The 234,631-nt window shown below is 51.1% G+C and overlaps 6 protein-coding genes across 10 annotated transcripts; 2 read left to right on the top strand and 4 right to left on the bottom strand.

Moving 5' to 3' along the window:
• Positions 1-204: 204 nt before the first annotated feature.
• On the bottom strand, positions 205-11,735 carry KNOP1 (lysine rich nucleolar protein 1). The gene is made up of 5 exons (XM_053276837.1): positions 11,610-11,735; positions 8,942-10,124; positions 5,808-5,876; positions 4,267-4,344; positions 205-982 (listed from the first exon to the last, which is right to left on the bottom strand). The coding sequence occupies exons 2-5, from the start codon at positions 10,121-10,123 to the stop codon at positions 671-673; spliced, it is 1,641 nt and encodes a 546-aa protein (XP_053132812.1). The 5' UTR covers position 10,124; positions 11,610-11,735; the 3' UTR covers positions 205-670.
• On the top strand, positions 11,699-48,551 carry IQCK (IQ motif containing K). Its single transcript, XM_053276840.1, has 10 exons — positions 11,699-11,869; positions 14,577-14,653; positions 16,960-17,095; positions 18,077-18,174; positions 23,190-23,242; positions 23,368-23,445; positions 28,937-29,021; positions 33,287-33,398; positions 46,279-46,434; positions 48,269-48,551. The coding sequence occupies exons 1-10, from the start codon at positions 11,758-11,760 to the stop codon at positions 48,286-48,288; spliced, it is 927 nt and encodes a 308-aa protein (XP_053132815.1). The 5' UTR covers positions 11,699-11,757; the 3' UTR covers positions 48,289-48,551.
• Positions 48,552-52,628: 4,077 nt separating this feature from the next.
• GPRC5B (G protein-coupled receptor class C group 5 member B) lies at positions 52,629-73,348 on the bottom strand. 2 transcript variants are annotated; one of them, XM_053276838.1, is made up of 4 exons: positions 73,072-73,348; positions 63,072-64,097; positions 56,452-56,564; positions 52,629-54,520 (listed from the first exon to the last, which is right to left on the bottom strand). In XM_053276838.1, exons 2-4 carry the CDS (start codon positions 64,087-64,089, stop codon positions 54,476-54,478), a joined length of 1,176 nt encoding a protein of 391 aa, XP_053132813.1. In that variant the 5' UTR covers positions 64,090-64,097; positions 73,072-73,348; the 3' UTR covers positions 52,629-54,475. The 2 variants fall into 2 exon arrangements, with proteins under 2 accessions (XP_053132813.1, XP_053132814.1); XM_053276839.1 differs by lacking the exon at positions 73,072-73,348 and adding an exon at positions 64,716-64,954.
• A 9,172-nt stretch (positions 73,349-82,520) lies between these two features.
• Positions 82,521-232,450, top strand: LOC128336756 (acyl-coenzyme A synthetase ACSM5, mitochondrial-like). 4 transcript variants are annotated; one of them, XM_053276859.1, is made up of 15 exons: positions 82,521-82,800; positions 88,301-88,405; positions 207,058-207,175; positions 215,277-215,510; positions 216,586-216,796; positions 217,877-218,084; positions 219,186-219,329; positions 220,159-220,315; positions 221,395-221,474; positions 225,077-225,200; positions 226,127-226,207; positions 227,770-227,871; positions 228,876-229,003; positions 229,082-229,181; positions 230,091-230,208. In XM_053276859.1, the coding sequence occupies exons 4-15, from the start codon at positions 215,325-215,327 to the stop codon at positions 230,154-230,156; spliced, it is 1,587 nt and encodes a 528-aa protein (XP_053132834.1). In that variant the 5' UTR covers positions 82,521-82,800; positions 88,301-88,405; positions 207,058-207,175; positions 215,277-215,324; the 3' UTR covers positions 230,157-230,208. The 4 variants fall into 4 exon arrangements, 3 of the variants coding, with proteins under 3 accessions (XP_053132834.1, XP_053132833.1, XP_053132836.1); XR_008312071.1 differs by lacking the exon at positions 230,091-230,208 and adding an exon at positions 230,270-230,317 and having other exon boundaries at positions 82,523-82,800; positions 228,876-229,181; XM_053276858.1 differs by lacking the exons at positions 82,521-82,800; positions 88,301-88,405; positions 230,091-230,208 and adding exons at positions 230,270-230,389; positions 232,144-232,450 and having other exon boundaries at positions 207,039-207,175.
• Positions 124,819-140,486, bottom strand: GPR139 (G protein-coupled receptor 139). Its single transcript, XM_053276863.1, has 2 exons — positions 140,381-140,486; positions 124,819-127,461 (listed from the first exon to the last, which is right to left on the bottom strand). Exons 1-2 carry the CDS (start codon positions 140,484-140,486, stop codon positions 126,527-126,529), a joined length of 1,041 nt encoding a protein of 346 aa, XP_053132838.1. The 3' UTR covers positions 124,819-126,526.
• On the bottom strand, positions 184,430-210,296 carry PDILT (protein disulfide isomerase like, testis expressed). The gene is made up of 11 exons (XM_053276862.1): positions 209,947-210,296; positions 201,769-201,975; positions 200,944-201,077; positions 199,700-199,837; positions 197,532-197,642; positions 195,225-195,350; positions 194,146-194,343; positions 191,730-191,850; positions 190,215-190,396; positions 185,195-185,272; positions 184,430-184,616 (listed from the first exon to the last, which is right to left on the bottom strand). Exons 1-11 carry the CDS (start codon positions 210,146-210,148, stop codon positions 184,539-184,541), a joined length of 1,575 nt encoding a protein of 524 aa, XP_053132837.1. The 5' UTR covers positions 210,149-210,296; the 3' UTR covers positions 184,430-184,538.
• Positions 232,451-234,631: the final 2,181 nt, after the last annotated feature.

The raw sequence follows: 234,631 nt of genomic DNA, 5'->3' as shown, positions 1-234,631 counted from the left end.
GCTCCCACCATCCGGGGCTGTGGGGCTGATGGGAGTTGGGGCCCAGCCCTGCTCTCGGCAGCTCACTTGACTTCTGCCGCTTCAGTCACTTGGGAGCAGGGCCAGCCCCAGAAAAGCCATTTGCAGCAGCACCCACTGCGACGGGTCTCTGAACATGGGCAGAGTACAGACAACTGCTATCATGCTCTCACAGATCAATATACATACATTAAAAATCATTTTATTCTGAAAGATTCACAGACAACTTTTTTTCGGGGGTGGGGAGGACCCTGCATATTTTAGTCATCCAATTAGACAATGCATAGGCCTACTTTCAAATGCCATCGCTTGTGTTAAAAAAAAGATGTAAGAGGAGAAGCATCAAAGGGTCGTGCATCCATCCGAGAAGACGCTGCATGACCAGGAATTCAACCCTGCCTCCGAGACTATGAACTGTTCAAAATTCTGGGGGGGGGGAGTCCTCCATCCCCAGCTGCCCAAAGGTAACGAGCTCATATTCTTGGAGGATATTTCTCCCCTTGGCCATGACCACCACAGGAGCAGAGATCTTAGTTACTTAGCAGCAAATGCATTTTAGGGCGAGGCCTCCTGAAGTTTGAACTCGTTCTACAAGCATTATTCCCCCTGCAAAAGAGAGGAAAGCCTGTGCCAGGAATCCCTCCCTGAGAGTTCAGTCTTCAAATTTGATAGATTTAGATGTGTATTTCTCGATGTGCAGCCGCTTCTGGGTAGCAGCTGGAAATCCCAGGCCGATGCCTCTGTGCTGCTTTAAATGTATCGCCTTCTCAAAGTCGGCTTGCAGGTTCTGCTGCAGTTTTTCCTCTCCGGCCCTGGACAGCGCCATGTTCAGTTGGGCTGCCTGCGCTGGTGCATCTTGGGCTGGTGCAGACCCCTTCTTGAAACCTCCCAGCAGTCGGAGGAACTTTGTTTTCTGCTCTGCACTTCTAAACGCTGCTGTGCTCCACTGGCCAAAATGGGTGCCCTGAAGAGTGAAGAGGAGGAGATGTTCACAGCATCCTAGGAGCCTGACAAGCTAAACAGCACAAGCATCACCTCTGGGCGTCCCATGGTCACAGCACCCTATTGGGCTCCTCCTCTGGGCAGGAGTGCTGAGCTCCAAAAGCAAGGCGAGAGGAGGGCCCCTCTGCCCACCCTCAGGCCAATGCTGCAGGGAGACTCTGGCCAGGAGGCGCCTAGCCCCCGGTGCCCACCCAACTGCTCTCCCCTCCTCCTCCTCCCCTGACCTCCGAGTTCACATGACTGCCAATCCGGAGCGTGCCCAGCTCTCCTACCCAGATGAGGATCACAGCTCAGTGGCAGAGCACCTGCATGCATGCAGAAGGCATAGCTCACGCTTGGCATCCCAGTAGAAGAGACCGTTCATGCAAGCGCACCCAAGGGGTGGTTTCCTCACCCACCAAGTTCAAGTTCCGCCCTCTAAGAGGCACCACAACATCACGAGACAGGGAGCTGGGGCAGGGGAAAGACTCTGCGTATCCCTTGCAAGCAGCGTTCCCTCTAGGCCAGGCACGTGTGCTCACATGTTTTCTTATGTCCAGGCAGTCCGTTTTGGATCCCACTCAGGCCCCACTCCGAATGCACATGTGCACACACCGCCTTGATACTACCACCCAGAACAAAACTCATTCGACACAGAGATGGAAAAAATCAAGAGAGAACACTGCTTGCAAGCCTTAGGAGTACCTCGGGGTTCAGAGACCCCCTAGTTGGCAACCTCTGCGATACATGATGAACAAGCATGTGTGTGAAGGCGTCATGCGTGTGGAGTTAAAGCAACGGGTTAAGAAGCTGATGCCATTAAAAAAAGCCACAACCAACAGACAATAAACTGATGGGGGACAGGATTTTTTTCTTTTTGAAAAATCCACTCTCTCTGCCAGAGAGGGGAGGGAGGAGAAGGAAGGTGCTCCTGACCCCAACGTGAACTGAAATGCTTGCGCCCAATGCATTCTTCACGTCTGTCTCTCTGTATTCCACCCTACCCCAAAGCCTCGGGGCAGGAAATGAGTATTCAAAGCAAACATCCCCTCCACGATCTCATGATACATTCCAGGCACGGACAGGCCTCGCTTGGGGGCCGGCAGCAATGTGACAAACCCCGAGAGTGCCCGGCCCTGGCCCTGGCTGGCTCCACGCTGCAGCCACACTCTCCTCGCTGGTTGTCAAGGCAAGAAGCCTCCCGTGCAAGAGCCCTTCCCCACTGTGCTGACCTCAATGCTGGGGCAGGGGTGGGCGAGGGGGTCTCTCCCTCGCACGGTGCACTTGCAGAGGTCAGCCCACACCGACAGGGTTTGGGGTTTTTTTGCCCAAGTGGCCCCTGCTTGAAAAATGGGGAGCCTGTTCCCATAACCAAGTGGGGGTGGGCAGGCTGGAGACAACCTTCCTGCTCCCGGAGCCTCCTCTGGGCTCTCAGCCTGGGCACCCAAACCACCGCCACAGTGGCGCTCTCCAGAGCGGAAGTCGAGAGCTGGGGCCCCCAGGTCCCCTACAATGCACAATCCGACTTGGAGAAGTCAGGCCTGACCTCCGTCACTCATGCACTGGTAACATCCAGACTGGAATACTGCAGTGCACTCTACGTGGGGGTGCCCTTGAAGACGGTTCAGAAGCTTCCGCTGGTCCAGAGTGCGGCTGCAAGGATGCTCGTGGGTGCAAGGCGCTTCACGAGGATCACAGCCATCCTGCGACAGCTTCATTGCTGACAGGACTGCCTCTGGGCTAAATTCAAGGTGCTGGTCTTGACCTTTAAAGCTCTACATGGCTTGGGGCCGAGGTAGCTGTTGGGCCGCATTCGTCCATAGGAACCTGCCAGGGCCCTCCATTCAGGCCCTGCTCGTGATCCTGCCACTAATGGAGATCCAGTTGGTGGGGACTAGAGACAGGGCCCTTTTGGTGGTGGCCCCTCAGCTTCGAAACCCTTCCTGAAGAGCTTTGCCACGCTCCCTCCCTCAGTGTTTTTTAAAAAACAACTAAACACATCTTTTTAAAAGAGGCTTTTTAATGCTCCATCTTTGGTTATATCTGGTGGGTTCTTTAGTTTTTAAAATTCTCAGTTTTGGGCTTTCAAAATAACTTTTCATTTGAAATTTAATACTAATTGTGGTTTTTAACCTGACTTTTAATTTGTTTACATAATTTGGTCAATTTTATTGTATATTGTATCCCTTGTATTGTTGTGAGCTGCCCCAAGCAGTAGTGTACTGGAGGGTCGGGGTATAAATACTTTAGATGAACCAACCAACCAACCATGCTCTGTGAGAGCAGCAGAGCAGCCCAGCCTCTGAAGCAGCCCCGATCCACCTGGCCCCGCTTGCCTCCAAACCCTTTGGGAAGCATCGCTGCCGGCTCCCGGGAGCACAAACACGCAGCACGATCGCTCAGACCACCGGATCCTGAGGCAGGACAGCCGGCGTTTCTGCCCTCCTGCACTTCAGACCGGGGCTAAAAGGCTGGGCTGCCCACTTGGGCAGAGCTGGGCAGGCGGCTTCCCACGGCTCCAGACGAGCCTCTGCCCCCTGGCTTGCTCGCTCTCTCTCTCCTGCCCAGGAATGGCTGGTGGCGAGAACAAGCTCGGGGGAGATCTCTGGTCTGGCGATCAGGCCAGTCAAGGCCCAAGAGGCCGGCCAGACCCTTCCAAAGACAACTCCGGGGCTTCCAAGCAAGCTAGGATTCCTTCCCACCCCGCTGCCCATCCATTGGCAGACAAAGGAGACCCCAAGCGGGTCAGGCCGATTTGGCAGGTCCTGCAGTCACGTACATTCCTCAAAGGTCTAACTGCCCCCTGCAGTCAGTGGGCCCAAAGGCTGTGCCCCATGAATCCAGGGAAAGAGGAAGCACCCTCCTGCTCTCCATCTTGACGGCCTTGGCCATCTTTGCCAAGAACGGAAAGGAAACGTGGTGCTAATTAGCGCCCCAGTGACAGCGCTGTCCACAGGCGAGTGCTATTTATACTCCCCAGTAAACAGGAGCACCACTTCTGCAGCAAACACATCACAGCTCCTTCCCTAAGGGAACGGGCGACTCTTCCAGACTAATGGCGAGAATTACAGCTCACGGTGGTGGGAGTTCCCTGGTCTGCTTTGAGCATCCCCAGAGACTGGACTCATTTGTTCGACAGCATGACCTCCAGTCCCAATCGGGAGAGAGAGAGAGAGAGGTTGGTGCACGTGACCAGCATGCCAAGCCGGCTGCAGCGCAGAGCTGTGCTCCCCTCCCCAGCGAGGCTCTTGCGGGATGTGTGCTTACCGATTCTGCCTCTTGCTTGGCGGCCTGCGTCTTGCCAGACTCCTGGTCAATCTCGTCTTGGAGAGCCCGCCGTCTCAGCTGGAGCAGAGAAAGAAAAGGGGGATTTCCTCACAAAAGGCACAATTAGTCAGGAAGCAGCAACTGGGTAAATAAAACACACCTCTGAGCGTGCTGCACGGTTTCTAAGCGCAGGCACCTGCAAACCCACTTGCCAGTGGCACGGAGCCCTGGCCCCTAGTGAACAAGCCACCCAGCACCATGCAGATCTCCTCCCTCCCTGGAGAAGGCAAGGAAGAGCAGGGGTCCGTTCTGGACAGTCGGAGGGCGCTCCCTCTGCTGCTTAGCCTCTCCATCTCCCAGGGCCCGCTTCTCTCCTGAGCCCTCTGCCTCTGTGCCAGAAAGGATTGGGGGGGAGGGAAGAGAGGGGGCTGGCGGCAAGCACAAATCATGGCTGGCTAGTCAGGAGGACTAGGACTGGGGAGACCCGAGTTCAAATCCCTGTTCAGTCCTGAAAGACACTGGGTGAACCTGGACCAGCCACTCCTCTCTCTCAGCCAAACCTACCTCACCGGGCTGTTGTGAGAATAAACATAACCTTGGACACCATGCTGGGTTCCTTGCAGGAAGAGCCGGGTAGAAATATAAACCAACCACCCTTCTCAGTAGCTCCTGGGCACATTTTTCAGGGTGCTTAAAACATCAAGATTCTTTTTTTAAAATAGGTGCCTGTAATTCCTAAAAACATACAGCCACGCCTGACAAAATGAGAGTAGCTTATCAGCAAGGTCTGCCAAGCAGGAGGCAAAACGTGGAGCGGGACCTCGAAGCAAATGCCAACCACCAAAGGCCGATTCAGCCATTTCCCGCACAACCTCCTCCTCCTCCTCACTTGGCAGGGGCCTCTGCACCATCTGGACATGGGCCGCCCAGGACGGATTCTGGCCACCCAGAACCATCCCCAAGGACGTGTGGCTCAGGGACCGGGCGTGCGCTTGGAATGGGAGCCCAGGGCACCCGGGGGATGGAGCAAGCAGGCCACCAGCTCCCGCCTCCCTGCTGTGCGTGGGCTCCACATAGGGCCTGGGGGGCAGCGGCAGCTCCCATCCCATTTAAGGGGGGGGCATTCCCTGGCTAATGGCTTAGGAGGCCTCTGCAAAGCGGACGATGCTGCACGGTCCTCCAGCGCCTGCCACCATGCAGTGCGGTGCCCAGCGCCAGGGTGGGGTGTTGAAGGGAAACGGAGCCCCTGCAGCACCCTGGAAGGCAGGCACAGAGTCGGGCTGGGGAGTGGAGCCCTTCCCAGTGTTCTCCAAAACGAGGGCTCCGTCTCTCTCAAAGGCGCCTTCCGACACGAAGGGAAGCACAGGACTGTGCAGAAGTCCGCAGGGGGGGGAAGGGCTCTCACGTGGAAGGCCTTTCTGCCAAAGTGGCCCCCGCCTGAAAATCAGGGAAGAGCACCAACGCAGATCTTCATCCAGACCCTCCCAATGGATGTTGCAATAGCCAGATTCCCACAGAGCCATAGAAATAGGAGATTGTACCTTGTCTATATTTATTTCATCGCAGTTTCCTTTCTTAACTGCCACCACCTTGATTTCATCTTCCCCTTCCTGTAAAACAGAAGTACAACTATAGATGATCACTGGGAGAACCTATCTGTGCTTAAGCAAGTATGAGCACATCCGACAGCAAGCAAAATGGGCTTTATAAAGACCACTGCTATATCTACCCAAAAGGAAGACGACTCTGAATTTAGGATGACGACCCCTGCCCTCCTGATTTCTAGCATCAAAGAACATGTTGAAGCCAATGCAGACGTGATGCCTGAATACAGACCTCTTTGGGAGGAGAAGTTACAAGTAGCCAATGCCTGGATGGAACATGGGTTTTAAAAACAGATTATCTGGCATTTTTGAATTATGAACAGTTAAAAAATGAGGGCACCTAATAGCCTGAGTCACACAAATGGAGAAGGGGTAATACTGAAAGGCAAATTCCAAGAAATAAAACTTCAAATGCATTCAGAGGCAAGATCACCAGTGAGGGAGATTTAAACAATATTCAGAATGAGCTTTTCATCTTAAACTCTGTGTGTGTGGGTGTGTGTGTGTGTGTGTTATGGGAGCCCTTCTGAAGCCATTAGGATTCCGGAAAATGGATGGCGAACTGGAAGGCTTCGTCTTCGCCTGAAGGAGCTCACGGGGGAAAGAGATCTATGGAGGCAGCTGGGAGACCAACCCAAGCGTGAAATCACCCAGGGATGCTGCGGCAAGAGGGTGATTTGCAGCCCCTGCCGTGGCGGCTTCTGCTCTGCAACGGGCCTCTGGGCTGAGGCTCAGCAGCGGCACTCGGGGCTCCTTTCCCAAATGACCCCTGCAGCACCGATGGCGTCCAGAGACCGCTGATGGCAGCTTCCAACCACCAAGCCCAGCCCAGCCCAACTCCACAGTCTGCATCTCTCCACACATCTCGAGGGCACAGAGGGGGCGGCAGCCGGCCAAGTGCTGTCAACACAGCCAGGCTGTTCTCACGACCCTGCCCAGCCAGGGGAGGGGAGCCGCTGCCAGTCCGTGCAGACAATCCTGAGCTAGGTGGCTCAAGGGCCTGGCTTGGTAGACGGCAGCTCCCCATGTTTGTAGGTTGTTAACCCATCCTCAGGTGTAAGTAATTCAAACAATCAAACAGCTCAGGGACAAAGTGCGTGCTTAGCATGGGAAAGGTCCCCAGTTCAAACTCTGGCATCCCCAACCATGGGAAGACCCTCTGAGGGAGATCCAGAGAGCTGTTGCCAGCCAGAGCAGGCAAGAAGGGGCTAGACGGCACGAGGAAGCTGCATGTGCTCAGATCTGTGTCCATAGAGGAGCTGCCTCCTCTCCGTCTCTCTCTGTTTTTCACCTCTGCACATATCACACCACGCTGGAGATCTGCAACTGATGGCTGCACACGGCAGGTGAAGGATGCCCCCCCCACCCCCCGCTTGGAATTGGTGCACAGCTAGCAGCAGAACCTTTTCCTGGCTCATGGCTCACATTCTGCGCAAGGCGGTGTGGGCAGAAGGAGGCACTGCCCACATAGCTGCGGGAGTGGGGAGCCCGCTGCAAAAGAGGGTGCCATCCAGTGGCACTGCCCACGACTGCGTTGCTAGTTGCAGGCAGAAGAAACCCAGACCAGAACTTCCACAGAGGGTCCAAATGCAGGTGGGCCAGTGTCTACAGGACCCCAGCTGCGCATACTTCCACACCCCTCACCCGCCAATCAATATTTCGCAGAGGGTACATGTATTATTGAGCACAGAAAGTGTCTCTTCCCAGCCAAAAGGCCGAATGTTACAAAGACCGACTTTGCCACCCTCTCCTCTTAGCAGCGGCTTCAAGGGTTCATCGCTCCATTCCCACCTGCAACATTCAGACCCAGAATGCAACTGATGGCTTCACTCAGGCTTTTATCTTTCCTGCACACACTTGTGAGCAGCTGAAGAAATCGAAATCATGGCCAACAGACAAAGCCAAACTAATTAGAAAATTTATCCCTGCAATAAACCTCCCCCGTCCTTCCAAAGGTCAAAAGGAAAGCACCTAATAAAAAAATTGATGGCAATCCCCAGGGCCTGACTTGTGAAATACCAACATGAAGGATGGATACACACAGCTCCTCGCTCAAGCCTGCATAAGACTCTGTTTCTCTGCCGACCAGGCAACGGAGAGACCCTGGCTACTGAAACTTACGAACATCCAAAAGAGGGTCACAGGAAGTGGCTTCATCCCGAGTCCCACCACTGGTCCATCTAGCTCACTACTGTCCACAGCCAGGGCCGCTCCACCTTGGCCCCCCAGCTGTTTTGGGACTACAACTCCCATCATCCCCAACCACAGCGGCCAATAGTTGAGATTATGGGAGTTGTAGGCCAGCATCTGCAGGAGGGCCAAATGTGAGCAGCCCTGGATCCACTGACTGGCAGCAGCTTCTCCCAGGCCTCCCGGCAGATGGTGTCAGGCAGTGGACCTGGGACCTTCTGCATGCAAGCATGTTATCTTCCACTGAGCTATGGCCTCATCCTCTCCCCCCCCACTGATGCATCTAGCTCAGGATTGTCTCCACTGACTAGCAGCAGCTCTCCAAGGCGTCAGGCTGGAGTCTTCCCCAGCCATGCCTGGAGATACAGCCAGGGCGGATCCTGGCCTGGGACCTTCTGCATGCCAAGCAAGAGCTCTCCTGTTGAGCAGCGGCCTCTCCCCGCACCTGTATACCTGCTGGCCTCCACTGACAGAAAGGCTTATTTCAGCAATAAGCCTCAGGGTAAGGGGATCACTCAGAAGCACACCGCCTTTGGATGCCCAACACCCCCAGCTGAGGTCCCACCAGGAGAAGTTCAGGGGACCAGGCTGGGAGAGACCACGGAAAGGGACAGCCGCAAGTGGCTACAGATGCTGACCCTGTAAAAGGCTCCCTGCAGGTTACGCCCCACGTCTCAGTGGCCTTTTGACTGCTTCTATCTCGGCAATAATTTGTGCCACGGAAGTCAATGAGAGCCATTTGTTTTGATGGGAGAAAGAAAACCAAGCATGTCATATTGGGGGCCAATGTGTGCATATTTTGTATACTCTAGACAAGGTTTCAGAATCTCTCAGGGAGAAGTGGCCAAGGAACCAGAAACAATGCTTTCGACTTTGCTTACCTTTGCTTCTGTTTTAATCTTTCTTTTCTTTAAAAGGGGCTCTTCCCCGGAGTCTTGGGAGTTTCCATTCTTCTTCTTCTTTCTGACATGCTCTTCACTGATCTTCTCGGAGAATCTGCTGCCGTCACTATGGCCTTGCGTCTCTTTGGATTTCTTCCCTTTCTTTTGCATTTTTTCCACTGCTAAGTCTCTAAGGTCTCCATTGTCCTCCATAAAAGCTGGAGGAGCACCATTTGTTTGGATTTTTCTCTTCTGAACTACTTTGCTGCCTCCTTCAGAGTCTTGCATTAAGCCCACATTGTTCTCAAGACATTTTTTCCCAGATTTGGTTTTACGACCACTTTCATGAGGAACACCAGGATCGCCTTCCTCCTGGTTATCTGGCAAGAGGGAAGAAGGCTTCTTTTCCTTCAACTGCTTCTTCAACTTTTTCCACAGCTGCTTCTTCATTGCTCTACTCACCTTGTCTAACATCTGGGCAACATTCTCAGGATGCTGCTTACAGCCAAAGGCTCTCTCCTTGCAATTCAGTTCTTCGGTTTTCTTGACAATATCACAGACACTTCCAGTACTCTGGACTATCATAGCTTTCTTTCTTCTGCTAGAGGGTATCATTTCCTGGGAGATGGTATCTGTTTTTTGGGGAAAGTGTTTTTCAGAGTCACCCTCATGGGTCAAGGAACAAGTAGGCTTATGCTTTCTCTTTTTCTTCCTCTTTGGAACAAATTCAGCAGTGTCTCCATGGCTCTCTGGAGTATCCCTTTTGCATTTCTTACTAATGGGGAAACTGGCTTCTTGGCATTCTTTGGGCACCCCTTGGCTAGGAACTGCACAGTGGCCCTCTCGTTCACACGGAGATCCTCGGCTTCTCTTTTTCTTGAATCTCTTAGATATTTTCTCTGTTTCTTTTATAGAGTCTGAATCTGAACTGCTTTGTATAACAATGGGATGGTCTCTGTTCTTTGATTTAGTCTTCTTTTTCTTTTTTTTCTTCTTCTTCGTATCCATCTGATCCAAGCCATTTTCTTTTCCCAGAAGTTCTTTGTTCTTCACCTTCATTTCTTTTTCTCCATCATCATCTATTAGAACTATGATTTGATCACCAGTGGCAGCAGCTTTACTTTTTTTCTTTTTCTGTATGGCTGCCTTGGAATGGTATGCCTTTGCATCCTTTATGGCCATTCTGAAAAGCAAGAAGCCTAACAGTTGGAGAAAGCATTCTGTTAAAATGCATTCCACACAGATCATTACTTGAAAAGAAGTACAGACATCCATTCACTGAGAGGCACCACTGACTTCAGTGTACATGAAACACCATGTAAGCTAGACATCTGAAACAGTGTGCCAAGTAGAGAAAGGACTGTTTTCACAATACACACTCATTTAAAAAAAGAGAGCGAGCGTGAGAGAGCAGGGAAGTGAACTATCTTGCTATATGCAGGATGTTATAAATGACTGTCTCACCAAGGGTTACATACATTCAGTCAACTCTATACCTAGTTAGTGCATTCCGATTCCCTAAATTAATTAGCACCAGTGTTCCCTCTCACAGGGATTCCCAAAAGGCTTTGCAGCTGGGGATTCTGGGAGTTGTAGTCAGCAACATCTAGGAATCCCTGTTAGAGGGAACCGGACCGATTGACATCTGATTCAGTATGTTTTTAAATAATATATCGTTTACCTTTTTTTTGCAGCGGGGACACCGTGTCAATTTCATGAGTGGTATAAACATCTCATGCAATTTTCCCAACAACCCAAACCATGAGTTGTGGGGTGGAATCAGTCAAGGAGCCTGATTGTGGGGCAAGTGGTATTTTCAAACACATTCAAATATCTCCTTTGAAATTATTGTACCTCGGGGGGGGGGGGGAGCAAAGATGGAAAGATACAAACATTATTCCCATCACTGCTGACATTAGGAAAAAAGGGAAGGCCCTGGAAACAGTCACGGCCTTGATACTCTGCTGCAGAGATGATCCCTCTCGGGATTGGGAAGCAAGCCCAGGGCGCCCCCCCACCCCCCCGCTGCCCACGACCTACCTGCCCGCCACTGGACAGCCTTGTTTTCCACCCCCCCCCCGAGGAGGAGGAGGAGGAGGAAGTGGGCTGCTGTCCCCCAGGGAAGCTCAGGCGGGGAAGCATTTCTCTGTCTGAACACACAACTGGGGCCCTCCAGCTGTTGCTGGCCTACAACTTGGCCCATCACCCCTGACTACTGGCCAGGGCGGCTGAGGATCATGGGCTCTGTAGTCCCACCACAGCTAGAGGGCCGCAGTTGGGCAGCCCTGGCAGTCTCGACGGGCACCGCTTCAGGGCATGTCCTGAAATGAGTTGGGGGAGCAGGGGGGCCCTGGAGAGCCCCGCCGCCATGCAGGGCGCACCCCGTGGTGGCCCCTGGGAAGGAGGGGCGCAGCAGCCTTGGCCCTGACTCCGCGGGGCCCGCAGCTCTGCAGCAGCAGCAGCAGCAGGAGGGCGAGGAGGAGGAGGCGGAGGAGGAGGAGGCCCCAGCTGGCAGCCGCGCAGCCCCTCGGCCCCCGAGCACGTGCAGAGCGCCCTTCCGCCCGGGCCCGCCCAGCCCCGGGGCCCCCGCCCGCTGGGGAGCCCCCGCGGCGCCTCCGGGGAGGGCTGCCTCCCGTCCCGCTCCGGCTCCCGGGCCTGGCGGCCTCACCTGCTGCGGCTGCGGGGCCCTTCGCTGCCGGCCACCCGAGGCGGGAGGAGCAGGAGGAGCGGGGGGGCCTCCCCCGGAAGGGCCAGGCCGGGGAGGAGGCGGGGCCGCCGTCGCCTAGCAACCGCGCCGCCGCCGCCTCTGCCGCCACATGGCTGCTGCTGCCGCCGCCGCCGAGGAAGCGCCGCCGCCAGGCCCGGCACCCCCGCTGCCCCCGCCGCTGCCGCCGCCGCCCCCCAGCCTCTGGGAGCAGATCTGCGCAGGTGGGGCCGCTCGTGGGGGCGGGGGGGCTGCCCCCAAGCCAGCCAGCCAGCCCCGGGGCGAGCGGGGGGAGGAGGAGGAGGCCGCCGCCGCCCAGTCGGTGGAGAGGGGCCTGATTCCCCCCCCCCCGCGCCCCGGAGGGGGGAGGAGGGAGGGAGAGGAGCTTGGCCCCCCCCAGAGGCCGCCGGCGGTTCTCTTGCATGTAGCAGGCGGAGAGCACCCGGCCCTCTCCAGCCCTCCTGGGGCTGTGGCCGGGGGCGCCTCTCTGAGGCCGCGAGCGAGCCCTTGGCGGCACAGGCAGGCAGCCCTTTCACCCCTCCATTTCTGCCGGCCAGCCGCTTTGGGGACTGGGGCTGAAAAGCCCTTTATCCCTCTTGTTGGTGTTCCTGTCATCGCTCCCATCACATGTGAAGTCACACACAGACACAGACACACACACACAGAGAGATCTGCCGACCTTCGGATCTGCCGCCTCGCAATGCAAACGGTGTCTTGACGTCGGGGGTCGGGATTGCTGGCGCTGCACAAAGCAAGGCCTCCCCTGCCGCCGCCGCCTCTTCCCATCATCATCACCCCCACCATCATCTTTCTCACCCTCCAGCGGCAGGATCCCGCCACCATCCTGGCAATGAAGTGTTATTCCCAACCAGGCAGGGCCACACCATAAAAGACTCTAATAAAACAACTACTAATATTTATATGCCACTTTTCAACAAAAGGTTCCAAAGCAGTTTACATAGAGAAATAAATAAAGAAATAAGATGGCTCCCTGTCCCCAAAGGGCTCACAGTCTAAAAAGAAACATGAGAGAGACACCACCAACAGTCACTGGAGGGATGCTGTGCTGGGGGTGGAGAGGGCCAGTTGCTCTCCCCCTGTTAAAGAGAATCACCATGTTAAAAAGGTGCCTCTTTGCCCAGTGAGCAGGGGTTAATAAAAGATGACAAAAGCAAAGGGGGAAAGTGGGGTGGGGGGGATGAATAACTCATAATATGTAGAGAATAAATATATGGATGGATAAAGTTGAGAAGCAAGGTGTAAGCTGCCATGGTTGCCTTAAATTTAGTTCCCTCTGACTCTTGCTTGTCACCTTTTTAAACTGTGTGTGTAAACTTCTTCCAAGGATATACTTCTTCACAATAACAGTTCATTAAAGCTGGGCCAAATTCTTTGGAAATATTATTCTTTCCCCAACAGAATAAGATTATAGAATAAGAACACATATCTGATACCCACATTTGCAAATCAAGAGTAAATTTGTCTCTCCGATGCTGTATAGTAATCATTTTGGCAACTTCCCGTGTTTGAAGAATAAATAATTCTTGGTGTATATATAAATTCCATCCACTGGGGATATGGTCCAAAATAACATAAACGTCTTTAACAACAATCACAACTTTATTTGTTTTTTCTAGACTTTTTTAGTTTTAATCTTCTCCAGAAACAAACAAAAGAAACAAATTACAAAGGTCAGCTGATAGAATTCAACTCAGGCACACACACCACTTCAAATTTTTGGGTTATTCCTTTACTTAATCCATTTACAAGGTTTTAAAATACAATTATAAAATAGAAATCATTTTATCTGCAAGTTGATCTGAGATTTAATGAATAGCGTATAAATCAGTTAAACAATAGTAAGAAAAAACCAGATGTGCAACATAATGGTTACATAAAAGCAAAGGTAGCATTCTGTCCCCCCCCCCAAGAACTCTCTCTCTCTCTCCTAATCTACACAATTCATCTATGAAAATGTCTTTAACTAGGTGAGAACCCTACTACATTGGTATGCAATGTTGCAATGCTGAGATACATACAAGGGTCAGAATTGAAACTGTAGATTACTTTTTGGGTTGGCTGGCACCCAACAGACATGCAATTCTTGTACTGTCTTTTCGCAACATGGGCATTCCTTTTCTTATCCCCAGAATAAGTGATGATCATGTTTCCTCTGTTTTTAGGAAGTACAAATCCCATGTGAATTTAGCCTAGTGGTTCTTGCAATCAGGGAATCAGATTATTGCCTCATAAAGCAAGAAAAACAATGATAATACCATTCTAATGCGAGTTTAATTAATACAAAATTAATATGCCTTGTTTTTAAATTCCTAAGAAGTGAAACCCAGATCCTGGCTTACCTCCAGTGTCAGCAATGGCTTTGGGACATATGCAACAAATTAATAATCTCTCACCAAGTGTTTGACAATTTATCATTGGGTTGGATCCAGATTTATGCTTGCGCAATGGCGTGGGATCTCTCCTTTCCCAGTGCAGACACCTGCAGTGTTCCCTCTAATGAGTGCGCTCACAAGTTTTTTGACATCCACTCAGTTCATTTTAGATCCTGCTCAGGTTGAATCAGGAAGGCCCCACTCTGAATGCAGGTGCGCGCACACTGCCTTGAACAAAACAAAACTCATTTTGCCTTGCCCAGAACAAAACTCATTCCTCACACTGATCCAAAGAACACTGGTCACCTGAGACTCCTGAAAAGCCATTCCTGAACTGGGGATCCCTGGGAACAGCACGAGGTGTGATGTGGGAGGCTGCAGTGGGGTGGCGGTGAATCCCGCCCCCCAGCCAAGTGCAAGCACCTTCTGCAAGCAGGTCTCCTCTCCTGGAAGGTGCTTGCGCCCAGTTTCTGAGTTTTCCTCCACCCCACCCCAAGCCTGAGATCTCCATCACACACCTTTTTTTCTCCTTTAAAAGAATTTGAAGTGGAGCAGCCTCCATATCCTGATCCTTATGAACAGAAACCAGAACCAGCGCTTGTGCCTACAATTCAGGTAAATAAAATCTGTCAGGAATACCTTTAACACCTCCTCCAAATAACCCTAACCCAACTCCAACTGTATAGCACTTCTTTACAACAAATGTTCTCCACGCAGCTTACATAGAAAAATAAATAAGATGGTTTCCATTTGCAAAAGAGCTCACAGTCTAAAAAGACACATTTTTATCTATCTGTCTGTCTATTTATTTATATCCCACTCTCCCTCCCAGGAGCTTAAAGCATTGTATGTTGAGCCTCACAACAGCCCTGTGAGGCAGGTTAGGCTGAGAGAGATGTGACTGGTCCAGAGTCACCCAGTGAGTTTCATGGCTGAGCAGAGATTTGAATTTGGGTCTCCCCAGTCCTAGCCTAACCATTGCACCATACTGCTCTCCCCAGTAGTCATGAGAATCACCACTTTAAAAGGTGCCTCTTTGCTCAGTTAGCAGAAGTTTAAACTCAAGGCAGGAAGCTTCTGAGTACCCGTTGCAGGGGAGCAACAGCAGGAGGGAGGGCCTGCCCCTTTCAACTCCTGCCTGTAGGCTTCCAGCGGCATCTGGTGGGCCACTGTGTGAAACAGGATGCTGGGCTAATGGGCCTCCTTGGGCCTGATCCAGCCGGGCTTTTCTTATGTTCTTAAGTGCCTGTTTTTATAGTGGCAGTATAGCATTTCCTCAAGTTTTCCCAGATAGATTTTATGAAAATATAGCCTTATTCCACAAACATTTCCAGTGATTGGCAAATATTTCATGCATTGCAGACATCCTTTAAGGATCTCCCAAGGTATCTGAGCCTAACATTGCATGGCAGGCTGGGTTTTTGTGCTGTCCCACTCTCCACTCAGTCTGCCAGCTTCATGAATTGGCAGGATATTGAAATATGCACGACTCCTGTCCCTGCATTCTTGCATATTTCAGTAGCCCCGCTTGATCAAAAGGATGAAGGAAGCAGTCAGACAGAACAGGGCAAATGACACCCGGTTTTTACATTTTGTGTTTTTCCCCCACCTTGTTTGAATTTGTGCTGTTGCAAACACAGGCAGAAACGAGAAATTCTTGTACACGGGAACCACATAGCTTACAAGTGCCTTCAGAACCTCATTTTTTTCCATGCCTCTGTTGCCAGTGAAAGCATAATGCCACCAAGAATGAGTTTCTGCAGTGATCTAATGGTCTGTGATAGTCCTGGAGGCTTTCTGTAATGTACAAAGTGCCTCCTATTCAGGGAAAGGAAACGCTCACAGAGATGCGTCTTCAGGAGATCTGCACGTGCATTTCAACGTGCATAGGATCAGAACTGGGACACAGGTTTTGGGGCTAAGATGCTGCCACTTGATGCACTGCCCCATCTGGAGCACTGACTTGCACCCGGAAGGGTTAGTAAGTAAGGCAGTTTTCACCTGGTCGCCCACACATGTCGGCCAATGCGACCATCTCAGGGGACGAATGCGCAGAGTGACTTTTGGCAACGTCTACCCCGCTAGAGATGGAAAATCTGTGATAGCATTGCCGTCCTTCCAGCTGTCTCAGTGTGTTCACCCCTTCTTTATCCCTAGCCTCAAATGGCTGGGGGGAAATAGTAGTCATCTTTGCACTGAGGAAAAGGACAGAGTCAGGGCAACAATGAACAAAAACTGCCCTACTCTCTCCATGGAGGAATCTTTGGAGAACATTCCTGCCCATTTTCATTTCCATTCCTCTGACAACATTGATACAGTTTTATAGTAGTTTTGAGTGTTTAAAACCTGCGATGGCTTCTAAAACACTATTGCAAATCTGGCCACTGCAGGCCCGAAGGTCAGGACAAGAGAATCCGGGTAACACATTGAAAACGAGAAGTCTGGCAATGCTGTCGTCTCCTTTTCGTCTCAAAGGGTGTGGAGCTTGTCCAGAGGCAGAATGAGCACTTCTCTCCCCGCCTCCGCACCATGATATCGGCCATCCCAGCTGGCTCCTGTGCTAATAATCAGATCGTTTCCACCTGGTATCTCAACATGAAAGTTTAGGGTGGCTGTTATAGCCACTGCACAACACACCCCTCCATTCCTCCTCCTCAGGGCAGCACAGCTGGTCCTCTCCCCTTTTATCCTCGCAGCAACCCTGTGTGGTAGGTTAGTGACTGGCCTAAAGTTACCCAGGGGTTAAGTAGGGCTTTGAACTTGGATCTTCCCAGTCCAGAGCCCACATTCTCTCCACTATACCACACTGGTTTAAGGTTATGTATTGAATCTGTGTTTGTGTGTGGATTTGCATCTTGATTTTGCCACCCCACCCCCCAGCAGGCTGGGGTATTCAGGGCATTCACTTTGATTGTAAACAGGTTCCTTTGGATGATGGCACTTCCCCACCTCCGAGTGGGGATCAGAGTGAATCAGTACCCACTGAAGAATCTCCTCCTCAGACCCCTTCTCTCCTGGCCCTGTCGCCACTTCTTGCCGTTCCTGATCTAAAAACGTGTAAGTTGCAGTATAAGTTGCCATCTTTAATATGAACATTGCTGTTCAGGAAAAGGAAATGATTAAAATATCTGGCTCATCTAAGCCACTGAGGTCCACCAAGTCTGCTCTGTTAATAGTCCCACCTGTGCCTTGTGTTCAAATCCAGGTGCACAAGAACCCTTTTCTCAGAGCAGCGGCTGTGCACATTTTTAGAACATTTTCTCCAGGGTGGTTGTCCAAAGCCCTAGCCTGAGCATATTTTGGAGGTAGCGGGTGGGGAGAGATCTGCAGTATATGTTCAAGTGAATTCAAACAGTGTTTTGTTTTAATGTTTCACTTGCCAGATCTATTCAAACTGAGAACCATATATGTTGAGAACTATTTTAAATACCTGATTTTCACGACTGGAATTGTTGATTTAAGTTCAACTTCTCTGTGGACACAAGAAAGACACAACCTTCATGGCTTTTCACTTAGAGCTCTATGTAGTCAATGGAAGACATTATACCTGCTTCCCCCCTTACCTATTTAATCTATCAGTTCTCTGTTGTGGATATAGCAATTTTCCAGTAAGAATATGCCCGCCCTCATGCATTGTGCACAGCGCTTACTTACAGCAGAAAAGGGAGAAACCTCACTGCTTCCATCCTGTGTGAAACGTACCACCCAATGTAGGCTTGTTCCAATTCACCCTTGCTTGGCCATGGAGAGCTACTGCTTGTTAGTACACATGCTGGAACTCCCCTTGGCAGGAAGCAGGGAACCGCTTTCTGGCTGGCAGGGCTAGGGACTGCTTGCACTTGGTCTCCAGCAGCCGGCCAGAAGGTGAGGGAAGGGATCAACATGCAGGAGGGAAGGGGTGGGTGAGGGCCGTGCTAGCCCCTGGGAGGGGGATGGCGGCCAAGCCTTCGCCCGAGCATCCCCTCTGACTCTGAGCAGAGGGAACATCAGTGTACCGAAGGAACCTACTGATTGAAAACAAACACGTTTCTTGTCCAGGTCCTCCGAGAGAGTTCTTAGAATACTACATATTCCCAGTGCTTCTGCCAGGGATGGCTGCACTCTTGCACCAGGCTAAGAAGGAAAAATGTTTTGAGGTCAGTTCTTAATAGACTTCCATCTTCCAATCTGCATAGGAACCTCAGAGCAGCCTCCTGTTTCCCACAGGGGCCCACTGAGCAGGCCACAGGCAAGAGGTGAGGGGCATGCCCTCTCTCCTGTGGTTGCTCCCTGTCACAGTTAATTGTTTGCTCTCTTTTAAGAAAATGGACAAGTCGAACCCGATGCCGGGTCCAGTGTTCTCTCTAATTTCCCCCCCAACTGTGTGCAGAATGAGTTTTGTTCTGGGCGGCAGTATCAAGGCACTGTGTGTTCACCTGCATTCAGAATGGGGCCTCCCTGATTCAACCTGAGCGGGATCTAAAAGTTACTGAGCGGACATTAAAAAAAATGTGTGAGCGCGCTCACACACGCACACCTTAGAAGGAACCCTGGCCAGGTCCTTTGAACTGCAGGGCATCTTGCAGATGCTCTTGGGTAGCCGCCTAGCGGCAGTGGTCCTAACCCTTCTAGGGACTTCCCACCGAGTGGAGCAGAAACACGACTTCAGTCCCCCGTGATCAGTCTTAGGACTGCTGATTTAGCCATTGGAGGGCTGATTCCATTATGATCTCATTCTCTTTTGTTTCTTTTTCTTGATTCATAAAAGACTAACCTTTATTATGCGACACATAGAAGTTTTCTGCGGTTTTTGACTCTTCCTGGATCAAGGGAGCATTTAATGAGGGGATTTACAGGAGCTAACCTCATTAAGTCCTCATTTCTATTGTATTTCTTGTTTTGTTTTCTGACTGGGTTATCATAGTGGAGACTAGTAGCTATTAATGATAGGTTAATGCCTCGCTTTAAAAAAGCATTATTTTTCAGCCATCATCATCAGAGTGTTTGCTGTTTCAGCAAATGCATTTCAGAATGGCATATGTTGCTTAAAAACTAATAGAGACCACTGTTGTGTGTGTATGTATGTATGTATTTCATTCATTTATTCATTTATTTATACATACATACATACATACATACATGTACTGTATATCCTGCTCTTCCTCCAAGGAGCCCAGAGCACATGGTTGCATTTATCCTCACAACAACCCTGTGAGGTAGGCTAGGCTGAGAGATGAGTGACTGGCTCAGAGTCTCCCAGTGAGTTTCATGGCGGAACAGGGATTTGAACTTGGGTCTCCTCAATCCCAGTCCCACGCTCTAATGCATTATGGAGGCCTTTCACTGGGTAGGACGGGCATAAGAGCAGCCCTGCTGGATCCGGCCCCCGAAGGATCCTGTTCCCCACAGTGGCCCAGCAGATGCCGCTGGGAAGCAGCCCACAGGCAGGAGCCAGTCGAGGGCATGCTGCCTCCCCTGCCACTGGGATCCGGAGGCTTCCTGCCTGGGAGGCTGGAGGAGGCCCACAGCCCTCCGACTAGCAGTCGCGGACAGGCCTCTCCTCCAGGGAGTGACCCAGACCAGGCTGTGGGGAAGGCAGGAACCCGCCCGCCTTCCCTGGCAGTCGAGCAGCCGCCATCCTCCCCTCTGCTGCCCCAAGTGCCCACGCGCGGGGTGGTGCGGCCGAGGGAGATGCTGGGAGCGGGAGGAGGACTCCCCCCCCCCCCGCCGCATTCCAGGGTGCCCTGGGGCATGAGCGCAGTGGCATGGCTGCTGCTCTCCCCCCCGCCACGCCCGGCTCGCTGCCGAACATGGCAGCAGGTCAGGAGGAAGCCATTTTACCCGGCGGCAGTTGCCCAAACGATTGCTGGCCGAGCTTAAGCAAACCACAGGTCCACTTCACCGGGGCTAAAGGCTGGGTTACAAAGTGGGGCTTGGCACAGGGGCAGCACTGGGACCAGTGACCTCGCTCCCGGCGCTTCACACACGCAGCCTCATCCTGGCCTGGGTTCGGCTGCGCCGGGGAATGCCCTCCTTGTTTTATGGGGGAGTACAGCCTTCATGTTTGTGACGTGCAAGTGGCTTCTGCTTGCGGCTTGTCTCATTTGATGTTGTCTTTGTTTAAGGAGGCTTGTCCTCCCTCCCTGGTTTTCTTTTAACAACAGCCAAGGCTAACCCGTAGGGTTGTCATTGGGGGCGTGAAGTGACTAAATGGTCCACTAATAAATGTTTTGAGAATTATTAAAGGACAGTCTGCAGAGGGGAGAAAGTGGAAGTGTGGCTTCGGCTGCCCTTTTTGAAACGGTTGCCTGAGGACCCATCCCTCATCACCTGGGCACTGTCTGGTCTTCCCAGGCAAAACGTGGACGTGATAAAGGATGGGAAGTGATTCTCGTGGTGAAAATAGCTTCAAACACATCTGCTGGCTAACAAAGCACATTGTTCAGGGGTTTCCTGTGTGTATCCGGATTTGCTCTGTATCAGACAACTGTGCCAAAGACAGGGCAGCTTTTTTCTCTGCCCCAGAAACTCCGATGGAGTCTGGAAAATGTGTGTCGTCCCATTTCACAGCATTCAGTTCCATGGGCTTTATTCAAGTCACACCCAGAGCAAAAGCCAGCGCGGCAGAGAGACTTCGACTGCGGAGACCTGGCTGGAAGTTCCCCTGGAGCCGTCAAACTGGCTGGGGACAGACTCTTCTCCTAGTAAGAGTCTAGTTGCTGTCTCGTCCGTCAGGGACTTCCTGTTTCTCACGGAGGGTTATCATCAGTTGAGGAAGCACCTTTGGGAAGCTCCCTAACGCAACACCTCGCCCGGGACCCAACCACTTATTTCTGGTTTTGTTTGTTGTCATTCTGGTCGTGTTTGCCAGGATTCTTCATTGTAAGGCCGGGGCGGGGGGGGGGGGGCAGCGATCATCCCAACCACTCTCTGGTGTTGTTTGTGGGGCCTGCGTGAAGCTTCGGCTGAAGCGGAATCCTCTGCACAGCTCCCCAGCACCATGCGGAGGTGGCCATCCGGACCGTGCAGTGCTGGGGGGCTCCTTGAAGGGAAGCAGAGCCCAGTGGAGCTCTTGGAAGGGTCCTTCCCAGCGCTTTCCTCCGAGAGGGCTTCAGTGAGGGGCGGCTTCGCCTCTCACAAAGGGCCCTCCCAGCACTGAGGAAAGTGCAGGGCTGTGTCGAGCTCAGCACAGAGGGGAAAGGCTCTCACAGGGAAGGTTTTCTGCCAAAATGGCTCCCACCGAAATATGAGTAGAGATCACTGATGGGCGCCTTGTGAAGAAGGCATGACCGATGTGAAGACTTGCATCCAGTGGCCAGTCCCCATTGCACTTAGTTGGACTTATTTCTTTATTTAGGAAGGGCTGATGGGATGAGGGAAATGACTCAGAGTAGTCCCACTGGAATTAACAGGACCGTGTCTTGTGGCTCCTGAGCAAACGTGCACAGGAGCAGGCCGCGGCTCTCCCTGGTCGGATGTGCAGCACAGTCCTGAGGCTGCGGACACAAGCCCAGCGCCTTGGCCGTGGGGCGCTGCTCCAGAGTGGTGCTCGCAGATGCTTGCAAACATCCCGTGGGACCTGCAGGCCTCCTTATCGTAAACCCATTAATCCCTTCAGGCCTGTCCTTGGAAACTATAATCCCTGGCAAGGATTTGGTTCAGCTCCCATGCAATAAATATCAAGAGAGTAATTTGCATGAATCCATTTCTTTTACTTCTCTATGGAGATGGAATAAGAAGTGGCTTCCTATGGGAATTTCCCACCCCCACTAAGCTGAGGTTTCCAGCAGTTAAATTAAGGTTTAGCTGGGCCTTCATTTAGGAAAGCAGTGGATCAAGAATGTGTGCCGATGACAACATAAAAGTGTCCAGAGTTTCCAGACAATGAGCTCCTGACTTTAATAATAATAAACAATAATAATAACTGTATGTATTGGTTGTCCATAACAGTTATTCTCTTAACTGTTTTACCTTTTGAACAGTAAAACAATGGAATGAAACATAAAAGCAATTAAAATACAAACAATAAAATACAAACACATTTTAAAAACATTTGTTAAAATATGTTTTTTTCCCAAGTGGGAGAAGAAACTCCCACTTTCTGCTTGAGGTGCATTTCAGTCTGGGTTTTTTCCTGCTTTGTCTGTACATGCAGCAGAGTGAAGCGTCCTGGGGGGGGGGGTGTGGATTTCTTTTTTTCATGCTTCCCCCATGGCGGGTGGGGGGACGGGACACAATTCCTTGAAAGTAGAAAACATTGAATCTGGGTTCTCAGTTCAAAAGACTGCAAGGGAAAATGAGTGCCCCTCCCGCTTCCGTCCCTCCATCTAGCCGACTGCAACTTTTCAGCCAAGTGTCAGACAATGCAGCCATGGCCCTGTAGCCTGCATCAGTTATTTTAAAGGCGCCTCCTTCACTCACTCACTCCTCTTCGACCCCAGACCAAACCAGTGAAGCCAGAGGGAGGAGAAGAGACTCTTCCAGCCTCCCAGCAGCAGCCTGGCCAACCCCTTCGCTTCCTTCCTGGACAGTGTTCCCTCTCACAGGGATTCTCAGATGTTGTTCACTGCAACTCCCAGCATCCTCCGCTGTCATGGCCTTTGGCTGGGGACTGCGGGAGTTGTAGTCAATAACATCTGGGAATCCCTGTTAGAGGGCGCACTAATCCTGACCAGGAACTGGGCTGGGGGAGACCACATCTGGGTGGGGTGGGGGTGCATCAAGGCAGTCTTTCCTAAGAAGAATCTGGTTTGCTTGCTTGCTTTATTTGATCTCTATACCGCCCTTCCAAAAATGGCTCAGGGTGGTTTACACAGAGAAGTAATACATAAATATTATGTATTATGTTAACTTTCTGATTAAGTATGAGAATGTCAGGCAGCGGGCTTCATTACGGAGGTAAATAAACTAACAGCATTCATTACTTCATCTCTGTAAGTAGTTAAGGTATAGCAAAATCCTTGCTCACCTAATAATGTTCTTTGCCATCCTTTTGTACCCCGCCCCCACCCCAAGCGGGCTGTTCTAGAGTCATCCCTGGGATTGGTTGCTGCCCATACTTCCTTGTCGGAAGAGTGGGAGAGAAAGAAATGCTCATAATTGATGGTGATGAGAATGATGATGTTAGCATGGCTAATGTGTTTCCTATTTCTGACTTTTTTTTTTTAAATAGAGAAAAAGGACCAAATTCATTGCCCTTGATTTCCTAACGGAATGGTTATACAAGTAAGCTACTTATGGTTTCAGATATTACATGTTCCCAATCATTCATTTCCCCCCATTCACACATCACTGAAATTGACATGTTTGATTTTTGTTTCAAATTATATCTTTTTAAAAATTACGCTCAGCCACAACTCAAAGCGGGAAGAGGAACCGTTTGTCGAATTCTTTGAGATCCCGTTTGTGAAGGAGTGGCTGAAGGACCAGTAAGTATTGCTCAGGATTCAACCCAGGTTTTCTCTTGTCCTCCTTCCTTCTTTCCAGCAAATGTGGACAGAAATGCAGTCAAATTGTCCCCTTCAGTTTCCTTCATTATTCATGTGTAACAAAGACTCTCTGACATGCATGCTAATTTGGGAGCCAGCGTGTTGGAAGGCATTTTGTCCTAGGTTAATTTGCACAGAAATTGGAATGGAGAGCACTAAACGTTTCATTATTCTGAGGAACAAGGGGTTTAAAATTCCCTGCTGTTGTTATGAAAATCTTTATGCTAATGAACAAATCTTGTTTACTAGTGCAACTTTTGAAAACTCAGCCTTTTTTGGTTATGTTGATAAGAAATTATTCCTCTAAAGTGTAATCAAACTGTTTTAAAATGGTAAACAGGATGCTTCCCCCTCCCCCGCCCCGTAATTATGATATAGCAGTCAAGACCTGCTCTTTGATAAGACAGTAACTTCAGGGGCATAGCTATAATGGAACAAGGGGGGACAAATCCCCCTGGGTGCTCCAAGTGCTGGCAGGGTGACGGCTTGCTCTTCACTCTGCCCCTCCTGCCTCCTCCACTAAGCAGCATCAGTGCTGGCTCGTGACTGGAGAAATCGTCTCAGCTTCAAGTGAGACAAGTCCTCTGCAGGAGGGGGAGGAGTGTCAGGCAGCATCTATCCTGACTGACTGGCTAGTGCTCAGGTTTAGCCTACCTGTCCCTCAGCCTGATTGACGGGCTCAACAGTGAAGGAAGTATCACAGAGCATAGGCTAAGCAGTGATGAGGAGAGGGAGGGAGAGATGCTGCCTGATACTCCTCTTCTCCCCCTCCCGAAAAGTTGATACTGAGCTGGAAAGAGAGAGAGAGAAACATGAAGCTTTGGCAAGGCAGGAAGAGAGAGGGAGATGCAACTCTGGCCGTTTGTGTTGTGCACGTTGGCACTGGCTGCCGCTGCCCTACTCCTCCTCCTCCTCCTCCAGCCACTAAAGTTCGGGGCTCGGGGATTGACGCACAGCTCTGGTTCTTGCCCTGATTGGCCACCCCTAAAGACAGCAGCAAATGCAGATCCTCAATTAGCATGATGCCTGACCACCACATTGCAGACCTTTTTCTGTGACTGTTAATGATCTGATGAAAATTGCTGCAACTACTTGGTGGAGTGGGGGGGGAGGGGCCTGGGGCTAGTCACCCAGACGGTTTGCCATGTGGTTGTGGCCAAGCAGCCTCCCATGTGGGCGCAGTGATCTGTGTGAATCAAACTGAGATCCGGATTTTTAAAAAATGGTGTGAGGGCTGGTTCACATATGGCAGTTTTATACTTCCCTGCAATCTGGTTATCCAGAGACCTGTGGTGTCCACACCTGCACTATAGTCTGTGGTGTGCCAGACGCCTGCACAGTGTTTCCATGGCTGTCAAACAAACAGAACCACATTTGCGGGAGGAATCGGTAGAAGTTATTCTGTGAATCAGTTCTCAGTGGGACAGAGTGTGTGGGATGCAGCTGAAGTGGTGGTGGTGGTGGGGTGCCCCCTTGCGTGTTTTTCCGTCCGGTTTTTGGGAAACCAACATATCTTTGAGTTACCCTGAGTCTGCCAGTGATGCATCCATAAGAATCATAACACTTCCAGCTCTTCCAGAAATTTATTTCATTTATTTATTTCGTTTCTGTGCCACCCATCCCAGAAAAGCTCAGGATTGATATAAGGTGCTGAAGCTTTTTCCAGACTCCCCTGCAGCATTGCCAGAGAATGAAAGGAAATAGCACACACATTTCTGCACTTGTGTGGTTTCCTGTGCCAGTTGGTCCCTGGGCATTGGCCCACTAGGGTCACGAAAGCCCTCTACTTTATGAACCCTAAATTAGGACCCAAAGACTACCTCAGTGTTGTGAAGTCCCCGGAGTGTTCCTCTTCGGCTCTCCACCCCCCCTCCCTCTGAATGTTCAAGCAAGGGTCTCTGCATAGATCTGCCCATATCGTGTCCCGGGGCTGAGGTTGCCTCCTTTGTCCTTCTGGCAAATTGCTAGTTGCGGTGTCCCCCACCCCCCTTCTTATTCAAATGGGCCCAGATCTGCACATATCAGCTGCCTTTACAGTTGACATCACAGATCTCAGCTGGCCAATAGGCCTAATTTGGCACGGCTGGCTGGCTTCTTTCTTTTCCACAATGCGCCGCGGTTCTACAGGGTGTGCAGTATTCCAGCGCGCTCTGCCTCTGCTCCGGGGGTGCCACAAACGCGGCCACGTTCAGCACTCCTCTTTGTCCCTGCTGTGTTGCTTTTTTGCCTAGCTAGAGCTTGAAGAAAGGAGGGTGAGGAACATGTTACAAAATCCCTCTCTCAGCGCCTTGTAAGAGAAGGGAAGGGAAAGCACATCTGCATATTCATGGCATCTCACAGTTTGGGGCTTCTGGCTGAGCCCTCTAAGGAGCTGGGATTGAGCCAGGCTCAGCACAGGGCTGCAGCTAAGGGGGTCCTTTAGGGGCCCGGCTCCGGGCAATCATCCTACCCAGCTGTTCATGAAAAAGAAATAGAATCAGATCACTTTAGACCAGGGCTGGGCAACTTTTGACACTCTGGCTGTTGTTGGACTACAGCTCCCATCATCCCCTGCCTGGAGTGCCCAAGGTTGTGCCCAAGGTTGCCTAGCCCTGCTTTAGATATTTGAGGTGAGCTGTACTGATGTCCTGGCTGCCTTGCAGTGGTCCCTTGCCCTGTCAATGAGCCTGCAAGGATGCCAAGGGAAGGGGAGACCTCTGAGGACAGCCAGGAGGCCTTTCTCCCCTCCTTTCCCCTCTCCTCCTCCTACCTAGCTCTTCGTCTTCTCCCCCTCGGCAAGTCCTGTTTCTTCTCCAACGGCACTAACAAGCTCTGCATCTCTTGCCCTCTGTGGCCACGTTGGTCACATGCTGCGTTCCTCCGCCCTGTGTCTCTTTTCAGTTTCATTCCTTCTTTCTCTCAAATGCTTAAAGCCCTTCTGGGTGAGATTCGCATGCCAGTAACATGCTGAGCAGGTCCTCTCTGCTCCACGCTGGAAATAAGAACAGGAAGAGATTATTGCCTGCGTTGGAATCTGTGCAAAGATCCAGAGGAGAAGCACCCACTCCCCACCCGGCTTTCTGTCCTGGATCAGGCAGGATGCTGAATGCAGTGAGCTGTGCTTCGGAGAACCCTGGGGCAAGAATCACGGCTGGGCTGAAGCGCTGGATTGTCAGACAAATGTCTGTCCAAATCTGCCCAGCACGGCTGGCCCAGATTAGCGCCTGCATGGACTCCATGCACAGATCAGCACTTCAGGGCCCATCAAGGCAGACCCACACACACTGCTCTCCCTAATTAGACTAGCACAGAGTTTCTCTGGCGGTGGTGGCTTGTGTCGTTTGTGTTGTTGCTGGTGCCGCCTCCTCACTTGTGTGTGCATTCTTGTTTTAGGTATGTTTGTCTGTTTTAGATTATGAGCTCTTTTGGGACAGGAAACCATTTTCTCATACCTTTTGCTGAGTAAACCATTTTGATAACTTTTTTTGTTGAAGCGTGGTATATAAATAACTTGCATTATATAAGTACAGAGAGAGAGAGAGAGAGAGATCTGGGAGATCTTTTAATCCAGCCCACTGCTCAGGGCAGGAAACGGCTACGGCATCAGCCATCCAGCTCCTGCTGGCAGACTCTAGAGAAAGAGAGCCCCCCTCTGAAAGCGACTTAGGTTTGAGAGAGTCCTGGGATGTGCTCCCAATGGCATCTTTTCTGCACAGGAGAGCGTTTACACTCTGTGTGTTTGGTCTCGTTCAGCATCCGGGGGAGAGCGACTAAGCCTTCATTGGACAGCTGACATCTTTATGAATTCCATATGCACCCGCAGCATCTCTGTATGTCCGGTTGTCAGGCGGCTTCATCTCGGGTGTGACAGCTGCCTCCTGCCACAAATAGCTTATTCCCTCTTCCCCGGCCAGTCCCTCGCTGATGGACTCCTGCCTCCACTCATATTCTATTTTTATTTGACCCAAAGCCAATTACTAATATTCCTGCAGACCAAAATGGACCTGGCACGACTTCTGCTTCTTCAAGCCGGCCAGCTGAAATGATTAATATCTCCGGGTGGCTGCTACCCTGCTCAACATTAAGCCCTTCCCTGTTTGACTTGATTTATTTGGGCCTTTTCTGTTTTCGTCTTGGCTCCTTTCCTGACAGATCCTCATGATTTAAAAATGAAGCCAGCCGAGATGCCCAGAGCTAATTTTGCAAGGTTATGAAGGGTGATCTTCTTGTGTTTCCTTGGAAAAGAAAAACGGAACATAAGCCTTGGGAAGAAAGGAATGGCGGATGGTCCTGGTCCTCCAAGGGTTCCCATGTGGATGCTGGCGGAACTTGCAGGACTGAAAAGGAGCACTTGGAGGACCTGAGTCTTCCTTTGGGAGAAAACAGGGAGATGTTTCCCCCCACTTGGGGTGACATGTTAGCTTCTCCTCATAAGGAGACCTACGTATATTTATGTACTGCTTTTTAACAAAGTTCGCAAAGCAGAAAGTTGAATAATAAGTAAGATGGTTCCCTGCCTCAAAAGGGCTCACAATAAACACAAAGTGGGCAGCAGCAACAGCCGCTAGAGGGATGCTGTGCTGGGGCTGGATAGGGCCAGTTGCTCTCCTCCTGCTAAACAGAAGAGAATCACTACATTGTCTGAGATTGGCTGACATGCCCCACAGCATAAAGCGGAAGGTTCAGACCCTTCCTCCATCCCCCAAGGGAGCCCCTTAAAGCGAGATGTGGTTGTCCCAACCCAAGACCGCCCCGAGCCCTTCTGCATCTGGGGGTGGGTGGGTGGCGGAGGTGCCTGCCTGGCACCTTACCAGGCAGAGGCCACACAAGCACCCCGGGGAGATGGGGGGGGGCATCCTTGTTCTGAGTATTAGCAAGCAGGATAGCAGCACTGTGAGTTGACCTAACTAGTAAATATCCCCACTTTACCCTACTGAATTCAGAGTCCATACAGACAGCATTTGCATGAAAACAGTTACTTACTTAGTTGTGAGGATGGAAATCAGACAACCTGCCGGGCTCTTGGGGGAAAAGGGCTGGCTGGGACATATGATGATGCCCACAGTGTCTTTTGGAAACAGTTTATGGCCATTCTTTTTGGGCTGGCTTGCAAGTGCAGGAGCTAGCAAAGTGTTTACTGGGGAAAGGAGTGAGTGTAATGTTTTAATTTTTATATAGGTATTAATGCCCTGCTGTTGCCCACCTTCAGTCTGCAGGACGGGGCTGCAGATGTTGGACTACAATTCCCATTGCCCCTGACTATGAGCTGCTCTGGATGATGGGGATTGTAGTCCAGCAGCGGCAGCTGGAGGGCCAGAGTTGTGTAGCCCTGAAGCTATGGACATGATTAGAGCCGGGCTCCAACTGACAGCATCTTTAAAATGGGCATCAGGCAGCCGAATGCTTTATGTCCCCCGTGACGTGTGGTTTTAAAATCCAATCTTTGCTTCAGTCCCAGGCCGCCGATCCCGCTCTCGCTGTTGTTATCTGAAGAAGAAGCAGGCAACATCATCCAGTCGTTCTGGAGAGGTTATCGGGTAAGAGTCCCCTGTCATTAAGTGGTGTGATGTTGAATCTGTGTGACTGGAGAGGCCCGGGGGGGGCGGGGGGGGGGACCCTTACATAAATTTTAAGTAGCAGGTGCTATAAATAGCGATTAAGACCCTGATGGCTGGCTGATGCTGGCATGGAGGCGGCCTCCTGCCTGAGATCGGGGCATGGGTGCCGATGAGCTCTGCTGAGCTCCCACAATAAAGACGTCCAGAGATTAAATGGGCCTAATGAGGGATGAGGCGTGGGAGTCTCTTCCCTGGCGTCCATTTTCCATGTTGCGCTCCGGGGGGGGGGGCGGGGAGTCGCTCTCTGGCCAACCCCCCCCCCCCCGTCCTGTGCCTGAGCTTGTGGATCCGTGTGGCAGCCAGGAAAGGCGAGCCCGAGCAGGCTGGCTGGGCGGAGGAGAAGCTCCGTCTAGACTTCACAGCCCAGAGGTGCGTTTGGCTCCGAGGTTGTGTCTCAATGCCAGCACACGGCATCCTCGGGCCCCTTTGGGGACGGGGCTGTCGCTCCGTGGTGGGGCTCCTGCCTGTTGGGTCCCTGGCAGCACCAGCAGGCAGGCCTGGGAGAGAAGCCCTGCCTGGAGCCTTGGAGAGCGGCTGCCAGTCAGAGTGGAGCGAGGCCAGGCCCCTTCCTGGCTCAGAGGCTACGGGCCACTGCTGACGCCTGGGCCACCCTTCCCTACCTCCATTCCCAGCCTCCCCTGCTGGGAGGCTAGAACTCTCCTGAAGCGGCCATGTCCATGTCCCTAGGGGCCCGGTGCTCTGGAAGGATGTTGCGTCGGGGGCAAATTCAGGCGCACACAAGGGAGTTCCGACCTCCTTCCGCTGCTCTTCCACCCCCCTGCTGATTTCGTCAGTGGCGGGAGGTGGGGCAGAGGAGGCCCTGGGAGGCTACCTCCCCCCCACCCCACGTGGTGGGTCGTTCTGGAGCATCGGGGCAGGGAGCAGCAGAGGAGTTAAAATGGCGCCTGGGCCCGCTCTCGGCCTCCCGGGGCTTCCGTGGAGTGCAGGTGCTTTGGCCGCCTTCCCTCTTCCTCTTGAGGCTGCTGCTTCTGCTGTCCACCTGGGGACGACTCCAGGGGGTAGCAAGGGCCATGTCTGCCCCCCTCCCCACAATGTTGCCTGCTCCCCACCCACCAGGCTTGGGCTCTACAGCAAAGTATTGCGAGAGCTGGAATGGCTTCTTTTCAAGGCCTCCCTGGCCGAAAGGAGCCTCCTTCCCTCCCTCCTCTATCCCAGGAGGAGGGGCAGAAGCCGAGGCCGCCTCCCCGCAGCCCGGCCAACCCCTCAGCCGCCTTCCTGGCAGGAACTGGGCTGGGGGAGCCCCAGGGTGCCGTGGGGGGGGCAGGGTCACCCACCCTGCAGACTGCAGCTGGCGGCCTGGGACTGGCCTCTTCCCCGACCCCAACCTCTCCCGCCACGTGGTCCTGGGCAGGGAAACCCGCCTGGAACGCAGACCAGGAGGTTTGCCCTCGTCCCCACCCAAGACCGGATGTTCTAAAAGGAAACGGGCCCATTTTCTGAAGAAGTGTGAAAAGGCCAAGCAAGCCTCATTAATAAGGTAAAGACACTGAATAACTTTGATCACCGTACTTCTGTCAGTACCAGGAGGAATCGAAAGACCCTCGCCAGCCCTTTGCTCCCCCCCGCGCATTGTTCTGCATCCTCCCACACGGGATCCAGCCCTCCCGGGTCTTCCTCTTCTGCTGGCTCCCCAGGATCCGCTGGGACCCCTCATTGGCCTTGCCCAGAGAGACCCCTCCAACCAGCCCTGACATAACCATGGTTTAGGGATGACTGCATCCATTTTGAGAAGCTTCTCTGCGGGCGGGAAAGAAAGCAAACCAGGACAGCCATCACGAGGTACCATTTCGGCGGTCTCTGCTCTGCTGCTCTGTGATGTCCTCCACAGGAACCGCTCATTAAAAAGCCCTTTCATTCCAAGATGCAAGCTCCATTTTTGTCAGACGAGTGAATCGCTCCGATTTCATTTGAAAGCAGCTCTGCGCAGGGCAGCCCGAAGGAGCTTCTCTCTCAAGAATTTTTTCTCTTACGTGCAATAGTGCCATTGTCAGTGGTGCTCTTCACTTGGCCATTACACTATAAGATTTCTGCAGCAGCCCTTGCACGTGGGTCTTTGCTGACAAATCACCTCAGATCCTGCCTGACCCAGATGTGCCAGGGATGGCAGCGTCGTACAAGTGGTCTCGGAAGTGGTCTCCTGGCTCCGTTGCTTGCACTGGTTCTGCCTGGTTTCCCTCGGAGGTATGGAGAGAGTCATAGGGACATAGGAAGCGGCCATATACTGAGTCAGACCATTGGTCTCTCTAGCTCAGTATTGTCTTCACAGACTGGCAGCAGCTTCTCCAAGGTGGCAGGCAGGAATCTCTCTCAGCCCTCTCTTGGGGATGCTGCCAGGGAGGGGACTTGGAACCTTCTGTATGCAAGCAGCAGGTGCTCTTCCCAGAGTGGCCCCATTATCCCCTAAGAGGAATATCTCCAAATGCTCACACATGTAGTCTCCCATTCAAATGCAAACCAGGTTGGACCCTGCTTAGCACAGGTGACCATTCATACTTCCTACCACAAGACCATCATGGTTGTGTGAATCCACACCAAGGAAGGAATCTCAGATTAATCTTAATGTTGTACCATTAAGATAGTACAACAATAATCTGAATTGCATTTTTTGACTAACATACTCCTGTGATTTTTTTCAAAATTCCTCTCAACTGTTTCCCCGTGCTTTATTTTTGTTCCCTTGTCATTGCCTCTTGCACTTCTTTGGAGTCCCACGAAAACATTAATTAGTGCTGACATTACGACTGCAGATGTTTACACCAAAGGCCTTTGTTACCTTTTAACTTAGCATGTTGGTTTAACACCACGAGGACGTTGCTAAGATACCCGAGACAAAGGTCTGAAGAACAAACCTGCCTTGTGAACATTTTAGAACAATATTTTGGGTAATGTTCGATGGGCATGGGCCCAAAAGAATCACCATAATGTCCTTGGCTCAAAGGATTCTTTCTGGTCGTTAAAATGCCCATTAAGTGCCACTCTTTGCAACATTAGTTATTCAGAACTTTAGAACTTAAGTAGGAATGATCCAAGAAATCCTTTCTTATCGGGTTCATGCAGCCAGGAGCTGCTAGATCTTGGAGATGAGGAGGTTGAATCCATCCGCACCCCATTCCAGCCAGGGCTGGCCCCATAGCCTGTTTGGCGCCCGAGGCGAAGTTGGACTTGGGTGCTGCCGCCCCCAGCCGAGACGGGCAGAGAGCCCCGGCTTCAGCTCGAGCCGCGCAGGCTGCTCATTTGCCGCGAGGGATGCAGTGGCGGGAGAGGGGAAAGGGCGGAGGTGCCCAGAGGAGCCCACCCTGCTTCTGTTGCTGCCATCCTCAGGGCCATCCAAACCCCCTGAGCAGCAGCTGCTACATGGTGCTGTGGGGAGCTTCCCTCCGGCTGCAGCCAAGCCAACCATGGCAGGCCCCACTTCCTCCCTCTATGCGGGGTCCGGGCACTTGGGAGACTGGGATGGAGGCTCCTGCTTGAGCAGCAGCAGAGCAGAGGGAGGCAGGAAGGAGGCTGGGGCAGAGCGTGCTGGGGGGCGGGGGGCAGGCGAGGAGGAGGCCAGCAGCTAGGAGGCAGCTTGACTCCCCACTCGGCTTTTGCCCAGGGAGCTGTGGTGCCCCCCAAGAACTGGTGCCCCAGGGGACTGCCTCGGCGGTCTGCCTCGTGGACGGGTCCACCTTGATTCTAGCAAGGCCTTCAGCAACAAATCCATTGCGTGAGGAAAGTCGCCTCTGTTCCAGCCCAGGCACAGCCGAAGAGACGGCGGTGCTGCTTCTGGCCCAGGTGGGGCGCTAGCCAAGGAGGGGCTCATTCCACCCGGCTCTGTGGGAATCTGCTGCCACTACCACTGTATGGATATTCATATCCCACTTTTCAACAAAAGTGCTCCAAGCAGTGTATCTAGTATAGGGAAATAAATAGTAAACCAACAAGAAGGTTCCCTCTCCCAGGACTGTCCCCACGGCTCTCCCTGCTCCAGTCCCTTTCCTGTGATCTCTCCTCTCTGGTAGCCACCTGCCAGACCTCCCAAATCGAAGGCCTCCAGAAAAGGGCCTCCAAAGAAGATCGATTTGTGATGTTAGCAGCAACAAAGAAATCTCTCTCTCTCTCTCTCTCTCTCTCTCTCTCTCTCTCTCTCGCACACATTTCTTAGTGGCTGTTCAATCTTCCAGGTTCGCTGCGACCCAGAAGTTCAGGAACTCCGCCAGTGGCAGAAACATTTGAGGGAGACGAAGAACATTGTTAAACGGGTCTGGGAATTCTGGACCAAGCAAGAAAAAAAAGGCAAGTTACCTGGGATGTCTTGTCTCCATCTCCCCTCCAAGGTTCAAATGTGGGGTCTCATCCGTTGTGCTGGGAAGGAAAATGATAGGCTTTGACAGGGGTGACCCGGCATTCCCTTCAGTGCCATAGGCAGACCATCCCAGCTGCTGCACCAGGCCCGTGCCATTCCGATGGCGCCGAGCAGGCTTCCCTCAGCGTGGAACCCACCCAGCCATGGCTCCATCCAGCCATTCCGATGGAAGCGAGAGTCACACATGGGTGCCGCCTGCTGCCAGACAGTGCTGCTGCTCCGTGGTCGAGCATCTGCTTGCGTGCCGAAGGTAACCCAGCCTCAGTCCCCGGCGGCATCCCCGGCAGTAGGGGGCCAAGACTCCTGCCTGAAACCCTAGAGAGCCGCTGCCAGGCAGTGTAGACCAGGCCTGCACCACGTGAGGCCCATGACCCGGCCCATGAGGCCTTTTTCCGCTGGCCCCCAGGTAGGAATATCTTGCAGCAGCAGCAGCAGCAGGAGCCGTGAAGAGCTCTGGGCTTATCTCACTGACGGGCGGCAGCTCAGTGCCGGTGGGCCTTTGTGGCCAGAGGAGCGGCCCGTGGCCGTGGCGGCTCAAGGAGGGCGTGAACCAGTCGCAGCGGCAGCGATGGGCGGAGTGGGCTGGAGCAGGAGCCTCGGCAGGGTCAGGGAAGGGCCAGTTCCCTCCTTTCTGAAGGGCCCCTCTTTCGCCCGCTCTGGAAGCTGCCTCACAAGGCCACCCGACACACGGTGGGTGAAAACCCCGGCTCCCTTGAGTGGAGGGGAATTCCCCTCCAGTGGCTAAGCGTTGCTTTCATCAGTATCATTCATTAATGTTGGTGTCGTGAAGCACTGAACTCAGCCCCCACTCACCAAGCCGGGGTTGCTTCTGCACCCCACCCCACCCCACCCCCAGGCTCCGGAGTGGATGCCGTTCTGAGCCAGCTGGGCAGAGGGCAGCACCACTTTGGGACCCATATCAAGCTGTTTATTCCCCCCCACTTTGCAAATGCAATTGCTGTTTAAAAGGTCAATAATCGTGTCGTGCGAGGAGGCCTGCCAGTTGCCGGGGGGGGGGGTGTTCCTTGCCAGCCCCGACAGACAAGAGGAGAAGGGCTGATGGCCGAAACCCCGCCTTGTCAATCACAGCGCTTGACTGCCAAGCAGGACGGCCATAATTCACTGCCCCCCCCCCCCGATAATTAGCAGTCCTTTCTTGGCTTCCAAATTGCAACCTGGAATCACTTCACGGCAGAACTGACTGCAAACGGGTTGGAACATTGGCGGCGTCAAACACGACCACAATCCTAAAAGGAGACGTTTTCAACATGTTTCTTGAGTGAAATCCTTCCGGGCCTCGTCACGGTGCGTCAGGAAGAGCTTGGACTCTCCCGCGGAAGGTGTGCGGCATGGCTCCCTCTCTCCCAGGGTTCCTCTGGATCTGATGTATTACATGCTTCTATCAGAAGCCAAACGAATGGAATTGGAACCACTAAGAGCGGAACTGTTACAGTCATGCCAGCGTGGAGAGTTCACCAGTAGAGAGCAGGCAACCCTGAGCTGGGTCTGACTGGGCAGAAGGCAGCTTCCTACATCCAGCAGAGCAGAAGGCCTGGAGGAGAGTCAGCCCTGGGTGGTGGACACCCTGTGCGAAGCCATGTGGGCGGTGGGTGGGCACCCTGCGCCTGGGCACGTGCGTGGCCCCGGAAGAGGGGTGCATTGGTCCAACTCGCTCAGTATTGTCTACACCAGGGCTTTGACCCTCCAGCTTTGACCCTCCAGCTGCTGTTGTTGGACTAAAGCTCCCATCATCCTCAGCCACAGTGGCCAGTAGTCAGGGATGATCAGACTGATAGTCCAAAAGAGCTGTTCTCATGAATGGCATCGGGACAGGAAAAGCCTCCGGCCCTGATTTGGGAGCCAGGCAGGCGGCCGACTGGCCATTGTGAGCATTCGATGAGCAAGGGAGGAGGAGGGGAAATGATTGTCTGTGCGCTGGGGGGACGGAGGCGGATGGCAGCGGCGATCTCGGAACTTGTCCTGAGACCCAGAGCAAGAGTGGGGGGAAAGCCCCCCTCCCCCCGCCCTCATGCCTGTGTGCCGAGCACTTCCCCCTCCCCCCCTTACTGCTGCAGTTCTCATGGTGGCCAGTTGGGGGCGTGCACGGCGTCGGGGCCGGAGGCTTCTCCTGCCCTGTTGTTGATTGTGTGAACAGCCTTACATTTTTTCAAGGCTTGCAGGTGTTCTTGAGAGCTCTTGGTCTAGCGGCTGACATCCTGCGCAAGGGAACATGGGCGGCTGGAGCACTGCCCCCCCCCACTCCTGTGCACATGTCAGCACCGGCGTCAGGGATGTTGCCCAGCAGGGAAGCTGTGCTTCGTCCCAGGGGCTCCCTGCATGTGGTGGTGCAGTGTGATGCCCACTGGAAAGAACAGGCACTCTGGACGCTGCCTTCCACTGAGCCAGGCCATTGGCCTCTCTAGCTCAGGATTGTCTACCCTGACTGGCAGTGGCTCTCCAGAGTTGCAGCCTCCTCTCCCAGGGACTGAACCTGGGCCCTTCTGCAGAGGCTCTGTCTCCTAAGGAGAATATCTCCCAGTGCTCACACGTGTAGTCTCCCATTCAATTGCAAACCAAGGCAGGCCCTGCTTAGCAGAGGGAGACCATTCATGCTTGCGTCCCCAAGACCAGCTCTCCCCAGTCCAGCCCAATACGCCAAGGTTTGTGGCTTTGGATGTGACAGCCACTCTCACGTTTTGGGAGCCTGGGCAGGAGGTCGGGGCTCACCGCGCAGGGGTTGGGGGAGCGGGCCCTCCCGAGCGGTGGGTGCTCTCTGGAAACCCGGGCGCCGCCATTGCCTCTGTGAGCCTCTCCCTGGTCTGTCCGAGTCACTGTGGGTGGTCTTGGTGGTGCGTGAATGACGCTGACCCTTTCGAGCACACTGTGGGAGAGGGGAGGTTTTCTGAGATGTCTTCTCCTTGGTCGCCATAGGTGGCTTGAGCCCCACTTGTTTAACGCTGCCTTCATTACTGTTAATGGGAGAGAACTGATTTGGAGATGGCAAGGGATCGGAGGGCTCCAAAGATGCAAACGGAAGTGCCAGAGAACACCATGGCGTGAGCTAAAAGTAGGCTCTTGCTGGGCGTGCCTGTCCTCTCCGTGCCTGCGATGGTGCTCGCGACATCACCTGCCTTCATGGCAGCCTCCTCTTGCATTGTTGCCGTGTGGGCACCTCCTCGGCATCTACCAGGCTGAGCTGCTGGTAGCTTTCCTGTTTGGGGAGGGATTGCGAGGTTTTGCCAGGCATGTTGAAAAGGAACTGCTCAGGATTTGGGTCCTTCTCCAGTTGCTAAACGAGGTTCAAACAGTTGCCTCCAAGTGGCTGCAGTTCCGCAGGTTCACCCCAATGGCAGCTGATTGCGCCAGTGGAACATCCTCAGCCATCCCAGACATCGTACGGAACCGTAGTTCAATCCTGCCGCCTCAGGGAGGAGCGCTGGTCTTGGGCTAGCAAGCCTGGCTACCCTTTGCTGAGCAGGGTCCGCCTTGGTTTGCATTTGGATGGGGGACTGCGTGTAAGCACTGCAGAATGTCCCCCTTGGGGGACGGGGCCAAGAGCGTCTGCCTGCCTGGCAGCATCACTCCCTGGCGGCCTCTCCAGGTAGGGCTGGGAACTTGGGAGAGCTGCTGCCAGCCAGTGCCGAGGATGCTGAGCTCCAGGGACCAAGAGCCGGACTCAGGAGAAGGCAGCTCCCTACGTCACCAAGCCTGTTGCTCCTCCGGGCTGTGCACAGATGAACTGGGGAGCCAGGTGTGTGCGCACAGCACATTCCCTCGGCCCAGTTGCAGCACCGTGACGAGCAGGCGTCCTTTCCCACCGGAGCCCTGTTCCAGATGCAGGGAGGGCCTCTGCAGTGCTCTGCCAAGGTGCAAGCGGGACTGATGTGACGAAGCCGAGCCGAGCCGAGCCGTGTGGCCCAAGGAAAGCGGGGGGGGAGGCACGTTGCCCCGTATTGGGGCGGCGGGAGGGGGGGTGTTGTCCAAAAGCTCTGAGTCCCCCATTGTCTGAGCGGAGCATCGTGATGCCATTCCGGCCCTGACAATGGACCCCTCTGTGCGGGCGGCTCTGCTGGGGGACAAGTGGCCCTCTGTCGTGCTGCTGCTCCACAGCCGATGGAGGCGCTCGTGTGCTGACCTGCCGATCCCCCGGACGTGTCCCGGGCCCAGAGACGGGGAAAGGCCTGGAGCAGCCCCAAAGGTGTGCCGGCGGCTTCCGCCCCCAAGTGCTTCGCTCCTGTCCTCCTGGAGGCGCTTGGAAGAGGGCCGTGTTTGCATTCCTCCATTCATTCGGCACATGGATACGCTGCCTCTGAGCTGCGCCGGTGGGCAGTTCGCGGAATAAAATGGAACCGTTAGGAGAAGGCTACATTTGTAAAACAGCCTGCAAGTCTAATTAGAGCTGTGGTTGAGAGAAGGTGTCTTCCAGCCCTCTCTAGAAGCCCTCCGGGATGGGGAAGCTCTTCTTTCCACCGTCCAGGCGGGCTCAAATGGCCAGTGGTGCTGGCAATGGAGCTCTGCCTCTAGCCGGGGCCAACGGGTTACCTTTCGGTTGGTGCAGCCCGAGGACATGGGCAGGCTTGGTGGGGAAGGGAGGCCTTCTGCTTGGCCATCGCGACCACTGAGGTGCAGATGCCTGCGGGACTGACGGGGCGCCGGTGGGGTCTCCCGGCTCTTGGAGGAGGCTGTGGCGAGAGCTCTTCCCGTAATGGGGTGGGTCTGTGGCCCAGCAGGAGAGCTGCTGCTGCTGCTTTTCGTCCCAGGCTCAATGCCCACCCGGGACGCGGCTCCTGGCAGGGCTGGGAGGGATTCCTGCCTGCAGCCTGGAGGAGCCGCTGCTGGTCAGAGTAGACAGTACTGAGCTGGATGGACGAAGGGTCTGACTCAGTAGAAGGGAACTTCCTATGCTGATAACGTCTTTGTTAGACCGGAATGGAGCAGAACAACTTTTCTGAAAGAGTGGGCAAACCAGAAGGTGCCCAGAGGACGAGAACTCGATGTCTGGAGAGCCTCGGGGAGGAGGAGGGATTTCCCCCGGCAGGTTGCCTTCTTGGTCCTGACAGTCACCAGCCTAACTTCAGAAGGCAGAGAACCTGGAGGCGGAGCGTCTCTGAAGATGATCTTCGTAGTCAGGCGGGCTTGCGTGGGAGCTAGCCTTTGGCACGCCGGCGGATGGATAAATAAACGAATAGCCCTCGATGTCAGCTGGAGAGAATGGGGTGTGTGGCGCTGCATTCCATGGTCTGCGTTTAAGCCCTTAATGACCATGAGATGATGTCTCTTCCGGTCATATTGGGCATAACGGAAGATGTCGATTGGGGCTACCATTCTTGTGTTTTATTCCACAAATGAGTGTGGAAATGTTGTAGTAGTATATCACTGTGTCACCTGAGGTTTAGGCACCTTTCCTTCTCAGAAGCAGGAGCGGGGGTTGTGACTGTCTTCAGGGAGTATTCTCCAGGCCACGAAATTTCCCACTCTTTTTGTTCAAGCCCTCCTTCTTCCTGGTCCTCACCGGCCAGTTCCATTAGCTCTGCCCACCTGGTTGTCTGTTCACTGCCTCTGAGTCTGTGAACATTCCATTCCATTGAGTTCCATTGGGACAGAGGGTTGTTGGGTTTTTTGGCGGTGTGTGTGTGTTGCCCCCTTAAGTTTTTTGACTTCAGATTTTTATGAAACCAACTTATTTGCAGGTTACCCTGAGTCTGCTGGTACCTCCCTTTCGCCCACAGTGCTCTAGTTATGTGTCCACAAGGATCATTTCATTTCCCACTCTTTTGGAAATAGATATCAAATAGCAACTGGGTTGACACCAATGAGAATGTCTTTGTTCATAAGGCAGACAGTCAGGGGGAAGAGAGCAGACTGAACCTTTGTTTTTAGCCCTTTCCCAGGGGATCCCCGATCTGGATGCTTCTTACTCCCCCAAATACATGAGCCAGCCCCTCCCATCTCTGCTGTTCCCGCCTGAGCCAAAAAGAACGGGCTACAGGCACTTCCACACATCAGCTTAACTCGAAGCAAACCCTTCCTTGAGATGTGGGGAGGAGCAGGGAGAGATTCCCTGATTCTAGGGCGGGGGGGGGCAACCTTGGGAATGTCTTTCAGCTGGGATGATGGGAGTTGTAGTTCAGCGGCAGGCAAGGGGGCCTCCCCCGTTCTAGGGCGGCTCAGCAGATGTTGGACGGCAGCTCCCATCATCTTTGACCTTTGGCCACTGTGGCTGGGGATGATGGGAGCTGTAGTTCAAACACAGCTGCAAGGCCAAGGTTTGGCAGCCCTGCCTTGTTCTCGGGGGTCTTGGGTCATCCCACTCGTGCAAGATCGTGCTTGACTGCAGTGACCCGAAAGAACTGCCCGCCTCGGCTTTTCTGCTTGCAGTCAGTGGGCAAACCCCAGGGCAGAGGGCAGGGCCGGGAGCTTCTTTGGGGCGTCAGTACCGCGCCTTCCTTTCAGGGCGGTCACATGGCGACAAAACTGTTTGCTCAAAAATCTCCCAAACAAAGGCCGCCTGTGTGCTGGAAACAGCAGCCTCTGTTCCAAGCCAGCACAGAGGGGGCCACACCCTTTCCTGCAACTTCGCATTGCAGTCTGGAGAACTTCTCAGTGGGTGCCTGTCAGGAGTGGTCTTCCCCCCTCTCCCCAGAGGCTTGCCGTTGGAACTCTCTGCCTCGCTGGCTTCAGGCCCAGGGCTGCCTGCCTGCCGGGACTGTGGCTGCCGCCCTCTGTGCAGCTGCATTGCCATCAGTGGGACCCTCCCCGGCACCCTCTGGAAAGCCCGCCTTGAGGTGGAGGGGAAGCGGCTTGGGGGGATTTGGAGCAAGGAGCGCATGCGTGGGGCAGGGGGGGCTCGGGGCAGGCCACGATCCACAAGTGGGGGCTCAGCTCACTCGCCAGCCCTTGCTTGCCCATCGCCTCTCGTCCCTCCGATCCTTCGCGTGGGAGGCAGGAGCTGGGCCAGATGGGCACGCCCTTCCCCTGTGCGCTCCCTCCCATTCGAGAAGCCTCCTGACCAGCTCCCGCCTTTCGCACCATCACTCTCGCCTCCTCCTCCTTGATGTTCAGATTGTGCGGCTGTCCTACCTGGCTGGGCATTCTTCCTAACCAGTTGAGGACTGTGTGGACAAGCCTAATATTTACGGAGAAACTCTGTTTATCTACAGACATTTTGGATGTTGACCAAGCCAAATGCAAACTAGACGTTCAGCGACATCTAAAAGGGGATTTGTGCAGACCATCCGATGTCCTCGAGTTTTTGCTATTTTTAACTTTTCTGTCTTACACAAAAATCTGCACGGCCATTGAACGGAAACCATTTCAGGCGTGACACAGTGCCAGACAGTAAGAGTGTGCATTGTTTGCATAAAGTGCTTTCAAGATGCCAGGGATGGTTTTGACCATTTAATCTTAGCAGTAACAGCTGAGAATGTCGTGATAGAAGTCATGTGGCCCTGAAGGTAGACTCCGTTGATCTGGTCCGTGCCCACGACCGGAGGCGCCTTCAGATGCTAAACCTGCTGCGGGAGCGTTTCACTTCCGAGGAAAACCACATGGGGAATGGCTGATGAAATGGAAGGTGATGTGTTAGGTCAAGTGTGTCAAGCCTCAGATGCATGGAGACTAAAGATATCCTCTGCTGATCATCTCAGTGGCTGCCATGATGAGGGAGATTGCTCAAAGTAGTCTCGTTGCAATTAAGAGGACAAGTTAAGCATTGCTTGCTTAAGACAGTATTACTTTTTCTAGGAATGGGACAATTCATGGCCATCCGTTGATATCCGTTTAAAGAGCTACATCCCAGAGGAATCAGTCACATTTAAATGGGCCCTGTTGCTCCTTATTAACTGATATGAACCATAGTCACAATTCCAAGGTGAAAAATTGGAGCAAGCCCTGTAAAGGTACCCTGTTGGAAAGAAGCGGAGGTTTCCCACAAGTAAATCCTGAGCTGGGCACACTCTGGTTCCGGACTGGTGCGTCTCTCCCGGTTCTCTTCTTGCAGGAATGACGAAGTCACGTTTCAGCAGTGGGGAATGTGCTTGGCTTTCCATCTGTGTTGCCCTCCAGCCTGTGGGGAAGCGTTCCGGCCTAGGATTGCCTGACCACCCCGCCTCCTCCTCGTCCCCCTGCCTTGTGCATCATCAGCTGATGTCCAGAAATAGATTGGCAGTGGTGTGCTGAATGTCTGGAGCATCTGCTCTGGGCTTGAACGCCAACACGGCTCAAGCCAGCCCACATCAGAAGCCCTGTATTGCCATCCCATCAATTCCACCTGGCGCTGGTGGGAGAAAACTGTGTCCCGTTGCTCATGGCAGGAGTCCCGTGCTCCTCAGGACTCCTGCTCCTCTTCTGTTTATTGTGGACGTAATTGCTCCAGTCCGGGATTGTGGACAGCTGGTGCCCCATAGCGCCGACAGTTTCATCCTTGTGTGGAGGTCACACGTCTGGTAGTCTGAGGATTTACACAGTAGCTGAGGACGGGGGGGGGGGCATGGAACGGGGTGTCTTCCACGGGATGGACACTTGAGAAGCCTCACAGGGTTTTTAAAAAACATAGTTTTTAATGAAGCTGCTACTGAGCTGGCAAAAGAGTCCTTGCATCCTCAGATGCTTCACAAGCCGGTTGAGTATCCTTCACTCTGTCCTTCACGCTGGTGTTTTCCTGCCATTTACCACCAGCCTTCTCTAGTATCAGATCTCTAGTACTTTGAGGCCAAATCAGACGTGATGTGAGAAATTCATGATCACATTCCAGCCTTATTTTTTTTAAACTTCAGTGTAGCCATGGGAGCCCCGATTTCGATCAAAAGCAGCCCTCGCAGCTGCTTTAACGCTTAAAGAAGAGAGAAGTTGGGAAGACACATTTATTGCATCATGTTTCTTTTCACCCGCATTCAGGTACTGGGGTGACAAAGACCCCCGTCTGAAACCTAAAGCCTTAGCAGAGCTGTTGCCAGTCAGTGTAGGCAATGCTGAGCTAGATGGGCCCATGGTTGGACTCGGGATCAGGCCGCTTCTGGTGTTCCTTTGGATTCTGATGTTGGTGTGCCAGCCAGTCACAGCACGTCCTGCCAAAGCGGCCATCATGCCGAAACATAGGCCGGCTTCTTTTGCCACGGGCTGGCTTGCTGTCTGGATTGAGCCAGTAGCCACAGTTGTCATCCCAGAGGTTTTCATGCCCGCCAGGCAAGACGTGCCGTGTTGCCCAAGAGAAATGCATTGGGATTTCCAGACGGCCTGGCTGGTGTTCTTTTGCTCTTGGGCGTTTTCTGTGCCTAGAGGCACTTTGGACACGCACTGCTGTGGGAAGAGCATGGTTGTGGTCCCTTTCCTTCTTCATTGGGTTGGGTCCTGCATTCATTCCTGCTCCGACATCCCGACTGCTGTCTGTCCCTCCCTGGCATGTCTTGGCCTTGTGGCCAGGTCTTTCTCCGCAGTTCTCGGGGGAGAATAGAACAGCAGAGAGTTCTGGTGGCACCAGAGGAGCTTAGACATGTCTGTGTCAAAAGATGAGCTCAGTGGCCGAGTGTCTGCTTTGCCTGCAGAAGGACCCCGAGCGAGATCCCCAGCCGCATGTCCAGGGAGGGCAGGGAGGGGATTTGGCCTGCAACCTTGGAGGAGCTGCTGCCAGTCTGTGCAGACAGTCCTGAGCTGGCTGGGCCAAGGGTCAGGCCGCTTGCTGTGCTGCAGAGCTTCCATGGAGCAGAGGCCACCTCCTCGCCCCCTTAGGCAGACACCAGGCGCCTGGGGGCTCTGGCCCCCGAAACCTCCTGCCGCCAGAGATGGGCTCATCTTTAAAGGGCCGCCAGACACTCGGCTTGTTCCCGCGCCTGCCGGCAGGGTAGGAGAAGCACCCAGCCTGGATGGGGGAGCCAGGCACACTCCCGTCCTGGGCCTGCTGGCAGCTGGAGGAGCTTGCCCTCCCCGGCATCTGACCAAGGCAGGAAGAGAAGCTGCCTCAGCCCCCATCAGGCTCCCATCGCGATCTTTGAGTCCACACAGCTGCCGATCGGGAGGGCGTCTGGCCAGGCCTGTCCTCCTTTGGGTGGGGTGAGCAGGGCCATCGCTCCCAGCCCCACGCTCCCCCAGGCCCCACAGCCAGGCCCAAGCGCTCCCCACAGCCCCTCGCCCCCTGTGTCCAGTCGCCAGCTCATTGCCTCCCTCCTCCTTGGAGTGACGAAAGAGGCGAGTGAACTTCCCAGCATGGCAGGAGCTAGATCCGGAAGGAGAGCTGTGCATGTGCTCTGATTAGGCGTCAAGGCACACGGGCGCCTGTCATGCAATATCCAGCCCCTTCGTGCGGGGTGAGTTGGTATTGCTGACCCTCCACCCCACCCCTCCCAGGGACAGCCCTGCGTCCGGAACGCCGACCCAGGTGGGGACACATGTCTCTTGTCCCGCCAGCGGTGGTGCCAACAAGCCTCCTTGCTGACTTTTGCTTCCCTGCTTGAGGAGTGTTTTTTTTAAACTGCGAACATGGAAGCAACACGCATCCAGAAAAGTGGTTTGCATGCAGTGGAGCAGGGGGGTGTTCAGCGTCCCATTCCCTCCAGAGGGAGAGATTCCCCAAGACCAGGGGTGGGGGGGGGTGTTCTCCGCAGGGATCCTGCCTCTTCAAGATCGGAACCTCCCGTTCCAGCCGGCAGGCAGGCTGCAGCTCCAATTTCACGTTGATGCCATTTCGAGCATTTCGTCCGTCAGCTAGAATGAGGCTCCCGTTCTATATATATTTTGCACTAAGCCCTTGCTAATAAGTTGCACCCAGTTGCTTTTCCAGAATTGGAGTTTGGTTCTTGGCAAAGTTGCACAGCTCTTGGGCTAGCAAAGCTGCCTCGTTGCTTCCCCACTTCCTTCGCATCCTTGGGAGAGAGCAGGAGCCTTTTTGTGCCTTGGCTTGTTAGGCTGCGGCCATGCATGGAGGGGTCTCAGCTGCTGCTTCAGAGAGGCCTGGAAGGCCCTCGGGCACTGGGGCCATCAGGACTCCAGCTCTGGCAGAGTCTGTCCACCCGACTGGGTCCAGCCTTCAGTTGGGTTTGGCGCTGTCTGTTGGTTTTCGGCTCTGCTTTGTAATGGGATGAGTGTGGATGCTTCCGTGAGCCCCCCCCCCCGGCCCCTTCACTGCCTTGGGGTCCTAGGAGGAAGGGGGGTCTCCAAGCCAGGGCGAGGGGCTAATGAGCAAGGGAGCCGCTTCCGGCGCAGCAAAGGGCCCTCCCTCGTAGCGATGAAGCGTCACACGTCAGGGCCTTCTGGTCTTCTTGATACCAGACAGTGCCTCCCTCTGTGGCATCTCTCTCCAGCCCAAAGGTCCTTTCAGTGGCTGTTGGGTGATTTGCGGTGGGGCGGAGGGAAGGGTTGCCTGAAACATTTCAGGAGGCGGGCAGGCAGGCATAGCTACCGTGCAGAACAAGAGCCCCACCCTCCTTCCAGCCGTGAGTCCCGAACCTCATGTGTGTCCAGCCCAACTGCTTCTCAAGAAAGCGACAAGTCTGGTGTTTATGGCAGGAGGGGATAGCTGGGCCCTGTTTTGTATAGGGCAGGCCCCAAAGGCAGATGGGAACTGGAGGATCCCAAGGAGGAATGCGGGCCAGTCGTCTGCACCTGCCTGCCTCCTGTTCCCGCCCCAGTTCTCAACTTCCACGCAGGACGCTCTGCCTGATTTCAAATGGCTCTGGAGCCAGCGTGGAGAGGTGGATGGGTGTACTCCTTCCGACTTGCCTTGCGGGCGTCATTTCCAGGCTTGGCCTAGAGTGCGCCGCACCTTGCCCTGGATCCGGGCCGTATGCCACTGCAAGTCAATAAGTAAATGTGTGAAGAAGGAAGGAAGAGCCCGGGGCCGAGGAAGCGGGGCCGAGTGGGCAGCGAGCTGCAGGGCGGGGCGTCCCCCCCACGGGCTTGAATGAATCCCTCCGTTCTTGTATTCCGCACCGCAGACCGCCCCGGGAGTATTCGCGTGGAGTCGGAGGCTGAGCTTTTGTTCATTGAGGATTGTTTCCTCCAGCAAGCAGATCCCCTCTATGCTCCTTTTGTCTGCCTGCCCTTCCCAGCTGGCTCACCGCTCCAGCATCACGGGGACCACATTCCTCTGTAGGCCAGGCCAGGCAGGCCTCTCTCCTTTGAGGGACGTGCCTCTTGTGCCAGTCGCCCTGGAGAAGGTGGAGCCCAGGCCCTGGAAGGCTGCAGGCAGCCACGTTCCTTGCAGGGAGAAAGACACCCACACACACACCCCCCCGGAGTCCCTGTTGAGCAAACTAGGGGGCCTCTCGGCAGAAGCATCCCTCACCCAGCAGTCGGGTTCATCTGTTCATCATCTGCATGCATAGCATAGGGCTGCCCTATAGAAAGGAGGCCAGGCCTCCTCCCGTGCCTTGCAGAGACGCACCGAAGGGGGCATCTCAGCCGGGGCAGCATGTCCTGCAGGGGGAAGCAAGGCAACACTGCCCCGGCTGAAATGCCTCCTTCGCGGCCTCTCTGCAAGGCACGGGAGGAGGCCTGGCCTCGGTTCGGGCATCGGACAAACGTCTATGCCCAGTGTTACAAGAACACTTGGTTGTGTGGATTTGCCCAGGCTTCATGTCAATGCTTTCATCCTGTTCCTTCAGGGAGCCCAGGCTCCATGGTCACCCCTCCATTTTACAACCCTGAGAGGTAGGCTGCCCCGACACCCCGCCACTGCCCGGTGTCACCCGGTGAATTTTGTGAGTGGAGTGGGGCTTTGAGCCTAGCTCTTCCGGCTCATACTTGACCCTCACGTCTCTCTTACAATGCCGCGTTTGAGGTCCTTTTCTGCAAAATTCCAATTTTCTCTGATTCCAGTGGGCACCAAGATGGAGGACTCTGGGCAAGCCACCCCTGTCCGCGTGCGAATGCCGATAATACCTCACTCGCCCACCTCTCAGAACATAGAAGCAGAGGTCAAGGAAGACCCGTTGCAGTTCTCTGACCCAGGCACCCCCATAACGCCTCCTGCAGGTGAGACACGGAACATCCTTGTGCTTTTGGTTCTGCAGTCATACCTGTGCCATCCTGGTCAAAAGGCCCGTCGCGCCAGCTGCCATGTAGAGACATTCCTCTCCGTGGGAGCTGCTAGGTCTGTCTAGAGATCAAGTGATGGTTGACATCAGACTACAGCGCCCATCATCCACTGCCACCGCAGGGAGGAGGGAGTTCTAGTCCAACCTCTGCAGGATGACCAAAGTTGTGCAGCCCTAGATGAGACCCTAACCTGCCTTTCAAGGCAGAGCCAAACAATCTCGTTGGCTGTCCACTTAAACTTTGACCACTCTTGGGTCAGACCTGATTTTTGTTCACACCAACTTTAAACACAGCTGAAATATCTTAAATTCTGTTTTAAGTGGAGGATGTGAATCAGGGCAAAAGTGACCAGTGAAGCCAGTGAAGTTAGGCATCATTTTCAGAAGATGTTCACGGACCCTCTCCGTACATATCAGCATTTCTGAAAAGAAAAACACCCGGTGGGATGCGTGGTGGTGGTGGTGGTTTCCCCGCACTTTCCTCCGGGTGCCCTAGACTGAAGGGAGGCCTGCTGGTCTTGTGGTAGCGAGCAAGCATGACTTGTCCCCTCTGCTAAGCAGGGTCTGGCTTGGTTTGCATTTGCATGGGAGCGTTGTAAGATTGTAAGCCTTAGGGGGATGGGGCCGTAGCTCAATGGGACAACACACAGAAGGTCCCCAGTTCCCTCCCTGGCGGCGGCAGCATCTCCAGGTAGGGCTGGGAACTGAGACTCCTGACTCACGCCTTGAAGAGCCGCTGCCAGTCAGTGTAGACACCACTGAGCTGGGTCTGACTCGGCAGAAGGCAGCTTCCTACATCCAGCAGAGCAGAAGGCCTGGAGGAGAGTCAGTCCTGGGTGGTGGACACCCTGTGCTAAGCCATGTGGGCGGTGGGCACCCTGCGCCTGGGCACGTGCGTGGCCCCGGAAGAGGGGTGCCGCTGGCTTGCTCTGCAGTGGTGCCAAGGTGGTGCCAGAGGACACCTCTGGGGAACCACCGACGCGTCCTCTTGCCTGACTGCGCTTGCCCAACTCCGCACCACCCCAGAGCTGCCCTGTGGCACCACCCCTCCAGCGCTGCCGACACACCCCTGGCTCTTGCCGCCCACAGTGCTGGGTGCCGTGTGGCTGCCACTATTTGGAGCACGGGTGCAATTCGTCCACCAGCTGTCTCAGGATGGAGGCTCTGGGGGACTGGGGGCAACATCTGCCTCCCTAGAGATGGGAGAGCGCCGGCGAGAGCTTTGTGGCCCTGACCGCTTGCTGTGTGGTGTCTCCCCTCCTCTAAGCCATTAGGGTGAAATGGCAGCCAGTGTTGCAGAGAGGAAAGGGGGTCAGGGTAGCAATGGATCCTTTCTCTCCATGGAGCAATTTTGGGAGGCCCTTCCTGCCCATTTGAATTTCCATTCCTCTGACCACATCCAATGGTGTAGTCCTTTTTTTGTGTGTTTTTAAGATTTTGAACAGCTTCTCAGACACCTTTGCCAGTTTGGCCCCTGGCGGACAATCAAAGCCCAAGGACACCCTGGAAGCTGGAAGTCTTGCCATGCTCTCGCCTCTCGTCCGTCTCTCGGGGTGCAGGCCTGGTCCAGAATCACCAGCAGCATTCCCTCCCCCCCCCCCGGTTTCAGTCAGTGGCATCTGGGCGTGCTGCACAAGTCGATGCCCTCCCCAAAGCGCTTGCCAGGCATCCAAGTGGGGCCTTGGGTCTTGGGCGAACTTTCCCAGGCCAAGAGCCGCATTAAAATGTTGTGGTTGCCGCATTTCATACCAGTAACATTTTTTGATTGGAAGGAGAAGACAGTCAGTTGTGAGCAGGCATGGAAGAGACCGAGAGCAGCCGCTCGCCTTCTGACACGGACCTCAGCAGCAGCTGGAGGTACCCGAAGCATCCTGGCCAGCCACGGCTGCCTCTCCAGGGGAGCCCACCTGGCGGTGGGGTGTCTGCACCGTCATTAAAACTAATCCAGCATCAAAGCGACAACACCATTGTAAGTAAATAGTAAAGCTTTTATTTTTTACTCTCTCTCTCTTTGTTAAGAACAGCATTTTGAAAATAAAATGTATTTGCCCATGCTTTACAACTTGTTTTTATTTTTTATTTTGTATATTTATTTATTTACAGTCATTATGTTACACATTGATTGTCTTGAAAACCCCTCAGAGCTATACAAGCTTAACGGTATGCAACAGTCAGCAGAGGAGGGGAGTGCGGGGGGGTACATTATAAAACACACATTAATACATTTAATAAATATATATTATCAAAAAATGAGACTCAAGCTCTCATCCGTTAATAAAAAGAACCTGCTGTGTAATCTGGTAAAAGGGTAGAGTAGTCCAATCTGTTCTCGTTTATAAAAGCTCCCTATGTCTCCGTTTGCACTGCCTTTGGTTAGAATGGCGGCCACAAGCAGAGTTAGCAGAGTAGGACTGTCTGGTTGCTGCAGACAAGTGAGGTTCATTCTGCAAGGTGACTGACCGCTGTTCCTCTGCAAACCGAGGGGCCCTTCTAATAACAAACTGGGACATCCGCCACTATCCTACTCCTAAATCGCTCCTTACCCGAGATCTATTGGAGAAGGTTCTTCCAGGGGGCGTCCCTGTTCCGGGGCAGGCACCACTGAATGGGTGAGGACAGTACTACCTACACACAGCTACGGATCTCGGTCAACGGCTTCAACCAGAAGCTCCACAGAGCTCCGATGGGACAACTTGGCTTTCGCCACCGTGTGTGCACCCATCAGAGCACATGAGGCGAATGGCTACAGTTCAGAGGAACCACCACTAGACATCCTGGGTTGGTTCACATCCAAGACCCCACCACATTTTGGCCCAGGGGTGCCCAACTTTGTTCCTCCAGCTACTGAGGGACGAGAGCTCCCATCACGCCTATTGGTGGCCACTGTGGATAGGGATGGGGCGCGTTGCAGTCCATCACTGGCCGTGGGGGGGGGGCAAACGAAGGGTTGCTGTGACTCCGCAGCGAAGGGGGGCAGGCAGCAGCTTGTGAGCCCCAAGCGGGCTCATGGTGAGACGTCCAGTAAGCACTGGGCAAGACGGGGGAAGAAAACTCAGCAGGACTCAAGCACGCTTGACACTCTGCTGGAGCGAGCCGCCTGGGTCCACGGAAGCCCCTGGGGATTTCCCTGTTGGCTTCGGGGGCGGGGAGGGGAGCATGGGCTGCAGCCGGGGGGGGGGGGCCTCCTTTGCACCCTGCTCCTACACAGGCAGCCTTAGGAGCGAAGCCAGCTTTACACGGGGGTGGGGGTGGGGGGGCATCCCTGGTGGCTGCAGCTCCGGCTCGCTTGTTCCTGCCATCAAGGGGAGAGCCCCGAACCCCTTTTGAAAAGGTCCAACGGAGCAACGTTCTCAGGTGCACCAGAATCCCACGTGTGTGTTGCAAAGGCCCTGTTAGCCAGCCCAGGCGGGAGAACATCGTCGCTTTCATGCTGACACAAGCAAATGACTGTGAAACGGAATCCTGACATCACTGTGCTTCTTGTGGTGGAGTTATTTTGCTTACCAGATGCTCTACATTCTAAATAAATGGTCATCCAAAGGCAAGAAAGTAGAAACAACTCTGTGACATCAACGAAAGTATAACTTAACACAAAAGTGCCTTTTCCATTCCAATCACACGTTGCTTGGGGTAGCGGCAGCTGACGTCACAAACCACAGAACGACCAAAAAATAAAATGTCTGGAAAGTGGATAAATCCCTTTTTAGTGTCCAACCGGCACACCTCCCACCACTATGAAGCACAGGCCAGGTTCACAGGAGTGGTTAAGGGAAGTCCTGTGTTTGCAGGATCCAGCCCTGTCTTTAAGATCCCAGACTGCCATTGACTTAACTGGGAGCAGGATTGCTAAATCCCTTCTTGTCTAAAAAGAAACATAAAAAAGGAACATCTTGATACACTTCTGAAGGAGCTGGGTTTTTAAAAAAAAGTTACTCCCCCTCCCCCAATTAAAAATAGATCGATTTATTTTCCCCAGTGAGTGCTGATAGCTTAAAAGTTGTTCGACTACCCTTGATGCCATATTCAGCTTTTGCTTTTTCATAATAAAACAATTTCCGAAATCCTTTTTCAAACTTTTCAAAAAATGGTTTTGCGCACACACAGACACACACACTCTTCAGCTAAAGGTTCGGATGTATCATTTAGCAGTTGTGGGACTTTTACCGGTTATGCAACCAGTTTAGTTACAGTACAGTAATCAAGAGAACTAGAGAGATCCATGGGGCCAGAGTACAGTGATAGGGCATCTTCTTTGCCTGCAGGAGGTTTGATCCCTGGCATCATCTCCAGGTCGGGCTGGGGAAACCCCTGCCCAAGACCCAGAACTGCCACGGCCAGTCCGTGTACAGTATTGGACCGACTCAGTGCCAATTCAGAGTGCTGGTTTTAATCTTTAGAGTCCTAGATGGCTTGGTTACCTGAGAGTGCGCCTTGCCCCATATGTCCCAACCCGAACCTTAAGATCTTCTTCGGAGGCCCTCCTCCGGGTGCCCCTGCCAGACGAGGTGAGGTGGGTGGCTACCAGGGAGAGGGCCTTTTCGGTGGTGGCACCCTGTTTATGCAATAGCCTCCCCAGTGAGGGTCCTCTGGCTTCATCACCAGACACCAGGTAAAGACCTTTACCTTTATGTTCACCCAGGCCTTTTAAATTCGGGTCTTCAGATTTGAACTGATTTTTAAACTAATTTTAAAATGAATTTTTAAGCTGCTTTTGTATTGTATTTTCTTTTCACCTTTTTTTTGTCTGTTATGATTTAATGTGTTGTGTGTTTTTATTGTCTGTTTTAATCCTCTGTTGTGAGCCACCCAGAGAACAATTTGTTTTGGGGGAGCTAGCAAAGTTTATTTATTAATTTTTTATTATTATTATTAGGTAGCTTCCTCAGCCCTTCGGAAATTCCATTCCTTCCTCTGGCCACTGGGGAGGAACAAGTACGTTTCAGGGGGCATTTCCTGTCATTCATTTTAGGGTGAGGCTATAACTCAGTGGGAGACCCCACTGATCTGCCTGCCAAAGATCCGAGGTTCAGTCTCTGGTGGTATCTCCAGGTAGGGCTGAGGAAGACCCCGGTCAGAAAGCCTAGAGAGCCACAGCCAGGCAGTGTAGACACTACTAAACTTGACAGATCAATGGTCGGATCAATGGTCTGGTTTCGTATAAAGCAGGCCTGGACCCATTTTCTTTGGATTTCAATGGACACTTGGCAAAATTACCAGACTTCGTCAGGGCGGGGTGCGGGGAGAGATGGCCTTCTCCAGGGGTGAAGTAATGCTGGCTCAGTTTATCAACCAGACAAAATATTTTACTCGTCAGATGGTTCCTCAAGCCATGTTGGTACATTACTTATCAGGACGTTTTTCACTCGCCAAGCATCATTTTGCACTGATCACCAGCTAGCAGACCAGTGGATTTCCTCAGCCCTGGCCTCTCTTTAAAGAACACACTTACAGGGCTGCCTGTGACAATAAAGGTTTTTGACTTTCCTAGTCTAGGCACCAGGCTTAACTTGCTAGGCAGCTGGGATTTGCCACGCCCAGTCGAAAGGGAGCTTGCCCCTTGCATGCAGGTAGAGTTACCCAGGACAGAATGCTCTTCCATAAAAATAAAAAATAAAAATCCCTGCATGCAGACATCACCATCTTACAAGTACGGCAACAGGGTAGTTTTCTCCACTGAGGAGAGGTTTCCCTACGGAGAAGCATCCTCTCTCTTTGAGCTTCCACCCCTCTCCTGTAGGCTAAAAAGGTTTATCACCTCCCAGGGAAAACTAAGCCAAGTCAGGGCAATCCACGAGATCAATCGATGCCAGGGCTGCAAAACCTTGGCCCTCCAGCTGCCATCATCCCCAGCCCGTGGCCAGTCATCAGGGATCATGGGACTTGTAGTCCAATGTCTGCAGGAGGGCCAGAGCAGTGCAGTCCTGGTCTGGGTTGTAGTAAAAGTGAGGTTCGTGAAGAGCCAGAGAGACGCCCCCAAACAAACCGGTTGCACTTTCTCTGCAGGCACAGCAGGTAGCTTTGCAAGGAGTGCGGCAGTTTTATTCGTACATTATAATGTTTATTCGCCATTTGAAAACAGAAGTCGATTCGTTAGAACAGATGCCAAAGAAGAAAGCAAACGTAACCATCCTCCTGCATACTTCGTATCCTCCTTTAATACTTCACAAACACCACCGCTGTTTTTAGGCTCTAGGCAAGCAGAGTGGGATGCTGGCCAGCACAGAGAGGATGCCATGACAGGTCACATGCCTGATATGCACTGAATGCTAAAGAATGAAGGAATGATTTGCGGAACGTCATTCAAACCATGGGAATATGAAAAGGCAGCGAGAACATGGGACCCTTTGAAAAGCTGCTTTCCCCGTCCCCAAGAAAAAAAATAATCCCATAACCATGAAATGTTCCATAAAAGAACACACAATAAGATGCAAACACCACTGCAGCAGCCAATGAGACTTCAGCGTTAAGCCGGGGGCGGGACCCAGTGTTGCCAATTCAGCCCCCCACTCTCCTGGTGTCCACCTTGGCACCCCAGGGAGCGGCAGGGGAGAGGTCTGGTGACGCTGGCTTCCTTTAACAGGGTGGTGGGACCAGAGAGAGCCTGCTTGGGAGCCACACAGCCTCTGTCGGCACTGTTTCTCTCCCTGCACCCACGGTGCAACTTCGCATACATCACCCCCCCGGGGTGGGGGGAAGGGGGGGAGTCAGAACTGCCCTTCCTTTCCAAACGCCCAGAAAAAGGCAGCTGAGCGTCGGTGTTTCCTGTAACGGATTGCCAGATGTTGACAACGACTGCTCCTATCATCCCCAGCAGCTAGGGATGATGGGAGTTGTAGTCAGCATATGGGTACCCCATTACAGAGAACACTGCTTGGGAAAGCAGTTATAGGCTTTCCAATTTAAAAATAGAAATAGAAGAGGGAGCTATAGAAGTCACCCAACTTGGTTTATTGCATAGGACAGGATTTCTGTGGACACACCAGTACTCACCACCTTATTAAACAATCCTGTGTTTACTCAGAAGTAAGTCTCACTATAGCCAATGGCGCTTATGCCCAGGAAAGTGTGTATAGGACTTCAGCCCCAGCAACCTAATGAGTACATAGTGCATGAAAACAATCCACCCACTCTTTTCCTTTATTCTGGGGGTGACTTTGCATTAAAAGGCCCATCATGGGTCCCTATAAGACACTGGCTGACCCACAGAGCAAGGGTGCACCAATACAGCCTAGAGGAATTTCCCAACTAACTGCACCAGTGTGCACCATTTTCGACATCTTCCCCTTCCCCAGGAAGCCCTCTGTGCCACCTAAAGATATGTCCCTGAGGGTTATGCAGCCCTTGGGGACATATAAGTGGCACAGAGGGCTTCCGGGGGAAGGGGAAGATGTCAAAAATGGCTGCTTCTCTGTTGCACCAGTGCAGTTAGCTGGGAAATTCTGTTTGGCTGCTCCCTCACTCATTGCATGACATGATTCTTGTGACCTCTGAAATCAGCAAAGGAGAATCAGCAAAGTAGAAAGACAGCCTTCAGGGCAATCTCTTGAGGCAGTGTCGCTTTAAGTTTCAATCAGGACATCTTTTATTTCATTCCTCTCCACAGCAACAGGCGACCAAATGTCCAGGTTTGCCTCGAGGACTAGCTCCAGCCAGGAACCCATCCACCACTTCAACACACCATGGCCCCTTCTCCCATTTTTAAAAAAGCAGGTGCCTACATCTAGTTTTAATTTTGCTTTCAGCTTATAATTCACTGCAGAGGTTTTGCTTTTGTGGTTAGCTTATCGGTTCAATTATTTCTTTATATTATATTTTATCGATATAATATAAAAAGCAATCCAATCTCAGCCTTCCTGGATGGGTTCTTGCTCTGGCTGGTTCTTTGCTAGCGTTATTGACTCCTCCCTCAGAAAAGACACACTGCCAGGGAATAAAATCTGTTAATGGTTCTCTCTCATCCTCTACAGCCTACAAGCTTTTCACCAAAGGTGTCTTCCAGTGTAACTTGGCGGAGCGCTTGGAATCTGGAAATAAGGACAATACATCCATAACTAAGCATTCTGGACGGTTCAGAAACCAGTCTTTTCAGTAGCGAGATCGGTTTACCCCTTCAGTGAGAATCACACCAACCTAGACCCAGAGCCAGGGGGAGAGTCTTATTTCCCCACCCTCCAAATTTCTAACAAATAACTTTTACATAGTTGAGTGTTGCTATATAATGTCCTAGGCAACCCTTTGCTGACTGGTCAATGGCCATAATGACGAGTCTGATCGGAATATTGCTGGCTGGCTGGCTGGCGGGGGCCAGAGAAGCCGCCCTCGGACTTGTTGGGTGCCTTCTCCCAACTTCTAGGCTGGCAACAAGGTGCATGGACCCCTTCGCAGGGGTGGGGGAGGGAGCCTTCCAGTTGCCCAGACCGATGGAGCCGCTATCCTGAAAGGGGAGGCATGAGCTGGAGGGCTCCCTGTTGACCGAGGAGGGCTGCCAAGGGTCATCCCATCACTCCAGGCCCAGTGAGCTGCCTGCCACGGGATTCCGCATCTGCCTCCAAGGTAGCCAACCTGACAGTCTCCAGCTGCTGTCAGACTTCCCCAGCCGCAACGGCCAACAGCCGGGGTGATGGGAGAGGCATTCAGGCTGGCCACCCCCGATTTGGGTCCAGGTGCTGGGGCTCTCGCCACTTGGCACAGTATCTGCTCAGAGTTGCGCTCCAACTGGCTCTCTCTTGCCCACGGGCATCAGGCTTCCAGTGGCCGACACATCCAGACGTGGTGCTGGTGCTATGGGGAGGGGCAATTTTTGCCAGTTTCCTCTTCCCTCTGAAGCCCACGATGCCTCCTGAAAACACTTCCCTGAGGATCATGTGGCCCTCGGGGACATATTTTCAGGAGGCACCTTGAGGCTTCAGAGGGTGGGCATAGGGCTCGTGGACTTCAGAGGGAAGGGGAGATTGCCCCTCCGCCCCATAGCCCCAGTGCCCGTCTGAATGCCAGCCACGGGCAATGTCTGCCACAGTGATCTCCTCTCCTCCCTCCTGCTGAGTGAGCAGTAGTGCAGGTTGGATCAGGTTGGAAGAGACCTATAATCAGATCACACAGCATTTGTGGCTTTAAAAAACAAATACATAAGGTGCCGATTGCCTTGCGAAATCAGCTGGTGACTTAAAAGAACACAAGCCCAACTTGCATGAGTGGAAGCTGGCTCACGAATCGCCCTTGAAAGCAGCATGCGTGGAAATTAAAAGGCAAAGGATGAGCACATTCTCCTCTGGTCGGTCAGCAGCTGGAGAGCGCACAAGCAGCCCCGTCCCTGCTCCCTGGGTGCATTTAAATGTATGCAATGCAAATGAGATTTAAGGAGGCTGTTTGGTTCCAGAGCCATCTCTAAGCCTCTCTCGTGGTGACCTGGCTGCAGATTAACAGGACATTTAATGCCTCGACATCTTTAACGCCTGTTGCGTGAACTCTTTAGTGCATCTGTCTACCCCCTGCACACAGAGTTCAGCAAAAATGTGTGCTTTATTCAGAATTGTGCACTGTCAGCAGTGGAGAGAGGTCCTTTCCTAGGGAAAATGCTGGTTTGTAAAACCAGAAGTACATTGCAGACATAAAAACAAAGCTCCTGACATCTTTTCACTGACTTGTTACTAACAATAGACAGTGTGGTCAGCTTCATTTTCAAAAGAATGGAGAGGAGGAAAGACCGCCTGGTTGGACATTTTTGCTCCCCTCAGAGCACCCTGAACAGCAAAAGCTGAATGGTCCGATAAAGTCCACAGATTTTGGAATCAGGGCTTCCCAGGCACGGCATGCTGCCAGAGACCCCCGCCTCCCCTCCCTACCCGCCCCCCAATATGAACCAGCATCCAAGTGAATGAAGTTCAGAGTCAAAAGCAGAGCTTGGACCCTTTGCCCTGACAGGCAGCGTCTTCTGCCCTCACATTTTGATACTTACAGTCCCTCCGTTGAGGACAACCGCCATCTCAGTGGGCTGGTAGACGTTGCTTCTGAAGGGTGCGCTCGGCCGGCTCCCCAAGCTGCCGTTGCGAAACCCTGCCGTCCGGAGAGCTGTGTTGGGGAGGGCGGGGGGGGGAGAGCGACAGAGAAAAAGCGACAGACACAGAGAACGTAAGAGCAGCCCTGCTGGGCCAAGCCAAAAGACTGCCCTGCCCCCCTGTCCCCGAGGGGGGCCAGCCCTCCTTCAAATCAGACCTCGGGAAGTGCAGGGGGAAACAGGGCGCCTCCTCGCCTCACATTTCTTGCAAACTTTGCAAGGAGGGCCTGCCAGGGTCAGAGCAGTCCTGAAGAGCTGGGGCACCTCACCAACACCCTGCGGGCGCCCCCAGGATCTGCCACCTGAGGGCACCGCCACACCTGGCCTCATGGACAGGCCGCCCTGAGTCCACCAGAAGCCGCTGAGTGTTTTCATAGAGGCCGTATACGGGACGTGTTGATTGGTCCAATTACTTTGGCAGCACTTCATCCTGCTCTTGTTGATTGAGTCCACAGACCCAAAGCCACACATCACATGGGATTCTGGTGGCTACTCTCTTGACCATGGGCATGTGGGTTTTGCTATTATTCAAGCATTGCAAACCCAACCCATCAGTATCAGAATAGACCTCAATCATTCATATAGTTATAGCAGAATAATATTGCTTAAATACTGAAACACTGGATTACTATTTTAAAAAAAAGTCTTAACAACATATTCAAAATCCAGATTACAGAGACTAATAAAGTCTCATCCTCTCTAAAGTTATCACTGCAGAAGGATACAAACCACAACCGTTTCCTTATAAAACGAGATTCAGGTATGTGATTGTTTCTAGCTCTCATGCATGCTAGTATTTGTTTATTATATAAATAAAACAAACGCTTCTTTTTAGAGAGGCGTTCTAACATTTTAGCTGTAACTGTATCGGTGATGTTTTTAACCTGTTATCCTCTTAACTTGTAACATTTTAACTTGTAATTTTAAAATTTTGGTTTTACTTGAGATTTGTTTTTAGCTTCTATTTGATTGGCTTTATGTTGTTTTATAAGTGTGTTGCTTTTATTGACTTTGTTAGCTGCCCCGGCAGTTGTGTTCTGGAGGAGTGAGGTATACATATTTTTAAACAAAATAAAGCAATACATACATTTGTAGCCTGTTTTCCTTCCATGATGGAACTCAAGTCCCTGCACAGAGGGTGGACTCATGCACACCCGGGAAATACCACACAATTCTGTTACTGGTCCACACCAGAGTGTTCTCTCATTTTTTTCATCTGTATGCGGAATGAGTTTTGTTCTGGGCGGGAGCATCAAGGCAGTGTGTGCGCACCATGTGCATTCAGAGGGGGGCCTTCCCGACTCAACCCGAGTGGGATCTAAAATGAACTGAGCAGACATCCAAAAACTGGTGAGCGCAGGCACGTGTGCACGCCTTGGAGGGAACACTGGTCCAGACCTGTCTCTTCTATTGCCTTGGCAAGACCAGACCTAGGAATCCCGCAACCACGTGCAACTATTCCGCATTAACAGAGAGATCTGCTAGCCACAAACAGAAATATGGGCAAGAAGAAAGAACCACTCGGCATTTCTCAGTCCAACGTGTGTGGCCCGAGGCCCTTTCCACAAGTGCTCTGGGACCTCTTCTTCCCACATTATCATCCCAAGCAGAAGAGCGGAGGGTGGGAGGGAGGGAGGGAGAACACAGCAATACCTCTTGGACCACCCAAGGATAACTGTTTAAACGTAACCACGGACAACGAGTTTAATGCAGGCAAAGAGCAAATCGTCTCGGCGGAGTCCTGCTTCTGCTCCCGCTCACTGGATGCTCCTCGCAATCCAACTGGCTAGCTCGGCGACAGAGACCAACAACGTGGCCATCGCTTCCAGCAAGAGGCCCAATTCCAGCCACTCTCCGCCAGCCTCGCCTGTCAGTCAAGGCACAACTGGCCAGCCAAGGCAGATGGGCCACGAACGGCCTGGGGAGCCTTTTGAGCCGGGCAACGCAAAAGGAGTTGCCGTGCACAGCCAGCCTCCTGGGCAGGGTCGCACCGTCCCCTCTAAGGCGGGCGCACACGCTCACAAGCTTCTTGATGTCTGCTCAGCGAATTTCAGATCCCGCACAGGTTGAACCAGGAAGGCCCCATTCTGCATGCGCACGGTGCGCACACACTGTCTGGATCCTGCTGCCCAGAGCAAAACTCATGCTGCACAGAGATGGAAACAATTAGAGGGGCCACTGCAGGGCTGCCAACTCCAGCAGAAGCTATTAAGGGGCCCTGCAGAAGTGGGCGGGAACGGTCCCCTTTGCTAAGTCAGGTCGGCCCCAGTTTGCATTTGGATGGGGGGCTACCTGCAAGTGCTGTCTGCTGTAAGGGATTCCCCTTAGGGATGGGGCTGCAGCTCAGTAGCAGAGCATCTGATGGCCTGCAGAAGGGCCCCGGTTCAGCCCCTGGCAGCATCTCCAGCAGGCAGGGCTGGGAGAGACGCCTGCCTGAAACTGCTGCCGGCCAGTGTCAACAGTTCTGAATTAGACGGATCATGGTCTAACTAGGTATAAGGCAGCTGCTCATGTTCCAGCTCGTCATAGCTCCAGGGCAGACAGGCAACCTCTTCATAACCAAGAGCAGGACCCGAGATACTCAAACCCTTAGGAACATAGGAAGCTGCCCTATACTGCGTCAGACCCTTGGTCTATCTAGTTCAGTACTGTCTGCACAGACTGGCAGCAGCTTCTCCAGAGCTGCAGGCAGGAGTCTCTCTCAGCCCTATCTTGGAGATGCTGCCAGGGAGGGAACTTGAAACCACTGATGCTCTCCCCAGAGCGGCTCCATCCCCAGAGGGGAATAGCTGACAGTGCTCATACTTCCAGTCTCCCATTCATATGCAACCAGGGCGGACCCTGCTTAGCTAAGGGGACCAGTCAGGCTGGCTCCCACCAGACCAGCTCTCCTCTCTTCATCCCCCAAAGGGACGGGCCTATTTAGAAGCCACCAACATGCCTAGGAGTGCGTGGTCCAGCAACTCCTCCTGCATCCTCCAATGTCTTAAAGATGAAAAGGTCCATCCTGTGCCCATCTCCCCGCCGCCACCCAACCTCTTCTCGACCCCACGGCACGCAGGGTGCGTTCACCCGGCTGTAGCCCATCCTCCACTGGCTTCTGCAGCGAGATGCATCAGTAAGCAGACCGTAACCATTTCCTTGGTGAGTGAAGGTAACCAGTACTCTCTCAACAGACTGCAACCACACGCTTCACAGATGTCGAGTGCCCCCAACATCATTCAGGCTCAGGGCAGGCAGTCGGGAGAGGCAGGGAGTGGGTCCTTGCCTTTCGTGGCTGTGCACAGGCATGCCGCACCCAGATATTCAAGGTCTCAGACCCTGGGGGAAGCGGCTGGAAGCTCACACGTGCAGACACACGAGCACCACAGGAAGGGTCCCAAGAGCTCTGCAGAAGCCCAGACCCGGAGCTTTGGCGCTTTGAGGCGCACTGGCTGTTGCTGGAGAGGAGGCCGCAGCTCAGCCACAGAGCTTTGACACAGCAAGGCCCAGGTATCTCCAAGTCGGGCTGGGGAAGAAACCTGGAAAGCTGCCGCCGGCCAGAGTCGACGGTACTAAGGCAGGTGGACCAATGGTCTGATTCGGGATACAGCAGCTGCCTCCCTTGTTCCCCCATGTTCTGGTCCCAATCCCGGGCAAGTTGCTCCCCCTCCTCTTGCTTTGCAGCGATGCCTCCTCGGGGGTAGCGCAAGCCGCCCGCCCGTCGTTCTTCCCGATTTCCCTCCCCAGGGTCTCTCAGCGTGACGTGTGCTCAGACAGGTCATGGCTATATCTGGGAGGGCTGAGCCCCCACAGCGCCATGCCCTCCCCCGCCATGGGGAGGCAGCCAATCACAGGGCAGTTGCCCCAGCTAATAGGGTCGGGGGGGGGGGCGTTCTTTAACTCTCCGCCTAGCCCTGGTGCGGGGGGGGGAGGCCGGGTGGCAGTGCGCACGCTCGCATGTTTTTTAATGTCCGCTCAGTTGATGGAAGGCCCTGCTCCAAATGCACATGGCGCGCGCACACCGCCTTGATACTGCTGCCCAGAACAGAGCTCGTTCCGCACACAAATGAAACAAACACGAGAGAGGACACTGCTGGGCGGGCCAAGGGGGGGATGCCAGGAGGGCCCACGGGGATACGGGGGGGGGGCGTGTGCCGTTCCTCACAGAGCTTCTCCTGGCGTCCCTCCCACCCACCCAGCCTCCCCCGCGCCAGGCCAGGGCTTAGAGACCTCCCCTGCACCGCACGGCCCAGTGAAACTGCCCTGCAACCACCGGGGCTTCCACTAGCCCAGCCCTGAGCGTCGGCCTCTGGCACCCATCCCCAGGGCAAGGCCTTCCCTTTCCCTCACTGCAACTGCTGGAGTCCGTTTCCAATCACAGGAAGCCGATTTATTTTTGCATGCTGTCCTGCTCTTTCTCCAAAGAGCTCAGAGCAGTGTACAAGGCGCCTCTACGGAAGCAGCATTTAACCAGGATAGATAATCAGGCCGGATCAGCACCTGACCAGATTAAGTAACCAGGACTGAGTGCTGGTTCTCTATCCTGGTTAAATGCAGGTGAACCGAGCTGCCCTGAGACTCCGGCTTCTCACAAAAGTGAGCAGCAGAGGGCTCACAAATCCGACTCCTGATTAACATTTTAACCACTGAGGTTATGTGAACCCAGCCAGGAGGCACGAGACACAAAAGGGCACCTTTGCCAGTGGGGCTCTCTTCTATGTAGCCGGGGAGAGCAACGGCCCCGATTCAGCCCTGCTGCTGCTGCTGGCGTTTCTCCAGCGGCTCTTCTTTTGAGACACTGAGCTCCCTTTGGGGCAGAGAACCACCTTCTCCTTCCTTTCTCGGTGCAAACTGCTTTGAGAACTTTGTTGGAAAAGCAATATATAGTTGTTCTTCATCCTCCTCCTCCAAAGTAGCCCAAGCTGCTTGAAGTCTTTCCCCCTTCTTCCTTGCCAAAAAGGCACCTCCAAGCTCTCAGATGGAGCATGGCAGAGGGCAGATGTCCCCGCTGAGCTCCTCTGGGCAGCCTCTCCTCCGTGGAAAGGGGTGGGCAACCTTTTTCTCCAGCTGGGGCCAAACTACAATTCCCATCATCCCCAGCCACAGTGTGGCTCACGGTGACCACAGAACCCTGTGATGGTCTTGGGTAGAATGCAGGAGGGGTTCACCATTGCCCTTCACATTTTAAGAGGCAATGGTAAACCCATTACATTTAAATGCCCATTACATTTTAAGTGTTCCATTATGTGTTTTTGATTTTAATGTGAAGCGCCCCAAACCAATTTAGGAAGGGCGGTATATAAATCGAACAAAACAGAAACAAACTCACTCCCCTTGGACTAGCAGATGGGGTGTGTGTGTGGGGGGGGGTACCCTCGGATGGCAGTGCATCCATCTGCGTCTCTCCGCTGCACTGTGTTACCTTTTGAACTGGTTGCAGCTGGAGCCGGTCTCGGCTCAATTAGCCTCGTCCTGCTAATTTGCATTGCATTGTTGTTGCTCTGGAAGACCGAAGGAGCGAGACCCTCCCAGAGGCTGACCCACTGTGGAATTCCACCCATGGCACTGCAGCCGCAACACTGTTTTGCTTATTTCACGACATTCCTGCCCCACTCTTCTTCCTCCGAGGAGCCCAGAGCAGGCGCACCGGCCACGTTTATCCTCACAGCCAGCGTGCAAGAGAGACCATCAGCAACTGGCCCAGGGCCAGCCAGCGAGACTCGGGCCAAGCAGGGAGCCGAACTGGAGTCTCCCCGGATCTAGCACAACAACACTCGAAGCACAACACACCGGCTCTGTGTTCCCACCACACTCTGTTAACAGACCCGTCTCAAGAAGTTCGTATTGAAAATATTTAGATTCTGCTTTTCGACAGAAGGGTGCTCAAAGCACTTTACACAGCAAAAGGAAAGAGAAGATTCGTCTGCTCCCCAGTTAACGACTAGAAACCAGAAAGCAGGCGTGGAAGCTTCAGGCACAGCAACTCCAGTGCCTCTTAAAGAAGTTTTTAAAAGCATTTCCAATTCCAATACCTTCAGACAGCAAAACAAGAGACCAAAATAGGACTCGAGATTGCCAGGGACAGGTGTCAGAAAGAGGAAATGTCCCTAGCAAAATTAGCCGTTGGAGCACGCGCATTTGTGTGTGTACACACACACACCCCTGCAGTGTCTGTCTAGCAGCAAGCATATATAGCCATAAAATAATTTAACAGCATCTCAAGTTCTTGGGAAAGGAGAAAAAGCCCCAGAATAATTCAGTCCTATGTGGACCAGTCAGACCCTATATAAGGCAACTCCCTAGGACCAGACCCCCACATATAACGGCATCTAGGGTTCCATCACAGAAGAAAGGCAGGATATCAATGCAGCAGAGGAAACACACAATCAGTCCGTGTTTTCTTCTGGCTGGCAGTCCATTTTCTTCCCTCCTCAAGCATAAGGCACTCTAGCCCACTTCACCCCCAGAGATACCCCCCCCCTTCCTCCTGTGCTTTGCCCCTCAAAAAGCAAACGTAAGAGATCTGTGGTCCGTCTTACCTGCATTGTGTTCATCCATTGAGAAGGCTTTATTCTCCATGTAGCTCCGAGGAAGCTGAAGGTCATCCTCGAAAGCCGTTTCCCGCATGCGTGGTTGTGAAGTATCAAAATAATTTGGCGTGTTTTCTTGCTGGGGTGGGAGGATGGAGCAGTGAACCTCTGGGATGGCGTGGAAGATCACAAAGACCCAACCACTGGACACCAGTGCTATGGCCAGGGTGGGGTCGCTCCACTGGTCTCTTCTCCGCAGTTCCTTATTCCCAAAGAGATACATTGTCAGCCAAGCAACCCAAATGAGAATGGAGAAAAAACCGGCCAGGATGAGACACACCCCGTTCTTTTTCCACTTCTTGAACTTCCCGCACAGCGTGAAGAAGGCCAAGCCCAGCGCCGCCACCATCAGAAACATGACGTAGATCAAGGCCATGGCGAAATCCAGGGGCTCATAGCTGCAAGCTAACTTGCCATCCCTCACCACCGTCAGGACCAGCCACTCGGTGGCAATAATCACCTGGACCAGGGCAAGGCAGGTGGCCACGCCAGCCAGCTGCCAGCCGGACGGGCTTTTGCCATGGCGGACCAGCTTGCGGACCCTCCAGGCTTGGGCCAGCAAACACGAGAAGCACAGCGCAAAGAGGACGCCCCACAGGAACCGGCGCACTAAGCAGACGGCCTCGTCCTCCTGGATGATGAAGGCGAAGGCCAGGCCGAAGAGGCCCAGGGTCCCCAGCAGGAAGAGGAAATGCACCCCCAGCGGACTCCTCTTCTCCTTCTCCGTGATGAAGGGCAGCCGTGCCAGCAGAATCAGCAGCAGTAGCAGTGAGGTCAGCACGCCGGCCCCAGCCACGGCCTCCACCACGATCCCCCAGACCGCATCCAAGTCACAGAGATAGACGTACTGCGGAAGGAGGTCCAGCCCACACCCTCGGGAGGTGCTGGAGTTCTCAGAGGACCCATAGCCAACCACGAGGAGGAGGAGGAGGACGACGACGACACCAGCGAGGGGGAGCGGGGTCATGGTTCTGCCTGAAATCAGAGGAGGAGAGAGAGTGAGAGGGGGACGGGGCCGTCTCTTCACATGACCTGACTTGCACAAGAGCCGGCCTTGTGGCCGCAAGCAGGACTGGTCCCCTGAGCTAAGCAGGGTCCGCCCTGGCTGCCTATGAAAGGGAGACTAGACGTGTGAGCACTGGAAGAGATTCCCCTTCTTAGGGGATGGGGCCGCTGCTCTGGGAAGAGCAAAAAGGTTCCCAGTTCCCTCCCTGGCAGCATCTCCAAGGGAGGGCTGAGAGAGGCTCCTGCCCGCAACCTTGGAGAAGCCGCTGCCAGTCTGGGTAGACAATACTGAGCGAGATGGACCCAGGGTCTGACTCTGTATATGGCAGCTTCCTATGTTCCTAAGGTCTGGGGTTCACTTCCTGGGAAAGCCTCCTGACTGAAACCCTGTGCAGACCAAACCCCGCTAGACGGACCCAGCATCTCAGTCAGTCTATGGCAGCTTCCTCTGTCCCTGTGCTGAACCAGGGAAATTGGTAACCCAAACATGCAGAGGGTTGGGGGAAACTGTCCCCCCCCCCCCGTCTTGGTTGGCACTTGGATGGGAGACTACATGTGAGATATTCTCCTGAGAAGATGGGGCCGTACCTCAGTGGAAGAGCCTCTCTAGGCTCGCATTCAAAAGGTTGCAGGTTGACTCCCTTGGAGAGGGACGGGAGGACCTGGGAGAGCTGCTGCCAAGCAGTGTAGACAGCACTAAGATGGACTGACCAAAGGCCCGACTCAGTCCAAGGCAGCTTCCTGTGCTCCGGCACAATCATGAGATTCCCAACGGGGCTTCTGCTTTGCTGGCACCAGGGTCCCAGTTCCATCCCTGGTCTCTCCAGCTCAGCAACACCCCTGGAATCCAGGAGAGAAGCTGTGTGTCCAGACTAAGCTCCACGGCCCAGTGGATTCTGCCAGACACTGTGCTCTCCAAACCTAAAACGCCACCAACCCCCCCACCCCCGCTCCAGCCCCAGGGCACCAAATAGGCAGAAAAATTTCCCAAACAGGAAGCTCTCCACTGCTAAGTCTCCTAAATAGTTTTCTGGAACAATGGGACGTGATGAACGGATACCAATACAATATCAGGCAAATTGGGGCCGTCTCAAGGTTGCCGCCATTTGCTTTTTTCAGAAGGAGAGCGCATCTCGCACAGACAGCCCTGCGGATTAGTAAGCAGGATAAACAGGGTGAAAACAAAAGCACACATACAAATACAAACCCGCAATCAAGCGATGAATTAACCTGATTGGTTTGGCTTTGGCTTGCAGAGCCGAGACTAAAGTTTGTATGCAGCGTCAGACTGCAAGTGAAGGAAACCTAGGACGGATTCATTTAGTTGTTTTAAAAGCAGCACACACACGCTCCATTTACTAAAGAGTAGCAAAAGGCGACAAACTATAAAACAGCAATAAAGAGACTGATACTGTGTGTAAGAGAAGTTGTAATCTCACCATCTGACCCTTTCCCCCCCCCGAATCAGTTCATTAATCTGCATAGCCCAGTTTTGGCCGAGGTCAATGGCAGGCCCCTCTGTGACCTGGACAGATTGGGGTTTGAATCCTGGACCTTCTTTTTAAAAAAATCATTTTTTATATCCTGCACACATTCTGGAACATCGGAGGCTGCCTTCTACTGAGTCAGACCCTTGGTCCATCTAGCTCAGTCTTGTCTGCTCTGACTGGCAGCAGCAACCCCAGGTTTCCGGCGGGAGTCTCCTCCAGCCCTACTTGGAGATCAGGTGCTCTTCCTTCTGCATGACAACTCCTCAGATTGTTTTGTGTATAGAGTCTACTGTACAAACACTACGTTCTTCGTTAGTGGTTGACTGAACAGTAGATGGAACAATATATTTTTAGTGGTACAGTACAGCTTTCAGACACTTTGAAGCCACGCAGGGGGCACTTTTAGCATGTTCCACCCCGCACCCCAAACAAAAGAAAGAGGACTGAAACGGGACTGAATGTTAATTGCAGATTGTTGGTAACTTGGGATGTTTTGGCAACAGTGAGTGTTGTTCCTGAGAAGTCACTCTGAAGAACAGAGACGGTTTCGCTTTAGGAAAACTGAGGAGGGATGCATGACCATGATTTATAAACCACCATGTGAGCAGGAAGAATTTATTCACTCACGCCAAGTTCAAAAAATCCCCAACTTAAGAAATCTTCTTCTTCTTTTTCTAAAAAGGAACCAAATTCAGATGATTAAGAGGGGACTGTCTGTAAGCAAAAGTGCAATTTTTGCAACAGAGTTCCTCAGCTATCTGACACTGGAGATCTAGAAGAATGGATGGATCAGTCCCCTGTGAACCTTTCTGAAGCATCTAGCTAGAGAGAAAAGCTGGTCTTGTGGCAGTGAGCATGACTTGTCCCCTTTGCTAAGCAGGGTCTGCCCTGGTTTATATTTGGATGAGAGACTACATGTGACCACTGTAAGATATTCCCCTGAGAGGATGTGGCAACAGCTCAGGGGAAGAGCATCAGAAAGTCTGAGGTTCATTTCCTGGGAAAACCTCCTGCCTGAAACCAAGCTAGATGGACCCAGCGTCTCAGTCGGTATAAGTGGGCAAAGAGGCACCTTTCACTGTGGTGATTCTCTTTATTTAGCAGGGGGAGAGTAAGTGGCCCTCTCCACCCCCAGCACAGCATCCCTCCAGTGACTGTTGCTGGGGTCTATCTTACATTTCTTTTTAGATTGTGAGCCCTTTGCGGACACGGATCCATCTTATTTATTTGTTTCTCTATGTAAACCACTTTGGAAACTTTTGTTGAAAAGTGATATATAAATATTTGTTGTTGTTATGGCAGCTTCCTCTGTTCCTGTGCTGAACTCAGGAAAACTTTAACCCAAACATGCAGTTCTTAAAATAAAGTAAAATAAAAATCTGCCCAGAGCAGAGGGTGAAACATGACCCACACGATGAATGCACTTGGCATCCCCTGCACCAGGCTTCAACCCACTTCTCAGTGTGCCGAGTCCGTAGCTCTGCTATGAAGACAGCCTCGAGGAAGGGCAGTGGGGAGCCATGACCAATGCAGCCCTGTCAAGGCCAGGCTGGACAAATCCCAGGCAGCAGGGAGCCATGGTGTCTAGACATTTAGCCATGGCACCTGGACTTGGATATTCAGAGGCATAAGAACAGCCCTGCTGGATCGGGCCCAAGAAGGCCCATCTCGTCCAGCATCCTGTTTCACACAGTGGCCCACCAGATGCCCCTGAGAAGCCCCCAGGCAAGAGGTCTGTGCCTGCCCTCCCTCCTGCTGCTACAGAGTTATGCAAGAGCATCTTGATTTGTCCCAGGCAGATCTGCTCCTGCTCCAAGAAGGGTGTTGCTTGTAAAGGGGATACCACCATTCCCCTCATACACACAAGATCCATCATTCAGTCTGGCAATTTTCACTCGTGTCCACTGTTTGGCTCCTGAATGTTTGGAGTCCCAAGAAAATCTGTCATACGCCAGCCAGCAGTGGAAAAAACCACCTCTCCGATAAACACACAGCAGCAGGAAACTCCAAATGACTCCCCAGCCACCAAAAGGCTAGCCTGAGGAGATGAGGCTTTATGAGCTAACAAAAAATGATCCCGGTGCGGGGGGGGGGGGTGAGGGGGCTGAACAAGTCTCCAGGGGGAGGGACCCACCACTGACAAGGCCCTGTCCCGGGTCACTGTCAATCACACACCTGAGCCTGGCTCCTAGATCCAAAGAAGATTTGTAGCAAGACAGAACCAGCAGGGCTGTCAAACCCCCTCTGAGCAGAATCAGCACAAGAACTATCCCGAAACGACCATCACCTTGCAGATATTAACACTTCGTCCTGGACACCACACACACACACACACACACACACACACGTGCGCGTGCGCGACAACCAAGCTGGCTGAGGCCACTTGAAAGCTGCCTCCACTTGGCAGCTGCTTCACAGCAGAGCAGAAACACACAGAGGGGCATAAGAAGGTGCCTCCTACTGAGTCAGGCTGAGCTCGGTTCTGCCTGCACTGACTGGCAGCAGCTCTCCAAGATTTCAGGCAGGAGTCTCGGTTCCCGGCCCTCCCTGGAGATGCTGCTGCTGCCAGGGAGGGAACCGGGGAGGACCTTCTGCAGGCCAAGCAGAGACTCCGCCAGGCAGCGAGGGTCCTTCCGCTGAGAGGCAGGCAGCCCCACTTGCCCTGGGCAGGTGAGCAGCCTGTCAGCCTTCCACAGAACTGGACTCTTTTTGCAGCCGGGGGTGGAGGGGGGGGCGCGGATTCCTGGTACCACCATAAATATCCCCATGATTGGCAGGAGGGTGCAGGATGCAGCGATCTTGCTGAAGCTAAGCTGGTTTGGGTCTGGTCAGTTCCTAGATGGGAGACTGTTAAAGACCTCACGTGTGGATTTTGTTTTTTTGGAAGGGGGGGTGGAGAGCTGGTCTTGCAGTAACACGCATGAACTGTCTCCGTGGCTACTCAGGCCTGGCATGTGGATCGGTGATTCCATGTGAGCCCTCTAAGATACTTGCCTTGGGGGGTGGGGGCTGTATCTCGGGGGCAGAGCCTCTGCTTGGCATGCAGAAGGTCCCCAGTTCCTTCCCTGGCAGCATCTCCAACAAGATAGCGCTAGGAGAGAGACTCCTGCCTGCAACCTGGGAGAAGCCGCTGCCAGTCTGGGTAGACAAGACTGAGCTAGAGGGACCACCAAGGGTCTGACTCAGTCGAGGGCCGCTCTGCCTTCGGCAGCGGCTTCCTCCCCCTCCCTGCTGCAGTTCCAAACGGAGCGCACCTCCTCCAGCGTGCCGCAACGTGCCCAGAATTGCTTGCAAGTTGGATTTCTGTCCAATCTTTTCAGCCGCCAAGAAATAAAGCTTCAGAACCAATAAGAGAGCAAATGACAGCTAAGCAGAGATCAGCGCACTGGAGAGGTGCCGTTTCAGAATCACCATTCATAATGGAAATGTGCTTTGTGGGCAGAAATCCTGCCAGGGGTCTCTCTAAGCCCGCAGAATAATACAGAACCACAGAAGAGCTGGGACCCCCGGTCCACGAGGCAGGTTTGGGTCACCGGCGCCATCTCAGGGCAGGGATGCTCAGAGGGATGTCTGGCAACGTCTGACCCTCTCTAGAGATAGAAAGGAGGCCAGCGTTTTCTTCTCCCACTTGCAGCTTTCTGTGAGGTCCCCCCCCCGCACTCCTCTAGCCCTCCTACCCCCCAAGGATTACAGTAAAACTGCAGTCATTTTTGCAGAGAGGAGAGGGTCACTGAAGGCTTGGAGCAGAGTAACCGTGAAGAAACGGCTGTCCTCTCTCCATGGAGTAATCTTGGGAAAGACATTCCTGCCCATTTTCATTTTAATCCATCTGACAACACTGATCCCATTTTATTGCAGCTTTTTGTGTTGAGACTTTTAAAAGCTTTTAGAACGCCTCTTGCAAAATTTGGCCGTTGCAGGAGGCCGACAATCAAAGCATGAGAAAACACGGGAAGCTGGACGCCGTGCAATGCTCTCGCCCCCTTCCCACCCCGAGGGGTGTGGGCCTGGCCACAGAGCACAATGAGCACCCGTCCCCCCAGACATTGCCACCTGCCCCAGCTGGCTGGATTCCAATGTATTCCAATTGCTCTAAGAACACAACACGACTCATCGACTCATCGGGTCCCTCCATTGCAAAAGGACCACCCTCCGAGCTTGGTCAGAGGCAGGCATCACCGCAGAAAGGTCAGCGCTCCCGGCAGCAGGGACCTGCAGCTGTTGTTGACTACCACTCCCATGACCCCCGGCCAAAGGCCACTGCAGCTGGTGATGCTGGGAGCTGTAGTCAACAACATCTGGGGCTCCTGGCCCAGAGTGCCCCACCTCGGATCATCACGGCTCTCGGCTCTCAGGGATACGTGCTTCGCGCTTCGGTTCAACACAGAGGAAATCCAGTTAGCCTTGAGATAAACAAGTGTCAATGGGAAGGCCTGGGCTGGGCAGTGCTAAGCCCCATCAGGCGGGGGGGTGTGTGTGTGGCTCTGTTTAAGGGCAGGAGCTCAGCACGCATCACCCATTAACTGGGCAATCAACAGACCCAGCTGTGATGGGGCTGCTGCTGCCGCTGCCGGCTCCATCTCCTGCCCCCCCCCTCCCCTGCAGGCTGCACAACCAGAAGGCACCAGAGCCATCCTTCCTCCCTTCTGATCCAGTGCCAGGCCGGGGGGGGGCTCCCCAGAAACAACACCCCCCCACACACAAATACTGCCAAGAAGATGGAACTGAGATTTGGGGGGGAGGCCTTGCCCCAGGGTGGCTCCACTGCCCACCGTGGGGCGTCCTTGACTTCGCCCGCGGGAGGTGATGCAGCAGCACAGATTTGCTCTTGGGTTTGCAGCGGCCTCCTCGGATCGGATCCAGGCTGGCTGGCACATGAAGCAAGCAAGCTGCACGCTGCATCTCCCCTCTCCCCCCCCCCCCCGCTTAATCCCCTCGGGCGAGACCCTCTCCTCCCCCAGCAGCCTCCCTGACCTCTCCTGACCCGGCTCAGGCTCAGCCTCTCCATTTGCCGCTTCTCCTCCTCAGGGGCTTGCTGTCACGCCTGCATCCAAAGACCTCCAGATTCCTCCCCCCCTCCCCGCTGCAATTACCCCTCCCTATTGCCCCCAGTGCTGGATGCAGCCCTCCCCTCCCCTCCCCTCCCCGCATCCCGCCTAATCCCCCACCCAGAGCCTGAGATCCAGACTGCTGTCGGCTACCAAGCTAATTCTGCAGAGGGAAGCTGTGGCCGGCCGGCCTGAGGAGGCTTTGTGCTCCAGCCTCCCCCTTCGAGCCACAAAGATCAATTGGTCCCATCTGGCTCCCAAACAACTGCCAGTCAAGCCCATCTGTGGCGGGGGGGGGAGCCATTCCTCCCCCCTCTTGGAATATTATTAATTCGGTTTCTAGACCGCCCTTCCAAAAACGGCTCAGGGCGGTTTACACAGCGAAATAATAAATAAATGAGATGGCTCCCTGTCCCCGAAGGGCTCCCCATCCAAGAAGACAGACAAGAGAGACGACATCAGCCACGGGAGGGATGCTGTGCTGGGGACGGAGAGGGCCAGACACATGTCTGCATGTGACAAAGCTACAGGGCTGTGCAAGGCGGAGGGCGACCCCCAGACTAGCCATCCCACATCTAATGGGATCCCACATCTAATCACCGGTCTGGGCTCCAGCCCTCCTGCCGACATTGGACTACAAAGCCCATCATTCCCGACTAGGGACCACTGTGGCTGGGGGGGGGGGGGATGGGAGCGGTAGTCCCACAGCAGGTGGAGGGCTGACACTGTGCAACGACTCCCTTGGGACTGGCATGCAATCTCTAAGGCTCTGCAGCACAAACATGTTCTGGGGGGGACTTTTTCTCAAGCCTCCAGCTCCAGGAAGAGTTCTGCATAACGCATAAAGCTTGCACGCTCCATTTCGAACCCAAAGCGTACACTGTGGGGGCAGCCCCATGACTATGGCAAAGTATGGAGCGAGGGCTTGTCAACCAATATTCTCACACAGAAAAATAAATAGTTCCCCGTCTCCAAAGGGCTTACAAACTCCAAAAGAAACACAAGGCAGCCACTGAAAGGATGCTGGGCTGGGGGTGGAGAGGGTCAGTTGCTCTCCCCTTGGAAAATAGAAGAGACTCACCCCTTGAAAAGGTGCCTCTTGGCCCAGTGGGGGGGGGGGGGCGGGGGGGGTCTTTAAGTACTCGGAGTCCTCAGAGGCTCCACCTCAAAGCCGCCTGGACACCCCTTCTAATAGCCTGGACCCCAAGACTATTCAAGACCCAGACTTGCAGGGGGCACAGTCTGCGCCCCTGCATTTGGGGGCGATCCATCCCTCGCAGAAGCGCCAGCAACTAGGTTTGCCCCCCGTCGGGCGTCTGCGGGAGCCCAGAGGCGCCCCCCCCCGCTCCTGCTCGGTCTGGCTGCCGCGTCTGCTTCGCCACAAGCGGCGCGCAGGCACAAGGCTGCGGCCGGGCAGGAAAGCAACGCCCGCTGGTCCCCGTCCCCGGGGCTGAGGGTGAGGGGCTCTCCGTCGGGAAGAGGGGCCCGGCGGCGGCGGCGGCGCAGGCGAAGCCACCGAGGAGGAGGCGCCTCCCTGGCAGCCCCTGGCCGGAGACGGACCCCTAACTCAGCGCAGCCACTGACGCCCCCCCCCCCCCCCGCGCGCGCGCCAGATCCGGACTGGAAACTAGGCAGCCCCGCAGAGCCCCGCGCAGCGAAGAAGAAGAAGAGGAGGAGGAGCAGCAGCTCGCCAAGCCCCGAAGGAGTCCCCGGCCGGCGCTCCTCCACCTGCTGCGGGGCTCCCGGCGCGGGAAGGCAGGCTCCGCGCTGCCTTGCGAGTCAAGCGCACGGACAGCCGCGGCCAAGCTGCCCGGGCGGGGCTGGGAAGGCACCGGCGCCTCCGTCCCGCCGGCGCCGCCCCGCTGGGGTCTCCGCGGAGCAATGCGGGAGATCCGCCGCCGCCCCTGTTGCGACTCTCGAGTCGGCCCAGGACAGATCTCGCTCCGCCGCCCCGCATAGAAGAAGAAGAAGAAGAGCCACCGGGGGGGGGAGGAGAAGGCAAAGCAGCAGCGGGGAGCCAGAGGGGGCGGGGGGAGGGCCCCGGAGAGGGGGAGCCCACCGGCGGCGCGGCAGCCCCCTTGCAGAGGAGAGCGCCGCCCGCATTCCCAGCGCTCGCCTGCCAGTGGGCACAGGCGGGCAGTCTTCGGGCTGCCGACCAAGCCGAGCCCGCGAGAGCCCTTTGCACAGAGGCCGCCGACCGCCTACGGTGCCCCCCCCCCCCCACGCGGGACCTCTGCGCCTGGAGGGGAGGCGGCGCTTGCCCGCTCGCCTCTCCCTGCGCCGGCTGCGGGCCTGGCCGGCTCCGCCGGGTCTCTGCGCGGGGCAGCTCACTCGCACGCTGCTGCTGCGGCCCCTGCCCTGCCCTCCCGCCGCCGCCGCCGCCACCACGCCGCGCGCCCCTCTCACCCTGGCTGGCTCCTGGCTGCGGACCCGCCGGCGGCTGGCTGGCTGGGGGCTGGCCTCAGGCGGGTGGCGCGGGCAGCAGCTCCGGCGTGGCGGCGAGCGGCGCGCCTGGCAGAGTCCCCCGCGGCGGCGCTGCGGCCCCGGCCCGGCGCATGGAGGGGGCGAGCGGCGCTCCGCGCGCCGCGCCACCGAGAGGCCGCTGCGGAATGAGCCCCCCGGCGCTTCGGAGGCGCACCGCCCGCTGCCGCTGCTTCTGCCGCCGCTTGCTCGCTCGGCCGCCCGCCGTGCTCTGCTGGCCCGCTCGGCTCCGGACCCCGCCCGCCGCTCCGCCCCCGCCAGCCCCCGCCCACTCGGCGGCCAGGGGCAGGCGAGCGCACCAGTCCCGCGCTCCGGAGGGAGGGGAGGGAGAGCTCCGGGGGGCGCGGGGGAGGGGGGAGTCCACCCCCTCGGCCTTGGCCGCTGACAATGGGGCGCGGGCTGGCGGGGGGAGTTGCCCCCCTCCAGCCCGCTCCCCTTCTCTGTTCCAGAAATCGGATAGGAGGAACAAGCAGCTCGCGCGCCGCCCCCCCCCCCCAATAAATGCAGGCGGCCCCTCCTGGGCTCCCCTCGAATTCTCTTCGGGTGCCGCCCTGGCTGCGTGTGGTGGGTCCGTTTCTTTGAGAGGACCCTTCGCCTGCCGGGCGGCTTCCCTCCCACTAGGAGACCCCCCCCACTTGGCCCCTTGAGAACGGGGGGGGGGCTCCTCAAGGGAATCCCCCGCCTCCAGGACAAGCGGCGTAGCCGGCACTCCCCTCCGCAATGCCCCGCACTCCCCATCTCAGGAGCCTGCAGCTCGGCGCGTCCCAAGCTCAGTGTCGGACATCTCCTGGCGGTAGCGCCGGGAAAGACTCCTGCCTTGGAGAAGCTGCTGCCAGGCTGAGAAGGCAACACTCCGCGAGGTGGACCAAGGGCCTGACTCAGTAGAAGGCAGCAGCTCCCTGCCTGTGTTCCCGACAGCAAAGTGTCAGACAATAGCCCTACTAGGCTGTGGTCGTAGAGAACTTGCATTAATTATTTTCATATACAATTATTTCGGAAAGAGCTGGGAATGTTATGATCCTGATGGATGCAAAACGGGAGCAGCTGCAGGCCGGAGGGACCTACCGGCAGACTCGCAATAACTACAGACACAACATCAGTTTCACAGAAATCTGGCTGATCCGTCCATTTCTTGAGACAAATGTCCTTAAAACTGGTACACCTGGTGGTAACCTCCAGGCTTGACTACTGCAATGCACTCTACATGGGGCTGCCCTTGCACATAGTCAGGAAACTACAATTGGTACAGAATGTGGCAGCCAGGCTGGTCTCTGGGTCTACCCGAAGGGACCAGATAACACCGATTCTAAAAGAACTGCACTGGCTGCCGAGATGTTTCCAAACGTAATACAAACTGCTGGTGTTTATAAAGTTTACAAAGTGTTGGCCTTATATATCTATAAGGCCCTTAACGTCTCAGGTCCAGGGTAAAGAGAGCACTTTTTCTATCATGAACTCTGTCGCCTATTAAGATCCTCTGGAGAGGTCCGGTTACGGTTGCCACCGGCTCGTTTGGTGGCCACTCAGGACCGGGCCTTCTCTGTGGCTGCCCCAGGGCTTCGGAGCGTATTCCCTGCTGAAATAAGAACATCTCCTTCCCTGTTTGCTTTTAGGAGGACCTTGAAGATGTATCTGTTTCCCCAGGCTTTTAACTGAAATTTAAATTTTAAATTATAATGTGCGTTTTTATCTATTGTGATTTTTATCTGTTTTTGTGAATTTTAAATGTTTTGTTTTATATTATGTTTTACTCTGTACACCACCTAGAGATTTCTATACTATACTACTATACTAGGCATTATAGAAATGCAATAAATAAATAAATAAGGGGGGAACCCTAAGGGGGCAAACAAACAAACAAACACCACACACCCAAAGCCAAACTGTCTCAATGTAAGGAGTGGAATGTTTGCAGACTCAGAGGGCACTAAACAGACAACCAGGTGGGTGGAGTGTGGGAGAGTAGGGGGGGAACAAGTGTTGAACAAAAATAATGGGAAATTTATCCACTTGAAAAATTCTCCCTCAAGACAATCACAATTGCTTTTGTTTCTAAGGAGGAAAGGAGCCGGAAAATTTCACCATGCTCAGTCACAGGTCCCGGTAACACATGTGCACCAGGGATATACTGCAACATTTTGTTGTGGGCCCATATTGTGTACTGAATTACTAACATTTTTTAACAGCAGCACGGTTTCCTGACTGCATGGTTAAAATGCCATTCAACATGCATTCTGCTTTACTTTTAAAGGACGAGATATACTTTGAGACAGCAAAGAGCTCCGAGGCCCAGAAAAGGGCTCTTTATCCCCAAGGGGACCGAACTGCATCGATTCCAGCACAAACACATCAGCCAGCTGGAAGGGGAAGGCAAAAGTGTTTTCAGGCCTCAAATACCCTTGTGTAACATGGAGCGAGCTAAGGACACTTTCCATGGAAATATCTGTTGCTGGCACCTGCAGGCCGCCGCCTTCAGAAAGTGCGAAGGATCAAATGGAGGAGTGAGAAAACCTGGGCTTCTTTGACAAATGAAAGAGTCCAACCAAGATTAATTTGAAAAGATGGTAAAATGGGGCTGTGGGGGACTTCAATCGGTGAACTGAGAACTGCCCCACATTTTCTAGTTGTATTTTCCTCATTGAGTGATCTGACCTCACACAAGACGGTATTCCATCTGGCAGCCAGTTCTGTTGTCATGGTGGGAGTTCACGGGCATCCGTGTCTCTGGTTACTATTGGGGGTCAAATTGGGTGCCTGGATCCTCCAGCTCACTCATTTCAAAGAGACAATGGCCGGCCCACATTCCAAGCAAGGGCACGTCTGCCCAGTCACGCCACGTGGATGCAAATTGCACAACTGTGCAAATGATGTTACACAAGCCCATTATTTCTAATATTCTTGTGTGACAACATTTGCACAATTTTTGCATTTGCACATTTTGCACAACTGATGTGCATGTGACATTATTGGGCTGATATTGCCCTGGCGTGGTATGTGGGCTGTTTTCTACAGCCCACACCAGCGGGGCTTTTAGCAGATGCTGACCCTTTCCCCAAAGCTGAGCATGTGTCCTTTTCAGGGACAGAGTCTGGGTACCGTTTGTGCTAAGGCATGAAAGGCAGAAACCAACTGGTGCAGCTTTCCCCATCAAAAAAAGATGGTAAAGCCCACCAGCGTTTATTGCAGCCAGGGTGGGTCTTTACCTGTAATTCGGAGACTGCAAACCTAAGCAGCAGGTTATGTTGTCTTGGTTGGTGGGACAACCCGGTAGGGTCAGATTACAAGGCTGGCATCCAGACTAAGTTACTCAAGAGTAGTCCTATCCGGAATGTAGCCAGTTTGGAGGCAGCCTTGGGGCCCCCAGCCTTGAAAACAGGCTCCTGCCAACCACGCTCGGGCTCTGATGCTGGCCACATTGGGGCACGGAGAAGCCGCCACCCCACACCTACACCCCCCGCCTGGGTGCTTCCACTCTTGGGGTCTTGCTTGCTTGCTTCCTCTCTCCTTCAAAGACAACCTGCCCTGTAAAGGCAGGCCTGCATTCCCCATGCAACAGCAGGGCATTCCTTTGTGCCAAACTCCCATTTGTAATCAGAGTTTTGCCTCACAAAGGCCTGCCTGAGGGAGGCAGAATTCAGCCCTGGGGGGGGTTTAGGCTTTGTTTGGTGCATTCCGTACTTTCAAGGGCAGCTCTAGAGGGGGGCAGGGGGGGACCAGCCCCCCCCACAAGTGGCTGGTCTCCCATCAGCCCCCCCCCATTTCTGTTTCAGAAATCTAATATGTGGGACCCAGCAGCAGCAGCCGCCCCCATAAATGCAGTTCCACAGCTGGATGCCTCCTCACTGCAAGAGAGGTTTCGAATTAATAACCGCTCCAGTGTTCCTGGCTGCTGCTAAGCACCACTCTTGGTGTGAAAAGTTAACATGGGGGTGGGGGGGGCAAAGGCTCTTGTGAAGACAATGGAATCCTACATGTCCTTTTATCTCCCTATATTGCTCTTTAAGTCCTTCAAGCGGCCTTTAAAACCCCACCACCTGAATCCCAGATGCAGGCCAGCCCCAGCAGGAGCGAGGGCAGGGCCTCCCCTGTTGCTTGTGGGAAGCAGGGGGCTGGACAACAAGGTGGGCCTTCTTGGGCCTGATCCAGCAGCAAGGCGGTTCTTAGGCAGAAGGTACATTTCGGCCTGCCTTTTATGCTCTCTTGTTGACATACAAACCACTGCAAGCACAACTGTTGTGCAGAGTAGTATAACAGTGTGGCTGGAGACTGATGAATTAATTTACATTCACACCCTGCTTTTAAATTTAAAAAATATTTTATTTATATTACGATTTATATACCACCTTTCATCAAAACAATATCCCAAGGTGGTGTAAAAAATGCTAGACAATAAAAATCCATAGAACAATAACTGAGACATCTAAATGACTTACAATGCATGTTGGAGGAGAAAAACAGTTGGCATGATGAGGACAATTACTCAAAGTAGTCCCATTGAAATTAAATTGGAAGCTGCTGGTTGATTTGGAGCAGCATTGAACCTGCAATGGAGTATGAAGCAAAAAAGGTAAACTCTAGGATCCCTTCCAATTCCAAAATGTGATGGTTCTAGTTCCATCTCCCTCTTTGCCCTTCAGATATGAGCTGAAAGTTTTCATGAGACAACAATTTAGTGCACCCCACCCCACCAGATCTATCCAGGAAAATACACACACACACACACACACACACACACACACAGAGTGATGTTTCTTTGTCAATGTAGAGAGTACAGTTAAGGATCCAGAGGGTCAAAACTCCATCTCTATGCCTTTAAAGATGCTGGCTAACGAGACACCAAGATGGAGAGAGTTTAATTTTAAACCAGCGGAATTCCTGAAGGGGACAAAAATAAGTGCCGAAGATGTTCTCAGAATGAACGCCCCTCGCCTCACAAAACAGCCTCCTCACAAGGTGATAAAATGGTGTCGTTGAATGGTATTGACAGGAAGAAAATAAAAATAAAAAAGGAAACAAAGATTAATTTGAAACTACACAAACAAAATCTCACACAGCAGAACAGGATGGTGGGAGAGGCCTTAAAACGATGTTCTGGAGGGAAGGCCCTGTTAGTCTGCTTCAGCATAAAGAAAGTCGTGTGCCCCTTGGATGAGAATTGAGATATTTCCCCCCAATACATTCCACAATATTATCAAGCTCTTCAGAACTGTTCTCAGTAGTAGCCACATGGAGACTGAAGTCAATTTCTGTAGACTCCAGGCCAGTCCGGGAAAGATCCATTCCTTTAGCTCAGAAACATTTCTTCAAAAACATATTTACCTACTGCAATCACTTTATACAACACCAAAAATGAAGAGAAAGGAGCAAGTTGTCACACAGACAGCAGGTCCCAGGGCCATTTGTCCACACACACAACGATGTGCACAGACCAGTTCAGTCACAAACCAAACCACTGCGAACAGTTTGATTGCAAACTACTTCAAACTGCTTCAAGCTGATTCGTCAAACCAACTGGCCCAGCTGATCAGTTAGACAGAACCGGTTCAAATGCTGGTGGTTCCGTCTGAATTTGGTCCAAATTTGGACCGAATCGCACCAACTGGTCCAGGCATACCCCTACCCCCTTCTTCAATTGTAGCTGTGCCACTGCCTCCAGTTAGCCTGGAGCCTCCCGAAATCAGCATCCATCTCCAGGTAGCTATTGAAAGCAATTGTCGAGATGACATAAGAACAGCCCTGCTGGATCAGGCCCAAGAAGGCCCATCTCGTCCAGCATCCTGTTTCCCACAGTGGCCCACCAGATGCCTCTGGGGAGCCCACAGGCAAGAGGTCTGTGCATGCCCTCTCTCTCCTGCTGTGGCTCCCCTGCCACTGGGATGGAGAGGCATCCTGCCTCTGAGGCTGGAGGTAGCCCACAGCCATCAGACTAGTAGCCATTGATAGGCTTAATCAATGGCTTAATATGGTGAAAAATATGGGGTGGGGGGAACTCCAGGAATCAGAGCTTCAGTCAGAGTCTGCAACCCTAGCAGGAGAATACGAGAGCAGCCCTGCTGGATCAGGCCCAAGGAGGCCCATCTAGCCCAGCCTCCTGTTTCATACAGTGGTCCCCCACCAGATGCCCCTGAGAAGCCCACAGGCAAGAGGGGAGGGGACATGCCCTCTTACTCCTGCTGCTGCTGCTGCTCCCCTGCCATTGGTATCGAGAAGCATCTTGCCTCTACTCTGAAGCTGGAGGTGGCCTCTAGCCAGCCATCAGGACTAGCAGCTATTAGAGCAGCCCTTGACAGACCTGTCCTCCATGGATCTGTCTCAGCCCCTTTTAAAGCCACCCAAGCTGGTGGCCACCCCCGAGAGATAATTCCACAGATAATTGTGTGGTGTGTGAAAAAGTACTTCCCCTTCTTGGTCCTAAATCTTCCTGCAGTTGCTTTCTACGGATTTCAGTTTTTGTGGACAGGAAGGCTGGTGGGAGAAGGCAGCGGCGGCAGCAAGAGATCTGCAGCACCACTGGAGGTCAGGCAGAGCAGGGAAGAAGATGCACTCATTTCAGCTACACACAGGCTAAGTTGCAATGGCCACCTCATGGTGCGGTGGGGAAGCAACCTGCCTAGAGAGGAGGGGGCTGTTGGTTCGGATCCCCGCTGGTGTGTCTCCCAGAATATGGGAAACCCCTATACTGGGCAGCAGCGATACAGGGAGGTGCTGAGAGGCATCATCATCTCATACTGCTTGGAAGGAGGCCATGGCCAACCCCTCCTGTCTTCTACCCAAGACAACCACAGGGCTTTTCTGTGGGCGCCAGGAGTCGACACCCACTCGAGGGCACAACCTTCCCTTCCCTCCCCTCCGTTGCAGAAGGGTATGGGCCAAGGGCTTCATGAACAAGGTCGCTCCTGAGGAGGGATTTGAAGGAAGGGTAATAGCGGGAACCGAGAGCAATCCATTAGGAGCTTCTCCCCCTCTTTAAGAGGCAACTGCGGCTCCTTTCCGTGATGTTGGGATGTAACAGAAGCCCCTGGAATATTTCCGAACAGCAGCAAAGACAGAAGGAGGGACGTGACCTTGTCTAACCTCCCAGCGCTGCTTGGTCAACTCGTGCTTTGCTGGGAAACCTCAGAAAGGGTTGGGTGATCCGCTTCTCGGGGGAAGGAGCCTCCATGCGCAACACACGCTGCCCATGAGGAGGAGGCATTTCCGTCTTGCTCCGCCGGTCCGTGGCCAGGGGTCTCAGATCTGCCTGCCTGCCTGCCTGCCTGCCTGCTGTCATGTTTCTGGAGCGGGGCTGGGAGGAGGAGCAGCCATGTGCAAACAATCGCAACTGACAGGCAGCGGAGATGGCCGCCATGTGTTCGGAGACCTGTGCCCGAGGTGGCCGCAGTTATGTAAGGCGTCAGCTGGCACAGCCCATGGCATGAGGCAGTGAGGCTGAAGCGAGGCAGGCGGGGTGCGGACGGAGGAGAGGGAGGAAAGCACAGCAGGGCAGCGGGGGGGGGGGAGCCGCCAGCCACACCTCCTGCTGCTCCTGCTGATGAGGATGAGGATGAAGGGCTCCTCTTGATATTGCACAGTGGTGGGGCTGGCGGGGGAGGCTGCGCTCTGGGCCCGGGTGTCGTGCACTGCCCGCTTTCTTGGGAGGGGACAGAGGAAGCAGCCGTAGACCGAGGCAGACCAGGGCTCTGAGCAGCCTCCACGGAGGACAGCCTGCCAGTGGCTACCTGTCCTGATGGCTACAGGCCAGCTCCAGCCTCAGGGACAAGATGCCGCTCAAGAGCAGAGGCAGGGGTACAGCAACCAGAGAGAGGGCTTTGGCCAATTCATTTCTATCAGCGGCTACTACTAGTCCCGATGATGCCTATGGGCTACTTCCAGCCTCAGAGGCAACAGCGAGGGAGGGCACGCCTTCATCTCTTGCCCGTGGGCTTCCGAGAGGGACCACTGTGGGAACCAGGGTGCTGGCCTAGGTGGGCCTCCTTGGGGGGCCTGATCCAGCAGGGCTTCCCTCACGTGCTCCTCCTGCTAGGGTTGCCGACTCTGACTGAAGCTCCGATGCCTGGAGGCCCCACCCCCACCCCAATATTTTTCACAAGATGAAGCCTCTGACATCTCCACACTGCTTTCCATAGATACCTGGAGAGGGAGGCGGTTTCGGGAGACCCCCGGCTAACTGGAGGCAGTGGCACGGCTGCAAGGGAAGAAGGGTGGGGTCGGGGTCTGCCTGGGCCGGTTGGTGCAGTTCGGTCCACATTGGGACCCAATCTGGGAAACTGGAGGCTGGACGAGACGGGCCTTCCTGGGCCTGATCCAGCAGGGCTGTTTTTCGGTTCTTATGACCGGTGGACAGAACATACATTTCACTTCAGCTTCCCTTTTCTTCTCTCTGGCTGACACACCACTGCAAGCACAGCAATTGTGCAGAGTTGTATGACAGTGTGGCCGGCAGAGACTGGTGAATTAACTTACATTTACATTAATTTACACGCTAATTTTCAGGTTGACTAATTAACATATACATAATGTAAACATGCAAATTCACATAGCACTGCATATATCCTGCTCTTCCTCCAAGGAGCCCAGAGAGGTGTACATGGTTATGTTTGTCCTCTCAACAACCCTGTGAGGTAGGTTGGGCAGAGAGAGAGGTGACTGGCCCAGAGTCACCCAGGGAGTGTCATGGCTGAATGAGGATTTGAACTCAGGTCTCCCCAGTCCTAGCCCAGCACTCTAACCACTACACCATGCGGGACAAAGTTCTGCTCTGAGCTGGAAAGTTCCCTCTCTGGCAGAGTTGCTGCCAGTCAGTGCTGGCAATACTGACTTAGATGGACCAGTGACTGGGCCATTGGCAGCTCCCTGAAGACTAGACGTGTTCTTTAAAATAAAAATCAATATGAGTAAAAATCCTGGTGATTAGAAAATGAGTGCAACAAACAAACGAACACACACACACACACACACACTCTGAAGCAGGAGCTGGAAACAGACCTGCACGACGGAGCTGCCGGCCAGTCAACTGAGCTCGCTATTGTGCTCTCTGCCTTTAACTCCCCGGCAGAGCCGCACAGGCGAGCAGGTGATCTTCATCTCTGCTGTAAAAAGCACCACCTGCGGCTGCCTGCCCGCCGAGCCTGCTGCGTCCGCTGCTCCTTTGCAGCCCCGCGGGGGAAACCAGCCAGGAGCGCGGAGCTCCACGTGCAGCAGCCACCACCTCCCCCCCCGACCCCCCCCCCCCCGCATGGGGGAATAAAAGCCCCCCTGCGCTGCGTGCCTGGAGAAAGGCATCCCGCCGGGGGGGGGAGGAGGACTCCTCTCCCAGTCCCCTCCCAGATAGCCTCGTTCTCTGCAAGTGGAGAGCTTTCGGGTTTTAACGGGGGGGGGGGTGTTCAGATATGCACAACCCTCCCGCAAAGCGACACAATCCCAGGCAGACCCCCCATCCCACCCCGTGGCTCTGTTGAACTCGGGGACCCGGCTGTTGCTCGCCGACACAAAGGGGGCACAGACTGCCCATGTCGACAAGAAGCCCTCCCGAGGCGTCCCAGAAAGGTACGGCTTCTCATCTGCCTGCCTGATCCATCGACCTCTGCTGCCTGAGATGTACGTCACTCGGGATTGATGGCGTCCTCCCCACACTCGGACACAGACCCTCGGCAGGTATGTCATTAGCCCCGGCCTCTGGCTTCCTCCCCACATCGGCTGGCTCGGTTTTTTAAAAGTGCACAAGCAGCATCACCTCTTCCCTTCCATGGCCTGGTAGTGAAACCATCAGGTCCTGAGCATTGCATAAGGACTGTAGATAGTCTTGGTCCATTGCGCGGGGGGGGCACCCCCTGTCTCAAGAGCAACAGAGAATACGCCCCCCCTCCTCCATGGCATTACCCCACCAACCCTGCCCCAAAGGGGCGGAGAGCTGGTCTTGCAGTAAAGGCAAAGTAAGTGTGTCATGGAGTGGGTGTCCCGTTGCTAAGCAGGGCTCCCCCGTTTGCATTTGAATGGGTGACTGGATGCCAAGGCGGCAATCTCTTCCCCGGGCTTCGGGGATGGGGCTGAGTGGCCGAGCATCTGCAGGCCGCTGCACTCTCTGGCAGGGGCAGTTTACTGCAGTTTAGTAACACTGCTCTGACTACATATAGTAATAGGACATGATCTAACTGGAGAAGGTGCAGAAGAGGGCAACCAAGATGATTAGGGGTCTGCAGCACCTTCCTTGCCAGGCAAGGCTAAACACCGGGGGAGACCCGAGTTCAAATCCCCATTCAACCATGAGACTAGCTGGGTGACTCTGGGCCAGTCACTTCTCTCTCGGCCTAGCCTACTCCACAGGGTTGTTGTGAAATAGAAACCTAAGTATGTAGTACACCGCTCTGGGCTCCTTGGAGGAAGAGTGGGATAGAAATGTAATAAATAATAATAATAATAATAATAATAATAATAACCTTTAAGTTTGGAAAAAAGACGTAGGGGAAACACGATAGAGGCATATAAAATCATGCATGGTGTGGACAGAGAGAAACCTTTCACCCTCTCTTGTAACACTTGCCAAGAAATGTTAGGGCCAAGAAAAAAGTACCTTTTCCACAAAATGCATAATTGACCTGTGGAATGCTCTGCCCCAAGATGTGATGCCTGGATGGCTTTCAGAGGGGTTTAGATAAAGTCATGGAGGGCAGGCCTATCCGTGGCTACTAGTCTGGTGGCTGTGGGCCACCTCCAGCCTCAGAGGCAGGATGCCTCTCAGTCCCAGTTGCAGGGGAGCCACAGCAGGAGAGAGGGCATGCCCAGACCTCTTGCCTGTGGGCTCCCCAGAGGCATCTGGTGGGCCACTGTGGGGAACAGGATGCTGGACTAGATGGGATTCCTTGGGCCTGATCCAGCAGGGCTGCTGTTCTTACGTGTATGTGTAAAGATGGTTTCCTGAACCCAAAGGGCTCACAGTCTAAAGAGAGACATAAGGTAGCCACCAGCAACAGCCACTGGAGGGGTGCAGTGCAGGGGTTGGAGAGGGCCAGTTGCTCTCCTCCTACTAAATGTAAGAGAAGCGCCACTCTAAAAGTTGCCTCGTTGCTCAGTTAGCAGGGACTTTAGGACTCCTCCAAAAGACACCACAGCTGAAGTAAGCTGGTGAGTTTTGAAGAACTCTTCACTGGGCTGGATGTTGAGCAGAACAAGCCATAAATGGTGGGGGGGCAGCAAGGTATGATGCATGTGATCGTCTGAAAAGTCTGCAGATTATGAAGCTCTTAATACTGAGTGCAGGAGAGGTGGAATAGACTCTCGTTGATCAGCCGTTCTAGTTGCAAAGATTCTGATCTCTGGGTGCGTCCAGGGCCACTAGAAGAGACCCCATTAACTCTTCTCCCATTTTTCAGAAATATAAAATGCAGCTCTGTGTGTGTGTTTAGTTCTAGGAATATTCCATTTCTTGTGTAGCCGGAAGTTCCGAACCTTCACAGGACCAGCTTTCCTTGCTTAGTTTAGAGCCGCCATGTAGAGGCTCCCCTTCTTCTGGGGAGGAGGGCGGATCTTGCGGTAGCAAGCATGCAGTTGCTAAGCAAGGTCCACCTTGGTTTGCATGTGGATGGGTGACTAATGTGAGATATTCCCCTGAGGGGATAATGGGGCAGAGCCTCGGCTTGGCATGCAGAAGAAGGTCCCCGCTGCAGGCCCTGGCAGCAGCATCTCCACGGGGGGGGGGGGGGCGGGGAGAGAGAAGCCTGCCTGGAACCTGGGAGGAGCTGCTGCCGGCCGCTCAGTGTGGACGACAACGCGGAGCGAAGGTGTCTCACGTGGCAAGTGGCTGCTGCTCTTTCCCCAAGCCAGGAAACGACTCCCTGGGTTCTAGAGAGGGCTGCCAACTTGCCCTGGCAGGGCTGGGCTGGGCTCCTGTGCTTCCTACCCTTGCATAGGTTGTGGCAGAGCTTCACAGAGAGGCGCTCTGTGCACCAGCCAGCCAGCAAGAGAGCCCGCCAGCTGCGCAGTGGCGAGGAATACAGGAGCCCAGAGAGAGAGAGAGAGAGAGAGAGAGAAGCGCCCCCCACCCCCGGCAGGCCTTGTTGGCTCCGGCGCCATTTGCTGGGCTCGAGGTCAGCAGCTAGACGATGCTGAGCAGGCGCTGGGAAGGGTGTCCGGGGGGGGGCGGGGGTCCCCGTTGCTCCAAATGGCGCGGGGGGGCTTCTTGGCAGGAGCCAGGCGGCTTGGGCTGGAGGAGCACGTGGCAGCCCCCTCCGCTCTCGGCTCTGCTGCTGCCCCAGATTCCCCGCTGAGCATCCGCAGCGCAGACTTGGCAGCCAGATCGCCCTTTGCCTGGCGGAGACCGGGCGGCTCGTGGGCGCGGAGCTCCCCCTGGTGGTGGGCGAGAGGAGATCTGGCGGCGCGGCCTCGCCAGGATAGTGCTGCGTCGTCCCCTGGTCTGCCGCTGGCCAGTGGGGCGGCTTTGGAGACTCGAGCTTTGGCGCCCCCGCCGCACGCTAAGCAGCACCCCCCCACACACACACCCCTTGACACACGTTGTATTTTTAATAAGGATATACAGGTGAAACTCGGAAAATTAGAATATCGTGCAAAAGTCCATTAATTTCAGTAATGCAAATTAAAAGGTGAAACTGATATATGAGACAGACGCATTACATGCAAAGCGAGATAAGTCAAGCCTTAATTGGTTATAATTGTGATGATCATGGCATACAGCTCATGAAAACCCCAAATCCACAATCTCAGAAAATTAGAATATTACATGGAACCAAGAAGACAAGGATTGAAGAATAGAACAATATCGGACCTCTGAAAAGTATAGTGTACTGTGCTTGATTGGCCAGCAAACTCGCCTGACCTGACCCCATAGAGAATCTATGGGGCATTGCCAAGAGAAGGATGAGAGACATGAGACCAAACAATGCAGAAGAGCTGAAGGCCGCTATTGAAGCATCCTGGTCTTCCATAACACCTCCGCAGTGCCACAGGCTGATAGCATCCATGCCACGCCGCATTGAGGCAGTAATTGCTGCAAAAGGGGCCCAAACCAAGTACTGAATACATATGCATGCTTATACTTTTCAGAGGTCCGATATTGTTCTATTCTTCAATCCTTGTCTTCTTGGTTTCATGTAATATTCTAATTTTCTGGGGTAGTGGATTTGGGGTTTTCATGAGCTGTACGCCATGATCATCACAATTATAACAAATTAAGGCTTGACTTATCTCGCTTTGCATGTAATGCATCTGTCTCATATATCAGTTTCACCTTTTAATTTGCATTACTGAAATTAATGGACTTTTGCACGATATTCTAACTTTCCGAGTTTCACCTGTAAGAAAATAGAACAGGTGCATTCATGCAAATATGCATTCGCAAAAACCCTTCAACACGCCACTCAACCTCTCCCCCCCCCGTCTCTTTCCACCCGCCGAGCTCAGCCGAGTCTTCGAGTCACACACGTTTGATGCTGGGGCGTCTTCCGGGGAGGCCCATGAGCCACAGCCCCCCAGGGAATGGCTCTGAGCCCCCAGTCCCATCAGCCCCTCCCTCCCTCCTCCGGGGCCTCTTCCAGAAAGGAGGTGCAGCCGCGGAGGCCGCCACCTGCACAGAGCAGGCAGAGAGAATCGCTGCAGCAACAGCCCAGGAAGCTGCCTCCTGCAGAGTCAGGACCTGGGTCCCTCCAGCTCAGGCTTATCTGCACTGACTGGCAGCAGCAGCTCTCCAAGGTGGCAGGCAGGAACCTGGGACCTTCTGCACTCAAGCAGGGGCAGAAGTCCTGAGCTCCTTGGAGGAAAGGCCAGTTAAGCACCTCCTTAACCCTTACTAACTGGGCAAAGAGGCACCTTTTAACGTGGTGATTCTCTGTATTTAGCAGGGGGAGAGCAACTGGCCCCATCCACCCCCAGCACAGCATCTCTCCAGTGACTCTTGCTGGTGTCTATCTTGTGTTTCTTTTTAGATTGTGAGCCCTTTGGAGAGGGGGAGCCATCTTATTTATTTATTTATTTATTTATTTATTTATTTATTTATTTATTTATTTATTTCTCTGTTTTCCTGAGCCATTTTTGGAAGGGTGGTATAGAAATAATAATAATAATAATAATAAATAATTAAAAAACACCATTGTCGCATTGAGCTGAAGCGTGCTGTCGGGTCGGTGTCGACTCCTGGCGACCACAGAGCCCTCTCTCTGAAAGTGCTTCCGGAGTCCGTTCCGGCCCCTTGGCCAATGGGATAATCATGCCTCGTCTCTTATACTGTGCAAGCAGCTGCAACTGGGAGAAGAGGCCTGGCAAACTTTCTTTGGATCTAGGACTGAGCCTGACCTGGAGCTCCTGCCAGAGAGTGAAACTGGGACCTTCTTTCTGCACACCAGCAGGCAGGCAGATGCTCGACCACTCAGTCCCATCCCTGGAGAAGAGACTGCTGCATTCGCATCCAGTCACCCATCCAGATGCAAATGGGGGAGCCCTGCTTAGCAACGGGGGCCATTCATGCTTGCCTGGTCACCTACTCCATTGGAGCAGGGGCGGTGGGGTAATGCCATGCAGGAGGGGGGGCGTATTCTCTGTTGCTCTTGAGACAGGCCTTGACCAATTTCCTCTGCATCTAGGAGCGAGCCAGCCCAGAAACTTAGCAGGAGGCAGATGATGATGACCGCTTGCTTGACATCATTACCAGAGCTGGTGGTGGGCTTGGTGGAGGGTGAATGTGCTTCCCTTGATCCCTTTTCCAAGCAACCTTCCTAAAACAGAAACGGGGCTGCTTGGGACAAAGAAAGATTTTATTAATCAACTCTCCCTCGGAATATCCTAGTCTAGGTGCCACAGTTAAATTTCTAGGTGCCAGGGCTCCCTGGCGCCTGGGATTGGTCAATCCTTCTGGTAGAGGATCCTACTGTGATGGAAACGGCCCTCCTGTAATGCTTCCTGCTTACATATGGAGAAGATGATGCCACGTGTAATCCTTCCTTACGGAAAAGGAATTAATTTGAAAGGCTGTACTAGGATCTCAAAACATCAAACGCCTTCTCTTGGCTTAAGTTATCTGCCCAAGTAAATCTCCTTTGGAGACACCATGTCTAATTAAAATCAAAAGAGCTCTTGGGAATAATATATTCTCTGTATTACATCAGTGTGGCTTTATGTATACTATGCTTTCTCCTCTCCCCATTGCAAGGATTTTGCCATTGGTGTCGCTGCTAGACCTGCCTTTTGTATGAAGATCCTGCTACTCACAAGATACAGATTGGCTGGTCCCGATTTGGAAGGTCTCTGCTCCATGGTAAGTGGGCAATATATGGATTTATGTATGCACAGACCTGGTATACGGACTTTCAGCATGGTGCTTCCAAAGTGGTGTGCCATTAATTATAGGAAACCCATCAAAGTAAATATTTTAAAAACTTATCTCTGTTTTAAAAATAGCGATAACACCAAAGGGGAGTGAACTCTCAAAGGCAGAGTGGAATAGAGTGGCCTTTATTTTCTTTTTTATAACGTAACATTATGAAAGAGAGCTAACTGGACAGCTCATAGAAGGGCATATCAGTATTTGGGGGCTACTGTTGAAAAGGCCCTGCTTCTTGTGGAGGTGTCTGTGCCAGGCCTGACAAGGCAGTGGCTGGAGCTGAGAGATCGCTGAAGCCGGAGCTGTGGGGCCACCAAAGGCTGGCTGCAAATGGAGAAGTCATGTAGGACCCCCAGCCCTTCCTGGACTCCAGGCTGGCCGGATCCCAAGCAGGTGCCACAGCGGGCATCCCTCTCCTCCTGAGGAGGCTCACCAGAAGGGAAGCCCCAAGCAGTCAGTCGAGTGCTTCTACTATTGGACCTTTTCAGATGCCACCAGCTGGTTGGTTAAAGCCATTAGGATCTGCTCGCCTTCTGAAGTGTGAAGGGAAGTGGCCAGAGACAGGGTCCTGCCAGTGGGGGTGCCCCAGTTGTCAAATGCTCTCCCCAGAGACACCTGGCTGGAGCTGACGGGGGGGGGGTCGTCTTCTGTTTCCCTTGGATAACTGTCTCTGCGGCTTCGTGCTGTGCTTTTGCTCTGCCCTCTGCGTTTAGCTCTTGTTTATATTGCTGGTGTGAATTTGAACTGTAGTGGATGTCACCGGAGGCATTTTCAGATGTGCTGCATCGTTTTGTTTTGATACCTTTGGATATTTGCAATGAATAAATGTGTGCATGTGGGCTGGCACGGACTGGATACGAGCCAACTGAACAACCTGAGTGTTAAAATCGGATCATGTGCCAGATGGAACTTGCTTCTGTCCTGTGAGCATCACATGTGGTGAAATAATGCTTTGCATTTGTGAAGAACTTTGGGGGTGTTCAAAACACTGTAGATTATTTTGTAGTAATTGTAATTACAAGAATTTTTATCTTGTAATTCTCACAATGGGCATTGCCTTTGGATGGGCACAACTTTCCCCAATAGATTGGCCCCAACGTCAGAGGGCTAGCCTTTTTGGCAACAAGCTGTCAGACAGTGGATGGAGGAGAGCGGGTCTTGTGGAAGCAAGCATGACTTATCCCCTCAGCTAAGCAGGGTCTGCCCTGGTTTGCATTTGAATGGGAGACTACATGTGTGAGCACTGCACGATATTCCCCTCTTAGGGGATGGAGCCACTCTGGGAAGAGCAGAAGGTTCCAGGTTCCCTCCCTGGCAGCATCTTCATGTAGGGCTGAGAGAGACCCCTCCCTGCAACCTTGGAGAAGCCGCTGCCAGTCTGTGTGTAGACAATACTGAGCTAGATGGACCAGTGGTCTGACTCAGTATATGGCAGCTTCCTAGGTTCCTATACAGGAGCCAGACAATGGACACTTGGCAAAATTGCTGTCCTTAGTGATGAACATTGTGGTGTGGGGAGGAAGAGGGTAAATGGGCTCCCCCTTTCCAGGTAACACAGAATAGGAACTGGGCCGCCTGGGACAGACGGAGATTGTGTTAACTACCTCTCCTTCTGACTATCCTAGTCTAGACGTCCCAATTAAATACTGAGGTGCCAAGGCTCCATGGCACCTGGGATTTGTCAAGCCCTGTGCTAGAAGAGCCAACCAGGTAGGAAACTGCATTCCTGTAATAAAGGTAGAGTGTGCCGTCGGGTTGGTGTTGACTCCTGGTGTCTACAGAGCCCTGTGGTTGTCTTTCATAGAATACAGGAGGGGTTGACCATTGCCATCTCCTGGCTCAGTGTGAGATGATACCTTTCAGCATCTTCCTATATTGCTGCTGCCTGATAGAGGTGTTTCCTATAGTCTGGGAAACATACCAGCGGGGATTCGAACCGGCAACCTGTGGCTTGCTAATCAAGTTATTTTCCTGCTGTGCCATTAGGTGGCTCTTCCTGTAATGCTTACTGCTCATATGTTGCAAAATATCGTACTGGTTCATGCGATCTTTAATTTGGGTTTAAAGTTGGTAACTGACATTAAACCTAAACTCCATCGGTTGTGGGAACCAGGTCCCTGAGTTCTAGAGGTCTCCCGTTGGGATGTGTGTTGTGTAGCCAGCGTGGTGTAGTGGTTAGAGGGCTGGACTAGGACCAGGGAGACCCGAGTTCAAATCCCCACTCGGCCATGAGACTTGCTGGGTGACTCCTCTCTCAGCCTAACCTACTTCACAGGGTTGCTGTGAAAGAGAAACTCAAGTATGTCGTACACCGCTCTGGGCTCCTTGGAGGAAGAGCGGGATATAAATGTCAAAATAATAATAATAATGTGTGTGTGGCCATGTGCATTATAGGTTTGGAGCTTTGCTGCTGTTTGCTGGAGTACAGCTGGCGCTAGAGGGTGCTGTTGACCTAGCTGTGTCCCTGAGCTATCCAGGCTTGTCCTGAGAGCTGCAAGGGACCAGCATCCCAGCCAGCCTCTTGAACAGGCTCCTGTGTCCTTGCCAGCTGCCACCTGTCCCTTGGTCCAGAGGTGCGACCTGCAATCCAGCAGGTTCCAGTTGCTGGTTTGTTTAAAACCTGCTGTCCTGCTACCGGCATCTGCAGGGCTCAAAGCAGCATGCAGAACTACCTGGAATACAGTGGCCCAGAGGCAGACGAACGAAGCTCTTGTGCTGTGATGGTGATCGTGCAACTACGTGGGAAGGGGTCTTTCCCATCAGTGTTCCCTCTAACAGGGATCCCCAGATGTTGTGGACTACAACTCCCAGAATCCCCAAGCAAAAGCCACTGCAGCTGGGGAGTCTGGGAGTTGTAGTCCACAACATCTGGGGATCCCTGTTAGAGGGAACACTGTTCCCCGTCACGCTCCCCTTCCTTCTGAAGCCACTCAGCTCCCTGGCACCGGAGATTTGTCAAGCTCTGTTGTAGGTGAGCAGGCGGGTACTCCACATGGGGTCTGGCTGGTGCCAAAGAAAGCAGAACGATTTCTTCCTCTGACTGTTAGGGCCTCCATTTATGTGGGAACAGGCTGTAGCTCCGTGGCAGAGCCTCTGCTTGGCATGTAGAAGGTCCCAGGTTCACTCCCTGGCAGCATCTCCAAGTAGGGCTAGGCGAGACGCCTGTCTGGAACTTTGGAAAGCTGCTGCCAGCCAGAGTAGACACTCCGGAGCTAGTCGGACCAATGGCTTGACTTGGTAGACAGCAGCTCCCTATGTTGCTAACTTTATTTGAGAATAGCTTGGTTTTGGGGATGGGGTCATAGCTTAGTGGTGGTGGAGCATCTGTTTTGCATGCAGAAGGTCCCAGGTTCCTTCCCTGGCAGCCTCTCCAGGTAGGGCCGGGAAAGAGGACTCCTGCCTGGAACCCTGGAGAGCTGCTGCCAGTCAGTGGAGACAATCCTGAGCTAGATGGACCACGGGTCTGTGTTTGTTTGCAAATAAAGCCCATTTGCTAACACACCAGCAGTTTCCCGTGCTCTCTCCTCCAAAGGAAAGTCAGTCCTTTGCAAGGGTGTTCTGCCTTTGTGACAAAGTTGATTCCTGGTCCGGATGTTGACTACAACTTCCATCATCCCCAGCTTCAATGGCCATTGGGGATGATGGGTGTTGTAGTCAACAACTGGAGATCCCTGTGACAGGCAGCACTCCTGGACAGCGCAGCTCCTGGAACACTTCACTGTTTGGGAAAGGGAGGCGCCGGCAACAGTGCAGTGGATTGATGGCCTAGGAAATGTGCCGCTGGGACGACGGTGTGCAGCCTTGTGCTGAAGAGTCTGGTGGTGTTGAGGAGATGACGCTCCTGCTGCTCTTCCTCCTCCTCCGGCTGGCTCAGTCCCAGCGAGGACCAAGTCAGAGAAGCCGCAGCGGTCTTTCGATGGCTGCGCACCACAATGCCGGCCGCTGAGGGCATCAGCTGAGCGCGAGAGCCTGCTGGACCCGCTCCTCGCGCCACTGAGGCGTGAATCGCAGCCGGGGCTGGGTGGTCTGGTCAGCAGAGGCGTAACTAGGGAAAATGGTGCCCGGGGCAAGCACTGAAATGGCACCCCCCCACTGCGCCCCCCATCGCCCCCCCCAACATACTACATTATACTTAGGTTTTTCCTCACAAGCGCCCGCTGCCGCCGCCAAGCCAGGCCACTGACTGGCCGCCAGGCGCCAGCAAAGCAATGGGGGGGGGCACAGGCAGCGTGGAAGGGACCGCTCGTGGGGAAGGGGGCACTGATGCACTCCCTTGACTGCTGCAGCGCTGCTGCACTGAGCAGGAAACATTTGTATTAACAAAATTTTTTTTAAAAAAATTGGTCATGGCGGCGCCCCCCATGTGACCAGAAAAGATGGCGCCCGGGGCACGTGCCCCCCCTGCCCCCCCTATAGTTACGCCTCTGCTGGTCAGGGACCCACCGATGGATCGAGGGGTCGCGCACTGGCCGCCAGCCATGCTTTGTGGCTGCCGCTGAGTGATTCTCTCTCTGCCCCCCGCCCGGCTCCCTTGCCGGCCCCCAGAGAGCAGCGGGCGGTCTTCCTGGCGAGGAGGGCAGGAAGCAGGGCCAGCCCTCTTCTTGCTCCACGATGGCTCTGGAAACACGAGACCCCGGCGGGGCGGGGGGGAGGTCCGTGTGGTGCTGGGTCACCGCGGCCGAGCTGGCCTGTGGGTCGGGAGAGGCCCGGCTGGGCGCCGCCAGGGAGGGAGCCAGCCGAAGGCGTCAGCAGGAGAAGGACGTCTGGGCTCCCCCTCCCTCCCTCCCTTGCTGAGGGTTCCCGGGGAGGCCATTCTCCCCCCCCCCCGAGCAATCACACCCGCGCATCCCCTAAAAAGAGGGGGGGCCCCCCGAAAAGATCGTTTCCCTGCTGAGGGTGAAAAGACAAATACGTTGTTCCGCGGCTGCCGCGAAGCAAAGTCTGGCACCGAGACGGGCTGCCCGTCGGCAACCTCTGTGTGCCCTTCTGGCTAGCGGGGAAAGGGCCGTGGCTTCTCCCAGAGAGGAGAGGCTCTTCTGCTCCTCGCCGGGCCTTTCGGAGCCAGGCAAAGCCCTTCGTGTTCTCCCGCACGGCCCGCGTCTTGAGGGCTGCTTTGCTTTGCTTTGCTTTGCTTTGCTGCTGTTGCTGCATTTGTGCTTGTGGGGCTGGCGCGTGGGATGCCCGGGAAATTCCCTCTGCACTTGCTTTGATGTGCTGTTACGGGGGTTGATTTAGCCTTTTCTCTGCGGCTTGATTACCATTTCGGGATTTTGTCTTCAATTAGTGATGTGGCCCGGCTCAGAAATCCAAGTCCCAGGAGCTCATTAAAGCGCGCTCTCACAGAAGGCAAGCATTACGAGCAACCCGCCCCCCCCCACACACACACACCCAATCTGTCTCTGGCTCAGAGTATTTCCCTCCTCCCTGAATTCAGATTGGCTTGGAAATAAATGGAACGATTTCCTGTTTGTTTGGGGGAAAGTAGCTTCGCTGATTTCTGAGCCAACCCAATGTGAACTGGAGGAAGCTTGCGCATCACTAACTCTAACAGGGGACAAGTACGGACCCACAGCAACATATTATGGGATGTCCCTGGTGTCCATGTCTGGCCTGATCCTGTGGCTGGGCCTGGCAAAAGAGCAGAGTTAGCCACCAAGACTGGGGCCGACCGTGTGGGAAGGGGCCGTGGAAAAGGTGGCCTCTCTCTGGGGGTGAATAGTTGATGGTAGTCTCTACACTGATCAGCAGATTAGCAAGATTCAGCAGGCAACACCCCCCTCTGTTCTCCAAGAGAGTGTGTACGTATGTACACACACAAAGAGAGTGGTGTTTATTTTATGGCGGGGGGTAACCTCCACACTAAGAGCTTAAATGCGTCAAACATCTTCCCCCTCAAAAACCCCAAAGTGTGAAATGGCTGGTGAGAAAATGAGACTGTAGACACCTTTCCCCCTCGGAAACAGAAGGGGTTGTAACTGTCTCGAGGGAGTATTCTTCGCACCTAGAAATTTCCATTCATTTTGCTCAAGCCCTCACTTTCCCCTTCCTTGCCACGTGTTCCATTAGCTCCACCCACATAATTGTCTGTCAACAGGCCTCTGAGTCCATGAACATTCTTTTCCATTGAGTTATATTGGGTCAGTTTTGAGGGAGTTTTGCCCCCTTAGATTTTTCTTCTTCAGGTTTTTGTGAAATGGATGTATCTGTGAGTCTGCTGGTACTTCCCTTCACCTGCAGGTGTTCCGGTTATGCATCCATAGAGATTGTCACACTTCCAGCTCTTTCAGAAGCAGATAGGATATTCTTTTTGTCACCTTCCAGAAGCTAACTGGAATAGGTCCCATTCACATAGGTTTTGGTTTGTTCTGAAAATGAATGCGGAGACTCGCCCTTTCACTAGCAAAAATATCAAGAGGGTGTTTTTTGTTTTTTTTTTCAGACTTGCATTAAACAGTTGCAAGTGCACAACAGATTGATTGGACTCTAAGGAGGGCATTTGATTCACTAATTGCAGGTTAAGAGAACCTCATCTGGAGCGTGCAGACTCTGGTATTGTCAGGAGAGAAGAAGGCCAAGGGTAATGGCCCTTCAAGGCCAGGGGTGCAGAAATGTCAATTCCTCTGTCACTTGGCCTGTTTGATGCAGCCAGGGAGAGAGAGTTCAAAGCCCCCCCTTTGAAGCCACTGCCAGCCCTGCTGCAGCTCTTAGGAAGCAAGGGCTTCGCCATCCCTCCACTCGGAGCGGTGTGGGTGGTGCTCTTTTGAATAGACCCTGTTCCCAGTGCACGAGGATGAAAGGTGAGTCAGATCTGGGGCTGCTGTGGTAACTGTCTGATGGGGACGGGGGTCCCATGAGCAGGCAGAGCTGACACATCTCTAACCGGCTGCAGACTGAATTTCCAAAGACCAACCCGGACCATGAAAACAGTCAGTGGAATTAACACTGTAGGTTTTGTGCCTGCAACCATCAGGTTTTCAGCACCGAACTGTGCTTTCTCTTATCATATGGATGAATGAAAGGGTTTTATTACAGTCAATGACCAGCAATCGAAAGATGAAAAATAAAATCAAAATCAAAACAGGACTGGGTAGTAGAGCATCAGAACATATACTGTACATATGGAGGTCTCACTTACAATTAATCAACTGCTCCTGGCGAAGAATCTTACTAGCCCAGCTGGATTTGCTGTATGTGGGTCTCCCGGGGGAAAGAACTGTAATACCGTGGTGTAGTGGTTAGAATGCTGGACTAGGACCGGGGAGACCCGAGTTCAAATCCCCATTCAGCCATGAGACTTGCTGGGTGACTCTGGGCCAGTCACTTCTCTCTCAGCCTAGCCTACTTCACAGGGTTGTTGTGAGGAGAAACTCAAGTATGTAGCACACCGCTCTGAGCTCCTTGGAGGAAGAGCGGGATATAAATGTAATAATAATAAACTTCCGATCGACCTGGCATATTTTTTTAGAAGTGGTTCAGTCCAGGCAATGTGAATGTCCATCCCCTGCTAAATGAGCCAAGAGGCACCTTTTTAAAAAGGTGATTCTCTTATATTTTGCAGGGGGAGAGCAACTGGCCCTATCCGTCCCCAGCACAGCATCCCACCAGTGGCTCTTGCTGAGCCCTTTGAGGACAGGGAGCAATAGATTTTATATATCTATGTGAACCGCTTTGAGAACTTTTTGTTGAAAAGCAGTATATAAATATTTGATATTTTTTAAAAAATATGAACAGTATAAAAGAACATGGAAGATAGACTCGGTATTGCCTGAACCACATGAACATAACTGGTTCCTTCTCGGCCTTTTGGCTAAGATCAAGTGCATACGTAGAGTTTATTAATTTTGCAACAAACCAGTTAGGCAATAAAATTTAGTCTCAAACAAAGCATCATATTATGTGTGTCTAACTCCATATATATTCCCGAATGCCCCCCCCCCCTTCCACTCAGTCCTTGCAAGGAGGAGGACTGGGAGATATTTCAAGTTTCTCCCAAATAAATCAAGCACTGGAGCAAAGTAGCCCACACAACAAATATTGATCGACTGCTTTTCAACAAAAGGTTCCAAAGCAGTTTACACAGAGAAATAAGAAATAAATAAGATGGCTCCCTGTCCCCAAAGGGCTCACAATCTAAAAAGAAACATAAGACAGACACCAGCAACAGCCACTGGAGGGATGCTGTGCTGGGGACGGAGAGGGCCAGTTGCTCTCCCCCTGCTCACTATAAGAGGATCACCACATTTAAAAGGTTCCACTGAAATGCCTGGCTTGTTTCACTGATTGCATTGTCTGGCCTTCCATGCAGTGGAACATAAGAACAGCAGAACAGCCCTGCTGGATCAGGCCCAAGGAGGCCCATCTAGTCCAGCATCCTCCTTCATACAGTGGCCCACCAGATGCCTCTGAGAAGCCCACGGGCAAGAAGTGAGGGCACGCCCTCTCTGCTGCTGCTGTTGCTCCCCTGCAACTGGGATTGAGAGGCATCGCGCCTCTGAGGCTGGAGATGGCCCACAGCCACCAGACTAGTAGCCATTGACAGACCTGTCTAAGCACCTTTTAAAGCCATCCAAGCTGGTGGCCATCAGCACATCCCATGGCAGAGAATTCCATTGATTAATTATGCGCTGTGTGAAAAAGGACTTCCTCTTGTCGGACCCAAATTTCCCGACCTTCACTTTCACGGGGTGACTCCTGGTTCTAGTATTGTGAGAGAGGGAGAAGAATTTCTCTCTGCCCACCCTGTCCACCCCATGCATAATTTTATACACCTCGATCATGTCTCCCCTGAGTCGCCTCTTTTCCAAGGTGAAGAGCCCCAGAGGCTGTAGCCCAGCCCCATCAGGAAGGTGCTCCAGGCCCCTGATCATCTGGGCTGCCCTCTTCTCCTGCAGTGGAATGCTGGTGTGTGCTTGAAAGGCAGCAGCCCCATGGGGTGTGTGAATGACCTGCCGGGGCTGTGGTGTGTGTGTGTGTGTGTGTGTGTGTGTTGGGGGGGGGATATTACATTGTTGAGCAGGAGGTTGGCTGTGCAACAGCTTAAAACAGTGTCCAGTTATGCAGCACGACTCCCACTGAAAATGGTGGAAGGGTGAGGGGGTCGCACGGCTTTCCTTCCCACCTCATTCAACAGCTGGGCACATCTGCTGGGCAGGACAAAGGCACCCTCCCCAGTGAGGACGAGCCTCACACACCATCCCTTGCGTTTTACTTGCACATGTTTGCAAAGCAAGGGTGCCCAGCTCCCAAACCTGGGTAGGACACCTGTCCTACCCTATGACTGGTCGTGAGAACCAGCCTCCTACCATATTTACCTGAACAGAAGACAACTCTGAATTTAAGATGACCCTTAAATGTGACCCTTAATGATGACCCTTAAATTTAAGATGACCCTTAAACAATTTTACCCTTCCCCTACAATGTCCAGTCTGATATTTTTATCCTTGTTTTTAGTTTAAAATTTATTTATTGCTTCAAACGCATGGCTCTAGGAGGTTTATAGTAAAAAACACCAATCGAAACACACATTAAAACGATGAAATCTCTTAGTCTAATTAAAAGCCTGGCTGGATAAATGCATCTTAACAGCCCTTGTAAAAGCTGCCAGAGTCTGAGATGGGGAGGCTCTTGTTTCAGCAGGGAGCACGTCCCAAAGTCTCCGGACAGCCGTGGAGAAGACCCGTCCCTGAGTAGCCACCAGATGAGCCAGTGGCAACTGCAGACGGAGCTCCCCGGATGGTCTCAATAGGTTGCCGGGCTCCGGACGGAGAAGGCATTCCCTTAGCATGGCCAGTGTCCCATTGCCTGTTTGGGCTGGCTTCTGGATCCCAAGAGAAATGCTCAGGGCCTGTTGCAGCTGACGAGCAGTTTGTGATGTCTCCAGAGGGGCCCCCCTCCTCCTCCTCCTCCTCCTCCTCCTCGAGGCCCAGCGGCTCCGAGAACAAAGAGCAGCCTCCCTTCCAGGCCTGGTTTGTTTTGCCCCCACTTTGCGGGAGAGGTGTGCCTTCTTCAGGCCGGGCCACCTGAAGCGCCTGAGTGTGGGCTCGCAGGGGGCCAACGTTTCAGGGCTGGTGGGTTGGAGCTTCATTGAAACAGCTGGAGCTGTTTGGACAGCCGACTCCCGCTGGCACTGCAGGCAGATGAAGCCGAAAGATGCAGCTAATTGCAGCTGCTCATCTCTCAGCAAGAGCCAGGCTCTTTAAAGGGATCAAGTTCTCCGGCAGCTGTTTGGAAGTCACGGCAGGCAGCCAGAGGCCGGCTGGGCAATTAAACCTCCAGGAAGGATTGCTGCTCTGCTGCCTTTGACTTCACATCTCGAACCACCAGGCTGGGAGGCGGAAGGGTTGGGGCCTTTATTTAGAGCTGAGGGGAAAGACAGTGTAAGCAAGCAAGAGGGGCACTTAAATGCAGACAAAACCCAATTGCAATGCGGACGCTGCCTTATACTGGAAGCTTAGTACAAGGAGTAGGCTTAGGAAGCTGCCTTAGGCGGAGTCAGACCACTGGTCCCTCCAGTTCAGGATTGTCAACCCTGACTGGCAGCGGCTCTCCAGGGTTTCGGGCAGGAATCCCTCCCAGCCCAAACTGGAGATGCTGCCAGGGGGTGAATCTGGAACCTTCTGCATGCCAAGCAGATGCTCTTCCACTGAACTGATGGTCTCATCCCCATCCAAATGCAAACCAAGACAGACACTGCTTAGCAAAGGAGCCAATGCATGCTAACTACCACAGGGTCAGCTCTCCTCTCCTCCAAGTGCTATACAATGATGCAAGATTTTTTTTTTAAAAAAAGATATTAGAAAAGTAGTTTTAATACTATGAACATAGTTGATATATAAAGTTCAATACTACAAGCTGTCAGTTGGTGTAATGTACAAATAATAATAATAATGGACAATGAAAAATAACAAAACCCAACGTGTAGCGCTAACAACATCACATTTCTTTATCCTTCCACACGTATCTTCATCACGGATATAAGCATCCCAAAAGAAATGTTCTGTATACAAAAAGAACCAACAGTATTCTTGATGCTGCTGATAAATCTCTTTAAACAAAAATAAAATAACTGAGATGTCAATAAATTAGACAAAATCCCTTTGTTTGTATAAAAGCCCCCCAAATCTGGGGGAAACTTGCAAAAGGACAGCGAGGGGCATGATAAGGGGTGCTAAAATGATGCATGGTCTAGAGATAGATTTTGCTCACTCTCCCCAAGTTCTAGAACTGGGCGGAGGGTCACCCAATGACATAAGCAGAGAGGACATCTTGTCTGTTCTGTTTGTCAGAACAGACAAAATAAGGCACACACAGGCCAGCACCATGGACAGCAGCGCCAGCACCATGGACAGCGCCCTCATCCTGGCTCCTCTTCAGTCAAGCCCATTTCTGCCTGAAGGCTCCTCTGCATGACAGACTCTTATGCTGCCTCTACCACTTTAGCAGAGGTGACACAAATCCCACACGGAAAGCATGACTGTGTGGAAATCCTGTGAACCAATACAGAGCAGAGGGTATGAAACTCTCTCACACACATATAACCTTGATTTCCACACACACCCCACTCCAGAATGCAGGAACTTGCATTTTCCTCTGCTGAATGGCATGTTGTTAGTTGCAGCCCAGTTTTCCATTCCATCAAGGCCATCTTGAATTTTATTCTTGTCTTCTAAGGATTTGCTGTCCCTCCTAGTTCCATGTGGTTTGTAAAATGCACCAGCATGTCTGGCGAGGATGCACACTTTGCCATTGGGACGCTGGAAGCTGCATTATTACCAGATCAGACCATTGCTCCATCTGTTGCTAACTAGGCAAAGAGGCAACGTGGTGATTCTCTTGATGGAGCAGGGGGAGAGCAACTGGCCATCTCCACCCCCAGCACAGCATCCCTCCAGTGACTGTGGCTGGTGTCTGTCTTGTGTTACTTTTTTTAGATTATGAGCCCTTTGGGGACAGGGAGCCATCTTATGTATTTATTATTTCTCTATGTAAACCGCTTTGGACACTTTTGTTTAAAAGTGGTATATAAATACTTGTTGTTGTAGTTTATATATTTTTAGGATGGGAACATTCATGGGAGCTCAATGGTAGAGCATCTGCTTGGCATGCAGAAGGTCCTAGGTGCCTTCCTTGGCAGTATCTCCAGCTAGGGCTGGGAAAGATTCCGGCCTGGAACCTGGGAGAAGCTGCTGCCAGCAATACTGAGCTAGATGGACCAATGGCTTCCTACGTCTCCATGACCCATAACCAGAGCACAGAAAAAGGCTACGTGGACACCTTGGAAAGAAAGAAGTATCAAGATTGCCCCACTTCTTTTAAAATGCTGTCATTAAAGCCCTGTGTTAATTCCTTTGATGGCCTTAAAAAAACAATAACTTGGGAAGAAGAGGGCAAAGTAAGGTGAACCGTGGCTGTTTCCTGAGCCTTCCGGTGGTTCGTGGCTGGCTGTTGCTGTCTGCTCTAGTTTTATGAGGCTGGCTGTGAAGTTTTCCCTCCTTGCCTAACCGAGACAGAGCTGATCAATAAGTCTTCCCTTTGGCTACTTCCCATTGATCTAATATATTGTTTTCTTCTTCCCTCAACTTTGGGTTTAATGAGATGAGCCTGGAGGACTTTCAGACTCTGTCTTTTAACACCATCCAGCCCATTTTCCAGATTATAAACAACTCCGCTTAGAAGTTGCTTTCAGAATGGAGTACCCTGGAGCGTGGGGGGGGGGCAGCGTTCTTCATGGCAAGGCCCAGGGGCCAATGGTGGCCCCCACTCCACCCCACGTGTGGCTTCCCGGCTAGTTTTTTCTTATGCCTGTGCATAGCTTTAGCTGAAGCCAAATACCATATTTACCCAAGTAGAAGATGGCTCTGAATTTAGGATGATCCCCTGAACAATACAGGCAATACCTGAATTCCCTCAAAAGGAGGAGGACTCTGAATTGATGAAGGTCAATTCAATTTCTAACATCAATTTTTAACATCAAAGAACTTGGAAAAAACCTAGATTTGGACTTGGGTAAATACTGCATTCTGCACAACTTCACATTATTATTATTATTTTTATTTTTACATTTATATCCCGCTCTTCCTCCAAGGAGCCCAGAGCAGTGTACTACATACTTGAGTTTCTCTTTCACAACAACCCTGTGAAGTAGGTTAGGCTGAGAGAGAAGTGACTGGCCCAGAGTCACCCAGCTAGTTTCATGACTGAATTGGGATTTGAACTTGGGTCTCCCCGGTCCTAGTCCAGCACTCTAACCACTACACCACGCTGGCTCCTCCTTTAAGAGAAACGGGGCCCTCCAGAGAAGCGTTGTTAAACTGCAGCCCTCCAGCTGTGGTTGGCCTACGACTCCCATCATCCCCTGTCACAATGGCCAATAGACAGCGGTGATGGACGTTGTAGACCAACCACTGCAGCGGGCTGCAGTTGGACATCCCTGCTCTAGAGCCATCTTGGAAGGTGCACACGGAGCACTGGGAAATGTAATCTTTCTCAGAGCTTTCCCCTTAGATCTCTTTGGGGAAAGCTCTGGAAAAGACTACACTTCCCAGCAGCCCATGCACACCTTCCAAGATGGCGCTGGGGCTTGACAGGGCTCTGTTTCTCTTAAAGCCCGCCCCCATTGCTGGAGAAAGCTCAGCACATAGCTCAGCACAGTGGGGAATGGCTCTCAGGCAGGTGGGGTATTTTTTGCTAAAGTGGCCCCCTAAACAATAACGAGGATCACTGCTGTAGGGTGGCAACACCCCCCCCCACTTCTCCATCTGTTCTGATGCTTAAGCTGCCCTGTTATTTTATTATTTTATTATTATTTTGAAACTAAATAATGCTATTCAGGCTTCTCTGGGCCTAGTCAATAGTCTAGGTCGGGGGGCAGGTGACCTGGGGTGGCGGGAAATCATTACAGAATGGCTAGAACATAAAAAGAGGCTGCCTGCTATCTTTGCATGTATTTCATTGCTCTGATTGGTGGACTGATGAAGTGCCGTCAAGTCGGTGACGACTCTGAGCGACCACAGAGAGAGATTCTCTCCAGGATGGTCTGACTTCCACTTGGCCTTGAAGTTCTCTCAGTGGTGCCTTCATGGCTGTCGCGATCGAGTCCATCCACCTGGCTGCTGGTCGTCCTCTTCTCCTCTTTCCTTCCACTTTCCCCAGCATGATGGACTTCTCGAGGGAGCTGGGTCTTTGCATCATGTGTCCCAAGTAGGATATTGCTCTAAAAATGCAATATTGTAACATTTTTAAAAAGACAGAGCTGGCGCTTGTCCATTGCCTCCGTTTCTTTGCTTTGCTGCACCAGAAGGTGCAGACGGCCTAAGACTGATTAGCCCAGGCTGGTGTGGGGATCCAGTGGGAGAGAGTTCCCAGTCTTCCGTGGGGGCAAAACTCTGACATTTCTCAGAGAGGAGAAGGCGCTGCTCTTCATTTGGCAACCCAGCCTGAGACCATTTCTTTTTGGAAATGAACACCGAGGCAGGCAATTCCTCTTCCCGAGAGGGAGAGCAGCTGATGAGATGAGCTGTTGATTGGGGGCTGGAGTGCCATGAGCAAAGGCGGCTGTCTTTGGGGAGCAGGGGTGCAGCAGCCTTACGCCTTAGTCTTGTTGGAAATTCTCTGTGGTGAGAGAATCCCTTTCTCATTATAGCAGAGTGCACAGAGGCACAACACAGCGGAATTTGCTTAGGCATGCGTGTATGCTGAGAGTAAAGTAACTTGGAGCCAGTTCATAGTTTCAAATCAATATAAATGGTATTTATTAGAGAACTCCATTCTAGATAGGAAAGTGAGGAGTTAGGATCTCTAATCTATCTATCTAGCTGGATGCAGATGGATTCTGCATCCTCTCTGCACACATGGTGCAGGGAGAGAGGCTTGCCATGTTGCAAGGTAGAAGGGCAGTTAGGGAAGAGAGAGAGAGGAAGGAAGTTAGTCCCTGAGAGTAGCAATCTACATATCCAAAGGGTTTGTGTCAGAGCAGTGGAGAAGGGGTGACCAATGTCTTGACCCTCTAGCCCTCTGACTCACTAGTCTGTCCTCCACTGTCTGAGACAAAGAGACAGCGCAAAGTCCTTTAACTTCCAACAAGTCTTACACCCCTCTGCAGTCCTTCAGGGGTGCAATCCCAGAGAGAGAGAGAGAGAGAGAGAGAGAGAATTATGGGCAGTGCTCTATTCTGGCACTGTTTCTGTCCTCCCTCCAGAACTGGCTTGCTGGGTGACTGCCCAGTGGATCATGGAGCAGAGAGCTGGAATACGCCTGAATTCTGCTAATTTTCATTTAGAAGCAAACCCGAGAAGAGTCTTATGTAAGACATCTGCCTCCTCTAAATTAACACGGAAGAAGCTTAAAAGAGAAATGCAATCAATTATTCAGAGCTCTGGTGCTTTTGAAATGCTAACTGGTCGTATCCTTCAAGGGACTCCTTGATTAGATTTTTATTTTATTTTATTTTTAATTTAATATGCTGCCCTCCCTAAAGTGGCTCAGGGCGGCTTACATTAAAATAAAACCTAATATAACAATTAAAATGAGAGAAAAATTAAAACCAGGTTAAAACTCATTAAAATTAAAACTAGATATCATTAAAAACCAGACTAAAAAGATGGATCTTTATGGCAGATCAGCCAGGAGGTCTAATTGGTTCTCCCCAATTGTAGCTGATCAGATTTGCCAGGAGGGTGAAACTCCCCAGCCCTCCACAAGGCAATACAAATGACAATAATATTATGATTATAGGATGGTCTTCCAAAACACGATGCACCCTATTCATGCAAATAGGTGTGTGAGTAGCTAAGACAGGGCTACATAACTTCGTCCCTCCAGCTGTTTTTGGACGACAACTCCCATCATCCCCAACTTCAGTGGCCAACAGTCAGGGATGATGGGAGCAGGAGTCCAGCATCTGCAGGAGGGCTGAGGTTGTGCAGTCCTGGCATAGAGATACCAAAGACTGACTGCAGCACCCAGCTGCAGTGGCATAGTGAGGATGCTGGTGGCCCCCAACCATCTTGCTGTCACTGGCCCCCACTCCACCCAGCCCCCCCCCTGCATCAGACACGGGGGGCATAGCCACCTTAGCAAATGGGGCCGTGCACCCCGTTGGAAGGAAAATTCAGCGGCATGGCTCCATTTGTGAGAAGTCTCAGCTAGCGCTGGGCTCCCAGTCTGGCTGGGAACGCCTCTCCCTGTCTTTGCAAGTGGGGAGAGGCCATCCCGGCCTGGCTGCAAATGCAGCGCTGGGTGAATTCTCCTCCCAGGTCCCCTTTGCCAATGTGGCCACGTCCCCTGCACCTGCCGTCAGACGTTGGGGTGTGGCTGGGCGGCCTCTGGAGCCTGGCGGCCTGGGTGCTTGGAACCCATTTGCTCAATGGCCGCTGGGCCCCTGCCCAGCTGGCAAACAAAGTACTCACTTCTGGGGGAGATGAGCTCCCGGGTGCCTTCCAGCCAGCGGACATTTCGTGTGTGGAGCCCTTCCAAGGGCAGGCCACAGATGAGTGTGTCGCAGCCTCCCCCACTTTGGTCAGGAGCCCCTTTCAGCTTTTGCGCTCCTTGTGAGATTGCCGCAGATTGGAGAGGGGGCCTTTCATCGTGCCTCTCACTGCAGACGCCTCGCCTGCTCCTGGAAGCCCTTGACGGTCTCCCTCGGCTGGCTTGCTACGCCCAGCAGTGATCAAGGTTTGGACAGTCAAAGCCTCCCCTCTCTGCAGAAAGATGCCCCTGGTGCTGGACCTGTGCGCGGGTGGCGAATGCGTCTGCCCAGTGCGCGCACTTCTTGGCCACCTTCAGCAGTCTGCTTGCATGCCAGCAGCCCTCCTTATTCAGAGGCACTTGGCCACAGGCCTGCTCTCATCTCCATGCCCAGTCATGGGGAAGAATGAGCCAATCGGAGTTCTCGTCGAGGGATGGGGGATCTGTGGGCCGGAGGAGCATGAGGCTGGGCGGGGGCTTTCCAGAGAAGGAAGAGCCTGCTTGAAAAGCCAGGAATTGGCCTGTCTGTAAGCGTCGGGACATGCACCAAGGCAGGAACCCAGAGTCCACTCAGCTGTTTGCTTGTCCTCCTCAGCGGCTGCGCCCGGCTCTTTAACAAGGTGGGAGGAAAAGCCCCCTGACTCAGCGTGAGCCTCCCAGAGGTTCACCCCCTCCCCCCACCTTGTGTTTTACTCCCAGACCATCCCAAAATGGGAGCTCCGAAAAATAGATCCTCCAGCTCCCCAGCAGCTCGTGAATCGAAATGTGGATCTCATCCTCGGATCCAAACTGGCTCCAATGGAAACGTGGATCTCGTCCTCCCCAGTGGCTGCGCCCGGCTCTTTAACAAGGTGGGAGGAAAAGCCTTCCGACCCAACATGAGCCTCCCACACATTCACTCCCTCCCCCCCCACTTTGCTTTTTACTCCCAAACCATCCCAAAATGGTAGTGCACGCAGCTCCCAAACATGGATTGGGCACAACTCCTGCTCCATGAACCTGCATATGAATGAGCCAGAAACCAATCATTGGATTCAGCTAGACAGACGTCTGACCTAATTAAAATGTGTTTTGCAAAACCTGGGCTGTTAAATAGATCTAAGTTCTTGCAAGGAGACCTTACATGAAATTAGGTCCTTTCCCATCAAGTCCAGCAGAGATGGGAAGAGCAGAATTTTCATCATTAGCTAAGAAAGGAGGAAAGCAGGTGATAAATAAGTCTCTGCTTCAGCAGCTCCCTCGCCTGAGCAGCCAAAGGAAGAAGTTGTGGGAGGAAATGCAATCATCAGCATGCACACCTGAATACTTTCCAGGGGCTGGCTGGAAAGGCAGCCAAGAGATGGCACGGACCAGAAACACGAAGCATCACCAGACCCAGCAGACTAAAGGAGAACAAGACTGTTACAAAGGCAGTGAAGGGTGAAGCTGAATTCAGATCAGGACGGCACGAAAGGCAAATATTGTGACAGGGAAGGCTGTGGAAGAAGTACTGAGTGTCTGCTTTAGAATCCTATAGGAACATCGGAAGCTGCCATCTACTGAGTCAGACCCTTGGTCTATCTAGCTCAGTATTGTCTTCACAGACTGGCAGCGGCTTCTCCAAGGCGGCAGGCAGGAGTCTTTCTCAATCCTGTCTTGGAGATGCTGCTGCCAGGGAAGGAACTTGGAACCTTCTGCAAGGCCATGCAGCTGCCCTTCCCAGAGTGGCCCCATTCCCTGAGGGGGATATTTTACAGTGCTCAGTGAGAGCAAGATTCAATAAAACAAAACAGTTAAAATCAATTAACAATTAAAAACAGAGACTATAAAACACCATGAAACTATAAGCAGTTAAAACATTCAAAACAGTTTAAAAACCCTGGAAAACCAGGTTACAAGAAGTTAAAAACATTTACAACGATTTGAAAACCCTGGAAGGCCAGACCAAACAGATAGGTTTTGAGGGCTCTCCTGAAGGCCAGCAATGAATTCAAATTATGGATCTGAATTTCCTGCTCAGAGTTGGGTCCCTTATGAATCCAGACAGCTCGGGTTCAGACCAAGCAACCCCAAAGCTGGATGCAACATGGGCTTCCAGATTTTGCAGATAAGAAGTGGGTAACGTCTGTGGGCACCAGACGGCACACTTTACTTGAAAGTAATTCAAAATGTCCACGAGCGACAGTGTGTGTGGCGTGCAGCTTGGAGTCTCTGGGGTGCAGTACCAGCTCCTGCCCTTGCTGGTCCATGAATTACAGAATTAACCCATCAAATAAAATAGCTGAAGCCAGGGCCGGACTGGGGGCACTGAGAGGGCGGTGGGATGTATGTGGGCCGGGAGGGCGCCGGGCTTTGAGCAGAATGGGCCATGACGGGTGGGAGTTGGGGCGCATCGGGAACATGCCCTCTTGCCCTGTGGGCCAGTCCGAGCCTGGCTGAAACCAGCAAGCTCAATGGTGGTGTCAGCTTCTCTGCAAAGATCTGTCACTTTCAGCTGGAGCCCTGTAGTGCAGAAATGACTTGAGAAAGCACAGACTGATTACAGACTAGATTGCCAGAAAGCAGCCTTTTAACGATCCGATCCGAGAGACCTGTTCTGTGCCCACAAAACCCCTGGGGAATTCGAACCTGAGCCAAGTTTGATGTCTCTCCCCCCCCTCACCACCTCCTTCCACAGAAGTTGCTTTTAGGTCAGGGCTGGTCAGGCTTGATGCTTGCAGGGGCTTTTCTGGGTCAGAGATCCTTCGGACCCTACCAGCACAAAACGGAGGCTTGCACCAACGTTTACATTGGCAGAATAAGTGTTTTGTTTTTGTTTTTGTTTTTGTTTTTTAAATCAAAACCCTTAAATTCCAGGATAATTTTTATTTTCATCATACTGATGGTTTAATTCTCCCAGTGTCCTCTGAGACTGAGCAGTAAAGGCACCCCATTCAGTGCTCTGATAAATGGCAAGTAGCTAAAGGGGTGTGTGTGTGTGTGTGTGTGTGTGGTGTGTGATGTGTTTAAATGCATTCCAAGTCTGTCTGCCTGTGAGCACTTTCAAAAGGCTTTAAGCAGCCAAATTTGAATCCAAAGGGCAAGAGACAAGCTGGTGCACGCCTCAAAGAAAGGATGCGGAGTCCAGAATCGGTTTAAAAACAGATGGTTTAAGAAACCACAGTTGACCTGTGAGTGTTGCTAATGTGAACTCAGTCATGCACACACAGACATAAAAATGAAGACATTTTCAACCCGTGTGCAGCTTTCAAAGCGCAGCGGGCAGGAGGTGCCAATCAAAGGGCGAGCCAGCAGCCGTGAGATCACTGCGCAGATTCTCAGCAACAGATCTAAACTGTTAAAAAATAAAAGCCCCCCCCCCCCACCTGCATTGGCCTGATGTAAAGATGAGGGGCCCGTCCATGCTGCTGACTAATGACTCACAGCAGCTAATAACCTTCTGATGGAGACGTCAGGAGGACTCTTGCAAACTGGTCCCATCATGGAGCTTGCAGGTCCCTCTGACACAAGCCCGGTGGGGGAGGAGGAGGAGAGGACACCCGGGTTTGCTTCAGGCATGAGAGATGAACCCTTCACGATATCCATGGCTGACACAGCCACCCCCGGGATGGGAGTCAAACTGCTCTTACCTGCCTTGCAGATGCCCTCAGGGTGTAACTGTCATGGGGCAGACATGTTTGGAGGTTACAAACTGCTCGGAGCCCCCGAGGGCTTCTCACCTCCCTGCCTCACCCATCCCCAATTACCTTCCACCTCTGTGGCTGCCACACGACATCAACATCCATTGTGTGTGGGCTGATTGGAGCTTTCAGTCCAATTCCCTGCAGGAAAGGCATCCATACCCAACACGAATATGACCAATATTTATTGATGGCTTTTCAACCAGAGTTCCCAAAGTGGGTTACATAGATATATATATAAATAAATGATAGAAATAAATAACATAGATATTTATGTAGATATAAATAAATGCCACTATCCTTTGCTTTCTTATGCCATCTTCACTATATAGATGCTTGGACCTGCTGTGTAGCCTTTTTGGTTTTGGGATCACTGAAAGAGAGTGATCCATCCTCAAGGCTTTGGCTGACTTCTGTAAGATATTCCCTGCAGGGGATGGAGCCGCTCTGGGAAGAGCATCTCTAGATTCCAAGTTCCCTCCCTGGCAGCATCTCCAAGATAGGGCTGAGCGAGAACAGCCTGCCTGCCACCTTGGAGAAGCCGCTGCCAGTCTGTGAAGGCAATACTGAGCTAGATAGACCAATGGTCTGACTCAGTATATGGCAGCTTCCTATGTTCCCATGTTCTGGAGAATTAAGTCTTGTATGTTATATCGAGGACTGACTGAATTCCTGTGTGTAGCATCCAAAGAAAGCTGGTCATGACTATGTCCCACTGAAATTAATGGGGCTAAAGTTGACTGCAGCTTCCTCATTTCGTTGATTTCAGTGGTGCCGAGGTATGAGACTAACTCTCTTCGGATACAATTCATTGGCCAAGTTCCCTAAGGAAGAAAAAGGGAGATTAGGTTGTCTGATAATCTGGGAATGTCTTCTGCCTAAGGATGGATTCACACAACCAAGCCCTATTTCATTTCCCACCGTGTCAACATTTCCCCCCATTCACCCAATGTCGGGGGTGGGGGGATTTGCAACTCCAGTGCAAATCTGTTCAGTAACCTCTGGACAGTGTGCCAATCTCTGTCTGGAAAGTTTCCAAAGGCCATGACTTTGGATTGTGAGCAACTTGCGATTCCCTCTGCATTCCGGCACACCAGGAGTTCTCCTCCCCGCCCCACTTTGAAATAGTCTTTCCTCAGTTTTGGGCACTTAACGTTATGGGTGCTTTCTAAAAGAAATTATCATTTACACACTATAATAATGTCTAATTTATATTTCCTTCTTCAGACTGTAATTTCTTTTGTGGGGAGATCTATAGTATTGATCTTATATGGTCTAGTCTGCTTTCATTTAGCAAACTCTTTTGATCCTGGCTGCTCTTGAGCAGTCGTGTGGCGTATAAACTAAGCCAAGTTGTTTCTTCCGCATTGCTCGGTAGTACTTAAGAGATCCAGGGCCCAGGCCCAATGCCCAGCCTTTGATAATTAAACTCGATCGTACCTCCCCCAAGAATAATTATTTGTGTCTCTCAAAGTCTTGAGTATTAGAATGATACAGCAGCAGCTCTGAAGGTCGAAGCAGCCGAGAGCCAGGTGGGGCTTGGCGTTCCCCCCCCCCCTGCTGCTGCTCTCTGCCGGCACCTCCGGCAGCAGGAGGGGGCCCTGGATATGGGTGTCGTCACGGCAGGCTCCCCCCTCGGACCTCTGGGTAGCCCAGCTGCTGTCTGAGCAAGGTTTCATCCTTGCATTTTAGTCCTACAACGTTGCATGTGCGTCACTCGCAAAAAAATTGCTTCATGTTCCTGCTGCAGGAGGCTTGCGCAAGCGATTTACGTTTTCAAAACGATCCTGCCCAGCCGAAGCATTTTCCTGCTGAACAGCCGGTCATCTGGAGATATTAATGGCTTGATGTTGGGAAAGATGTTGGGAAAATACTGGGAGGAAATGTTTCCAGGAATAGGTTGAATCAGAGTGGGTAATCCTAGATTTCTGGAAGGTTGGTAGGAAGCATGAATGGTCCCATTGGCTAAGCAGGGTCTACCCTGGTTGCATTTGAATGGGAGACTACATGTGTGAGCCCTGCAAGATATTCCCTTTAAGGGATGGGGCTGCTCTGGGGTTGCAACATCTTCATGGTTGCATGCAGGGAGTTCCAAGTTCCCTCCCTGGCAGCAGCATCTCCAAGACAGGGCTGAGAGAGACTCCTGCCTGCAACCTTGGAGAAGCTGCTGCCAGTCTGTGTAGACAATACTGAGCTAGATGGACCAATGGTCTGACTCAGTAGATGGCAGCTTCCTATGTCCCTAATTTCTGTACAATCTCAAGGGACCTTTGTTAGGAAAAGGTAAAAGAGAGGTCAAAGGAGGACAGCAAATGGGTGGAAAGCTCCTCAATTTAGAAACAACCCACATATAAAAGGAAGAGGTGTGGATTGTTCTAATTCCTTTCTGCTCTCCGCTGACCAATATCTTTCAGCTGGATCAGTGTGGAACAGGCCTGATTCTGCCCTCAAGTAAGCAACCTCCTCACCTGGAAATCTGCATGACTCCTTAAAATTAGGGAACGTGTGGGAATGTGCTCTGGTTGTTAAACTGGGAGCTTTTGCTTCTTTGGCTTCTTTGCTGAGCATGTTTCAAACAAAGCATTGAAAGCATTTGACTCGTGGAACAACCACCTGAACCTCCTGGGAAGTAAGACTGGGTTGTTGGGCCTTTCCCCGAAGGACCGAAAAGAGGATTTTCACCGCAGCATTACAACAGCATTATCGATGATTATTCTCAGCAAGGGCTTAGTGCTGTAGTTAATGGAAGTTGTGCCAAGTCCAGGCCATGCTATGGAGGAGAGCTGGTCCTGCGGCAGTGAGCATGTATTGCCCCCTTGCTAAGCAGAGTCTGCCCTGGTTTGTGCCTGGATGGGCGATTCCATGGGAGCGCGGTCTGCTGTAAGGGGATGAGGCTGCAGCTCAGCGGTAGAGCGTCTGCTTGGTTGTCTGTGGAAGGTCCCCGGTTAAATCCCTGGCAGCATCTCTAGGCCCGGCTGTGAAAGTGCCCTTCCTGAAACCTTGGAGAGCTGCTACCAATCCGGGCAGAGCATGCTTGCAAGGGCCTGGCTCTGTGTAGGGAAGCTTCCTCTGTTCCTGTGGTGGCGGCGGCAGCAGCCTGCAGCCCCTGGTCACTCCACGTCTCTGCACAGCAGTAGCAACCCCGGGGTCTCCCTCCCTCCCTCCCTCCCTCCCTCCCAGAGGTCTCCCAGGTCCCATGACAGCCTCCCCGCTTATCACTGCAGCATGTGGGAAGATAACCCATACAATTTGATTTGGTTTAGGGGAGGACACAATTAAAAGGCTCCTCTGTGTACCAGTAATTAAATTCCTAATCAGTGACAGCGCGTTTAGCCAAGAAGTATGGGTTTTTAATGCCCCCGATGAATGAATGTGGGGCATCCTCCATCACTGTGAGAACAAACGCCATCTCGGTCACGTCGATGGCGAAGCGGGAAGGGGCCGCTGTCAGGCACATTCTTGAGGAAATGCAATTACTGCCATTATTTCTCAATAGGGATTAACTTGGTTTCTGTCCTCGATGGCTGCAAGCAGAAAGGGAGTTGTGGATAAATCCATCTGCCTGGATTAGCTATTAACCCCCCCGGGGGAGCCCATTTTTCATGAATTGTGCCTGCCTGTGGCCCGTCAAATCTGTGCTCAGTTTTTAGTGGCCAGTGCCAGAAATGACAAATACCACAACCCATTCCCCAAAGGAATATCTATCTATCTATCTATCTATCTATCTATCTATCTATCTATCTATCTATCTATCTATCTGTGGGCCCAGGATCCAGACCTCCTGAGTACTTAGCAAGACCTCTCAGCGGTGTGCCACTGCCTAGTCAGTTTTGGAGCCTGGCCCTCGAGGCCTTTGGAGGCTCCCCCCCCCCACAAATTAAGCATCCTCCTGGCAACCACACCACCCAGGACAGACTAAAGAGGCTTGGGGGGGGGGCAAGGGCTGTGGAGGCCCTGGACTTCTTTGGCCCCAAAGTCCAGGGGTAAGAGTGCCTCTGCTTTGCTGCTTTCTGCTTCAGGCATCTGCAGGGTGGGGGGGGGGGACACCAGAAAAAGGTTGTGTCTTCCCTCGGCACATCTAGCCAGAGAGAAGTGCCACCCACTCAGCTGTGGGACCAGGATTCTGGCACTTGACATCACTCGGTTACTCTTGTCCGCCCACTGGCTTCGGGCGGCTACAGCTACCCGCTCAGGGTAATCTGGTTGCGACTCTCTGCATGCCTGCCTGGCCTCTGGCTCTCCGTGGAACTCTGGCCCACCCAGAGCGGCTTCTCTCCTGGGTCTCCCGCGACCTCCTCCTCTTCACCTCTGCTCAGGACTGGCTGCTTTGGACTTGCTCTCCCACGTCTCGGACTCCGCTGTCTGGCGTGTCCACTTGCTCTCTCTGCAACCCCTCCAGGCAGGGGGCTCACACTCCGCCGGTGGCCGCCTCTCGTGACTCGTGAGTGGGGGAGACCCATGTCCTGTGCAGCTTCAGGAGCTGGGTGTGCGCCCGATTTTTAATGGCGTGTGAGGAGAAGCCTAGGCAGGAATTGGGGGAAGGGATCGTGGAGGAAGCTCCCACGGAGGAGAAGCAGAGGTGCACTGAGGCCTTTTGGGAGCCTGGACCTCAAGGCCTTTGGAGCCCCCCCCCACTGCAAGTTAAGCATCACCCCCCTCCACACACACACACACAGTATTTTTAACAGGGGGATTCTTGAGAGCACAAACAGCAACTGAAGAAGAATGAAGAATATAAAACAGGTATATTAATGCAGTTAGGCATTAGCAGAACCATTTCAACACTCAACATATTCCCACCCCACATATTTCTCTCCCCCCTCTGCCTCTAAAGCAGAGGCCACGCTCAGCGCCTGGCACCAGTCACAGTCATGCTTGGCCACCAGGTGCAGCAAGGGCCAGTGGCGAGGTGCAATGACCACACACCCCGGGACAGACTAGAGAGGATTGGGGGGCCCTAGACTTTGGTCTGGAAGCCCAGGGGGAAGAGTGCCTCTGGGTCAGAGGGCTCTCTCTTCTGCCTCATCACCCAGCTGGGTGCAGCAGGTGTTGCTAGGTAGGACGGCACCCTCCTACCCAGCGTCAGCCTCCCACACGATCACTTCCCCCTCCTCCTTCCTACGTCTTTACTTGCACACGCTCGAAATCGGTAGTGTGCCCAGCTCTCAGAAGTGGGCAGTATGCCCGCCCGGTCCACGTAACAGTCCTGTTCTTTGTGGACACTTCTTGTCCCCTGCTAGTCAAAGGCTGACAAGACGTGACAAGAGCATCCGGGAGGGCAGGGAAGGCGGCTGGCTGTAGAGACGGCCTGCACTCCCGAAGCCGGGAGCTTGGCTATGACCGACTGCAGCAGGCACAGAAGTGGGGTGGGGGGTTTTCTGTGGAAACGGAGCTTCTGCTGACTTCGAGGCGAGGTCTGTGACTGGGATTTGAAGCTGGCTTGGCAAAGGCACAAGAACGAGGGCAGAAGCCGCGGACGGGGCCCGTGGCCAGTTCCACACGGCACACCCAACGGAAGCCCGGCTCCCCCTGCCTGCGGGTCCCGCTCCTTCCTACTCAAGTGCCGACTCCAGCGGCTTGTAACCTGCGGGCGGTGGGGTGAAGCCTTTCTTTTTCTTCCTTCCCCCTCTTCCCTTCCTCATCCTCCTGCCACCATTTGGTTCTCTTTCTTTCTGGCCAGGGAGGACACATGATATATCTCAGCAAGATGTGGGGTGTGTGTGTGTGTGTGTGTGTGTGTCTTGTGTGCACAGGGCACATTCATGTGCCAGGCAGCTAAAAGGGCGGCAGCAGCAGCAGCAGCAGCAGCAGCACTGACTCTCAGAGCTGCCAGGTTCAGCTCCAGCCATCCCAGATTCATTATAATTCCACGTCTTGGTTCTTTGCTTCAGCCACTCATGGCTATCGCTACCAGGCGGGGGTCGCCGAGGCTGCTGCTTCACGGTGTGGGCTTCTTGCCAGGGGGAGCCCTGCCGGGGGAAGTGGCAGGAGATTCCCTCCCTGCAGGGCCCAGCCGGAGAGGGCCACGTGCCCAGCCTCCTAGCCACACACGAGTGCCAGGGGCTTGTTTCTCCTTATGCCGCTCGTGGCAAGCCTAACCCCCCTCTTTTCAGCGTGGGGAGGCTGGGGGAGGCTGCCTGTGGCACAGTCGCTGTTGAAAAGCCACCTGAGGACATTCTCTGGTGCTTCTCCATGAGAGAACCCTGAAATTCCTCTTCTAATGCAGCTTTCTCCTCGGAGGACCTTGAAGTTCTCTCTCAAAGTTCACCTTGGGGGAGTTTCATTCCAACCCTGAGAACAGCAGCGACTTTAGAACCACACGTCTGGGGGAAGAAAGGGGTGGCCATGGATGTGGTTAGGGGAGCAAGGATCTTGCTATACATCAAATAAGGTAATTAATGTTATTAGTCTTGTTGACCTCACTAATGAAGCTGCTTGACTTAGAGCTTGACATTTTCAGACTTATTTAAAAAAAAATAAAAAATAGACCAGATGCCTCATAGAAAACACTGTCTCTTTGGATTAGGCCAAACCTTCCAATCTGCTTTCCAGGGCCCTTTCCAGATTACACACGACAACAACAGTGAAATGCTTCGGCTTGGCAGGATCGTATTGAAGACGTAAATAAAAGGTCCAGCCGTTTGTTGTGCAAAGCCACCAGCAGGGGGAGCAGTCCTTTCGAGCTGGTGCAGACCTCCTACAGTGGGAAGAGACAGCTACTTTTTGGCAACGCACATGCAATGTTGTAGCACTATAACACAAAGATAACATCTGAAAGAAGGCATGGGAAATGTGCACGGCACCCTGCTGTCAGCTCAGGGACTGCGGTGTCACAACACAGGGAGTACGGAAGCACACTTAGCAGATCCATAGTGACACTGTTGTAGGGTGTAATCTGGAAAGCACCCAGGCTAGTTTTATCTTCCTGTCCAAACCCATGTAGCAGGAAAGACAGGGTGCTGGGAAGGGTCACCATTCCCAACGCTTTCCCCAAAGAGCTCTTGAGAGAGGGACCCGTCTTGCCCAGCAGTGAGGAAAGCGCAGTACTGTGCAGAGGCCAGCACAGTGGGAAATGGCTCTCCTGTTGAAGGGTTGGGGGATTTTTGGCCAAAGTGGCCCCCGCTTGAAGAATAGTGGAGAACACTGAGATGGATGGCTTGTGAGTGCATTGGGACTGTCCCGGAGTGTCCAGGAATTGGCATCAATTTCCAAGTGGCTGATGAAAGCCAGCCAGCAACATTTTAATGGCTTGATATTGTGACAAACATTGGAAACAATATGGGGGGGGGGCAGTCTCCGGGCATGGCATCTGTCAGAGCTGTCACTCCTAAAAGTGTGTGGAAGGGACGGGAGCCTTCGCCCTCATCCTGGTGCCTGGAATATGGATTGCCTTTCTCTGGGAAATGCGGCTAGCTTTTCCCTGAAGGCCCTGGCACCAAATGAATGCTGCTTTATTTGGCATACCATTGCCTGCATCATGACCAATTCTTGCATATTGAGTCTCCTCTTGGTTTTCTGCAAATTTGTGTAGCTGCTGTTTTTCTATTTTTAAACATTATATTGTCCTTTACATTTTACTGTTAGTCACATTAAGTATCCTGCTGCTGGAAGAGGAATGTGAGGTAGAAACATTTTCAAATGAATAATTAATATGCAGCTGCTTCACACAGAGTCAGGCCTTTGGTCCATCCAGCTCAGTATTGTCTACACTGACTGGCAGCGGCTCGCCAAGGTTTCAGGCAGGTCTCTTTCCCAGCCCTACCTGGAGATGCTGCTGCCAGAGGTTGAACCCGGAGCCTTCTGCATGCAGAACAGATGCAGATCCTTCCCTGAATGTGAAGCTGCCTTAGATTAAGTCAGACCATCGGCCCACCTCATTCAGTATTGTCTGCACTGGGGCTGGAGGAGTGCCCAGCCAGGAGAGGAGGAGGAGGAGCGCAGACTCAGGACCGGTGGCCATGCCTTTGTTTGCAATTATGTTTTGTCTGCAAAATTTGTTTGCAATTATGCAATTGTTTGCAAATAATTGCATAATCAATTATTTGATTATGGCAGGGGAGGGGGGCGTGGGTAGGATGGCTTTCCGGCCACCCTTGAGGAAATGCGGGGGACAGCATGGGGGTTGCTCATGAGAACAGCCCCACTGACTGGCAGCGGTTCTCCAAGGAGGTTCCTGGCAGGAGATGCCGTGGAGTTGAGGACTGACCCTAGGACCTCTTTTCTGCAAAGCATGCTTGTGCTCAGCCTCCCAAATCTCCTTTCCTGTGTTCTTCACGTCTCGTAAATATGCACCTCCCCTCCCTGATCGGCTCTGGCAGCCTTGTTGGTCAATTCATCCCAGCCCTCTTTGTGTTACAAGGGGCTGGAGTGGCTCAGCCCCTTTGTTGTGTCTGGAGAATGTTGCCTGCCCGCCCGTGGATTAATTGCAGGCTGCCATGAGGGCTGAGCCATCAAATCCAGCCCAGCCGCAATGGTAATCGCATGATGGTTATTCAACAGGCGGGGCCTGCAGCGCCAGCTCCCTTTGGCTCTGCTTCGCTGGGCTGGAGTGTTTAAAAGGAAAGCTCCAAAGAAAAGTCAGCGGGAGTTCAGCAATCAAAGGGGAAGGGGCTGCTGCTCCTCTTTACAAGTGGCTTTTAGTATGGTAAATAGGCTGTCCGTGCGGAAGGCCGGAGACAGTTTGACAAGGAAGCAGCGAAAGGATTTAGAAACTCAGGGTGGATCTCGCTTGAATAGAGGGAGGGTGCGCAAAAGAATAAGTCTCCATTATAGCTATACACATCTTATACACATCTAACAAATCAAACACAATCCAGGGGTAAATGCTACTTTTCTTGCCGTGCTTCCCCATCTCTAGGGACCCTTGGATTGTAGCTTTGTTGGTGTACCAAAGCACCTCTGTTAGAGCTCTTGAGGCCACACATCCCAGAATTGGTTAGGCTCCTTGGGGCACTGACAATTCAGGATGCTTTCTCACAAGTGATCCTGGTGAAAGAGTTAGCCAGGATTGCTGAGCCCCACGGGACTGGTTGTGGGAATGTAGCTTTCCTGGGTGACCCTGGACAAACTGCTCTGGTTAAACCACATTTAACCACGATCTGGATTATCTATTCTGGTTAAATGTGGTTTAAGCACAGCTGTGTGATCAGGATTGTCTGGGAAATCTGCATTCTCCCAACCAGCTCTGTGGAGCTCAGCTGTCCTGGTTAACTCTTTAACCAGAATTGCCATGATTGTGAGAATGCAGCCTAAGCCAGCTAAGTCAAGTTTGGAATACAGAAACGTTGGCAAAGATTTTACTGTTTTCCCAGTGAAGTGCAATTTTAATCATACCCTTCACTTTATTATTACTGTTGTTGTCATTAATTACATTTATATACTGCCCCCCCAAAGATCTCTAGGTAGTTTATGAATTAAAGCAAAACAGTTGAAATACCAAATCTATCTATCTATCTAATTCTCTAAGGTGTATCCGTGGCTAATCCAGTGTGTGGCAGCTCTCGCGAGAGTTCGCAAGCAAGCTGCTGGGAGCGGGAGAGGAAAGCAATAGCGGTGGTGGGGAAGAAAAGGAAGGCAGGCAGGAAGGAGGGTGAAGGGGGAGAGAAAGTATTAAGTAAACCAATTAAAATAAGTTCAAACAGTGTCTCAGTCACTTCACCCCCATACTCCAGGGGTAAATTCAGCAGGGGAACATAAATAAAATAAAATAAAATAAATCTCACCCCCACCCCCAACTGAATAGCAGCATGAGGCCTAGAGAATGGTTGAAGATGCTTGATATACTTTTATATTATCAGTGCGCCAGTCTTCTTGATTTGGTTGTATATGTTTGACATCAGGCCATGGTCTTTCCGTGCAACAAAGAAGCCAACTACTTACATAGGAAGCTGCTCCCTGCGGAGTCAGACTGTTGGTTCACTATCTAGCCCACTGTTGTCCACCCTGACTGGCAGTAGCAATCCAGGGCCTCTCCAGGGCCAAAACTAATATGATTCAGAAGTTCCTGGGTAGTAGAGCAGAAGCAGAGTTCTCTTGTCCAGCTCAGAAGGAGCAGAGATGAAATGCCTGCTGGGAATGAGAACTACCTATAAAAGACTGCCAACACCACTCCAAAATGACACACTCAACAAGTCATTCTCCACCAGCTGAGAATTTATTAGAATACAAACAAGTATTGCCAACACAACGCAAGAGTCTCTCTACTTATGAAAATATCTGTTATTTTGTTTGCTTGTTCATATTTCAGACCGAATTGGCAGTAACTTATGCTAGTAGAATGGCTTGCTCAATATTCTGGTGTGTGTGCGTGTTCATTTGCTGTTGCTGTTCTTTTTGGAAAAAAGTTGTCCGTAATGTGTTGGCTTTTTTCAAAAATGTAATAAGGCATACAAGCAATATGTTAAATGGATTGAATATTACAGATAGTCTTCTCTTCCCCCTCCCCATAATAGACGGAGGCATCTGAAAGAAAAGTCAAACCATTCCAAATACTTCTGTCTCCTCTTTCTTCTTCCTCACTTGCTCTTGGCCAGATGCTGTTGGTATGGACACCAGAAGTTAATCCAGCAAGACCCTCCCCAGCTAGCAGGCATGGCGTTAAGCTTCACGGAACTAACTAGACACAAGGGCAGTCCACGTGATCAACATTAGAGGAGGAGGAGTAGGAGGTGCCCCAGCACAATTCAGGAGCTGGACACGATCCTGGTTTTCTGTTGTGTGCTTGATAAAAACAAGGATGGAGGTGAGGAGCTTGATTGTCACTCAGGCCCCAGCTGGGTAGGGCGATTTCCCCACCAGCCTTGTTCAGAAACTGGGCACGGAAATCTGGGTTGGGTGCTTTCGTCTGACCCAGCTGGGACTTCACCTCTCGTGGCTCCGGCCTTGTTCTTATCTGACACACAAGCAAGAATTGGGAGTGTGCCTGGCTCCTGAATCAGGCTAGGCGGGTTCTCCTCCCCAAATGCTGACTGCGAGGACAGCCCTCTAGTAAGGCCCGGGTTTTTCTCCCCTCTCCGGGGTTACTGGGGAGGGGAGGCAGGAGGCCACCCCCTGCTATTTTGTGCATGTCTTGGTTGGACCAGGATGCAAAATGTCACCCTTTCCCCAGACATTCGTAAACTGTAGGCCACAATCCCGCTCACACAGTGCTGGGCTTTCCTTTGCTGAAAGTTTTTGAGGAGAGGTGTACGGAGAAGTGGGGTGGGAAATTTCCCCATACTTTATTTTTCCGTGGAAAGTTTTCCATTTCTAAAGTTTTCCACTTGGCTACGTAAAAACATTTGAGAGAGAATGAGGGAAAACTAATATGGGCGCTTTCCATATTAGACCCTGCAACAGGGTCACAACGAATCTCTGAAGTGTGCTTACATGCTTCCTGTGTTGTGACACCACAGTCCCTATGCTGACAGCAGGGAGCCGTTCATATTTCCAAAGCCTTGTTTTGAATTTAATTGCTGCAATATAGTGCTATGACGTCGTATATCCGGCATAAGAAAGTTGCTGTTTTTTCGGGTTAGTTTTCGCAAGACTGCTCCCCCTGCTGGGCATTTTGCTATTTAGGTTTTGAATGTGATTTTCCTGAACGGAAGTATTTTGACACTGTTGAGTGGCTGATTTGGAAAGCACCATGGTGGGAGTGGTTTTCCCCCCTGAATAAATAGGTAAAATGACATGACAAATCTGATCACAGTCTATTTACGGCAGCAGGACCATTTGTATAGTGAGGGTGGTGGGTTTTTTTTTTGAGAAAAATAACTTTATGCAAACGAGGAGGAAATTTGCATGGGATGGAAAAATTCAAATTCCTCCAGAAAACTCACACCTCTGGAGGCTGGGCTGCTATCTGTCAGGGATCCTGTAGCAGCTTCCAACATGGAGCCGTGGGCTGGACAAGAAGGTCCCTCCCAACTCAAAAATCCTGTGATATCATGCCCCTGTTTCCATGGACACTGACATTGGCTTTGGCCCTCAGAAGGGCATCTTACCATTTCAGTATTTATGAGGAGCAGGACTCTTCGTTCGTAGTATTAGACCGGGACTTAATGCTGAAGGGAATGGGGAAACCTCCTCGTTTTTCACGAGGCTCCACAGGACCTCTGAAAGCAGTGAATTTGCATCATGTGTATCAACCTCCGTTTGGTTTATGGATCATGGTTAATTGATGGATCATGGGATAAAGAGTCTGTATCTGCAGACATGTGGCTGTAGAGAAGGAGAATCAGTCTTTGTGAACTGTGCCTTATATGGAACCTATTCTGTAAACATATGAAAGATGGTGTGTTTGGGCCGTTTTTTAAAAATGCAAGCCCTACTGAGATGAATGGGGGCCTCCCATCTCCAAGACGTGTCCCTGACTGTTGATGTGTAAAGTTAAAAGGCAGGCAGATTGAGTGCTAGTCCACACAGCTGCAGTCCCAAAGCGGAACCTTAACAAAAACAAAATGACAACAGGGAATTAACCTGACCCAAAGAGTAATATGAAAGGTTGTTAATAATAATAATAATAATAATAATAATAATAATAATAATAAATATTCTGCGATGATATCTATAACCATTGACAATAAAATTCAGCCATCCCAGGTCCTTGGGAAGGACTCGATGTCTGGATAAAACAAACCAGTCAATAACACCTGTCTGACTGTGTAAACAAGAATAATAATAATAATAATAATTAATATACACACACACGCACAGAGTATATAAAAGACACACACACACACACATACATGGATATTTTAATAATAAAAGTTGATGCTACTTAATCCATATAAATACCTGAGAGTCACTAACAAATAACAAAAGCCCTCAAACATCTATTGACAGAACCATTGATTCCTGTGGTTCCTGGTCAAGTGTCAGACGCGTTTCGACCTATGGTCTTCCTCAGCGACTGTTTCCATACAATGCTTTCACGAGGACAATGGATCTCCAGACTCTTTCCTCTGTGAGATGTTAAGCTCCTATTGTAAAAACCAACAGAGCCACTTATCAAAATATAGTGGTCTTATCCATCAGAGGCTTAACATTCAAATTCCTTGCAAAGGGCTTGCAGGTCAATAAATCCAGCCACCCGTATCTTCTTTTATCCTAAAGGTATCCTAAAGATAAAAGAAGATATGGGTGCAGTATCCCCTCCAACAGAGATTCCCAGATGTTGTTGACTACAACTCCCATAATCCCCAAGCAAGAGCCATTGCAGCTGGGGATTCTGGGAGTTGTAGTCAACAACATCTGGGAATCCCTGTTAGAGGGAACATTGTGTGGGTGTTTTTCTTTTTCTTTTTAAGTCTTTGTCAGTGATTCTCAGGTATTTATATGGATTTTAAGTAGCATCAACTTTTATTGTTAAAATATCCATTTATATCTTTCTTCCGTGTGTGTGTATATATATTATTAAACTAGGGTGCTACTGCAGTTATCCCTGATCTTTCTTATTACTCTAGTCCTGAAGCAGGAGACGTGCTTTGCAGATCCGAAGATGCAGGGTTCAAATCCTAGCATCTCCTGTTAAAGGATTGTGGCTGGTAATGTTCGGAAAGACCACTGCCGACCATCCTGGGGCCTGAAGCTGCTGCCTGTCAGGGCTGGCAACTCTTTCAGTGTGTGAGGGACTGTGTGTGTCAGGCAAGGCTACGCAACTTCCGCCCTCCAACTGATGTTGGACTACAACTTCCATCATGCCCAGTGGCTGATAGTCAGGGATGAGGGCGTTGTTGTTCAATGGTGGCCGGAGGGCCGAAGTTGTGTAGCTCAGTTAAAAGGCATCTCTGCACTCGGATTAAGCGGGGGGGGGGAGGTGGGAGGAGAATGAAGGGCAACCACCTAGCCCCACCCTGACTGCCTCCCAAGTTGAGCCAAGTCATGGCTCCTGCAGCTTCTAAAAAACATCCCCAAAGGGACCCTGGCACACCCGATGAAGGGGCCCAAGTTCTGGTTCCTCTGTGATATTAGAGTGTGAACCCCTTGGGGACGGGGAACCATTGCCCTATTCCTTTTCCTATGAAAACAATGTTGAGAACATTTTTTTTTTGGTCAAAAAGTGGTATATAAATATTAATAATATATTCCTTATATGTCGAGCTGCGTAGATAGTGTTCCTAGGGAAGCTATATGGCAATTGCTTTTCCCATACAAAGTTTAAATAGTTGCCATTAAAAAAATTCTAAACATTCAGTTCTTTATAGATGGTTACTCATATAGAAGAATTACATCATAAATATAAACCGCGTTCAAAAATTTTCAGTATCAGATGCATTTGAAAAACAAGTACTATACATATATTGCACTTTTGACATCTACAATCATGTGACTCCATCTGGCATTCAATTAGCAGTGTAGTTGCCCAAATCTTGAATACATAGTCTTTCAAAAGATAACTTTGGTTAATATCCATTTGCAAAGGATAAAACACAGAGGACTGCGAAATGCAGGTCCGGAAAGGATGGGAATTGTTTACATAAAAATCGAATGTGTTGTGAAACATTTTCTGCTTCTGCTTTCATTGAGCTGTCAGCATTTTGACAATTATTGAGAATCAAAGTAACTTTTTATTGCAGTAAACATGCCATTATATGCCTTACATGCTGCCCAAACCAGAATACAAGGAGACCTGAAGGCGAACCGTTCTGCTTTTTCTTCCTGGCTCCAGTTACCACTGGACATTTGAGCTTTCAGTAAACTCCCTAAGTTAGGCCTTGACCAGTCTTCTTTGGACCTAGGAGCCAGCTCAAAAAATTTAGGAGCCAGACAAAAGACACTTGACAAAATCACCAGACTCAGTGAGGGACATTGTAGAGGAGGAAGGTAAATGAGCTTCTTCCCCCGCCCGTTAGAAGTAACTTACTTAGAATAGAAACAGGGCTGTCTGGGACAATAAAGATTTTATTAAACTGCCACCACTTAATATCCTAGTCTAGGTGCTACAGTTAAATTTCTAGGTGCCATGGCTCCCTGGCGCCTGGGATAGGTCAAGCTCTGTCGTAAGTAGCTGGTTTGGTGTGTAATTTGGGTGTGTGTGCATGCATGTAATGCTCCAGAGCAGTACAAGCTGACCAGGATTTCTCACCAAATGAAGATAGTACTCTAATATTCCAACAGAATGGTGATTCTCTTGGAATATACACAAGTGAATATTTGACAATGGCGGACTCAACCACAAAGTCAATCATCCCTAACTGGCAGAACTTGAATCTGGAGAGGAATTCTGTCCCTATCAACCTTTCAATGACAGAGGAATAATCATTCCTAGCTCAGATTAAGATAAAGAGCCCTGGTGGGCACCAGTTTGCCACTGTGGTGAGCTGGGAGGTCACAGGGACATTCGAATAGGGAGGTCCTTCCAATGGCAACTTGCCAAACATTCTGGATTAATGTAGGCAGAGCCAGAAGTGGGGAGGGGGCCTATGCCTCCTCCTCCCAAAAGCACTTGCAACCGCCGCCCCCCCCCCCCTTGCTGGATTAGAAATTGAAAATAAAAAGAAGGCTGCAATCCTAATCATGCTTACTTGAACACGACTTGCATCGAAACCTATAGGACTTGGGGGTGGGGCTTCAGAGTCCTTGCTTCGCAAGCAGAGAGTTCAGACCCCAGCAGCATTGCCAGCAGGGCTGTAGCTAGAACTGAGTGGAGGGGTTCAAAGAACCAGGGGCCCCCAGCTCCTGAGGGCCACCCCGCTCTACCCCTCCCAAATTCCTTCATTTTCTCCCTCACTCTGAAGGGCCACCGGAGAGAGGGGTGAACATGGACCCCCTCTTCCCTAGCTGCGCCCCTGATGGCCAAGTCAGGCTGGGAGAGACCCCTGAGCCCGAAACCTTGGAGAAGCCACTGCTAGGAGACCATACTGAGCTAGATGGACCAAGGGTCTGACTTGCTCTCAGGTGGCTTCCCATGTTCCTATGACTCGAGAGAAAATATATTTAGGATGGGAACATTGACATATACTGCCATCTCTCTTTCAAAAGTGTAGCATGGGAGACCCCATCCAGAAATCAATTTTCCTCCTCCTGTGACCCTCCATTTTTTTCCCTTTGCATCGCCACTGTGAATTAGGCCTGATGGTAGCTTGCTATAGCTTTAATCTAGACCTAATAAAGCTAGGATCCAGTGATTCCTTGAACAGGGATTCCCAGATGTTGTTGACTACAACTCCCAGAATCCCCAAGCAGTTGGGGGATTCTGGGAGTTGTAGTCAACAACGTCTGGGAATCCCTGTCAGAGGGAACACTGCTAGGATCCTGGCAGCACAAAATAGGTGATGACCCCCACTAAGATCTTATTAAGACTCCTACTAAGGTCCAATCCTGCAGAGTTCTTGCTCACATCAGTTATTGCCACTGTACACATCTCCCCTGGAAAGGGGCACCCACTTAAATAGGAGCTGCTATTTATGTCCATCCTTTCACTGGCATCTATCTTCCTATACAAAAGGACTGTAAACATGTTCTTAGCTTGAGGCCTTGTTATACCTGCTCTTAGGCAATGGGGACTCTTAGGGCACCACCCAGCCCCCTGGAAACCACCCCCCTTTAAAATGGGACCCTGAAAACAGCAAAACAATTATTTTTGTGGTGGATTGTAATACCTGGCAGAAGTGGATTTATGATGAACAAAGTGAATGGAACATGTGCAGGAAAATACACTTAGATGCTTACAGTTTTGCCAAAATCCCACCCATGTGATGACGCTGAATGCGATACCAGGAGTTCTGCTCGTATTCTTTAAGGCCAGTATAATTGTTCTTCAAGAGCAGATAAGAGATGAAAGTCACTGCTGACAGTCGGCCTTTTCCTCTGTGTTTCCTGAATGTCCAGAAACGCTGGTGTTGCTTACAGTACACTTCTTCTTGCCAGGTTGTAAAGCTAGGTCTTTTGAATACTTGCTTACATATAATTGTTTTAAACATTCTGCTCAAACAACATGGTTCTTGGTCACTGGAAAGCTGGTTAAGAGCTCCAGCATGTTACTTCCACAAACAGATTGTTTTTAAACATGTTAATTATTCCATGTTAGACCCTGTCATGTCTTTGTACAGCCACAAAAGAACCCACACTTCATACATTCTTGGGTTTCTCAAGTGTGTACACAACCACTTCAGAGCCCATCCAAGAAAGGTTCAGGTTTTTTAGGCTTCTGTGGTACTTATAGACAATATATCAATCATAAAAGAAATCAGTGTCTCGCAGCACTTTCCGGGAACAAACGTACCTTCCAGGACTGAACATCAAACCTTGAAAGATCCTATTCATAGCTAAACAGCTGCCCAAATCTGTTGTTTTTGTTCTTTGCTCTAGAAAAACGCCTCTCCTCCCGCAAAATGCTCTCAGGACTGCATACAACTCAATGCTCATGCTCCTAGAGATAGCTGTAGCTTTCACATGCCAAGGTTAAAAAGGGCGGCTTCTGCTTCTGCGGCCTTGTTCCAGAAAGCCCACAAAGACGACGAGCTCAAAGTACAGACGCCTTTGCCGATTTCTTTCTTCAACATGAGAAAATTCATGCAGTAAGATTCCGTGCCAGGATTAAGCAAAAGCAAAGGCATATGATGTAAAGAGTGCTCTCAAGAAGTACACAAAATGAATGGTGTGTGTTTGTGAGTGAGAGATATCAGTTCTATCATAGCTGCAGATACAGATTATGGTAGCTGTTCACCAAAAACTTTGCATGGCACCTGTGCTTGAATCTGTAATCGTTGCTCTTGATCTCTCTGGCTCCAGAGAGATCCAACATGCCCCCCAGGAAGGAAGAGACTTTGCCATCACTCTTTCTCCTCAGCATCAGAGGCTCCTGTTAACAGTTCCAGCCTACCTCCTGGCTCTCAGAGAAACAGTACCCAATGGCCACTCTTTCTAATGAGCATTTTGGCAATTACATCACACTGATGTAACAAATTGAAAATAACTTGCACTCATCAGTTAACCTTTCCTGTGGCAATCACGGGGATATTTTTATAGGCTTTCCATTCTTATCATATTGGTAAACGAGCATTTTGATACAGTGAGAGTTGGCAGGGGATATCCAAGGGCTGCTAGTTATTGAAAAGTTATGATTTGTATAGAACTGAACAGGTTGCTTTTGACATTTAAAGAAAGCCTTAAGCGTTGCAGCTGCCATTGTGCGGAATCGCTTGCTAATGAAGCAGTACAGGAAGAAATTGATGGCTGTGTTCAACAGAGCAAGCATGTTGGCAACATCGGAGACAATGTGGATCGACCAGCTGTTGTTGATTGGTGAGACGTAAAGGTGGTACAGAATCATGATAATCCTTGGTGCCCAAAGAATGGCAAAAATGGAAGTGATTGTAAACAAGATGGCCGTGGTTTTCCCCGTGGAATAACCTCTCAGTCGGAAATTGCACTTCTGTCGAAGCTTGTACACGATAATTGAATTCAGGACGAAGAAAATGGAGCAGGGAACTAAGTAGACAGTGAAACAATGGATCCAGATTAGGACATGGTGGGCCAACGTACTGGTGTAGTCTTCTTTCCAAATGTTGGGCCACCAATAGTAAGGGATGCTGGTCAGTAAGCAGATGGTGTAAACGCTTAGGATCACTTTTCGCGTACGAGCTGGGTAAGAAACCATGTGGTATTTGAGAGGGTGGCAGACGGCAATGTATCGGTCGATGGTCAGTGGCACTGTAATCCAAATGGATGTGTGAATTGAAGAAAACTCCAAGACCTTGATGATTTTGTCCAGAATATCTGGCATTGGTTTTTTCAAGATGAAGTCTTCCAGCAAAAAGTCGACAAAGACGATGAAGAAAAGCACCAGCAAGTCAGCAGCTGCCAGCGCTAAAAGGTAATTATAGGAGGACTTTTGTCTGCGAGCCACCAACTGTGACAGAATGATGACGGTCAAAATGTTAGCTGTAGGCAAAGGGGGTGGGAAGAGAGAGAAAGAGAGAGAGAGAATTCTGTTAGCTTCACAGGAGGAAGGAATTGCTATTTGACAGTTTGGGCAATTGTGCAGACTTGTATTCGGTGCCCGCAAAGGGATGGGGAAAGAATGAAGCCTCGAGGCATGTGGTGGGAGCTCTCTGCCATCCTCTCCTAACCTGTTGTCCTGCCCATTTGGGCCGCTGAAATGTGGACACCCCACTACCAATAGAAGAATCGATAGTATTTGTTGAACACTCAGACATAAGACTCACAATTATCACTGAACACCGACTAACATAAGAAAAAGGGCTCTGCTGGATCAGGCCCAAGAAGACCCATCTAGTCCAGCCTCCTGGTTCACACAGTGGCCCAGCAGATGCCTCTGAGAAGCCCACAGGCAAGAGGGGAGGGGGCATGCCCTCCCTCCTGCTGTGAGTCCCCTGCATCTTGCCTCTGAGGCTGGAGGTGGCCCACAGCCACCAAACTAGTAGCTATGTCCTCCAGGAATTTGTCTAAGCCCTTTTTAAAGCCACTCAGCCTAGTGGCCATCATCACATCACGTGACAGAGAATTCCATAGGTTCATTATGCGCTGTGTGAAAAAATACTTCCTCTTGTCGGTCCTAAATTTCCCGACCTTCAGTTGTGAGAGAGGGAGGAAAATGTCCCTGTCTGCTCTCTCTACTCCATGCATAATTTTATACACCTCTCTCATGTCTCCCCTTAGCCACCTTTTTTCCCAAACTAAAAAGCCCCAGATGCTGTACCCTTGCCTCATCAGGAAGGTGCTCCAGGCCCCTGATCATCTTGGTTGCCCTCGTCTTCTGCACTTTCCCCAGTTCTACAACGTCCCTTTTGAGATACAGTGACCAGAAGTGTACACAGTACTCCAAATGTGGCCACACCATAGATTTCTATAAGGGCATTAGGATCTTTGCAGTTTTATTTTCAGTCCCTTTCCTAATCCTCCCAAGCATGGCATTTTCCTTTTCCACAGCTGCCGCTCACTGAGTCGACACTCTCAGTCCACTGCCCATCACGACCCCAAGATCCCTCTCCTGGCCAGTCGCCAACATCTCGGACCCTGTCAGTGTATCATTCTTGTTGAGCATTATTATTGTTTGTTGCTTGTAGTAATCTGAATTGTGTTCATGTACATAAATCAGTATAAATCTACAATATTTCTCTGGTCCCTGATTACCTTCTGTACTACTCCCCCCCCCACCGCAAACCTTGCTGATTTGGTCTTCTCCAAACACATCAGCCCACACTCACTGCAACCAGTTTAATTAGTTCATGAAGAAAGCACCGAGGTTGGGTTTACTGACTGCGTGAGTTGCCAAGTATTGACATTTTCCAATGCGTGCAGTAATTACTTCTCCTGTGGAGCGAATGCGCCACATTTAATGTTATACTTCGGATCGTGCTGATTGCCCTTTCAAAGCCAATCGAGAATAATTATGAGGATTCCTCTAAATAAGAATCTAGGGGGAAGAGGGAAGCAAAAGAAAGGTCTTTATATGCACCCACTAGCAAATGCAGGGATGCATATTCTTTGCCACGTATTGCCTGAAATTTACAAACATACTTCTAAATGCTGCCTGGGCTTGGTTTTCCAGGAAGAAAAAACAAAAAATGACATTTAAGCATGGCGGGGGGAAAGAATGGCAGCAACTTTAGCATCACAAGCATTGTCCTCTCATGCCTATCTGGAAAAATTCAAGAGAATTGTGTCCTGGAACACTGTGCTTGATAGAGAGAGAAAGAAGGAAGCAGGAAAGAGAAATGTGTCCACACAACAACCCTCAGCAGTCTTTTAAAGTCAGTTGTTCCGGCATTTGGCAGCTGCATCTGTATGATTTTGCCGGGCCTCCCCGTCGTTTTGTTGTTCTAGTAGTCCTTGCTGAGGCGGATCATCGTTGAGCGGATGGGTGCAGGCCACAGAGGCCCCCAAGGGGAGTCGGTGGGAGCCCCCCCCATGCTAATGGAACTCCCCTCTGTGCCTGCGGCCTGGCTGCTCAGCTCACCCATCACCGCCGCCGCCTGCCACAACCACACCATCGGATGATGTCACCACTAGCCTGGCACGTTCGCACCGCGATGGGCTTCTTGCACCGTCCTTAGGCCACATCATGGCTGGCAAAGGGAAGCAAGCCAGTGACGAGGGTGGCCGTGGCTGAGAGGGGGATCAAGGAGGCGAGCGGTGGCACGAGGTGGCCACCGAAAAACCACGGCTCCTTCCTGTTTGTTTTGCTCATTTCTCCTTCCCTGGCAATCAGGGGTGTCGCTATACTTGAGCAAGGATGGACAAAGGGCTCAGCCCCGGCTCACTCTTGGTGCTCCCCTGATGTAGATGCATAAAAGACGAGTTGGGAGGCACCGGGGGCTTTCCCAGACAGCAGACTTGACTGCGGGTTCTCTGTGAGGCTTTACTGTGAGCTCAAAAACCCAACACAAGAAGTGGATTTTTTAAAATACCGGATATAAATAGGGCTACATTCTAACGTGGGATGAAACACCCAAATTGTGGGCAAAGAGCTCCCTGATAGCTTGCAGGGACTTGGGGGTAAATCTGCCCCAAAAGTGGATGCATGCCCCCACTCCCATTCTGGAGGAGATGCAAACTAAAAGCTGGGTGTAAGAAACTTCCTGGGAGGAGAGCTGGTCTTGTGGGGACATGGCTTGGGTCTGTACCGTTTGCATATGAAAGGGAGACTTGAAGTGTGAGCACTGGAAGAGATTCCCCTCAGGGGATGGAGCCGCTCTGGGAAGAACATCTAGGAGGCTCCAAGTTCCCTTCCTGGGAGCATCTCCAAGAGAGGGCTGAGAGAGACTCCTGCCTGCCAGTCTGTGTAGTGAGCTAGAGGGACCAAGGGCATGACTCGGAATATGGCAGCTTCCGATGCTCCTGTGTGGTCTTCTAACCCAACCCCTGGCTTGGTGAAGGAAACAGCTACAACCTCCCTGGTAGGTGCTTGTCCTGTCTCTATCTGAAGAACTCCAGCCAAGGACAGCCCGCCACTGCATGGGGCACCCCACACCATTGCAAGGAATATTCAGCTGTGGGGAAGCCTGCTGAGCCTTGTATGTATGTATGTATGTATGTATTTATTTAAAAAAATTTATATCCTGCTCTTCCTCCAAGGAGCCCAAAGTGGTGTACTACATACTTGTTTCTCCTCACATCCCCAACAGATTTCTGCACTGAGCTGCAGGTTGGAGGAGATGACTTCAAAGATCTCTCTCTCTCTCTCTCTCTCTCTCTATCTATCTATCTATCTATCTAAAATGTTTGTGTCCTGCCCCCACCCCACCCCTTGATATCGGTCAAGGCAACTCACAAAGACAATAAAACAAATTAAACAATATAACATTAATAACATTCGGTTAAGAACCAGATCCAGGTAAACCCAAATTTAGAGATTAAAAGCCTACAGAAAACAGAGCATTTAAATGAAAAAGCTGCTCTAAAAAGATGGGTTTTTAAAGGTAAAGTGTGCCATTGAGTCGGTGTTGACTCCTGGTGCCCACAGAGCCCCATGGTTGTCTTTGGTAGAATACAGGAGGGGTTTGTTTGTTTATTAGAGACATTTAATATACCGCCCACTCCGAAGACTCCAGGCAGTGCACAACAAGATGGTTGACCATGGCCTCCTCCTGCGCAGTAGGAGATGATGCCTTTCAGCATCCTCCTATATTGCTGTTATAGGGGTTTGCCATAGTCTGGGAAACATACTAGCGGGGATTCGAACCGGCAGCCTCTTGCTCCCTAGGCAGAAGGAGGGAGGATGCTGCAGCTCGTCCAGGAGGGCATTCCAAAGCAGAGGGGCCACAACCCCAAAGGCCCTGCCTCTAGGTCCCGCCAACCAGTCAGTGGCGGGGCCATGAGCAGGGCCTGAGACGGAGGATCCTTCCTCACTCTCAAATTGTATTATTCTGTTGTTTTGTTTTCCCAAGTACACATTTATTTCATGTGGTTCGTGATGCCCATTGAAGGGCAATACTTCCCACCAAAATAAGGCAACCACCTTCTGTCCAGAGGATTTTCAGAATGGCTATTTCCTGCCAGCAGCTCATGTCAACATGACTTTCTTGAAACACCACGAGCTTCACATCTCTGTTATTGCCTATTTTGTTCTCCTCTCTATACCATGCACTGCGAAACATGCCCTATTGGCCATGGAGGAGAGAGTCAGAGGGGAATTAACAGAATGATTCTTCCATGAGAGTTTAGGTGCGTTCAGTTTTGTGCCTAACAAGAGTAGAAATTGCAAGTTAAGATGGCCATCCTAACACCCACACCACATAAGTTGTCAAGATTTTGTGCAGTCTTGTCTATTGTGCTGTTTTACAATGAGGCACCACGCACTCCCACCTTGCCTTGGTCTTTCAGCTCAAGATTGCTCTGGGGAGGAATGCAGCCAGGCAGAAATTCACCAGGTTCAGTTTCCCGAATGACTTGCCTGAGATGCCCCTGATGAATTTCCATCTGGTGTTGCTTTACAAGGCACACTGAATGCTTCCCCCAAATGCCACTTGTGTAGTAAATGTCCAGTCAGAAATCCAAGAGGTTCCACTCCCTCCACAACTGTGCCACTGTAAGTACAGGAATGCTGTGGGGGATACTCTGCAATTTCTTCCACCTTTTGATGTGTGCAGCTATATCCAATCTGGCTTCAATTTGCATTGCCCGGGGGAAAAGGTTTATTTTGTCTGAAATAAATGTAATCCAGTCTGTGGCACTAGCATGGTCTTCCACACCCTGTGTTATGTCTTGTTGCCTGGTGTTTTGCACACTTTCCCGGCATCTGGATTATGCCACAGGTAGGTAGCTGCCTTATACCGAGTCAGACCATTGGCTATCCATCTCAGAATTGTCTCCACGGACTGGCAGCAGCTCTCCCAGGTTCCAGGCAGGAGACTCTCCCAGCCCTACCTGGAGAGGCTGCCAGGGAGTGAACTAGGGGCCTTCTGCATGCAAAAGAGACCCACTGCCACTGAGTGATATAGTCCCTCCCCTGGTTAATGGCCAGGCAGGTTCATCAATAGGAAGTTGCTGCTATAACTCTGAGTCAGACCCTGGGTCCATCTAGCTCAGTGTGGTCTACACCGACTGGCAGCAGCTCTCCAGAGTTTCAGGCAGGAGTCCTCCTTTCCCAACCCTACCTGGAGCTTTCCCAGACAGCGGGCTTACCATGGGTTTACTGCAAGGCTTTACAGCGAGTTCGGATTTATCCTAGAAGTGGGTTTTTACAGCTCCTGATATAAATCGGACTAAGCTCTAACGGGCAATAAAAACCCAAATTGTGTGTGAAGCGCTCCTCAATATCTCGCTTGGACTTCAGTGCAAATCCGGTGGATGTATGAACACCCCCCCTCCATTCTGAGCGAAAAGCCCCACCTGGGAATGCTCCTGGAGATGCCGCCAGGGGTTGAACCTGGGACCTTCTGCATGCCGCACAGATGCTCTCCCACAGAGCTTTGGCCTCATCCCCAATGCCACCTGCACTGACTCCCCCCCACGTTCCTGAAAGATTCAGGGCAAGGAGGTCTCTTGCAGGTGTTTCCCACCAGCAGGCCTGGCTTCCCTTCCTCGGCCCACTCTCTTACAAATACGCCCTTGGGCGCGGGAGTCTTCTTCAGTGCTGACCCTGAGCAAATACTCCCGCTGTCCTTCCAACACGTTCCCGTTTCTGTGGCTGATGCATCCTTGCTCCGACCTTGACTTAGGAAAACAATCAGCAGATGCTTCCTTGCCGAAGCGCCCAGCTGCAACGGGCACCGTCTTGTTCCGAGATGCCTCCGATGCGCCAGCCCCCCCCCGCCCCGAGAAACTAAACGACATCTGCCACCACAGCCCTCCCATTCCCGGGGAACGGTATTTTAAAACAGGGACAGCTTCACCGACGCTTCGGCCAGACACACGGTATTGACTGGGGCTAAGTGTCTTTAATGCACACTTCTTCCTATCACCTGGTCTGTTCTTTTCCTCCCCCAAGCAATGGTTATGGATCTTTTCTCAGCCTCTAACAAAAATAGACAGTAATTCGCTCTAAGTTTATAGGCAGCAATTGTCTCTCACTCTTCGAATCAATGGCTGGCCAGTTAGCAGAGCCAGGGCAAGGTATTTGGATGCCCGGGGCAAGGTTTGAACATTACACCCCCAATGAAAATATGAAGGGCACAGTTCTACTCCTCAAAACCAATTCCTAACTTTTGCTGAGGAGGAGAGCTGGTCTTGCGCACGCGAGCATGAATGGTCTCCTTGCTAAGCAGGTTAATTTGAAACAGGCTTTAGCCCCAGAATCTCTGCTTTGGATGAGGCTACTGCCTTGGAGCAGGGGCAATAGTGGTACTAGAGGGTGCCTTTACACACACACACACCCCACACACACCATTCTGCATGTGTGGAAGGCAGAAATCCATCAGGTGAAGCTTCATCAGGAAAATCTGGCATAGAGAGTAAGTGAACCGAGAGCACTTTTCCTTCCATAACACTAGAATTTGGGGTCACAGGAAAAGGTTACAGGGTAGGAAGCAAAAGGGTGAGGGACACAGCAGCCGCTCAGGCAGGCTCAGAAGCCACCCTCTCTTTTTTGAGAAATGTCCTCCTCACACAGCTGTGCCACAGCCCTCCCCCCCCGCCCACCAATAACTCAGGGGCTGAAGCCGTGCTCCTCTGATCACAATCCTGAAAAGAAAGGCACACATTTCCGAGGCGCTCAGCATACTGTACACGTACTGCCGTCTTGGATGGTTAATAGAAATGTTGTCCTCAGATGACATCCACGAAGCCAGGCAGGACAAATACATGTGACGACATCTCTCTCTCTCTCTCTCTGGTGCTGTGCTGGGGGACCCTTGTGGGTTATTTGATCCACTGGTCAGTGCCCATCATCCCCGCTGAATGAACTCAGCTTCTATGGGGGCAAGGCGAATTTGGGGCTATGGCCTCCAGTCTTGGGGGTGGGGATGCATCATTGCTGAAACACACACACACCCTCTATATCTGATCAAGTGGACTAGCCTACGGAAGCTGCTGCCACAATAAATCTGTGAGTCCTTCAGGGGACAGGGGAGAGCTCCGTGGGAGAACTCCAGCTCGGCAGGCAGAAGGTCCCAGGTTCTGCTGTCCCTGGCAGCATCTCCAGGCAGGGCTGGGAAAGACCTCTCTCTGAAATGCAGGAGTGCTGCTGCCAGTCAGAGCAGACAGGCCATAGGTCCGTTCAGCTCTGAACTCAATAGAAGGCAGTTTTCTGTGTTCGGGGGGGGGGGTCTGCAGCTCAGTGGCAGAGCGTCTGCCTTGCACGCGGGAGGTCCCAGGTTCCCTCCCTGGCAGCATCTCCACTTAGGGCTGGGAGAGACTCCTGCCTGCAGCCTTGGAGAGCTGCTGCCAGTCAGTGTAGATGATGCTGAGCTAGATGGAACAATGATCCAACTCCCTATGCAGCTTCCTAACTCTTTCCTTTTTAAGTTGACTGAAGCAGACTAACAGACCCCTCTGCTCTTTGCAGTTGTGTTCTTTAACCACCTTTGTTTGTTTGTTTGTATCCCACGCCTTTAGTGCAATACTGCTCGGAGCAGCTCACAGACAAAAAACAACAGCAACTAATAAAACAATATAAAAGCAGTAAAATTCCGTTTTAAAAGAGCCAATTTAAAAAGAAAAGAAAAAAGAACCCAGAGTTACAAAATCAAAACCTACTAGAAATAGACAAAGAATCAAAACTAAAATGCCTCTTTAGAAAGATGGCTTTTAAATTGTTCCTTAAAAACCCTGAGGAAGGGAGTATGATGAAGCCGGGGCCACAACCAAGAAGGCCCTGTTTCTGGTCCTTGCTAACCGGATCTCAGTCACTGGCTGCGTTGTGAGCAGGCATAGAACAGAAGGCCCTGGCAGGTTCATATGGGCAGATGCAGACAACGCTGACTGCCCAGGTCAATGGCAGCAGTTTTCAGCTAGGTTGGAAGCAGACTGGTATAGCCAGTGAAACTTCTGCAGGCTGGGTGTAAAACCTGTGAAGCGATTAGCTCCACTGGACGACCGAGCTGTGCAAATCTAGATTTGAGTGCAGTGTTCAGATCCATGTGTGTTTGACTGTTGGATCCAGGGGCAGATGGTTTATGCATGTGAGTAGTAATTCTGTAAATAGACCAAACCTTATTACAGTAACGCAGCAATGAGGTCCCAGCAGTCATGGAAAGTGGACATTGTTGTTGTTGTTGTGAGAATTCCCATAATGACTGGGAAGGAGAGCTGGTCTTGTGATAGCAAGCATGAATTGTCCCCTTTGCTAAGCAGGGTCCATTTGCATGGGAGGCTACCTCTGAGCACTGTGAGATATTCCCCTCAGGGGGTGACGGGGCCGCTCTGGGCAGAGCATCTGCCTGTTTGCATGCAGAAGCTTCCAAGTTCCCTCCCTGGCAGCATCTCCAAAAATAGGGCTGAGAGAGACTCCTGCCTGCAACCACGGCGATGCCGCTGCCAGTCTGGGTAGACAGTACTGAGCTTGATGGACCCAGGGTCTGACTCGGTAGGAGGCAGCTTCCTTTGTTCCTGTTTCCTGGTGCTTGTTGTAGTGTCAGCCCAGTGTGATCTACTGGATTGTGTGTTGGGCTAGAACTGCTGAGCTCCAGGTTCAAATCCCTGGATGGCCTTGGGCCAGCTGCTAGCCTAAGCTACCTTTAGGCAGTATTGCCACAGCGAGCATGAATTTTTCCCTTTGCTAAGCAGGGTATACCTTGGTTTGCATTTGGGCGGGTGACTACATGCAAGTGCAGGCTGCTGTAGGGTATTCCCCTTGAGGGATGGGGCTGTAGCTCAGTGGAAGACCATCTGCTTGGCATGCAGGAGGGCCCAGCTTCTCTCCCTGGCAGCATCTCCAGGTAGGGCTGGGAAAGAAGACTCCTGCCCACCACCATTGAGAGCCGCTGCCTATCAGTGCTGTAGACAATACGGTGCTCGTTCAATGGGCCAATGCTCTGACTCGGGATCGGGCAGGAGTCTTAGGTTCCTGTGTTCCTTGCCATCAGCGCAGCCTACCGCACACAACTGATGTTAAGATAAAAATGGTTCTGGGGTGGGGTGGAGCCATCCTGAGGCCTTGGGAGGAAGGGCAGGATAACAGGGTGTGATCCAGATGCAGCGATAGAGGCATGGGAGAAGGGCTTGCTGGCATGCCATGCTGGGGCATTCCACCAAGACTAATTCTGAGGAGAGTTTCTGCCTGTTGACTGATTAAGAGGATACCCATGCTGCAAGTCTCTTTGGGATTAAGCCCTGCACAATGGTTATAGATCACATGGATGGCTCAGTTTTGTCTAAAGGGAGCACCTGGTGGGCACAGATCAAAGCTTCTGATCTGTACCCTTTTCTTCCTACTTTTTTTTGGGGGGGAGACACTCCCCCCCAACTTAAAGCCACCCTGTTTGGGATTACTTTGCATCTTCCAGGGCGTAGCTCTGGTGACCTCACGCTTCTATAGCCCAGATGTAATACTGAGAGGGAAGGAGGCCAGCGCTCAGCAGCAGAGCGTCCGCTTTGCATGCAGAAGGCCCCAGGTCCCGTCCCTGGCAGCCTCTCCAGAGAGGGCCTGAAACCTTGGAGAGCTGCTGCCAGTCAGTGCAGACAATACTGAGCTAGACGCACTAATGGTCTGACTCAGTAGAAGGCAGCTCAGGGTAATCTTTATCTCTCAGTTGTGGGGATGGGGCTGCAGCTCAGTGGTAGACTATCTGCTCCGTATGCATAGGAACATAGGAAACTGCCATATACTGAGTCAGACACTTTGTCCATCTTGCTCAGTATTGTCTCCACAGACTGGCAGCGGCTTCTCCAAGGTTGCAGGCAGGAGTCTCTCCCAGCCCTACCTTGGAGATGCTGCCAGGGAGGGAACTTGGAACCTTCTGCTCTTCCCAGATCGGCTCCATCCCCTGAGGGGGAATCTCTTCCAGTGCTGACACTTCTAGTCTCCCTTTCATATGCAACCAGGGTGGACCCTGCTTAGCTAAGGGGACAAGGCATGCTTGCGACCACAAGACCAGCTCTCCCCTCCAGAAGGTTCCACGTTCAGTCCCTGGCAGCATCTCCAGGGAGGGCTGAGGAAAGACTCCTGCCGGCAGCCTTGGAGAAGCTGCTGCCGGTCAGTGCAGACAGTACTGAGTTAGCTGGACTAATGCTCTGACTCAGTATAAGGCAGCTTCCTGTGTTTCTGTGAGCGTATGGATTGGCTGAACGGCATACCCCTAAGGAAGTCCAGCTAGGCTTAAACACAGCCTCCGTGTCACAGGTCTGCGCATGGAGATGGTGTCTGTATCATTAACAAAGCAACAGCGCATTTCTCTTCTCCCCCCCCCCCCGCCAGCTGCCAGCAGACATTTGTCCTGAGCGGCTTTCCTGGCCAATCAGGGCGCTGCATCTCCGCCGCGAGCCCCGGAGCCGGCAGCGGCGTCTGTGTTGTGTCAGCACCTTGGACAGTTCACGGGTGAAGCCGCCGCCGCCGCCGCCTCCCAGGAAAGCCGCTCGCCTGCCCGCCCAGCCTGCCTTGGTGGGCGGGGGTTTTCTGAGGCCGCCGGTCTATGCGCGCCGCTCTCTGCCTAACCGCGTCCCACTCTATGGTGCCCCCCCTTTTTGCGACATGAATTCGGGGGGCTGAAGCATAAGAGGGGCTTAGACCAATTCGTGGCCGGTCTGTGGCTGGTTGCCACAGGGTCCTTCCAGCTTCGGAAGCCGTGTGTACTTGTTGCTGGAAGCGAGAGACTGCTGCTCTCATGCCGTGATGGGCCTCTAGTCTGACCCAACGAGGTTCTCCTTATGGCTGAAAGATTTCTCAAGAAGATCCAACTTCCTGAGCTTTAGTTCCAAAAGAGCTGGAAATGTTATTCTTATAGATGCACAACCACAGCACCTGTGAGTGAGAGCGAGGTACCAGCAGACCCAGGGTAACCTTTGTATATGCCAGTTTCACAAAAATCTGAAAGAACAACAACAAAAACCCTATGGGGTAACCCCCCCCCCAAAAAAACCCTGCCCCAATGTAATTCAATGGGGTGGAATGTTCATGGACTCAGAGGACAGTTAATAGACAACCAGGTGGTTGGTGCTAATGGAACTCAGTGATGAGGAAGTGGGGGAGACCGCTTGAGCAAAAAGAGTGGGGAATTTCTCAGGCTGAAGAATACTCTAGTGTCAAGCCCTTCTGCTTCTGAGGGGGAAAGGTGCTAAAACTTTGACCATACCCAAGAAACACATGCACACCAGCGATATACTGCAACATTTTGGTCCATACTTGTATAAATATACTAGATTAAGCTCCTATTTGGAAGGAAATCTTCAGTAGGTGAACTTATTTGGATGTATGAGGGGTTGTCTGAGACAAGTTATCAAGCAATAACTGCAGGCAATATGTTCCTTCCAAGGGGGAAATGTACCTAAAACCTTCCCCATGCTCAGGCACAGGATCAGAATAATACATGCACACCAGGAATATCTGGCAGCATTTTGTTGCGGGACTGTTCTTGTAGTACCTGACTTGTTTCTGAATATCTCTGAGTCCTGACTCTCCTCTATCATATCCTGACAATTCTCTCACCCCCATCTTTTCTTGTCTGCCCTCCAACTGAGCTTAATCTGGGTTCACCAAGGCTCAGATCCAGTGTTCCCTCTAACAGGGATTTTCAGATGTTGTTGACTACAACTCCCAGCATCCCCGGCTGCAATAGCCTTTGCTTGGAGATTATGGGATTTGTAGTCAACAACATCTGGGAATCCCTGTTAGAGGGGACACTGCTCAGATGACCCCCCTGCTTTTTAATGCCAAACCTCTGAAACTGTAAAGTAATCACCCGAAGAGAATACCTCTGTTCTGTTCTGCATGAACAGCCTGGCGATGCTGTTCCTAGAAATGAGCCCACCAGGCATTGGAGATGAGTCGTAGCTCAGAAGTAGCATCACAAGGTCCCAGATTCAATGCCTGGCAGCATCTCCAGATAGGGCTGGGAAAAGCTCCTGCCTGGAACCTTAGAGAGCCGCTGCCAGTCAGTGTAGGCAATCCTGAGCTAGAGGAACCAGTGGTTTGACTCGGTATAAGGCAGCTTCCTATGTTTGCCCTTTGACTGGCAAATAAAGAAATACTCCTGCTAAGTGGACACTGAAAAAACACCTGGGGGGGGAGCTCCCTTCTGTTTAGCAGGCAGAGAGCAGCTCTCCCAGTTTAGCCCAGTATAGCATCTTTTCCAGTGGCTGTTCGCTGGTCTCCCCTTGGGGACAGCTTGGGGTCAGGGAACTCTCTTCTCACACCTTTTTAAGATCCTCCTCATGTTTCAAAACTGCGTGGCGAATGGCACTCTAGCGACGAGGAGAATCAGAGCGAGTCTCGGAGAGTCCTAGACATAGGAATAGATGAATCCGGGACGAGGGTGGCATTTATTAGTAAAAGTTTTTCCCCCTCTTCCTTATGGGATGAGGGAATTCAGAGATTGATGGTGGTGAGAATTGTACTTTGAATCAGTCCAGATGAATCGAAGGGTATAAACCGTACGCTGGTTTGATTTTCTTTTTTATTAAGGCCAATGGCCACCTAAGAGCAAAATATTCTGAATCTGAAGAACTCCTTTTCTTCCATCTAGCCTGCTTTTCAAAACTTTTGTTGAAAAGTGGTATACACTGCTGCTGCTACCACCACCACCACTACAACTAATACTCTTCTGAGCACCTGCTCTGATAAAGTGGTACAGGGAGTGTCATCGGCAACTGCCTTCTACCGAGTCAGACCTTTGGTCCATCTCGCTCAGTACTGACCGGCAGTAGGCTTCCATCCTTCCCAGCCCTACCTGGAGATGCTGCCTGCCAAGCCACGGAGCTGCGCCCCGCCCTCGCCCTGCGCCTTGGCCCCAGGAGAAGCCCTTACCTGGCAGCCCCAAGCAGAGGAGCAGGCTGTAGTAGACGACCGGCACGTCGCCCAAGCCGCAGCCGTGCAGGGAGCTGTTGAGGCCGTGGATGTAGCCCTGCTCCATTGACCTGCTGCTGCTGCTCCTCGCGGGGTCCCCTCGCAGCAGAGCCTGGGCGGCGGCGGCAGCAGCAGCTGGCTGGAAGGAGTCCGTCAGCGTCCCGCCGCCGCCGGCTTCGCGCGCTGCTGCTGCTGCTGCTGCTGCTGCTGCATCTCCGCAGCCCGAGCACATGGGCTTCGCCGGGGGCGGGGGGGGCGGCGGCGGGAGTGGCCCCCGCGGAGCGCCCAGCAGCGGCTCAGCGGCAGCAGGAGCAGCGTCGGGTCTCTGCTGGCCGCGCTGCCGGTTTGCTGAGCCCGAGCAGCAGTGTCCCGGGGGTGGCACCTCGCCTGCCTCCTGGGTCCCAGAGCCCGCCGGCGCCGCAGCCGCAGGGCTCGCCTCTCTCTCTGCGTGGCCGGAGGGGCGGCCCTGACAGCCGCAGCCGCCGCCGCCCCTTGCTTGCCAGGGGAGGGCAGCGAGGCGCCGCCAGCCTCGGTCCCCCCCGCCCCCCAGTAGCTTCTCACGCAAAGCTGCCTTGGCTGGCATGCCCTGTGCTGGGCCTCTCTGCCGCGGACACCGGACGGACGGAGGGAGACCCCCGGCCTCTCTTCCCGTAGGGCAGCGCCGCAGCCCGCCCCCCCAGGTCCCCCCCGGCCCCAAAGGGCTCCCAGCCGAGGAAGACACCAGCAGCCACGGGAGGGCTGCCGCTGCTGCTGCCGGGGTGAGACGGAGCCAGTGGCTTCCTGGAAAGAGAATCGCCACTTGGAGAGGGCTGCTCTCCGCTGCCTGGTCCGCCGCCGCAGGGATGACTAGTGCACTGCGAGGATGTACAGGCCACTTTTCAGCCCAAGTTCTTATCGTGCTTTACGCAGGAAAATAAACCGTACATAAATCGGAGGGTTTTATTTCTCCTTATTGTTGAATTTGTATACCGCCTTTCACGAAAACAATCCCAAGGCGGGTTCCCTGAACCTCCGTCCCCAGTTGGTTGCAAAGTGGTTTCCAGGGCAGGGGAGGGGTGCAGATCCCTCCTCGCTCTGAGTATTTTTGGAGTTCCCCCTTGAAGTGCTTTTCTGTCCGTCTGTCCCGGCAACATGTTTTTCCCCACCCAAAGCGTCTTTCCTCTCCCCTCCAGCCCAACATTGAAGTCAGGAGTTACTCTCGAGCTTCCCCTCTGTCTGCACTCCGTTCCAATGCTTGGGCTTAGTCCAGGAATGTGCATGCTTTATGGACACAAATGTCGGGGGGGGGGGAAATAAAATAAAATAAAAAGGGCAGTAAGGGTGTGCATGGAACCAGCAGCAGCAATTCAGTTCAAATTCGAACCAAACTGCCAGTCTGTGAACAGGTTTGGCCAGCAGTTTGGTTCATGCTGTCGAATCGGGTCAATCTGGTTTGACCTGGTTGGATGGCCTTCCTTGTAAAGGGGAATCCTTACCAGATTCCCCTTTACAAGCAAGGCCATTGAACTGGTTTGATCTGAAGCAGGCCGGTTTGGTTCAAACTCAGACCGGCCCCCTCTTTTGGGGGGCTGGGCTGGTTTGAGCTCAGACTGGTCCAGGTTCTATTCAAACTGGTTCTGCACACCCATATAAAGCAGCAGTCGCTTCATAACTGTATTAGGACCAAGTGAAACAGCACAATGTGCTCAGCAAGCTTTCGAGTTCTCCAGTACTCCTTTTCAGGCTGGATGGGAAAACAACAAGGAAATGAAAAGGGAGAGCAGATCCAGAATGGATGCTGGAAAATATACCCATTAAGTCTGGAAAACATGACTTCTATCCCATCTTTAGACTAGGACTGAGGAGACCCGAGTTCAATTCCCATTCATCCATGAAACTCACTGGCTATGAGCTTCACACAATCTACATTTAATGTGGGTTACCAACATTGGCATGATTGTGTGAACCCATGCCACAGTGGTTTATCGGTCAAGATTCTCACCTTGGTACAGGTTCATACAATCGCGGTGGGATAGAAATGTATAACAAAATAACAAAATCTAGACACTCTTAAGACTGGAGGACTTCCCTCACAGGGACCAACTTTGTTTTTGACATCACGTTCAAGAGCTTGTTCTCCACATTGTGATATTTCAGTTGAGCTTCATAAAACTATCCCACTGCTGGTGCTGGGTCCTCCTTCTCTGGCAAACATATCCAGGCCTCAGACGTCTGGGCCTGAAGAGGAGGCTTCCAAGCCACCGCGGGTGTCTTGGGTGCACTCTTGGACTCACCTTAGAAATTTAGGCAGGGATGATCCCAAGGGTAGCAAGGAGGAGAGGGTGCTTCTCCCGTAAAAGTATCTCCTGCTCCCCCACCCAGCAGACTGACAGCAGAGTCTCAGCCAATACTGTCATCGGATATTATGATCTTGGCGACTGAAACAAAGTTTGCCTTGATCTGAAGAAAGTTGTGGACAGATTTGCTTCTTGTCACAACAGCTTCATTAAGAAGGTGAATAAACTAACAACACAATTACCTTAGTTCTAGAAGTATTTAATGTATCTCACAATCTTCGGGCTCCCCTAACCATAATCCTAATAATGTCCTTTGCCAGCCCTTGTCCCCCCCCCCCCAACTGTTTGAGAGTCACCGCTGAATTCAGGACTGTGTGGAAATCTGCCTAGGAATGCCGGACGAAAGCTAAGCTCTCTGTGTCAAAGCGTGATTTCGCTGCCTGGGTTGGGCCTTATAGAAGTCAAATATGTACAAGCAGGATCAGTGGAGACGCTGCTGGTCAGCGGATGACAGTTAACCGTAGCAAGCTCGGCTTTGCTCTCTTTATGTGATCAAGAGCTGGCCTTGCCGGGACAAGCACGAATTGGCCCCTTTGCTAAGCAAGGTCTGTCTGGTTTGCATTTGAATGGGAGACTACATGTGTAAGCACTGTAAGATATTTCCCTGAGGGGATGGAGTCACTCTGGGAAGAGCATCTGCATGCAGAAGGTCGCAGGTTCCCTCCCGGGCAGCATCTCCAAGATAGGGTTGAGAGAGACTCCTGCCTACAACCTTGGAGAAGCCGCTGCCGGTCTGGGTAGACAATACTGAGCTAGACGGACCAAGCGTCCAACTCAGTATAGGGCAGCTTCCTCTGTTCCTATGATACCACTGCTTATGTGGAGGCAGTTGTTCACACCTTCCAAATGCCATTGCTATTTAAAAAAACAATAACAGTATTCTGAACCAAGCAGTTGCTTCCCATTTAAAGATTTAATACTCACCGTGTTGCTTGTCCAGGCCTGAATATAAGCTAGGATTTGAAATGGTTTGCGGATCAGGCAATATAAATTCAGCAGCCAAACCTCAGTGGGTTTCCTCTGTGCAATGCAAATGGTAGCAGAGTCCTAATTCTTGGGCTCTTCTGCTCCAGCGCTGCTGAATTATGTACTACACGGCTCATCCAGGATGGAATAAGTAATTTACACCCAGGAGTTGGGGAGACGGTGTCCATAACTCACACGTTGCACAGCAAATCAGGAGTTTTGCAGGCCCTATGAAAAACGCGCTGTCTCTCAACGGCCTGACGTCGTGTGCTGAGCTGATGGTTGCATTTGGCCTGTATTTTGCTCAGGGAGCTCCCTCACGGGGATCTCTGGTTCAAGGGCCTCTGGCAGTGAGGCTTCTGCCTTAGACCAGGAGAGCTGCTGCCAGTCAGAGCAGAGCCTCCTGCACAGACGAGCTGATGGTCTGAGTCAATCAATGGCAGCTTGGTGTGGTTTATAGGGAGTGGCCATCATAGCTTAGCGTTAGAGTTCCTGCTCAGCATCAGGGGTTCCCAACAGGGGGTACGAGTGTCCTTAGGGGTCCCTGAAGATCACCTCCCTGGGGGTGCTCAGAGCCCTCACGCCACCCCTCACCCTGCCGAAGGGGAGGGAAGAGGGTGGAGGCGCTTCTCTTCGGCTCCTGATGGGCCGGCGACATGCTGACACTCAGTGGCCCCCTCCCCTCATCCTCACTGACAGGCTTCAGAAAAGCAGCCCTGAGTTCCCCCCCTGGAATTAGTACAGGGTCCCATTAATGTCAGCAGGACTGCTTATGAGTCACTCAGTGTGGATGTAAGCCAGTGACCAGAGTAGCCCGTCACCCTCAGTGTCACACTTATATGTGTGTTTGTATTTAAGTGTACACACACACACACACACATTTAAATGTTGCAGTTATGAGATGGGCTACTTCAGTCATTGAGGCTATTCTGACGATCAGCAGAAAGCGGGCTAAGGGAGCCGATGCTTCTGGTGCTTGTCAGAACCACCTGGGGCGCGGGTGAGCCTGGTGGTTCCAAGGCAGCTAGCCGCCTAAATCCCCTCCCCTTAAACAAGGTTCACGGAGTCTCTCAAGCCCCAATTCCATGACCCAGTGTGTACCATCTAGCTTGGAGTCACCAAGCAGCCGGTGACTCCAAGGTAGATGGTGCACAAAGAGGCACACTGGGTCATGGGGCTGGGGCTTGACAGATGCAAGAACATCTCCTGGGGCCACATTCCTGTCGCCCTTCTTTGCTGGAATAGCCGGGTTGGGTGGAACCGGCAAGGATTCCATTGTTGCTGATGGCTCTTGCTATGGGGGAAGGGCCGAGGCAAGCCAAGGCTGATTGTCAGGGCAAGAGAGAGCGTAGATGTGAGAAGGGGAAATCTGCATGGAGGGAGAGGCCGTGAATCCAAGCAGTCCTGGGAATGGGTGCTCCTCGAGGTCCTTATCGCTGACTCAACCTCTTTTGTGGCGGTGGGGGAGTCACCTCCGGGAGCCTTCTCTGCCTCCTTCCTGATGAGTTAAGGGGTGCATTTGCTGGCTGCTCTGCTGGGGAAAGCGGGGAGGGGCCGAGGCAGTTCACTCCGCCTGCAGAGTGGCCTTGGCTGGAAGTGGACCTGCTTTGGATAACTTCTGGGGTCGACTTAGTTATCCCAACATAGGGAAGGCGAGCATCTGCTCCCCTTTCCAGTTTTCTCCTTAGTAGCCATATCTAGGGGCGACTGGCCCACTGTCGACTAAGTGACCTGTCCCCATGTGCCACAAACAGAGAGCTCACGATGCTGTGAGGCTCCTGACCATGTCAAGAGTGAGATCTCCAAGCCTGGAGACTCAAAACACAAGTTGGGTGGGGAGGTGGCTTCTGGGAGCATGGCTACCACAACAGCCTTATTGAAATGGCGTCGTTACTTGCAAGGGAGTGTTCATGTGTAACTTAGTCAGGATGTGAGCCAAGGACTGGAGCAGCCTGCCTCATGACGGTAGCATTCTGATGTGTGCACACACACAATCTCTGCAGGGCCCCTGAACGGAAGGTTTGCAAGGGCAGAAAGGGTACCCTTGTTTATAAAGGGTCGAGATGGAAGCCCTGCTCTGTATTCAGGATACCTGGACTGGGCTAGACAGCTGAACAGTCATGTGGGCGCCATTCACCATTTGCATGTATGTTTATTTATTTATTATTTATTGAACACATTTTATGCTGTCCAAAACTTATGTCTCTGGGAGGTTTGCAACAAAACAAAACAAACAGAAAAAGTGAAAACATTAGTTAAAACAGAACAAATAACAAAAAAGTTAAAACATTACAACAATTTAAGAAATTTTAAAACACTATTTTAAAACAATGTTAAAACTCTTAAAACAATATTTAATTATAATATTTAATTGTTTTATGTTGAATTATGCTTCCTGTGCCTGCTGGCCTGCCATATTGCTAATAGCAAGGAGAGGCAGCTTGTCCGGGGCAATCCCTGACACATCCTCTGGGTCAGGGCTTGACAAATCCCAGGCGCTAGGAAGCCATGGTGCCTAGGAAGTTAGCCGTGGTGGTGTCTGGCCTAGGATAGTCAAAGGGAGAGTTACTTAGTGAAATCTTTTATTTATCCCAAACAGCCTCTAAGTATGTTACTTGTGAAGGGAATAAAGAGAAGCCCACTTACCCTCCCCCTCCTCCGCAAGGCCAATCACAAACTCCAGTCATTGTCCATTGTCAAGTGTCCATTGTCTGGATCCCACATTTCTGGGCTGGCTCTGAGATCCAAAGAGAATTTGTCAAGGCCTGTCCTGGGTGAATCATCCCCCCTGGGGCAGCTGGGGAGAAGAACGCTGCCTCAATATGTCAGACAGGTGTGTCATTTGAAAGGTATTGTCAAAAAGCACAATATTGCATTGTGAGCTACAGCCACCTCCAAAGCAACAGGGAAGGACAGCTCACATGTAGCCCCTGAAAGAGGAGAGGAGGTTCCTTGAATTATCCCTGTCTGGATAATAGATCCGAAGGGGCATGAACAGCATGACTCACCGTCCTCATGTAAAGGCCCGTTGTCAGCAAAAGAAGCGCCCAGAGAGGAGCGGGCGGCTGTGCCTTCGTTTCTCAGGAGGGCTGGGAGGGAGCAGCCATGGGGCCTGAGCCCAGAGCGACCGGCAGGGCTAGCAGCTGCCTTGCAGGGGTCTCCTCCCACACCCTCCCAGAAACACTCCAGGGCCCTGTTCCCTCTAACAGGGATTTCCAGATGGTGTTGACTGCAACTCCCAGCAACCCCAGCTGCAATAGCCTTTGCTTGGGGAACAACATAGGAACATAGGAAGCTGCCATATATGGAGTCAGACACTTGGTCTATCTAGCTCAGTATTGTCTTCACGGACCGGCAGCAGCTTTTCCAAGGTTGCAGGCAGGAGTCTCTCTCAGCCCTTTCTTGGAGATGCTGCTGCCAGGGAGGGAACTCGAAACCTTCTGCTCTTCCCAGAGCGGCTCCATCCCCTAAGCGGAATCTCTTCCAGCGCTCACACTTCTAGTCTCCCTTCCATATGCAACCAGGGCAGATCCTGCTTAGCTTAAGGGGACAAGTCATGCTTGCTACCACACCACCAGCTCTCTTCCCATAGACCAGCTCTCTTATTATGCGATATGGGATTTGCAGTCAACAAGATCTTGGAATCCCTCTTAGAAGGAACCCTGCTCCAGAGAGCAGACTGCTTTAGAATGCAAGCAGAGTTGGGACCAAGGGTGGCCCCGCAGGGGGGCAAGGGGGAATTCTTTTCCAGAAATCTAACACGTGGGGCACAGCTCTCCCACCCATACATGCACTTTCCCCCTCCTGTGCCCCCCTCCCCAATCCCCCCCCAATCCCGGTTCTTCAAAGGGCCAGGACAAGGAGTTTGTGCTCGCCGGGCAAAGATGGAAAAGTGCGCCCCCAACAGAAGTCTGAAGTATGCAATTCCAACTCACAAAGCCAGTTCCCACTTGGGTGCCCAACTTCTGCCTGAGATTCCCCCCCCCCCCAATTGTTGCCAACATTTGGAGGAGGAGATCGGGTCTTGTGGTAGCAGGCATGAATTGTCCTCTTTGCTAAGCAGGGCCCACCCTGGTTTGCATTTGAATGGGAGACTCCTTGTGTGAGCACTGCAAGATATTACCCTGAGGGGATGGGGCCACTCTGGGAAGTGCATCTGCCCGCCTGCATGCAGAAAGTTCCAAGTTCCCTCCCTGGCAGCAGCATCTCCAAGACAGGGCTGAGGGAGAATCCTGCCTGCAACTTTGGAGAAGCCGCTGCCAGTCTGTGTAGACAATACTGAGCTAGATGGACCAGTGGTCTGACTCAGTATATGGCAGCTTCCTATGTAAGTTGGGTAGAGAATCTTGGGCGAAAGTCAGGAAACAGCATGGGAACTGGAGGCTGGTGGGTTCAGGCAAACCACCCGCCAGGAGCACACAGACCCGACCCCTGGAACTTCGAGCTCCCCTCTTACATGCTTTGGGGGCAGTCAGGTGAACCAGCCCTGTATATCACAGGGTACTTTCCTGCCATAAGCATAAGCAACATCAGTGGCATAGTGAGGACACCAGCCTGCCCCAGCCATGCCCAAGCATCTGACAGCTGTGTGCCCCATTGGGAAGTGAAATTTGGCCGGACGTGGCTGGGATGGTTTCTCCCTGCTTGCAAAAGCAGGGAGAGGCGTTTCCAGCCAGGCTGGGAGCCCAGTGCTGGCTGAAACTTATCAAAAAAGGAGCCGGCCATTTGCTAAAGTGGCCACTCCCCCTGCACCTGATGTCAGACACAGAGGCGTGGCTGGGACATCAGGATGGCCCCTGGAGCATGGTGGCCCGGGTTCTTGGAACCCATTTGCCCAATGGAGGCTACGTCCCTGAGCAGCCTATGTATAGCTTTCTTGAGATGCAGTTGGATCATGCTATAGGATTTTATTTCTTTGTATTATTTTTAGTGTTGTTATGACCTTACAATTTTAGATGGATTGTCCCTTTTAGGTACCTGCCTAATCTCTTTCCTGCAGTCCAGTCACCTTTGCTGGGTGTGCTTACTTTCCTACTCAAGATTCCCGCAGTTGCAGCTATATCCGGTCTTCTTATCATAGCTACATATAAAAGTTTTCCAGTCTCTGTCCTGTACTCACTGTTGCTTGGCAGAAGTTCACTCTCCTCCTTCTGTTTTGGATATTCTGTTTCCATAGGTGTACTTGTTTCTTTGGCCTCTGTACGTCCCAAATACTCTAGAAAATCATTTATTTTCTGTTTTTGGTTAAGCAAATAGCTTCCATTCTCTTCTCTCCCGATGTGTATCCCAAGATAGTGTGAAACCGGCCCAAGTTCTTTTACTTCTGTCTCACTATTTAGGTGCTTTATTATTTCAAGGCTGTCCTCTCTATTTTCATAACAAATTATCAGATTATTAATGCAAGTAAGTATATAGGTTCATCTGTGGTCTTTGAACCTTGAGTCAGCCTAGAAAAGGTCAGCCTTTCTTTGGATAAATCCCTCATTGACTAGCAACTGTTTAATGTGACATTCCAGGCTCTTGCAGCCTGCTTTAGTCCATAAACACTTTTCTGCAGCTTGCGTACAAGTTTTTCTTTACCAGGTTCCACAGATCCTGGAGGCTGCTCCATATGAATATCTTCTTTGATGTCGCCATGAAGAAATGCAGTTTTCACGCCTGTGTGATCCACTGGCATTATCTTTGCTGCTGCAATGTTTAGGAGTGTCCTTATTGAGGTGTGTTTTACAATGGGAGAAAATGTCTTGTCATAATCTTCCCCATATATTTGCAAAACTCCCTTTGACACCAGTCTCTCTTTGTAGCGCTGGACATCGCCTTCTGCATTTTGCTTAATTTTTAAAATCCACTTGCACCCCACAGTCTTTCTTCTCTCAGGTACTGTATGTGCTTGGACAGACGTTCTCCTTCTCTTATTGCTTAGGTTTCTTACTAGAAGCACTTTGGAAACCACAGACTTCTTTTTATATAATCCCTTCAGAGTTTCCCACATATTCTTTGCATTTTCTTTGTCTTTTAGATGCACTAAGATTGGGTCACTCACCATCAAGCAAATAATTCCTGATGCCTTTTCATCTGCTCTGTCCCATTCTTTCTGCTTCTTTCCTGCATCTGCAGGATGCTGGGTGTGCAGAACACTGCCAAGTCTATGACTCTTGAGGAGCATCTCCATCTTGAAACACCAGAGCTCATACTCAGGGCCTTGCAACCTTTCAGTCATCTAGAATCCTTGTGCTGTCTCCATTTTCAAAGCTTTTCTCTCTGTTTTGCTTTCTATTTAACTCTCTGTGCTTTTCTCTTTTATTTACTGGCTTCTGGGCCCATAACCCTTTGTAAGGGAAGAATGGTAGTTCATTCCCCAAATAGCAAAGCAAAACCAGTTTGGTGAGAAAGCAGCAAAGCAAGAGGTCTTGAGACAGTTCTTTAGTATTGAAGAACTACAAGGATTTATTTAAAGAAAAGGTTGCAAATGAATGTGAAAAAGCCTGCAGCTTAATTTCAGCTGTTGCTCATGGCTGAAGAGAGAGACCAAAACAAACAGCCATCTCTGGGGAGACAAAATGGAGACTAACACTGGAAGAACAAAGAGGGGAGGAGTCCAGCACTTTTATCCATGACCTTAAACCCTCCCCCGACTGGTCACTATGAGACATTGCAGCTGAGAGCTGATGCTGCCAGGGTCCTAGCTCCCACAGGTGTTTGCTGAGAGATGACCAGAAACCTGGAGATTTGTGCACCCCTCCCAAAGCTGGCTAGGATGCTTGCCTGGCCCAATTTACCATTATGAGAACAGCCCTGATGTTGATCTTTGTGCCATGAAACAGTTCACCGACTGATTTCTATAGATCCAACTCTTGTCCAAAAGGCATAGGAGCAGGCCAGACTGTTTGTTCTCATCACTTGGCATTCCTAATCCAACCACTCAAAACGACACGTCCTTTCTTTGGCTTTTCCCAAAGGAGAACACTCTTTCCCTAATATCTTCTTGTGCGTGAAAGAGAAAGTTTTCCCCAATAATGTACTTTCTCTCCCCACCCCCAGGCTTGGGCCTGGAGCTGCCACTGTGTTCTGGCGGTGCAGAACGCTCCTCTCTGTAGAAGAGAACAAGAAGACCCTTTTTGTGTAGGTTTGATCTGTGCCGATTGACTTTAATGGCACTAATTCAATTTGCTGCCTGAACTCTGCATCACTTCCAGAAATTTAAAAACAGCACTGGTGCAAATGAAAAGGCAGATGAAGGTGGAGGGAAAAAAGCATTCTGAGGTTGACAATCAAGGTACTTCTTCAGGTGTTTTCTCCATGGCAACTGGAAGCGGATTGAATTTTATTTTTGAAGGATCTGAATGCAAAATCTGGCATTTGGAGAAATATTGTCAACCATAGGGAGGGGAAAAAGAAAAGAAAGACACACATGCACACACTTCCACTTGATTTGTATGATCCACACGAAGAAACAACACTGGGATTTCCAGACATGCTTTTTGTATTTCTAGCTAGTTCTAGCTAGTAGTGAGGAGGGCCCACTTCTTCTCAAAAACAAGGAGATGGAAGGCAGCGGCTGCTGCAGGAGAAGACTGAACCACAGCCCAGGGGCCCCTTGTGATGTGATGTGTGTATTTCTTTTTACCCTGTGTGCTATAGATAGATAGATAGCAAAGCAGCTTATGAAATGGGAACACATACAATAAAACCACAAAACACTCACATATGAACAGCAGCAATACAATCAAACAAACCATCTTATTTATTTATTATTTCTCTGTGTAAATTGCTTTGGAAACCTTTGTTGACAAGCGGTCTATAAATATTTGTTGTTCTTGTTGTTGTTGGCTACTTTGCTCCAGTGCTTATCAACTTAATTGGGAGAAACTTGAAATGTCTCGCAGTCGACCTCCTTGCAAGAACTGAGTGGAAAGGGGTGGTGGTGGGCTGGAGCTGCTGCCAGGGAGGGAACTTGGAACCTTCTGCCTGCAAGCAGGCAAGTGCTCTTCCCAGAGCGGCCCCATCATCCCCTCAGGGCACTACCTTACAGTGCTCACCCAGTTAGTCTCCCATCCAGAAGCAAACCAGAGTGGGCCCTGCTTAGCAAAAAGGACCATTCATGCTTGCTGACCAGCTCTCCTCCATCTGTGTAGGTGGTGGTGGAGCTACTTCTAGGGGGTGCTTGTCCACCTTTGCTCCACACCCCTGGAGCCAGCACATGGGGGTAAATGCTGACGTGGGGCGAGGCACGAGGCAGAGAGGTGACCAGGATGGGGTGATGCACCTGTGGATGAGCCACCCTTGGGCCTCCTTTTCTGCCTCCCAGCCCTGCCTGCCGGGCCGCTCCTGGCTCTCAGAACTCTCCCCTGAGTCCAACCTGCACGGGCTGAGATGGGGAAGATCCCACAGTGCAGAGGGGAGCGGAAGCCTCCGAATGAGCTGGCAGCAGGGGCTACGGGTTAGGGCTAGGCCCACAGACCGTGGCCTCTCTGCTGTTGCGGTGGTGCTGAGCTCCAGGACAAACAGCAGAGCCGCTTGGGGAGAGGGGCCCGCGTTCTCCCCTCTCCCTGGCGGCCGCTTGGAGAGGATGCAGGAAATAGGGAGGGCTGGAGCTGGGGCCCCTCGGGAGCCTCACCCCGGGTTTCGGAGTCAGACGCCAGCAGCAGACCCACCTCGCCTGGGATCTCCAGAGAGAGCATGACCGGCTCGATGCATGTTTGCTCTGCAGCGATTTAGGAACTGCAGTGCGTACAAGTCAAGTCCCAGGGAGCCTCTGGATTCTGGATTTTCCTTCCCTTTTCTATTCAGGGGCCGTAGCTCAGTAGCGCAGAGCATCTGCTTGGCATGCAGAAGGTCCCAGGTTCAATTCCTGCCATCTCCAGGTAGGGCTGGGAAAGGCTCCTGCCGGCAACTTGGAGGAGCCGCTGCCAGTCTGCGTAGACCACACTGAGCTAGATGGACCAATGGTCTGACTCCGTATACGTCCGCATCCTGTGTCCCTAGGGAGCAAAGCGATTCAGTGGCTGACATGCCCAGCCTTCTGCAGGCAGGGCAAGAGCTCCGTCTTCGCAAGGAGCAACGAAACTACCTGCGCACAAGACTTGTTTTGAGTGCAGGGTGGGTGGAAGGGGAAGCAAGGTGCCTGTCTCTTTGGCTCCCTCCTACCCAGCTTTTAAATGAGGTAGGAGGAAAATCCCTCCCACTCAGTGCTGCTTAGCAGATGGTCACTTCCTCCCCCTCCTTCCTTGGTTTTTATTCACACCCAGTTGGCAAATGGGAGGCCACACAGCTCCAAACATAGGAACCTAGGAAGCTGCCATATACGGAGTGGTCCATCTAGCTCAGTATTGTCTTCACAGACTGGCAGCGGCTTCTTTAAGGTTGCAGGCTGGAGTCTCCCTCAGGCCAATCTTGGAGATGCTGCCAGGGAGGGAACTTGGAACCTTCTTCATGCAAGCAGGCAGGTGCTCTTCCCAAGGTGGCCCCATCCCCTTAGGGGAATATCTTACTGTGGTCACATGTAGTCTCCCATCCAAATGCAAACCAGGGCAGACTCTGCTTAGCAAAGGGGCAACTCATGCTTGCTTCCACAAGACCGACTCTCCTCCCATACTTGGGCAGGCTATATCTTCTTGAGCATCGTCGGACTCAGCCGACGTCTACTAGAAGGGCTGAGCCAAGTTCCCTGTGTGCAGACCAGTCCCAGTCTTTCTGCTGTAAAGCTCTTGCCGTTTCATGGGATGCCAGCCGGCGAGCGCGGATCAGGGCTGTCCTCAAACAGCCATTTTGACCAATAGACAATTCTGCTCGGAAGAGGTTACCTCTTAATTTGTACTTAATTAGCCACGACAGATGTTCTGCGGGAGGAACATCTTAGGAATCATTATTCCAAGAATGTGCTGTTGGCTTCCACATGCGCCTTTTAAGGGGGACTTGTAATTAGGGCATCCTATCAAAACAAACCTGGCTAAAAGCAGCGAGGCTGAGAGAGCCGTAGGCAAAACAAGGGCCGACACCCTGATGAATGATGTGTGCCGGCAGGTTTCTGGCAGCTGAGCTGGTCTTGTGGTAGCCAGCCTGGCTTGTCCGCTTAGCTAAGCAGGGCCTGCCCTGGTTGCATATGAAAGGGAGACTAGAAGTGTCAGCACTGGAAGAGATTCCCCTTCTTAGGGGATGGAGCCGCTCTTGGAAGAGCATCTAGGTTCCCAGTTCCCTCCCTGGCAGCATCTCCATCGAGATAGGGCTGGGAGAGAGACTCCTGCCTGCGACCTCGGAGAAACCACTGCCAGTCTGTGCAGACAATACTGAGCTTGATGGGCCAAGGGTCTGGCTCCGTATATGGCAGCTTCCTAGGTTCCTATGAGACTTTGGCAGGGGCCCCCATCCAGCTGAAATTATATTTTGGCATTAGCTGGGCCTGGGGGGTGGTGAGAAGAACGATAATGAGGCCGGCTAGGGAAGCCGAGCCTGGGTTAGGCAGTACGTGAGACCCACTGAGATGGGGCCCGATGGCAGCAGGGGTAGTGCTGCCTAGTCTGAGTTTTTAGCCTGGCTGCTAGTTGGAGTCAAGGGGGCAAGCACCCCCTCAACGAATGTTGCCTGAGAACCGTCCTTGGCGTTTCTGTGCCAGATATCGGAGATTGGGTGTGTTGTTCCCCTTGGCGAGCCTGAAAGACTGGCTAGCACATTAAGGAAGTATATCCCTGCGGGGGGGACATCAAGAAGTTCCACTCTGTGTGCTTAGAATGGCCCTCCTCTTTGAAGTCTCACGGCTCTGCCACACCAGCCGGCTTCTGCAGCCGTGACACTGCTTAGCAACCAGACATGAGGCCCTGGAAAAGGCCAGCAGGAGGAGAACCCGCCAAAGAGGCGACTTGGCGATCTGGGCTGGATTAGCAGGGCAGGCAACACAACAGGGGCAGAGGCTGGAAAGGGGTACGCGGCGTCCTGCCCCCTCCTGTCCTCGGGATCCCCGAGGATCCTGCATGCTGGACCTTCCCTGCAGGCTTGGTTTTTCCTTTGCACGGCTGCACGCAGGGAGAGGAGGCGCTGAGCTGGGGTGGATCCTGGGCTCTACCCTCCAGAGTGGTTCTGGCCTGGACTGGTCTTTCCTACCCGAACTGCTGGTCTGTTTCCCAGACTATGGGAAGCACCTCTATCGGGCAGCAGCGATACAGGAAGGTGCTGGAAGGCATCATCATCTCACGCTGCGCGGGAGGAGGCCATGGCCAACCCGTCTTGTATCCTACCCAAGACAGCCACAGGGCTCTGTGGCCGCCAGAAGTCGACACAACTTCACCTTTACCTTTACAGCTGCTATAGGACCAGGGGAGGACGCTCTGGACCAGAGGTAGGCAATCTTGGCCTTCCATCTGTTGTTGAACTATAACTTCCACCACCTTAACCACCATTTTTGTGGCTGGGGATGATGGGCGTTGTAGTTCAACAAGAGCTGGAGAGCCCAGGCGCCTTCCCTATAAGTGCTTGTTCTGCTGTCCCACATCCCCGCCCCCCTGAATTGACCGCCTCAAGCACAGCTACCCTGAGCTCTGTGACTTCATGCCTGGGAAGGTTAAGGTGCTCACCCACAGGCTTGGTTTAGTTGATGTGCAGGCAGGAGTGCCACGGGCCGGGTAGGCCACACCATCGGAGCCTCCCAGGACTGAATGGCTGTTGCTCTATGGACACTTGTGGGTCGGTTGCAAGGTCTGGTCTCTAATCGTGATAACCGTTGGACACGGCGTCAGGGCTAGACCGAGGGGGTCACCCAAGGTGGTGGTGGGTGCGCAGATCCTGGAGTGGCAGCCAAGCGGCAGCCCCCACCTTCTCTTGGCGCCATCTCTGGCTTGCTTCCCTCCTCCTCACTCAGGGGCGTGGCTAGGGGAGAGGGGGCCCGGGTTCGCCCCTCTCCCCAGAGGCCCCTCGGAGTGAAGGCGATAATAGGGAGGGATGGAGCTGGGCCCCCCGGGGGTCTTGGGACCCCTGCGCTCCAGGATAGGGACACCCCGGTCCTCCTCCTCCCCCTCCCTCCCCCTGGCCTCACTCTGCTCTGCGGCGGCTGCTTTGGTTGCTCAGGCAGGTGTCTCCATCGTGGTCTCCTGAGTGCCCGGGGACCCCTCCCCAGAGAGGGAGGAAGTGGGGCAGCCAATGGTTGGCTTGGCTGCAGCCGGGCCTGGTTGCGGTGGCAGAGGGAAGCCCCACACGGAGCGGGGAGAGAGAGAGAGAGTGAGTTTGGGTCTGCCCTGTAGAGGAAGGCTGGGCGTTCGTTGCATCCTGTGATTTTTAATGTGGGGATTTGCACACCGCCTAGAGATTTGCATATCAGGTGGTATAAAAATATGATAAATAAATAAATAATAAATATGGAGATGGGTCTGGGAGATGCAGTGAATCCAGTTAATTGAGACTTTTTAAAATTGAAGATCAGTCATCAGAAAAAGGCGACGGCTTCAGGGCTGGTCCTTAGTTCTCCCCAGTAGTCGTCTCCAAGTTCATTTGAGGACAATCTTTGCTCTCCTTCTCCCCATCACCCAGCCTTTTCTTTAATGAAGCCGTTTTTCTTGGAGGCACTTCTGTGCTTTAGTGCCCATCATAAACACAGCTTTCCGTGAGACGGCACCATAAGAGGATCAGCTTCATTTGCCAGACACCAGCATCAGCTGATGCCTCCTGCCAAGTAACCAAGGGGTTATGTCAGGTGGCAAAACCAAAAGGATGGACAGATGTGTAGCAACGGACATCCTTTGAGCCCAGGAGTTCTTACAGACTTCAGGGTTTGTCACATGACCCGTTCTGGCCTATTAAGTTACCTGCCAACACTTCATGGATGAAAAGAGGAACCTAAACATAACCACCTAGTTAACAAAATTATAGGTTTTATGTGGGTTGCTGATATTAGCATGATTGTGTGAATCCGCACCAAGGGTGGGGGGGGACTCAGATTTATCTCAGGACACAGACCAACATTGGTAAACTTTTTTTAAAGCCTGGGGAACATAAAGGTCTTCACCTGGCATCTAAAAGAACATTTTGTTTTATGTATGTATGTATGTATGTATGTATGTATGTATGTATGTATGTATTTTATTAGATTTTTATACCACCTCACCCAGGTGATTCTAGGAAATTCAAAAATATCATCATCATCAACATAGTGATGGCATCAGGTGAGCCTCATATGGGAGGCTGCTTCATAGATGTGGTGCCACCCCTGAAAAGTGCCTCTCCTGAGCAGCCGTGTGTGTGTGTGTGTGTGTGTGTGTGTGTGTGTGTTTGTTTATTTTGCATATTTGTATACCACCCCAAACACACATTCCTGGATGATTTGCAAAAAACATAACATAAAAGATTAAAAACAATGAAAACATTAAAGCAGTTTAACAACAAATTTCAGTTTGCAAATCCAATTAAAAGCTTGGTTGAATAAATGTCTTGAGAATATTTTTAAAAGCTATCTGAGAAGGGGCAGCTCTCACCCCGACAGGGAGTGCATCCCAAAGCCTTGGAGTGGGTTTACTGAAGGCTCACTCCTGAGCTTTCACCAGAGCAGCCATTGGCAGATGCAGATGGACCTTCCCTGTCTGATCTCAGTAGGTGGTGGGGCTCATAATAAAGGAGGCATCCTCTTAAAAAAACCTGGGTCTAAGCTTCTTAGGACTATAGGTTGTAACCAGCACTTTGGATTTTGCCCGGAAACATATTGGCAGCCAGTGTCGTTCTTTTGGAAAAGGGGTAATGTGGACTCTTTGGGTCACCCTGGAGGCCAGCCTGGTGGCCTCATTCTGCACCAACAGCAGTTTCTGGACTATGCCCAAAGGCAGCCCTACGCAGAGCCCGCCATACTTGAGACCATGCAGAGACCCTTCTGCAGCAGGGGAGGGCCCCCACCTCTAAGGAGTCTAGAGAAACAGAGCCCATGATGCAGGAGGAGGCCGAGGGGAACTGTGAGAGGGCTCCCGTCATGCCCCTCGAGGGCCCTGAGGTGCGCCCACTTGGTTAATATCTGGTTTATTCTAAAATTGAAAACCTGATTTCGAGGGTTTTAATTACTGTCATTGTTTAATTGTTGTTTAAAGTGTTTTTAAATTGTTATATTGTTATATTGTTTTTAATTTGTTTTAGTTCTTTACTGTTTTAGTGGTTTGCTTTAATTATAAACCGCCCTGAGCCATTTTGGAAGGGCGGTATACAAATCAAATCAAATCAAATCAAATCAATAAATAAATAGTCGACATGTCCACCACAACCCTTGATCAGCGGACGCCTGCTGTTAATCTGGTCCTCTGGTTTGGGGTAAAAAAAAAGTTTAACGTTCATGTTTCTCTTAAGCATGTTACTGACCGTCCAGCCTCACACAGAGGAATGGGTCAGATGAGGCGGGGGGGAGGGGGGGTGTCTTGGGTAGTTTTTGCCAGAAATGGCCTCCTTTCATCTGTCCCTGTATCTGGGGTAGGAAATAACCCATCTGGGGGAGGACCCACAAAATCCACAAGCTCTGGCCTATTACATGCACATCCTCTGACTGAGGACATAAGCTTTGATTATTTTTATATATGTATATATATATGTGTGTACATATATATACACACACACACACACACACACACATATGCCATTAATCATCATGCAATTTCTTAAATTACTCAGAAACATGATATGTTGTTTTCTCCTTCACTGATGAGATTGGAGTTTTCTGTTTCAAAATATAATTATTCTTCATGTCTCATTGCTCCTTCCTGATGTGTCACCTGTGAGTAATCTGGCAAAGCTGACATTTTATCCACCTACTAGTAGCAGCAGCAGCCACCGCCAGATGAGCGAGCCGGCTACCTGGAATGGCCCCTGGGGTGCTCAGCTTCTGGTGAACAGCCCTCTTCAAAGTCCTTGGGAGGGGCCCGGCCTGTGTCCTCGTGTGGGGACATAGGAGGTTGCCGTCTACTGAGCCAGACCCTTGGTCCATCGAGTCTGTGCCGACTGAGAGCGGCTCTCCAAGGTCCCAAGTTCACTCCAAGGGACTGAACCTGGGACCTTCTCAGATGCTCTACCACTAAGCTACAGCTCCACCCCCTAGGAAGCTGCTGTCTACTGAGTCAGACCCTTGGTCCATCTAGCTCAGCATTGTCTACCTTGGCTGGCAGCAGCTCTCCAAGGTTTCAGACAGGAGTCTCTCCTGGCCCTCTGTGAAGAGGCTGCTAGGGACTGAACCCAGGACCGTCTGCATACAAAGCAGATGTTCTTCTGCCATGAGCCGAAGGGACCCCTGGTTTCGCATAATTAGCATAGCTAATGTGGTCTTTTCCTACTCCCCATTGCCAGCCTTCCACACAGGGGTCAAATGCTCCTTTGCTAGCCGGCCAGACCCATTTGTGCCGAGGAAACACATGGCGGCATTGTTACTAAGCCCCTCTCTTTGGAACAGGCAAGGTTTCCTGCTGGGAGATGGATGTATAGATCTGTCCCATCTCTAAGGGTGTCATGGGATTTGCCTTTTGAGTCAGGGTAGTTGGTAGGGTTGCCATATCCAAGCTTCCCAAATCCGGGGGGCCTAATTTGCATATGCAAATGCACCAACTAATCTGCATTTATTTATTTATTTATTTATTTATTTATTTATTTATTTGACAGATTTGTGTACTTTCCCCTCCTCCTCTGCCCTCCCATGTGATCAGATCTAGAGTAAAATCCGGGCAATCCAGGCAGCGCACTTGAAATCCACGTAAATCCGGGTGGGATTTAGGAGCCAAAATCTGGGGGCTACTCTCAGTTCCGGGGGCCATGGCAAGGCTAATAGTTGGGAACTTCCTGCACCCAAACAAAGGGTAGCCCCAGGGACTTTTACACACAGCAGGTTTATTGAGAGGCTTTACTGTGGACTTGAAGTTGTCCCCAAAAACCGACGTAAATCGTGGGGTTTTTTTTACCCTGGATATAAATTGGGCTACACTCTAATGCGCAGTGAAAAATCTGAATTATGTGAGAAGTGCTCCCCAATACCTTGCAGGGACTTCGGGGTAAATCTGGCCAATATGTGAACGTGCCCCCTCCATTCTGTAGGAGATGCGAGTCAAGAGGCGTCAAAAGCCTCATGTGGAGATATTTCAGGAATGGGCTGCATTTTCCGTGGCTATTTCCGTGGCAGAGCGTCTGCTTTGCATGCAGAACGTCCCTGGTTCACTCCCTGGCAGCAGGCTGGGCTGGGAGAGGCTCCTGCCTGAAGTCCTGAAGAGCTGCTGCCAGTCAGTGTGGACAGTGATGAGCTCGATGAACCATCTCGCTTCCTACACGCCTATGAGCTGATCTGGATTGGGAGCAGAGCCGTCAACTCCAAAGGAATCTACTCTAGGAAACTGGTTGTGCCCGGAATTTTTGCCGCCTTCTTTACGGGGCGGGTTCAGACGACCAGCTGAAGGTACTTAGAGGAACTGCAGGTTGCGGGTGAGTGTGTGTCTCCACCTGCCCAAGTCTTGTCGTTCCTGATCTCTAAGTTACTCACGTCCATCTTAGATTGTGACAAGTACCTGCGCCCAGTTGAAAGCAAGATTTGAAGTTGTCAAGTGAGGGGGAAGAGTGCAGGATCAGGGAGAGGCTGGAGCTACGCCCAGAGACATATGGGCTGAGATGGCTTCTTGAATGTGGATCTAGTGATGAACAACAGCCGTGAAATCCATAACAACACCCAAGAGGTTGGCTTGTCTTGAAAAGCAGACACTAAACACACATATACCGAGGGCATATTCTGTACTTATTGAAAAGCAAGATTTGAAGTTGGCTTGACAAAGTCAGAAAAATCCAGGTGTGAGTTTATGAGCCTTTTAGGTCTAGGGATCCTTTCCCCGCTCTGTAGGGCACACATTCAGTCACTGGAGCCTCCCACCTGCAGACTAAAGTGGTCTATGGGAGGATGATGAAGAATATATTTATATACTGCTTTTCAACAAAAAGTTCCCAAAGCAGTTTACATAGAGAAATAATAATAAAGATGGCTCCCTGTCCCCACAGTCTAAAAATAAATATAAGATAGACACTAGCAACAGCCACTGGAGGGATGATGTGCTGGGGATGGATGTGGCCAGTTGCTCTCCCCCTGCTCAATAAAGAGAATCACCACTTTTTCCAACGTGCCTCTTTGCTCAGTTAGCATCACAACAACCTTGTGAGGTAGGTTAGGTTGAGGGATCAATGACTGGCCCAGCGTCACCCAGTGAGTTTCATGGCTGAGCAGGGATTTGAACCTGTCCCTCCCTGGTCCTAGTCCAGCACTCTAACCGCTCCACAACATCACTCTTAGCACCAATCCTGTCAATAATGGAGGATGAAGCCCATTCTTCTTATTTCAGGGTAAGAAACTGCTTCAGAGAAGAAAGTCAGACAGTAACAGTTAAACAGCCTGGACAAGAAATATCTCTTGCATCTCTACACCACAAAAGCAATAAATACCACTAAAACAACCTAAAGAATGGAGCTGCTTTATAAATTATATTCCACTGGCAACATTCATTTCCTAAACTTCCTGTTGTCAGAAATCAATTTGCTTGGATTCATTCCACAAATAATTGGAAGCTTTGCCACTTCTAATCTCAAAAATGCCATAAAACTGTCAGAGCCAATGTAATTTAGTCCACGTATTCCGAACATTTCATTTACCGCCAACAGATGTCGGAAGAGAGAAAGTTTTTGGATGGGAATTGTCATGGTTGGTGAAAGCTAGAAATAAATGTATAAAGTAGAAAATCGGGGGCGGGGGTATATTTTCTGTCAAGAGCTGGGATTAGCCCGCAGGCAAAGTTTGGAAATTTTGCCCGCAATGCAAGAAAGAAGTACACAGTTTTACCTCTCACAACCAGATCCTGCACTGATTCTCTGCCCAAGTGGGGTGGAGAATCTTTGGTGGACGTCAGGAGCCAACGCAGAAACTGGGGGTTGGTGGGTTGAGACATCACCTCCTCCAGGCATTTGGTCCATCCTTAAGAGGACCAAAAACAAAAAAACAAAACCTACCCAAAACTGTCCCAGTGTAACTCAGTGGAGCAGAACATTCATGGACTCAGGAAGCAGTTATCATTTAGGCAGAGCTAATGAAACTAGTGATGGGGGGAAGGAGGGCTAGAACAAAAAGAGCAGGGAATTTCTCAGCTTGGGAGAATACTCCCTCAAGACAGTAGCAAACAAACCCCTTCCTCTGCTGAGGGGAAAAGCTGCTAAATACTTCCATCATGCTCAGGCACAGGCTAAGGTAATGCATATGTACCATTTTGTTCTGTGTCCATGCTTGTAAAGCTTAAAGGTGTAAACACATTTTTAAACAGATATATTCATTATTAGGTTCCAGTGAAATGAATGTTAGTCATGACTAACATGTCTTATGGGTTTCCGTGGTGCGTAATCATGACCTGGATCCTGCCAAGTGAAATTCTCCCCAGCGGTCACCAGTCATTGCAAATGCAAGTTATGTGACAGAAAACCACTCTCTCGGCTCACACCTCAATAAATACAACCAAACCTGTAGGTTCTAACGTATTATTATTCAAACCCAAGGTTTGAGTAGTCTTTGAACATTTTGAAATTAATGAAGCAAAATCAAATGCAAAATTTGATTTGTGTTAAATTGAACACGCAGTGCTCAACATCACAGATGATAAGGACACAAATCTACTGTTAATGATGTCTGAAGTGCAGAGCTGTTATACATATCTGTTTGGACATATTTGAAAATCGAGAAATCATGTGGGCAAGGACTTCCTCGTCCGCGGCTGACGGGCTCATCATAACTCTTCCCACGTAGCTGCTGGAGGGATGGGTTTGCCCTTGTCCGCATAGACAAGGGCACACAACTCAAATGCCCCCGTGGGCCAGAAGCGAAGTCCGTAGGAGGAGGTCTGTGCAGACATGGAAGCGTGATTGTGGACTGAGCTGTATGCTGGGGATGAGCATGGACAGAAACTCCCTTTGAAAGAGGCAAGGGAGGCTCGGAGGACCCCCGGGCGGCCTCTTCCACCTGCTTACCATTTCCTCCAAGACCCTTGCTGGGAGGTGACTGCTCCTCATGGACGTCAGCAGTGACTCAGCCCAGCCTTGACATGTTGGCTCTCTCTCTCCAGCAGCCCCTGTGCCGAGCATTTGCCCTCAGTCATAGCAGCAGCTAGTGGGGCCTGGAAAGATCCACTTTCTTTGCACTGAATGGGCTCGTCCTGTGAGCCTGTCATAATGGGAAGGTTGACTATAACGCAAGCCAGGCTGACAACTCGTTTTCAGAGAGGAGGTTCGATGTGTTGGCTTGCTCATTGTCAAGCAGAGGCGTAACGGGGAGAAATGGCGCCCAGGGCAAGCTCTGCCCCTGAAATTGCACCCCCCACCCCCCCACATACCTGCGCCCCCCTGGGCTGGCCGAAGTGAGCGCGTCGGTGGCGGGCGGCGGCGGGAGTGAGTGCGGCGGTGGCAGGCGGCGGGGGGAGTGAGCGTGGCGGTGGCAGGCGGCGGCGGGAGTGAGCGCGGCGGCGGCGGGCGGCGGGGGGAGTGAGCACGGCGGTGGTGGGTGGCAGCGGATCGCCCAGTGCGGCGGTGGCGGGCGGCGGTGGATCACCCAGTGCAGCAGAGCGATGCCAAGGCCTGCCGCCTGGCCCGGCATTGCTTCCCAACTGTGAGGCGTGCCTGCGCAGTTCTCGGCGTCGCTCTGCTGCACTGGGCGATCCGCCGCTGCCCGCCACCGCCGCACTCGGCAATCCGGCACCGCCGCCCGCCGCCCGCCGCCGCGCTCACTCCCGCCGCTGCCCGCCACCACGACGCGCATTCCGGGGGGGGTCGGGGGGCATGCCACTTTTTGGCGCCTCCCCACGTGACCCACCAGAGTGGCGCCCAGGGCACGTGCCCTGCCTGCCCCCCCCATCATTACGCTACTGTTGTCAAGTGAGTGGGAAGAGACGAGTTCAGGATCATGGGGAGGCTGGAGCTACGCCCAAAGACATATGGGCTGAGATGGCTTCTTGAATGTGGATCTAGTGATGAACAACATCTGTGAAATCCATAACAACACCCAAGAGGTTGGCTTGTCTTGAAAAGCAGACATTAAACACATATATACCGAGGGCATATTCTGTACTTATTGAAAAGCATCTGTGTGTATAAATATTTGAGTGTGCATAATATTTTGTACATAAATGTCTGAGTGTGCATAAATATTTTACACCTCCCTTCTCTTGCCTTCTGCAATTGTTGATAGTTACAAACGTCTACCGTGGCGGGGGTGAATTGATCATTGTCCCTGTGCTGCTGCTTCCTTGCTTTGGGCGTCTTCTCTGCCTTTTGCTCCAGGTCTCCTTCTCTCTCAGTCGAGAACAGCTCAGTAGCAAAGCCCCCTTTTTCCTAGTAAAGGATCCCAGACAGTCGAATCCCTTGCTGATGTCCATTACTGGACATTAGGGGCGTCACATTGCGCATCTGAGTTTGTGCAACATTTCGTCAGAATGGAACTACCATGTCCCACAACAATCCAAGACAGAGCTTTTCCCAAGTTCTTTCATGGTAGAAATCAGGGCATCCTCTCAGATCCAGAGTCCTCTTTCTTTGGGATGTAACCTGTATTTAACCTGTTTTTTAAGTCTTAAATTCAGAGTCATCTTGTATTTGAGTTAATACAGTAGTCAAATACAGGCAGTCCTTGACTTAAGATGCTTCAAGTTGAGGTGAATGGCACTACTTAAGATGTCTGTAGATTGCCACCACGTTTCAACTTTACAACTGTGTTTCACTTCACAACTCTGGGAGGGAAGGCTCCAGTAGATGGCTGCTGGTGTGGCTGGGAGGGAGGAGGAGGAGGAAATGGCAGCTCAGGCTCACATCGTCATCGAGACTGACACTTCTGGTGGATTGGCTCTCTTGCCTATCCAGGAGGTTCCGCTTGCCAACATTGCTGCTGCTGCCACTCCTCCTCCTCCTCCAGGTTCAGCTGCTGTGATTTGTGAGAGGGAGGCAACATTAGTTTTACAAAAACTGAAGGGGGCAAAGAAAACCCCAAACTGCCCCAATGTAACTCAATGGAGTGGAATGTTCATGGACCTAGAGGGCAGTTAACAGACAATCGGGGGGAGTTGCTAATGGAACTCAGTGGTGTGGAAGGTGGGAAGAGGGCTTGAGCAAAAAAAGAAGCAGGACATTTCTCAGCTTGAAGAATACTTTCTCATGGCAGTCACAACACCTTCTGCTTCTGAGGGAGAAAGTCGCCTAAAATGTCCACCATGTTCAGGCACACATCATCTCATACTGCGTGGGAGGAGGCAATGGTCAACCCCTCCTCTGTTCTACCAAAGACAACCACAGGGCTCTGTGGTTACCAGGAGTCGGCACCAACTTGATGGCACACTTTATCTTTATCAGGCACAGGTAACGTATGCACACCAGGTCAGGGGCGTAACGAGGCTGGAGTGGGCCCAGAGACAAAATTTTAAAATGGGCCCCTTGCTGATACACACACCCTCACTTCACATGTGACTTGCCTCTGGGGGGCCCCTCGAGGCGTGGGGTCCCCCAGGCAGCTGCCTCCCCTTGCCTAATGGTAGTTACGCCCCTGCACCAGGTCCATACGTAGAATATACTAGATAAAACTCCAGTTCGGAAGGAAATCTTCAGTAGATGACCCAGTGTGGATGTAGGGAGAGTTAAGAGGGGTTGTCCAAGACAAGTTATCAGTATTCCAGAAGGCACAACGACTGCAAGTAATATGTCCACTTTCTAGAAGAAGCCTTTCAAAATTTAGCACAATGCATAATTGATGCAGTTAAATATTCTCATAAAAAGCCCATTCAAACTATTTCGGTCATTTGCTGTGCTGGATCTTTATGTCCCCCTAAAAGCTCCTAATGTCTGTAATGCTTTCATGGAGCAAAGGAAGAGCTCTCATTTAGTTGTATTGATTTTGAACTTTGTCTTATTTTTAACTTACACTAAAGCACTTTTGGACATTTTTGGTTTTTTTATAAAAACAATATTTGGATGAAGCTGCCATATAAAAATGGTTTTATTTTTCAATTAGGGACATTTGAGGAGCATTAAAATGTTGTGCCCAGGCAGGGCTGTCAGCAGAACACTTCTAGGTCTTACTTAATGCTACCTGTAATAACAATAATTTGCTGAAATGACAAGGCTTTCGGATGTATTTGACTTGTGTAAGAATGGGTGACTCTTGCCGCTGTCTGAATTGGGCTCAGTACCCTGAGTGTGCGCTCTCTCTCTCTCTCTCTCTCTCTCTCTCACACACACACACACACATGCACACACACGCACAACTTGATCGTGTGGATGGCAAACATCCTGGTTGGAAGACCAGGAAGCAGTGCTCCGTTTCATCAGTGTGCAGAATGAGTTTTATTCTGGGCGGCAGTATCAAGGAAGGCAGTGTGCGCGCACCATGTGCATGCAGAGTGGGACCTTCCTGGCTTAACCTGAGTGGGATGTGAAATGAACTGAGCGGACAGCCAAAAATGTGTGAGCGCGCCCACATGCACGCACCCCTTAGAGGGAACGCTGCCAAGAAGTGATGGTGTGGGAGGAGCAATCCTAGCGGGCTGGTGCGGGCAGCAGCTTTCCTCCAGCCTGGATCAATCCTAAGACTACCAACATTGGCTCCCAATGCTGACCAGCTCAGAGAGCTTCCCCCACATGACCCCGACCCAGCCTTTTGGCCAGGATTTTTGCTACCTGCCCAGGTGGTGTCCAGGCTCACTCAAGGTTGCTGAATCTGAGCTGGAAGCTTCTCCAACTTACTTGCAATGGTGAGAACCTGCCCGAGGCAGCTCAGTTTAATCTGAATTTAATCCTCAATCATGCGCCGTTGGGGACCAAGCTCTAATGGTGCATGACCGAGGCGCTGAGTGCTGTGCACCCAGAGCAGGGAGAGGTGAGTGCTGGTGGCCCCTGACGATGTGAGGGAAAGTGGGGGCAAGTCTCTGGTGGTCCCCGAAGTGCTTGGGGCCACAGCATCCGGGGGACACTTGTCCCCCCCCCCGCTCAATGGTGGCCATGCACCTGATCTGAACACAATCCTGAGCCCGACTTGGACTCCCATCGCCTCCTTAAACCTTCTGTGAGCCCTCAGTTCCCAAGTAGTAGTACCATGGAGACCTGAGTTCAAATCCCTGTTCAGCCATGAAATTCACGGGGTGACTCTGAGCCAGCTACTTCTCTCTCAGCCTAATCTACCTCACAGGGTTCTTGTGAGGGTCATCATTATCACCATGTACACCGCTTTGGGTTCCCACCGTCGCCATTATGATTTGGCATCATGTTGGCCAATAATAATAGAGAATAAACCCTTTAAGAATCTAACCTGGAGTCTTGCATCTTGTCTGCTTCTCCTCCTATATAATCTATCTGGGTCACTAGGAGTCACTTAATAGGGAAAGCTGCTTTCTGCTCATAAATAAGCGTATGACTATTTGCTGAGCAGCAACGACAAAAATAGACCATCTCATTTTTGGGTAAGATGAATTATCCAGTCCAAGCAGGTGGCACACACAGGTAACCGAAAACACAGTCTACAGCCAGTCAGCAATCCACTTCCCCCGCCCCACAGATGTTAATCGTAGGCTTTTATGCGCAAACAAATGCATTTGTCATGGATGAAACACTATAAGCTGAGCTCCTGCAGCAGAAACCACGTGCCCAGTTTAAAAGGTAGTTCAGAAGAAAGGGCACCTCAGCCAATATTTTTCACATGAGGGTTTGTAAAATAGCACATTTTAATAAATAGCATATTTAAATAGGGCAATAACATATCCTTCAAGGCTCCGTGCATATAAGATCCACCCACAAAGACAGCAATCACTCTCTCACAAAGCTCCCTTATCTTTCATGGATAAACTGCTGGGGGAGATCATCAGGGGATTTGGTGCAGGGCGTTATTGATATGCTGATGACACCCAAATCTATTTCTCCATATCAGTTCCATCAGGAAATGGCCTAACTTCCCTAAATACTTGCCTGGAGGCGGTAATGGGCTGGATGAGGGAAAACAATGGAAAGTTTCTCTTTGGAAACTTCAGTTAGTTAAAAATGCGGCCGCCAAATTGGTCTCTGGGGCAACCCGGAGAGATCATATTATGCCTGTCTTGAAACAGTTACACTGGCTGCCAGTATGCTTCTGGGCAAAATACAAAGTGCTGGTTATAACCTTTAAGGCCCTGAATGGCTTAGGTCTGAGTTATCTTAGAGAGCACTTTCTTCTGCATGATCCCCACCGCGCATTAATATCATCTGAGGAGGTTCGTTTCCAGTTACCACCGATTCATCTGGTGGGGACTCAGAGGCGAGCCTTCTCTGTAGCCACTCCTGGGCTGTGGAATGCACTCCCAGCAGAAATCCATAATTTGAGTTCATTGCTGTCTTTCAGGAGAGCCCTTAAAACCTGTCTGTTTGGCCTGGCCTTCCAGGGTTTTTAAACTACTGTAAACTGTTTTAAATTGTTTTATATGATTGCCCTGGTTTTCCAGGGTTTTTAGCTGTTTGAATGTTTAATTGGTTTTTTCTGTTTTTATAGTTTTGATTTTCATTGTTAACTGGTTTTAATTCCTGTTGTAAACTGCCCTGAGCCATTTTGGAAGGGCGATATATAAATCAGATAATTAAACAAACAAGCAAACAAACAAACAAACAAAATGGGGCTGAATCCAAGCAAGATGGAGGTACTCATTGTGGGAGGTCAGAACTTAGGAAGTGGCTTAGATCTGCCTGTGCTGGATGGGGTTACGTAGTCTGGGAGTCCTTCTGGACCCAAACCTCTCCCTGATATCTCAGGTTTAGGCAGTGGCCCGGAGGGCTTTCTATCAGCTTCGGCTGATACGCCAGCTACCTCCGTTTCTGGAGATAAATGACCTTAAAATGCATATGCTGGTAACATGCAGACTTGACTACTGCGATGTGCTCTGCATTGGGCTGCCTTTGTACACAGTCTGGAAACTGCAGTTGGTACAGAATGCAGCAGCCGGGTTGGTCTCCAGGGTTACCCAAAGAGATCAGATTATACACATTTTAAAATAATTACACTGGCTGCCAATATGTTTCCAGGCGAAATACCAAAGGCTGGTTATTGCCTATAAAGCCCCGGACAGCTTGGGTCCAGGGTATTTAAGAGAGCGCCTTCTTCTTCATGAACCCCGCCACCTTCTAAGATCCTCTGGAGAGGCCCCGTTGTGGCTGCCACCGGCTTGGTTGGTGGCAACGCTCCAGTAAGCTCTAAGGGGAACAGCCGTTCGCAGGGCCGGTCTGGGGGCACGGAGAGGGCAGTGGAATGTATGTGGGGAGGGCGCCAGGTTTTGAGCAGAATAGGTCATTAAAGGTGGGAGTCCGGGCGCAGGGGCGCACCGCGGGTGGGGCACTCCGGGAATATGCCCTGTTGCCAGTCGGAGCCTGGTTGTCCGTATTCCTTCCTCTGGGTTGTGGCCCAGTTGCAGAGGCGTTCAAACCACGTGCACTTCCCTCGCAGGGTTGCAGAGCTGTTTACGTTCAGGTTGGGGAGAGGGGTTCACCGGGGGGGGGCTTCTAAGGAGTGCTCCGCTGCTTGCTGGCTGCCGAGAAGGGGAAGACAAAGAAGCAAGCCATGTGGACTCCGTGGGGAGGTGGATCTTTTGATCAGGCCTGCACCTCAGGCAACTGTGCGCCGCGAGGCTGGCTTGGGGGAAAGCGTGATTTGTTTTCGCTCAGGAAAGTAGGACACTGAAGTCTTGAGAAGTGCATCAGCAGCGAGGAAATGGACGGAGGATGGCGGCCACCTGCTGCTGAGAGTGGTTCTAAAAGCCTAGACAAGAAGAGGCAACTCTTGTATGCAATGTGTAGGTGTGTGTCGGAGGAACTTGCGGTGGTTGAAATGAAGCTGCACTGCCCTTGGTCCTCACTGGATTAAACAAAATCCTGAGGACTGTGGGCTTAATTTCACCAGAACTACAGCTGCACAACTGTGGCCCTCCTACAGATGTTGGACCTACAAGTACAACTCCCATTGTGTTGTGGGTTCACACTTGTCAGTTGTGTTTCCACGCTGCATTTTCCTGGCCCCTGAAGGGCACCCACTTTCCCTCCGTTTGCCTCCTCTTGTTCAAAGCGATCTAACGTCTGAAACTGCTTTATAGCAAGTCAGGTCATCTTAACCCATCTAGGTGGTGCCCTGATTGGCAGCCGTTCTCCAGGGTTCCCAGGCAAGGAAGGATCTCTTCCATTTCTCCTCTCCCTTCTGGAGATGACTGAGCCAGGATCGGAACCCTGCTGGGGCCTTCTGCAAGCAAAGCAGGTGCCCGGCCCCTGAGCTATAGTGCTCTTATGCCAGAGAATCCCATCCAATCATTATCCACCTGCTGGGCTGCAGGGCGGGCTCTGGGGGTTCTGGCGCCCTGACGCAACCTTCTGTTGAGCGCCCCCCCCACCGCTATAGTAGAAAATGGAAATTCAAAATAAATACAATTGGTGTGTATTCAAAATTTTACTTACTTATGTACATAATATGTATATAATATAATTATAATTATATTACTCCTATACTTAAAGAGCTATTTGGCTACCAATATGCTTCTGGGAAAAATACAAGGTGCTGGTTATAAGCTATAAAGCCCTACACAGCTTAAGCCCTGGGTATTTAAGATAATGGAGCAGTCTTGGTGAGAGAGAGAGAGAGAATGAATGAGAATGGAGCAGTCTTGGCGAGAAAAAGAGAGTCCGTTCCCCGTCGTTCCAGAGGTCCCCGTCCTCCTCCTGTCACAGGAAGTCCCCCCCCCACAGCACTTTCTCTCCCCACCGGGCTCCCTGCTCCCTGCCATTTTTGCCCGCCCGCCTCAGGGCTCCCTTGTGGGGCCGCCGGCCACCTCCTCCGTCATCACTGTGTCTGGTGCCATTTTCTTCTCACCGCCTCCCGCCAATTCAAGCCGCCGCATGGCCGCGGGGATGGCCGTGGGGGTGCGTGTGTGTCCTTCTACACCCCCGCCCCCGGCAGCGGCAGAAGAGATCAGAGCAACGCTGTGGCCTGCTGCTTGGCCCGGTGTCGCTTCCTAACTGCGAGATACTTAATAGACTTCACTGCACAGGTGCGCCTTGCAACTGGGAAGCAACGCCGGGCCAAACAGCAGGCCACAGCATTGCTCTTGTTCACTGGTGGGGAGGTGTAGGCGGTAGGGCACGCACGCACCCCCGCAGCCATCTCCTCCGCCGTGCGGTGGCTGGAATTTAATTTTTTTAAAAAGGAGGTATCATCAGCTCCATGCCCTCCTGCGGACTGCGCCCTGATGCGGCGCATTTTCTGCTTACTGGTAAGAGCTGACCCTGCTGGGCTGGATATGACAAAGGAAAGCCGCTGAGGAGGAAAGGCCAATGGAGTGCTGCAGTCTGCAGACACTATAGAGCGTCTCCAGAAGAACTCTATGGCCCTTTCCACCAACTGCTGCTCTCGAGACCCTCTAGTACTCGAGATATTCTCTGGAGCGCCTCCAGAACTCTGTGGCCCTTTTCTCATTTCCTCACCCTCTCCCTCCTGCTTTCCATAACCAGTCTGCTGGCACAGGAGGGAGGAGACCGAAGAGATGGAGAAGGGCAGGTGCAGACAAGAAAGGAGAAAGGCTGCCTCTCTGCTGGGCAGCGACTGTGCCACCACTTGGCGGAGTGGCGGTGGCAGGTGGTATTGGCACACGCCAGTGTCCCAGTGTCCTGTGGCTTGAGGCAACGCCTTGCCTCATGGAGGCAAGATGCCAGTAACTCGCTTCTTACAGCACCTTCACCCCTGAGCTCGGGCGTGTGTCCACGTCCTGAGAACCCGATGGCTTCCCCAGTTCACCCTTTCCCCAAAGAGGTCTTCTTCCGGATGACACCCCTCCACCCAACCACACAGTAAGGTCACCTGGAGAGGTTCTTCTTTAGTTGCCACCAGTTTGTCTGGTTGCAGCTTTGGGTTGAGTCTTCTCAGCAGCTGCTCCTCCCCACAGAAATCCAAGGTGTATCAGCATTACTGGCATCCAAGAGAGCCCTGAAGACCCATCTTTTTAGTTCAGCTTTCTAAGGTTTCCAAGTTGTTCTTAGAATGTTTTAGCTAGTTATGCAAATGCTTGATTGTTTAATTGTAGCTTTAATTGGTTGGTTGTTATTTTAGTTGATTGTTTTAGTTATTGTAGAGTACTTAGAGTTATTTAGATGGGGCAATATAATATATATAAACAATCTCTGTACTCAGAGATCATGTCAAGAAACATGAATGTCCTTTTGTCAAATCCAAGGCCCTGCTCAGTCATAACCTGGGGTGTGGGTGGGGGCTTACATTGTTATCAGCCCCTTCCTCTTGCAGTGTGTCAAATGTGGGGCTTTGTTTTCGAAAAATGTACAAGGATCCATTTAGCTTTCAGCTCTTACATCTGAATAATCGCAGCATCCAGAAATGTAGAAACAGTGACCTCCTCACACTGAAGCTCATGCATAAAAACAAAATTTTCATCCACCCATTTTGCAAGGACATTGCGGATCCTGCCAGGATCTTTCCTGGCAGGAGAGATCATTTGGTTTTGGCAACGGGCACTCCCTCAAGCCTTTTTTCCTCCCTCTGAGGGGCCCTTAACCTGGAGTCAAGTATTTGCTGCTCTTGATTCCATCCATCAAAAGGACAGCAGTTGCTCTTTGGCGCAGACGGCGAAACTCCACTTCCCACAGCATGACTATTCCTGACTAAGGGGGCTCCAACATGAACAACTGCAGCCTGTGAGCACTTCCGCGACTCCAATATAGCATTGCTTAGTGGACCAGCACTTTGTTGCATGCAGAAGGAGTCCATTCCTGACATCTCCAGGTAGCGAGGAGAAAGTCACTTCCCTGAAACCTTTGTGGGGTTCAGGGCTCCCTCCTACCCAGCAGCTGAATGAGGTGGGGAGAAACATCCTGGTTTTAACTGACAGAGAACACACCACTCCTCTCCTGCCTGAATTATGATCGTGTGAACTGCCCTATAGGTCTTTAAAGCAAAAACAAACAAACAAACAACAACAAAAAAACACCACCCAAATTCCTAGATCTGTAGCAATATCATTGTTCTTATCTTTGCTATCTTTGTTAAACTACTTTTTAATTTTATATTTGGTATTAACAAATAAAAACCCCCAATGGCACAGCAGGAAAAAGACTTGCCTAGGGAGCAAGAGGTTGCCGGTTTGAATCCCTGCTGGTATGTTTCCCAGACTATGGGAAACCCCTATATTGGGCAGCAGCAATATAGGAAGATGCTGAAAGGCATCATCTCCTACTGCGCAGGAGATGGCAATGGTCAACCCCTCCTGTATTCTACCAAAGACAACCACAGTGAGGCTCTGTGGCCAGGGGCGTATCTAGGGTAAGGCAGGCAGGGCATGTGCCCCGGGTGCCACTTTAAGGGGGTGCCCTTTTTTAAAATTAAAAAATGGCCGCCAAAAGCAAAATGGCCACTGCACATGCTCAAATGGCCTCTGTGAGGCCCTAGGCCATGCCAGGCCTCACAGAGGCCATTTGAGCATGCGCAGCAGCCATTTTGTTTTCAGCAGCCATTTTTATATATATAACTGCACATGCTCAAATGGTCCCTGCGAGGTCCTAGAGGCCAGCAGGGGGAGGGGGAACCTTTGAAGACCTCCCTCCATGGCCTTTAGGCACCCCCCACAAAGGGGCTACAGATATTTTTTTAAAATTAATATGTTACTGTACACATATTCAGATTGGCACTATGTACAGAGAATCAGGGCTTGTGAATACTGAGCTGAAACTTATAAGCTAGGATTGTATTCATGTGCTCTTACTTTGCTTCTTGTAATAAGTGAGTTAAATGTGATGTCTTAATAATATGGCTATGAATGGTGAGTTTGTCTTTGAATCAGTGTGAAATCCTTAGTATTAAGGCCACTGGGAGTTTCTTGCTCTCTTTCTCTCATTTTAACTGTCTTTCTGAAATACTAGAATATATTCCAAGCAGTGACACAGTTTACACTGCATATCCTTTAATTATTTTCAGAGTATCTGGGAAAAGTCAAATTCTCCATTTATTTTTAAAACTTATATAATAGTGATGCTACAATGCACAGTAGAGAATTAGACAGGCACTTCTGTTTAGTTTTCCAAGTACACCTCCACATAGTATTTGGGTATTTCATGAGCCCCAGCATACTGAAATTTGTCATTTTCCAGCATTTTTTGCTCTGGCTACATCCACTGCTAAATAGTTTTTGAAATATTAAAAGATTAATGAGCTTGACTTGTATTTTTCAGCTGATATTATGGTAAAGTTATCTGAAAGATGGGTGTCAGATGTTTGGACAGGGGGCGCAATTTCAGTGCTTGCCCTAGGCGCTATTTTCCCTAGATACGCCTCTGTCTGTGGCTGCCTGGAGTCGACACCAACTCGACGGCACACTTTACCTTTATTAACATATAACACCTCTGAATTCTCTGTGGTCCGGTTTGTATCCTGTAGTCTTCAGCCCTGTGTCTGAAATACAATGGAGCAGAAATGCAGCTTGCTTTATTGTCTTGCCAAATTTGTTGCTCGGGCTTCTTCAGTCCGGTGTGCTGCTCTCAAGGAGACCTCTCAGTCCACTGAGATTTCTCTTGCATATGAGTCACATAAGTCGTGCGTATACATCACACATGTGATGTGTCGCTTGCTCTTCTCACATTGTACTCCTTGTACCATTTCCACAATGCCTACAGATTTTCAAGAGGCCTCGCTCTAGTTCTTGCTGTACAAGAAATACCTATTCATTTAGCTGTGATTTCAAAGACCACAGTGAGTTCGCGGGGGATGTCAGCATTTTTCTTTTAAAAGGGCCGTACTTAGAGCGACGATATGCATAGAAAACAAAACAGCAAACCGCTGGTTCCTGCAGCGTGATGGTGAGCTGGACTTCAGGGGTTGGGGCTGCTAAGTTGGCATTGAGTCTGTCACCTGAACCTACCAGTGTCGTAGGAACACAAGAACATTGGAAGCTGCCATATACTGAGTCAGACCATTGGTCCATCTAGCTCTGTGTATTGTCTACACAGACTGGCAGCAGCTTCTGCAAGGTTGCAGACAGGAGGAGTCTCTCCTAGCCCTCTCTTGAAGATGCTGCCAGGGAGGGAACTTGGAACTTTCTGCTCTTCCCAGAGCGGCTCCATCCCCTGAGGGGAATCTCTTCCAGTGCTGCTCACACATCTAGTCTCCTATCCATATGCAACCAGGGGAGACCCTGCTTAGCTATGGGGACAAGTCATGCTTGTGACCACAAGGCCAGCTCTCCTCTGCATTGCTGGTGACTTTGAAAAGGCAGTGAGAAATTAAGAAAGCCAGAGGGAATTTGCAGACAATCCTGGTTTTTAACAATGCTGGGTTGTAAGGGTAAGAAATAAATAATCTAGACTGAAGAGGAATTATATTGATCCCAGAAACACTGGGATGCCCATTATGCGGAAATATTTTCTAAATGGTAAATATATACACATATTGCCAGATACGATATCTTATCAGTCAGTCTTAGAACAGCTTTGCGGAATAGAGGTGGCCAATTCTGGGCTGCTTTAATGTGATGCTGGGGGTGATAAGGCTTAATTTGTGTATTGAAGTCTTTGGTATGCAAACACCGCTGAGAAGCAGCAAGAGTTATTTCCTTTGAACTCACTGAGGATAGAGAAAGGGCGGGTCATCTTGGCAGCAGGCATTCTCCTTTCGGTTGGCATACAACAGCACAGGGCTGCACAACCTTGGCCCGCCAGCAGCTGTTTTTGGACTATCGCTCCCATCATTCCCAGCCACGATGGCCAATAGTCAGGGATGATGAGAGTTGTAGTCCAACGTCTGCAGGAGGGCAGGAGTTGTGGTCTCCTGTCTCCCTGCAGGACTGCATGATGTCACCCGGTCAGGAATGAAGGGTGTGCTATCTGCAGATAAAAAAGAAGGCCGTGTGTGTGTACATATGTACACACTTTTGGTGTCAAAGACGTGTAAAGCTGGTTAACACAACTGTTATAATCTGGGTTGGAGCTTTTCTACCCAGTTTTTAAGTGAGGGTGGAGGAGAGGACAGCTCTCCTCTCTTGATTCTCTGGCTGTGAGAATTCTCGTGGCTCTTCCACCCAGTTGAACGGTACCCTGCCTGCCTTCCCCCACGTGTCAACCATAGAGATCTGCAGCCAGAGCAGCTGCCATCAAGGGACGGGCTCCCCTGCAAAGCACACTCTATGATCCTTCCTGAAGCTGGAGCAGCTTAGGCACGCCAGCAGCATCCACGTCCTGGTCTTTTGTGGCCAGTGAGCAACCACTGATGTCATGGGGCTTTTCTAGTCTGCTGGAAGCATGCTGGGAAGGCAGAGGTGGCCTTGGAGGACCTTCCATGCTGGGAGGGGGGGGGTGCTTGCTGCCGGCAAGTTCAACAGTGTGCCCAGCAATTGTCTTGCTTGTGTGTTTCCTGGGTTTGCCAGCCCAAGCAGAGGCTGGACAGGAACCACAGAGGTTATTAGTAGTTTCTAGAAGACAATGTTTTGAGGTGGAGGTTGAATGGCCCTCAGGCCTTTTGCATCAAAGCACCCTCCCTTGGCACAATCAATCTTGTTCAGGGGTGAAGGTGTAATTGAGCGGAAGGGACCCAGCCCCCCCACCAGCTCCTGAGCCTCCCCCCAGCTCCACCCCTCCCTATTTACTTCATTATTTCCTTCAGTCTGAGGGGCCACCAGGGAGGGGGTGAACACGGGCCCCCTCTTCCCTAGCTACGCCTCTGGAAGTAGACTTCCTCCAACCCATGGGCCAGAAAGGAGGGATCGCGCACTCTCAAGACTAGGAGATGTGACATGGAACCACCACTGGACTGTATTTCTGCATGATGTCTGCGTGGTGGGGCTGGGACTGTAGCAGCTCTGTGGCTGAGCATCCATTTAGTGTGCAGGAGATCCAGGATTGGGCTGGGAGAGACTCCTGCCTGAAACCCGGAGAAGCTGCGGCCACTCAGTGTAGACAATATGGAGCCAGATGGACTAAGGGTCTGACTTGGTATAGGGCAGCTCCGTTTGTTCCACCAAGAAGCCACAGATTACAACCAGAGAACATTCTGTTCTGTTTAAATGTTTGGGTCCATGGTCAATCTCTCAAACTAATCTAGTTTAAACAGGGGAGTGTGTCAGGCTGCCGGAGGGAGAAATGCAAACTCTTTGAATTGCATGAAAGCTGTAGATAGTCCAGTGCATATGAGGTCTCATGCCATTCAAATACGTTTGGTTTGGTTCCCACTTTTGCCATCACTTCTTTGCCAGATTTCTTCCTAAGAGCTGCTCCTGTCCTCCCAAAACAGTCTGCCCGGATAAGCTTTGAACATGCTCCAGTAGAGATCAGGAGTCCGGAGGGAGACGCATAGTGGAGCTAATTGGCAATTAACGAGAAATGAGCAATTAGGATCAACACTGAAAACCAAACCCATGTCGCTGAAAAAGTAGAACACAACTGTAATTAATAGCTGATGGAAACGTTAAATCCCCCCCACCCCAAGGGATCTCCAAAATGGGCATGGAATAGAAATGTAGGAATCTCCCTTAAAGCGAATCAAACCATTTGTCTATCTAGCTCAGTATTGTCTACACCCTACATGGAGATGGCAGGGGCTGAACCTGAGGCCTTCTGCATGCAAAGCAGATGTTCAAACACTGAGCTGTGATCTTACAGCACTCACACGTGGTCACCCATCCAAAGGCAACCCTTAGCCAAAGGGGCCATTCATGCTCACTGCCCCCAGACCAGCTCTACGCCTGTCTCTTCCAGCGTCGTGTTGGGCGGACAATGTCCAGTTTCCTCAGCTGCCTAACATCCTGCACCCAACTTCAAATGTAGGTTACAGATGTCAGAATATTGATTTGCCCCAATGGGAGAAATTGCACGGACGCTTCTTCTTGTGTTACCGGCGATCAAGAACAGCAGCACTACTGCTTCTGTGTCTGCAGCCGCAGCGGCGGCACGGATGTCTTGAAGCTGTGCGTTATGCCAGCCATTAGAATTAGACAGCAGTCTAGAGTAATAACCTTGAACTCTGCCAAATACAGAGAGGCTGATCTTTTGCCCTCAAATAATCCCAATGGCGTATTCTTCAAAATGTGCTCTCCCTACCTTGTTCCCCAAATGGGCCGACTGGCCTTGCTCAGGATATCTTGCTGCAACCCAAGAGCATCATTTGGGATACCAGTTTGAGTCAGTGAAGGTGAAAGAGTCTGCAGGGGGTCTCATCAAGTCACAGTGAGTAGACCTTTTTTTTTTAACGTTGGTCATGCAGGCGGCAAGGGAGGGAGATGCTCTCGAGCGCTCATCGGAGCCCCTAAATTATCCCAAGGACCTAGTTTATTGAAGAAACAACCTTATTGCTCCTTGGCTGACTTGATCTAATTTTAAGTATCACAGATGCTCCTGGGAGCGATGAGTGATCTTGGGCCAGTGCGGAGCAAAGCTGGAGGGCATCCGAACCAACACTTAATCATATGAGACGCTGAGGTTGTGGCCGGCTTGTGTCTCCCCTGTCCTCTTTCAGTCTGCATAGCATTGAATGCTCCCCTCTGCCCGTGATCTTCATTGTTTTTCAAGCGGGGGCCACTTGGGCAGAAAAGCCTTCCACATGAGAGAGCCATTTGCCACTGTGCCGACCTCCACACAGTCCTGTGCTTATCTCAGAGCCGGGAGGGCCCTTTAGGAGAGATGGAGCCGTCTCTCAAGAGCTCGGGGTGGGGGGCGTGCCGGGAAATACACTTCCCAGCACTCTGTGCATGCCTGCCAAGTTGGTGCGGAGGCTCAAGGGGGCTCTGCTTCCCTTAAAGGACCCCCCAGCACTGAGGAAGGTGCAGCACTGCACAGGAAGCACGGTCATCTCTGCATGGGGGTGGGCTGTGCCGAGGATTCTGCTTTGGCTGAAGCTTCACACAGGCCCCGTAAAGAATTAAGGAGGGGTTGGAAGGGCCTCCAGTGGCCCCCCAGGCCATACAGTCAAGAACACTGCTCTGTACAGAGAGGACGGGCTTGGCCTTCCTGGATCCGTGTGTGTGTGTCTGTCTGTGTGTCTGTGTGTCTGTGTCTGTGTGGTGGGCGGGTGGGGCTTGTCAGCATCCATATATGTCTATTGGCCAACTCTGGATATAATTTTGGTTAAAAACACTGCAATGAAAATGACAAGACCTCCGTGAGGAGGCTGTAGAGGACTCCCAAGTGTAGATGAGCAATTGAACCAAGTCCAACTGCATTTATTATTAAATGAACTAAATACTTAATGCCGTTTCCTTTCATTTCTCACTTGTCATATTTATTTCACTAATTTTATTGTGTTTGTTTATTGTGGTGAAATGCTCTCAGCCTCCTCCTGGGCAAAACCCTCTTGGGGAAAATAGTACATGCAGGAGCCACTGCTGAGCATGCTGTCCAATCCTGGGTTGTTGTTGTTGTTGTTGTTTTTAAGGAAGGTTTTTAATGTTGCGCACCGCTCTTTTGATGGCTGTGTCCAGGAAATGCACGGAAACGGACAAAACGCATTCCGTTCATTTCAGCTTGACATCCCTTTTTACAGGCCATAAGTGGGATGCAAGCGGCAATACCCCAAAGGATTCACCAGCCGGATTTCACAGATGATTACAGAGGGCAGAAGGCTGGTCAGTCAAACGGAATAGCCTTCACAACAATCCCTGGTTGCTGTTCACAAGAGGAGATCCAGCAGGAGCAGTGCAAGATTTAGATCATGCCAAGAGGGGCGCAGCAAGGTGGGAGAGGGTCCCTGGGACAAGGCATGACCATCTGACACACACACACCTCCACCTTTCCCTCCTTCAGACATGATGCTGCACATACTGTTTTTGTGCTTTGCCTATTCCATGGAGCCAGAGGCGTAACTATAGGGGGGGCAGGGGGGGCACGTGCCCCGGGCGCCATCTTTTTTGGTCACATGGGGGGCGCCGCCATGACAAAAAATTATTTTTTAATTTTTTAATTTTTTGTTAATACAAATGTTTCCTGCTCAGTGCAGCAGCGCTGCAGCAGTCAAGGGAGCGCGTCAGCGCCCCCTCCCCCACGAGCGGTCCCTTCCGCGCCACCCGCACCCCCCCATTGCTTTGCTGGCGCCTGGCAGCCAGTCAGAGGCCTGGCTTGGCGGCAGCGGCGGGCGCTTGTGAGGAAAAACCTAAGTATAATGTAGCATGTTGGGGACGTGGGGGGGGGGCGCCATTTCAATGCTTGCCCCGGGCGCCGTTTTCCCTAGTTACGCCTCTGCATGGAGCGGCAAGTGTGAGTTTCCCTTTTGTCCCATTTGTGAAGGGCAAGTTTTCCCTTGTTTCCGATTTCCTCTCATGAGTTCCCCATGGTCTGCTTTTGGAAAGCATGGTTTTCCTACTGTTCCCTATTGGCAAGCATGTTTTTGCTATTGAAACATGGTGTTCTCAAGATTCCCTCACATGAGTTGCCAAGGAAAAGAGAGCTGGTCTTATGGTCGCAAGCATGATTTGTCCCCTTAGCTAACCAGGGCCCACCTGGTTGCATATGAATGGGAGACTAGATGTGTGGGCACTGTAAGATATTCCCCTTAGAGGATGGGGCCACTCTGGGAAGAGCAGAAGGTTCCCAGTTCCCTCTCTGGCAGCATCTCCAAGATAGGGCTGAGAGAGATTCCTGACTACAACCTCGCAGAGGCCATTGCCAGTCTGTGAAGACAACACTGAGCTAGATAGACCAATGGTCTGACTCAGTATACAGCAGCTTCCTATGTTCCTACGAGTTTCCTATGAGTCACTGTGGTACGATTTTTACCATATGTGCAAGCCTGGGAATCCAGTTGTTCCTTATCGTCAAGCTTTGTTTCCCTTGTGTTCTGTATTCACAACGGTGGCATTCTGCTGATTACATATTGGGGAGTGTAGTTCCCCTGTGGTTCCCTAGTGGCAAGCATGGATTTCTCATTGTGGTTCCCTACTAGCAAGCATGGGATTGCGACATTTCCCATGTGGGAAGCAAGCATGGCATTTCAGTGGTTCTTTCTTGGCAAGTGTGGTTTTCCTAGTGTCCCCCATTGGCAAGTTTGAGTTTCCCTTGGCTTCCTATTCATTCATGGAAGAGGTTCCCGTTGACTCTTCGCAAGTGTTGTTTTCCTGTCAGTCATATTTTTATGATTTCCTATTGGCAATGGTGAGTTTCCTGTTCTTCCGTATTGGTAGGAGAAGCTATCCTATTGGCCAGCATGGTGTTCGGATGATCCGTTCCCTATGAGTAAGGGTGAGTTAGCCCTATTGGCATGTAGTGTCCTGTGCGCCCCCCCGCCCCGCCCCCCACACACAGTGGGCAAGCATGGCGATTCTGTTGTTTCTTATTGTCAGGCTCTGCCCAATGCCACTCTAGCGACCAGCTGGTAAACCTGACAGGTTGAAAAAGTGGACCAGTTGAAGTTCAAAATTGTCAAGAGGTGGCAAGTTGAAGTCGGAAGCTGACATTCTGCCCAGTGTGACGCTGTTGGCAAGTTTGTGCTTCTTACTGGCAAGGGCTGTGCCCTGGGTTTCAGGATGTCTCTCTGGATCCCCCTGGCAAAAAGCAGGACAGTATTGATTTGCTTTGCACGGCAAGTCTGCTCAGGCTCACTGCAGAAGCATAATTTTTTATTACTTCAATAATTTCACTTCAGAACAGAGAACTCCTTTTTTATTTCCCCCCTCTTAGTATTTAGTGATGTTTTCCATTTTTTATGTGCTCTCAAGTGAGATTTCAGCTGTTTGCAGAAATGCAATCGGATTTCTCAGAAATACGAGCTTTTCTGTGGGCTCGTGGCTGCCTTTGTCCCCCTCCCCACCCCCACCCACCCCCAAATGGGTCCTGGCACTTACACAGACGAAGACAGTCAATTGCAAACGGGCCTGCCAGTTTTTGCAGAAAAGGACTGAGATAAGTGGACAGAATGGAATCGAATCCAGATTAATGGAACTAACAAATGGGCAATTTAGGCTCTCAGTGACTCCTGACTAAACTGAAGTTTTCCTGGAGCTGGAATCTGCATCATGCCGGAGAGTGCAATAGAGGCCAGCAGAAAGAGAGAGCGCAGATCCTGCAGCAGGGAGACTGGCATCCTTGACTCTTACGAGAACCAAGCGCCTCCTGGGTAACTGATCCGTTCACATCCCCCCCCCCCCACCTGCTCCTTCTATGGTCCCCTGAAGTGGGTCAGTATCCAGATCAGTGTCCTTCACTGTAAGGTCCAGTGGCCACTGGCAGCCTCCAGGGAATCATCATGATTGTCATTATTATGACCCCTGCTAACTGGGCAAAGAGGCACCTTTTAAATGTGGTGATTCTCTTTATTGAGCAGGGGGAGAGCATCTGGCCCTATCCATCCCCAGCACATCATCCCTCCAGAGGCTGTTGCTGGCATCTGTCTTATGTTTCTTTTTAGATTGTGAGCCCTTTGGGGACAGGGATTCATTTCATTTCATTTCATTTATTTATTATTTCTCTGTGTAAACCGCTTTGGAAACTTTGGTTGAAAAGCGGTATATAAGCATTTCTTGTTCTTGTCATCGTCCACCATTGCTTGGGACACATCAGACAAGATTGAATAAACTGCTTATTAATCCATGCAGCACCCTTTGGAATCTCCCCCGCCCACACACACACTTCCCCCTTCTGCCCTCTTGAGCTCCTGCCCCATCTTGGAAGCAACACACAGAGTATGGGGGCGTGTGGCCCTTTCCCGGCCCTTTCCTGCTACAGCTCTCGGACGCCTTCTCTCTTCATGGTGCTTTCCAGACTAGACCCTGCAATGGGGTTGCAGCGGATCCCGGGATTGTGCTTCCACACTTCTTCCTGCGTTGTGACACCGCAGTCCCTACGTGGACAGCAGGGTGCCTTTCACATCTCCAATGCCTTGTTTCAAATTTAATCGCTGTGATATAGAGCAAGGATGTTGTATATCTGGTGTAAAAAGGTTGCTGGTTTTTTCGGGTTGTTAGTTGCTGCGAGACGGCTCCCCCTGCTGTTGACATTTTGAATGCGACTTGCCTGAATGGAGGCATTTTGCTGCTGTTGAGCAGCTAGTCTGGAAAGGGCCCAAGAGAAAAGCACAGGACTGCAGGAGAGGTTAGAACAGTGGGAAACCGCTCTCACACAGAAGGGTGGAGTTTTTTGACAAAGTGGCCCCTGCTTGAAGAATAGTGGAAATCACTGATCTAGACGGTTAACCCCTCTTGAGGCAAAGACCTATACTCTTTGTACATGGATGAAGCTATATAAACAAATTAAATAGATGCAATTCTGGAAGGAGAGTAAAGCACTTTTGACCACTGGCTCACTTGATGGGGATGTTCCCTACAAGAATAAAACAGCACTTTTGTTTGCTGGCTGTCACCAGGGTCCGACCCGGCCTCTGCCTCTATGGGGACGGGAGTGATCTGTGGCGCTGCTAGAGAGTCGTGTGGTTGTGCAAGAAGCCTGACTGTGGTTTCTCCCGTCCGGCATAACAGAGGACACCCTGGGGAGGTGGGGACCCTTCTTGCCATCATGCTGGTCCCTGGAGAGCCAGCCTGCACATCATGTCAGCCACTACAAATTCCTGGGGAAATGGATGTTAAAAGATATGGTGGACGAGAGCCAGGAAAGCTCTTAAACATCAAGTTTCTCAATATGTGTTTGAAGCTCTTAAGTGGTGCAAGCTTCTGTGAAAACGAATCATTTAGCCTTACTGGAGAAAAACCACAGTGCATGGAAGGAACGTGATTGAGTTTCTCAAAAAGGGCAGTTTTAAAAACCCTTCTCCTTAGGAGCATGAAAAATAGACAGATAGGAGCATGGGCAACGCGTGGCCATGTACTGCTGGGGTGCGTGTGTTACCTGAGCCGGAGGCTGAGTGCGAACACAGCAGGGCGGGGAAACAGAAGGGTAGCGGCGACGACAGCCGTTCCCGTCTCTAATTTGGGCCTTACTTCATGTGCAATTTATTATTATTATTGTAGGGGTGGGGGGTGCTTGGGGAGGGGTGGGGCTGGACGTGGTGCCACTGGCGCTCAGTTCTGGAGTTCTGTGAAACTGCTTCAGGGTGGGCTAAGGCCTGTTTCTCTTGTTCAGTCTCATTGTGCTTATCTGGACCTCCAGAGGGCCCCCATAAAGCTGGGGAGTGGTGAGGAAATCCCCTCAGAACTTGCCCGCCAGCACCTGGGAGGGCAGAACTTCCAAACACCAAGAGATGGACGGTGTCAGACTTCTGCCCCTTCAGGGTTACCAAGCTAGTGAGGGAGCCACAGAGTGTCAGCATGTTCTCCGGTGGAGACTATTTGACCGTTTCCCCCCTCAGAAGCAGAAGGGCTTGTGACAGTCTTGAGGGAGGCGTCGTCTTCCAGCTGAGAAACTGCCCACTCCTTTGGCTCAAGGCCTCCTTCCCCACACACCTCCCGCCACTCAGCTGTCCCCTCAGATCCACCCACCTGCTTGTGTGTGGAACTGCCCTCTGAGCATTGGCTCACATTGACTATCCAACTGACTAACATGGGGGGGGGGGTTTGCCCCCCTTAGTTTTTCTTTGCGTCAGATTTTGTCAACACCGACATAGCTGCGGGTCACCCCAAATCTAGCGGGACTTCCCATTGGCCACTCCGGACTGCTTTCCCAAGCTTGCTTCTGTAAGCAGCAAGACGGAAGCTAGAATGGAACACTGTTCAAGGACCGGAGAGGTTGTTCCAGTCTGTTGCAAACCACCTATCGGTGAAAAGCCAAATCACACACAGCCAAGCCAATGGGCTGTTTGGCCTTCCTTTATTTGCAGGCCTTCTTAAAATCTCATCGTCAGTTTGAAATCCTCCTGAACAATCCGCAGCCATCCTTGAGAAACCGGCATTCTTTCTGCTTTAAAGCTCCTCTTTCTGTGCGATTTCTTCCTCTTTCGTTAGAAGGTCTTCCTTGTGGGTCTTTGAGGACGCCTTTACCTACAACCAGTAAAAAACCAAGTTGTACAAGGGAGCTGCATGGTGAAGGCTCCTCAAGGCAGTGAACCACACGCTAGCCAGGCTTACCTGGCACCTCAGGGATGCAGGGACAGCATGGGGGGGGGGAGATTAAAGTTGTGGGGGGACAGAAGCTCTTATAAGCCTTAAAAGTACCCCATGTACCCCTGGTTGGAAACCGCCGATTTAAGGTGTTTGGATTCTGGACATAAAGTGATTTACAAAAATCAAAACAGGCAAGAAATCCATAAATAGCAGAACCCCGCCCCTCGCCCCGCAAAAGCAGCAAGCGAAAGCCAGGGTTTTAAGAAATCACCAGTTCCACTTTTAAAATGAATGCATGTACATCCATTTACACAGAAACCTGTGCACCTGTAAAAATGCAGCATTGGAATAAGTCTGGAGTGGGGAGATGAAGCCCTTTGCACATGAAGGGAAATCTGATGCATTAACCCGATTATGAGAAAGCAGAGGCGTGTGGTCGCTTCACTGTGAGCTGATGTTTTGCTATGATGTCACACAGTTCAAGATGAGCAAGACACACCAGAAGTATCCCTTACCTTCTTCCTTGCCTTGATTTGTTCTTCTAGGAAGCTAGCAAATGCATCAAGGCTGTGTTCCCCTTTGTATGGGACGACCTGGTGACAGAAACAGAAGCAGGCAAGGGCGAGAGGTTAGCGCAATACAGAAGCTTCTGCAATCTCGCAGCAGCCTCATCCAACCAGGGCCAAATCTGGACATTGCTTTCCCTGTGGCTGCATTCGCACATGACGCAGAACTGCAGTTCAAGGGGCCAGAGGTTCTGCGAGAGTCATGTCTGAATGCAGGCAAAGAGGGTTTGGCATAGCGATGGACCCGAGATTTCAGATTTGCTACTCCAATCTGAACCCCCAGGTTGTAGTGAGTTTTGTCGCAGCAACCCTAAGTTGGACATAGCCTGAGTTGCGTCCAAATGCAGAACTGCCTGCTGTGTCCCTGGGAACTGGAGTTGAGGGACAAAACTCCTCCCTCAACTCTAGCTGTGATTGGCTGTGCAGGCTGTCCTTCATGCAAGAAGGAAGCCCACACAGCCAGTCCCCCCCTCCCCACCCCCGCAGTCTCGCTGACTGCAGAGAGGAAGCTCTCCGTTATGTCCAAATTCGGACAGGAGAGCAGGGGGAGGGGAGAGCGCAACACAGGTCCATTGGACCGGCGGTTCTGTGTTACACGTGAATGTGGCCTGCGTATGTCCTTAGACCAGGGCCAGCCTTACGGTAAGCAGAGCACAACACTTAATGGTATTGATACTGTTTCAGACATTGCACTCCTCTTTGGGAAATCCATATGGAAAGGTGGTATAAAGACCCTGCTCAACCCCTGACTGCTCTTGGGCCAGTCCCTGCCCTTCGGTGCCACCTACTGCTGAGGATGGTTTTGCATAGACATAGAACCACTTTCACATACACTGCCAGGGTACAAAGGATAGCATCTCCATAATGGCACACCCCAGGGCTTCTGTGGACGTGAAAGCAGGTCCCAAAAGCAAGTTAAGAAGCAGTGTTCCGGCAGGATTTCCCTCCCTACTAGGGAGGAGAGGCACTCATGTGGTAGCAAGCATAAATTGTCCCTTTTGCTAAGCAGGGTCTGCCATGGTTTGCATTTGGATGGGGGACTACATGTGTGAGCTCTGTAAGATATTCCCCTGAGGGGATGGGCCATAGCTCAGTGGCAGAGCATCTGCTTGCATGCAGAAGGCCCTCCCAGGCTCAATCCCTGACAGCAGCATCTCCAGGGATGGCTGGGAGAGACTCTTGCCTGAGACCTTGGAGAAGCTGCTGCCAGTCAGTGTGTAGACAATACTCAGCTAGATGGACCAAGGGTCTGACTCGGCGTAAGACAGCTTCCTATGTTCCTATTTTTAAAAAGCCAGAGACACTATGCAGTCAGGCCATTGACCCATCCAGCTCAGCATTGGTCTGCTCTGACTGGCAGCGGCTCTCCAAGGTTCCAGGCAGGAGCCTCTCCCTGCGTCTCCCTCCCCGGAGATGCTGCCAGGGATTTAACCTGGGACCTCTTCCTTGCCTAGCAGATGCTCTCCCACTGCCCTGTCCCATCTCAAGGGTGGCATTTGTGGGTCTCCCATCCAGGCCCTGACCACACCAAGACCTGCTTAGCTCCAGCAAGGCAGCTGCGTCATATGCCCTTAGACCACGGCTGCTCAACCTTGATGTGGCCCCCAAACAGCTGGAGGGCCGAGGCTGTGTGCAGCCCTGCTTCTGACTAGGGTTGTGCATTTTGGTTTTTTTCTGTTTTGTTTTTGGCCCGAATCCGAAACACCCCAATTTTGTTCTTTGTTTGAAATTGCAAAATCCGAATCTGAAACGTTTTGGATTTTAAAAAATGGCCCCAGGGCAAAACTAGTGGGTGGGGGTGGTAGTGCCCAATGGGTGGAAGCTACCACCCACATTTCAGAGGAACTGGGCAAAGGGCTGATTTTTGGTGAGTTTTTGAAGTTTAAGATTTTTCCCATAGGGAATAATGGAGGTTTCAGCAAAAGTATAGGTTCACGTTGGGTGGAAAGGGGCGGCCCAGAGCAGAGTTGGGTGGGTGGTAGTGCCCAGTGGGGGTAAGGAAGCTGCCAGGATTATTTCAAAGGAATTGGGCAGAGGGCTGATTTGTAAAGATTGAATGGCGTTTACGCATCTTTAAGGTTCTTCCCCATAGGGAATGATGGAGGTTTCAGCAGCCCCATAACTGCACTTGGGGGGCACCAGGGTGGCCCAGAGCGAGTGGTAGTGTAGCGCATAGAGGGTGCCAACCACCCCCATGGGTTGCTAACCCACGGGGAACTGGGTTATGTTGTTTTTGAGATGTTTTGAGTGCAGATTCTCTGTTAGCATATGAGAATGGATTCATGGTTTGCTGTTGAAAATCTCATATGCTACCAGAGAATCTACACTCAGAACACCTCAGAAACAACAGAACCCAGCACCCCATGGGTTAGCAACCCATGGCGGTGGTTGGCACCCTATGTGCACTACAACACCACTCACTCCCGGCTACCCCAGTGCCCCCCCCAGGTGGAGTTATGGGTCTGCTGAAACCTCCATTATTCCCTATGGGGGGAAACCTTAAAGATCCAAGAATTCCTAAGAAATCAGCCCTTTGCCCTATTCCTTTGGAATCTGGGTTGTGGCAGGCACCCCTTGGGGCAACCCAACCCACTGTTTTGCCCCTCAGACCCCCTTTCTGCCCCAAATCTGCCCCAAAGACATGTCAACTTCAAAAATTCTTTTAAAAATCAGCCCTCTTTCCAATTCCTTTGGAATCTGGGTGGCAGCAGGTACCCATTGGGGCGCTACCACCTGACCCACTCTTCTGCCCCCAAAGCCCCCTTTCTGCCCTGAATCTACCTGGAATAACATCAACATCACACATCAACAACAGCAGAGGTTTGCAAAGAACCAGGCAGATTTCCAAAGGTCATGCACATCCACCCCACCCCACCAAAATGCAATTGATCTACACACAACAGTGTGAAACAACAACAGTGAAATGCACACTGTCCCATGCAGTGTGCACACTGCCCCACTGGCCAATGAGGGTAAATTTTACCCTGAAATTTCCTTAAAAGGAATAACAAGCGATTTCAAAATGGAGTTCCGAAACAGCCCAAACAACAAAATGTTTTGTATCCGAAACAGGGAGGTTTTGTTTTGGCTACAAAATTTTCTGTTTTGAGCATTGGGTGTTCTGTCTTGTCTACAAAACAGCCGAAATGGCCTGTTTTGTGCACAAAACATTTTGTATCCGAAACGAAACGCACATCCCTACTTCTGACCAGGCTCTGGGGCTCAGACCAGGGGAGAGCCGTGATCTCTGAAATGGTCTCAAGAACATCCCTTTTAATACACAAATTAGCTGGCTGCGTTGCCTCACTCTGATATTACGTGCAAGGCTTTCTGATGTTTCTGGGTGTGTGGGGTGGCGGGGGAGAGTGGGGAGAAACGTCTTCCTGATTGGCACTTGGATACACACTGCAATATCCCACCATTCTTTCCGCTTTTCAAAGTGATGGACATACGCTTGCAACAAAGGAAATCACCAACTTAAAGGAGGGGGGAGGAACTGCATTAAATAAATGGTTGTATTCCACCATCCAGATAGATAATCTAATTGAAACGAGAACATCACCTCTGGAGCCAAGTAATTCAATTCAATGGCACTCTTTTATAATTAAGACATTACTCAGATTTCCATTCCCCTCCCCCCACCCCCACCCCTGATTCCCCACACATAAATTACATTCAGAGACATTTGTCCTCATTTAAGCTCTTAAGCAGGTGCTCTGTTTGCTGCCAACACAGATTGCTGGTTGTGCATGCCCAGGTTTTAATGAACCAAGCAACAGCCCTGTGCACTGAGGTGGCGTGAAATGTGTCACTAATGTCCTCTTGTGCATTTTGTTAAATTCTTTTGGAACAAATGCTTTTTTGCCTTGTATTTTCAATTTCAAGTAGTACCCGTTGAAAAGGCTGGTAGCCATTGCTGTGATTTATGACCATCAGCTCTCTCCAAACATTGGACAACACTGGAATAATAAGTGAACTGTTCTGCATTTCACCAGAAATCTCTTTCTTGAGAAAGTACCCGAAAGGTAGTTGCTCCCAGGCCTTATAGAATTGACCCAGGGCAGTTTTTATGCTTCTGATGGACCTGCTCATATATGGGGCAGTCGCTGTGGTGTTGCCTTTACAGTGGTTTAGAGCTCTGAGTTTAAAATTCTCATTCATTTACTGGCTGACGTGGGCCAATCTCACTCTGCCCACCTAACATGGAGGACGTAACTCAGTGACTGAGCATCTGCTTGGCAAACAGAAGGTCCCAGATTCACCCCCTGGCAGCATCTCCAAGATAGAGGGCTGAGAGAGACTCCTGCCTACAACCTTGGAGAAGCCGCTGCCAGTCTGTGTAGACAATCCTGAACTACATGAACCAATGGTTTGACTTGGTATAAGGCATGTTCCTATGTTCCTAACCTCTTTGGAAGGCTGTTCTGAGGATATGATGGTGCTCTTGGGGAGGAGAGCTGGTCGTGTGGTAGCAAGCATGACTTGTCCCCTTAGCTAAGCAGAGTCTGCCCTGGTTGCATATGAATGGGAGACTAGAAGTGTGAGCACTGTAAGATATCCCCCTTCGGGGATGGGGCCACTCTGGGAAGAGCACCTGCCTGCTTGCATGCGGAAGATTCCAAGTTCCCTCCCTGGCAGCATCTCCAAGCTAGGGCTGAGAGAGACTCCTGCCTGCAACCTTGGAGAAGCCGCTGCCAGTCTGTGTAGACAATACTGAGCTACAAGATGGACCAAGGGTCTGACTCAGTATTGGCAGCTCCCTATGTTCCTATGTTTCTATATGATGGTGGGATGGGTATCTGCTTGAGCTCTTTGGAGGAATGGTGGGATAAAAATCAGATAGGTCTCATTAGTATCCTAATGGTCATGGAGCCTGTAGTAGATCCCTGTACTCAGCAGTGCTTTGGTCCAGATTAGAAGACCTTCAAGGTCTCTCCCAGCTTTATGACACTAGATTGAAAAAACTCACCTCGGTTTCAGATCCTGCAGGAAATAACCTGAAGAATGGGTAGCGCTCCAGGTTGACCAACAGGATTTCATTGGCTGTGCAGTCTATCTTGGCAATCACGATGTTCTTGCGGTTCTCGTACATTTTGCCAAGCTCTTCCCAAATTGGTGCCAGTTTCTGGCAGGCACCCGACCAGGGTGCATCTGTGAAGTAAAATTGGTGGCAGAAGTGGGGGTGGGTGGGATTTATTTTAAAAGAGTGGTCTTTGCTTTGTGCAGAATTCCTTTTCCATACTTCTGAGTAAAGGCAGTTCAAACCCAAACCTGATGAGGACCAGGACTTCCAAGATGGCGGAAGCTGCCTTCTGCCGAGTCAAGCCCTTGATCTATCTACCGCGGTGGGTTCTCTTTAAGGGAAAGGGAGCCCTCTTGAGCCCCTGCACAGGCCTCAAAGGCATGCACAGAGTGCTGGGAAGAGGAGCCCTTCCCTGGGCTTTCCTCCAAGAGTTTGGAGAGAGGGATCCATCTCTCCAAAAGCCACCCCCCACCAAACACTGAGAAAAGCACAGTACTGTGCAGAGGTCAGCACAGTGGGAAATGGCTCTCATGTGGAGGAGTTGTTGTTGTTGTTGTTGTTGCTGCTGCTGCTGCTGCCAAAGTGGCCCCCTCTTGAAAAATAGTAAAGGTCACAAATGTATTGTCTCATGGTTTGCCTTTGAATGGGAAACGACATGTGAGCACTACAAGATATTCCTCTGAGGGGATGGGGCTGCTGTCGCTCAGTGGAAGAGGCCAGCCTGCTTGCATGCAGAAGGCTCCGAGTTCCCTCCCTGGCAGCATCTCCAAGACGAGGTTGAGAGAGTCCTGCCCACAACTTTGGAGAAGCTGCTGCCAGTCTGTGTAGACAATACTGAGCTAGATGAAGCAAGGGTCTGACTCAGTCTAGGGCAGCTTCCTATGTTCTTACTGTATCTTTTTACCCCACCCCAGTTTCCCCAGGGGCAGCTCTACAAATAGAGGTAACAAAATAAGTCTCTGCATATTCTTCTCTTGCTAGGATTTCAATTTGAGGCGGAGAGAGGTCCCTTTTCTCACACTTGCCCCTCTACTGAGATCCACATTAGCGCTTCTTGGAAGCTTGTTCCAGGACCACAGGCTGGCAAGCGTCTGTGGCGCCTCTAGACATCATGCAGATTAATTAGGGCACTTGATTTAAATGTCATCTTGCAAATACAGAACTTTATTTGTCCAGCCCTCCCTCTCCAATCCGACAACCCTCTTTATCAGGAATGCTGGAAAATGCTCAAATTTGTTTATAACTAATTGTTTTCCCCTTTGCAGGCAAATTTTTAATTACAAGAAGTTTGCCCGGGAAGCCACCCTGTCCCCAAACACAAATGCACACACTAATTAATCGCGGTTGGCTAGGCCATGCCATCTGTTGTCTACCAGAGCACAATTTTTGCGGGGTTGTTTACTCCGAAGATTCCGCCACCGCAGAAGTCTCCTCATCGGAGGCACCCTGAGTGATACTCACAGAACATTACAAAGACATGGTTCTTCTTATTAAAGGCCACCCTGTCGAAGTTTTTCCCAACGAGCACTTTAACAGGCTTCTTGTCCCAGCCTTCGGCGATTTCCTCACTGGACCAATGTTGCTAAGGAGAGGAAGACAGATAAGGAGTGAAGGGAGACGGTCAGGGCTCATTTCAGAGGCTGGCCTGACTCAGTGGCAGGCTTCACCACAAGCACGTGGGGAGACTCATCTGGCTGCAGGCTTCCTCTGGCTTCAGCAAAATGTTATCTGTCTGCTTCGTTGCACAGATTAAGAGGCACATTTTAGGTGTTGGCCATTTTACTCGCTGCTGCTTTGTTCTGTTTGTACTATCTGTCCTGTTTAATTTTGACCTTTATGGCAGTTTGAATACTTCATTGTGTTATCAGTAATGAGAAGAAAGCGATAAATATATTGGCTGATGCGTGGGGCAAGGACGTACTAAATCAGTGAGAGAGCAGCCTAACCGAGCTTCCCAACTAACTGCACCAGTATAGCAAGGAAGCCCTAATTTCTGACGCCCTGCCCTTCTCCAGGGAGCCCTCTGTGCTACCCGAAATGATGTCCCTAAGGACTATACAACCTTCAAGGACGTATTTTTGAGTGGCTCAGCAGTGTTCCTAGAAAGGGGCGAGCACAAAAAATGTCCGATTCCCTGCTGCACCAGTGCAGTCAGTTGGGAAGTTCTCTCTTGCTGCACCTGGCATGTCCTTGCTCGATATGTCAGCCATTACAATAAACCAACAAACTTAAAATGTGATAGCAGCAGACCTGTATATTTCAACCACAATCACAGGTAAAGTGAGAGGGGCCCAATTTTAAAAGACAAATATGGTTAGAGGGTGCTAACCCCTCACCCCTTCTTTCTTCCCTACCGTAGTCTGCCTTGCCAGCTTGTAAGGGGACAGGAATTATAAACTGGGGAGTCAGCTTCCAGAAATTGTCCAAATGCAAATCTGCTGGCATCATTAGATTGTGGTTCTGTCGAAGAACTGAAGAACTCATCCAGCCCATTACCGCCTCCAGGCAGGAATTTAGGGAAGTTAGGCCATTTCCTGATGAAGTTGACATGGAGAAATAGATCTGAGTGTCATCAGCATATTGATAACACCTGCACCAAATCCCCTGATGATCTCTCCCAGCGGTTCCATGTAGATGTTAAAAAGCATTGGAGACAGTATGGAGCTCTTGTTTTAAAGAGCAACAATATCCAAGCGACACCATCTGGAACCTGGTAGGAGTGGAACCACTATAAAGCAGTGCCACCCACTCCCAGCCCCTTCAGGCGCCCCAAAAGGAGACCATGGTCGATGGTATCAAAAGCTGCCGAGAGATCCAAAAGGATCAACAGAGTCACACTGCCCCTTTCGATTCCTAATTGGAGATCATTGAATCCTTAGCTAGATGGACCAACCGTCTGACTTGGTATAAGGCAGCTTCCGATGTTCCATTCATCTTTTTGTCCAGATTACACGGCTCACTTCCGCACAACATATTTGCACTTATGAATTTGCTGTTCACACCACTTACTTCCTCCATGTGCAGTGCCACCTGCTGGTCATGTGTGGGAAATCCATGATGAAATTAAACTGCAGGAGAACCCCATTATTTGTGGGGGTTCCGTTCTCCGGAGGGAGGGCAGATAGCAAATCTGTGAATAATGGGGTATTAGGGCAATGGGAATTGGGGGGTTAGGGTCAGGGGGGAACCGGGGGAGTTGAGAATTGGGGGGTTGGCCAAAAATCAGCCCAAAATCGGCTGAAAATGATGGGTTTTGCCCCATCACCCCCAAATGGCCCCACAAGGTGCCCCACCATATCCTGCTGTGCTGCACCCTCGCCCACGGGGCCAAAAATTGCCCCAAAATTGCACCCCCCCCCGCTCCGATTTGAGCCATAAAATGGCTCCTGATCTCTCTGGCAATCAAAATGGCAGCCGGAAATTTATTTATTTATTTATTTATTTAATTTTCATGCGTATATTCCGTTTTTCCTCTGAGAGTTCAGAGCAGTGTACATGGTTATTTTTATAACCATGTATGACCTCAAGGTCATTTCCGGCCACTTCCGACTCCTGGATATGTGGGTTTAACCCTTTTTTCTCCATTCCCTCCCCGCCCCTGCCCCCCACATATACTGAGGTTGGGTGCTAATGGTGGATGTGGTTTTCATCACGGACTTCCCAGCACATGGAGGAAGTAAGTATGTGAACAGCCCATGGAAATACGCTGCTATGTTGTGTGAAAGGGAGCTGTGTAATCTGGGCAGAGAGTAGACAAACTCAACTGCTTCCATTTTCAAGTGGAATAGTCCTCTGTCTGGAAATGCCCACTGTCAAAAGAAGAATTCCAGTGAAGCTGGTGAGTTGTTTGCCAGTGTCTACCAGACGGAGAGCATACCTTTGCTGTTCCTCCTAAGTAGCTCTGGCAAAAGCTTCGCACATTCTCGGTGGTCACCTCCTCAGCTGGCATCTTGTATCGGGCATCGTTGGTCAAGTTCAAGATCTGAATGGCAGGCACCTCCACCTCCATGACACGGAAGTATTCGATCACACGGCCATTTCTGGTTTCATCGGTATCCACGAAGATGAACATGATCTGAAGAATGAAAAAAGGTAGCAGAAACTCTACTCCGCTGAACTTAGAGGCTGATGGACACACCTTTGCTACGGACCTGAAGGCATTCGGAGTCAGATTAATGGGATCCCTTACACACTCAGGAACCTGGGAAGCTGCCTTCTACTGAGTCAGACCACTGGTCCATCTCGCCCAGAGTGGTCTACTCTGACTGGCAGCGGCTCTTCGAGGTTCCAGGCAGGAGTCTTTCCCAGCCCTCCCTGGAGCTGCTCCTGGGGTTTGCATCTGGGACCTCCTGTCTGCAAAGCAAATGCTCTGCCTGTGAGCTACAGCCCCATCAAACACAGAAAGCCGCTGTATGCCGAGTCCAGCCAGTCGTCTATCTAGCTCAGCGTTGTCTGTACTGACTGGCAGTGGCTCTCCAAGGTAGAACATCTGCTTGGTGTGCAGAAGGTCCCAGGTTCCCTCCCTGGCAGCCTCTCAAGAGAGGGCTGGGAAAGACTCCTGCCTGGAACCTTGGAGAGCTGCTGCCAGTCAGTGTGGACAATACTGAGCTAGACGGACCAGGGGTCTGACTCAGTAAAAGGCAGCTTCCTACGTTCCTAGGGAATGCATAACCTCTCTCCCCCGTGGCTTCCCTGCAACTGGCATACTGTCCCTGACCTGGAAGAGCCCAGTATCCATATCTGCAAAATGACATATTCCATCCTCAGGTCCTTCTCTCCACCCTCGCCTGCCTTTTCCTCCTGTCCATTTCTTGTCCATTTCTAACAAGGTAAGAGGGAAACATCACTGCATTTGGAAAGGAGTGTGTTGAGGGGCCAATTATAGCAGTATGACTTTGTCATTTGACATTTGCAAAGTGGAGGAACTGAATTTGCTGTAAGCTGCAGGATACCAACCTTCCCTCTGAATTCCAGGGCAGCAGCCACATAATTTTCATAAGCCTCACTGAATGCATCTGAATTCTTCGGCATGAACAGAACAATGTGGTTTTCTACAGGGACATCAAAAATCTTCACAGATGTCTGGGAAACAAACAAACAATCAATCAATCAGAAAACTCCCATAGAGGCCAAAGGCTCCGTTTTCCAGGAAAAACAAGCCCAAAGATGCTTGACTTGTAGAATCTTCAGAGCAGAAGATACAGATGTCTGTTCTCCCTCCGGGATGTAACTATAACTGAACAAGAGGGGACAAATATCTCTGGACTCCTGAGGAAGTTCACTTGCTGGCCTCCCCAAATCACTGCTGGCTCCTAATCAGAGGACTCCTCTTGGCTTCAAGTGGGAGGTATCTTCTCCAGGTGGGGAGGGAAGAGGAGTATCAGGCAGCATCCCTCCCTGCCTCTTTCTGATTGGCTGACTGGTACTCAGGTTCAGCCCTCTCCCTCAGCATGGCTGAAAAGGAGAATGCCTGATGGGGTCCTGATCTGAGAACCCATCTTGGCTTCAAGGAAGACAAATCCTCTCTGGGGGTGGCAGAGTATCAGGCAGCACCCCTCCCACCCTCCTCCTCTCCACCTGACTGCCTGGCTAGTGCTCAGGTTCAGCCTACCCCTCCCTCAGCCTGACTGATAGGCTCAGCACTGAGGGAAAGTTGGTAATATTATTTGCAAAGGAGCGAGAGAAAGGGCATGGCGGGGTTGTTTTTCACCACGTCCTTACAGGTCTGCTTCAGCAGAGATACGGGAGGGGGGAAGTGAAGAAGTGGGGGTGGTGGCTGAGGGGCCCACCTTCACTTTTTGTCCCAGCAGGGCCCGCTTCAACTTTGTTCCGTCCCTGCCCACCACCCGCTGTTGCAGCATCACTAAGGGGCAACAATCTTTGCCCAGTGCTACACCCACCAACTGTGCCATCTTCCCGCCAGAGCAAGTGAGCAATCCGTGTTCCTGATATTAGACACGCCTCTTGAAAGGACTGAGGGCTTTTTGAACAGACCCTGGAGCTGTCACTGAGCAGCATTTTGATCTGCAATTAGCTGTGACCTTGTTTAGCTCCAGGCTAAAAATTTCACCTGCTGCTTTTTGCAGATCAATCCTTTGCAAAGAGACAGGAGCAGACGAGGCTGGGCTTTTTTCTTTGGTTGTCTTATCTCTGGCATGCGATAGCCATCAATGATTAATCTCTTCATTCTGCAACCTGTGTGTACCCACCCAGAGCTTAATTTCAGGCGAGGCTTGGCAGAGACAAGTCCCAGGAGGGCCTAATTACCAGGAATATGTAAATAGCAGAGGAGAGAGTAATACTGTGCATATGCAGAGTGCATTTCCTGCAGCATGAGCAACGAGAATTGCCTGTATATTTCTGGACTTAGAGAAGTAGGACTTTGGGGCAAATCCAAGGATAATAGAATTGGTATGTTACTACTTCTTAATGACTGTAGCCATAAGCAAATTCATATATATATATATATATATATAGAGAGAGAGAGAGAGAGAGAGAGAGAGAGAGAGAGAGAGAAAACAGCTCCTACTATAAGGCCATGTTTTTACAAAACCCTTTAATGTTATAGATAGCATCGGAAACATGCAAAATACACCAGTAACAGAATCAGAAATTATGTCAAAAATTCTGATTCTGCTATGGACGTATTTTGCATATTTCAGATGCTATCTATAATATTAAAAGGTTTTGTAAAAATATGGTTTTATAGTAGGAGATGTTCTCTTGCCAGTGAGTATACAGTATATAGTATGTATTTGAAAATTTGCTTATGGCTATGGCTCTGTGGTCACCAGGAGTCGACAGCACAACCTTAACTTTACAGACACTGAAAAAGTAGTAATATGCCTGATTCTGTTACCCAAAGAATTGCCCTTTCACTAGGTCATAGGAACATAGGCAGCTGCCATATACTGAGTCAGACCCTTGGTCTATCTAGCTCAGTATTGTCTTCACAGACTGGCAGCAGCTTCTCCAAGGTTGCAAGCAGGAGTCTCTCTCAGTCCTATCTTAGAGATGCTGCCAGGGAGGGAACTTGGAACCATCAGCTTTTCCTGGAGCGGCTCCATCCCCTGAGGGGAATCTCTGACCATGCTGCTCACACATCAAGTCTCCCATTCATATGCAACCAGGGCAGACCCTGCTTAGCGAAGGGGACCAGTCGTGCTTGCTTGCTCCCACAAGGCCAGCTCTCCATAGGTCAAAAGCTATAAAGCTCCCCCAGTTTGAGCTCCCACACTTTTGGCTTTAAAAAGCAATGCATACCTCAAGATTATATTCTATCACTAAGTCCATGGTAAAAGTTTTTATTAATCTTGTAAGCTCGACTTTGTTCAGTTTGCCTTCCTCAGATGCTTCGTTATGGACCGGTTTCCCCTTCAACATAAGAAAGTGTAGATTTAACATGAAAGCAAATCGCCATTTGGGTTCATTTCCACAATTAAAAAACATTAGATATGGTTTGGTTCACACATTCTTACAACTACAATACTACCCTCCATTGCATGGAGACTCCCAGTGCCCACCACCTTGCCTTGGGTAATGGGTGAGCGGCCGACCGGACTCCTGCCTTAAAATGCATCTCACAAGGCTGTCAAAGGCTGTCTACAGAAAGAGGGGGCTGGTCCTTGCCATCAAAAACTGGGCCAGGAGGAGCATCCAGCCGACACAGCTCCCGCAGAACAGCCATGTGCCAGCGAACCAGGTAGGAGGGGGCAGAAGCAGCGGCAGCGGGGCGTGGTCTTCCTCCGCCCTTGACACAAGGCTGGTGGGTCAACCATGTGGGCGGGCCACTACCGTCCTCGCCAGATCGCGACTAGCAAAGGTCACTTTCCTGCCCTCCTCCCTCAAGGTGTGCCGACACAAGGCTGTTTATCCAGGGCACATGGGGAGCTTGGACCCTGGCCGGACATCCCTCCTTCCCAGAGGTTGGTCGTGAGAATGGGCTTTATCTATTTATGTTTACATTTCCATCCCATCGTTCTTCCTCCAAGGAGCCCAGAGTGGTGTACAAGGTTATGTTTATCCTTACAACAATCCTGTTGTCACGCCCTCGCTCTCCGACAGCGAGGAGGAAGGGGAAGCTGTCAACTTTCCAGGCGATGCAGGAGTGTCTGAGGGGCAGGGCCCGGCTGTCAGTGTTCATGAAACAGCTGTGGATAATGGCTCTGAGCAGGCACAACAACCTGAGGCAGCAGAAATCGTGAAAGACCAATCGGAAGAAGAGCTATGCAACCAACCCCCGCTGACCCCCCAACAGCGGCATGTCACGAGACGCAGGGATCAATTGGAGACTCTTAGGAAAAGCAAACGCCTCTTGCAGAGGGCTGATAAGCCTTAAATCCCTGCCAGCTGGGAGCTCTCGTGGCTTGCACTATAAATCACGTCGTCAGTCGGCTACTCACTGCTGAAAAACAACACTCGTCAAACTATATGTCGACAGCGTGCAGCCAAGTCCGGTCAAGACCTTGACACCTGTGAGGTTGATTGAGTGATTGATCGATTGATTGATGAAGTGCCATCAAGTCTGTGTCGATTCTTAGCGACCACAGAGATAGATTCACTCCAGGATGATCTGTCTTCAGTTTGGTCTTTGAGGTCTCTCAGTGGTGCATTCATTGCTGTTGTGATCGAGTCCATCCACCTTGCTGCTGGTCGTCCTCTTCTTCTCTTTCCTTCCACTTTCCCCAGCATGATGGACTTCTCAAGGGTGCTGGGTCTTCGCATCATGTGTCCCAAGTAGGAGAGTTTGAGCCTGGTCATTTGTGTCTCGATTGAAAATTCTGGATTGATTTGTTCTATGATCCATTCCTTTGTTTTCCTGGCTGTCCTTGGTATCCTCAAAAGTCTTCTCCAGCACCAAAGTTCAAAAGTGTCAATACTTTTTCTATCATTGAGTGTCACAGGGAAAACCATTGTCTGAACGATTCTAATCTTTGTAGGTATAGACACGTCACAACATCTACATATCCTTTCCAAGGCCTTCATTGCAACCCTACCAAGTGCTAGTCTGCGGCGTGTTTCTTGACGGCTGGATCCTTGACTGTTGATGGGCAGTCCAAAAAGACAGAAGCTCTCCACCACTTCAATGTCTTAATTGTCAGCTCTGAGGCTGGTTGCTGTACCCATTGTCATTAGTTTAGTCTTCTTGACATTTAGTCCCATTTTTCACTGTGCTCCTTGACTTTCATTACGAGAGCTTGCAGGTCATCCGATTAGGCTGAGAGAAAAGAGACTGGCCCGGACTCACCCAGTGAGTTGCCTAGCTGAACAGGGATTTGAACTCAGGTCTCCCCGGTTCTAGTCCAGCACTCTAACCAGTACACCACACTGGCCCTTTATGATGGAGAAGTACCTCTGTACTTTTCACGAGCTGCGGAGCAGGCGTATAGACCAGTACTTTCATGTGGTACCATTTATTCGCATGTGAATACCTTTTGGAATACGACCACCATGTCTTCTCTGACACCAAAGTGCGTGAAGACCTCTTCGCTGGCTGTCAGGCCAAACGGGAGTTCCGGGACGTCTCTTGCAGCCTCACAGAAGATGCCCACTGCTTCTCCTTGGGGTGCCTGGTGAGAAAAGAGGGGAGCATCACTCCTATATCACTCCTGGGCTGGATTCTGTGGGATAAGAGACCAGACAAAACAGAAGAGCTTGGATCCCCCATGACTCCCTTGTTGACCGGGGTGCGTCCAAGAAGAAGCAAGTGCTTCCCCACCAGCCGCAAAAACAACAACAACAACCCCTAACCCCAAACCCCAACCCCAAAGCATTTCCCTCTCTCTGCCTTTTGTTTGGGCATCCACCGGACTAGGACATTACAGCCAAGTGTGTCAGACAATACAGTCACATTGTCTGGCACTAGCTTGAAAAACTCTCCACTCTCCACAGTTGAAAGAAGCCTCATCCACTCCCTCTTCTAACCCAGAACAATCAGCAGCAGCCAGATAAGAAGGAGATTCCTCCAGCCGGGGCGTCAGGTCAGCCTCTCACCAGCAGCAGCCATGGCAGCTCCTCCCCGGACCGCTGGCCCCCCGCCCCCCCACCCCATGCCCGGCTGCTGCATCAAGGCCAGAAACAGAGGGCTGCGTGGGCCCGTTCCCATGCCTTTCCAGCAGGGAATGAAGCAGCCGCTGGGTGCTTGCTTCCCCGCCCTCCCCGCAGGGTTGTGGGAGCTTCCCAGCAGCATCTGAGGGGCTACTGTGGGACACAGGATGCTGAACTAGATGGGTCTCCTTGGGGGGCCTGATCCAGCAGGGCTCTTCTTATGGCACATCACTGGTATTTATTTATTTATTTGTTTGTTTGTTTGTTTGTTTAACTTATATACTGCCCAAACGTTCATCTCTGGGCCGTTAACAATGACATTATTGTTACCCAGAGTACCCAGAATGTTGGGGGGGCAATATGCTAAATCATTGTAAACCGCTTAGAGAGCTCTGGCTATAAAGCGGTATATAAATGTAAGTGCTATTGCTATTGCTATTGTTATTTAAAAAATTAAAACAAATATAAAAGGTTAAAACAGTTTAACAATTTAAATGTGTGGCCGTGAGGAATCTCTCTCTCTTTCTCTCCCATGAGACACACTGCAGTTGGAGCTAACTAGAAATTAAGACTACCTGGAGCCAGTCTGGATGCAGGGACAATGTCCTTTAATGCTGCAGCCGTTTACCTTAAAAAAGCCAACCACTGCCAAATCCTCAGGACCGACAAAGGCTTTCGCCTGCTCTGTGCTGTTAATGAGGACGGTGCTGGCTCCGATTCTTCTTTTCACCCACGTAACAAAGGCAGAGGCTTCTCTAACTCCTGGGATAAAAGAAAAATACACAGAAGTGGTGCAAGAGCTCAGTACCGAAGGGGTGCCAAGGAGGGCCAAGGAGCCCAGCCGGCCCGGGTGTAGCTCAGCAGGAGAGCGTCTGCTCTGCATGGCTTGCAGTAGGTCCCTGGTTCAATCCCTGGCAGCATCTCCCGACAGGGCTGGGGGAACTCCTGCCTCTCTGACTTTTCAGCAAAGTTCCCAGAGCAGTTTACATAGAGAAAAGTAATAAAGGTTGCTCCCCTCTCCCCAAAAGGCTCACACACTCAAAAGAAGCATAAAGTTGCCACTAGCAACAGTCACTGAAGGGAGGCTGTGCTGGGGACGGATAGGGCCAGTTGCTCTCCCCTTGCTAAATATAAGAGAATGGCCACTTTAAAAGGTGCCTCTTTGCTCCCTTAACAGGATTCTTTCTTTTGTCAAGTGGGGAAAGCTTGACTGCGGTGTTTCGAAGGCTGCACATGCACACACGCAGACACAATGCATTTCTGACACCTGTTAATTAAACAGGCTGTTCAATAATCTGTGGAATGACCCTGAAATCATTTTTTAAATTAAATTGATAGTCAATATTTGCACAGGGCTGAACAATCTTTCCAGATGTGGCATATAAATTGTGTCAATAAGCATCGCTGCTCAGAGAACAATTTGTTATGGGGGGCTAACAAATGAAGTTGTTACCTTTGCAGTCAATGGGATTTTCCCTGTCGCCATCTACAAAAAACTTCAGGGTCGGATATTCCTGGATGTTGAATTCCTTTTTCAAGTCTTTCTGATCTGTCACGTCCACTTTGCCAAAGCGGATGGCTACAGCTTCCTTTCTAAGCTCTTCGGCTGCTTTAGCAAATTCTGTCGTCAAAGTCTGGGAGGGCCCAGAGAGAGCAATATCTGCAAACCCAGATAAGAAAGATCACTTCTCTAGGCACTGGTGCAGTTCAGACGGGAGGTCACCAAAGGTACAGCTCTTCCCATGATTCGGTGGACTGGATCAAATGATAGGTTTACATGGATGTGGCCCACAATGAGCTTTTAGCTTGCCTGTTTTTGTTATGATCAAAGGCTAAATCAGCCATGGTTGTCCTGGCTTCAGTCTGGTTCTTCTTACATGAGGCCCCTCTTAACTGGGAAAATAATATCTGACTGTGTTAAAGCTGGATCGGAACCAGAGATCTTTAACTCTTTGTTCTAAAACACACAGTTTTGCAAGTCACCGATCATCCATGGCAACCAGTTTAAACCAAACATTTAGTAAGCCTTACATATTTAAGATACCTTACACCAATGGAATCTTTTTTTTGATATTGCTAAACTCTGTTGTTTGTTGAATGACGATGATGCTTCTGTTACAATGTCTATGGCAAATTTTGCCCTCCCAATCGTTGATTGGTTTTTGAAGATGGAAAGGATGAACTGCATTTTCTTCTTGCTGTTGTCCAAAGGCTGTATAATTTATTTATTTATTTATTTTATTTTATTTTATTTTTGCATTTATATACCACCTTTCGTTAAAAAGATAACCCCAAGGCGATAACATGCCATTGGCTTGGCTGGCTGAAGAAGGATTGATTCATGGAGGCCATTCTCACAACCACCAAAAAGCGGGCTAAGAGAGCCCAGCCCGCTTTTTGGTGGGTCGTGTGCTGCCCCTGCGGCTCCCGGCAGCAAACCCGGCTAATTCCCCCTCCCCTTAGACCAGGTGAGCAGAGCGAGGGCTCCGCTAACCTGGGTTTTTTGGTCCTGTGGTGCAGCTCCGTGCCACGACAACACACGAGGAGACCCACAGCCAGGAGGCTGCAAGCAGTCTCCCGGGCTCGGGGGTCTCTCCAGGATGCCCCGTGTGCTTGCGCGGGGCATCCTGGAACTTCCGGGGGCCGCGTGGCCCCCGATCCTTGCAGCCCCCAGCGGCTGCGTAACGGAGCCGGTAGTCGTGTGGGCAGCTGATCTGGCCCCCCAGGGCTTCCTGCCTGCTCCTTTGTGGCTAAGCCCGCTCCCCCCCCCGCAAACCTCTTCCCGGTGAGTCTCACTGATGTGTGGTGGGGAGTAGGACGGGGTGTTGCTATCATTGAGCGGATGTGTTCAAAGAACCTGGGGGCCCAGCTCCTGAGGGCCCCCCAGCCCCACCCCTCCTTGAGGTCTTCATTATCTCCCTCACTCCAAGGGGCCGTTAGGGAGAGGGGCAAGCACAGGCCCCCTCTCCCCTAGCTGCACAGCCTGAGTGGGAGCAAGACCTCTCTCCCCCCACGCCCTGTGCAGAAATAGAATCTATTCAGTTATCCACAAACCTTTGGTTGAAGGTGAGAGTTAAGACCCTCAGAATCTTCACTCGTGCTCTAAAAAGCATAGAAATGGCAAGTTAAGACCCCCACCTTAACGTCTGCACAATTTAAGCCGTAAAGACTTTGTACCCCTTTTTACTTTGTCCTGGTTTTAATGAGGCTCCATGCACTCACACTTTCCCTTGGTATTTCAACTGGATATTGGGCTAGGGAGGGCTGCATCCAGACAGACATTCAACCGGTGCAGCTCCCCCAGTCACATGCTAGCAATGCTCCTGCTCCTCATTTCTAAAGCCAGCATAGTATACCTGTTTTTGCAGGCTTTTAATTAGAATTAATTTTAATCATTTGTTTTAATAACGTTTTTGCTGTTCTTTTTTATTGTGTGTTTTGGATTTTAATCTGCGACTTTTATATTGTTTTTAAATTTTGTACACTACCTAGAGATGTATATATCAGGTGGTATAAAAATATGATAAATAATGAAATGAAATGAAATGAAATAAATTGTATACAGGACTGTACAGAGAATAGTATAAGAGACTCTTTACAGCTTATGTGGTGCAGATGTTAAGATGCGCACCTTAACTTGCAGTTCCCATGCTTCTTAGAGCACGCATGCAAATTTAAAGCATCTCAACTTTCATCTTAAAGACCTAAATGTAGAAATGCATAAACTTCTGTCATATTTCTGGAAGACAGTGTTACCTAACTGTCCCCGTGGATGGCCAATCACTTTCATTAGACTTTTTGATAAATGGGTGGAAGAGTTTAATCTTTTCTTCTCAACTTGCTGATCAGTTACCATCCCTGATACATTCATTTTCATCATAATTATCATGATCTCACCATTAATCATCCTCTAACTAGCCGCCGCCACCAGCCGCTTCAGTGCCATAGCCAGCAACCTCCTTTCCCCACTAATTATTCCATCTAATGTCTTCTGTGGCATTCAGCAGAGGAAATAACTCAAAACACGAGACCTCAGATTCCCATAGACTAATTAGGATGGAGTCCACCTTGGGTCTCACAAGGTCAGAGCGACTGAGAAGGTGCCCGCTCCACAAAGCACATCCAGGCGCAAGGCTGACTTGGACACATCACTAAAGCCACGTGCACAAGGAACAAGCACAGCCCAAGGGGTTTGGCGCCCAGGGCTGGCCAGTCCACTTGGCAGGCACACCTAGGTGCTTGCCTGGGGCACCCATTCTTGAGGGGCGGATACACCGTGCCAGGATGTAGCCCTGCCCATGATTCTCTCTCCCCCTCTTGTGTTGCACCCCAAAGTACTGTACAGCGGTGCAAGATGTCACCCTGCAGCCTGCTCCCCAAAGGGCCTGCACATCCCACACCCCCAAAGTGCACCATCGTCTTTGCTCCTTGCACCTCAATGAGCCCCCAGTCAAGAGCTAGACTCATCAGCTGCCCTCCCTCTCTGGAAGATGAGCTGCCGGCCTCAGAAACAGCCTCGGGCGGAATTATTTCCCAATTAACAGCACCATCTTCTCATCTCTGAAGGGTTAGTGTTTCACCCCCCATAATAGACTGGGAACTCTCTCCCACTGGATCCTCAAACCAGTGTAGGCTGGTCATTCACCGGCCATCTATGCGAGCTGGTTACTGGACCTCGTGAAGCTGCTTGCTGGTCTGTGTGGCTCACGTTAAAGCCAGGGCTGAGCGCTTCCCGGCTGCTGGGTGTGGGTGGGCAGCAACAAACTCCACCTAGCAAACTGCGCCTATGGTGCCAACCCCCCTGGGGCCAGCCCACTGGGTGCCCTAGGTGGAGTTTGGCTCTGGCTCTTCACCGTGTCCTTCCTTACACTTCTCCTCTAGCAAGCACACCACGGTGGGGGGGGGCCTCCTTCACTTCTGTCCCACCCTAATCTCTCTCTATGCTCCTGAAAGCCCAGCTCTGAGTCAAACTCACCACCAAGCAAATTGGTGGCCACTGCAAAGAGACCCCTCCTGAAGATCTCAGTCGGCCGTAGGGTTTAGGACAAAGGAGGGGCTCTCTTAAGTATCCGGGGCCTGAGCTGTTAAGGACTTTATAAGTGTAACAACCAACCAGAGGCGTATCTAGGGAAAACAGCGCCTAGGGCAAGCACTGAAATTGCGCCCCTGTCCAAACATCTGACACTCATCTTTCAGATAACTTTACCATAATATCAGCCGAAAAATAAAAGTCTGAAGGTCACATACAAGTCACATATCTGAATATGTGTACAGTGACTTATATTATATTAATTTTAAAAAAAGTTACCTGTAGCCCTTTTGGGGGGCTTCCTAAAGGCCATGGAGGTCTGCAAAGGTTTCCTCTGCCCCCCGCTGGCCTCTAGGGCCTCACAGGGACCATTTCAGCATATGTGGTGGCCATTTTAAAGTTTTTTTTTTAAATGGCCGCTGAAAAGAAAATGGCCACCACACATACTCAAATGGCCCCTGTGAGGCCTGGCATGGCCTATGGCCTCTCAGAGGCCATTTGAGCATGCACGGTGGCCATTTGTTTTCAGAAGCCATTTAAAAAAAAATTAAAAATGGCGCCCCTCCTTCAAGTGGCGCCCTGCCTGCCCCACCCTAGATACGCCCCTGCAACCAACACCACGTTGTCTTTTGCCTGGAAACGTCTCGGGAGCCAGGTAGGCCTTATAGAACTGGAGTGATCTGGTTTCTCTGGGCAGCCCTGGAGGCCAGTCTGGTGTGGCATTCTGGACCAATGGCAGCCCCGCGTAGACTAGAGTGCATTGCAGGAATCAAGCTAGCTTCCATTTGAGAGCCATTTCTCAGTGGACGGATCTCTGCACAGTACTGCACTTTCCTCAGTGCTGGGTGTGTGTGTGTGTGTGAGTGAGTGAGGAGAGGCAGAGGGCTCTCTCAAGAGCTCTAGGAGGCAAGGACTGGGAAGGGCTCCACTTCCCAGCACTCGGTCCATGCCTCCCAAGATGGTGCAGGGGCGCGAGAGAGCTCTGTTTCCCTTAAATAAGCCCCTTGGCGGTGGGCACAGCACAGCACTGCATGGTGGGAATGGTAGTGCCAGAGGCAGCATGCAGAGTATTCAGCTCTGACCAAAGCTCCACACAAGACAGGGCCTTCTCTGTGGCTGCCCCAGGGCTTTGGAATACGCTCCCTTCTGAAATAAGAGTGTCTCCTTCTCTGTTTGTTTTCAGGAAGACCCTCAGGACTCTCCTTTTCTTGCAAGCTTTTAATTATAATTTTAATAATTTGTTTTAATAACTGTTTAATGCTATTGTTTTATTGTGTTTCGTGTATTTTAATGTGTTGACTTTGAAATATTTTAAATTTTGTATACCGCCTAGAGAGGTACACATCAGACGGTATAAAAATATGATTAAACAAACAAACAAAAACAAACCACGAGTCAGGGAGGTGCACTTAGGGCTGATGGAGGCCACCACTCCCCCCGAACCCCCCCCCCAGGCCTTACAGTGAAGAACACGGGCATGGTCCACAAAGGCGCGGGATGTGGGCCATGCCTGCTCCTCTCTCAACGGCTCGTCTCCTTCTTTTGTTCACTTGCACGGCAGGTTCCTGCAGACCGCACAGCCCAGCTCTGCTTCCAAGGCCTCGTTCCGTAGCCAAGCAGGACTTTGACCCGCTGCGATGACGCATGCTCGCACAGCTGGCCCTGTCCTTCCCAACTACTCGGCTGAGTAACCTCTCGTTTTCACTTGTACAGAACAGACCGGAACGAAATGAAACAGGCTCAAAGTTCAGCAGGAGCTGAGACGGAGCCTTTGCCAGTTCCCCGGAGGGGTACCGACCAGGTCTTCCGCCTTCACTGAGCAAGTCTGGAGGTAGGTTCAGCTTAACCTTAGCACTTGGGGGGCATCTGGGGGCACTTGATATGTGCACCAACATGGAGATTTGCAGGCTTGGCAAATAATGCATCTTCTAAGTTCCGTACCAATCTCCCCCCACCCCCACGCAGGGTTGCCAGCATTTGCCTGAGTGCCCAGGAGACATCTTTGAAGACAAAGGTGGTAGTTTCAGTGGCTTGATGTTGTGAAAAATATTGCAGGGCAGTGGGGGGGGCGGATCTCCACATTTAAGAGGCAGGGAAGTTTAAAGTAGAAATCATTCCTTTTTCTCTGTCATGAAGAAAAATGCAGCCGATGGCATCAGCTCAGACACAAAGGGCGCAGGTTAGATCTGCATATGTAAAGCTATAAGCGTTGGACTCAGGAATTTCTCCCTCCCCCTCTCCTTCTGGACTCCCTCCACAGAATTTCGCCAACCTGCCACAACCCCCACCGCCCCACCCCCAGCGCTTGCAACTGCAAATCATTCAGAGCAGACCCTTCCCAACACAGCTGTCAAACTCCCCTTCATTGAGCTTTGAAAAATGCTGAATTACTGCCAATGGCCACTCCAAACCTCACAGAGAAACTGGGGGCATAACAGAAACCTCGGATTGTTTGTTTGTTTTTTAAGCTGCTGAAAATAGAGGATTTTAAAAGCTGGACATACTTTGGGCTAAGCCAGAATGCGCAGCCTCCATTGGGGGGGGAACCGAGTCCTGTCTGTCCTGGTCCCAGATAGCCTGCAGCGACTTCGGGGTAAATGCAGCTAATCTGTGGACTGGCCCACTCCATTCTGGAGGAGATTTGGAGTAAAAGCCCTGTGTGTAAAGCCTCCAGTTGCCACAATACCAGCTCTCCCGCTCCCAGCCCCAGCTTGCAGGTGCTACATCCCCTTCTGTCCACCTGAACAGCCACTGGAGTAGCTGCAGAAACACCTGAGGCCAAGGAAGAGGGCATCTAACAACCTGGCCCCCTCCCCATAGCAGAACCGTACTGTGACTGTTTCACACTAAAGTGCCCCTCTTTTCTTAGATACGGAGAACACGGAATCTAAACATGTCTGCAGATACATGCATAGTGTTCATATTCTTCAAACTCTGTATCTTCAGCAATGCCCATTGGATTCATTCACCTTAAAAAAAAAAAAAAACACACACACACACACCATCATCTTCACTCCTACTGTGGCGGTTTATCATATTTCAGATGCCCAAATGGTTAAAAACAAAACAAGACTCTAATAAGATTATTTCCCTTCTTCATGCAGGACAGTCCTTTTGGGTAATTAAAATGTAAGTTATCATACTTCAGGAAGGCCCCTTCCCCAGGATCTTGAGGTCAGATTTGTTTTCTGCCCTGGTGTGGCTGGGATGCACATAAGCTAGGAAACTGCAATAGCGTCTGGTTGCAGCTTCCCAAGTGTTTCCACTTGTTTTACAGATGTAGTGTGTGCGCTTTTCTCAACACATGGTTTGCAAACTTTTCTGCTCATAGAGAACATCTGTCAGATTTGAAGCATCACTTTAAAAATATTGTGCCTCTGGGTTTAGACAGCTGCACATATTTAAATGGAATCGGCTAAAAGCCAGCTGTTAAATCAACAAAGGCTGCCTCTTGGACACAGTGGACAACATGATACGCAGCAAGAAGTCAGTGGGAGAAGGTTTGTGCATTTGCAAAGAGCCTCCCTGTGGTGAAGGCTTTGTGTACGGCTGAGTGGGTGTGAAAGCGGGAGGGGTTTTCATGTATCTGCCCGTGCTGAAAAGTCCTTTCTGCTTGCATGAATATGCCCCTGAGGGTCATGTAGCCCCCAGGTCCATATGCAAGCTGAAAGGTCTTTTGCAGCATGGGGTGGAGAGCTGGTCTTGTGGAATGCAACATGAACTGCTCCCAATGCTAAGCAGGGTCATCCTTGGTTTGCATTTGGATGGTAACTACATGTGATAGCTGTAAGATATTCCCCTTAGGGAATGGGGCCAAAGCTCAGTGGGAGAGCATCTGCAGGCTTACATGAAAAGGGTCCCAGATTAAATCCCTGGCAGCATCTCCAGGTAGGGCTGAGAGAGACTCCTGCCTGAAATCTTGGACAAGCTGCTGCCAGTCAGTGTAGACAATATGGAGCTTGTGGACCAATGGTCTGACTCAGTATAAGGCAGCTTCCTAAGTTCCTATGTATGCAATTTTGGGGACTGGGCAGTGACTCAGTGGCAGAGTGTCTGCTTTGCATGCAGAAGGTCCCAGCTTCAATCCCTGGCAGCATCTCCAGGTAGGGCTGAATCCTTGGAGAGCCACTGCCAGTCAGTGTAGACCAGGCATCTCCAAACTGCGGCCCTCCAGATGTTGCTGAACTACAACTTCCAGCATACCCAGCCACAAAAAATTGTGTCTAGGGATGCTGGGAGTTGTAGTTCAGCAACATCTGGAGGGCCGCAATTTGGGGATGCCTGGTGTAGACAATGCGGAGATGGATGGACCAAAGATCAGGCTCAGTATTGGGCTGCTTCCTATGTTCCGCTGAGGGCAGAGATGTGAAAATGCCCCCCTCCCCCTCTGCACCCTCCCGGCTGCCTGCACAAGAAGTCTGAAGGACGTTTGCATTAATGCACAGCCCTTTCCCCGCTGACTTCCTTCCTGCTGCGGATCGAGCCAGACCATGGAACTAACTTCTGAGAAAACAGGCACTCTCTATGCTTTACAAAACATCCCTGAGTGTGCTGGGCAGCCCTGCGTATCCGACCAGGCATTTTGAAACAGGCAGTACTTACAGAACTCCACCAAGAGGTACTTGGTCTCATTCAGGGCCCTGTCAAAGTTGCTCTTCTTCAGGAGTAGGACATTACCCTCCTCTTTGATGCCGGGGACTTTGGCTTTCTTTGGATTCCTCTCCGATGGCCCAATGCCACCTTCTGCCGTAGAGAGAGACGGATAGGCCAGGCCAAGGAGAAGCAGAAGCCAGGGAACCCTCATTTTCTCCTTCCAGCCCTTCGCGGACTCTAAGCAGAAAGGGGAGAAAAGGCAAGTGCTTTCTGGCAGTGGTTAAGTGGCCTCCTGCCTTATCAGTAAGCCACGTGGCACAATTCGCACACCACTCTCTGTGGGGTGAACAGGGCTTGCTGCAGACGGAGCTGACCTCGCTCCTCCTCTGGAAAGTTGGCCCTACTAGCAGCTGCCTTGCTCTCTTGATAAAACAAAGGACGGCGGCTGATAGACTGGCCGATTGCTACTCTTTGCTGCTACTATTGATATACTGCTCCCCCCCCCCCCGGGAATAGTTCCCAAAGCAGCTCATATAGGAAGAGAATCAAGTCCCCAAGCAGGTTTACCGCCTCATCTGCTGGCAATAAGAACCAGACCTGCCTTGCAGGTACAGAGGGTCTGCTGCTCCTGCTGCTGCTACCCCCTCACCCCCCACCCTCCCACCGCCACTACTATTACTACCACTACACATATTTGTCTATTTGTGTTGAGGTAGGAAGAATCCCCCAATTAACATCCCCGCCTACTCACACTAAACTACAGGCACGGGCATGGCCTCGGAGTTGGGGAGGAGGGAAGTACATCCACGCCACTCCTTCACCTATCGGCGGGAATAAAGATCGGTGCTCCTCCCCTGGAGCCCTCCGGACCAACAACCCCCGTCCCTGCTGACCGTCTCCTCTTCAGCAGCCACCCTGCATGTAGGGCACGCCTCCCGGCTTCCAGCTTGCTCCTTCTCCCCCGGCCAGGCAGGTGGATGGATGGCCCACCCAATCGCTGGCCTCCCAGGGGGCCTTTCCCTCCAACTCCACCCCCGCCCCCGGCTAGCATTTCCATGCAGGGCTGCAGCTGTGGGGCAGACGTCGTCATCACTCCGTCTCCACCCCCTGCTGCCTCCTCCCAGGCTGCCCCAGCCCACCCACCCCCAGAAGCCCTCGCCCGCCTGCCCGAGCCCTTCCTGTCCTCTGGGAGGGAATTGCTGGGCTTGTCCCCGAAACCGCAGCCTCCTGCCTCTCTCGGCACGTCGCCGTTTGGCCGGGTAAACCACTCAAGCCTGGCGTGCTGCTTTCCAAGAAAAGTTCTCAAAGCAGTTTGCATAGAAATAGATAAGGACATAAAGATAGCCCCCTGTCCCCAAAGGGCACACAACCTAAAAGATACACAAGGCAGGCACCAGCAACAGCCACTGGAGGGGTGCTGTGCTGGGGTTGGAGAGGGCCAGTTGCTCTCCCCCAGGGCAAATTTCCAGACTGGACACTACGACAGGGTCACTATGTGTCTGTCAGGTGTACTTCTGAACGACCACTCTTTTGACGTCACAGTCCCAGCGCAGTCAGCAAGGTGCTGTTCACATTTCCGACGCCTTCTCTCGGGTTTTATTGCTGCGTTATGTTGTGAACTACACCTGGTTTCTCACTCTGTACATGCTCAGAGGGAAAGAGGCAAAGTCACATCATACGCAAACTGAATTGGTTCTTGGAGATGGTGACCATGTAGGATCTGGGATAATGTCTTTTTAATTATTCAGGCAGTCCAGGGAGATCTTAATCCCATCTTCTGTTAGCTGCTATCTTGGGGAGGAGACCAAAGCAAATCTGCATCTCTGAGCTGCAAATGGGCCTCTTCTCTTGTCCCCAGATTTGGGCCTGGTCCCAGAAGGTGTTAGCAAAAGGAGTAAATCTACAGGTGTTCTCCTAGGGTGGAATTTCTATAGACAGCAACTGAGTAATCCCCTTTGGGCACAGCAGAGCAATCATTGACAAAGATTAACATAGACTTCTTGCAACAGGAAAGGGGAGATCAGCCCCTGGCCTCTTTCACAGACATTTTCTGATAGTGAGTTACATTTTAGCATATTGATTAGCTCAGGCCTAGCTTTTGTGCTTCCTTGAGTAGCCGTTTCACAATACAATGCTGGATTGCTTCCTCCTTCACAGAGCAGTTGACGTGGGTGTGAAGGAGGTGAACTGGGTCCCCAACAGTTCACCTTGAGTCCAGGCAGTAATTCATTCCTTAATAAAATGGAACTAGACACAGGCCTGAATTCCATATAATTCTGGGTTGGTAGCTCTGGGTTGAATGTTGGGGTCAAGGGGGGAGTCCCCAACAGTTACAGTCCTATAACATTGCATGCACGGCGCAAATAAATAGCTGTATTTTCCCGTTGTAGAGTTTTGCGCAAGCTAGAAAGGACTGCTCTCCCTGCTGGTGGCTTTGCGCAACAAACAGCTTCAATCTTTTATTTATGGTTTCAGTGTTATCTGCCCAAGCCAAAGCATTTTACCGCTGTTGTAGTAGGTAATCAGGAAAGCATCCAGCTAAATATAAGAGAATCACCACTTTTAAACGGTGCCTCTGTGCTCAGTTAGCAGGGACTCAGCTGCCTTCTACTGAGTCGGACTATTGGTGCATCTAGTTCAGCATGGTCCACTCTGACTGGCGGTCCTCTCCGGGCTGACCCTGCTCCGCTTGATGGACCAATAGCCTGATTCGGCAGACGGCAGCTTCCAATGTTCCTACGTAGGCATGGGCAGGCTTCAGGCTTGTAGAGAGGAGTTCGTATTTCAGTGGAGGAGCCTCTGCTTTGCCCACAGAAGGTCCCCGGTTCAGTCCCTGGCAGCATCTCCAGGCAGGCCTGGGAGAGACTCCTGCCTGGAACCTGGAGAGCCGCTGCCAGTCTGGGTAGGCAATCCTGAGCCTGGTCTGACTTGGTATAAGGTGGCTCTCTGTGTTCCTACGTATTTATTCAATATCCCCCATAATTATTCCACCGTTTCTATTATGAAGGAGTTTCTTTGTGCAAATGTCTCTCTCTCTCCAAAATCTGTGAAACAGCCATGAAGGGCCTGATCCTAGCCAGATGAAGCAAGACCGACAAGGTCATTTTTTGTCCAAGTCGTTTTCCCTTCCTTTGTTTTCCTTCCTGCCTCTTGAAGTTACAATCAGGTTCAATCACTTATCAGTGTGCATAGAGAGCTGAGAAGGAGGAGGAGAGCTTTTGGTTCACCTTCAAGGGAAAACTTAAGGAGGAAAGGCTAATCAGGGCTGGTCAATGAAAGAGCGGGCAGTTTTGCAAAGGCTCAGAATGATGCAGTGTCAGAACACTCTGCTGCACTCCTAGTTTTAGGACAAGTTCTTGTTAACACTTTTGCACAGGGATGACTTTGACTGTCTCTGTTTAACAGGCAGGTTTTTTGCACATTGGCATAAATGCAAATCTCCCCCTCTCCTTTTTCAACAGCAGCAACAAGAAGTATTTATAAACCGCTTTTCAACAAATGTTTCCAAAGCAGTTTACATAGAGAAATAACAAACAAATAAATAAGATTATGAGCCCTGTCCCCAAAGGGCTCACATTCTAAAAAGAAACGTAAGAGAGACACCAGCAACAGTCCCTGGAAGTATTGTGCTGGGGGTGGAGAGGGCCAGATCCTCTCCCCCTGCTAAATAAAGACAATCGCCACTTTTAAAAAGGTGCCTCTTTGCCCAGTTAGCAGCAGGGGTTTCAGTACATGGGGGTTGGTCACCCGCAAGATCTTCCTGCTATTCCACACACTAGATCGAACAGTTACCCGGCTCCAGTTGGGAAGAACACAGAACCCCAGAAAAGAAATGCAGCTAGTTCTGCTCTGTATATTTTCTGAATGCCGTGAGTGAGGCTAAGTGATGAAGCGCCACCTAGTGTGCACATCAAGAACAGCAGAGGCACCGCGAACTGGACCGAGAGACACCTTTTAACTCACTCTCTCACACTGACCAGGGAGGCCGCCCTTGTCCCTGTTCAGCCCCGCATAGCATTTTTTCTAGAGCCTCTTTGCTGGTGTCTCCCATGTGCCTGGTGAGCCCTTTGGGACAGGGAACCCATTTCTTATTTCTAGTGCTACGTTTGGGAACTTCTCTGTTGAAAAGTGGTGTACAGTTGTCCCTAAGCTATCACGGTTTTCCCAATCGTGGGTCTGAGTATCCGCGACTGGCAAATTGTGACTGCCCTCACCAACTGCAACCTGAGTATCCGTGGTTTGGCAATTTTTAAAAAAATAATTCAGGGGTTTGGGGGGTGATTTTGGGCAGTCCGGGGGTCATTTCTAGAGATCAGGGATCATTTGGGGGGTCAGGGGGTCATTTTCAGGGGTCAGGGAGATTATTTCAATTTTTTACCTTGTTTTCGGGCACTTCACGACCGTGATTCCCCTAAGCCCCTGTTTGCCATTGAAACCAATGGCTCGTCTATTGCAAATTTACCAACCGTGAGGGTTTCCAGGAACAGAACCCTCATGGTTGGCGAGGGCTGACAGTATTATAATTCAAAATAAATAAATAAATATAGCTAGCTGAACCCACCCACAGTATCTGTGAACTAGTACTTGGAGAGGAGAGCTGGTCTTGTGGTAGCAAGCATGACTTGTCCCCATAGCTAAGCAGGGTCTGCCCTGGTTGCCTATGAATGGGAGACTTGATGTGTGAGCACTATGAGATCTTCCCCTCAGGAGGGGATGGGGCTGCTCTGGGAAGAGGAGAAGGTTCTAGGTTCCCTCCCTGGCAGCATCTCCAAGACAGGGCTGAGAGAGACTCCTGCCTGCAACCTTGGAGAAGCCTCTGCCAGTCTGTGAAGACAATACTGAGCTAGATAGACCAATGGTCTGACTCAGTATATGGCAGCTTCCTATGTTCCTATGTTCCTGCTTGTTTACTCCCCTGGCCCACGGCCACAGCCCCCTCACCCCAGAGACCTCCCCACCCTTTCTCTCCCCCCTCCTTCCTTCCTCTCCCTTCTTTATTTCTCTCGCTGGTCTGGTGTGCTCCGTTGCCAGCAGCAGGGGGGTCGCTATCATTGAGCGGAAGGGTTCAAAGAACCTGGGCCCCCCAGCTCCACCCCTCTCTATTTTCTCCATTATCTCCCTCTCTCCGAGGGCCCACTGGGGAGAGGGGCAAACACAGGCCCCCTCTCCCCGAGCTACGCCCCTGACCAGCAGCCCCACATGCAAAGGGGGCTGCCTTTGCTTTCCTGTCCAGCTCCCAGCCCACTCTTTGCCGCACGCTAGTTGCTCCCCCACTTCCCGGCCACAGCCCCCTCACCTCAGAGACCTCCCCTTTCAGCTTTCCAACATATTCCTTGCAGAGAAGCAACGGAGATTTGCATCTTCCAGTGATCTTGTGAGTTAGTGGCATGAAGACGTTCTTCAGATGTCCCTGGCGTCTGCAATCGCCTTGCTCGTTGCTCTGCCAAACCAGAAGACACCTTGTCTCTCCAATAACCTCACACTATGAAGCTATCAACCGGTGCGAACAAGAAGTGCCCAAGTACTTCAATTTTGCAAGTGATGTTTTGGACAAGTGGTCACAAATGGAAAAGGTAGGGCTTTGGTCACATTGAGGTGGGTTGGTTAGCAAAGTATATAAGTGAGGGTCCAAGGAGAGGCGATATTTGCTGCATGCTTAGCTATTGTTCAGCTCACTTTTTATTTTGTCAAGAAACAATAAGAACCTAAGAAGAGCCCGGCTGGATCAGGCCCCAAGGAGGCCCCTCTAGTCCAGCATCCTGTTTCGCACAGTGGCCCACCAGATGCCTCTAGGAAGCAGCCCACAGGCAAGGAGCTGGATTGGGGTCTGATTGAAAAGGGGTGGGTGGGGTTATCTCTTTCACTCCACTGTGGTTCCAGTTCGGATGACCTGTTTGGCCCAGAAGGGCTCCCATCCCTAACGAGGGAAGCTTCCCTGCCAAGGTAAACAGGAGCTGATCAAATACCCTCCCGGCTTAGGACACTGGAACATACAAAGCTGCCTTATATTGAATGAGAGGACGGATTCCTCGAACTCAGTATTGTCAACACTAACTGGAAGCGTCAGGCAGGAGTCTCTCCCCCAGCCCTACCTGGAGATGCTGCTGCCAGGGCCCAGGGAGGGAACCCAGGACCTTCTGCAGGCCAAGCAGAGATGCTCCGCCACTGAGCTACAGCCCCATCTGCAAAATGGAGAGAGATACATAAGAAGCTGCCTTCTGCTGAGTCAGACCTTTGATTCGCCTAGCTCAGTACTGTCTGCACAGACTGGCAGCAGCTCTCCAGGGTTTCAGGCAGGAGTCTTTTCCCCCAGCTCTGCCTGGGGATGCTGCTGCCAGGGAGAGAACCGGGGACCTTTTGAAGGCAAAGGAGATGCTCTACTGCTCCCCAGAGCAAGGGAAGAACGAAAGCTGCTTCTCTCTCCCCTCTCAGCCTGGTCCCAATCCAGCTCATATTTGCAAATGCCTCATCTAGTTCGACCCTAAGACTGCTCCATAGTCTCCCTGTCTTGCGGTTGTCCGGCTGGCTCCTCTTTCCCTTTCTCTGTGGACCATAAAACCCAATCCGATGGGACTAGGGCTCTACGCCGGCTTATGTCGGACTTGTGCCTGCTGCCGCCTACCACCGTCTTTCCATTTCTGGCGTTAGGAAGGGAAGAGGCCGGGCAACGCAGCCTTCTGGTGGGTGAACGGCCAGAGCGACGAGGTGAAGTGGAGCTTTGAGGAGCTGGGCTTCTTCTCCAGGAAAGCTGCCAATGTGCTCTCCGGTCCGTGCGGCTTGGAAAGAGGAGACAGAATCATCACCATCCTGCCCCGGATTCCGGAGTGGTGGTTGCTGAATGTGGCTTGCATGCGGACAGGTTTGTCGACAAGATCAATCATCTTACTGGGGCGGAAAGAACTCCAAAGTCAACTCAAGTGAAACTTTTGAAACATTCGGGAAGGAGTCAAACATTTTATCTGAAAGGAGTGAGTAAGCAGGACTGCACAGCTTTGGCCTTCAAGTTGTTGTGGGACTACAACCCCCATCACCCCTGACTATTGGTCACTGTGGCTGGGGACGATGGGAGTTGTAGTCCAACAGCAGATAGAGGGCCAAAGTTGTGCAGCCCCTGGGGTCGGCACGCTAAACTTGGTCAAATATGCTTTAATGGGCAGACCATATAGCCCTGTTCAGACTGCTTAAGGTGGGGGCGGGGGAAAGGTGTGCATGAGTATACCGCCCAAAGTGTGTCCTGAAGTCCAGCCCTGGTGCTGGCTGGCTGGGAAGCCCCACCCCATGGCTTGAAGAAGAAAACGCCGTAGCTGTGATGGTGGACATTTCTGTGTTCATGTAAATGCCCACCATCACGATTACGTGCCTTTTCAGGGGAAAAAATGCTACCGTTACTATGAAGAGTGCGGTGGCAGAGTGACACACTGGAGTGAGCCTGTGCCTGAGCATGAAGAAAGTTCAGGCACTTCTCCCCCTAAGAAGCAGAACGGATTATTCAAGTTGAGGAATTTCCCACTCTTTTTGTTAAGCCTTCCCCCCTCCCCTCGCCACTGAGTTCCATTAGCTCCACCCACCTGATTGTCTGTTAAGTGCCCTCTGAGTCCATGAACATTCCACTCCGTTGAGATACATTGGAGAAGTTTTTTGCAGGAGGTGATCTGTCTCCTTCGTTTTTCTTCTTCTTCAGACTTTTGTGAAACTGACACATTGGCGGGTTACTCTGAGTCTGTTAGTACCTTCCCTTGCTCTCACCTGCAGGTGCTCCAGTTGTGTGTCTATAGGGATCATAATATGTCCAGTTCTTTCAGAAATAGCTATAAAACTAGTCCGTAGCTCTAAATCTTGGGGGTGGGGGTGGGATCAGAAAGCCTTGTATGGAGAGACTTAATCTCATGGTGACTGAAGATGGAGTTCTCTGTCCCTCTCATCCCTGCCTCTTTTCTAGGCATTGTTTTTATTCCTGGAACCTCCCAGTTAACAGCTAAAGACATTTCCTACCGACTGCACGCTTCCCAAGCGAAATGTATTGTCACCTGCGATGCCTTGGCCTCCAAGGTGGACTCTGTGGTGTCCGGATGCACGTCTCTGAAGAGCAAGCTCCTCGTGTCTGAGGGCAGCAGGGATGGCTGGCTGAACTTCAAGGACCTTTTCCAGTAGGTGGTCCAGTCATGGCTATTTCAATGAATGAACAGTATGCAAAAAATATATTGTCGGAGAAGTGTTCCCCAAGCAGTGTGCCATGGGACGCAGGCTGGTGTGTTGCACTGACAAGCTCTGAGTCAGCTCCCCGAAATGCGGAGTCTGAACTCCCCACGTTTGATGCCGACTCACCCATAATGCACTGGGGAGGATGTGTCGTTCTTGGTGCAAGTTTAAGCCTCCTGGCTTTTGAAGCTGGCTTGCTCCCTTCTGCACCAGGAGGGCTGTCTCTGTCCTGGGCGCTTTCCAGATTAACCCTTACCACAGTGTCACTACGGATCTGCAGAATGTGCTTCCATACTTGTGACACCGCAGTCCCTGCCCAAATAAATAGCTGTATTTCCCCGTGATGGGGTTTTCGCAAGACTGCTCTCCCTGCTGGTGGCTTTGCGCAACAGCCTTTATTTACAATGTCAGTGTGCTCTGCCCAACACCAAAGCATTTTAACTCTGTTGAGCGGTAATCTGGAAAGCGCCCTGGTGCATGATGGGGTGAATCTGTTGTAGGGAAGGGATTGCAGTGATCCCAACTGAGCAAGCGTGTGTGAGAGGAACCAAGCCCATGAAGAGGATGTTCATACAGACATTTAAGGCCCAAATACTTGTAAAGGTGTGTTAAGGAAGTTACATCGTTGGATAGAAAGCCTGCGTCCCTGAGCTGTGTGTCTTCATAGTGCGAGAGCAGAACATGGGAGGAAGGGAAGGAGGTGAAAAATGCAACAAGCCGGTTCGAAGAGGAGGGGGCAAGACCTGGGAGTCTCAGTCCACCAATCAGAGAAAGCCAGAGACTAGAAGGGTAGTGAAACCAAGAGGAAGACCCTTGCTTACTCTCTCTGTTCCCAATGGCCCCGGTGGTCAATAGCATAGAAGGGGTAAAGAGCCAATTCTGCTGGAGCTGTACCTCCAACAGAATCACTCCAGGAGGGATGGAAAAATAAGAATAAACAGAATCTAAGAATGAGGAGGAGGAAAGAAGCCACAATGACCATTGTGAAGGCAAAAATACGTGGGGTGCCAGTACTGTCCCCCATGCGATTTTTTAATTTTTATTTTTAGAGCAGCACCAGCTGACCATGACTGTGTTAAGACAAAGAGCGGAGAACCAATGTTCATCTACTTTACGAGTGGAAGCACCGGGCCTCCCAAAATGGCCGAGCACTCGCACTGCAGCTATGGCATTGGATTCGCAGCCAGTGGCAGGTAGCCGCTTTCCCTTGCTTTAAAATGTTACTGTACGTACCCAAAGAGAAGAGAACTCTGGATTTAAGGTGACCCCTTAAAAAACACATGTTAAATACTGGTTATGTCTGTATTGATGTGAAAGAAATGGAGGCCTGGATTTACAATGACCCCCGATTTATAACATCCAATAACTGGAGCGGGGGCTAGTCTTGGATTCAGGTAAATTCAAATCTTGAATGTACACAACCACTGACAGAGTAGGGTAGGAGAGTGTAAACCAATCTCATCTTCTCCCCCACCCCCACAAGGTATTAGTTAGTTAGTTTGTTTATTTACTTATTTACTTACTTATTTTTTATTTTTATTTAACCTATTTCTATACTGCCCAAAAGCCACCTAATGGCGCAGTGGGGAAATGGCTTGACTACCAAGCCAGAGGTTGCTGGTTCAAATCCCCCCTGGTATTTTCCCAGACTATGGGAAACACCTATATTGGGCAGCAGCGATACAGGGAGATGCTGAAAGGCATCATCTCATACTGTGTGGGAGATGGCCATAGTCAACCTCTCCTGTATTCTACCAAGGAAAACCACAGGGCTCTGTGGTCGGCAGGAGTCAACACCGACTCAACGGCACACGTTACTTTATACTGCCCCAAACTTGCATCTCTGGGCTGTTTAGTGATCATGGTAATGCTATTGACGTAGTGTATCTTGATTTTAGCAAAGCATTTGACAAAGTCTCACATGATATCCTTGTTGACAAGTGTGTAAAATGTGGGAAAGATGATGTCCCTGTGAGGAGGACTCGCTCCACTGACTCTGAATATTTCCTTTCCTCTGATTAGGCACTGGATGAATCTGACTCCTTTGGATGTATTCTGGAATACATCAGACACTGGATGGGTCAAGTCAGCTTGGAGCAGTGTCTTTGCTCCATGGATTAATGGATCATGCGTCTTTGTGCATCATATGCCACAATTTGAGCCCACAGTCATATCCGATGTAAGAACAGCCATCTGCACAGGGTAGCTCAAATATATGGAGAGCAGATGTACATCTAATGTATGTAATGTCGGGATAGGGCGTGGGTCTCCTGCTTAAATGTTGACAGAGACAGTGAACAACAACAACAACAAAGAGCAGCAAAGAATCCAAAATGAAAATAACTAAGCAGTAAATACTGGTGGCCCTTATCATCTGCAGTTCCAGCAGCCGTGGTCTTGCATATCTCAGTGAGATCCTAGAGACCTCGTTTCTATATCCTTGGGTGCAAAGCCATGTGATTTTCGCCTAACTGTGGTTTCAGGGGCACCGGAAATGACATCATTTCTGGTGTCATTTCCAGTCTGGAGGCACCACGGAGTCATTTTGTGGCCCCTTTGTTTTAAAAAGATCCTCTGTTTTTTGCTAAAATTGGAAAAATTGGAGGTTGGGCATTGCTGGAGATCAAGGTAGAATACTTTATTTCTTTTATTTATGCTTCCCCACCGAGCACATTTTTATCCGAGTGTGTGTGTGTGTGTGAACCTAACCCTGCAGTTCCCATTGATTCAAGGTTTCGTTATTTGTGGTTTACGTATTTGCACCTATAGGCAAGAACGGAACCCTTGCATATAATGAGGGCCACCTTTATTTAAAAAGATTGATAAAGAATTAAAATATATGGACAGTTCAAAAAATTACACAAACGTGTAATAAATCTACCCAATTCAAAACAATGCAAGAATCATGATCATGTCAGTTGAGGCAGTCAGATAGCCCAAACTGCCAGACCAAGAGAATAAAACAGAACCCCCAAATGCTGCTAAATGCTCTAAAAGTCCAAATCAAACTGTTGTCAGTTTCCAAAAGGAGATGATTTCAAGAGTCATGGGACGCCAGAAGCGTTCCAACCCCAAAAAGGTCTTCCTCAGTGGCATTGCCTCCTTGTTTTGAATCAACCGGATCAAGAGTGGAATCTTGTGAATTACTACTAAAAGTCAAAGCAGCAACCAAAGGGAAGTCCCGCTTCTCTCTACAAAGACAGTGACCCCCCCATTTTAGGACTTCTCTCATGCTTGTCCTTTGTTTCCCTACTCTAGACTCTTGCAAGATACCCCATCACTACTTTCTGCACAGCTCCCACGGCATATCGTATGTTGGTCCAGCACAATCTCACCAGGTACGTTTCATCAAGTTTTGGGCAAAATGAACGCAAGGAAAGGACTGATATTTATTTACTTACTTACATTTATCTCCTGCTTTTTCCTTTGAGGATCTCAGAGCGGTGTACATGGTTATGTTCCGTAACTGCCCAGAGACGTGAATTTTGGACGGTATAGAAATAGGTTAATAAATAAATAAATAAATAAATAAAAATATGTTCATCCTCACCCTGTGAGGTAGGTTAGGCTGAGAGAGACATGACTGGCCCAGAGTCATCCAGTGAGTTTTGTGGTTGAATGGGGATTTTGAACTCGGACCAGCACTCTAACCACTACTCTATGCTGGAAGTAGGTGGCTGGTGAACTCTTCCCAGGATCATATGCTCCAGTTGCTCCTATTGACCGGGAATGGCCCCAATTTTCTCATCTTTGTCTCAAGTAAATTGCTGCCCATTGTTTGTTCTTATCTCTGCCCTTAGAGGATCCCTTGTTAAAGTTTTGCTAATGTCGATGATGTTCATTCTCCAAAGTCCAGCTCCATGCCAAGACCACATTCGCTCTTTTGGCGGCTACATCCCATTTCAGAATGCTAGAAGCCTCAGCTACATATTCTGCTCAACACATGTACAACCTGTGTGTAGTGTGTGTGTGTGTATGTGTGTGTGTGCAGTTATTCAGACATGAGCCCTATTTGGATGGTTTTTTAAAAAACAACCACCACCAGGGCTGTACATGATTACAGCGGTGAAAGTGGGTCGGACACCCTGGCCCAGTGCATACCCCTCCACCCCTCCAGGTTACATCTGAAGAGGCAGATGTGGTGGTGTTGGTGGGTGCTTCCATGATCGCTAGCTTGGAACTCCCCCTCCCCCAATGTGCTGTGTACAGCCCTGTTTTTAAAAACCATCTGGATATGGCTCTTCTGTTCAACGCATGTATAACAAAATGCTCCCTATCTGTCTCCTGCATTGGAAGGGGCCTGGACCCAGGTAAGTTCAAATGTTAAAACGAATGTGTGGTGGTCAGTCATTCACAAAACACATGGACATGGGTGCTGACACCAGTCCCGTACACACACACACACACACACAGAGCCCTTTCTCGCGATCGGAGAAAGGGCTCTAAGGGGCGAGGGGAGGAAGCCACAAAATGCTTACCTCCCCCGCAGACGATCATCTCTCCCTTGGTGAGTGACTGGATCGCTCGCCCAGACAGTTCCCCGCTTCTGCTAGCAGCAGGGAGTTCCTGGGGCCAGGAGGCCGCTGGAACTTCCATAATGCACCACGTGCAAATGCACAGTGCATTATGGGAAACCTCCCGATGCAGGCCGGGAGACTACTTGCGTGTAGGTGAAGCCATGCAGCACAGACACACGATCATTTAGGCCACTTTCTGAGAGCCCTCACGCCCCAAACCCAGGCTAAGCAGCGGACTCCCTAAGTGGGTTCGCCACCACGCCACCGCTGAGAGACGCGTGGCTCCCAGCAGGACACATGTGCAACCCAAACCAGGCTGGGCTTCCTTAGCCCAGTTTTGGTTGTGCGTGTGAATAGCGTCACAATGTAATGTCTGGAGAGAACTAAAGTAACCCTCTTTTCAGGGAATGCTCACTCTGCCTTTCAATAAATCTTTGTGAACATTTTGTTTTGCACTCTGTGTAAGGCCGTAGTTCAAGCATGACACCAGATGGTCACCTTTAGCGTCATGTTGTAGGGCAGGAAGGGGTTGCCAGTGTTCAAAGCTACAGAAACAAGGTTGTTGAGCAGTGCTGCTCTTTTGACACTCTACAAGAGGGGTTCCCATTCCCAACCTTGGGTCTCCAATTGCTGTTGGACTACAATGCCCATCATCTCTAGCCACAAGAGCCACAGTCTGGAGATGGTGGGAGTTATCATCCAAAACCAGCTGGGGACCCAAGGCTGAGAATCTCTCCTGTAGAGCATCGTAGGAGTAGCATTTCCTGTCCGCCATGTTTCCCTGTGCTTTCAAATGTCATCAGATGGAATTAGCATTTGTCTCTTGCTTTGCTGTCGTCCCTGTGGTGCAGGCAGTGCCAGCCACAAATCGTGCTCGATGCCCACTTCTCCCCTCCATCTCCCATTATTCACTGCAGCGTCCTGCAGCTTCATTTCTCACCATGCTATATGCATGATGCCAGGATCCACCGAGAGACCTCAGGCAGTGACATTCATCAAGCAAAGGAAGGAAACCAGCGTAGAACCTTTAAAATATGTTTCTGTACAAAATCGGTGCCCGCGAGAGCGGCTTCAGCGCAGCCATCATGATTTGTATCATGCCATGGAACTGAATGATCGTTTAGTGCAGAAAAAGGATCTGCTCTCAGAGCACGCGGGGTTTTTTAAAAATAATGACTAGGTGAACTGGGCCATTAAGCCTGCTGTGCCAGTGCTTGGACTCAGGGCAGGCAGATGGGAGGAACAGGAAGATAAGAGAGCCCTTCATGAAACCGATGCACGCCCCACTGGAATGCCCCTAACTGGGGGTGGGTGGGGTGGAGGAGAAATGAGGCCCCTAAAGCTTTTTAAAAATAGAAGCTAAGGGAACCATCATGAAAAGTAAGGCGCCTGGGCTTCCTGCCCTGCCTTCCTAGTCAGTCATTCAACAAATGGCCATTTGTATTTTTAATCATACTCCCTTTTGGGCACTCTATGATGGGAAGGCAGTATGTAAGTCGGTTGGGAGGGGGAGAGAGAGGGAATCTGGTTGGCTATAAGTGGGCAAGCTATAGAATCCGTGGGATTTATGGGCAAGATACAAAGTGCTGGTTATGACCGATAAAGCCCTGAACTGCTGGGGGCCAGGGTATCCAACAGAGCACCTTCTTCTCCATGAACTCCTCCACCTATGAAGATCATCCACAGGGGTCCAGTTGTGGTAATCTCCAGGTCACTTGGTGGCAACCCCAAACTGGGCGTTCTCGAAAGTTGCTCTCGGACTCTGGAACACACTCCCATCTCTGGCTGTTTGTAAGCAACATTTGAAAATGCACTTATTCCATCAGGCTTTTAGTTTATAATGTGTTAAAATTGTATTGATGGTTATTTTACTGTATTTACTGGACTCCTGAGACACCTAACAGCACAGCAAAGAAATGACTTGACTAGAAGCCAGAGGTTGCCAGTCTGAATCCCGCTGGTCTGTTTCACAGACTATGGGAAACACCTCTATTGGGCAGCAGCGATCTAGGAAGATGCTGGAAGGCATCATCTCACACTGTGCGGGAGGAGGCCATGGTCAACCCCTCCTGTATTCTACCCAAGACAACCACAGGGCTCTGTGGGCACCTCTGACTCGACGGCACAACTTTACCTTTACCTGAATCCTAGTTTTCTCCCCAAGTTCTTTGATAGTAGGAATCAGGAGGCCGCATTATATCAGAGTCCTATTCCTTTTGAGAAAATGCAGGTGTAAGCTGTATTTAACCTCTACTTTTTACGGGGGTTGTCTTAAATTCAGAGTCATCTTTGATTTGGGTAAAAACAGAGAATTTGTTTTATATAATTGTTACGTTTTAATTTGTAAACCAGAGATTTTATGTGGGGCGGTAGATAGAGAGATAGAGAGATAGATGAATGACTAGGCCTTATTTCCTTTTCAGCTGCAGATTCAGGAGCCTGCAGCACTGTGTGACTGGCGGGGAACCCCTCAACCCAGAAGTGATGGAGCAGTGGAAGATTCAAACGGGGCTGGATATCTATGAAGCATACGGACAGACTGAAACGGCACGTCTGTTCCTTCGTGTTTGCGCAATAGTGTCTGGCAACAGACCCTCCATCAAGTGCAACTGAGATCAGGGTGTGGCTTCAGGTTTTAAAGGACAGGCTGCAGACAGACCAGGTCCCTGCTTGGTCTAGACTAGAGCAACCTGGAACTCTCCAGCTGGCATTGGACTGGAATGCCCTGATCTAGAGCAGGCCTTGACAAATTGTCTGTGGATCTAGGCGCTACCCCCCAAAATAGGAGCTAGCTGTGGCCCTTGGCAAAAGTCGTGGACGTTGTGATTGACATTGTGGAGGGGGAGAATCAAGGGGCTTCTCTTTATCCCCATCAAACACTTCGAGCAGAAACGGGGCTTCCTGGGACAAAGGGAGGTTTTATTAAGTAACTCTCCCTCCAAATATTCTAGTCTAGGTGCCACCGTTAAATTTTGAGGCACCATGGCTCCCTGGCGCCTGGGATTGGTGAAGCTCTGAGCTATACACCTGTGAGTGTTTGTACAAGCTGCTAGTGGAAAGCAAGCAAAAAAGGAAGTTTCATCCACTGTGCCAGCCACGACTCCTTTGTTCCTGTGGAGCACACCTCTTGTGAATTTTCGTGCAGAAATGTTTGTCATTTGGGGCTTACGAGAAGAGACGAGTGCCGTCACAACAGCCACATGTACGCACTGCTGTGTAGTCACAGAGCAACCCTGGCTTGGGAAGCAGCAAGGGCGGGCTGTCGAGGGCCTCTCAAGGGCTGTGCGTGCCCCTCTCCCTGGAGCCGGACGCTCCTTGCACAGCATATGGGCCGCCACCGTCTCTCAGGCCAGACTGATGTGCAACTGGATTGCCATGGTCTCCTCCTCCTCCTCCTCCTCGCACAACCATGAAGTGAGCCCCCCAATAAAAAGGGCACAGGCTTCATTGTATTGCATTGCTCTCTCTTGCAGGTAACCATTTGTGCTAATGTAAAAGGAATGAAGATTAAACCGGGCTCAATGGGAAAGGCATCACCACCATATGATGTCCAGGTACGTGGGCAGAACTTAGCATTGCCGATGCAGATTGATATCAGTTTAAGGCTGCCAGGAAGCAGTGGAAATATTGTATTCCCTCCCAGTTACATCACTTGCAAAACATCCTCCCTTACAATGGGCAGGGGGTATACGCAGGGAAGGTCTCTGTTATTCCAGAAATCCCTGACAGCAGAAATCCTTCCCAGCGGCATCTTAGCTGACCATTTCCCAACTGACCTCAACTGCACCCATTTTCTTTGGTCAAAGAACTTAATGCAAACATGAAGAAGGGAAGCACCCGCCACTTTCATTTCTTTGTCTACATATTGCTTCCATTTCTTCATGGGAACATAGGAAGCTGCCTTATATCAAGTCAGACCATTGGTCCATTTGACTCAGGATTGTCTACACTGACTGGCAGAGACTCTCCAAGGTTTCAGGCAAGAGTCTTTCCCTTTGCTGCCAGGGGGTGAACCTGGGACCTTCTGCATGCAAAGCAGATGCTATACCAGTGAGCTATTCTGAAGTGTAATGGAACTCTGCTACTGCTACAACAAATATTTATATACTGCTTTTCAACAAATGTTTCCAAGGCAGTTTACATAAAGAAACAACAAACAAACAAATAAATGAGATGGGCTCAAAATCTAAAAAGAAACATAAGATAGACACCAGCAACAGTCACTGCAGGGGTGCTGTGCTGGGGGTGGAGAGGGCCAGTTACTCTCCCCCTGATAAATAAAGAGAATCACCACTTTAAAAAGGTGTCTCTTTTCCCAGTTAGCAGGGGTCCGCTTCAAACCGGTTTGTCAAACCGACCGGCACAACCTATTGGTGTGACCAAACTGGTTCAAATACCCATGGTTCGGTCCGAATTCAAAGAAACCACACCATCCGGTCTGTGCACACCCTTATGTAGCAAGGAATGGGAGGTTCCTGTGGTGCACACTTCCTCAGGCATGTCACCCACCAATGTGCCTGGTTACAAACTTTCATTAAGAACCTTCACCCAACTGGACACCTAGAGCGGAAGCTGGGCAGAGATTCTTGGTAGAATCTCGAGCGAAAGCTGGTAACAAGGCACATCAGCAGGTTTGGATGACATGCCCACTGGGACCGAACGCCCCATGGGAATGTTCTGTCCCCTCCTACTTATGGGCAATGTTGCAAAGCTACCCAGTGTGCAGAACCCCACCCTGAGAAGTTTCACTTGTCTTAGAGAAACTCAGCTTTCAAAGTTCTCAAATGTTTCTCCATGAGAGGAACTCTGACATTACTGACTAATGCTGTGCTGTTGCAAAAACAGGGTTTTCCAGGGTGTATGCGTATGGGTGCCCTTTTTGGCCCTCACTCCTTCCCTCCACAGCCCTCTCTATCTCCTGCAAATACGTCCCTGAAGATGGGTTCACCCTCGGGAACATATTTTCAGGAAGCATGGCTGTTGCCAGAGAGCCTGTCCCCAGAGATCCCGTGTGATGGAGAGCCCGGCTGCTTTAGTGTGTGATCAGTCAGGAGGTTGTTGGCCTCTGACTTCAAACTTCACTTTTTTCAATACTTGTATCTTCTTGCTTCTGCAGATTGTAGATGACCAGGGAAATATTTGCCCTCCAGGAGAAGAAGGAGACATTGCTATTAGAATCAAACCAAAGCGGCCGTTTTGTATGTTCTCACAGTACTTGGTCAGTACTATTTTAATGTCTGTTACTGAGCAGGTGTGGTTAGAGGGTTCGCCACCCATTGCGCTTTGCAGCAGCTGATTTTTTTAACCATCTCAGATGTCAATATGGAGTTCTCTTGTTATGAAAGGGAGTCCAGTTGTGGCCCAGCGGACTGCGTGATGAGTTTGGATGCAGGCACTCCATTTTCAAATTCCCACTTGGCCTTGGTTCTCCCTGCAGTGGTGTAGCCATGTTCAGGGCAGCCCCGGTGGGAGATTTGAGGTGGCCCCCCCTGTGTCTGCTGCTTGCCTTCACAACCCACCACGCCCACCTGCCACGTATGCTGCCCTTCCCGCCCCGCCCCCCTTTGCCAGGCTGTGGCGCGGGTTGATGATGTCACCGCACCAGCGCAAGCACAGTGCCCCATCCCAGCAGCAACCGGCGCTGGTGTGGTGATGTCCTTAGATCGCATCACTGCCTGGCAAAGGGAGGTAAGGCAGCAGGGGTGGGTGAGTGGCTGGTGGGGGCTGAGAAGGCAGGCAGACCCTATGCTCATTGTGGGGACCTCCCCCAGCATTGGTGACCTGTGTAGCACCGCACCACCTGCCCGCTCTATACAGCAGTGGTACGAGAGAGAAAATTGAGTGGGGGCCCAGAAGGAGCAAAGGGCATTTCTAGATGGGTGAGCTATGACCCACACATTAGATGTTTGAAACAGAAATGCTAGTATACTTCACACTAACACCCTCATCCTGAACATATTTTCACTGAAATCAATCCTGTTAAGTTCATAAATGGGGGCAAGCAAATGGTGGGTGGGGGACTTCTTGTCTGAGGGGAAGCTTGTCCCCCTCCCTCCTCATCTGGAGCCACCCCCGTCTCTATAGCTGCACACCTGTCTCACTGCCATGTTGTTTTCCGAAAAGACCAGACCGCCTAGTGGTTTTATCTTCAGGCTATGAACCACAAGTATAGCTCAGCAGGCATCCGTTGAATTTGGTGAAATAAAGTTTGGTTGTTGGCAGGATAATCCTGAGAAAACTGCCGCCACTGAGCGAGGAAGCTTTTATATCACTGGAGACCGAGCGATCATGGATGCAGAAGGCTACTTTTGGTTTGTCGGGAGGCTGGATGATGTCATTAATTCGGCTGGGTAGGTTCCTTTCAGCGGAACGGGCTGCTCCCAAAGGGGTCCTTTTTCAAAAGCTCCATATCACCCATCCTCTCCTAGGTACCGCATTGGCCCATTTGAGGTGGAAAGCGCCTTGATAGAACATCCAGCTGTGTCTGAATCCGCTGTGGTCAGCAGCCCCGATCCTGTCCGCGGAGAAGTAAGCAAAACCCAACCGTTCTATCAGTTTAAGGGTGTGGTGGGAAAAGGGGCGGCCCATGGAATCGTGAAGCAAGGTGCAAAACGTTGCCCTGCCCCGTGTCCCTGGTGGGGCCAGGCCCCTTTCAGAACCAGCCTTCGCAAGCCTGAAAGTGCATTGGGAACGGTGGGGGGGGGAGGGGTTGCCAGCAGCAGCTTCTTCTCCCCTTGTGCTGCTTACAAAGTTTGCAAGAGTCAGATCAGTCTCAGAGAGCTGCTGTGATGGGGCGGGCATCTTGCTGTCCTGCGGGTGCACCAACAATCCTCCCTCTGAGGCAGGAGCTGCCTCCTCTTGCCACATGAAAAGGCTGCCCCTGGGTGGGAGAACCCCTCTCCATTCTATCTGGAACTGAGCTGAGGCTAAACAAACTATTTTTCAAAACAGTTGGACAGCACCTCATCCCCCCCCCCCAGAGCGCAGCTGCAAATTTGATAGCCCTGTGGTGGAGGTCCAAACACCTCCCCTTTTCTCATTTAAAATGCACCAGTTTTTACACAATTTCATGGGGAACTGGGAGCTGTGCCACCAACTTCGCCCAGTTTGATTGGTGGATTGATTAAGTGCTGTCAAGTCAGTGTCGACTCTTAGCGACCACATAGATAGATTCTCTCCAGGATGATCCATCTTCAACTTGGCCTTTGAGGTCTCTCAGTGGTGCTTTCATTGCTGTCGTGATCGAGTCCATCCACCTTGCTGCTGGTCGTCCTCTTCTTCTCTTTCCTTCCACTTTCCCCAGCATGATGGACTTCTCAAGGGAGCTGGGTCTTCGCATCATGTGTCCGAAATAGGATAGTTTGAACCTGGTCATTTGTGCCTTGAGTGAAAATTCTGGATTGATTTGTTCTATGATCCATTTGTTTGTTTTCCTAGCTGCCCATGGTCTGCTCAAAAGTTTTCTCCAGCACCAAAGTTCAAAAGGATCAATACTTGTTGTAGCCTGTGTCCAATACTCAATAAACTATTTGTCTTGGCTAAGTGATGTAAGAACTGAAATAATCTGAAGCATGTCCTGACCTCACTCATTAATGTGTATAACTGATATGTTATAGGTGGTGAAAGCTTTCGTTGTCCTCTCTCCTGACTTTTTATCACACAATCAAGAAAAATTAACCAGGGAACTCCAGGAACATGTGAAAAAAGTCACTGCTCCATACAAGTATCCTAGAAAGGCAAGTATCTCCCCTGTTTTGAAGAGGGTCACACTGTGAAAAACCAAGCCTCCGGTCCCTCCCCCCGCCCCGTGACATCCGAACCCAGGTTCCCGGTTCGGAATGATTGGAACCCTGGTTCCCGGTTCGTCCCCCAAACCTGGGAATGAACCCTCAGTTGGAATGAAGTTTCACTCGCCCAACCGAGGGTCCGTTGCCTTCAGCGTGCCATCTGGTTTGTGCAGCTTGCACAAACCAGATGGGGAGGCAGTTCCAAACGAGGAGGGGAGGCAATCCTCCCCCTCTCCAGCACAACTGGTTGCCACAACTGTCTTCCTTATGTTAAAGGAAGCTTGCACCACCAGTTCCTCCCCCTTTGCAGGGGTCTGGGTGTACATCGGCAAATTGAGGTCCGTAGGTCAACCCAACAGTTTGCCACTATGTCTGGATGCAGCCCCAGCACAGCATCCCTCCATGGACTGTTGCTGGTGTCTACTTACATTTCTTTTTAGACTGTGAGCCATTTTGGGTAAGGGAACCATCCCCCTATCCATTTATTTATTTGTTTATATTTCTATGAAAACCCACTTTGAGAACTTTTGTTGGAAAGTGGTGTATAAATATTTGTAGTTTGCAGTAGTAGATGTTGCATGAGTCTGGGGTATTGTGTCGGGGGGAGCCATGGTGATAGCCCCCTGCACAGTGCCCCAGACATTAGATCTGGGTCAACGCAGGCGGAAAACCACAGTGGTCACAAGAGGCAGCTGCTTGAGATGAGCTCGATTTCTCTTCTTCAACTTTAAAAACCATCCAAAGGAGAAAACTCCTCTGCCACACTTGTACAAGTTCACCACCACACCCCAGGTACAAAAAATGAATGGGGTAATGGAAATATTTCCAAAATGAATCAGCTTTTGATAACTAAACACATGAAGTTTTTCTAACTTCAGACCCTTAGTCCATCTAGCTCAGTATGGTTTACACTGACTGGCAGCAGCTCTCCAAGGTTTCAGGCTCAGGGGTCTTTCCTGGCCCTATCTGGAGATGCTACCAGGGATTGAATCTGAGGACTTCTGCATGCAAGCAAGCGGATGCTCTGCCACTGAGCTCCAGCCCCATTTCCCAAAACAACTGGAGTCCCCACTCAGCAAGCATGTTCCTGCAGCCCTCCCATCTGAGACATTTTTATTCTCCAAGGTTTTTTAAGTGACATGTAGCTGTGCTCTATATTGCAGCCTATATTGCAGCCTGCTATTTTAATGATTGTTTCCCCAACGGCTCCAGCTGCTTGTGCCATTTTATTGTATTTTATTTTGTCTTTTTAAACTTCTTTAAAAATTTCTGATTTTTAAGAACTTCTGTGCTGTTTTGCATGCCTACTTCCAAGGCTATTTTTTGGCAGGAGAGTATCACTGAAACAGGGATGTGCACGAATCCAGGTCTGTGCACTCACTGATTTGAAGCTCAGCCCAGGCACCTTTAAAGGTGAGGAGGGCAGGTCCGTACCTGCACCCCCCAGCACCCCTCATGTGGCTCTTCTCATGGCAGTGGCAGGCACATGGCCACTGTGCATGCGCGGAGCTGCCGGTGGTAAGCGGTGGAGGAGCAGGTACGTTCCTGCTCACTTTTAAAGTTGCGCTGCCTGGACTGAGCTTCAAATCCGGGCACGGATCTCGATTCATGCACATCCCTACACTGAAATAAATTAAACCACGTCTCAGAATGGAGAGAAGGCTACAAAAAGTGAGCTAAACTCTTTTGCTTTCCCAACCCAGGTTGAGTTTGTCCAAGACCTGCCAAAGACAGTTGCTGGAAAAATTCAAAGGAGTGTATTAAGGAAACAGGAATGGGGGAAAGCCTAACTTTTGGAGAGCCGGCGTGGGGTAGTGGGTTGGACTAGGACCAGGGAGGCCTGAGTTCAAATCCACGTTCAGTCATGAAACTCACTGGATGTCTCTCGGCCACTCACTTCTCTCTCAACCTCACCTACCTCACAGGGTTGTTGTGAGGATAACTATAACCACATACACTTCTCTGGGGATATGCATGTAAAAATAAGTAAAATAAATAACTTCAGCTGAACATTAGCAAATGAAGAGTCTTCATCTTCCTGTAATCTTATTTCGGCGTGTTTTGCTAGCACGTTCCCACATCTTGGCTTCCTTCCCAAATCTATTGCTTGGTTCTGATGTCCCAACTCAAGAGGTTCAGTAATAGAATAATAGAGTCTGGGAGCTGGAAGGGGCCTCAGAGGTCTTCGACTCCAATGCCCTGCTGCAGGAATCTGCTACTGAATCGCGGACAGGTGACCACCCAGCCTTGCTGAGAACTTCTAATGAAGGAGAGCCCATTCCTGTGTGACACAGATGGTTCCACTGTTAAACAGGTCCTGGGGGTACTTCAGAAATCCCCCTCTGCTGACTCTCCCCCACAGACGTCCCACTTCCCAATTGCCTGGCCTTATTTTCAAAGTGGACCTGCAGCATTGGGAGAGTCCTCCCTTGTACCTTTATGACGCTAAGTCCTTTCCAAGGACTTCGGATGGTGCTCTTCGCTGCAAAGCGGCTCCCATTGGCCCTAAGAGCAGCTCCCTGTCTTGGCCCTTGTGCCAAGCTTCAGCCGAAGCCAAATACGCCACACAGCTGCACCAAGTGGAAGCCACCATGCACGGATAGGGGCCCTTTGAGGGGAACAGAGCCCCCTGGGGAAGCGCTGAGAAGGACTACACTTCCCAGCAGTCCATGCATACCTTCTGTGATGGCACCTGCGCGTACAATGCTGCCAGGTCCTGCGCAAGATCCGGGCAAGATCCGCCGGACCCAGACGGCTAGCCCATAAGCCGTGTCGCAGATTTTTCAACTACTGGCTATTTTACTGGATCGCCCTATTTTAGTTAGTTCTTTTACTTCACATTTTAGCTGTTTCGCCTCATGTAACTATGAATACCTTCATATTTACCCTTGTTTTATCTCTTTTTTGTTAGCCTCCCCACAATTTTTAGGGTTGTACTTTATTAATCATAATTTTATAGTCATAATTTTATAGTCATGTTTAATCATAATTTTATAGTTTTAAATTTCTAGTAATTTAGTTGTGATTATTTCAAGAAAATTTGGTCTATAATAATTTTAATGTAATTGCCACACGATCTTTTATTTTACTGCATCTGTTTTATATCCTGTGCTAGTCTTTGACCATAATGAAGATGACTGATTGATTGATGGTGCCAGGGCTCAACAGGGCTCTGTTTCTCTTAAAGTCCCCTCACTTGCAGAGGTCAATACAGTGGGAAATGGCTCTCGTGGAAAGATTTTTTTTTTTTGCCAAAGTGGCCCCTGCTTGAAAAATGGTGAAGATCACTGATTTATGAGATTGTCTGTGTCTGTGTCCATCCCTCTAATCCGTCCAGCATGGTGTAGTGGTTAGAGTGCTGGACTAGGACCTGGAAGACCCGAGTTCGAGTCCCATGATACTTGCTGGGTGACTCTGGGCCAGTCACTTCTCTCTCAGCCTAACCTACTTCACAGGGTTGTTGTGAGGAGAAACCAAAGTACAGGTGAAACTCGGAAAATTAGAATATTGTGCAAAAGTCCATTAATTTCAGTAATGCAAATTAAAAGGTGAAACTGATATATGAGACAGACGCATTACATGCAAAGCAAGATAAGTCAAGCCTTAATTTGTTATAATTGTGATGATCATGGCGTACAGCTCATGAAAACCCCAAATCCACAATCTCAGAAAATTAGAATATTACATGGAACCAAGAAGACAAGGATTGAAGAATAGAACAATATCGGACCTCTGAAAAGTATAAGCATGCATATGTATTCAGTACTTGGTTTGGGCCCCTTTTGCAGCAATTACTGCCTCAATGCGGCGTGGCATGGATGCTATCAGCCTGTGGCACTGATGAGGTGTTGTGGAAGACCAGGATGCTTCATTAGCAGCCTTCATCAATTCTGCTTTGTTTGGTCTCATGTCTCTCATCCTTCTCTTGGCAATGCCCCATAGATTCTCTATGGGGTCAGGTCAGGCGAGTTTGCTGGCCAATCAAGCACAGTACACTGTATACTTTTCAGAGGTCCGATATTGTTCTATTCTTCAATCCTTGTCTTCTTGGTTCCATGTAATATTCTAATTTTCTGAGATTGTGGATTTGGGGTTTTCATGAGCTGTATGCCATGATTATCACAATTATAACAAATTAAGGCTTGCCTTATCTTGCTTTGCATGTAATGCGTCTGTCTCATATATCAGTTT

This window comes from Hemicordylus capensis, chromosome 13, assembly GCF_027244095.1.
Source record: "Hemicordylus capensis ecotype Gifberg chromosome 13, rHemCap1.1.pri, whole genome shotgun sequence".
In the NCBI taxonomy this organism is placed as follows: Eukaryota; Metazoa; Chordata; class Lepidosauria; order Squamata; family Cordylidae; genus Hemicordylus; species Hemicordylus capensis.
This window is presented reverse-complemented; position numbering and strand designations above follow the sequence as displayed.

What these genes read in the sequence shown, in the direction of transcription:
- KNOP1 (XM_053276837.1), bottom strand. Translation starts at nt 10,123, where the DNA reads ATGGCCATAAAGGATGCAAAGGCATACCATTCCAAGGCAGCCATACAG. An exon ending in AGATTAAAACAGAAGCAAAG is followed by an intron (nt 5,877 to 8,941) that starts GTAAGCAAAGTC and finishes TCTGTTTTACAG; the next exon opens with GAAGGGGAAGATGAAATCAA. An exon ending in ATGAAATAAATATAGACAAG is followed by an intron (nt 4,345 to 5,807) that starts GTACAATCTCCT and finishes TCTCTGCTCCAG; the next exon opens with CTGAGACGGCGGGCTCTCCA.
- IQCK (XM_053276840.1), top strand. Translation starts at nt 11,758, where the DNA reads ATGGCTGCTGCTGCCGCCGCCGCCGAGGAAGCGCCGCCGCCAGGCCCG. An exon ending in AAGGAGTGGCTGAAGGACCA is followed by an intron (nt 23,446 to 28,936) that starts GTAAGTATTGCT and finishes TCTTTGCTTCAG; the next exon opens with TCCCAGGCCGCCGATCCCGC. An exon ending in CGTTCTGGAGAGGTTATCGG is followed by an intron (nt 29,022 to 33,286) that starts GTAAGAGTCCCC and finishes TCAATCTTCCAG; the next exon opens with GTTCGCTGCGACCCAGAAGT.
- GPRC5B (XM_053276838.1), bottom strand. Translation starts at nt 64,089, where the DNA reads ATGACCCCGCTCCCCCTCGCTGGTGTCGTCGTCGTCCTCCTCCTCCTC. An exon ending in AATGGATGAACACAATGCAG is followed by an intron (nt 56,565 to 63,071) that starts GTAAGACGGACC and finishes TCCCCAACACAG; the next exon opens with CTCTCCGGACGGCAGGGTTT. An exon ending in TTGTCCTCAACGGAGGGACT is followed by an intron (nt 54,521 to 56,451) that starts GTAAGTATCAAA and finishes CCTTATTTCCAG; the next exon opens with ATTCCAAGCGCTCCGCCAAG.
- GPR139 (XM_053276863.1), bottom strand. Translation starts at nt 140,486, where the DNA reads ATGGAGCAGGGCTACATCCACGGCCTCAACAGCTCCCTGCACGGCTGC. An exon ending in CCTCTGCTTGGGGCTGCCAG is followed by an intron (nt 127,462 to 140,380) that starts GTAAGGGCTTCT and finishes CTTTGCCTACAG; the next exon opens with CTAACATTTTGACCGTCATC.
- PDILT (XM_053276862.1), bottom strand. Translation starts at nt 210,148, where the DNA reads ATGAGGGTTCCCTGGCTTCTGCTTCTCCTTGGCCTGGCCTATCCGTCT. An exon ending in CCCTGGAATTCAGAGGGAAG is followed by an intron (nt 194,344 to 195,224) that starts GTTGGTATCCTG and finishes TTCATTCTTCAG; the next exon opens with ATCATGTTCATCTTCGTGGA. An exon ending in CTGCAGGATCTGAAACCGAG is followed by an intron (nt 185,273 to 190,214) that starts GTGAGTTTTTTC and finishes TTCTGTCACCAG; the next exon opens with GTCGTCCCATACAAAGGGGA.
- LOC128336756 (XM_053276858.1), top strand. Translation starts at nt 215,325, where the DNA reads ATGAAGACGTTCTTCAGATGTCCCTGGCGTCTGCAATCGCCTTGCTCG. An exon ending in CATACGGACAGACTGAAACG is followed by an intron (nt 225,201 to 226,126) that starts GCACGTCTGTTC and finishes TCTCTCTTGCAG; the next exon opens with GTAACCATTTGTGCTAATGT. An exon ending in CCGATCCTGTCCGCGGAGAA is followed by an intron (nt 229,182 to 230,269) that starts GTAAGCAAAACC and finishes GATATGTTATAG; the next exon opens with GTGGTGAAAGCTTTCGTTGT.